Source organism: Haemorhous mexicanus, chromosome 17 (genome assembly GCF_027477595.1).
Source record: "Haemorhous mexicanus isolate bHaeMex1 chromosome 17, bHaeMex1.pri, whole genome shotgun sequence".
Classification (NCBI taxonomy): Eukaryota; Metazoa; Chordata; class Aves; order Passeriformes; family Fringillidae; genus Haemorhous; species Haemorhous mexicanus.
The window spans coordinates 922348-1199643 of NC_082357.1; the positions used below are offsets into that span (position 1 = coordinate 922348).

Sequence of the window (277296 nt, forward strand, 5' to 3'; positions counted from 1 at the left end):
GGGGGAGGACTGGATTCCTGCTCCTCAGCTGCCTGAACAGACAGTGCCGAGTGCCAGCTACGGGCTCTTCTGGAGAACTGCACTGCTCCGCGGCGAGAGCCGATCCTGACGGGATCCAGCAGCACTCGGAGCCCGCGGCACCAACCCGGCTGCTCCCATAGCAGCAGGGCAAGGCAGATTCCCCTCTCCATCAAAAAACCCCCACTGATTCTCTTTTATGCTGAGGCAAACCAGGGGCGGCGGCAGCAGTGTGCCGTGCGCTGGGCCGAGGGTGGTTCTGCCGCGTTCCCGGGGGAGCGGCGGACAGCCGGCACCGCGCCGGGCCCGCTCCCAGCGCAGAGCTCCGGCGGCGGGGCTCTGTGTTCTCGGGGCGCTCCACTGCCAAGGCTGAGGGGAACAAACCCCGATTGTCTCTTGAGCCCAGCAGAGGTCGAATACCTCGGGCTGTGGAACAGGCCCGCGGCGCCCGAGCCCCCTTAGAGGGGTAGGAAAGAGAGGGAAGCGCCGAAGGCAGCGGAGGGAAAAGCAGCTTCCCCGGGTCCAGCGGGGCATCCCCGGCAGGCACAGCGGCCACAGGGACCCCTCTGCCCGACACCCTCGGCGCCGCGGGGCGCGGGACCGGAGCCGCCCGGAACGCCTCAGGCCCGGGGCCGCTCCCGCCTCCGCCGCGCGCGGGCCCCGCCCCGTCCGCAGGTCCCGGCAGGGCCGCGGCGAGCGCGGGGCCGGCGGGAGCAGCGGCGGGGCCGGGCCGGGCCGGGCCGATGCTGATGCTGCCCGCGGGCCGCGGCCGAAGGTGAGGGGCAGGGAGCCAGGGCCCCGCCGGGCCGGGCTGGGTCCCGCGGGGCGCTGACCGCGCTGGGCCTTGCAGGGCGGCGGCGGCGCTGAGGGCGGCGTTGGGCGAGAGCGCGGAGCGGCGGCGGGAGCTGGAGCGGCGGGCGGCGCGGAGCCGGGCGCTCCTGGGGCGCTGGTGAGTGCGGCGCCGCGTGTGTGGCGCCCCCGTCCCGGGCCCTCCGTCCCCGGGCGGCCCGCAGGGACGAGGGAGGCCCGGGCGCTGGTCCCGCAGCCGCGTCCGAGGCCCCGCGGGCCGGGGTTCCGGTCCCGCCCCGGTGCAGCAAGGCCGGCTCCGTCGCTGTTTGTTCCCCCCAGGGATGATGAGGAAGAGGAGCGGCCCCAGCCACAGGCAGGCTCCAGCACTGAGCATGGTAAGCACTTCCCCCGGGCCGGTGTCCCCTCCTGTCACACCGGCCCTGGGCCAGTTGGGGTGTTAGGAGTTATTCCAATGCTCTGCATCCACTTAAATACCCCGTCTGCCTTTTTCCTCCCTCTCTCCTCTTTGGGATTAGCTTGGAGTCGTGTCTCGTTAGCCAAGGCCGGCAATAAAGTGACTGCGGGCCTGACCCAGGTGTGGGAATGTCACTTGTTGAGGTTGGCTCGGGAGATGTGTTCTGTGGATCACATCCATCCTGGGTCTTCAAAGCTTCTGGCAATCCTACCTGCATCCTCTGTGCAGTGGCTGTTCCCACAGCTAAAAAAATACCTCTTGCACTGGTCATTAGGTTTTGCTTCTTTCTGTGCCACATGGAAGAACAAGTTATTGAAGAGTCAAATAGGGAACATCGATGTTTGAGCCTTCTGACATGTTTTCTCTTCTTGCAGAAGACAGGCCTTCACCCAAAGAGCTAGAGGAGCTGAAACTGCTGAACAGGGCCTTAGAGAAGGCACTGAAAATCAGGAAAAGCATCTTGAAAACTCCATTAGAGGCTCAGGGAGCTAGAGGACAGAAATGGGCAGGTGAGGCACATGCTCCCAAGAAAGCTGAAGAGCAGCAGGTGCCTGTACCTGCTGAGGATGTTCCTGAGTGCAGGAAGGTGAGAGCTGGAGGCAAAAAGCCTTTGTTGTTGAAGAAGCCCTCCCCATACCAGTTAAGAGCCCCTTACAGGACTGACCCAGATGTGAAGAAACTGCAAAGGAAAGTCCCAGCCAGATGTGTTTCTCAAGCCCCCAGGACAGCTGGGAAGATTTCCTCAAAAGGAGTGACTTCCAAACAGGGAAGGAGTCACAGGACAGCAACTGGTGCCAGTGCCAGAGAAGTCTGTGCTGCAGCTGAGCCCCAGGAGACACCAAGCTTGTCTGAATCTGCCCCAAATGAGCAGCAAAGCTTTTCTGGAGGGGATTCAGCTGCAGGAAAGAATTCCACAGTTGCTTGCAAGCAGTTACTTGATGCAGGGAAGAAAAGTTGTGGTTTCCTGGGAGAGTCCAGCAAAAAGGAGGACACTGCAGGTGCGTGGGGAAGGAGCACCTCACCAGGGACAGGCACCCTGCAGGAAAAGGGGTAAGTGTGGGAGATGGGCAGCTCTCCTGTTCTGCTCCATACTCCCAGCCACATGTACAGATCCTGCTGGCTGTAGCTGCTCTGGGGGTCCCAGCCTGGCTTCATCCTCCTCACATCCCTCTCAAGAGGAAGGATCCTATACAGTTTAAAAGCCTTTATTGTGGTTGAGTAAGTGTTTTCATTTTAAGGGCTTATTGTTGGATGGCTGGGGCTTTGAAAGCCTTTCAATTAAGACTTTTGATGTTTCATAGTCCCCTGTGAGTGTTTTGGAAAGCTGTCTCTGTAGAGCTTTCTTGAGCCTTAGCTTTCCTCTGAGTGTACTCTCTATTATAGCATATTGATTTTTTTATTTATTCTGTTTTTTACATAGTGACAATACATAATGCATGATTTTTCCCTCTCTCTCTTTTTCTAAAGCATGTGCCCAGTGCTGTTTGTAGTGATGGCATCTGGGTTTGATGCTGTCCCTGTTAACCTGTAACATACTGCCCATGTAACTACACAAATCAGGACTAACTAAAGTGCAGTTGTTTTAAGGGTTTGGTGCAGGAAGGATTATGAAGGGAATGTTACTGAGATTCTCTGTGGAAAAGTGGCAAAATAATACTTGGAAGATTGCTTTGCCTTCATGCCAGTCTGTCTTGTTTAAGTAATTTCTTTCCTCTTTTGCTTTAACAACATTGAAGCTCCATCTGCATCTGGAAAGTTTTGAGGAGTATTTCTCTCAGCCACCACAACCTAACTCTTGTGTTTGTGCAGGGAGGAAATGATCCCTTTTCACTGGCCTTGGAAGGGCCCCAGGACATTTCAGTGACAGTTGCTGTAGGAACAGGCATCTGGATTCAAACGTTTACTTAAATTCCCAGCTGTGGCCTTGCATTCCTGGTCTGCATGTGGCTAACAACTGCCAACCCTCCTGGTTTTGTAATAACAATCTAGGGGTTATTCTGCTGCAGGGTTAAGAATCATATTCCCAGTGGAAGCTGGAATGTCCCTTTCCTATTTCTCTGAGTGTGACACAGTGCTAAGCAAAGCTGCCTCATCCAGCTAAGGCAGGGCAAGAGGCTATGGCAGACCAGTTTCCCTGCAGGTGTTGTTTGCACGTCTGCACTCTGCTGTGCCACGGCTTTGTCCCAGCTGCCCACCCTGGATGAACCTCTGACTGGTCCAGGCTGCAGGAGCTCTCCCAGCTCACTCCATGATGCCCGTGGAGTCGAATGAGCAACTTAATCTTCCTTCCTTGAGGACAGTCTGGAGACAGTGGTGGATCCAATCTCTAGAGTTGCTGACACCTCCCATTGCAGCTAAATTAATTTCAGATTTTGACACAGCACCATTTTCCCTGTGGGAAGACCAGGCTGAGTTAATTGCTTTCCAGCAGCCAGGATTGATCTTTCTCCTGTTTCACAGATGCCAGCTGAAGCTCCCCCTTCCCTACAGGAAAGCCTACTCCAGGAACTCCAGGTAAGACCAGTCTGACCAGTTCAGTCCAGAACCCCCCTCAGCTTCAGGGCTGTGAGGAGGGGTCAGGTGTGGCTGCTCTGTGTGCCCCGGGAGGCAGTGCCCCACAGGAGCTGGGGCCTGAACTGGGAGCAGGAAGAGCTCCCATACTGCAAGGCTGCTGCTGAGGATGTGTTCTCGTGTTATTGTAGCCACTAGTGCTACTTTTGTTCTCTGAGTGCTAATTACTGGTAATCACTGAGTCAGGACGTTCCTGGAGTGCTTTAATGGTGGGTTTAAGGGTGCAGCAGAAGTCTCTGCTGGTGGCACACACCTTTTGAAGGCAGGACACCCGTGGGATGGGTGTCTGTATACACTGTCCAGTGAGAGTTTCCCAGACCATCCCTGCCCTGCCTTTGCAGCCTGGAAGCAGCACACCTGTGTCTGTCTGAGGCTGGTTCCTGCTGCTGACCCCTTACACTAAGCCAGCTACAGTGTTACTGCAGGGATTCTGCAGGAGGTTGAGGCTTGTGTGCTCTAGTCCATTCACCAGTCTTCTGGACGGGTTTCACACATCTCCTCTGGTGCTCATTGTGTGCTTTGTTCAGATACTAAGCATAAACCCTTTCTTAAATCTAGCTATAGCCCCTTGTGCTGCCCTCAAGAATTCCTCCTCCTCTTGGAAACTGTCATTTATCAGGCACCAGTTTGTTAGTTGCCCTTCTGCAAGTTGTAAAGACTTTATACCCTTAATTTTCACTTCTAAATTGAGCCTTTTAGCATTCCAATCACTTTGGTGTAATTTTATACTTCTCACTATTGCTTTCAACTCAGTAACAGATTGAGAATAACCTTTGCACTAAAGATCTCTTGTAGAGGGTTTGCATCTTGCCTGGGAACTTCTATTCTTTCCTGTTCCATTAACCTTGCCACTTCTTTGCATAATGTATTTCTGAAATCTGCAGATTCTAACATGATTTAAAAGACCCATTAGGCTAGAGAGAAGACACATGCACACTCGAGTTAGTCAGGCACTGCAGAACTATTTTAAGCTTCCTCCTGATGGTTCTCACTGTGGCAGGTTTTGGGAGACAGCCCTTAAGGAAAGGGTATCATGGGGACTGTGCATCCATGAGGATGTTGAACTCTGTGAGAGAAATGCATCTCTCCAGTAGTGCTGTTATTTGTGCTGTGCTTTGTCAGAAAACTGGTGGACTCTGGTGTGAAGTCTTGGCCAGCTTCCTCGTGAAACTGTCCTTAAACCTCTGTCTTGCATCTCTGACATGCTGCTGTCATTCTGCTTGCCATACATCCACTTTGTCCCCCAAAAAATTGTTAAAGAAGAATCTTGAGGAAGTTTGGAATATGAAGCAGTTGGGTGAGAGTTTGTCCTGTCTGCTCTTTTATTTTGTACACCTATACTAACAGAACCAACGTACAGAAATGCAAATGACTTACTCCCAAGAAAGGAAGGGAAGATGTGTTGTTTCCTATGAGGTACAGACACAGGCAGGACAGTAGAACAGAATGAGGGGTGTGCTGCTACTTCTGCTTATGGAAAAGTGCTGTCTTCTGATCCTTCCCCTCAAAACAAGAGGAGAGAGTAACGGGTGCTTTGCAGTGTCTGATGCTTTCTGCAGGGTGTCCTTGCTGATCTGAGAGCAGCCGTGGGAATGAGTTGGGAATGGCTGGTAAATAACCTGTGAGAGACAGGGGGAGGGAGACACTTGTAATTAAAGCACTGCTGTGTCACCCTGGTGTGTCACAGCTCAGCTGTCTGGTACAAAGGAGTATAACTTCCACCTCCTGCCCCTTTGGAATTTCAGGGCGTGGGAGAGATGTCGCCTGTGCCAAACAAGTGCAGATGCAGCAGCTGCAAGGACCCATTTTATGGAGAGAATCCAGACAACTGTATCCTTTCCTAGCAGGTACAGGTTGCAATTGCTCTGCAGTGAGCTCCAAGCTGGAGAGAGTTATGCCTCCAATAACAGCAGTTCCAGCTGGGTCTCTCAGCAGTGGGTTTTCTCACAGTACAGCTGTTGAGCACTTGCAAAACTTCTGATTCAGCCAAACGTGGCCACCAGGCAAGCATGCCCTACACAGCTGTGCTTGCTGTCCTCACCTTCCCCCTGCAGTGCCACTTCCCTCTGCCCTGATTCCAGCTGGCCTGGCCTGGGGCTCAGCATTCTGTGGAACCTTCCTTAAGCTGCTGCTGTTTGAGTTTTGGTACCCGAAGCTGACCCCCAGTCCTGCAGAGATTGAGGAGGAACTAAGGGGCCTCCAGGATGTCCCCTCCCATCTGAGGCAGTATATGGAAGCTGAGCCTGCAGGTAAGGAGGGAAAAAGGGCAGTGGGAGGGCAGAAGGTAGAATAAGGATGATTTGGGCTCAGTTCCACGTGTTTTGTGTTCTTGGCATGTGCTGGACACGAGGGACAGGAACATTCTCTGCCTGAAATGAGGGCTGGTGAACCTGAGGCCATTCTGGAAGCTGTTTGGGGAGGAAGGTTCCAGTGCTCAACCTTTTCTCTGCTTCTCTTGTAGAGCCCCCCACTCTGCAAAGAGAGTATGAAAGCCTTCTGACCTTGGAGGGTTTGCAAAGCACAGTGTCCCAGTGCCTGCAGAAGCTGCAGCTGCTGCGAGAAGGTGAGACAGTCCCTGTGTCTGTGGTCAGGTGTGAACGTGGCCCTTTGCCATCTCTGTGCAGGACACTGCACCCAGGTCATTTTGCTCCTGGTTATCTTTATGGCATTGGACCACTTAATTCTCTGGTGGCAAACAAATCTGTGGTACCTGTGTGTCCTCCCTCTGTGTTCAGGAGAGACTTGGAGCTTTGAACTGCAGTTGCAGTTCAAGTGGGCTGGGGAGGGGACAATTCAGGCCACAGCTTAGGGTGTCCTGATTGTGCCATGTGTGAGGAGCTTACCCTGATTAATACAGTGTCTTTAGTCATCAGTTTCTGGGAACAGTAAGTAATCATAAAGTCTGCAAGTACAGATTTAACTTGTATGTTTTTGTCTCTGCCCTTTCTTGTACCCTGGCAGCTCTGGAGTCCCAGCTGAGGCTGTGCCCAGACTGCCCTGGGGATGTGGGGAGCTGCTCTCCAGCCTGTGTCCCTGCCAGGGGACAGACATGTGACAGTGCAGACATGCTGGCCATGCCTCTCCTCTGTTACTCCAGTCTCCAGGAGCTGAGGGACCTGTTTGCCTTGAAGCTGCAAGTATCAATGCTGCACCAAGAGATTGCCTTACAAAAGGTGAGTCTGGAGAAGTGTCAGTGCTCCCAGAGTAGGGAAGGAAAAGGGCAATTGTGGGGCAGCAGCTGTTGTAAAACGTATTGATGGGCAGCAGCAGCAGCATGGCAAGTTCCTCCAGTGATGTTTCTATGTTTATGCCTTGTTCTCTTTGGTGGTGAATGGGACTTTTGTTGTTGTTGTTGTTAGGGCCAGAGCAGAGGCTCTTACATGCCTGATCCTCTCCTGATAAGATTTTATTTATGTATTCTGAAAGAATTTGGCAGTGGAGGATGTTGTTGGTAATGCCCCTTTTGTCAGGCCTCTACAGCCCTATTAAGGCACCCATTGCCTCATTCCCTCCTGTGTGACTTCCAGCTGGTGAGCTCCTCTGTTGCTTTCCTTTTAAATCTCATACCACTGTGCTGCTAATCTTGCTTTTGCCATTCTGAGACTGTAAGAACAGGGTAGGAGGTGTCAGCTTCTTCAGCAGCCTGAGCAGAGAGTTTGCCACACAGGGATTACTTGTTCTTCTCAGTCAGCAGCAAAGGGGCAGAGAAGATCTGTGAAATCAAGTCTCCTTTGTCCTATTCTTTGCTATTGAATTGAGTTATAGAGGCTCTGGTAAAGTCATTTTTTTGTAAGCCAGAGAGGCATTATTAATAATGGCCCTGTGGCTGAAGACAGATTGCTACCTGACTTCAAATGGGCTTTCAGCATTACAATCCTGAATTATGGATTATGAAGGGTTTGGGTTTGTTGGTTTTTTTTTTTGTCTGCCCAAAATGAAGTGGTGACCAAAGCCTGATTCCTGCTGCTCTGTTGGTTGACTCAGTTTCCTCTGCACATGTGCCCAAATAGATGCTTTGTGCCACGTGAGCCCTGACGGTCTGAAGCAGCCCTGTACAGAATGTGCAGGATAAGTGAAATTCTTGGGACAGGTGAAGTAAGTGGGTATGGAAGAAGACAAAGACCCCAGAAAAGGATGTATCTGTTTCTGGGCCAAACCTGTCCTCTGCCTTTCCAGGGAGGAATGCCAAGTATTATAGAAATTCCTGATAGCTCTTAGCCTGTCTTTGATGGTGAAGATCTGTTTCTTCTTAGGTGTCAGGAGCAGAGCAGGTGGATGGAAGTGGAGCAGTGCAGCACTCCTTCATGTGCCAGCTTTCCCCTTAGGTAGCTTTCATGTCTATAGAAAGAGACTTCCCAGAGAGGAGCAGCTGTGTCCTGCTCCCCATCCCTGCACAGAGCCTTGTGTAGAACAGGAGAGGGAACGCCCTGCAGATATCCTGTACTCCATTCTGTTTGGGTCTTCCTTGTATCCACCAGGGAACACTCATGGAATCACAGAGTAACTCTGATTTGGAAGAGACCCAACTCCTGGCCCTGCATAGACAGCCCAAGAATCCCATCCTCTGCCTGGCAGCATTGCCCAAACACTCCTGGATCTCTGGCAGCCTTTAGAGAGGTGGCTGACACATGCAGTTGTCCTCTCTCCTGGGCAGGCAGTGTGCAGCAGGCTGGGTGGGTTGTGGTGTGCAGGCTGCTCAGACTTCGTAACCTCATGCCAGATGAGAAAAGAAAAAAACAAAAATCCCAGGCAAAATGTCTGTCTGAGCATTAATTCAAGAGTGGGGCACCAAAGACCAGCTTTTGTCCAGTGATTGAAGTGACCTGTGCTTGAATTGTCAGTGAGTCCTAATCCCAGAGCTGATGCTGATGCTGCCCTGGGTTGTTTGACAGCATGGGTTGAGATCCCAGCATGGGCTTAACAGAGCAACAGCCAGGCCAGGGAATGTTGGACAGCCTGAGCAGCCCCCGTGGCCTGTTTGGGCTGGAGTTGCCACTCAGACGTCTGGCATAACTGGGAGGTGATGGGAACAGTCCTGAGAGAGGGGTTGAGCTTTACCCTTGGGTGAGTGAGCACGTCACTGTGTGGCTGCAGAGCTCCTGAACCAGCAGCAGCTGCAGTTTCTTGCAGGGTGCTGATCTCACCAGTGCTGGGCCTTCCCTGCAGCAGGGCAGCAGCACTGCCACTTGACTCTGCCCTGGAAATGCTGGGTGGCTGCCGAGGCAGCTCATGAGCAGAAAATGAACCCTTCTGCCTTTATTAAATATGACAAAAGAAAGTCTCCATCAATCAATTAGCCTGTTATTAGTCATACTGCTCTGATTAGATTTCACTTGTTATACAGCCACTACAAGGAGTACTGGAGTGCTGCTGGCTCTGGTGACAGTGTCTCCTTTGCTTCTGCCCAGGTGATGATGGCAGAGCTGCTGCCTGTCCTGGAGGCCGGGCCATGGCTGGAGGGCTCTGCAGGGCTGTTCCGGGCCATCCACAGCCAGCTCTGTGAGGGGGGCCGGCGATTCCCTGTGCTGGTGAGGGACGAGCTGCTGGACTGAGCTGGGAGCCTCCTGCTAGTCCTGCACAGAGCCAAAAAGCTCCAAGGAATAAATCCTTTCTATGAACTTCTTTACTCTGCCTGTTTATTCAGCTAAATTCCAGGGGCTTGTTTTTGTTATAGGCTTTTTTTAAATTTTATTTTAACTTCCTTTTGTACCGGGAGGACTGGAGCCCCTCTGCTCTGGAGCCAGGCTGGCAGAGCTGGGGGTGCTCACCTGGAGAGGAGAAGGCTCCAGGGACACCTCAGAGCCCCTGCCAGGGCCTAAAGGGGCTCCAGGAGAGCTGGAGAGGGACTGGGGACAAGGGATGGAGGGACAGGACACAGGGAATGGCTTCCCACTGCCAGAGGGCAGGGCTGGATGGGAGATTGGGAAGGAATTGTTCCCTGGGAAGGTGGGGAGGCCCTGGCATGGGCTGCCCCTGGATCCCTGGAAGTCCAGCCAAGGCCAGGTTGGATGGGGCTTGGAGCAGCCTGGGCTAGTGAGAGGTGTCCCTGCCCATGGCAGGGGCTGGAATGAGGTGAGTTTTAAGGTCCCTTCCAACCCAAACCAGTCCGTGTTTCTGTTGTTCTGTATCACTTTCCTAACCTGTTAACTGAGGTTTTGTGAAGCCCCTTCAGGGCTTCAGAGACTGATTTTGGCTTTTCTTCCAAGGCTGTCTCTACCTATAAGCTCAGGATACCAGGCTCCTGGATGCAAACAAGGCAGCAGGGAACAAAACATGTTTGTACTTCCAGCATCCAGAAATCCGAGGAGCCAAGCTGCTGCCCCGGTCCCGTGCTCTCGGCTGGCCCGGAGGGGTCGTGCAGCGTTGACCGGCGGGTTTCAGCGCCGGGAGGAGCGAGCGGGGGGCGCTGCCGCCTGGCTCTGCCCGGCAGGTGGCGGGCGGGTCCCGCGCTCCCGGCCGCAGCCGGGGGACCCGGCAATGTCCCGCCCGGCCCCAGGAAACGCGGGGCCTGCAGCTCTTCCCGCCTTGTCACCGCAGGAAAAGGCCAGCTGCCATTTCTCCTTCATGCTGAGCTTTAGCGTGTAATCCCCAAATTCCCTGGTGTTTCAGGGACAGGTAAAGCTTTGGAGAGAAGTGGAAAACCTCTGCTTGGAAGTACTTGAAATTCCATTCAGGAAGTGTATCACAGCCTACTACAGTTTGACCCAGACCATATCTCAAAGCTGGACTCTTTGTGTGTGTAATTTAGCTCTTAGCAGTGCAAAGACATTCATTAGTTTTTCCTTATCTTTTTTCAAGGCCAGGTTGCTGCCTGGCTCTTCTGAATGTCTGACTCTTTCTGGCACTCTTAATTCAACAAAAATCATTCATATCATAGATGAAAATCAGCATCTCTGACTTTCCCCTTGTTTTTTTTGTCATAGAATCCCAGGAAGGGTTGGGTTGGAAGGGGCCTCATCCCACCCCCTGCCATGGGGGGGACACCTTCCACAGGACCAGGGTGCTCCAGGTCCCATCCAGCCTGGCCTTGGGCACTCCAAGGGAGCAGACACTGCCTCCTGAAACAGGGTGCTCATACACATGAGCATGTCCATGTTTGAATGGGAGAGCTGACATTTGCTATTGTTAATTAGGGTGCTGTTATGGATAACTTGCATCTGCAAGCACTGCATGAGTCACGGAGCATCTGCTGCTCAGCACAGAGCAGGCCAGTGTAAATTGGCAGCAACTTCAGCAGCACAGCAAGGACTGCAGAGGTGGGAAAGGGCTGGGAAAAGGAGACAGCCCACGAGAGAGGGTTCACAGGGGTTGTTGCAAACGCAGAAGGCAAGCTGACCCTCCAGGAGTTGTCCAGAAGGGGTGCACAGTGTCAGGTAGCTGGGTCGTTCTCTTCCTCGGTGTGCAGTGAGGCTTTCTTTCTCTTCCTACACCACATTTTAAAATTTCAGAAATGTGTGAGACTTTAAATAATTTGAATGACTCACTCTTTCAAACCAGTCTTGTGCTGTAGCAGAGATAGATTCCATAGCAGTTCAGCTCAGGGGCTGGGGGCCTTTGTTATAGAATGTGCCATTGTTACTGGAAGAAAGTACATCCAGCTGAGATGAGGAAACAAAGACATAAAGTAGTGTTTGATGCCAGGGGATAGACTTACAGAAATACAGGAAATGAGCAGTATTTTTGGAAAGTGATACATGATCCTAGTGTGGTGTAGACGTGAGCTGAGAAAGCATAGTGAGGGCCAGGGAGAATTAGCAGCTCTTATTCCTTCTTTGTCCCTTGCAGTAGCATTTAAAAGGTTTTGGGGCTTTCCCTACTTGATGGATGGGATCCTGAGGAGGAGGCAAGTTTTTTCTTTTCTTTCCAGAATCTGTGACTTCAAGTATTTTCAACTGCTACAGTTTTTATTTTTCCCTGGCTCTCTTCTCTCCTTCCCCTTTACAACTTCTCCATAGACTGTGCTTGTTTTGCAAATGTGTTTGGCCAGGGGAGGGAGAGCAGCAGTGCTGCTGTTAGTGCACACTGCAAAGAGCAGAGCCTCTTGGAGGGCTTCACATGCAGCACTTGTCTTTGGTTAACATTAGAGAATAATAGGATCACAGGCTGGTTTGGCTTGGAAGTGTAGTATATGATGTAGATAATTCGTGCTTTGGAGATTGTATAAAAATTATAAAGATCCAACCATGCCTCTGACCCCCATGACCAGAAGCAGGGCTTTTAATTTCCAAAAGATTTCCCAGACTCACCCAGATAAAATCATGGCCATTAACGAGTGAATGAGCCTTTCCTGGGTGATCAGCGACCATTTCCCAAGAATGTCCAGAACATTCACCGAACAACACCTGGGAGAGATCACAGGTGATGTCCTGGCTCCAGCTGAAAGGAAGACCATTTCCAGGAGCCCACACAGCCATCCAAGCCTATGGACTGACTTTTGTACGGGACTGCATCTGTATAGTTCCTGTTATACATATGTAGGAATGTACAGAAATCTAAGGTCATGTCTGCTCCAGGCAGAATAAACTGTATATAAGCTGCATACCTGGAGCAGTTGGGGTGACACTCTGGGGAGACGCTGACACTAGGTTGGCTCAACCTAAGTTCACCCAGCGTCAAAGTCCGGGGTTGATGCTGTCTTGGCTGTGGTGGTTTTATAATATTTTATTTTTTGGTTGTCGATCGAATAAATTTATAAAATATTTTTTATATATTTGGCTGCAGAATTGATCACTTATAACAGAAGGGATCTTAAAAATCATTTAGTTCCACCCCTGCCATGGGCAGGGACACCTCCCACTATCCCAGGGTGCTCCAAACCCCATCCAACCTGGCCTTGGACACTTCCAGGGGTGCAGGAGCAGCCCCAGCCTCAGCTGTGCCTAGTTCTGGAGCTCTTTTGAGCCCCCCAAGGGGTTTATCCTGCACGTGCTACCAGATCTGCCACCAAGTGCTGCTGAAGCCCCTCCTTGGAAGGGGCCACAAGGAGAGACTCAACAGTGGGGCTTTAGGGGTGCTCCCTGTCTAAAACAGAAATAATTTGAGTCTTGGTGAGAGGAATGACACCAGCAGTGGTGTGGAGGAATGTCCTGCCTCTTCCAGCCCTTCTGAGGGGTCTGGCAGCATGTGAGTGGTGGCAGGGCCTGCCAGGCTGTGCCCTGCTGCTGTGGCTGTCCTTGGCACACTCCCATCCCTGGGAACAGGGCAGGAGGGGCTCCCTGGGCCAGGGGCACACCTCAGGGTTGGTAGAGGCAAACCCTGCTGAGCTGTGTGAGGCATCAGGGAATTTCATCAAAGTGCAGTTTAAGATGGGAAATGTTGAAGTGGGAGGAAAACTCCCAGCCCCCTCTGAAGATGACAAATTTGCTGTTGATGTTCTTCTCTAAATGAGCTTTCTGGGAGCTCCAGAGAGCAGGTTACTTGATTAAAACTGTGTGTGAGTCAAACCTGAAGCATTAACAGCTGACTCAGCAAGTTGTTGTGCCAGTCTAGAGTTCTAGAAAGAACACTGGTGCTGCAAAATGCTGGGACAGAGCTCTTGGATTTTAGGGGAGCTTCTGGGGGGGACTGTATGTCCACACACATTTTTTAGTTTTTATATTATTTTACCCAAATCAGTCTCTCCCTGAGTTACAAAATTCAGGATGAGCTTGTGTTTTCCAGCTGAAGCTTTGCTGAGATATTTTGTCTGCTTCTGCCAAAGCTGGAAGGGGTGGGTTTGGGTTCCTCAAGCATGCAGAGCACACTGAGGATACTGGATGTGGGAGCTGCAGGATGCAGAGAGCTCCTCCAGACTGTCCCAGCGTGCCTAATTATCAGTAGACTGTAAGCAGTGAGTGGGAAATGCTTTAATAGCCTTATGAATGCCAGGGGAAGGAGCCAACAGGGATTTTTTGTGGGCAGGCAGCCAGTTCATGGCTGTGCATTTCCAGTCCTGAGTCCTGTCACCATCGTGGAGTCACTAAGAGGCTGCAGCAGATGATGGATCTGACACCAGGGCTTGTCACTTGTTATCTCTAAAACAGAGATTGATGTGATTTCCCTTGCTCATCAGCTTGGTTTTGTATGTCTGTGCTCTCTGCAGCAAGGCCTCTTGTTCTGGGGGATTGTGGTTGATTTTTACAAGCATGTACACTGGGACTGGTGCAGATGACATCTGGTTTCACTGGCAGCTTCCTAGTCCTCCTTCACACACATTAATAACAACCTCACAAAAGCAAACCCCTAACCATTGCTCAGTCTGACAGGAAAACAATTCATTAAATAGGTATTAAAGTTCCTACCATTCACCACACAGATTGAGCACTATTTTTGTAACCACCACCCAGAAGAAAAGATCTATAATCTTGGTTTTAATTTGTGGAGAAAAAAGGGGGTTAGCATTTTAATAAAAAAGAATTTCTTTGGCTGGTGAATGAATCTGAGCTCAGTTAGACAGAAGAGGGCAGGAAGCAGCGTGCCCCCTGTGCCAGGGAACAAAGAGCTGGGAATGGGAGGGGGGAAAATTAAAAGGGAGTTTTCAACTTTCTCCTTTCACAATGAGAAAGTTTACAGTAATGTGTTATTTAGGCACACAAATGAAGATGTCTGACTTATTTTTAGCCAGAAAAAGAAAGATAACCAGTGGATCAGGAGTTTGGATAAGAAAAAGTAACTAGAAACAAGATGTGAGTCAGTGGAGGAGTCTGGCCTTGGAAAAAAGCTTGTCTGGAGTCTTCCCCCCTGGTTTCTGGGAGCACAAGCTCCCAGATGTGCTCATGCTGCTGTTAGGTTTGTCCTCAGCCCTTACATGTCCAAGAGGGAAACAGCTGATTTGTCTCACCTGAGGTCCAGCTTAAGGAAAGACTCCAGGGAGGCCCCAGGTGCGACTCGGCAGGACCCCAGCGGGCTCCTTCCCTGGGCAACGCTGGCTTGTGCATTTCCTTTCACTGCAGCTCTGTGCCACCTCAGCAGCTTTCCCCTCTCTCCAAAGCAGTGTGCCACAGCTGGTGGTTCAGCTGGCACAGCCTGGAGCTTTGCAATCTGCACTCCTGTTCTCTGGGCATCGCCCTTGGGGTTTTCTTTTCCTGCTCGGGGCTCTGAAGCTCAGAACACACAGCAGTTTTCTCTGGAGGTGAAGGTTCTTCGAGGACATGTTAGCAGTACACCTTGCTTTTGGAACTGTTGGGCAGCTGAGTGCTGTCCTGCAAGGTGAGGGCATCTGGCTCTCACTGCCTCCAGGGTGGGAGTTCTGGCAACCAACCAGGCACAGGGACACAAAGGAGAGAGCACAGGAATCAGAGAATCATGTAAGTTGAAAAGATCTAGAAGAACTTCAAGTCCAAATGTTCCCCCACTGCCAAGACCACCACTAAACCATGTCTGCACATCTTTTAAATCTCTCCAGGGATAGTGACTCAACAAAAAAAAAAAATTAAAAAAAAAAAACAAACCACACAACCCACCAAAAACCAAAACCTTAAAAAAAAACACGTTTACTGAAACCATAAATAGAGCTTTAATTATAATATTTTGCTGACTGTGCAATGGGATAGAATTCAAATAGTTGGATACTGGATGCAGGGATGAATCAGACAGTATTTTTTGTGTTTAAGTAAGTTTGGGCATATAAATTTGAACATAACCCCATGTTTCTGTGACCGTTCCAGGCTCACTTTTAGGGTCATTAGGAAAGTCAGTGTGTTTGCCAATATCTTTTCAACTATTTTCAATCTTAACTACCTGGTATTGTCTCAGTTTTAAATGGTGTTTGTTGTGTTGTGCTGTTCTGGAGTCTTCTCGAGGGTGACAGAGCTCTTAGCAGAGATCCTGCTGTCCTTGCAAGAGCAAACTCCCCAGATTTAAAGGAGTTGTTTGACTGAACAAAGCCTTAGTGATTTGAATCGTGTGTCATTCCATCTCCCTTCCTCCTACCAGCGGGAGCACCGTGCTCTCCATTCCTAGGGAGGAGTTGGGGGTCTTGCTCATGACAATGCAAACAGCATTATTTGGGCTTTGGGCTTTTAATTAGGTTGGGGGTTATTTGTTTTTTGGGGTTTCTTTTCTTTTTAAAAAGTAATTACAGTAAAATAGCTTGTTGGCATGTCTGAGGTGCGTTTCTTGTCTGAGAGCCTTAAAACCAGTGTGCCTGGTGTATGAGTCACTCAGCTGCACTGGGCAGCACTGGGAGTACCCAGAGCTCCTTCTCCAAGGCAGAGGAGGAGATCAGCAGAGCTGCTGGGCACCTCTTCTCCCAGCCTGCAGCCCTTCCAGTGCCAGGCTGCCAGCAGGTTGCCAGCAGTGTGTGCTGAGTGCCCGCTGTGGCCCGAGCTGGGAAGGTCTGTGTGAGCTCAGCCCTGGTGCTGGGAAGGAGCATGGCTGTGCCTGGGGGTGATGCAATGATCCTTTTCCATCTGCTCCCACCCATCTCTGAACCCACAGGGCATCCTTCTCTGAGACACGTGAATGCCTCCTCTCAAGCCCCCTCCCTGGTTTGGAAGTTCCTCTGGAATGCTGTGGCTGGCACTGGCCTTCTCCCCCCTCCCCAGAGGGGCTCCCCAGGCAGTGTAAGAGCCAGGGGCCCAGAATAGCTCAGAGATGTCACCCAGCCAAAGTCTTTGTTGGAGTGGATCAAGGTGACACTTGGCTGCTATTTTCAGCCCCACACTTCCTGATGGCTGTTGGTGCTTTATTCCCCTGCTTTGATTATTTATTTATTTCCCTTTTGCTGAATCATAGACCTGGAAAATACTTCTTAGGTCACTGAGGATCCAAGAATGTGCCTCCTGATTTATTTTGCTGCCTGTTTTCCAGCTTTACTTGGCACGAGGCAGCTTAAAATGGACTCTGAGATGCCACCTGTGCTTCTTTAATGACTCTTTCCTGCTGTGTGAGTTTCTTCCCTGTTCTTTATCTTAAAATTAATGGAGCTGCTCAAAGCTTAACACTGACTTTGCCAGGGTTTTTTCCACAGTCAGCTGTGGTTGTTGGTGCCATATTCACCTGCTCTCATTTCTCTGCAGCTCTTCATTGCAGTCAAAGTTTATTTCTGGTGAGGGACAGTTGTGCAATAAATTGTTACTCAGTATTTCCTACTCAAGTCTTAATCTGTCCTGTGGCTCTTGCATGACCTGTACCAGATTTTCACCATGAAAAGTGATCAGGCCCGGGCCCAGGCTGTCCAGGGCAGTGGTGGGGTCACCATCCCCAGAGGGATTTAACAAATGTGTGAGTGTGGCACTTGGGGTGTGGTTTAGGGGTGACCACGGTGGTGCTGGGTTAGTGGCTGGAACTGATGATCTTCCAACCTTCACAATTCTGGGATTCTGTATTAGCCAAATAAAGGCAGAATTATTAATTTTCTCACAGAGCCAAAGGAAAAAACCCTTGTGAGGATTTATTTAAGTTATTACAAACTGCTGGGGTTCGTTGCTTTTTTCCAGTTCCTCTGTGCAATAAGTCAACGCCTGTGGTCTGTTAGCATTTAATTTTTAACCAAGTGAGGGTCATTTGTTGAGAGCACAGTGTGAGAAGGCTTCAGGGCTGCCAGTTTTCTGGATTTCTACAGCCTAGACCCCAGTTCTGAGCTGTGTGTCCCAAAGCTGAGCAGTGAGCTGGGCACAAGTGAGTATTACTTCTTTGACTCATGCAGGGCCACATGTGAGTTGTGTAACAGTGATTATCTTCAGTTACCTTTGCCCACAGATGTTCCTGCCAGATTTGTGGTTTTCTGTTCTTGTTTCCAGCCCCATTACCTTCTAGTTCTGGACAAAATAAGGCATAATTCCTTCATATACAAAACTCTCCTATGCAGTGGTTTAGCTCCAGGAGGGAGTGTTCACCCTGAGCCCAGCAGGACCTGGAGCTGTGAGCAGAGCAGGAGGCTGTCTGTGCCTCCTGGCCCTGACTTCTCTGCTGCAGCACTTCCACGTGGTCTCAGAATTATTTTGGCTCTAACATCTGCTTTGAGAAGGTGGTGTCAGTGTCTCTGGTCCATAATTATGGACTGAAGGTGGTGTCAGTGTCTCTGGTCAGTCACATAAATAGGGACCATGGGACTCCTTCCTCCTGCCACAGCACTGGGCAGTGCTAGAGGACTTGGATCTCCTCCTGCACCTTGCCTCTTCTGGGATTCCCTAGTGGTGCTCAGCATCATATTTGATTCTGGGCTTCCTTACTTCAAAATTGGAGAAACTGAACTGTTTTAGATGGATCCTGGCTTCCTCATCCCTCCTTTCCTCCTCATTCCCTTCTAGGATCCAGCTTTCTTGCTCAACCACCACCATTCTGTCACCCACCCAAGGCATTTACCTTCTCTGCTCTTTCCTGTTCCTCCTCAACAGGAATTTCCCATTTGTTTCCTTCCCTCCTGCAGCTCTTTGTCAGGCTTTGGAGCCTCTGCCCCAGCCAAGGGCACCAAGCCAGGCTGTGGGCAGGGTTCTGACAGCAGGGAGAGCTCCTGTGCCCCATCCATCACCCCAAAGGTCCCTGGGGGTGTCTGTGTGTAGAGGGAGTGTCATCCCTCTCTGCTCCTGCAAAGTGACTCATCCAGCCCCAGCTGCACTTTCATCTCCTGTGGGAAGAGGGAGGAGGATTCACAAGTCTCTATTTCTGCTGTGAAAATTACACCCTTAGGTTGGTTACAGGAGGAGTGTGGAGGGAAGGAGGGGAGCACCCAGGCAGAGGAGCCTGTCAGCCCACCAAGGGTGGAAGATTCAGGGCCCAGAAAGATGGACTCACACCATGCAGCCCACTGCACTTCTGTGACTTTACAGAAAACAACCATGGGATCAGAGAAAGTTGCCTGAATTTGGCCTCTGAATGAAGGAGGGAAAGTTCATCCAGCTGTCTTCCACACATGAGTGTGAAAAACTTCCTGGTGGTGACCCTGCCCCAGCCCAAACCCAGTGCAGGGTTGTCCTGGTCCTGCTTTTTCTTTCCAAGCAGGAGCAAAGCCAGCACAGCTCTGTGACATGCACTGGGCTCTCTGCAGATGATTTCTTTGAAAGCACCTGTGGGCTTGTAGAGGTCCTTGGTTGGACATTGCTGCTGCTTTGGAACACTCTCAGGTGAGCTGTGTCTGGGTGGCAGTAGGAGCACTTTGATACATGCACACCTCCTGCAGATACGTCTGCACCTGTGCTTTACCCCTGTGGGACTGCAAGCAGTGGCAGGGTTGGTCCCAGGAGACACAGGGCTGCTGCAGCAGGGTCACAGCAGTACTGCTGAGTCAAATACTCAAAGCCCTCCTGCATCAGAACTGAGACATGAAAATGGGTGTTCTTCTAACCAGCCAGGACTTGTTTTTCTCACCTATTGCTTTTTCAAGGCCAGTCACTGCTCTTCAGCACCACTTAGAAACAGGTCCAGCTGTCAATCCACGAATGCTGCTGGGTTTTGATGGAAGCCAAGAGTCCTTTTCAGTCCTCTGAGTGCAGGCTGGAGGTGTGGGGATGCTGCAGGGGTATGACCAGCACGGGGGGGCTGGAGCTGTGTTTAGGGGTGGCACAACATCACCAGTTTCCTGAGAAGAATTTTGGGAAGTGTTGCATTGCCACTTGGAGTATTTTGGATATACTCCAAACTCTTGGAGTATTTTCTTCCAAAATACTCCAAATTCTTGGAGTGTTTTCTTCCAGACCCCACTGTCAGCAGCAGCTGAATTATTTTAGCTGATGTTTTCTTCAAGGGTTCAGCTTGGGGTAAATTTAAGCCTGAACATTTTCAAGTTGGACAAAGCTTCACAAAGCTGAAACTGGAGCTTGTGCTGGGCCGTATCAGCCTTCTGCCCTCGCTCAAAGGGCATTGACTCATGGAGTTCTGCTGCTCTTCCTCCCCTCTAATGAGCAATCAGGAGAGTAAATAGCAAAACTCGGTTTGCAGAGCACTGTGTGCTGCATGTCTGCCTCAGCTGGAGTTATTTTCCCACTGCTATCTCTGTGCAGAGCCAGAGCCCTGTGCCCAGCTCTCTGGTGTCTGCAGCTGCCTGCATCTGGGCATACCGTGGGAATTGTGGGCATTCAGCTGATACCTGATCAATTTCCACTTTTGTTATTTCCAAATGTTATTGAAGAAACTGGGAGCAAGAAGAAAAGCCAGGAGTCTTGCAGACCCAGCCCCTCTGTTTTGGTGCTCACAGGTTGCATGCAGCTTCCCAGGCCAAACCTGAAGAGGGGCAAAGTGTGATCCAAACCAGCTTTATTCTTTCCCAGAATGGCATGACTTCCCTGGGGATGCTGTAGGCAAGAGCAGTGCCCATAAAAAAGGGAGGATAAAACATCCCCTGTGCAGACTAATGGCCAAACTTCCCCTTTCCTGAGCCAGTCCCTCTGAACCAGCTCCTCTGATTCTCCATCTCAGCTTCCACAGAAGCTCCCTCTAGCTGCCCAGCTCTGCTGCTCCTGCAGTGTGGATTTTCTTCCTTGTTTTTGGCTTCCTCTCAGTTGATGCAGACACACAGCTGGGCCCCATCAGCTCAGGGGAAGCTCTGACCTGGGAAAGGCTCCAGGTCTTCAGGTTTGCTGCAATAGCTCATTCCTTTCCTCTCCCCTTCAGGAAAACCAATTAAAAGATAAAACAGGGCAGGAGAAGCCAGAGATGGGGAACTGTTTGTGCCCTCTCCAGTCTTGGTGCCTCTCTGATCCACTCGTGGTAAAGGTGGCACGAAAAGCTTTTGCCCTCAAAAAAAAGTCTCTGCTGATGTTCAGAGCTGGGCAGGAGGATTTTGTACTGAACCTCCTCCAGGCTGTTTGTGTCTCCCTCCTGCCTGCCCAGGAGCCCTGGGTGGCATCACTGGGCTCTGCCACATTCTGCACGTGTGTGGCTCTGTGCTGGAGCAGTGCTGAGCCAACATCACCTACCTGTGCTCAACCCTGCTGTTCAAAAATGGTTCATCTCGACAGTCACGATGTGGGCACTGCAGGGAAAGGCAGCAGTGCCTGGGGGCCCTGGTGGGTACCGTGCCAGCTCCCACAGCCCAGCCCAGCCCAGCCCTCCTTCCCGGGAGAGCTTCCTGTGGCTCTGCTGATCCCCTCCTGTTCTCAGCTGCCTTTCAGCATCCTGCCCCCGTGGACCTCACCCTGCTGCTGCCCTGCCTGCTCAGCAATCGTCTCAAATCCCAAATCTTCCCGCACCTCAGCTCCAGCCCCTTTCCTTCCTGGTCCCGTGATCGGTCACCCTCTATTCCCCGCAGTGTCACCCGCAGTGTCCCACCAGCACCACCAGTCCACGGATTCCCACTGAGGCCACCCAAGCCCTGTGCCAGGGAACAAAGATGGAGAGGGTGACACCGGGAGAAAGAGAACTTGGAGGGAGGTGATGGTGTTGGCATCGCCCACGGAGGAGGCAAAGGGGCTCAGGGGAGCGCTGGAAGTCCCGCTGCCCGTTCCCTTGGGATCTGCCTGCCCGGGGGCTGCAGCACTGCGGGCTTGGAGCGCTGGGCAGTCAGAACAGCGTCCCTGCCCCAGCGCTGCCTGGCAGGGTCCGGGCTGGCGAAAACAGACGCAAGTTGGAAAAAGACATGCCAAGAGCGATCCCAGCCGGGCTGCTCCCAGCCCGAAACAGTTAAGGGGCGGCGGGGCCGAGCCGGTCCTCCCACCAACATGAGATCACCGCAGCCACCGCCAATCCTCGCTGCAATCCTCCTCCAGCCCTCGCTCGGGCTGGCAGCGGAGGAGCCGGGAGCCGAGGCTGCGAGTGAGAGCGGCGGCAGACGAGATCCCGGCCCGTCCGCGCCGTGAGCCGCCGGACAAAGGGAGCATGTAGGATCCGGAACCTTCCCTCCTTCGCCGGCACAGCGACTCTCGTCCCTTCCAGACGCGCCTTGTGCTGCTCCTTCCTGGGTTTTCTTGCCAACATGATGGGCTGCAAGTCCAACTCACTCACTTGCCTGCAGGGAGGAAAACCAGGGCTGCCGCTGGCCACAGCCACCGATTCCACGGCCACACTCAACAAACTGGCCCTGGCCACGGGCGGGACCGAGAAATCCTGGTACCGCTGCATCTTCCCCTTCGGCATCGTCTCCGTGGTCATCGGCGTCGCAGCGACGTGCATCACCTTCACCATCAATGGCCCCCAAATGGACATCGCTAAGGTGGTCTCGGTGGCCACCTTGATCTTCGGGGTGGGGCTGCTGGTGGCTGCCTATGTGTGCTGGCGGGCCAAGCGGGAGCGGCAACGCAAGCGGCAGCGCCAGGAGCCCGTCGCCCTGGAGCAGGGAGCCCTATGACCCGGGCTGGGGGCACAGGCTCAGCTCCACCCGGAGTCCCCTGCTCACACACCCCCCTCCGCGAGCAGAGGGGTGACAGCACCGGCTTTGTCGCATCCGAGGAGGTCCGGACCCTGCCCGAGGCCAGCTTGCCGTCATTCTCCACCCCGCCCGCGCCAGCGTCCGGCCATCCCCGCTCCCGGCATGGGGTAGGGGCAGTCCGGCCACGAAAAAGGCTCCCTCCTGCCTGCCTGGGACCAGCATGGAAAGAGCCCGGAGAGTGGCCAAGGAGGCCGGAGAGTGGCCAAGGAGCAAATCGCCAGCCAGGGACCCGCTGCCTGTCCCTGCCGTGCGCCGCCGGGGATCCGCGGGGCGCTGCTCTGTGCCGAGGAAACCGAGGCAGCCCGGCAACCCCTGCTGGGCGTTGGAAGAGCCCAGCATCACTTCTGTCCTCTTGCGGTTTTTCCCTGCGGCCAGGACCCGCGTGGCGCAGGACAGAAGGAGTTTCGAAGGGAATTGTGTGCGTGCGGGGAGCCGCCGGAGAGCGGCGTGGGAGTGCGGGCCGCAGCAAACAGCGATGCGGGAGCAGGGCCGGCCCGGCAGGGAGCCCCGGGGACAGCGACGGCGACAAGGGCAGGTCGGGAGCCGAGCCTGCCGGGGGTAGCGGATCTTGGTAGCGAGAAAGGGGGAATGGAGGCGCTCAGCCTCGAGCGGGCGGCTGCTCGTAGGGGTTTGCTGTTCGCGGAGGAGGAGCTCGGGCTCTTTCCGTGCCCTCGCAGGTGACCCAGCCCGGTGGTGTCCTGGCATGTCCAGGGGTGCGGTGCTCGTGCTGTGAGCTCGCAGCAGCATCCCCCAGCTGTGGGACTCTGACAGCAACGCTGTTGTGGAGAAGGAGCTGGACGTTCATCCAAACGAGCAAATACACTTTTAACACATTTTTTTTTTTAAACGAAGTCCATGCTCCCATTCTTTGAATTTAGCATTGAACTCATTACTCTAAAAAGGTGTGAGACCTGGGCGCGGGGTTCCTCTGTGGCTGCTCCCGTGCCCGGTAGCGGGGGCTGCGGCAGAGCCGGGCTGCTGCCCTGCCCCAGCTGGCCCCGCAGCCACAGAGCCTCCCAAAAGCTGCCCCGTTGCTCCTGCACCGCGACCGTGCCAAGAGCTACCGAGAGCAGCCCCGCTCCCCCAGCTGGAGCCCTCCACGCCCAGCGGAGCCCGGGAGCGGGGCCGAGAGAACGAGCGGAGCGCGCCGCGGCAAAGCCGAGCTTGTGCCCGGGGATCCGGGGCACTCCCGTGTGTGCCGTGCCACACGCAGCCCTCCCTGCCCGCAGCTCTCATCCCGACCGTCTTGTCTTCATGATTATATCGTGTTCCACAGCCCCCGGAGCTGCTGCTTGTCACAGCATGCATGGTCCGAGCCACGGCTCGGGAGAGTGGGATCCCGGGGTACCAGGGCTTGGAGACCCAGTCCTACAAACCCAGGCTCAAATACCCAGAGTTTGGAAGGCTTGGAGACTCTTTCAGCCTCAGATCTGATCAAAGCTTTAGTTTTTTTTGGGACAGTATCCCAGAGCCCCGCTCTGTGGATGAGTTTAGCAGACGTTGAGCCCAGGCTGTTCTTCCTAAGCCTGGTCAATGTTTTGAGGTGTTTAAATAGTTTGTGGTTTCATCCTCTCAGGGTCAGCAAACCAGGGGTTACCAGCCACAGGGGCTCAGTGGTGGGTGTGTGGTGTCAGGGATGCTCAGTGATAAGTTCAGGTATTGAGAGTTTGAGTGCCAGCCCAATTTTATTATTTTTATTTCATTCTCCTTGCTGCAATACTTCAGCAAACACGTTTGTGGCTGCCTGCAAACCCCTCTGCTCTCACCTTGCCCATCACCACCACCAGGACCAGGAGTGCTGCTCCTAATCCTGCCCAGACCCATCTCACTTTTCAAGTGCTCAGCCCTTCTTCCCACCATTCTGAAGCAAACCCATCTACACAGGATGTTGGGATGATTGTCCAGGTGCACCTGGAACGCCTTGGAGCCAGCCCAAAATGTCTTGCATCAGGCCCTGTTACATCTCACCCTTCTTTGATCTTGAAATCCAGTTCTCCAGAGCCGAATCACCTCTCTCCTGCTCCCTAAGCTCCCTCAAGGTGGCTCTCAGCAAGACCTGGAGCAGTGGAGCCCACCCCAGAGACAGCCTGGATGAGCTGGAGTGCCAGTCCTGCACAGGCCAACATTTTGTTCTGTTTCTCTTTGAGGGATTTGAGTTCTGCCAAGAGAGGCACAGCCACAACCACCCCTCCTGCTGCCTCTGAGGGTTTGCTCACACGGAGGGACTCTGGCAGTTCCCCCACAGGACTGCACTGGTTGGGAGCAAGTCCTGGGGAATTTCAACCCCTTAAACAGCCCTGAGTGGGGGTTGTGGCTGCAAGAAGAGATGGCTGGGAAAGTTACACCTAGGTCACCAAGAACTTGGAAGGAAGCAGATGAAAGGAGCCAGTCTGCACTCCTAGAGCACCTGGGGATCCAGAATTTGCCACAAGCTGGAACCAGCAGTTCTGTGTTTGGTGACAAACCCTGCCACTATCACACCCTCCTCCTTCTCAAGTGGCATCTGGTGCCAGTGCTGGCATTGCAGATGTGTGGGAGCTGCCTGGCCATGGCTGTTCCCTTTCCTGTGCAAGCTGGAGAGGCTCCAGAGGACACCCCACTGCAGCATCCCACGTGGCACCTGGGCACCCCAGCCAGCCTGCCCACTGGCACTGCTCCTGGGCTCAGTGCCCAGCAGCCCCTCTGCTCCAGGTGCCTCAGCATCACAGCAGAGCCAGAGGCCAGCTGTCCTGGCCCAGCACTGGTTTGGGGAAAGGGGCTCACAGGGCTGCCCTGGCTGTTGTCCAAACCCAGCAGCTGAGGTGGTGGCACAGGAGCTGTTGGTGCACAGATGGATCCACCTGCCTCTGAGCAGGAAGGTGCTCTGGGTAGGCAGAGCTGGGGCTGCCTTACCACAGTCTGGGGCTGAGAGACACTTCACCCTTGCCAGGGGAACCAAAGCAAAAATTATTAAACCTGTCAAGCTCACTCAAACACCAGTTTTCATCTGCTTTGCCTGGAGCTGCAGCCAGGCCCAGCTGTGCTGCCTCACTGCCCAGTGACCTGCACCCTCCAGAGGCCTCTGTGCCCCTGGCAGGAGTTCTCGAGGGAGGACAGGTGGCTCAAAGGCTGTGCAAGGCACCTTCCCAAGTCATGCCTCGATATAACCTGGATTGCACCAACAGTGCAACCTCTCTTCCAGTGCAGGGAGAACGTTCCCCAGCCTAGGGACACTCCCCTCCAGGGACAGCCTCCCCAAGCTTTCTGCACACACCAACCCATCCCAGCAACGCTTTCAGCTGCTGTGACAGCCCTGGTGCTGTCTCTGACAGATCCACCCCAATCACCTTTCAACTCTAAACAGGATTCAAGGGAAAATTTCAAGTTTTGTGGCACCAGAGGGAAGGGTTAAGAATTGTTGCTGCCAGATTGGGAACAGTTGCAAAAGGGAAACATAAAAATAAAAATATGCATCCCTAAAATAAACCTGACATTCGTTTCTTATCTTGGCTGACACGTGGGGCTGCTCCCAGTGCCTGGGTTTGGCTGCAGAGGGTGGAGCTCCCTCAGAGCCCGGCTCTCCTCGGGATGGGGACCGTGGGCACCCCCATTCCCACTCCTTAGTGACACTGAAGCCATGAGCCCTTCAGAAGAGCAGGGACAGAGGGACAGCTGGAGAGGGGCTGTTTTTCCTGGCAGCTTCAGGATACCAGCAGGGCCGATGGAAGAGTGGAGCCACCACGTCACGTGGGGTGAGGTGGCTGGTGGCAGAGCAGGTCCTTGGGTCTCCCTGTGACAGGGAGGGACATTCCCTGCTCTGCCCTCTCTGCTCTCCCATTGCCACGGCTGCTGGGGCAGGGGAGGACCTGCCCAGGGGACAGGATTTTGGGCAGGGGCATGCACCTGAGCTCACACCCATTCCACCAGCTGCAGCTGTGCCCTGCTCCCCCCAGGCCAGGGGAGGTGCTGGGGCCCAGCTGGGGCCAGTGGAGGAAGGAACCCAAGCTCTGCACAACTCTGTGTCTGTGCTGCACCTGAGCCCCCTAAAAACACACACAGCTCACTTTCCTACACAAGCCTGTACAGCCTAAAAACCACATTTAGTTCTGCTGCTTTTCCAGTGTCACCTGGGTCTGGAGATTCCTGGTATAGAGGAGCAAAGAGGCCCAGGACAACTCACAGCACCAGTCTCCTTAGCCAGCCAGGAGCAGAAAAGCTGGCACATCCTGGGACACCCATCCCAACCAAAAAATCACCATTCCTTGCACTTCAAAAACACATTCATGTGCCCAGGGAGGTGTGGGAACAGCCAAGCCCAGCTACTTGGCTTCACTCCAAAGCTGCCAGCAAAATAATGAGTAACTCTGAGACAGCTGGGCTGAATTCCTGGCTAATCAACTAATTTATTTACTCCTCTGATAGTTATTTGTTGTGCAGGGACACAAATGGAAATTTTCACAGCTTTTTTCCCTATATGTGCATGGAAAACTGTCTTCCCAAGGCAGGGACAAGGGACAGGATGCCAGGCACAGGGTGGGCATTGGAAGCAGACCTTTGGGAATGTGGAAATGACCAACAGACTGCCTTACCCAGCACTCCCTCCCAGGGGGTTGCTCTAATCTTGGTTTAGGAAGCTCCAAACAAACAATTACAGAATATTTTTCCAAATAAATGCAGTTTCTGATGGTGTGTGTGCATGCAGGACTCACCATCACAGAAACATCCTTGCTGCAGGGCTGTCCCAGGCAGCTCCAGCTCCTCCTGGCAGCTCTGAACAGCTCTCAAAGCTGTCTCTCAAATGTGGCCATATTTCAAATTTGGAGTCCCCCCAGCAGACAGAGCTGCAGCACTGGTGGTGCTCAGCACCAAGTCAGGTCCCACCAGTGCTGCAGGGGTGGAGGGGACACCTGGAGCTGAGCAGGGACTGGCGGTGGAGCAAAGGCTGAGGCCACTGCTCATCTCCCAGATGAGACCAGCAGGTCACATCTTCAGCAGAGGTTCAGCTCCTCTCACCACTGCGGGCTTGAGCCCTGGTTTGGGTTTAGATCATCTTCTGCTGGGGGTTTACACGGATCCAGGGCAGCAGGGTTCAGAACGATTTTGCAAATTGTGTAGCACAAAATGTATCACAGAGAGATGGGGTCTCAGTGCAGCAGAGATACTCGTGGTGGTCAGAGGCCTGCAGGACACAGGGAATGGCTTCCCACTGTCAGGGCAGGGATGGATGGGATATTGGGAAGGAATTGGCAGGGTGGGCAGGCCCTGGCACAGGGTGCCCAGGGAAGCTGTGGCTGCCCCTGGATCCCTGGCAGTGTCCAAGGCCAGGCTGGATGGGGATTGGAGCAGCCTGGGATGGTGGAAGGTGTCCCTGCCCATGGCAGGGATGGGAATGAGATGAATTTAAGGTCCCTTCCAAGCCAAACCATTCCATGAATCTCTGTGCCTGCATCTCTGCTGCCCTGGCCCACATTCCAAGTGTTGTGATCCAAAACTATCCCCAGGCTCTCATATGCTCCCACTGAAGTTTCTCAAGCACTGCTGATTCCTCCCCAGAGCTCTCCTGGGGACTGGCAGCTCTCTCCCTGTGTCATCACATGCAGACTCAGTTCAGAGACCACTGCAGAGCCCTGGAAAAGGCCAGCTGTGCTCTCAGCTCAGGCTATCTCCTGCATCACCCCAAAATTGATTAACCTTGTTTGCCACCCTGACATCAAAGCACATCCTAACTGAACAGCTTATCCTTGCAAAACATCATGGCACTCTGTGCCATCTTCAGTGGCCAGGAGTAAAGCTCTGGTGACACTGCATGGCAGGTGCCCCAAATGGGGAGTAGAAACAACGTGGGTTTACCACAAGGCTGAAAAGAAAGCCTTTATACATGTTTTTGCTGGGTTTGGAGCAGTGTCTGGAGCCTCATCCGTGGGCAGTCACCCCTGGTGCAAGCAGCTGCCTGAAGATCATGGAATTCCAGAATGGTTTGGGTGGAAGGGACCTTAAAACTCATCTCATTCCAACCCCTGCCTTGGGACACCTTCCATTCGAGATGCTCCTGCTGTGGAGAAAACCAGGAGATATTTTCTTCCCTAGCCAGAATGGAACTGAGGCACAGAAACCCTGTGATTTGGTTCTGTTTCCCACAGAGCATTTTCCAAAGCTGAGGGCTGAGCTCAGCTCTCTGAGTGGAGCAGCTGCTGCCCAGGGAGGCTCAGGGCAGCCAGGCTCAGTCAGACCCCACGTGCCCTGTCCAGGCAGGGGGGGATGGCACTGTGCCCCGTGCCTGAGCCGGGGCTGGCATCAGGCAGGGAGGAGCACAGAGGGCTTGCTGTGCTCACAATGCCAGGGACACAGTGGCACTGTGCCACAGCAGAGCCCACGGGGACAAACGTCCCTGTCCTTCAGCCCTGGCTGCTCCTGCGCGCAGCCCCGAGTGCGAGGAGCAGATGGGCTGGAGCGGCTGGTGTCACAGGCACGGCGGGGACAGGTGGCTGCTCCCGCCAGGCTCTGCTCCTGCTGCCAGGGGAGGACAGGGAGATGGCTGTGAAACCCTCCTCCCTTCCTCCTGGGAAGGGGCAGTGGGATGCAGGGCCCGCAGCCGAGGCACGGGCTCCCTGTCCAGGGTTTGGCTGGGATAGGGTTAATTTTCATCCTAGAACCCGTGCAGGGCTGTGTTTTGGATTCAGGATGAGAACAGTGTTGATAACACACGGCTGGTTTGGTTGTTGCTGGGAAATGATGTCCCTAAGTCAAGGACTTTTCCATTTCCCATGCTCTGCCCACCAGGAGGTGACAAGGACTGGGAGGGATCATGGCCAGGACAGAGGGATATTCCAGAGCACGGAACATCATGCCCAGTATGGAAACTGGGAGGGTTGGCCAGGAGCCAGCTGCTGGGGATGGGCTGGGCATGGGTGGGGAGCAACTGCCTCACTTGTCAGTCTTGGGCTTTATTCCTCACTCCTTCTCATTGCATTCTCCTCACCATTAGTACTTTTGTTATGTTTCATTTTGTTTTAATTATTAAACTGCGCTTAATCTACCAAGTTTATATTTTCTTTCTGGTTCTCTTCTCCCACAGGGAGAGGGGGAAGTGTCTGAGCCAGCTCTGTGTTGTTTCCTTGCTGGCTGGGGTTAAGTCATGACTCTCCTCCATGGGCCTCTCTGCCCATTATTAAACACTCTATTTTCATTCAAGAATGAGACCCATGGGCTCCATCATCTTTAAAAATCTCTCCCATGACCTTTCTGTCCATGTCCCCATTTTTTTTTTCCATGTTGGGTCTGTGTGTCAGTCAGCCATCTTGTCCTGACAGCCTCTGAGACCAGGGAGAAGCTGCCTATGGCTGCTCATTCCAGCAAGCAGCAATTCCATTTAAAGCCCATCTAACAAACACAGGCTGTGCTGTGCCAAGGCAAAGAGGAAAGCACAGCACTTCAGACACTCAGGATGCAACTAAACCATCCATGGAATGCCAGCTGCCAATCTTATGACAAAATTCTGCTGGTTTTTTGTTCAAAATGAAAATATGTTGGTGCCCAGTGGGCAGTGCTGAGGAGAGAGCTTTCCCCAATTCACTCCTACTCAGCAGGAGGGAGGAGATGTTTTAATATGGGACTGAGATGTGACGGACAAGAAACCTGTATGTTCCCCACGACCCTCCTTGGGATCAGGGAACAAGGGGCAGGACCAGAGGAAACAGTCTCAGGTTGCACCAGGCAAGGTTTGGATTGGATATTGGTATATCTTATCTATATACCAATATATCTATTATCTACCAATATCTACCAATATATCTAGATATCTATATTGGATATTGGTATATCTTATTTATATTGGTATATCTTATCTATCTATATCTATCAATCTATCTATTTCTATCTCTCTATCTCTATATATATACATTGGATATTGCTATATCTTATCTATATACCACCTCAAATGGATGGTCAGGCACGGGCACTGCTGCTCAGGAGTCCCCATCCCTGGAGGGATTTAAAAGACACATGAATGTGGCAGCTGGGGACATGTTTTAGAGGTGGCCTTGGCAGTGCTGGAGTAAGGGTTGGACTTGATGATCTCAGAGGGCTTTTCCAACCTAAATGATTCCATGACTTTCTGTACAACCCTTGGTCTGTGTTTCCCATCTGGCAAGATGCAAACCCCATTTTTCCTAAATCTGTGCACAGGGAACTTGGGGAGATGGTAGAAAACTGCAGAAGGCATCATTCCCACTCACTGAACCCAGGTACAAAGCAGCAGGGTGTTACAAAGTCTATGAAAAAGGCTGTGAATCCCATGGCATCAACAAGGTAAAATGCCAGGGACAGTTCCAGTGCCAGGTCTTCCTGCCAGGCTGAAATCAGGTCCTGTGAGAGGCCTCCCCATCCCACCATTCCTACAGGGGCTGTTCCTGCACCCCCAGCCCTGAATAGGAACTGAAATCTCACTTTCATAATTTGGAGGGAAAGTGCATTGAGCCTGGAGCAGCCTGGAGAGGAGGAGACTGAGGGCAGAGCTCACTGGGGCTGCAGCTCCTCCTGAGGGGCAGCTCCAATCTCTGCTCTGTGACCAGGGACAGGGAATGGCTGGAGCTGTGCCAGGGCAGGTTTAGACTGGAGATCAGGAAAGGCTCTTCCCCAGAGGGAGCTGGCACTGCCCAGGCTCCCCAGGGAATGGGCACGGCCCTGAGGCTGCCAGAGCTCCAGGAGAGCTTGGACAGGGGTGCCCAGGGTGGGATTGTTGGGGTGTCTGTGCAGGGCCAGGAGCTGGGCTGGTGACTCTTGCAGCTGCCTTCCAACTCAGGTTGTTCTGTGATTCTGTGATACATGAAGTCAAAAATGTGATCATTCTCCACTAAGCTACTGCACAGGATCAAGCATGCTTTGAAATACATTGAAAATCCAAGCAAACCCCCAGCTATTTCATGGCAAGTAACTTGGAAATCATTAAAATGGAGGGTTAGATGGGCAATGAGGAGCTCTGGAGCACCTGTTAGCCAGCAATAGGTTTGCATCCCTTTGGAAAAGGTGTCACACAGTAGGACTGCAAAGGAAGCAGCGAGATCCTCCAGGAGAGCAGGAGGAAAAAGAACAGTGAAAGCTGTTCTAAGAGGAGGCAGCACAGCAGAGGGTGGAAAACAGGCTGTTTGCAGGCTCTGGAGAGGTGATAATAACCAGGGAGTCAGGAAAAATAATAATATCTGGAATAAAGAGAGACAATAATGAACTTCTGTTGAAACTGAAGTGGTTTTTTCTCCCAGTGTCAGGGCTGGAGAGCTCTTGCTGCACATCTCATGGGTGAACACTCTGAGTGAGATCAAGGCAGCACTATTTCTTTAAAAAACCCTTCTTTAAAAGCACTTCTTGGATTATAGTTATGAATTTTCTAAGTCTCCATTTTCCAACATTCCATTTAGATAATGGAAAACATTATGTCTGTGAGTTCATCCTTCTCTGCTGAGATGCCACGGAGGCTTTTGGAGGCATCTCCCAGGGGGTGCTGGTCCACCCCCTTCAGGCCATGTTCCACCCCCTGCACCAGCCCTGAGCATCCCTGCATCCTCACTGCTTCCAAAATCCAGCTCCCTGCGAGAAAAACCATTGCAGCTTTTTGTACCAGAGCAGGGAACGGAGCTGGGAAGGAGCCGGAGCACCAGGAGGAGCTGAGGGAGCTGGGAAGGGGCTCAGCCTGGAGAAAAGGAGGCTCAGGGGGGACCTTGTGGCTCTGCACAACTCCTGACAGGAGGGGACAGCCAGGAGGGTGGGGCTCTGATCCCAGGGAATGGGGACAGGACGAGGGGAAATGGCCTCAAGTCACACCAGGGGAGGTTTAGGTTGGATATTGGGAAAATCTTTTCACTAAAATGGTGCTCAGACACTGGCTCAGGCTGCCCAAGGCAGGGGTGAAGTCACCATCCCTAGAAGTGTTCAAAAGGCATCTATGGACTTGGGGACATGGTTTAGTGGTGGTTTTGGCAGTGCTGGAGGAATGGTTGGACTCAATGATCCTGGAGGTCCTTTCCAAACTTACTGATTCCATGATTCTGTGACATTTTTAGGACTTTATCATTTCCGTGCTCTGTTCACAGCAAAATCATGGGTTTATTCCGAGTCCTTTGTCCTGAGGATGTTTTCCAGAAGAGCTGCCTGGCAGAAATCCCTCAGGGCTGGCTCAGGAATTTGATTTCCCACAGGGCACTCACCAATTGAGTTTTTTCTCTGGGTTTTCATTACAGGGAGCTGTTACAATGACTCCTCTCAGGGGGCCCAGCAGGCACTTTGGAGGAAGAAAAGCACAACACACACCAGCAAAATTCATCTCAGCAGTCCCATGGCTCCAGCTCAGGCCCTGTGGGTCAGTTTTTGCTGCCTGGTTTTATCTGCAGTATCTGCCTCTGCTGGGCTTAAAAACTGCCCAATAAAAGCTGGATTTGCAGAACTCCCAGGTTGGAGCTGATGGCCCATGGCAGTGCTCCTGCCTGGTGGAGCATTCCCATGGGATTTATTTTAAGCCTGTGTTCAAGACCATATGCTGGAATGGTTTTCCAGAGCTCCAAAGGATCTGAACTGGTGAGTTCTACACATTCTGAAGTGAATGCCTGAGTTGAGTCTGAAGCAGGTTAGTGCACAGCCTGCTACACCAGACCCAGATCCTGCATGGATAAAGGGGACAAGAAATCATGCAAAATCTGTTCTTCCTCACAAGGCAAGGGTTGGCTTTCAGCTTTAAAAAAATGAAACATTTAAAATGAACATTACAAAACCTTTGCATCAAGATTTTCAGTTTGACCAAAAATTTTGGGCTATGTCAGGTGAACACAAATAATTAGAAATTCCACAGCAACAGCACATCCCGTCCCTGCTGTCCATGTGTTCAACCCCTCCTAGAGAGCTGGGCTGCCTGGTGACACTGGCCATGGCACAAGTCATGTCATGACACTGGCCATGGCACGTGTGGTCCCACAGGGATGCAGAGACCACAGAGGAGAGCAGAGGAATGGGGCACCAAGGGAGTAGAGCTAAGAGGACCTGGCTGGAATTTCTAAATCCCGAATCAGCATTACAGCACTTTATGTCTTTTGGGTTTTGACAGTTCATAGAATCATGGAATGGTTTGGGTTGGAAGGGACCTTAGAGCTCATCTCATTCCACCCCCTGCAGGGACACTTTCCACTGTCCCAGGTTGCTCCAAGCCCTGTCCAGTCTCGTGACAGGGGAGTTGTTACTGGATGGTCTTTTAGGTCCTTCCTATCCAAACCATTCTGTGATTCTGATCTGTGAAAGGGGGCATTTTTCTAGGAAGGATCTGTTGAATCTCCCCATGGCTTTCTTGTCATTTAAGACATATTAAAGCTGTTAAGTATAAGCATTTAATTTTTGGATGAAACCATATCAGGTAGGACAGGATCGCAAGGAGGAGTCAAGGGCCTCACCATTGTGATTAAATCCTGCATTTAAATCCACATCAGTGCAGGGCTGTCCTGAGCTGGGCTGGTTTATACTGTCCCCAAAGTCTGCTGGGCTGAGGGGAAACCTGGATGTGTTGAGCAGGAGTGCTAGGCACTCTGCCTGCCTGCTGCTGAGCATGGACCTGTGGGGTTCTGCTGCCCAGGACATGTGAGGTGCTCATGGAAAATATCAGGGATGGGATCCAAGGGTTCCACTTCAGCAGATCCCTAAAGCACCATGTGTGTCTCTGCTTTCTGCCACACCCCAGGTGTCCCCAGGTCTCCTCCAGTGTCCCCAGGTGTTCCCAGATGTTCCCAGGTGCCAGCTTCGCTCTCTCTTAGGGTGCAGAGCCTGCTCAAGGTGCAGTGTTCAGGCAGCTCAGTCTGTGTTTGCACACGTTTATCCTGTCCCTGGCTCTCCCAGCAAGCACTTCAGAGCTAGCATGTAGAAGTTCTCAAGTTAAACCAAGTACAAGATGCAGGAGCCAAGCACAGGAGCTAAACCCCAGCCTCTGAGAGTGTCTGTCAGGGGATTCTGATGCTTTTAGAAGCCTTTGAAAGTCTAATCCACTGAGGAAAGCTCAGCTCTGGAGGCACGCTCAGCTTCACTCCCCTGCCAATTGCTCTCCTGTGCCTCCTCCTCAGCTCAAGCATTTTGCACTGAGAAAGAAATCAGCAAGTTGTACAATTTGCTGTTGGAAGTAGAAGTCCCACAACACCCCTGCACTTCCCCATGTCAAGGTGGGGGGTTATTTTCAGGGGCTTCTGCTGAACATCCCCTCCTGCAATACCCCCTTGGCAAGGAATGGAGTGAGTGTGGCCAGGTGTTAGCAGGCTGCTTTCATCACTTCTTCATTTCATGCCTTCCAGCCTCGCTGATGTTCCCCCTGCTCTCTCATTAGCAAAACAATCTTCTCACAACACTCTACTGCCTGCAGCTTGGTTGCCTCCTTTTCTTGCAGACCTTCACAGGGGCAGGAACGGCCTTCAGTGGCAGAATATACAGAGGGTGAATGGTTTTTTGTAAAGGCTTTTTAGAACTGACCAGTGAAGAGCTCCAGGTGCTGGGGCATTGCACAGACTTAAATCCAATCTGTTGAGGCCAAATATCATAGTGCCATTACAGGAAATGGGAATTTCCACATTTACTGCAAGAAGAACAAGAGAAAGTTAGTAAGCTCAAGCACAGACTGGATTTAAGAGGGCTCCTGACTGAAAGCTAAGCCCTGTGCAGACCTAACCTGGTTCTGAAGTGGCATCCACAGCATGAGACACAACCTGAGCTGGAAGGGACTCACAAGGATCATCCAGCCCAGCTCCTGGCCCTGCACAGACATTCCAACAATCCCACCCTGGGCATCCCTGTCCAAGCACTCCTGGAGCTCTGGCAGCCTCGGGGCTGTGCCCATTCCCTGGGGAGCCTGGGCAGTGCCAGCACCCTCTGGGGGAAGAACCTTTCCTGATCTCCAACCTGAACCTCCCCCCTGACTCAGGGCCTACTGCTGATCACCAGAATCAGTTGTTTTGTTGAGCCTGGATATCTTGGGGCATTTGTCTGGGGTTTTTGGGCATCCAGAGGACGTTGCAAGAGTAACTCCAGTGGGGCTGGTTGATGTCTGGAAACCCCTGGGAGACACCTGGAAAACACCTTGCTTGGGCTGAGGGACAGAACCTTGCCAAGTGCTGATGTGACACAGACAGTTGTCAGCTCATCCTCTAAGGATGCATTAACCTTAAGCCTTAACTACAGAGGAACCAGTGCTGAAAAGGTTAAGCAGGCACTGAACTCTATGACCAGCCTTCCAGGAGGAAATATAGGCTAAATTAAATAAAAATGGAGTAATAAATCATGAACAGTGGAAATGAGGGACAGAAGAGCATGAAGCAATGAACAGCCTCTGGCCTGTAAACAGGGGATAAAAATAGGGCAAAGAGGTGGCATCAATCCGAAGGCTATTTCCAAAACATCACATCCCAAAAGGCCTCAGACTGACATTTTGGGGAGAGCTGGCAATTTCAACAGGTCCCCTCCAAGGGCACTCCCCACGGTGTGAGGGCTGCCTGCTGTGTGGGCAGCAGGCAGTGAGCCAGGTTCCTGGAGGACCTGAGGCACTGTGTCCCTTGGCTTGGGGACTTCAGAGCTTTTGTCATTGCACATGGTGATGGGGACTCTCATTTTTATGTCCAGACTGCTTCTGGACAGAGCCACTCATTCAAGGCCTTCTGGTGAGGCTCTGATGGAAATACTTTCTGGACTTTTTGTTCTCTTTTTTCTGGAGAACACCCCTCTACAGAGCCACAAACTGACCCCATTGTTCTTCAGACCTTTTCCCAGTGCTTGCCTTTCTTGCATCACCAACAAGTCAAGGACATGGGGAGAGTTGCATGTGCTGATCAGAACCAAATCCTGCCTCTTTCCTGCTGCCTCTGTCCACAGGCTGCACCTGCTGGTAGATTTGGATGGGAAGCTCTTGGGATGGGACCATCCCCCTGTTCTGTGGCTGCACCCTGAGCATTTCAGACCCACTCCTGGGAGATACATCAGCAGCATTTCTTCTTTTAAGTATAGTGATCTAGATCATCTCCTGTGGGCAATAATGCTCTGCATCCTCACTTGCAGGCACTGTGGGAAAGCAGCACTGCAGCGTTTGGAGGGTACACAGTAAAAACCTCTGGCTTGTTTTGGCACCCAAAGTGGTTCTCTCCAAGGCCACATTTTCTGCTCTGCAGGGAGCCTGCCTGAGATGCCAAGGAGATCCTATCCAGAGAACACAGCATCCGTGGCCAGAGAAACTGAGGCATGAGTAGGAAGGGTGCAAAATTACTTTGACATGAGGAAGAGGAGGGTTGTGAAGGAGAAAGTGGTGGGAAAAAGGTATTTCCTCCCTGAAGGGGTCAGAGCAGTGTCCAGGAGAGAGTGCAGGAAAGCCCAGCACATGCATCAGCAAGCATGTCCCTGCACGGCTGAAGAGCAGCTCAGGAGGTGCCTCTGGGGAGAGGGAAGGAGCAAGCCAAAGCCCAAGGCAAAAATATCAATCTTTACAGTCAGAAGCTGTAAGAAAACAGCTGGAAGAGATTGCGTGAACCTTTTTGTGAGGCTCAGTGAGGGTGGCAGCATGTTCTCAGCCATAAAACCTCAATGATATTCCAGCAGTGTGTCTCCAGTATGCTGCTGTCCCTCAGGCGGAGCAGCGCAGACCCAGCTGCAGATCTGAGCTGGGGAGGGAGGGACGGGGCTTTCCCTTGCCCCGTCCCACACCCACACCGGCACACACCCAGGCCGTGCAGTCTGGACCTGTTTTCCTTCAGTGCTTGTGACCGCGCCTCTCGATCTCTGGCCGTTCAGCCTTGCCCAGCGGACAGGAGCTCCCCAGCAGGCTGGGCTGTGTCCGCAGCCTTGCTGTGGGGCTGACAGCCCTGACCCTGCTCTGGGGGGACAAAAACGGCGAGCGGCCGGGATCTCATTACAGCCCTGCCAAGAGCGGCGAAGGGAGAGCTGAGTCACCGGCAGGTACAGACAGTGACTGTGAGTCACCGGCACAGCCCCCCTCTTCAGTCACCGCCTGGCCCGCGGCCCCGCGCCCCGGCGGTGTCACTGCTCCGGGGGTGTCACTGCTCCGGGGGTGGCATTGCTCCGGGGGTGGCACTGCTTCTGCAGTGTCAGTGCTCCGGGGGTGTCACTGCTCCGGGGGTGTCACTGCTCCGGGGGTGGCACTGCTTCTGCAGTGTCAGTGCTCCGGGGGTGTCACTGCTCCGGGGGTGTCACTGCTCCGGGGGTGGCACTGCTTCTGCAGTGTCACTGCTCCGGGGGTGGCACTGCCCGGGGGTGGCACTGCTTCTGCAGTGTCACTGCTCCGGGGGTGGCACTGCTCCGGGGGTGTCACTGCCCGGGGGTGTCACTGCTTCTGCAGTGTCACTGCTCCGGGGGTGTCACTGCTCCGGGAGTGTCACTGCTTCTGCAGTGTCACTGCTTCGGGGGTGTCACTGCTCCGGGGGTGTCACTGCCCGGGGTGTCAGTGCCCGGGGGTGTCACTGCTCCGGGGGTGTCACTGCTTCTGCAGTGTCACTGCTCCGGGGGTGTCAGTGCTCCGGGGGTGTCACTGCTCCGGGGGTGTCACTGCCCGGGGGTGTCACTGCTTCTGCAGTGTCACTGCTCCGGGGGTGTCACTGCCCGGGGGTGTCACTGCTTCTGCAGTGTCACTGCTCCGGGGGTGTCACTGCTCCGGGGGTGTCACTGCCCGGGGGTGTCACTGCTTCTGCAGTGTCACTGCTCCGGCGGTGTCACTGCTCCGGCGGTGTCACTGCTCCGGGGGTGTCAGTGCTCCGGGGGTGTCAGCGCTCCAGAAGTGTCACTGCCCAGGGGTGTCAGCGCTCCGGGGGTGTCAGTGCTCCGGGGGTGTCACTGCCCGGGGGTGTCAGCGCTCCAGAGGTGTCAGTGCTCCGGGGGTGTCACTGCCCGGGGGTGTCAGTGCTCCGGGGTGTCAGTGCTCCGGGGGTGCCACTGCCCGGGGGTGTCACTGCCCGGGGGTGTCACTGCTTCTGCAGTGTCACTGCTCCGGGGGTGTCAGCGCTCCAGAGGTGTCACTGCCCAGGGGTGTCACTGCCCGGGGGTGTCAGTGCTCCGGAGGTGTCACTGCTCCGGGGGTGGCACTGCTCCGGGGATGTCACTGCTTCTGCAGTGTCACTGCTCCGGGGGTGTCAGTGCTCCGGGAGTGTCAGCTCTCCAGAGGTGTCACTGCCCAGGGGTGTCACTGCCCGGGGGTGTCAGCGCTCCAGAGGTGTCACTGCTCCGGGGGTGTCACTGCCCGGGGGTGTCACTGCTCCGGGGATGTCACTGCTTCTGCAGTGTCACTGCTCCGGGGGTGTCAGTGCTCCGGGGGTGTCAGCTCTCCAGAGGTGTCACTGCCCAGGGGTGTCACTGCCCGGGGGTGTCACTGCTCCGGCGGTGTCACTGCCCGGGGGTGTCAGCGCTCCAGAGGTGTCACTGCCCGGGGGTGTCACTGCCCGGGGGTGTCACTGCTCCGGGGTGTCAGTGCTCCGGGGGTGTCACTGCCCGGGGGTGTCACTGCCCGGGGGTGTCACTGCCCGGGGATGTCAGTGCTCCGGGGGTGTCACTGCCCGGGGGTGTCAGTGCTCCAGGGGTGTCACTGCTCTGACAGCATCAGTGCTCCAGGGGTGTCATTGCTCCGGGGGTGTCACTGCTCCTGCAGAGCCAGTGTTCCGGGGGCGCCAGTGCTCCCAGCAGTGCCAGTGCTGTGGGCAGTGCCAGTGCTCCCAGCAGTGCCAGTGCTGTGGGCAGTGCCAGTGCTCCCAGCAGTGCCAGTGCTGTGGGCAGTGCCAGTGCTCCCAGCAGTGCCAGTGCTGTGGGCAGTGCCAGTGCTCCCAGCAGTGCCAGTGCTGTGGGCAGTGCCAGTGCTCCCAGCAGTGTCCACACCCACTCTCACAGGTGCCTTGGCTGCTCCAGTAGCCCTTGCCAGGCTCTGGCACTGTCCTTGCAGCTCCTCTGCCCTGTGCTGGGGGGACAGTGGGTACATCCCCCTGGCAGAGGTGGCTGCCCACACCTACCATGTGCATCGATGGCTTTAAGCTGAAATTCAGAGAGTAGGCTTAGGTTAGATACTGGGGGGAATTCTGCCCTGGCAGGGTGGGCAGGCCCTGGCACAGGGTGCCCAGAGAAGCTGTGGCTACCCCTGGGTCCCGGGCAGTGTCCAAAGCCTGGCTGGACAGGGCTGGGAGCAGCCTGGGACAGTGGAAGCTGTCCCTGCCCGTGGCAGGGGTAGGAAGGAGATGAGCTTTAAGGTCCCTTCCAACCCAAACCATTCTGTGATTCGATGGTTCTAAATCTATGCAAAAAATGTAAACTGGCATCTGTTCCCCTCTCAAACCCCAAAGGCCTGAGCTTTCACCTGCATGAGGGACCCTTTCTCTGCCCTGGTTCATCCCCCCAGCTGCAATTCATCCCTTCTCCCCAGCAGAACAGAAGAGGCTGTGAGGACATGTGGCCCTTTAGGGTCCCTCAGCCTCAAAGCCAGCATCTCATCACAGAAGAAATCACAATTTTTTTTACTTGAGAATCTGATAAAAGATCTGTTTCCCCTGTCAAGCACTGAGGGCAGCATGTCTGCAAGGAAAGATTCAGCTGGGGTGCCACTTCATGTTTCTGATTCTTGTTTTAATGCATTGATTTTAACTGATGAAATCAGGCTCAGGGAAGAAATGTGCTCTCACCTGCATCAGGTTCCTGGCTGAGGGAGCTCTGCCATGCTGCCCAGAGTGGAGAGGGTACCTTCTCCTCTGGCACTGCTCTGTGCCCATGCTGGGAGTAGATAGGTGCTCTTTCATGCCAGTCTCTCCTGAAAGCTTTACTTTTACAAAAAGTCATTTTGAAGATAAGCCAGACAAATTAAACAATAAACTTCTTGAAAAATTGAAGGAAAAGGGTAATTTAACACCGAGTTAATAAAGGTAATAAATAATCTGCTGAGTAGCTGGAGGACAGATATGGCTGGAGCTTTAGCTTGAAATTTTCACAGCCTTGTTTCCTCACCCACCTTCTGTGAGCATCTCCCCCCTCTTCTGCTCTCATCCTCTCACACCCCAGGTGCCCAAGCACTTCCCATTCTTCTGTGTGCAGCAATCACCTCACTCAGCCCCAAAACACATCTGTGAGGGTGGGAGGAGCGTGGCAGCACACCCTGCCTAACGTTGCACAACAGCTCAGGCCTGGAAGCGAAGGATAGACTTGGGGCTGCCTTGAAAACAAGCTGGGTTGTGTGGGATGAGCCAGCCAAGCTGGAACTCAGACAGAAGCTCCTTAGCTCTGGGTCTGTGAGCGAGCTGGCCCTTGTGGGCTTGCCTGCACTTTAGGAGGGCACAGTCCTGGCCTGGCAGCACCAGCCAGTGCTGGACTGAGCAATGGGCTTGATCTTGGCTCAGCACCTCTGTCAGCAGCACCTTCTTGTCATCTTCATTTTTCTAGGAAACCTTGGAAGGGGGCCCAGCCTACCAGATGGCTTTTTTGAATTTGGAAACCAATCATAGTTTTAAAAAATGGCATTATAGCCTCTGTGCAGCAGATTCTGTGCACACATGTGAGCCACTGCTGGCTGACCAGAGCCCAGACAGGTCAGGGCTGCAGGGCTGGAACAGCCTCATGGCTGGGGGGGAGGGGCTGCACTGAAAGGAGACCCCAGAGCCTGGCACCAGACTGTGCTGCTGATCTGTGATAGCACTGCACACAACAGGGACCTCAGCTCCACCTGGCTCATCCTGGGTGACACAGGTGCACAGATGACACTAGGAAGACAAGCACCAGGAGAAGCTTTTTGTACTGAGGCTGGTGAGGCCCTGGCACAGGTTGCCCAGAGAAGCTGTGGCTGCCTCATCCCTGGAAGTGTTCAAGGATGGGATTGGATGGGGCTGCTATACTGAAAGGTTTCAGGGGGTAGAAAGAGGTGATCTTTGAGGTACTTCCCAACCCAAACCTTTCTGTGGCTTTATGATTCTGTGACTCTGTTTGGTGATGGGAATGGGCTGGCCTTCCCCAGAAGAGCTGGTCTGGAGATAGCCAGCATGGGCATGGCCTGTGCACCCAGAGAAGTCACCATGAGCAGCACTTGCTCATGGTCTCCCTCTGTCACAGGGGTTTCATGTCCCAGCAGCCTGTACAGCCCCACAGATGTGCTGCCAACCATGTCAGCATTGTGGGGAAGGGGTTTGTGGTCTCAGGCCTGGGAATGTGTCCCCATGTCCATGTGGTGCTGAGGCCACAGGGTTGGCAACAGGGAGGTACCTGCAGCACTGAGCCTGCAGAACCCCTTCCATCAGCACTGCTCCTCGCTGCCATGGCAAGGCTTTCAGGCGCATCGAGAGCCCTGCCCAGGACTAACAGCTCAGGGCTCAGCAGCCTCAGCAGCACCAACGATGCTCTGCTGTTCCCCAAGGATTATTCCCCCTGTTCCTCCACCACCATCAAAGCTCTTCAGCTAAGGACAGGCCTGACTGAAGCTGCTCCCCGACTGGAGCTGCTCCCTGCAGGGAGGGAAGAAGGCGCTGGCCATGAAAGCTTTAAGCTCATTAGCTGCCAGTGGAACAGTAATTAGGTTGATTTGTGCAGGAAGCACAGTGGGAGCAATCTTTCTTCCTCAGGCACCACCAGCAGAGAAGGGAGACCTCCCATCGCCCCTCTGGTGCAGAATAAAGGAAGAGAACTGGGGAAAAAAGAGAGTGTTGGATACCAGCTCTGCCACAGAGATCTTCAGCAGGCTATAGAGCCACTGCCACATGGAAAGGGACGGGAAAGCAGGACACACTAAGGGGCTGGCTGGCTCTGGCTGGTCCCCAGGTCATGCTGGGAGTGCAGGTGAGAAAGGAGGACGGTGCAGTGGTTGAACCATCCTGGGTCAGGCTCACCTGCCCCAGATCTGTGTGGAGTTTTACTCACAGCTTCTGCTCCTCACTCACAGTGCCATAAGCATACAAAAATCCAACAGTGTGCCACAAGAGAGCCCCACTGCTGGAACAATGGGCAGACAAGGGGGCTGCAGCATCACTGCCCTGGCTGAGGGTCCTCAAGGACCTTGATCCCCATTTTGCCCCTCCAGCCCTGCCCCACACGGCACCAGGCAGGTATGAGCTGGCTCCTTCAGAGCAGGCAGCAACAGAGAATGGGGTACCCAGCACCTGCTTTCTAACAGGCATCAAATATTCTCTGAGCTTCCTCAAGTGGGACCACACCCCAAAACCCCTTCTCTGCAGTCCTCAAGCCTCCAAGGTGGGACCCGACCTCAAACTTCATTCTTCTCTCCAGGGAAGAACATTTTATCATATAATCATACAGTAACAGAATGGTTTGGGTTGGAAGGGACCTTTATGATCACCTAGTCCAATCCCCTGCTATGGGTAGTGATACCTTCCACTAGACCAGGTTGCTGCAAGCCCTGTCCAACGTGGCCTGGGACAGAGAAGTTTAACAGATTATCACAGGCAAAACCAGAGAGTGCCAATCTGGCCCTGGTCAGTGTCTTTACTCTTAATCCCAAAAGTTTGTGGGGTTTGAGACAGAGGGATGTTTCCTGCCCACATCTCCAGCAAAACTCCTCTCCTGCTCATGCAGAAACTCCTGCCTGAGCTGTGGCTGGCACGGCAGAGGCACCACGTGGGAGCCTGTGGTGCAAGTGCCACATGCCTTCTCCTGTGCTATCCTCCCTGTCCCCACAGGATATTCCTGGTACAGGCTGTTTTCCTCACGGCTCTGGGGGAGAACAACAGGGGCCCTGGGCTGTTCAGAGATGTTGTGGGGCCTTTTCTGGAAAGCTGTTAGCTGAGGGCTGCAAGAGAACATGGTGAGGTAATTGGGGAAGATGAGCCTAATCTCATTTTTTTTGTTGTGAAAAGGGTGTGAAGAAGAGAAAAGGAGATGTACTGGTAAATTACCATCAGGGCTGCTATAGTAACACGGATTTAAAGATTGCCTCGTTGGCCTCCTTGGGGCCATAGAAAGCTCTTCAGATTGTTCTGTAGTTTTCCACTCTCTCCTGGTGCAGGCTGGCCAGGGCTGCCTTGTGCCTGTCAACAGTGCCAGCCATGCATCCACCAGCACCGTCACCCCAGTCATGCCAGCCCTGGGTGCAGGGAAGGTTCAGGGGAAGGAAGGGACTCAGTCCAAGGTAAGTTCATTAAATTTCTCCCTTCAGGCTCACAGAGAGTTTCAGGGAAGTACCTTTACTCACTTATTACTTCTTTTTTTCTCCCCCATGCATTACCCTGACTCATTTCCCTGTAGGGAGTCAGAGAGAGGCCTCAGACAAGGCAGCTGGTGCATCACAGGTTCCCAGGGCAGCACCAGATCTGGAAGGATGGGGAGCAGAGTCTAAGGAGACGTGCAGCCAGAGCCTCCCCTGGCCTGCACGACACCCTGATCTGAGTCCTGTCCTGAGCCTGGAACTGAGCCCTGTCCTGAACCCTGAGCTGAGCCCTGTGCTGCACCCTGTCCTGAGCCTGTCTGTCCCCTTTGGCCTTGCCAGCAGGTGCTGGGGTGCACAGTCCCCACAAAGGGCTGAGCAAGCACAGAGCCATGTGAGATGTGAGTCAAGGAGAGCATCGTCATTTGCCACAACTGTGCAGCTCCCTAAGAGTCGCTTCCCACCCCTAAAGGCAACAGTTTCCCTCCTCTTTTTAAAGGAAAGCCCCAAATGTCTGTGCAGCAGTGCAATGGCCCCAGTCTGAAGTGCTAACAGCTGTGACCATGGGAAAAAGTTTTTTCCTCCAATCTCACATCAAGCTACTGGAGTTTGTCCCTTACATGTGGACCATTTATATTTCTGAGCAGTTCCCCAGCCCTCATCCCTGCAGAGCTGCTGCTTCCCTCTGCATCCTTGACAGCTGCCCTTGTTTCCAGCACAGCCAGGCTCTGGGTCAGATGTGTTGCTTCAGAGTATTTCTTGGACAAATGGGATTTCACAGGATTTTTGGCTCCCGGAACTACTCATGAACTCCTGTCCTCTCCTTCCACTCATAAATGCGTTTCATTTCTCTTCAACACCAGCTTAATGTAGGTGGAGACGTCTGTGTTTTATGCTTTTGTTTCTTTGGAATTCACTGAGATGGAGAAATGCTAATGTGCAATTTCTGCAGGAGGGAGAATGTGTTAACAGCCAACCCCCTCAAAGGACCCAAGATTAATTTAGTAAAAACAAAGGGCTGTGTGAATTCAGTGAATTCTGCCATGAGGAATGGGAAGTCAATAGGTGTGCTGATCTGTGGCTTCACATGTTGAAGAGTTTTCAGTAATTTCACTGCAGATTCATAGAAATAACTGGTCTTATTCTTTATTAAAATAGCACCTAAGGTGAAATTTAATTTCAGATGAGACGTGACCCCGTGCTGAACAACTCAGGGTCTTCTAGATATAATGCAATATATTGAAACCAAGCACAAGTGAATTAAGATTTGGCTCCCAGCACATGCGGCCATGCAGTCCCTCAGGAGCAAGGAGCACCAGCACTTGTTATCCCCTGGGCACACACAGGCAGCCCCAGCAAGGAGAGGAAAGCTCCTGCCTCCTGCAGGTGTGAATCTCAGCTGCGAGGAGCCCTGGACTGTCAGACACATGTGCTTCTCCGGGGATAGCAGCAGCCCTCCGCGGGGCAGCCCGTGTCCTCGGACCTGTGTGCTGCAACTGCAGAAATTCCTCTTTGCCACAGAGCCGACCTGGCTCGGGTGCAGGAGGAGGGAGCAGCTGTCCCAGGCTGCCACTCCTCGGAGTGCAGAGCACGAGCAGCCAGACTCGTGGAAGGAGGACATTCCTAGCCTTACTAAAAAAACACTAATTTTTTTCTTCATGTTTTAATGAAAGAGTGCCCAGAAGGTTCTTCTGTTTCTGTTATGAAATTTTTCGAAGCTTACCAGGATGTGGCTGTTATTCATCTGTTTTCAGGCCTGTGAGCTGAAGGGTAAAGTTTTATTAACATCTCAAAGGAAAGGACTCAGCCTTGGGGTTCCATGCATATTTACTTTTAATGCTAAACATGCAGGCATATTCCTCTTGACATTTCACTTGGTTTCTCACTGAGAACAGGAATCTTCCCATCCTCTTGTTTTAGCATTGTGCAATAACCAGATGGAAAACAGCCCTTGGCTATGAGAGAGAGATCTGAAGATGTGACATGGAAGTTTTGCTCTCTAAGAAACTCTGCTGCTGGTTGCTAGCAGCTGGTGTTTGGTTCAATTTCTCCATGATGATGAGGCAGTAAACGTAAGGGACTTTCCTGTTGGAGACAAAAGATGGCTTTAAAGCAGATGCTTTGCCTTTAGAACTGGACATCTGGAAATGGTTCCCATTTTTGCTGTGGATCCCACATGTGACTTATCCAAAGCCCTTGCTTTTCATCTTGACATCTCCTGCTGAAGCTCTGAGCACTAGGCCAGGGACTGCAGTGCCTTGTGTCAGAAGATGATGATTTAAAAGGCAGCCCTTGGATGCTGTGATAAGGTCTGGTGATGATTCATCCTAAATGGAAGCCATCTCTGTTTGGCAGCTGGCACAGCTCCTGCCCTTTGAAATGCACCTCTCCAACCTGTGCTCTCCTGGGAGACAGGACTGACACTAGGAGGCTTTTGTGGCACAACCCTCACCTGCAATTTGTAAAGCTTTTCAGTTGGCTGGGAAAGGCTGAAAACACTCTCTAAAAGCTTCCCACTGCTCCTGTCTCACTCTTCCCTGTTGTGTAAGGACAGCCTAAGTGTGTCTTCCTGGCTCCCCCAAACTTCAGAGAAGTTCAGTATCTGGAGACTTTTCATCTGTGGGTCCTAACTTTGCCCAGAGTCTGGCAGAGCTGGAGACAGCTCCATCTGGGAGAAGGGAGGGATGGGGCTGCACACATGCTCCTCTCCTGGGTAGGCCTGTCACAGTTCAGCCCATCCTGCTGCTCTGGAGGCTGCCTTCCTCCATGAAGCTCCAGCCTTAAATCCAAATTAAACCACTTAATCTCCAATTCTTCAGGCTGTAGAGACAAAAAACTCTAAATGTGGAATAAAGTGTAAATAGATCCATCAGTATCTGTCTCCAGACTGCACAGTTGATGTGCCTCAGAGTTCCTGACTAAGCAGAGCAAATTCAGAAGCTGGGACAAGTGACTGATCCCAGTGCCCATCTGTTTCTCCAAGCCTCTGCTGATCAAAGCATGGAAGGAAGGCAAGGTAGGTGAGCTGGGAATGGCTGTTTTACCCTCTCAAATGTGTAGTATATGATGTAGATAATTCATGCATGGTTAGGGTTAGGGTTAGGGTTAGGTCATGTCGGCTCCAGGCAGAATAAGCTGTATATAAGCTGTAGAGCTACCTGGAGCAATTGGGGTGACACTCTGGGGAGACGCTGACACTAGGTTGGCTCAACCAAAGTTCACCCAGTGTCAAAGTCCGGGGTTGATGCTGTCTTGGCTGTGGCAGTTTTATAATATTTTATTTTTTGGTTGTCGATCGAATAAATTTATAAAATATTTTTTATATATTTGGCTGCAGACTTGATAATTTATAACAAATGGGACCTGAGGAAACTTCAGTTGTGTCTAAAAAAATATTACAGTATAAGCCCACTGCACATCACAGGAGCTGTTGTATGTTATTCATCTTCATCTTGATTCCCACATTGTCAGTATTTGTTTTTTGTTTGTCACATTTGCTTGACAAGAAGATGTCAAGTTGGTATTTAATGCAGCCTTGAGAATGTTTACTGAGTATTGTGGCATCACTTTAATGTTCATGAAGTGCTGGGCTGCAGAGCAGTGCTACCGATCGGATGAGGGCAAACCCCAGCAGCAGAGGCACAAAGTGCAGCTTTGTGCCTGATGTTTCTCACCACAAACTGCTTTGTGGTGGTAGCAAACTCAGGCTGGCCAGGCAGCACAGCACCCATAAGCAATCCCTCCTGATCACAGAATATATTGAGTTCTCTAGGGAGTGCCCAAGGCTCTGCCCCTGCCCAAGTCACAGGTGTTGGTGCTGGCTCTGGAGTTTCCAGCTGGATGGCTCAGGTGAATGCTTTCACTGGGGTTCTAACTCTTGCCTGAATTGGGTGGTACCTCTGCCAGACCTTAAGCACAAATTCTGGCCCAAGATTAGATGAGAGATTCTCTGGGGTATCAGAGAACTGCACTGGCAGTGCTCCAGTCCCGACACAGGATGACCCTGCCTCTGCTGGCAGAGGCTGTGCCCAAGGCTGTCCCCCTGCTGATGGAAACAGAGAGGAGGCTCAGCCTGCCCACAGTCATGCAGAGTTCCCTTGGTACATTCCCAGGAGGAGCCTGTTAATCCCATTGACCTGGCTTGATTTCAATCAACACAGGAACACTCTGCCTACGCAGGTTGTTCTGATACTGTTACTTGGCTGCAGCAGGGGTTCCCAACTTTTTTCATATTTTATATGTGTTTTGTAAATGCAGCGTCACAGATGCCTTCTGCCTTGGCAGTCCTACATGCCTTGTTCCCAGTGTCCATGCCTGGCAGTGCCCTGGCTTTTTTCTTCAGTAACAGAATCTACTGTCTCTGTAGCCTTGGAGCTGTTGATGAAGACACAACACCTTCGAGCCAGACGTCAGCAAAATGTCCCCAGGTGACTTTGAGCGAAGGGAACTTGCTAACCAGCAGCCATGTGGTGGTGCATGCACAGGTGCACCCAAAGTATGGTGGTGGCCCCATACCTCAGTGACATGTGTGCAGTTTTGGATGCCAAAATAGAAGAAAGATAAAAAAGATTGGAGAGTGTCCAGGGCAGGGCTATGAAGATGGTGAAGGGCCTCAAGCAGAAGCCATCAGATGACTGGCTGAGAGCACTTAGTCTGTTCAGCTGGAGAAGACTGAGGGGAGACCTCCTTGCAGTCTGCAGCTTCCTCATGAGAGGAAGAAGGGCAGGCATTCCTCTCTTCTCTTTGCCAGTGACCAATGACAGGACCTGAAGGTATGGACTGAAGTTGTGTCAGGGGAAGTTTAGGTTGGATATTAGAAAAGAGTTCTTTCTCTAGAGGGTGGTTGGGCAGCCTAGGGAACTGGTCACAGCACTCAGCCTGACAGAGGTCAAGGAGTGTTTGCACAACATCCTCAGGCTCACAGTGGGATTCTTGGGGCTGTCCTGGGCAGGGCCAGGAGCTGGACTTCAATGATCCTTGTGGGTCCCTTCCTTCCCTTGTTCCCTGGGAGCAGAGCCCAACCCCCACCTGGCTGCACCCTCTGTCAGGGAGTTGTGCAGAGCCAGAAGGTCCCACCTGAGCCTTCTTTTCTCCAGGCTGAGCCCCCAGCTCCCTTAGCCCCCCACCACAGGACATGAGCTCCACACGCTTCCCCAACTCCCTTCCTTTCCCTGCACCCACTCCAGCCCCTCAATGTCCCCCCACAATTGAGGGGCCCACAGTTGGACACAGCACTGGAGCTGTGGCCTCCCCCTGCTCCTGCCAGCCATGCCATGGCTGACACAGGCCAGGAGCCATTGGCCTGCTTGCCCACCTGGGCACACCTGGCTCTGCTTCAGCCACTGTCTATCAGAAGCTCCGGGACCTTTCCTGCTGGGAGCCTTTTGACACACTCTGCCCCAGCTGGTTTCTTGTGGCCAAACGGCGGCACCCAGCAGGCACTTGGGCCTCAGGAACCTTCGGCCACTGCTCTCAGCCCAACCAGCCTGGCCGGGGCCCTCTGCAGAGCCTTTCCATCCTTCAGCACCCCCACTCCCACCCCACTAGGTGTCCTCACCCATTTGCTCCTGGAACACTCGAACCCCTCCTCCAGATCATCCAGACACAAATTGAACATGCCAGGGCCCCGCTGCACCAACCCCAGGGACACCAGCAGTGCCAGACACCCGCTGGCTGCAGCCCCAGTGCCCAGCCCTGCCTGGGCCCGGCCACCAGCCGCTTCTGAAGCCAGCCCAGAGAGAGCCTGTGTGAGCCATGGCTAGGGACAGGGGCCTTGTGCCAGGGCCTTGGTGAGCTGTGGTCCCACCTTGGGCCTCCATGGCCCTGGACCAACCCACAGGTTCTGCTCCGTTTTTGGGCTGCCCCAGGGCTCCCCTCAGGCCTTGCCAGACACCTGGGCAGCCCCTGCATGCATTTGGCTGATGAAGGCAGCAGGCCTTGCCTGGGCCCCAGGGATGGCCCCTCTGGCTGTTTCTTGGAGCACTCCAGGAATGCTCCTGCCCCTTCCCTGCTGCCCCACAGGCCTGCAGGAGCCTTCTGGGGCTCCCCATACACCTCCCTGGGCTTTTGATGACCCTCTGGCGACCAAATAAAGGCTTATTTGGAAGACAGAGGCTAGACAATATTGCCCACAGTCTGACATCCAGCTGCCCTCAATACACTTTCAAATCCTACTGTGACACTCAGGCTCAACTTTACTGCTGGTCTGGAGCCTTTCTGCAAAACCATCCATCGTTGTGGCCCCTCTAGGATTGTACAGTCAAATAACACAGCAATGTTTATAAAAGATGAACTTTATTGAACTAGACTACTCATCCCAGCTTCAGCTAGGGAGTGAGAACATGACTGGGAAGCCTATGCCTAAAAAACCTTAACTTGAACTCTTTGAAAAATTTTAACTTGGGGTTGAGAAAATTCTGAGGAAATCTTTGACTAATATAAATGGGGTTCCTAACACCTCTGGCAGGAATGTCCCAGTGCCCAGGCTCAGCACTGGTCATACATTCCCTGCCATGTCCAGCAAGCCCAGAGACGAGCTGGGGCTGGAGAGTCAGAGGAGAGGTGAGAAGTGGAGTCTCCTCCTCTCCTGAGTGCCAGGCTGCCTTCGCCTCCTCCTCCGGGCACTGGCCTGCAGGCAGCGCCTCACCAGGGCCCGGCTCTCCGGCAGCAGCTCCCGGCAGCACGGCCGGGCACAGGCCGAGGCGCTTGGGCTCTTCTCCTGCACCACGGTCCAGGAGCCACGGAAGGGGCACAGGGGCCTCAGGGGGCTGAGCCTTTGGCCTCTCCTGCACAGAGAGCCGCGGGCCCGGCCGGGCTGCCCCGGGCAGAGGCTGCAGCGAGCAGAGCTCCGGCCGCCGCTGCCGGGGCTCCCTGGGGCTCAGCCGGGCCCCGCTCCGGCCCGGCCCCGGGCTCGGCCCCGCTCTGCCTCCGCGCCGCGGCCGAAGGGCTGCCCCGAGCCCCAGCGCCCTCGGGCCCGCCCAGCTCTGCTCCCCCAGGGCTCTCAGCCCCGCAGCCTCCTGGCCCAAGGCCTCGGCGGCTCCCGGCCCCGCTGCCCCAGCCCCTCCCTCAGCTCTTCCCAGCGGCTCCCGAGCCCTTTGCCCAGGAGCAGCCCGGGTGAAGGCCCTTGAGAAGCAGGGCCAGGGCTGTGCACATCCACGGCAGCGCCTCCAGCACCAGCACGGCGTCCCTCACTGGCGCCACGTCCTGCTCTTCCAGGAGCTCGGGAAGCGCTTCCCAGGTCCCCGAGTCCCGGCAGCGGGGCTGGAAGGCTCCAGTGGCTGCACCAAGAGCAGCAGCACTGAGAGCTGCAGCAGCCGGGAGAGCCGCTGGCTGCCCATGGTGCTGCTGAAGGCTGAGCTGCCACCCTCAACAGGCTCTGCCCGTCCTTCCCAGCCCACTTCTGCCTGGGCTCTGGGCACAGCGACAGGCTGGGGACACTCGCTGTCCCCAAAGGCTGTAATGTCACAGGATCATTGAATCAATTCCTCTGAAGAGCCCTGTGAGATCACTGAGTCCAGCTTGGGATACAGCTCCACGTGGCAACCAGACCAGAGCCCTGAGTGCCACACCCAGGATTTTCTTCAACACCTCTTTCTACAGGCACTCCACCATCCACCTGGGCAGCCCGTTCCAATATCTAGTTACCCTTTCTGGGAAAGAAGTTTTCCTTATGTTGACCCCAAATGTGCCTTGGCAAAGCTTAGAATCGTTTTTTGCACCTGCGCTCTTGTCCTTGTGCATCTCTAAGCAGTCTGGCACTGACTCGTTGGTCACTTCCCTATAGGCAGGAGAAGAGGCTGTGCCAATGAGTGCTGCTGTTAGGCCATTGAAAGGTGCTTCTTTCCTTGTTATTTCTATATTTACATTACAGAAGAAAGGATCAGTTCAGGAAAGAACTATATCATGTAACAGGGAATGTGACAATAATAAATGTCAAGAAATTCCCTAGAAGAAAAATTGAGGCTGGAAACTAGAATATGACTTGTGACTGTCAGAAGTACAGGGCTCTTGAAGAGCTTTTTAGTAAGCAGAGCCTTAAGTTTTAAGATGGAGTTGGAGCAGCACATGCAAAGAAGTTCTGTGATGTGATTAAATCTGTTCCTTCACCCCAATGCCATCCATGTCTTTGTCAGTCTTCTTCCACACAGGTCCTGCAATCCTCCAAGATGCTGCTTAGCACTATCCCAGCCTCTGTGCTAATTCCATATATTCAAATGATCTTTCCTATCAGTTGAGAGCTCTGGAAATACAAGATTGCTCTGCAACCAAAACAGTTCTCCTTTTCTACTGAGTTTGCATGGCAAAATAGGAGAAAATTTGGAGTGAAGTTGAGCCCAGGAAGAAGGTGGGAGGATGGGGGACTGGGAAAAGTTTTAAGATTTAGTTTTATTTCTCATTATCCTACTCTGATTGAATTGGTAATAAATTAATCTAATTTGAAAAGTTGAGTCTGTTTTGCCTGTGACAGTAATTGCTGGGTGATCTCTCCCTGACCTTATCTCAACCCACCAGCCTGTCATTATATTTCCTCTCCCCTGTCCATCCAAGGAGGGGACTGATGGCTTTGTTGGCACCTGGCTGCCAGTCAGGGCCAGCTCACCTCACCTCTGGGACTGCAAGATTTGAGCAAAGCAAGTGCTGAAGTGCAAGACAGCAGCAACATCAATGAACCCATCTGAGGTCAGGTGAGGCACGAGGAAAGCAGGTGCCTGCTGGCTCCTGAAACAGCTGTGCTGTGCATCTGAAGGTGCAGAGTGGTGCAGAGAGCCTGGGAACACCAAAATCTGATGGTTCTCCTCGTGAAAACACACACACACATGAACACCTTGTGCTCTGATGCAGAGAGGAGCTGTAGAAATCCAAGCAGTGTTGCTCATGCTAAACATGTTCCTGGGAAGGAGGAGATAAAAACTGTTGTCTACATATGCAGGAGCAGGCAACCTTCTTGACAGTGAATAAAAAATTGGTAGTCAAAAGAATTATAATTAAAGCAATTATCATCTTCTCTGCATACACACACCCTGTGTGTTTCATAAAGGCTAATGGAGTGCAGTGCTGGGCTTTGATGGATAATCACGAGGGACTGGATAACTTCCTCACCCAATCTTCAGCTGATGACTAACACAATTTTTTGAACTTAATCTGTACTGGCTGTGGTTATGGAGAGACTGTTCAGTGAAGAAAAGCTGGTTCACAAAGTTACTGCTCCCTGTATTTAAACCAGACTCTGAAGCACTGGATGTGAGGTTTGATTGTTTGGGTCTTTGTCATGTTCAAGGGAAGGCTCCTGGGGGACTGATGACTTCTGGGTCCTCTCACAGCCTGGGGTGTCATCACTTGTGGTTCCCCAGCACAGCCCAGAGCATTGAAAGAGGCCTCAGGTTCTTCACCCAACTTGGTCACTGGCAAACCAAAGTTTCCAGAAATTTATTCTCTGGTTTCTCCACCTAACCTGGATCTAAGACTGCCCTGAAAAGCCATATTTAGTTTGTAATTACAATCCAGGAGTTCTACTGCCACAGCCTCATGGGGGTCCTGCCAGTCCAGTGCTCACTCCAGAGCATTTGAAACTCTCCTTCTTAACTTTTTATTCTTCCACTGTTTCTCTCTCTTTTTTTTTTTTTTTTCCCTGCACTTTTCTTCTTGGAAATGGTTTTAGGCTGACATCTTGAAACCCCATCAGGAAAGCTTTATCCCTTGGAGACCTTCTCTGAGATCACCTGGATTCCTGGCAACTTTCCTCTTATCTCAATTTGGAGAAGTCCAAGTCAAGCTGACTAACCATCATCAGAGATGAAGAGCAGAAAATCAAACCATCAATCATCCACAAAGAGCATACAGCAGCACAAAGAAGCCCATTAGAGGCAAAGTGGACCTGTCAGAGACTCAGCATGAGGTGCCTCTTTGGCAGGAGAAACTCCCACGCTTTAACTCTGCCTCTTCAGAGAGAACTTAGTGTCATTTTCTACGGGCGCCTCATAAAACAATTAAAATAAATGTCTTCAGAATACAGTTTATTTCTCTCTCTGGGAATGTTTCCAGCTCACTCAGTTACAGCATCACCACAAAGAAAATGAAATTTTGTAATTATTGAGGACAGATACCAGCAGAGGGTAATAGTTTTACTGTGGACTTGCTGGAGCACTGGGGCAATGCCAGAAAGGCAACATTCAGAGGTTTTGGCCTGACTCTTCACCCTCCCGGGGCTACCAGGAAAGGTTCAGGATCACGGAGAGGCGCTGCTGTGCCAGCTGGAAGCAGTACAGAGCTCTCCCAGTGTGCCACACCCAGCGTGGGCTGAGTCTTGTAGGCCTCAACACAGTGGGTACATGCCCCAATCCACAATGAATAGTACTAAAAATTGAGTTAGAGCTTATTTTCCTTCTCACTGTCTCTACCTGTCTCCTCTTGCTGTCCTGCAGGCTGACTCTTCTCCATCCTGTCCTCTCTTGTCCAGTCACTCCCTGTTTTCCAATGTCTTCCACCAACCGTTTTGCTTCTGCCACTGTTTATTGCTCTTCTCTTCCTTCCCGTTGCAGACACACTCCCCTTGCTCCTTGCTGGTGTCCTGGCTCCGAGTTTGCCGGTGTTGGGTTGCAGATTCCTGGGACAGAGCCTGGCCCTTGCACCATGCTTGGTGTATTCCTGGCCAGCTGTCAGTGACACATTACCCAGGCTGAGCCCACAGCAGCTCTTTGAACACATTCCCATGCTGGTCTCTTCCGATCTGCTTGTTCAAGCTTCTTCTGTTACACTCTCAGCCCACTTAGAGAAATCACTGCTAATTTTGTAGCTCATAAAGCCAGAAATGCAATTACAAGCCTATCAGTAACTTCCTTTTTTCACACCTAGGCTCCCTTGCAAATGTTTTATTTCAGAGGATATTTAAAAATATCTTGATTTACAGCAGAAACTGGAAAACGTTATCTTCAAACTTGGTGTCTATGACTACCTGGACACAATTTTTTTGGATTTATCACATTGCTGTGCAGTGCCGCTTCTGGCAGGAGCCAATTCACAGCTTGTTCAGAGCCTGAAACGTGAGGGGCCTCACACACAGCAACGACCACTCAGGGCTACTGTAATGCCAACAGCTGAAATACAGCAGGGGTGTGATTTTGCAGAGCAAAAATTTAACTTTAACTTACACCAGAGCAAGAGGAAAGGCAGTTCCACAGCTCAGTTATCAGCATGTGGTTGCCTGCTGCAGATCTTATTTCCAACATCAAGGATGTCCCTTTTGCCTGAAATCACCCCACTTCATGCATTTGGAGCCTAAAAAATGGGGTCTGTCTTGGTCATACACCCACACAGTGTGTGATCCACATGCCAGACCCTTCACTGCTTCTTCCACCAGGACCAATGGGCACCAAGACTCAGGTTAGGTGAGTTAATTAAGGTCTGACTGTAGTCTGGATGAGTGTTAGTTCTTCATTCTCATCACGGTCATCACAGAACAAAGTGAAAATTTCACTCACCTACTCAGTGGGAATTTGGGAGGTGGAAATTGGCCTCCTCCTGAGCCTTTGTGGCATCTGAACAGATGGGACTTGGTGTGGCTTGATCTGCTGGAAGGAGAGTGAAGATCAGTCAAGTAAGTTCCTCAGTGTGATGGTACATATGCACAGAAAATACACCCAAAGCCTACTTTCCTGAGTAGAAACAAGCAGGACGACAGATTTCTTGCTTAGAAAATCCACATTTCCTTGCAGTACCTGACCCACAGGCAGTCTCTGGCAGGGCTCAGGCTCATGCAATCCATGCAGTCAGTGCCCACCTTCCCCCTTGCTGTGCCCATTCCCCAGCTTTGTGAGGCTGTGCATGGGAAATGTAGTTTTACATGGTTGATTTTCAAACAACCAGGGAGATTTGGGACTTCTTCTCAGCCCTCCATACATTGTCTGTGCCTTCTGTGGTGGCCTCCACTGCTTTGTTTGTGGCAGAAAGGAGATGCAATGGCTCCTGCCATCTAACTTGAGCACCTTTACCACCTCATTGGATTTTGTCAGGTTTGTGAGTGACACCTCAGCTGCACAGCTGAGTGGCTCAGGTACTGACTGCACCACCAGAACCTTGACCAAGAATGGGGCTGGAAAACCCAAAGCTGACTTGGGTGACCGACAAGCATTAACCAGCTCTGCTGACTGTGTTTTCCTTCACAGATGAGTGTTCATCCACTCCTAAAGATCACAGCTGTTGAAGAAAGAATTGCTAAGAAGTTTTTCCTCCTTGGAGCTCTGCCTTCCCACCTGTTTGTGCTGGGGAGTGACAAAGGCTGGCTCTCTGAGAAGTGTTGCTGGAAGAGGAGCTCACACAAGCCCCCAGCACACCCCCACCAGCCCTGGGGCTACTTGTGTCTCAGTGAGGCCGTGCCAGGCAGGAGCTCCCACATGCTCTCTGCTCCTGGCTGAGGTTTGCTCTGCTGCATCAATCCAGGCAGGGCAAATCCAGAGTTTCCTCTGTGAGCACAGAAGCTCCAAGCTGATGGAATGTAGGATATGTCTTTACAGCACGCAGGTCAGCTGTTTAAAAGCTAAAAATCCTCAAAGGCAGAAGAATATCACCCTGCACTCATCCCCTCACCTTGTGGTGTCCCCATCCTCACCAAAGGCTGTGCAGGTACACACCTTGTGTTTTGAATCTACATGTGGGAAGCTCCACACTCATCCATTAGAGAAGACTAAGAAATATCCTTTGAACACAGAATCAGTTCTGCTCTGTCCTAGATTCCAGCTCCAGCTGCAGCTGGTACAGAGTCAGTGGTGCCTCTCCATGCAGGACACAGACATTTTGCTCGTACCTACTCAGAGACAATTTGGGAAGCAAACTGAAACAAAGGCAATTGGGATGGAGAAAGATTTTGTATTAATTCCAACTTTTTATGTTGTAATTAACTGACAGCAAATAAACTGACAGTGTCCCACAGTGGCACAGACTTTTCCCTGCCTTGTGGAATACAGGGGGAGTTGCAGTTCCCCCCCCCTGCTTACAGCTGTGTCTGAAAATTATTATATTCAAAAGAACAAATCAGATAATTTGTCCCAAATTGAAAAAAGGACCAACAAAACAAAACTCAAGCAATCAAAAATAATTTTTTCAGAGCTTGCCCAATTTGATTTTGCTTCGCAATCATTAACTTTCCATTGCAAAAGAATTCATATGGGAAACTTTTTCCAGCCTAATTCTTGAACCTTGCTCATCTAATTAATCAGATAATGGTCTTACAGCTTGATTCTGTTTTCTCTTCTAGTTAAACTGTTTAGAAATGTGCTAATGATTCATTCTCATGCAATTAGATTCAGCAGCCAGAGTCTTTACTACACTTCTGCAGAGTTTGCTGTGTAGAGGAGCACAGTACAAAGAAACCAGTCATGGTTTCATAAAGAAAATCGGTGGCATTTGGGAAAATACATTTGAGGATCTGGACCTGCATTTAATGCATGTCATTAGCTATTAGCAAGAGACAAATGGCATGAGAGAAAGCAGCTTCTTTCAGTCTGCAGGGAGCTTAGAAGATATTCTTCAACCTTTCATATTCCACTTCTCTTTCATATTAAGAATCCAAGTCTCTAAAGATCCACCTTGTAAAATTGCCACTGAACTGTAATAGGAGACACCGTGAAATTCTGGCACTGCAAAACTCAGGGAAATGAATTTCCATCATAGCTCTGCATAAATTTGTTCTTTGCAGAAGCTGAGCCTGGGAAGTGACTGACGTTTTCATGCCGTGTGTGCGTAGGGCTTTGAGGCTCAGATTTCACAAGAAGAGCAGATGCACCTCTGGGAGCTCCTTGGAAGCTGCCTTGTTTACAGGGCTCAGCCTGGCGGGGCTGTGTTTAATCCAAGTCAGGTCATGGGAGACTGTGCTCCAGCCTTCTCATCACTGTCCAGACTCCATGCTGATACATGCTACTGCAGAGAAAACCCTGCCTGTTGGAGAAGGGAGAGCACAGCATCTCTTCATGCAGTAGAACCTGGCCCAAGAAGTCCATCAGAGGCCAGGGACCAAACCAGAGAGACACACTGGAGTGAGGCCATGTGGGATGTGGCTCGTGCAGTGTCCCTGAGGACAGGAGCCTGAGCTTAAAGGCAGCTCTGGAGCCCCACAAGGCTTCTCACTGCCCTGCCCTCACAGCAGCCCAATCCCAGATTTGGGACATGCACACCCACACCAAAGCTGGCCTTGGATCCAGGCAGGTAAGCCCTGAGGAAGGGAGGCAGCTCTGTTTGGAGACCCACATCCTGGAAAATGATCCATGTGTTATGAAAGCCATGGGTGCAGGCCAGGAGGGAAGGAGCATGGGCAGCTCCAGAGATCTGTGCACTTCACACACAGGCCACTCAGGCTCGGGGAGCCATGGGGGTCTCTGAGGGATCATGGGGTCCCCAGGGCTGGGAGTCTGCTGGCTGGAAATGTCACATTTCCTAATGTGTGGCATTTGGTCTTTATTAAATGGTTCTCTATGACAATTAAGCTTTTCTGTGACCGCAGCTGGCCAGCAGTTGTAATGCACACCCAGGAGTTTCTGTCACCCATTTGTTGCCCATTTTGTCCTTTGACACGGGGCCTGTTGGTAGCCAGGAGGCAGGAAACACTCAAGAACATTTGCAGCATTGGGTCTAAGGCTGGCAGAGATGGGTTTGCTGTGATAAATGAATACCAGTCCTGCTACTGAGCAGTCTGTGCTGGGATACAGGCAAGAAGAGAAACCTGCGGTGTAAGGGTAGCCATGGGCAGGGCTTTAAAGGGATTTCGTCTGTTGCAGGAAAGAGATTTAATGTTGCTGGAGTTACAGAGAGCAAGCAGTAACCCACACAATTTCTCCTTCAGAGACCTTGTTTCAGGTTGAGTGGAGGGAGGCTCACACAGACTTTGGAACACTGAGTCATGGCTGGAGAGGCTGGAATTGTAATATCTCAACAGTTCATTCTTTTCCTCTGTTTTCAAACAGGAGCTTAGTTCTGTAGGAGGTCAGAGATGACAAGAGAGTGAACACTGACAAAGTTGCCCAGTTCCTCTACTACCCCAAAATTCACCTCACATCCTCCACATGCTGAGTGCATGTTTCCAAAGGCTCCTTGGAGTGCCTTGCGAGCTCTGCTTCTACCTAAGCAACAAGTCTTGCCAAGAGTCTTTATCACTGCAGCCTCCTTCCCTCTTTCCCAACTGAAACCTCTCAGCCCCCAGCTCTTGTGTCTGGCTTGTGCAGAGACACAACCTCATGATGTTCAGCCCCACATAAATGCCTTTTCCATTCCAGATTAAGGACTTCACCTGCATGGATTCTGCCTCTGTCTCCCCCATCTGCACCTCCTTTCACTTCCCAGGTCCTTGAGATGCCTCTGACTTCACAAAATCTGCAAAATGTCTGTTTTACAGCTTTCTTCACTCAGCTTTAGCCCTCCAGAATTGCCAGCATTTATCTCACTGCATCATCAACTCTCCACCCATTTCAAATTCAATTGAAAGCACATTTTCTCCCTTGCCAGTGGTTCCTAAATTGTATACACAGCTCATTTCAAAATATCAATTCAGAAACTTGGCAAGGTAATTATTAATAGCACCTCTGTTCCTCTCTGGAGGAGAAATAATACTAGAAAAATGTGAAATGTGTACACAGTTGTCATTCTCACTCTCCTCTTTTGCCAAACATTCTGTTCTTTACAGGAAACAATAACAACCCTATACCCGGTATTAAGTGGCTGAGGCAGTGTAATTAGCATGGTACCATGGAACTGGGACAGTATTCCTTGAAATGTCCCAAAACTTGGGGTGACACAGATGCCACAGTCTGCCATGAATTAGTGCTTGGCTGCAAGGAGTCAGCAGCACAAGGGGGCTGAGCTTGAGTGGTGCACACCGAGAGTCAGAGCCCAGCGGCTCCTTCAGTCACTCACAAGGAGCTCATCATGGCAAACAGCTTCAGCTGGGATGACATTATTCATTATTTGATTCCAAGATTTCACATGGGCTTCCCAAGGGCCCAGAGCTGCTGGGAAGCACTGAGCTGGGGTGTGGCCTGCAAACACCAGGCACAGAATCATGGAATGGTTTGGGTTGGAAAGGCCCTTAAAGTTCCTCCCATCCCACCCCCTGCCACGGGCTGGGACACCTCCCACTGTCCCAGGCTGCTCCAAGCCCTCTCCAGCCTGGCCTGAAACACATCTAGGAATCCAGGGGCAGCCACAGCTGTTCTGGACACCTTATGCCAGGGCCTCCCCACCCTCACAGCCAGGAATTCTTTCCCAATATCCCATCCTGCCCTCTGGCAGTGGGAAGCCATTCCCTGTGTCCTGTCCATCCATGCCCTGGTCCAAAGTTCCTCTCCAGCTCTCTTGTAAGCCTCCTGTGCATACAGGAGTTAAGTACCTGTTTTTTACTTCCTAAGTTTTCATTTTCTACCTGTACCTATAAAACATACAGTAACATCCTAAAGAGTTTTTCATTGCCCATAGTGCCACAGGATGTGCTGTGAAGAAGCTGCAGGGTCTCTCCTGAAGCAAACCTAGTACATAGGTGCTGTGTACATTGGGAGCTGAGCTCAGTGATCCAGGTGTCCCCCTTATCCCATGTTCCCACACCATCCCAACAGGAACCAGGGTTGTGCTTCCCTAACTGTGGGGAAAGAAGGCAAAAGAAAAGAAGTCCTTTGGAGGATGAGGGGGAAATAGAAGGATGGGGTGCCTCTAACTCCTGTGGTAGAGGGACAAAGCCAGGGGTTCCCAAGGAAGGGAGGAGGTGAGAAGTCCTCAAGGGATGGGTTTATGCAAGAAGGGGAGTTGTGCTTTCAGCCTGGAAAGATAAGAAGACCCAGCTCACAATCACTTTGTTTTGAGGGAGGATAATGTGTAAAAAGGCTATAGAGGTAGCCAGGGGCTTTTAATTCTGAAGACTTGTCCTGGAATTGTGAGGCCAGTCCTTCTTAGTGGCATTTAAAGACCTGTAGGAAAGAAGTGTTCACATAGACAAGAGCCAATTTATTGCTCACCTTACCCAGTAGTGTCAGTGGCTTTGACTATCATGGGCCAAACAGCTCCTTCCTGGCACCTCAGCCTCTAGGGTGCTGAGGATCTGCCTCAAGTAAACATGGCACAAAAAGATAAATACATAAAAATAAATAATAAGTAAAGAGTTATAAACCGAATGTCTCATATCAGCAAGAACTTGGGAGGAGAAAGTCTGGTGACAGTGAGAGTCATTGGCTCTGTGCTATGACAGCCAGTGCTTGTGTGGCAGATATATCGCTGCTTCCTCTCCCTGCCTCCTGGAATCCTGTCTCCCAGTTACAGATCCCTGGCTCTGCCCCAGGCACCTTGCTCCCACAGAAGTGTAGGGTATTTAGGAAGTTGTACTTCTCAAGAGTTTAAAGTGCAAGGGTTTAAAGAGAATCCAGTATTGTTTGTAAGTTGGCCAAATTCTGTGTTCTCCGGCTTGAGGGGGGGATAAGCTTCCACTTGAATGGAGTGAAAGTAAAAGCTGCCCTGCTGAGAGACCCCCGCATTGAAGACACTGGAACCAGCTAGGTGATGGGAAAGGCCTGGGCTGACAGTGAAGTCACTGAACCTCCAGAACCTACTTCAGAACCTTTGGGATTCACCTCAGAACCTCTGGAGACCAGTTATTGCTCCATAGCCCTTCCTGGGCTGCCCAAGCTGTGTCTGGCCATCACAGCTGGTGGGCTGGCACTGGACCTCAGCTGAGCCAAGGCATTGGTTTCACCCACACCACCACAGCCACAAAGCTGTTAGGTCCTGTGGGCCATTAGCATTACTCCTCACACTCCCTTTTCCATGGGTTTCCTGCAGCATGACTGCACTTTCCCCACCCCCAGTGCCCCACGGCTGAGTGTGCATTGTGCAGTGTGACACTGGGTCCTGCAGTACCCCCAGGAGTCCTCCCGGGTGAGCCACCACCTCCCACACGGGGCCGGGCTCTACCCTGCCACACACCCTGCCAGGACAAGGACTTCACACGGGTCAAGCACACATCTGTGAGCTGGCTCAGTGCTGATTTCACCTTCTGGGCTGAGTCTTCATTGGCAGGTGGCAGAGAGCACCAGCAGAACCTACAACCCTCTTTTTGGGAAAAAGAAACTTGCTTCATGACACTTCTGTTAAATCATTTGTTCCTAAAAGCCATGTTCACCATGCCTCTTCCTTGGTGGAGCCAGCCCTGCATTTTGGAAAGCACTACATTAACCCACTTCATGCAGATTGCCTGATCCCTGTTCATGTACTGCTCATGGAAGGCAGTCAGATTACACACAGCATGAAGAAGACTCGTGAAACGAGAGCTTCTCCTAAAATATCAGTGCAGCCCTGTTGCAATAGGAGTCCTGCCCTGAGATGTCCGAAACTGGAAAAATGCCCCGAAACTCAAAGTTCGATGTCTCATCACATGGGTTTGATGCCACCTCGTGGTAGTTCCATGCCCTGATTTGCAAGGCAAAGGTTTCACTCGTGGGATGTTTCCCAAGCTGCTTCCCTTGGAGAGAGAAACAGTTTGGAGAAAGGATGAAGATAGACACATCTCCAGCTCTTCACTGCTGATTTGCAGCTCCACAGCACTGTTGATAAATGTTAGTACGATTGTAAAACAGAGGGATTGCACATTATTCTGTAAGGATATGGATGTGGTCATCACAGAATATGTTGAGATGTCCTGACATGAAACTTTAGTCATAGTTGCCTCATCATCCTTGGACCCAAGACAAGCACTTCTACTGAATTCACAATTAGATTTTCAAATTTGGAGGAGCTCTTTCCTCCCTTGAAGAGCAACTTCCCTCTCCAGCCCAGTTGTCATTACATTGTGCTAAGGGTCTAATAAAGAGCTGAATTATCTCACCCTTTAAAAAGGAGAACAGAAATCACTAGGACTGGTACAAATATTTCAACCGAGAATTGGCTCTTTCAAAAGAAAATTATTCCTCCTCCCCTCTCATCGTTCTAGCAGAGAGTGATTTGCCAGGTGCATTCATGGAGCTTTTGAGCTTTCATGCAGCAAATGGCCCAGACTGCTTTTGTTTGCCCTCTGATCTGCAGGAAAGACACCACTTTACATATGCCAGAACACATTATTAGGCTGTTCTAATACAAAACTCTCATGTTCATTGATTGAGTAATCACAGACCATGTACAAAGTGTAGTGAAATGACTCCCTCACTTCTCCCCCAGGCCTCAGGCACCCTCATATCCATGACAGCATCATGTCAGGCCCTGCAGAAGTGCTGGATCCTGAAGGCAGCATAGCTGGGACATAGCTGCAGCTTAGCTAATTACTGTTAGGTTTCAGCTTGGCTGATTAACTTCTGTGTAGCCCTGTAATAGCACAGGCATTTTGTTTTCAATTCTGGAACTATCTTGGACAGTGTTAATCTGGGGAAAAAGCCTCTGCAAATCACTCAGCTCTGCGGTGCAGTGAGACAGATGTAATTTCACTGTCTATAGAAATGAAATTACTTTTGCAATGGTGTGTAACGCAATCTCCAGTATTCAGGTGCTTGTCTGCATCTTTTTCACCAGACTGAACACTCCAAATGCCTAAATACAGCTGTTTGTTAAGCTGTTCACTATCTGAAGAGTTTAGAGGGGCTGTTACATTGATCTTTGTTTATATCACTCTCAAAAACCCATTTGACTGAAATTCTTCATTTTTGCTCTTTCCTTAAAATCTGCACATTTCAATCTGATCACAGTATACAAATTGAGTGGAAAAATAGGAGAGATTTTCACACATGCCCATCTGAAGAGGCTTTAAAGGCTTGAAGTGGCTGAGGCAGCAAGTGAGCAATGATCTGTGTAGCAATGAAACTTTCTCACATGGACTTGTGAAAGTGGGAGCTGATATTTCCTGGCCAAGAGATATTTCAGCAAATTTTCAGTTTTCCTAGGAGAATGTTGCTGTTGAATGTCTTGCTTAGATGCCATGGTCTCAGGCCCTTGGATCTCTTCAGAAGAGGGATTAACACCTTGAGTGAAACTGGAGCTGGTAACAACAACTATTGTCCCCAGAGAATCCCAGGTTTGGCAGAACCACAAGTGTTACACCTGTGTTGAGTTTTGCTTGAATCGAAGAAATAAAGGCAAACAAAATGCCTTTGTTGTATTTCACCTTCATTTCCAGAGCCAGCAGAAGACAAGGAAATGAGGAGCCATTTGGACTGGGGAGAAACACAACCATCTGCAGGGTCTTCAGTGGAGGAAAAGGCATATATGGGAATCCCAAAATAGTTTGGGTTGAATGGACCTTAAAGCTCATCCCATTCTATGGGCAGAGACAACTTCCACTATCCCCGGTGGCTCCAAGATCTCTCCAACCTGGCCTTGGACACTTCCAGGGATGGAGCAGCCACAGCTGCTCTGGGAAACCTAGGCCAGGGCCTTAGCACCCTCCCAGGGAACGATGTGATAAGGACAGTGATAGCACAAGACTTAAGAATGGCTTAAGGTTATTCCCCGTTGTGAAAAGTCCCTCTCCAAACTGATCTCAAATCCAGCTCAAGACTTGGCAAAACAGAATAAAACATGCACAAATCCTCCTTCTCCTCTGTAGTGACCGACTCTGATGCGTAGTGGCTTCCCAACTGGTGCAGGTGTGTTTAGGACGGTGTATCCCACCCAGCATCCAGCTGCCTGCTGGTGAAGGTGCAGGTCCCACTCCTGTTCTGCCTGCCACCTCTGGGCAGGCGTTACAAACCACAGGTTCAGCAAAGTCAGATGGCCATGGTTCAGGTAACACAAGTCCCACTTCACACCAGTCAGCCTCTGCTCTGGTTTGTCTGTCCACCAGCGATTAAACCACCTGGATGTCCTGCCATCCTATTTGGGAAAGAACAAATCAGGCCAAGGTGTACTGCTGCTGAGAATCTCACCTCCCACCTCCCAGAGCCCACCCAGGTTTTGGTTATACCTGTCCCTCAGATATAACCCTCTCCATGCCTTCCTCTTCTGCTGCCATGTTTGGGAAGGATGGGCTCTACCTGAGGGGACTCTGCACTGCAGATCACCCAAGGAGCATCTCTTGCTGGGATCTGAGCTCTCCGTAGGCAGCTGATTATTCATGTTTTGTTTGCTGGCTCAATTTATTTTTAGTTGACAGAAACAGCTGTGAGGGGGAGAAAAAATGAGGAACAGAAGCTGATAGCATGATTAACTTTTTAATTCAAATTGCTTCTCAATTAAAAAAAAATCTAAATATTCCCTGTGCTCCTGGTGCTACTTTTCCATGTTGGCAGCTGCTTTGCTCACAGGAACATGACACAGTTTCACAGAGGCGGAGGTGGAGCTGTACAGGAGAAGGACTGTCCACAGCTGCTCCTCCCTCTGGGGTCACCTCACCACAGGGACTGGGGGACCGTGCACAAGGTGAAATGCCCAGCATGGCCAGCACTGAGGGGTGGGCTCAGAGAAGCTATCAGGCTACTCAAGCTCAGCCTCCCCAACCATAAAATGAGATCTCTAGTGAGATTTTAAAGCCATTCCAACCCCTTGCAGGTGGAAGGGTGCGGGTGCAGAGAAGCATCCAGTCATGTTCTAGCAATGAGAAGCACTTGTAAAACCCTCAAACAAATCTCATACACACTAGCAGGAAGAAACCTCAGCTCTGTTGGGATTGATGTTTAGTCACAGTACAACACTGGGAAACTTTCCAGCCACCAGTAATTGGGGCGCAATCATTTCCTGTCCTACAAAACAAGAGCTCCTCTTCTCACTGCTTTTAAGTCTTGTGAATCTTAAGATTCACAAAAGTCTTCAGCCGAGCGAATTCAGTATCTGCTTTTCCTTACATTGCTCTGTTTGCCTGCCAGCCTTTTCAATACACCTTCTTATCCTGCTCTGCCCTTTGCCTTGTGAGGTTTAGGGCTTTGCTCTGAATCCTCTACTCAGGTTTGAACTTTGACTCCCAGTTGTTTGCCTAATTCCCTCTCGCCCCCACACAAGGCCAGGAACAGGGGAGGGATGGGGCAAGGTTGCAGCTCAGGACATCAGAAACAGACTCTGTCCGGGCAGCCCCTGGCTCCTTCCCCCAGCAGGAATCACAGAATGGTTCAGGCTGGAAAAGACCACAGTAGATCAAATGGTCCCACTTCCCTGCTCAAGCAGGGTCACATGACACAGGACTGTGTCCAGGTGGGTTTTGATTATCTCCACTGAGGGAGAGTCCACCCCCTCTGGGAAGTCTCTTCAGTGCTCAGTCACATTCACAGAAAAGTTCTTTCTCGTGTTCAGGTGGAATATCCTGTATTTTATCTTTTGCCATTGCCTCTTGTTCCGAGCCCCACAGAGCAGATCCTGGTCTTATGCTCTGACCTCTTCCTGCAGACACTGACAGATATAGACAAGGGTGACTCTCAGCTGTGCGTCCTCTTGAGGCCAAACAGCCCCAGCTCCCTCAGCCTTTCCTTGTCAGAGAGGTGCTCCAGGCCCTTCATCACCTTCCCTCTGTTGACCTGCTCCAGCAGGTCCAGAGGAAGCAATGGAGATGCTGCAAGAGCTGGAACCCTCTTGCTCTGGAGCCAGGCTGGGAGAGCTGGGAGTGTTCAGCCTGGAGAAGAGAAGGCTCCAGAAAGACCACAGAGCCCCTTCCAGTATTTAAACGGCTTTCACGAGACCTGGAGAGGGACTTGGGACACAGGACTGGAAAGAGAGAACAAGAGGGAATGGCTTCATACTGATAAGGTTAGCTTATTAGGAAGAAATTCTTGGCTGTCAGGGAGGTGAGTCCTGGCACAGATTGCCCAGAGAAGCTATGGCCGCCCCACCTCTCCAAGTGTTCAAGTCCAGGTTGGGCAGGGGTTGAAACAACCGGGGATAGTGGAAGGCATCTCTACCCATGGCAGGGAGTGGAACCGGATGGTCCTTCAGGTTCCTTTCATTCTATTATTCTATACCCACTCCAAGAGCTTCATGTCCATCCTGTCCTGAGGAGCCCAGAACTGGACACGGCATTCCAGATGAGCTTCACCAGCGCTGAAGAGATGGACAGGACCCTGTCCCTGACCTGCTGGCAATGCCCTTCCCACCCCAGGATCCCCCACCTTGGCCCCAGGACACAGGGCTGGTCAAGGACACTTGTGACCCCCAGAGCCTTCTCTGCAGAGCTGCTGTCCAGCAGGTCACCCCCAGCCCAGGCTGGGACATGCAACAACCTCCCCAATGCTATAGCTCCAGCACAGACACCCTCAATGAATGTCCAAGGTGGAAATCATCAGGCAACAATAAGCCCCCACTGCTCCCTCAATAGCTCCCTTGTCCAGGCAGCCTCGACTAAGCATAGGTGACTGCGAGCGACAAAGCACCGGCAGGGACGGCTGCTGCCGGCTGGGGCCGAGAGAGGAGAAGAGATTCCTGGCCCCCCGGAGAGCTGGGACCGCCGCTGTGCCCCACACCCGCCGCCGACCCGAGATAACGAGACCGCGGGAATATGGCGGCTGTACCGTGAGGGGAAGCGCTGCGCCCCCGTCTCCCTGTACCGCCCCTCACGGCAGGGGGCGCCGTGCCGCCCGCGCATGCGCCGCTCCGCCACAGGTTTGAACCGCCAACTGACCCAATTCGAATTCGCATCCTCGCCGACCAATCACAGCGCGAGGGGCGTGTACGGCCCCGCCCCATCGGCATTCTGGCCAATGACAAAGCCTGCTGTGTTTAAAACAAGTGCGCGCGGGCGGTGGGCGGGCCTGGCGGGCGGGGCTCCCGCCGCTCCCGGCGCCCACTGGGCGCGCCCGCGCTGCGAGCGGGGCGTGTCAGCCCCGTGGTCCCCGCCCGCCCCCGGCGCTCCGGTCCCTCCTACGGTCGTGCCGCTCTCTCGGAGCCGGGCAGGGCGCTGTGTCCGTCCGAGCAGTCCCCGCGGGCGCGCCGCGATGAAGGCGGGTGGTGAGTGCGGATCTGCCTGCGGATGCTGCTGTTTGCCGGGTCTTCCTGCGCTGAGGGGCGGCTCCAGAGCGGGCTCTGCCTGCCGGGCGCCTCCTCAGGAGGTGTGAGGGCGGGGGATAACGGGATACCCTGAGGCCGGGCTGAGGGGCTGCCGGGACCGGCAGCGGCTGAGGGGGCCGGGCCGACGGCTGCGCGCCCAAATTCAAACGCGGCGGGGGCGGTGCGGCCCGGTCCGGCCCGGTGGGGGCTCGGGACCGGCTCTCCGTGCAGTGCTCCCCGCCGGGGCCGTCCCTCAGCCCTTCTGTGACCCTGGGGTCCGTGGCTGTGGCTGGCGGTTGTGCCTGAGCGCGCCTGGCCTCAAAGCCAAGGGGTCAAGATGCGTATTGCGCGTGGGAAAACATCTCGGGCGTCTGTGAGTTTGCAGGGCGCGGAGGACTGGGCAGGAAACCCCATTCAAAAGTAAGAGACAGTGGCTTTTTACTGTAAGGGTGGCTGAACCATGGTACTTGATTGCCCAGAGCGACCGTGGAATCCACATCCTTGGAGTTGTTCAAACCCACCTGGATGTGGTCCTGTCCCGCTTGGCCGGACGGTTGAAGTGGGTGACCCCCGGAGTTCTCTTGCAGCCTAAACCGCTCTGGTTTTGTGAAGCAACACATTGGAAATGAACCTGTGCCACTTCCTGTCTGTAGAAATGGAGTTTTCACTGAGTTGCTCATGTACCCCCGATCCCTATTTGGATGCTCATATAGGCTGAACTGGCATCCCAGTTTGGGTGTCCATTTCATTTTCATGGCCATAATACTGCTGAGGATAGTACGTTTTGTATACATAAATATGTATGTGTGTATGTATATAAATATATTGAAATAATACTCCAGAAGATATAGAAAATGGATCTTCCATTAGCATTCCTGGTAGCGACTGCTTGGAAAGATAGGCTTGAGTAGGTTTGGTTGTCTTCTTAATATCTCTGGTTGTGTTCCAGTGACTGCTGTCAGTTGAGAAGGAAAAGTTGGGGCATGGGGGAGGTAGATGAAGTGACAGTAGTGACAGTTAAACTATTTGTTACTACTGAACAGGGACAGCTGAACTGTTTGTCACTACTAAACATGGTCACAGGAGTCAGGGCTCATAGGGGCTCTTGTTGAAGAGCACTTGAGCCACCCCTTCTGAGTCTCTTGGCTTCATTAATCAATTTAAACAAGCCTTTTCTGTTCTGTAGTTTAGTCTTGTGCCATTATGAGGCATGAGCTATATATTGCTGGTTAATGTGTTTGCAGTGTCCTGTGCTGCAGTGAAGAGGTGCTCAAGTGAACACCTGTGTACGTGTCTACTACTCTGTAGTACCTTTTTCTCTTATGCTGTTCTATCACTAACTGAGGTGTCCTGTGTTTTTCTTTTCCAGTGGTTCACTGTAGGTGTTCCAGATGTTTTTCTTTCCCTTCAAAGCGAAGGATAATAAAACGGCCTCGAGTCCTGACGTTCTTGAACCTCCCCGAGGATGTTCTGTTTCACATCCTGAAGGGCCTGCCTGCTGCAGACATCCTCTCAGTCAGAGCTGTAAGTGCTGCAGCTTCCCCTCTGCCAGGCTCAGTGCTCAGCTCTGCCTCCAGGAGCCCGGACTGCACACAGAACAGGCTTCTCATGTCACAGAACCTCAAGAAACCCAAAGAGTGCCTGCAGGGTTGAGATTTTTGCTATCACAGGGACAGTTTCACTTCTCACTGCTCAAGTTAAGAGTAGCAACAGTATTTGACTGCTTTTTGTACCTTTTCTGTGGAAATTGTCCTGCCAGATTACTGAGGCTGAACAAATGGGTTTGGTTTGATATCTCTTGCCTTAGTAGTTATCAGGCAGGCAGCAAGTTAAACATAACTTGTGATCCATTACTTACTTCTCTTAAATAAGATTGCAAAGACCTGTTTTTCTGTTGATCCTTTTATTTTGGTAATCATTATTCCGTGTTCCCTCCGTGCAGGTGCACTCACGTCTTAAATACCTTGTGGATAACCATTCCAGTGTTTGGGCACATGCAAGTTTCCAAGATCTGTGGCCATCTCCAAACCATCTGAGGATGTTTGAAAGGTAAGTTTTAAACATCAAATTTGTCTGGCCTTTTAGAAGATGATGTTTGAAGGAAGATTAACTGTTCTAATCCGTCCTCAGTGTAACTGGCGTATCTGAGTTGTACAAAGAGGGGAAATATTTGCTTTGAATGAAAAAATGAAAAAATGGTGATTTCAGGTCTAAGCTACTGCTGGTCACTGCTGTCTCTTTAACCAGAGCAGGCCCGATTGCATGTGCCAAAGTTATTTCTCTTCACAGGCATTAATATTCCAGATTGGCATGTAACGCATTCCCTAAAACCTCTTTTTGGTGCTCCCATGTGAATGAACAAGTGAGGTCAGGGGCTCCAGGGAATAATCCTGTTTCTAAGTCTAAGTTGGCTTGGTCCCTTCTTGTGCAAACCAGTGTATTGAAAAACAGGTGAATTTCAGTAACAAAGTTTGAAAGGGTAACAATAAACCTGCTTCAAAAAGATGGGGAACATCTTTTTATCCATCTGATTTGAAGGGGATCCATTGGTGTCAAGATTTCTTTAACACGTTTAAATGCCATGATAATGGTTTTGCTTCTGAGTGTCACCTCTTTTTGAGGCAGACCAGTATGTGCACATCATTTTGGGAGGGAGGAGTACAAGGGCTTGATGTTTTGATGTATGTCCTTGATGCCCAAGGACCAAACTGTGGATTCAGGTGCTAGGAAGGATTTTAACCTCCAGTGCCTTCTCTGTTTGCCCTTCAGGGCTGCTGAAAGCGGTAACTTTGAAGCTGCTGTGAAGCTGAGCTTGGCGTACCTGTACAATGAAGGCCGTAAGTGTGGGAGCTTGTCCTGGGGCTGTGGGGAACATGGGATAGCCCGAGGAAGTTCTACATTGCTCTGCTTAGGCACTGGCCTCAAAGCTGCCACTGGTAATTCAGGGATAGGAGTTATCCTCTGCAAACTTGTGATGAAACTCGGCTACTTTGGCAGTGGGAAAAATGTATCAAAAGGGCCTGACAAGTGACAGGAGGAGCCTCCTGACAGGGGGTCCTGGCAAGGCAGCTGGTATTTGCAGAATGAACCCCCCAACTTAGGTTATGTTTTCCTAAAGCCCAACTGTTGTTAAGATTTTTCTTCAGCAACCTCCATGTTTTCTAAGGCTCTAAATGACAGAGACAGTTCAACCTTTTCCTGTTAGTTTCCTCCTATCTGTATTGGCCTGACTGAATGCCAAGCAGGCATTGTGAACAAACTCCCCTTGATTCCTGGCTTTCTCTCTGGTTCAGTGTCCATCACAGGCCATGGGCGTGCAGAAGTGAACGGAATAAAGGCATCTCACTACTTCAGCTTGGCAGAGCACCTGAATGTGTGTGCAGTCCCCTTTATCTGGCTGTTCATCCGTCCTCCCTGGTCCTTCTCTGGCAGCTGCTGTAAAGCTGTGGTCTACGAGAGTCTCAAGGCAGAGTGTCAGCTTGACAAGGTCAGGTTTCTTTCTGCCCTTGGCTTTACTCTACGTCAGTAACTATGTCTTGTTATTTTGGAAAGAATACTTTTGTTTCCCCGAGGAGCCTCCTGTGCTCTTGTTGCTTCAACAACTGTGGCTCAGTCATTTATTGACTTTATTGCAAAACTGCACATGATAGATCATGAGTACTGGAGGCCTGTACTGGCTCTGCAGACAGGTTCAGTGCTGTCTCAACAAAACATAGAGAAGACCAAGGGGGAAGAATGATTGAAAGATAAACCAAAACTGTAGTCTGAAATTACTAGCAAGAATTGCTGTGGTTTAACAATGGTTTATTTTGATGCTTTCTTCAGGCTCAGAAAGGATCTATTCTCCACAGCTTGGCTAAGGTTTTGAATTTCTTTGAGGTGAGCAGTATTTCTGATGGGATTTGATTTTTTTGTTTGTTTGTTTGTTTTTTCTGGTGATGCTAATGCTGTTTACCTTGATTAAGAACATAAATCAGCCAGATGCTCTTTTACTCCTCAAGCGTCCCAGGAGTTTCTGTTCTCATGAGTTTAATTTACTGGTTGTTTAAAGGAACATTATTAACTTACTTTATTGAATTGTACAAACAGTGAAATTAATTTTGGCTTAATCATGGGCTTGCAGTATGTTCGGGTCTCAAAGGAAGCCTTCCAGTTGTAATGCCTTGTAAAACAAAAAATAAAATAAAAAACCTTCAGTGGCAAGCAAGCCAAAAAGCATTTGTCTGGCTGAGGAAAAGCATTAACTGCTCTCAGAGCCTGCATCTGCAAATGGCAGCACTGAGTGGATGGGGGAGCATTCCTCAGAGGCTGAAGGGCATTCCCAAGGGATGGATTCTGCTCTGTAGCTTTTGGCACAGTGTTCTGTAGCTTCTGAAGTGTGGAGGCATCCACTTGTCTGGACAGAAGGAATACCAATATATGCCTTTTGTTTTTAGGATGAAGGAAAAAAGAAAGAGTCCCTTGAAATGCTTGAAGAATCTTCAAAACAGGGTTGTTTAATCAGCTCCTACCTCCTTTGGGAAAACAACAGAAAAGCTGCTGTAAGTAGTCATTTTTTGTCTCCAAGCAACTTTTACACTAACTCCTGGATCTCTGTTATGTGCAAAGAATGTCCTCAGAAAGCAGTTGCCATTCCTCAGAGCTTACCTTCTTCATAAACAAGGAGGGTGCTAAGAACTCTCTGAAATGAGCTCTGGTGTCTGAAATGAGGCTACAAGCAGTTGTAGCCAAGGTGCCACAGAAGTTTACCCCAACTCTGCTGAAGGTTGATCACTGCTGGCCAGTGATCCCAGGGCTCTGGGGAACAGGAGTGAGAGGTTCCTGCCTTGTCTTTAATAAATCTACCAAAGCTGTCCCCTTGGAATCCTGAGTTACTGCTCTCATTTCCTGTGAGACCTTGGGCAAGAACTGAAATAAGGTTCTTAAAAACAGTGGTGTCATGATAAGAAACAGACTTGCTGCTGAAAGAATAGATGTACCTCCAGGCAGTGTTTTTCTCTGGATACTGGTGCTACAGTTCTTCTGTTTGTTGTGTAAAGGCTGTGGGTTTTTACATCTGTTTGTGTTCCTCTCTGTAGCTGTCGGATCCTGGCAGATACCTCCAAAGTCTCAGGAAGCTACGAGACTACGCAGCCAAGGGCTGCTGGGAAGCACAGGTAAGACTGAGCTTTCCCAGAACTGCAGTCTTTATTTGGTCCTTTCTGTGCTGCCATTGTAGGGATACATTTCTCTTTTTAGAAGCAGGACCAGCATTGCAGAGTATTGTCGTTATGTGCCCGTCTGTATCCACTCTGCAGTCTCTCTTCTTTGGGAAATTGCAGCACACCGGTGGCAGAATTGAGTAGATGCATCTTTTGATGGACTTAAAAGACTGGCCCCAAATAATCTGTGTGATCAACATTTAAACCAAACTAAGAACTACTTTCAAGTAGTTTGCCATGTTCAGTGTTTTCAGCAGGAAAAATAGAGCACCATCCTCTGCTGCCTAGTTTGCATTTGGTAAAATAAACATACTTTCTTCTGTGTTCTCTCTACTACAGATAGCTTTAGCCAAAGCTTGTGGGAATGGAAACCAACTAGGATTAGAAGCAAAATCTTCCAGGGAAATGGTTTCTCAAATCTTTCAAGCTTCCATTCCTATCAGCAAGCAAAGCATCTTCACTGTGCAGAAAGGAATGAATGAAATAATGAGGTAGGAACTTGGATCCAGGAGTGAGGCCCCACAGCAAAAACCATTCCCTATTTCCCTGTATATCTCTACAATCCTTCTACAGTTTCTCTAGACAACCTGTGCCAGGGCCTCATGGCCCTCACAGGGAAGAATTTCTTCCCAATATTCCATCTAGCCCTGCCATCTGTCAGTGTGAAGCCATTCTCCCTTGTCCAAAGTTCCTGTTGACTCCCTTTTCCTGAATGAACACTTGCAGCAGTGTCACCCATGTCAGCCTGCCCCTTAATCCTTTTGGATGAGTTCTGTATCATTCCCTAGGCAGACCTTGATACATTCCAGTTGCTCTCTCACATGTAGGGCAGCTCCACCACTTCCCCTTGCTGGCATTGCTTTCCTAAAAAAGTACATCACCATCCATGGCAGCATTCCAGCCACATGGGTGTCCCAGTGTGGTTCTGTAATGGCAATGGGATCATGGCCCTGTGACCACACACACATCTCCAACTCCTCCTGTTTATTCCCCACACTGTGTGTGTTGGTGTGCAGGGAGGGGATGGAGCAGGCAAGTTTTTCAGGAGGGCTGCAGGAGGATCCAGCACAGCCACAACCCCACTTGAGGGAGTTGGCTCTTCTCTTGGGAGGCATCTCAGGAACACTTGCTACTGCTCTGCTTGGCCTGGCTCATTCTCCAGTCACAGTGGATATCATAGTGTGGGACACCACTTCCCAAGTTCTTCCTTAAGGCACTCTTCCTGTTCTAGGTATATCCTGGTGGATTGGCTGGTGGAAGTGGCTACCATGAAGGACTTTTCTAGCCTGTGCCTGCACATGACAGTGGGGTGTGTGGACCGTTACTTGACGCTGAGACCTGTACCTCGTGCTCGGCTCCAGCTCTTGGGAATAGCCTGCATGGTCATTTGCACACGGTGAGGGTTCTGGCTGGTGAGCAGAGGTGGTCATTCTGATCTTTCAAATTCTTTCCTGCAGCTCAAACTTCTTCCCCAACCCCATTCCTTGCTTGTAATACTGGAAAGGCTCTTTGACTTTCCTCTACTTTGACTGCTGTTTAACTGTGTTTACATACAAACACAGACTCTGTAAATGAGGCAAAAAAGGTAGTTTCTTGAAGGTTTTTTTCTTATTTAAACACATGGTCATAGTTGTGGATTGCTCTAAATGCATTCAATCAGCAGCTCGAGTCTTTGACACCATATTGGCATGAAAAAGCTGGAAAGGAATAAGACCAGCAGTGTTCTATAGTTGGGCCTGTGTACATTCAGATGAACTGCATGGTGTGGTGGAAGATTATCCTTCTGTGTTAATTTCCTTAATATCTTGCACCTTAACCTAGGAGAGGCTTCATAGATGAAGAATTAGGATCAGAGAATCACAGACTGGATTGGGTTAGAAGGGATCTTAAAGATCAAGTCATTCCACCCCCTGCCATGGGCAGGGACACCTTCCACTATCCCAGGGTGCTCCAAGCCCCGTCCAACCTGGCCTTGGACACTTCCAGGGATCCACAGGCAGCCACAGCTGCTCTGGGTCACCTGTGCCAGGGCCTCACCACTCTCACAGCCAAGAATTTCTTCTGCGTTAGGAAGAACATTCCAAATTAGGAATGTTAGAGTCGGTGGTTCCATCTTACAGGTGATATAAAGAGCTGCAATTCTTTGCTGGTCTACCTGGGAAAGTACCTTGTGAAGTTGTTTAACTGTGGTCATTGTGGGTGCAGTTATCCACTCTAAGTGCACAAATCCCCTTTCTGCTGGGACTAACTTAATATTTAACATTACAGTTTCATCAGCAAAGAGATGCTGACGATACGGGAAGCTGTGTGGCTGACAGACAACTCCTACAAATATGAAGAGTTGGTCAGAATGATGGGCGAGATCATTTCTGCCTTAGAAGGAAAGATAAGGGTGAGTTTGGAAAGTGGATGGAATATTTCCCTGCCCTTGAGCTGCTGTTCAAGGCAGGCTGTAGCAGTTCCTATCTCATGAGTTGGGGGCTTAAGTCAAGTGTTCTCAATCAGCTGTGGAGCCTGTGCATGTCTCAGGGCATACAGACACATGCCTCTGTAGAGATTAAAACTTCAGTTTTAAGAGGCCATTTATTCTATCACTGGAGAATGCATCAATGTCAATGTAGTAGTTAAACCAAAAACCCCCAAACAAAACCCAGCACCTGGAAACAGCTGTTCTAAACACTTTGTGCTGGTCTTGTATTTCCAACCTCTGTTCTCCTTTCTATACTAGATACCCACCATTTTGGACTACAAAGAAGTTCTGTCAAGCATTGTCTCGCTGGAGAGAAGAACTCTTCACCTTTACAGCTTCATCTGTGAGCTGTCCCTCCTGAACACGAGCCTCAGCGTGTATTCCCCAGCCCGGCTGGCTGCTGCTGCACTGCTGCTGGCCAAGATCCTGCATGGGCAAGGTAACCCACCTCAAGCACAGACTGCCAGTCTGCCTTCTCTTTCTAGGGAGATTTTTTTGGGGGTTTTGGGTGTTAGTTTGTCTTTAGGCAAGATGTCCCAGTCACTTGGCTGGGGGAGGTGGAGAGAAGGGTGGAGAAGGGAGCAGGTGTAAGAAGTCAGAATGAATGAGTTCAGCCTGTTTGGCTGTACTGGGCAACCCAGATGATTAGAGGGCTAGAACAGCTCTCCTATGAGGAAGGGCTGGGAGAATTGGGATTGTTCAGCCTGGAGAAGAAAAGCTTCAGTGTGACCTAATTGTGGCCTTCCAGTACCTGAATGGAGCTGAAAGGAGACATGGAGAAGAGTCTATTTACAAGGGCCTAGAGAGACAGGACAAGGGGAAATGGCTTCTCACTGCCAGAGGGCAGGGTTAGATGGGATATTGGGAAAGAATTGTTTCCTGTGAGAGTGGTAAGGCCCTGGATCCCTGGAAGTGTCACAGCCAGGTCAGACAAGGTTTGGAGCAAGCTGGGATAGTGGAAGGTGTCCCTGCCCATGGCAGGGAGTGGAATGAGATGGGCTTTGAAGTCCCTTCCAACCCAAACCATTCCATGATTCTCTGATTCTGTTTTACCTCTTAACAGCAGTGATGAACTCGAGTGTTAGCATCAGACTATGCAAGCTTTGTATGTAAATGAGCCTGAAGATTTCTGTTGTTAGGTCTAACACCAGTTTGGCAGATAAACCTATCCTTAAAGCCAGCTGTGAACTTGAACAAACTATGGACAGATATAAGCTTGCAAATATCACAATCCTTAACCTATTAAAAAAAAAAAATAAGCTGACTCACTACAGAGCTACTACACTTAATGGATATGTAATTCAATATATGAATATGTACTCTCTTCTCCAGCACACTCCTGGACCAGCCAGCTGTCTGAGTGCACTGGTTTCTCTCAAGAAGACCTCTTGCCCTGCATGCTGAGCCTCCACCAAAAGTGGTAATGGTTTTGGGACTCTTTGAGGGGACACATGAGTACTTGGATTCCAGTTCTGGCAAATGTGCTGCACCTGTACAGTCAGCCCTTCCCAGTGAAGGAAGGGCCTTTGGTTAGCTGCCTCGCTCCCCTGCCACAAGGCACTAAGGTCCAGTTCAGGGACAGCTGTTCTATTTCTGCCAGCTGGTCTGGCCCTGGGTCACAGAAAACAGGGACAGAAAAGGAATTAGATGTTCACATGCTTAGAAGCCACCAGGTGTCCTGATGAAGCTGCTGAAACACCAACTCCCTTAGCACAGCACTGAGCAACAGAGGAAAATGATCTAACTTGGCTGGGTTTCTTTCTTCTACTGTTTCATAGAATCCATTGTAAGATAGGGGTTTCAATCTTTCTTTCCAGCTTCCATGACGATGTCCCCAAGGATTACAGGCAGGTGTCCCTCATGGCAGTAAAGCAGCGATTTGAAGATGAGCGCTATGAAGAAATTGGCAAAGAACAGGTGGGTGAGCTGTGGCTACATCTGCTGCTGGCTGACACTCACGGCAGAGCTGCTGTCCCATGGCAGGCTGTGTGAATAAAGTGAGAGTTTTAAAAATTGAGTTGCAGGGACTCTTAACTGATGTTTGAGTGCCGGTGGGAAGAACTCACTGGGATAGATTTCTCCTAGAAAATAAATAGTGCCCTTCTGGCTATTTAGTTCTCATAAGAATCTCATGGCTGAATTCCTACAGGTGCTTTGACTTTTAAAAATCTGTTTATTTATTTATTTAATATTTTAGGTTATGAGTTACAGCCAGCTCTGCTCATTGTTGGGTGTAAAACAGAAGGACCCAGAGCCCAGTCCCTTGCACAGGAACGTAGTGGAAATTCAGACTTTCCTCAGCTCTCCCTCTGGAAAGAGAGCTAAAAGGTAAGTATAACTCATGGCTGTCAGCAGGTCTGAAGATCAGCCAGAGCCTTTCCTCCTCTCTGGTACCCTCAGGTTTCATTCCTGAATACAATCTGTTTTCCTGTCACCATCCTGACATACCTATTAAAAGAGCTGGAAAAGACTTAGATTTTGACGTACGATTTCTGGGGTGTTTTGCTACAGGAGGAGGGAAGACAGCATTCAGGATGACAGAGGCAGCTTTGTGACTACACCCACAGCAGAGCTGTCCTCTCAGGAAGAAAGTCTGCTGGATAACTTCCTTGACTGGAGTTTAGATTCCTGCTCTGGTTATGAAGGTGATCAGGAAAGTGAAGGCGAGCGAGAAGGAGATGGTGAGCAGTTTATTCTTATAAAAAGCAGCCAAGAGGATTAAACCTGTCTTTTCATTTTTGCTTAAAACTGTTTCTCAGGCACCAGATGCCTAAACTTTCAGCTGAAGACCAGGTGGAAAAACTCTTCCCCTTCCCCCGTGGTTATAATTGTTAAACTCTCTCAGAGGTATCTTATCTGTTCTTTCTCTGCACTGCTTCAGAACATGAGGAGGGGTTTTGTATTTGCTCAGCGTTTCAAAGCCAGGCTGTTTGCAGTGCACCAAATGTGATGAATGAGCCACTGTCTTAGAAACACTAATTAGCTGTTGGGTTTTGCTGACCCTGGGTCTGGCTGCTCATTTTCTAACAGCTCTTAGTACCTGTTCAAATAGTCTGGGGGAAGAAAAGATGCTGTGTGAATAGAGGGTGAACTTAGTGCCCTGCCCTCCAGGTGTAAACAGCCAGAAGGCTGACTCTTGCTTGGCTTTTTTCTGTTTGACTCTGTGCTGAGTGCCTGCTTGGTTCTGCTTGGGGACAAACTAAGGTTTCTCTTTTCCCATCCTGCAGTGACCAGCCCCAGTGGGATCCTGGATGTGACAGTGCTGTACCTGGACCCTGCAGAGCACTGTGGCCAGGACTCCAGTGATGAGGACAGCCTGCCCGGGGAGTGGGATGGCTCTGGGGCACCCCAAAGGGAGGGGGAGCTGCCAGGGGCATATCTCACCCCAAGGAATCCCAACCAAGAGGGGAGCTCAGGCTACTCTTCTGTCAACACTGCCAGTCCTACATCTTCTGTTGAAGGCAGCCCTGGAGTTCCTCCCAAACCTACCTCAGCACTGCCCCACGGCAATTCTATGAACAGGGAGCCATGCCAGCCCCACTACCTGCACAGGAGGCAAGTCAAGAGAAAAAACATGGCAGAACACACTGAAGAAAGGCTGAACTTGGCCTTCTTAAGCCTCTGATTTCTTCGTGCTTTTAACTTTACCAGGATTTCTAGAAACTATTTCTGTTGCAGTCATACAGGGATGATAGTGAATAATTGTAAATACCTCCAAAATACCTTCCCTTCAGCCTTGTCTATCTTGTACAGCTGGGCTATTTCCTCCATTCACAGCTGTCTTTTTATGTATCCCCTATTGCCTGATCCTCTGCTAAGGTTCTGCTCTCTTTAAGAAATTCATAGCCCAGTTTTATCATCCTTCTTAGTGATAGAAAATAACTGTCCTGTCCCTTGCTTTCTCTGAGGCCTGGCACTATGAAATGAATTGACATTGGTTCTCAAGTTTCTGAATGTAACACTATGCTTGAATCTTCCACTTGAAAGACCTATTTTGAGGTTGTGCTGCCTTTTTACTCTGTCCAGGTCTCCTTCAGCTCCTCTCTTCTTGTCTATGGCATTTGCTGCACTGACACAAGGTTTTTATTGAAAAACCCCAGAGGTAAATGAAGGCTCACTGCAGGTCTGAGCTGCTCTCTCACCTACCTCCCACATGGTTTAAACTCCATTTGCCTCTTCTCTTGTTGCCATGTTTTCTTCACCTGAAAAATCCTTCTGTGCCTTAACACATAGGAATTGGAATACCAAGGTACAAGACTTCAAAAAGATGTCACTGAAGCTAACACTGGAACTGGACTCCAGGACTGCCAATTAACTGTGGCATTGGCAACAGTTCAGCTACACACAGTGTAGTGAGTGTTTATTGACTGTTTTTTTATAAAATTGTTTTGTTAGTAGAGATGGATCCTGGTCTTCCTTCCCCTCATTCCCTGGCCTGAGGTATGGAGAACTGCTGGGATGAAGTCAGGGCTTAGCTCTGGGCTGGGCTGTGATGTTAGGCTGCAGTGGCACTGCCTGAAGGCTATTTACACAAATCTCACAAGGAGCACAGGGCTCAAATCACCCTCACAACCCAACAGCAGCCCCAGAGAGGCCTTGAATCTTCCAAATAACCAAAAGCAGCCTTGGGTAGTTGTCCACAAAGTTTATTACAAAACTATGTACTGCCACTCTCATTCAAAAGAGAAAAAATCCCTGATTTAGTTTCCTGGCTCACGGTGGCTTCACTACAGTTCTCCAGCTACTGCTTCCCATAATCTGCCATGCAGCAGTCTCTTCACATTCATTTGGTACAGCAGGAGCTCAAACTTCAGCACGGGGTCACATTAACATGGGAAGAAAACATTTAAAAAAACCTCTCCCATTCTAAAACTGGTAAAAGTGAAAATGTATCTGGGAAAGGCCTCACTGCAGAAAGCTCTGAACTCTTCCTTGGTCTGAAAAAAATAAAAGCAGAAAAGGGGAAGATGAATCAGTTTTAATTCCTTCCCAGGAGGAGGAAATTAGGTGAAGAGCTGACTCTGCTTCTGCTGCGGGAAGCAGAGCTTTGGCTGATGCAGCCTTGCACTAAAACCAGATCTGGCTCTTTATCAAGCCTCACTCTGAGGTGTCTCATGGCTAAAATAGCAGCTGGGCACTAAAACCAGAACTTCAGGCTGCTTTCTGAGAGAGAAAAGCAAAAACTACAGCCCAGAGCTTCAGATATTAAAAAAAAGAAAAAAATACCAGATCGTCTGAGTCTGCATTTTGTTATCACCTCTGCAGCCCTGCAGCTCCTTCAGCATTTGCTTACTTAACCCTTCTTGTATTCCTTCATGGGCAAGTGTTTCCAGAGAAACTTGAGGAAACACAGGCTAAGCCTGGCTTTGTGCAGCACTGGACAGGTATCAATAGGGAATGACATGTCAGGAGGAGCAGGTTGGTTTCAGCTGGAGAAATGTCACAGCCCAGCCTGCTCTGTCCTCACCTGCCTGTGGCAGCACAGGGCACACACAGGAGATGCCAGCACTCACCTCGGGGCACTCAGGGCACCACTCGGACATCCACGCAGTCGTAAGCTGAAGCTTTCATCTTTTGCAGTGGCTTCCTAAGGAGCTGCCGCAAGGCCGCGTAGTCAGGCTTCTGCTCGTACTCCAGGGCCAGCACCTGCTCCAGGTAGGTCTGCAGGGCATCTGCAAGGAAAGGGACTCACTGGAGCAGCACAGGAACTCCAGCTGCCAAATGGCCATTTCAGGCTGCTTGTCCTGCAGCCAGCTCACCCACGTCCCCAGGCAGCTGCAGAGAGGAAAACTAAACCAAAGCTAATACAAAGCTTGAAGAATCACCAAATTATGCAATCAAATAGAATCACCAACTGGTTTGGGTTGGAAGGGACCTTGAAGCCCATCTCCTTCCACCCCCTGAACACTTCTCAGGCATGGGACAGCCACAGCTTCTCTGGGCAACAAAATGGGATAGGAAGTGTCCTCTAGCCCCAGATATTTAATTTCTAAACCCAGCAGCACAGCTGTCCCTTCAGCAAGGTTCATTAAAGCAGATCATGGAAAGCAGCCCTCATTCTTATGTACAGAAAACAAAGGATTTGTTCCCAGCCTGCCAGACAGTTCACACAACGCTTGACCACCATCACCACTGGAAGCCATTCTGAACCAGCACCCCAGCACAGAGAAAGTTCTGGCTTCAGGTTCAGTCAATCCTTCATTCCTGAGTCCCACTGCCACTGAGAGCAAGCCTATACCTGGAATCGATCTCTGCCTGAAGCACAGTTGAAGAAGGCATCTCACATCCTTTCTGTACCTGGAATAGTCAGCACAGAGTCCTGTCAGAAGGAGAAGCAATGGAGCAAGCACCTGAACATCTGTTATTGACAACAGGGACAAAAAAAATCCCCAAAAGGCTGAATTCAGCTGGCCGTGTTCTAGATGAAGCAGAACCTGGAGTTCACCAAACACCCTGGGGCCAGGCTCAGCCTTGGCTGTGGGATATGCCACACCCCAACAGTGTATCGTGACTTGGGGATTTCAGTCACAACCCCCCCTCACTGCTTTCTGCTGAGCATTTCCCAGAATAATAGATGATTTCTCCTACCTTTCTTTCTGTTCCACCACAGCTTTTACTTTGTCCAGCTCATCAGACCAAGGCAAAGTGCCACAGAGCCATTTCAGAAGACAGTAGCCCAGAGATTCCAAGTCACTCCGTCGAGATGGTCCTGATGGGAAACACAAGACATTCACATGTCACTTGTGAAAGGGCAGAAGTAAAGAAATTCAGGAGCTTTATGAGGATGTGCTCTAGGGTATCAATACTCCTGGGAGCCTGCTAACACAGTTCAGAAATCACCTCCCAGCATCTAGAGGAAGATTTCCTGAACACTCTGAAAGAGAAGTCACATCCCAACCAGGAGAAGGACAGAATTTGCCACAGGCTGTCCAGGATAGCGTGAAGTCTCCATCCCTGGAGAGATTTAAAAGTCATGTAGATGTGGCACTTGGAAACTTGGGTTAGTGGTGACCTTGGCAGTGCTGGGTTTGCAGCTGGACTCAATGATCTTAAAGGTCTTTTCAACAAAAGTGATTCTATGATTTAAATGCTTTTCCAGCTCTCATTGCTTCAAGGTCAGAGCACAGCCTGCTGCAAATCTGTTTTGGACAGGGATCCTGTCTGGCTTGAAAAAGATCCCTGCTAAGCCAGCACGAAAGGCCCTGTTTTCTATTCCCCACACGCCTGCAGCAGCCAAGGCTCCAGATGGAGCAGGAACATCCCTGCTGCAATCACTGAATGACCTGGCAAGTCCCAACACAGCAGCCATCAGGAGGCAGGAGTGAACAGCCCAAAGAGGAACCCAGTTCCTGGTGCCTGTGAATGCCTGGAAAGCAGCAGTGCCAGCAACGCCAGCAGGGAGCCCAAGCTCCAGGGAGCACCACCACAAAAGCAGCCGCAGCACGTGTCACAAACCCAGACCCACCTGAGCCCTTGTGGCTGTCCAGGCTGATGAACTCCACCGTGCCCTCATGGGGGGTCCTGCTGCCCTCACGCTGAGCCACGTGCTTGCCCCCGGGGCAGTAGCGGAACGCGAAGCTGTAGCCAGCGAGGGTCACCTGCAGGGCAGCACAGAGCACCCACCTGAGTGCAGAGCAGCCCCCTGGGCTGCCCCACAGCTCCTGCCTGAGCACTGTCCAGCCTGCTCTGCTGCCCTGCCCAAGGCAGGGACCTGGAGGCTGCCTTATCCCAAGTCACAATCCCAGCTCCAGTGCCCTTTCCTGGCAGCACTGCTCCTGCTCCCTACCTGTGTGAGGTCTGCTGGGTTCAAATAGATGTTCTCAGCAGTGATGTCCCCATGCACATACTCATTCTCATGAATGTACTCCAGGCAGTCTAGCTGAGAATAAACAGGGGGAGCATATCAGATCCATGCAGGCTCCTGCAGCACCCTGGCTGTCACTGAGCTGGACCTTCCCCAGCTCCCTGTAGCCATGTGGATGAGCACTAAAAACACCACGTCTCACAGCCTTCAAGTTCAAAGGTCAGGTTTTTCTCATTCTTCTTATCCCAAATTCCTTCAAGGTGACACACTGCTCAAAAGATGCTACAGCAGGTTTAGAGACCCCACCCAAGCCCCTGGAGTAGCTTTAAAACACTTCTGGGAGATCCAGAAGGAAGTTAGAAGTCTTTTCTGAAGAAGTCCCTTGGGAAGGATTGGTTCTCCACATACCACACGAACAGCAATCTGAAAAGCTGCCTTCTCCCTCAGCAGGTGCAGGCCGTCGCTCAGGACTGACTGAAGAGATCGCCCCAAATCAGAGAACACCAAAAACCTGCAGGACAAAAGAGCTTTGCACATTCCAGTACCTACCTGGTTTGGAGACCCTGCAACAGATACTTGCCAAGTGATCCATTGGACCCCACTTCAACTCCCAGCTGACCTGGGCAAACACTCCTTGACTTTTGATAAGAGAAAACTTCTTATAAAGGAAACAGGTGTGCTTGTCATGTGTTGCAGACACACAGCCTGAATCTCCCCTTTGTGTTAAGTGTCAAGGACCAAAATAAGGTGTCCCCGGGCCTGAAGGGCAGCAGCACCAAAAGCAGTAACTTCACCAGCAACAGAAGGACTGAAGGAAACAAAGCAATGAGAGGCAAACCATTTAAGACACCACAGGAGCAGTGCATAAGGTCAGGAGCCCAGGGGGCAATGACAAAAGGACTAGTGGACAGCAAGCAGAGGACAGGGAAAGCCAGAGATGCTCAGACAGCTCAAGAGCTCAGTCACCTCACCTGTAGCTGTCTGCATGCAGTCCAAAGCCAACACAGTTGGGGATGCCCAGCAGCGGCACGGAATGCCACTTCTTCCACTTCTCCACTACAAGAGAAGAGGACAGTGCAGCAGATGCTGCTGAGGAGCTCCAGGAGGAAGGAGTCAGTGATGCTCCTCCTCTGAAGGTCTGCTCTGCCCTGGAGAGCTGACAGTGGCCACTCATCCTGACTCTGTCCCCAGAATTCCAGTCCGATGTGTGCACTGGCATGTCAATACACTGCAGAGCAAAAATGGACCAGGGAAGATTCTGGGAATATCAGAGCAGGCTATGGCATGGGATTGCTACAGGGCTGGGTAAAACAAGGAGAGGGGAGAGAGAGGGTGAGGGACAAGCAGATTTTTGCACTTCTCCCAGAAGTGTAGATTTCACATAAATTCTTCCATCCCCCCTGCCTAGATTCTCTGGGCAGCTTTTGTTCTTGCTCAAGTTTTGGGATCAATGGAGTTGATACCACAGAGCTGCTGACAGAACCACCCATGGAAGAGGGACAGGAGAGTGAGCCAAGGCGAGACAGGCTGCAGGGCTGGACAGCTCCCAGACACATCAAGACAGAGAGAGGAGTACAAGAAAGCTGTGCTCATACTGCACTGTCCTACAGCACACAGACTGCTGGGAGAACTGGCATTGACTGAACTCCTCAGCACTCTGGCACTAACCAAGCAAGGAATTAATTTATCCTACTCTGGCCTTCCAAAGATTCACATAACTAATGAGAGGGAAATGCCAGTTATCCTTAGTCCTTGCCCTCACAAGAAGCACCAACCTGTGCCTGCCTTCGCAGCTCGCTGGAAGAAATTCTGTTCATTGTAGATCCTCCCATCTTTGGCATCCTAAAGGGAACAGGGAGGAGTGTTATTTCAGCCACACACATCCTGCTGGAAAGGGAAACTTGGGTAAGATTGCTATAAGAATTTAACTACTCATTTTAAAGAAAGCAAAGATCAACTAACAGAGTTGACAGCAGAGCTCAGGTGTCTTTGTTCCCTATTTGATGCTACCCCTAACAACCACATCAACTCTGAGTATCAGCACAGAGAGAGGGGCCATCTCAGGTTGGGCCTTTCCAGCAGCCCATTTACAGCTGTCTGAGGGCTAACAACAGCCAGGCAGTGCAGCCCAGGCACAGCATGGAGAGAGCTGTGGTCCCACAGCTGTAACTTTAAGGGGAGCCAGAGGTGACCTTCTTAGCCACAGCAAGGATTAGGGCATTTCTACAAACACACAAGTCTCTACAGAGAGCTGTAACATTTATTCAGTCAGAAAATGAGACAGGAAAGTCTGTATTAGTAACATCTGAGGTAATGCTGTCATCGAGTTACCTCAACTTCACACAGTTCCCACTCAGAATGTCTGTGTTTGCCTACACACACATATCTACTCAACACTAACTCAGGACACTGCTATCCTGCAAGGGAGAAAGCAGCAGTGTTATATTCTACCTGGTTTGATACAAAACTGGTATCAAAGCTGGAGGAACAGCAGGCTGCAGACAGCACAGACCATGTCCCAGAGGGTATTTCACTCTGCATCTTGACTGTGAGCCCGTGTGGGTCATCAAACCTCAGAGCCAAAATGCTCTCATGTGCCATATCACACTCCACAGTGCTCAGCAGACTGCCAAGCAGCCAAAAGAAAAACAGAGAAGTTGGGAGTGTTGCCTACAGAAGTGATCAGTTTCCCACCAACTGGTTCTAGTTTTGTGGCACTTAGCAGATTTTCATCATCCACACTGTATTCCTTCTCCATGCTCTTACATGTCTCCTCTGACAAAAGGTAGAGGGATTATCCAAGTGCATGCAAGAGCCCCACAGAGCCATCAGTCAGTGCTGGCCATCCTACAGACCAGCAACCCCCAAGAGCCACAGTAGACAAGAAAACCATCTTTCAGCTTTGGTTTGTGAGCTACTGAAAATCAATCTACTGAATTTCCACGACAGAACACGTATTACTGGAAATAACACATTTCTGGAGAGCCCAAGATATTGACAAGTACCTGGGGAAAGCTGGCTTGGAACTCCAACTATAATTCCTATTTGATTTCAAAGTGTGCTCTGGCTTTACATAGTGTCTCCATGCTGGCTCTCACACAGCCTCAGCACAGCACCTAATTCCAACCTCTCCAGTTTCCCCAGACCTGAGCAGGGTGCATGCATGTGCATGCCTGCCATGGAGGAGAAAAGCTGGTCTGTGTCCTGGATTGTCAAGCAAATTGTATTCTATTTGCCATCTGTATGGCAGTTATCTTCTGTTAAGTGGGCAGTTTTCCTTATCTCTTCCACAACCACTCCTCTCTCAGGGGAGACATCTGCTGATAACAGGCCATTGAATGTCCCTGCATGGCTGATAAGAACTACAGCATCCCACTGGGAGATGTGAGCCCAGAGGGAAGAGCCAAACATCCTACACAGATATAATCTGGAGATTCTGGAACACCAGCACAGCTTCTCCACTGGATTCCCCAGAGCAACAGCAGCTGCCTCTTCCACTGGATCTTCAGAGGAAGACTGCACCTTTCTCCAGGATCCCTGCTCCAAGAGAACCACCCCTGGCACTGCAGGAGGGCTGCAGCCACAATTCCAATGGCACTGCTGCCAACACCCTGACCCACAGGGTGTCAGGTTGTGTTCTGACTCTGTCAGTGTTGTTTTAGTTAACTGCATCGTTTATTTTATCTTTTTATTTTCTTCTCTAGTAAAGAACTGTTATTCCTGCTCTCATATTTTTTACCTGAGAGCCCCCTTAATTTAAAATTTATAGCAGTTCAGAGGGAGGGGGTTTACATTTTCCATTTCAGGGTAGGCTCCTGCCTTCCTTAGCAGACACCTGTCTTTGCAAACCAAGACAGTCTGACATTCCCTGATCTAGATCTCCACCTCACACCACCAATTTCAGTTCTGCAGGTTCCTGAGCCTGGTCAATCAAAGCAGCAGCCTTCTGTTATTAAGCCTTCAGGGTTTTTTAAATCCTCATATCCGTTTTCTTCACACCTTTAGCAGAAAAGCCAACTGAAATCCCAGCACAAACCCTCAGGAGGTTAGATCCATCTCCTAATTTAGCAGGGGCCTCTCTGACCACTCTCTCTCAATTTCTCAGATACTCTCAGCCAAACAGGTCAGGACACAATACTCTATGCACTATTCCTTACCCAAACAGATCAAAACTCACAAGTTTGAGGGAGTAGCTTTGATTTTGAGGACAGGTTCCAGATGCTGACTGCGCTGTGGAAGGATGGAACAGATGTGGTTACAGGAGCATGGAAAAGAGGTTGTGCATCATTAAATGCAGCCTGTGCAGCTCGATTAACTCATCCTCTGCTTCTTTCCCTTGAGCTTTGCAAAGCAACCTCTGTGACAGCACCTTCCCAGATCACTACAAAATAATTCTTACCTTGCTCCAGGAGCTCAGCACCCTGACATGCAGTGCAGTTCTGCTTAAGTCACAGAAGCATCTGGGCAGGACTACAGTATGAGGGGGCTTTGAGGAGTATGTAAAGAATAGATCATTAGCAGAATCTCAAAGGCATCCCCAAATTCATTTGCTGAGCACTCCCTCCAGCTCACTCGATGGTTTGACAAGTCTGTAAGGGATGCCAAGTCCCTCTGCTTTGTATAGATGTTAGACTTGTATCTGGCTTCCCTTCCCCAAAAGGATTTGCACCCATCACTTGGCTCAGGGCAGTTCCTCCTCTTTGCTCTTAGACCAAGTGCTATCCACAGGTTACCTGCTGCTCATCACCTAAAACCTACTTCTATAAAAGCACCTTCCACTACTGATTTTCCTTTTTATCACATTTTTTAAAAAACATAGATGGATGCTCAGACTTTGTTATGCAACAGCCTGAATAATGAAAAAGAAAGTAAAGCCAAATATCAGGCAAAACTCGGTAATGGAAAAAATTCCTCCTCGACAGCTTCCAAATTAACAAGAGAAGAAGATCAAAAACTCCCCTTTGGAAATTTACAACTAGACTGAAAAGATCAGCATTTACTAAATGGCTGAGAAGCAGCCTATGTGGTATGGTTGCTTTCTTTGGCCCCAAAACACACCTAGAATTGACATTTAGTGGGTATTGACACCACTTACAGCACAGGAACTCCTGTACAGTGCCAGCAAATAGTTTTTGGACCTAAAAGAGAAAGAGGAAGTGTGGCCCCATCAACGGCCATTCCATAATAACAGAACAGTGGGGCCTCGGCTTGATACTGTGCTGGTGGCAGAGTGGCTGACAAGCAGATGCCCAGTGAGGAATGGCTGGAGCTGTGCCAGGGGAGGTTTAGGTTGGAGATCAGGAAAAAAGCTCTTCCCCCAGAGGGTGCTGGGCACTGCCCAGGCTCCCCAGGGAATGGGCACAGCCCCGAGGCTGCCAGAGCTCCAGGAGTTTGGACAGCGCTGCCAGGGATGCCCAGGGTGGGATTGCTGGGGTGTGTGTGCAGGGCCAGGACCTGGACTCTCGGGTACTTGTGGGTCTCTCCCAGCTCAGAATACTGAGTGATGGATCCTGCAGGCCTGCGGGTCACCGCCAGCCCGGCGGAGACCAGTGTCACCCACTCCACGACTTCTGGGGGTTTCGGGGTGTCCCGGCAGCTGTCACCGAATCCAGAGCGGTGACTCCGCGCCCCTCGCCTCCCGGCCCCCTCTGCCCGCCGCGGGCCCCACGGTACCTTCGTACATCAGCCCACAGCAGCCCTGCTCCAGGAGCCGCACCAGCTTCCACAGCCGCCCTCCCTGGTCCGTCAGCACCGTGTCCGCCGGCAGCGGCACGGCCGGGCCGGGCCGGGGCTTGCGAGGTGAGCGGGGCCCCAGGCGGGCCGCGGACGCCCGCGGGGAGGGGGAGGCGGCGGGGCTGAGGGCTGGCGGCGGGCTCGGGGCCGGCGCTGTGGGCTCGGTGTGCTCCTCGGGCGGCGCGGGCAGCCTCCCGCCGCAGGCCGGGCAGAAGCGGAACGCGGGCTCCACGGCGAGCCCGCACTGCGGGCAGAACAGGCCGAGCCTGCGGGACACGGACAGCGTCAGAGCCCGTGCGCCGCCCCGCTTCCACCGCCCCGCTCCCGCCGCCCCCAGCACCTAGGGGAGCCGCCGGACAGCTCCGCCCGCGGCCGCTCCGGGGTCTGTGTCCGTGTCCGTGTCCGTGTCCCTGCCCCCGCGCCGCGCCGCCCGCGCACCCTCCTGCCCGACATGGCCCCGCCGGAGCAGCCGGGCCCGCCCGCCGCGCCGCCACCGCCACGGCGCAGGCGCCCCCCGGGCCGCGCCTCGGTCTGGCGGGACAGCGGGGCTGAGGTGGGGGATCGGGGGCCTGAGGGGACAGCGGGATCCGAAGGGATACGGGGGCTGTGAGGCAACACCGAGGATCTGAGGGGACACGGGGGTTTCTGAGGGGACACCGCGCTTGTTAGGGAATACTGGGGACGTGAGGGAACACCGGGGATGTGAGGGGACACGGGAACTTCTGAGGGAACACCGGGGATGTGAGGGAACACCGGGGATGTGAGGGAACACCGGGGATGTGAGGGAACACCGGGGATGTGAGGGGGCACCGGGGATGTGAGGGAACACCGGGGATGTGAGGGGGCACCGGGGATGTGAGGGAACACCGGGGATGTGAGGGGGCACCGGGGCTCACGACGGTCCCGCGGCCCGTAGACTCACGCGGGTCGGCCGGGCAGCGACACGGGTGGTCAGGCCGCTCCGGTGTGGGCCGGCGGAGCCTCGGGATTCCTTCAGGCACTGCTCCAGCACTGCCTTCGGGGCCGAGTGTTTTCACATTACTTCATGTAAGACACCAGAGAACTACTCGAAAAGGACCCTGGGCCTGCGGAGCAGGCACTCACAGGTTAATGAGTGCCAGGAGTTAATGTGTGGCACAGCGTATGCCCCTGTGTATCCCATCCCTCGTGTACATCCTACCCCTCAAGCAAGCACCGTTTCCATATGAGAGGTGTAGGTGCACTTAAACCTCTCCCATCAGGAGAGCTGAGGCCGGGGTTTGCCTGGAGAAGGTGCCTGGCCCCTGAGCCCCCGCAGCAAAGGGTAGCAGAGGTGGGTGAGGTGGGGGCAGTAGGGACCTGGTTCTTGTCCCACAGAGCATCTCACATGTTAAGGTGTTTTTCAGAGTCCATGCCAGTGAGCCGTGGAACACCAGCCACTGGGCACAAGCAGGAGCAAATTGGACGTGGAAGGTGACTGCTTATTGCATGAAGAGCTGAGTGGAGCAGCTGCTCCCACAAAAGCTTAGTGTGAAGCAGGAGTGAGCTCCATGTGCCATTGGTGGAAGGTGGAGCAGTGGTGCAAGGCAGCGTGAAATAACAGAGGGATATGAACCCTCTGACTGAGCCCACCATGGGGCTGTATGCAGGGCTTGGAAGAAGCATCTCCAGATAGGGTGTCCTGCACAGACCTCATTCTGCCACGGGCTGGTCACCCCTTCTCAATCGCTCCAAACGCCAGGGTGTGTTCCTAATATTCACTAAGCACACAAAAAGTTCCAGCAAAGCCAGAACTCTGCCAAATGACTCTGGGAAGCTTGGCATGTGCTTGAATCAGTTTCTGCAGATGGTTGCTGGGATTTTTTTGAAGCACCTGAACACTGTTAGGAGCCACAGGGCAGGCTGGAGGGTTTCTTCCATTCCTGCCACCATGGCCATCAGGACACTGCACTCCACAATCGCTCTGTTATTTTCCCCTGGATTGCAGGCAGCAGCAGAACATTGAATTGCCTCATCTCCACTGCCAGCCCCCTGCAAAAACACTTCAGTTCCAGCTCTTCCCACATCCCATACAGGTACAGCCTCAATTCCTTTGTTAACTGAAGCATCCCCTCAGAATTTTGACAGAAAAGAAGCAGCCCTTTATCAGATTTATTTGAATTTACCTTTACAGGCTGGTGGGTGGTGTTTTATTTTCCCTAATTCCTGAACCAAGATCATTGTCCCCATAGTCCTCCAGTGGCTCAGATGGGAATGCCTTAGTTCAGCAGATTTATGAAGTCTTCCAATAACCATTTTAATTTTTTAAACTTAAGCTGTTAATTTTTGATCATTCTGTAATTTCATTGGTGGTTGCCTAGGGAACAGGGATCACAACCTGAATACGTTCAATTTGGGGAGAGAAGAATCCATGCAGTAAATAGAAATACAGGGTGCTTTAAAAAGTCAGACCCCAAAAACACAAGAAAAACTGAGAAAACAGAGTGATAGGGAAAGGCAGACAGAAAATAGTGGGAAAAGGCAATTCTTTAAGATTTCTTTCAAGAGCCACCAAGCCAGCATCAGAGAAGAGAAACCTCCATCCTACTTAGTGCTGTATTGAAAGTAATAATTAGCAATAAAAAAGAAACCCATAATAAATAGATGAAAAGAGAAAAAATTAACAAATTTCTCCATTTCATAACTGACAATTTACATCAACAGGACAATCTGGGTGCCTGCAGTCACTTCATAGGGGATTGTGTCTGCAGCATTGCACCTTTTGCCTGGTCTCAGCAGGAATTTGCTCCCTCCTTCCTACCTCAGGCATTGAAAGCCAGTCTGGATTTTGGGCTGCAGAGGGCTCTAGCTCCTGGAGAGCCTCTGGAGAGCAGGACAGAGCAGATCTCGAGGTCCAGCTTTGTTTCTTTGAACCTTTCAGCTCTCAAGTCCTCGGGTGAGGTGCCAGGGCCTCACCACCCCCACAGGGGAGGATTTACCTCTGGATGCTTCCCTGTTGCACTGCCCACCCATCTCACCCATTAGCTATCATTTAAATCCTCTCCCAGGGTTTCATTTCAAGGGTTTGCACCCCAGTTTTGTTCTCATTTAGCCAGAGCTCATCTCTCATGGAGATGCTCCTTCTATCCCCCAGGTTTCTCTGGCTTATTTGTAAGCTGAAATTCCACCCCCATATGCAGCAACCTGCAGCACTGCCTGCCCTGTTCCAGCTTCCTCGAAAGCAGTGGCTTAGGGGAATTTTTAACTCTCCCTTGCTCTCGGAAAAAGGAAAAGTACAAATTTTTAGGAGAAGACCTGTCTTCCTGTGGCCTTTGTGTGTTGAGGATGGTCTGACAGTCACAGAATATCCTGAGTTGAAAGGGATCCACAAGGATCATTGAGTCCAACTGCAGGTCTGTGCTGCTGTGCCCTCTGGGAACGTGCAGACACTGGGGTGGCAACCTTTCTGTTGCCTTTCTGTCTCCCCCCTGCAGGAGTTTCCTTGGCTCAGTTATGTCTCCCTTATCTCACCCTTGGCTTCCCAGCACACTGCCAGCAGCCCAAACATGTGACTTAGCGGATTTAGGTGCTGGCAGAGATCTTTGAGTTTGACAGGATGCCCAAAGCTGCCAGTTCTTCAACCTCTTAATGAAATGAGGCTGTTCCTTTTCATTTACTCACCTCTTGGATCCTAAAGTGATGCCTCTTGAGAAGCCATGCTAGAGTGCTGGGAGAAGCCTTGGAACCCTTTCAGCTCCAATTTGCCAGGTCCAATCCAACAGCTTTAAGAGGTCTTGGCTGTTAGCACACCCCCAGGGAAGTGGCCCTGGGGACACCAGCTGCCTCTTGAGCTGAAAGGACAACCAGGCTGCCTTTGGGCAGTGCAGGCAGAGCCTGCCCATGTGTCCCAGGCCATGCTGCCTCTCCAGCTCCCACCACAGCGGGAGGCTCACCCAGGCATAGAGGAGCAATGGTTGCTGAAATTCCCAGCCACTTCTCCTCCGTGCTGGTGGTGCTCCAGGGTCTGTCAAGGGCCTGGAGCTCTGTAACCCCCAGCAGGGACACAGGGACACCCTGGGGACACTTTGCTTCAGTGGTGTGGGTAGAGACTCTGCCATCTCCCTGCAGAGCACTGCCAGGGAAACCGCACTTGAGGAGAAGAGGGGTTGGGAAGAGCAGCAGGTATTCTGGAAAGCTTCCTTCTGTGTCATCCTTCCCAGCCCATGGAGATTTTCCTGTGTCTGAGCACTCCACGGGGAGTCTGTTTCACTGTGCATCTTCTCAGCACTTAAAGGGCAAAGCGATACACCAAGAGACTCCAACCTGGCAGCCAGGACTGGGGGGCTGCAAGCTGGCATGCCTTGGGGAGAAGGGGAATAGGGGCCCTACCTTGGGGAAAAGAAGCCCAAGACATCTGATCCCTGGCAAGTGTGGGGGGACCAAGGGAAGGTCTTGGATCCACTCACCCTCTCTAATCAGAGCCACCATCCTGGGATTTTACTCCTGGGCAATGGCACTCCAGGGTAGAAAGTGCCAGTCTCAGGGCTGCACCATGCAGCACTGCAGCAAAGTTAAGGATGGGAAGAAATGAGGACAAGATGGAAAATGCTCTCAACTAAAGTCAATGTGTCTGTCCCTGCACCACAACTCCCGGGATGTGTCCAGAGAAGCCCTTGCTGCCTGTCCCTGAGTCACCAGCTGCTCTGGAGGAAGGTGCCTCTGGGCATCATGGGGTGTGTGCCCTGCTCATGCTCCTCCCTCCCGCGCAGGGAGCAGCAGGAGGCTGGGATGGGAGCAAGGAGCAATGCAGATGGGGTCACACAAGGACAGCGGTAGTGAATCTTTTGCCTGGATACTGCCAGGGTGGCAGGGCCATGGGGATAGCAGAGAAACTGAAAGAGGAATTACTTAATCAAGTTCTTCTTCCCAACATCTGCATTTGACTGCTGGCTGAGAGATGAGGGGCCAGAGCACCCTGTGCCAGGCCCACCCTGGCATGGCTGCCCTGGGGACTCACTGGCACACACCCTCCCCCCAAACTGTCCTGTATTTTGGGTGTTGTTTGGACAGGGAAGGGAAGGTCCTTGATGGACAGAGATAAGATGGTTTCATGAGCCAGCCAGCACCTTTAACACAGATTAAACCCTGAAACCATGTGTGGGGTGAGCAGGACTGGGGTTTTCTGTACCCAGATGGTCTGAAACAGCAGGATGGATGTCCCCACTGCCCCATGTGGCTGCCCCTTGGGAATAACACCATGGGAGATTGGGGGTGACAACAGCCAACAAGGAAAGGTGGTGGAGAACAGCTTGAGCCATGATCTCAGGGACACAGGTGCCAGCAGTAGGAGCAGGGTTGACAAGTTTGGCACAAGGGCTGGTTCTTCCTTCCAGGGGCTCATGTGAGAGGTCAGACAGGGACATCCCCCAGGCAAGTGCTTCCCCACTGCCTAATCCCTGCTGTCCCTGTTGCCTCCTCTCTGCCTGATCCTGTCTTTTTCTGGGTTTCTCCCATATTCCTGCTGAGTCTCCTGCACACTCCCAGCCTTGGGTGTGAGCTTAGTTACTGCAATGTCACTACACCTCATTGCAACATCTCCTGTCTTGTGTTCTAGGTGCCATGAGGAGTCTGTAAATACTTTCTTTGGCAAGATTTTTGTTTTGATTTAATGGCTTAGCTTCCTTCAAAGGCAGGCAGTGAGAGGCACTGCATGAGGCAACAGGGAAGGTCACGGGCAGAACTGAGGCAGCTATAATTGGGGAGGATCAAACCCAGGCTTGAGCAGGGGTGTGGAGAGGTGGCTCAGCCCGGGCTGGCATGAGGCACCAGCATGTCACCGGAGGCAATGACTGTCCCAGATCCTCTCCAGGCCCACAGTTACCTGTGACTACTCAGCTGGCATCACCTGAGACAGGGCCAGTGGCCCCGTGATGATGAAGATGCTGGGCAAGACCACACCGTTCCTGAGGTGGCCATAGCAGGATGCCATGCAGAAGGGTGACACATGATGGGGGAAGGCAAACAGGGAGAGGACGAGCCCTCGGCCAGGCCGTGCTTGGAGGGAAGGCACTTGCTACCCCCACACCTGGCCAGCCTGTATCATCTCAAAACACTCGTGTGGCTCTGCTGAGGATAACAACTCTGAGCCAGGCAGCTCCTTCCTGCCTCTGAGCACTGTAATGAGCTTTGGTGTGTGCTGCTAAGGACGTGAGTGTGAGCAGGGAAGCTTTGCCGTGGTCTGGTGGCTGCTCAGTCACCCATCGAGGCAGCTTCAGTTCCTCTGGGTCTGTGGAACCAGCTGGGGGAGGGCAGAAACAGGGCTCCCAGCTGCAGCTCTGAAGATGGGCACTGGGTCCAGGTCTCTCCCAGTGCAGCCCAGCAGGAGATGGGATCTGGGAACAGGCCAGACAGTCAGAACTTCAAGCACCCCATCTGGGGCCAGACCCACAGCTGTGAAATGCTCCAGGTGCCCTGAGGAGCCAAAATTCAGCTTTGGCCATCACCAAGATTAAAGGCACCAAGGTGGAGAGTGGGGTCTCCCAGCTCAGGGGGCCCCCCGGCAGTGCAGTCACGAGTGCCACTCTCTGTTTGGCCTCATCTTAACACCAATGTTGCTGATTCTTGCTCCCATACCCAGACACCTTCACCCTTGCCCTGGTTCTCAGTTCATTTTCTCCACTCCCAAGGGCTAGCCAGGGTCCAGAAAGTGGCTACAAATCCCCAGGATCAGAGAGGAACACAGGTTTACGAAGCAGTCATACTCAAAGCCATCACTGTGGCATTCAGCTACATGGAGACCCCAAAAACTTATATAATCATAGAATTACAGAATCATTTAGGTTGAAAAAGCCCTCTAGGATCAAGTCCACCTGTTCCTCCAGCACTGCCAAGGCCACCACTAGAACATGTCCCCAGGTGCCACATCTACATGATTTTTGAACACTTCCAGGGACTCCACACTTCTCTCAGCAGCCTGTTCTGATGCCTGAATTTCTTCTCTTTATCAAGTGGAAAAACGCAGTGGCTGGGGGCTGCCCTGCTTCCTGCCTGTCACAGCCTGGGGTGGGTTGGGTTCACTGGGGCACCCCAAACCCCCCCAGCAGTCACAGCACCCAAGCTACCCCATGTCTCTTGTTCAGTAGAGCTGCCTCAAGCCATGGCTATCCTTGTCCCCACCGCAGTTCCCTTTTCCCACCCTTCTCTTCCTCCTCCCTCTGCCCACGCTGTGCAAACTTTCCCCTCTTTGGTGTCCTCAGCACCAGAAGCACCTTCTCCTGCCAGCTTGGCAGCCAGCAGGCAGGACGGGCAGGGCAGCCAGACACCAGCAACTATGACCACACTCCAGCGCCGGCACTTTCATCCTTATCTGGAGCACTCCACCTGCCCCCCGGAGTGGCCCAGGAGTGCCGCGTTCCCAGGCACGGGAGCTGGCACCTGCTGCCAAAATCCAGGGCACCAGGGCAGGGCCCGTGTGGAGTGCTGCTGCTCGGGAACGGCATGGACAGACAGACGGACATGGCAGACTGACCATGCAGGAATGGCCTGACTCCGCACCCGGAGCCACCACGGCGGCTCACAGCCACCGCCCCCGACAGTGCGTGAGCTCCTCTAACGTACGTGTGCGGCCTCGTGCACACACACAGAGCCCTGCACACACACACACACACACACAGAGCCCCTATACACACACACACACACACACAGAGCCCCTATACACACCCACACAGAGCCCGACACACACAGAGCCCCTATACACACACACACACACACACAGAGCCCTACACACACACACACACACACACACACACACACACACACACACGCACACACAGAGCCCTACACACACACACACACACACACACACACACAGAGCCCTACACACACACACACACACACACACACACAGAGCCCTACACACACACACACACACACACACACACACACACAGAGCCCTACACACACAGAGCCCCTACACACACACACACACACACACACACACAGAGCCCCTATACACACACACACACACACACACACACACACACACACACACACACACACAGAGCCCTACACACACAGAGCCCCTACACACACACACACACACACACACACACACACACACACACAGAGCCCCTATACACACCCACACAGAGCCCTACACACACACACACACACACACACACACACACACAGAGCCCCTATACACACACACACAGAGCCCTACACACACAGAGCCCCTACACACACACACACACACACACACAGAGCCCTACACACACAGAGCCCCTACACACACACACACACACACACACAGAGCCCTACACACACACACACACACACACACACACACACACACACACACAGAGCCCTACACACACACACAGAGCCCTACACACACACACAGAGCCCTACACACACACACACACACACAGAGCCCCTACACACACACACAGAGCCCTACACACACACACACACACACAGACACACACACACAGAGCCCTACACACACACACACACACACACACACACACACACAGAGCCCTACACACACACATAGAGCCCTACACACGCACACACACATAGAGCCCTACACACAGAGCCCCTACACACACACACACAGAGCCCCTACACACACACACACAGAGCCCTACACACACACACACAGAGCCCTACACACACACACAGAGCCCCTACACACACACACACAGAGCCCTACACACACACACAGAGCCCCTACACACACACACACAGAGCCCTACACACACACACAGAGCCCCTACACATACACACACACACACGCGCACACACACACACACACAAACTCACAGAGCCCTACACACAACACACACACACACACACACACACACACACACACACACACACACACAGAGCCCTACACACAGAGCCCCTACACACATACACAAGAGCCCTACACACACACACACACACAGAGCCCTACACACACACACACACACAGAGCCCCTATACACACACACACACACACACAGAGCCCTACACACACACACAGAGCCCTACACACACACACGCACACACACACACACACACACACAGAGCCCTACACACACACACAGAGCCCTACACACACACACACACACACAGAGCCCTACACACACACACACACACACACACACGCACACACACACACACACACAGAGCCCCTATACACACCCACACAGAGCCCTACACACACACAGAGACCTACACACACACACACACACAGAGCCCTACACACACACACACACACACACACACACACACACAGAGCCCCTATACACACTCACACAGAGCCCTACACACACAGAGCCCCTACACACACCCACACAGAGCCCCTACACACACACACAGAGCCCTACACAAACACACAGAGCCCTACACATACACACACACACACACACACACACACACACACGCGCACACAGAGCCCTGCACTCAAACACACACACACACACACACAGCCCTACACACACAGAGCCCCTACACACACACACACACACACACACACACACACGCACACACACCCCTGCACGCACGGCCGCTTGTACACACTCGGGTGCCTAAGTGGGCACATGTGAATTTCTGTTGTGTCCCACACCTGCCACAAGTGCAATGCCCAGTGCACCTGCACACAGCTGCAGAACACCCAGGTGTGCACTCACACTGGCATGGGTGCACACAGCCGCCTGGCACACGGGCAATGCTTGGGGCACACACAGGTGCACAGTGCCCTGCACACACGCACACCGGTGCATGTACTGCCCAGCGGGGTGCGGGCACACACTGAGAGTTCACTCTCAGAGGGATATGTGCACACTCACACCTCACAGACAGGCTCAGAGTACTACCCACACGCCATGCACACACACGCACACACAGTCTGCCTCCCTCACCCTCCCACGGTCCCGCCCCGCCCCGGTCCCGCCCCCGGCGCGTGCGCGGTGCCGCGGTCCCGCGGCGGGCGCGGGCGGGGCCGCAGGGAGCGGAGCCGGAGCCCGAGCCGCAGCCGGAGCCGCCGGGCCCGGTGAGTGAGCGGGGGGGCCGGTGGGTGCCGGGACCGGCACCAGCACAGGGGTGATGAGCATCGGGGGGATGATGGTAGCAGTAGCGGGGGGGGTCGGGCCGGACGGGAGATGCGTGGGGCCACGACCGCTTGTCCACTCGGCGGGGCGGCCCCGCCCGGAGCTGCGGCAGCTCCGGGGCCCTTGGCCGGCTCCTCCCGCTGCCGCCTCCATGCTCCGGCGCGGCTCGGGCTCGATGCCGGCGGTGGCTCCTGCGCGGGCCCGCAAGGGTCGCGTCCCCCGTAGGCTGCGGCGAATGGAGGCGGGATGGAGGCGGCGCCGCGCTCGGGGATGCTCGGCCGCGCTCGGGGGGCTGCGCCCGGCTTGGACCCGCCGGCGTCCCGGGGGAGCTCGGGCCGCCCCTCCCTGCCGGAGAACGGACCCGGGGCTGCGGGGACCGAGGGGGCATCTGGCGGCCCCTCTGCGCCCCGGGCCCTGGCTCGGTATGAGAAAATCTGTTATGCCAGGACAGACCTTGATGGGCTGGAGCGTGTCGGGGGAAGGGAACGGATCTGGGGAAGGGTCTGGAGCACAAGTCTAATGAGGAGCAGCTGGGGGGGCCTCAGCCTGAAGAAAGGGAGGTTCAGAAGAGACCTTCTCAGTCCACAACTCCCTGACGGGAGGGTGCAGCCAGGTGGGAGTCGGGCTCTGCTCCACGGGAACAAGTGATGGAACAAGAGAAAACAGCTTCAGGTTGTGCCACAGCAAGTTTAGGTTGGATATTGGGAAAATTTCTTCACGAAAAGGGTGGTCAGACACTGTAAAAGGCTGCCCAGGACAGTGATGGAGTCCCCATCCCTAGAAATGTTCAAAACCAAGTAGAAGCAGAAGAGCTCTCCCTGTCCTCTGCTCAGAGCTGCCCGGGTGGGCTGTCCTGCCCAGCCACTGAGAACTGCAGGGCAGAAGCAGGGTTGTACATGGGTCCATGAGAAACCCATGTGTTGGTCTCCAGACCTTGTTCTTGCTAAATTCATGAGGCCAGTGAGTTTGCAGAGTTTGTCTTTTTATGAGCAACTGCAAACACACTGGGCAAACCAGTGATGTTGTTTTTAAGGCAAAGGGGTTGACCAGCTCTTGTAGCATTTTTGTCCCCTCTCTCCTGCTGCTGCCCCAGTACAAAGGCAGTTACAGACGCAGCCGTGGAGCCCGTCAGGCTCCCTGTGCCCACCGACCCACTCCCATTGCAGGGCAGCAGCTGGGCACAAGCCAACCCCTCATTCTGCAAACAGGATCTAGCCCCAGTTTTCCTCTTTATGTCAAGGCCCGAAGTTCCTGTCTGGCTCAAACCCAAACTCACATATCTGTCGGACACTTGGTATTGGGTTTGTAGAGGGCTGTGAGGTCACTTTTCCCTGCTGCACCCAGCACCCCACCAGCCTTTACAGCCTCTTAGAAAGTTTTATTACTGTTTGCACAACCAAGGTGAGGTTTTTATGGTCTCGCTCTGTCGTGACTCCCAGATCTCTGTGAACAGTGAGAAGGTGAAAACACCCCAGCAACTAGAGCTGTGTGTTACTGAACACTCATGGCTGGTCTGGTGGCTGCTGGCCCTGGTTGCTCTTTGCAGGACCTGGGACTTTCTTGATGCACCCGCCTCGGAAATCACTCACTCTTCCTGTAAACAGTGGCCATAAAAAGTCCTTGCCCTGCTATGACTGGTTAATTTCCAACACAGACACTGTGGGGAGCAGAGAGGAATTTCCTGCTCCAGTGACAGTGTGGAAGGTACCCAGGGACTGACAGCCCTGGCCAGGTGTGTGACGCCGCCACCCCAGGCACAGCTGCGGAGGTGCAGGCACCTGGCAGCTCATCTTGTAGGGGTGACACGGTGTCTCTGTCAACCAGCAGGAAGAAACACCGGGTTTATATTAAAAAAGGCAACGTCTGCCATTTGCAGGGCTGGTTTCTATGGGAACGGGACATCAGAAGAGCAGAAATGCGGTGTGTGCTCTAAAATAACTGCAGGCTCCCGGGAGCACGTGGCCTTTGCTCGGCCCTTTCCGCTGAGGCGGTGGCCAGGCACAGCCACCTCCCGGTGACAAGGCGGTGTGGAAGTGGGTCAGGAGGTGGGATGCTGTGGCCCTGATCCCTGCCAATGCTCAGCCTGTCCTCATCTAAATCCTCTGGCAGAACAGCTCTGGTCCAGGCTGGCAGCTGGTGCCACCACGTTATCCAGCACAGCTTGGTGCTGTGGCAGGGGCTGGTGGGGACCAGGTGGTGAGGACCAGTCTCGTATCCACTCATGCAGGCTGTGGGCAGGCAGGAGCATCTCCTTCCTCACTGACCTCCCTGAGGATGGCCAGGGTGTGTCCATACTCGTATTCAGGAGACCCTTCCTCCTGCTGTGGTTCAGAGAGCAGGGAGAGGAACTGGGTTGCTCTCACAGAAGCTGGTGGTGGTCTCCTCTCTCTCCTCCCAGATCTTTGGCCCTGCCTCTTGGTGGGAAATTCAGTCTTATCTTGTAGTGCTTTGAGCTCGGGTGGGAGCATCTCTGGTGAGGACAGCCCAATGTGCTGCCCAGCAAGGCACCTTGTTGCCTCCGAGGTCATCATCCCCCTGTGGCACTCAGCCCTCCCTTACTGCCGAAGATGGACCTGGGCCCTGTCCTCTGATCACGGACATCTCAGGGCTGATCCAGGAAGCACCTCCCAAAACAGGTTTTCTCTCTTGGGTTGCAAAAAAATAATTTGTGCTTTGGATACCAGAGACTGGAAAACGATTTTTGCTCTTAAATCTAGTAAGAACTTTGGTAACTTAGCTTCTTCCTCCTCATCTCCAGCAAGCGAAAGGTCCAGAACGAGTTTTCTTGGAACACTTAAAAACTTGGAAAATATTTATTGGCAATAATGGAGTTTTCAGTCTTTGTATAGTGTTTCTGTTACCCAAGAGCTGCTTGACATTTTCCTGGCAGCAGCTTTAAGACCCGTGGGGCAGTCGGGGGGGCAGCTTGAGTTCGAGGGTGCGGCGGGATGAGCAGGATTTGGGATCTCGGCAAGGGCAGCAGCTGCTCCTGCCTGACCTGCAGTCCTTTAAAGTGAGCCACAACTTGGATTTCCTTGGTTTGCTCTGGATTCAAGGGGTGCATAACAGAGGTTTCTGCTTGGGGGTGGGAGGGCTTATTTGGGGGCGCTTCAGATGCTGCTGTGTGGGGTGTGTGTGTGGGCCTGGGTACCTGCTAAGGGATCCTGTGGCACAGCATGGACTGTTCTGCCTGGCCACATGTGGACCAGAGGTCAGCTGGAGACAGGGACCCTCGTGAGGCGCTTGAAGGTGCCTTTGCCAAGTCCCCATTGCTATTCCTTTCCTGCTTGCTCTGGGAGGGGTTCTGATGGACTTTTTGGGGCTGAGCATAAGATTTCTGCTTTTTCCTGCCTTGAGAAAGATCCCTGATCACAGATTCCCTGCTGTTGTGGGAATCTGTCTTCTGTGCATGGAGTGGCAAAGAGCTGGGGGGTTTTTTGTGCTCTGAGAACACATCTGAGTTCAGCCTTGGGGCTGGGAAGGTGCTTGCAAAGCCAGGAGAAGTCTCCTGGGTTTAGGGTTGAGCCTGGGAAGGTGTGTGCCAAGGCTGGAGAAGGCTCCTGGAGAGCTCAGGGAGCTGGTGGCAGAGAGCAGGTGAGGCAGGTGGGTGTTGTTGCTGTGCCCTGGGTGTCTCGGGTTGCTGTTGCTGCAGCTCTGTTGCCACCGGAGCTGTGCTCGCTGTGTGTGTTCACCAGCCCGGGAGCCGAGGTTGGCAGGGTGGGTCAGCAGCCTCCCTCCTCTCACTGGGACACCCTGAAACCCCTGCTGAGCTTGCTGGGTACCAGCTGCATCCAGGGAGCTGGTACCATCCCAGCCAGGGCTGGAGAACGTGCTGTGGAGCACCTGCCAGGGCGTTGCTCCTGGGTTCTGTGCCTGTCCGTGTCCCTGTGGCACCTTCAGTGCTGCCAGGCTTTGAGCACGGGCTGGGAGCTAACCCCGCAGCTGCCCACTGTGATCCTGTCAGGATTTGCTGTGCTCAGAGGCTGGCACTGCTCGGTGGGAGCTGCCCAGAGTCCGGCAGTGTGGGCAGGAGCCTCTGCTGGTGCCAGGGCTGCCCCTTCCTTCTCCGTGCCGCTCTGCAAGCCCAAAATCCCAGCCAGTGTCCTGGTGGGATAGCAGTGCTCCGTCAGGAAATGCCACTGCAAATGGAGACACAAACAACTTGAAGGGATGGCGGATGCTTCCCGAGAGGGGGAGGAGGCAGCGGGGGATCATTCTCAAGCACCGACCTTTCCTTGTGCTTCTCTTGCCCTTTTCTCATCCTTGCCTCTCCCGGCAGAGTTTCTGCTGGGAAAGCACCCAGTGTTGCAGAACCAACCCTTCACGCGGCAGGAGGTGGAGGCACAGCTTGGAATCTCCACCCATCCCAAAATAATAGGCTGCCAGGAGTTTGACGGCCTTCCTGGGGCCGGTGTTTGTGGTTCTGTAACCCTGTGCTCCTGCAGCTTGAGGAAAGCTGTTGCTGCCTGCTGCTGGGAAGGAGCCAGGTTGAGTATTGAAACAGCAGCTTCCATCTCTGGGAACAGCCATGCCAGAAACCAGGGGCACTTACTCTTAGGAGAGGGAGCACAGTGGTTATTTCTGGGGTGAAGCCAGCTGCTGTGGCTCCAGGCTGGGAGCAGAGAGCTGCCCTGGGCTGTGTGGGGTGTGGGATGCTGCCCGGCTCCACCAGCAGCTGGCACTCACGGCTCTCTCCTCTCTCTCCTCCAGGGTCCTGCGCTGGGCCCCTTCTGATGGGAGGATGGTTGTGCTCAGGCAGTTTAGGCTGCTGCTCTGGAAGAACTACATCCTGCAGGTAGGCTGGCACTGCACTGGGGGCTGCTTCTGGCACCACTATATGGGGGTACATCAGAGCTTGCCCAGCCTCTGGCTTCACCAGGAAACCTCCCCTTCGGACACAGGGCATCTCTAGGAGGAAAACTGGGTTATTTGTGCACATGGTGTCTTTTGTGCTGGGCTGTGTGACTTTGTGGGCTGTGCTCTGTGCTCAGTTTCCTTGTTCCTGGCCTGTCCAGCCTGCCCTCTGGCAGTGGGCTCAGCTCCCTTCTCCTGGGACCGGGGAACCCACACCCCATCCGTGTGAGGTGGGGTTTTTTGAGCTGTTTCATTGCACAACCTCCTCTGGAAGTCCCAGTGCCTCCAAAACCCACTGGAGCCCTGGGTTCTTTTCCTCCTTTGCTTTCTACCACTCTCAGGAGCAGCTGTTAGGGGTCTTAAAAATATTAAACCCCTGGCACCCACTGCCAGCCCGCCTCCCAGCATGGCAGCTGGGTGGTGCTGGGGGATCTGGGGACCGCAGGGCTGGCAGGTCCTGCCTGGTGCTGGCCCAGGCCACAGCCCCTTTAAGTGTTCCTGGGTGGGTTCTGTGGCTCCACTGGGACCCAGAGCCAGCCCTGGAAGAATGTGGGGGAAGAGGAAGGAGCAGGGATGGCTGCAGCCTGGCTTTAGGCTTTCAAACACCCGTCTGCAGCTCAGCACAGCGTTGCTGTAAAAATAACTCGAAGGAAGAGGGAAGTGCTGGCTGCACCCGGCCTTCCGGCAGGCACAGAACAGGGAACTGGGCTTTGAGGGGACAAAAGGGACCAGCAACAGGGCTGATTTGCAGCCAGGAGCATCCCCCTTCCCCTCTGCAGGGGAAAAGCATTGTTTTCTGGGTGTGCTCCAGGGTGGGGATACATCTCGGCGTGTTTTCCGAGGCCACAAGCTGACTCAGGTCTACTGTGCCAGGATACAGCTAAAAGTCCTGTTCCTGCTAGAGAAGCAGAGCTCCCAAGTCACCCCCAGCCCGCTGAGAGGATGGGTGCTGGCACCCGTGGCTCTCCAGAGCTGCTTGGGCCAGGCAGAGGTGGTGATTATGGACGAGTATCCCTGTCACCTCTGGAATAGAGTGCTTGAATGACTTCTGCTGCAGAGCTGGTGAATGTGTGTGAGCCTGCAAGTTCAGGGAGGCAGAGCTGTTCTGAAGGCAGCCCAGGAGACAGGGAGAGGTTTAGTACCATAGTAAATCAGCAGGAGGCAGCTGGGCTGCCAGGGCTGCATTATAAACCCATCAGACATCTGCAGCGTTTGCTTTTATGAGCGCGGCTTTGGGAAAGCTCCTTTTTCCCTGCCTGCCCAAAGCTTCTGCTTCCTGCCTGTGCTGCTGGGGCTGGCTGTGCCTGGAGCAGGCTGTTCCTCCTAAGGGAAGCCCCAAGAGGTGTTTTGGGATTTTTTAGTGGGTGCTGAGAGCCAGGGTAATGGTGGTCCCCTTATCATCTCCTGACAAGCTGCCCAAGATTCCATTCGCTCTGGCTCCTGCAGGGCTGTCTCCCTTCCCAGGCTGCACTCAGGGCTCCCTACCTGCCCCACTGGAGACTCTGCCCACCTGAGCCTGCCCACTGGCTGCTACATAAAATCCAGTTGCTGAGACAGCAAAGTTGTGAGACTTAAGGCCTTGGTGCTCCTCTTTCCAGCCTGGCAAAGGGAGAGGGTGCAAAATCCCCATGTTTTGTGAAGCCCAAATTAGCCAGAGGCCTCAGAAAAGGTTAATGCTGCTGCTGCTGCTGCTCCAGGCACATGCTCTGAGCAACCATGAACCCCTGTGGCCAGGGACATCTCTGAGCTGTCACTGCTGTGGCTGAGGCTGAGTGTGCCGTGCTGCTCTTGAGCCTGGCCTGGGGTGAAGGCAGCTCGGTTTGCAGGAGGAAATCACAGAATCCCAGAATGGTTTGGACTGGAAGGGACCATTCATCCCACTGCCCTGCCGTGGGCAGGGACACTTTCCACTAGACCAGGTTGCTGGATGACCACAGTTCCCCTGGGACGCCAGTTTGAAATGCTAATTGACCTGGGTTGGATGCTAATGAACCTGTGTTGGTGGGGGTGTTACTGGCTAGGAGGCATTGTGCAGGAGAGATAGCCCTGGGGGAATTGATGGATGGAGGTCCAGAGTGAGGTCGTTCTCCAGTTGCTTGAATCTCAATTAAAAAAATAAAAAGAGCCACTGTGTGTAGTGCAGTAGTGGCTTGGGTATGCCCATGGGTGTGCTTGCCATGCTGTAGTCCTCCTGTAGCCAGAGGCTCTGCTGGGCCCCATCCTGGGATGCAGATCCAACGTCCAGCTGCCTGGAGCAGCTCAGCTCCAGCAGGAAAAGTTGCACTGGTTCCAGCAGTGTTGCTGCACAGCAGAGCCCCAGGGCACAGGGAAGGAGCAAAGCACAAGCCTGGGTCATTCAGCCCAGCGGTGTGGTGAGGAAGGCTCTGGTGGAGGCTGGTTTGAGCTGGAGCAGTGCTTAGGGTAGGGGACCCCTTTCCTGGAGAGTCCTGAAGGATGTGGGAACCAGCACAGTGTCTGGCCTCTGGAAAAGCTCAGGTTGTGAAACCTTGTGGAATGCAAGAACGCTATTGCTCCTTGGTGTTCTCATGCCCTGAACCTCGTGACTGTCTCATCCACCTTCTGTGTTTGCATCTTCTTTTTTATCTCTTGAGAGAGAGAGAGAGTGTGTGTATTGTGGGTATCTGTGTATGGATACATACCTATGGTAGCTATCTAGATGTCTGTGTGTATTGAGATACATGACATGTTTTATATCTTTGCCCCATGTTTCTCTCTTTTCCCGGGCCTGCAGAAGAGGCAGATCCTGGTGACACTGATCGAGGTGTGCCTGCCGCTGCTCTTTGCCGCCATCCTGATCGCGCTGCGGCACCGCGTGCACTCCGTCAGCCACCCCAACGCCACCCTCTACCCCAGCCAGTCTGTGGATGAGCTGCCCAGCTTCTTCTCCTCCCAGCATGCCAGCAACCCCTGGGAGCTGGCCTATGTCCCCTCCAACAGCAGCGCCGTTCGGAGCATCGCCGAGGCAGTGGAGAGAGCTCTGCCCATCAACATCAGAGGTGAGCTGGGCTGGGGCTGCCCCTTCCCCCCCAGAAATTGGTGTGAGTCTTTACTCTGGGCAGCCTAGTCCAGTGGAAGGTGTCCCTGCCCATGGCGGGGTCTTGGAACTGGATGGTCTTTCATGTCCCTTCCAGCCGAAACTATTCTGTGACTGATTCTGAATCCTCATGCTCCTGGAACACCATTTTTTTCTGAACTTCAAGGCTACAGTTTGATTTTTTTGGGGTTTTTTTCAGTAAAATGACAGGATTTGGGGTTGCTTTCTGGTCTCGTTTTATTTCAGTTTCCATCTCGAAAAATATCACCCTAAAACAGTTAAAGAAGGTGGCAGCGCTTCCCTGGGAAAGAGTATTTTTGGAAATCTTTTGGCACTGAGAATTTTAGCGCTTGGTGTTCCAAGCTGTTAGAATTTTCTGTAGGAAAGCTGACTCCTGCTCTCAAGGGGGAGGAATGTCTGCATGCCCAGGATACAGGGCAGCATCCCGTGCAACTCCCCCGTGTCTGACGGCAGGCACGGCGCATCCCTCCTGTCCCGGACCCTCCTGGGGATGGCCGAGCAGCAGTGCATGCTGCTTTGCTGTGCCCTATCCCTGCACCTCCCTGTTTCTGCTCCGCAGCTCAGGGCTTCCCCTCGGAGCGGGACTTCGAGGAGTACGTCAGGCTGGACAACCGCTCGGGCAGCGTCCTGGCCGCCGTCGTGTTCCAGCACCGCTTCCCGCACAGCTCGGCCCCGCTGCCCCTCCAGGTGAGCCAGGGCAAGGTGGGACGGCCTCCCCCACCCCGGTGTCACCCGGCTCTGTCCCACCCACCTCCGACCCTCCCTGCAGGTGGAGTATGAGCTGCGCTTCAAGTACAGCCCGAGGAACGCCCCGCGGAGCGAGCAGACGGGGCTGAACCCCAACCTGGACCGGGACTGGCACACCAGTTACCTCTTCCCGCTCTTCCAGCTGCCCGGGCCCCGCGAGGCCAAGTTTGCTGATGGGGGCACGCCAGGTGAGCGTGGCCCAGGGTGTGGGGGCACCTTCCTACAGCACCTGGCAGGCTCTGAGCTTTTTAGGAAATAGGTTCATTTGAAAGAAATTATTAAATTCAGTTAATTTTAATGAAGTAGTGATTTATATTTATACCGGCATTAAATTTATATCTGTGTAAGGTGAACAATTAAATATTTGTTTGTTATAAGCATGTGTTTATTTGATATAAATACAAGCAATTAAATATATGTATTAAAATTTTAAATTTTACATATAAATATTTATGAATATATAAATAGTTAAACGGTTATGCTTTTCTATAGATGTTTATATTCAGTTTTGTGCATATAGAAACAATTCAGCAAATAATGACACAATTTAAAATTAATATTTAAATATTAATTATTTACTATAGAGCTTAATATTTTATATATTAATTATAAATAATTAATGATTATTTCTATATTAATATGTCTTTATTTTGTTGAATAATTATTCATTACTTAGATGTAATTGGACTATATTTACAGTTTTGTTATATTCATTAGAGCTATCCTTTATTTAAATTTTATCGTGTGACTTCATGGGCACTGCTTGGCCTCTGGGCACCTCTGCTGAGCAGGGTTGGATAAGAATAAATTTTAATGTGCATGAATAATTTTAAATTTTAATTTTTCTTCCATTTCAATCTTTAATGGAAATTTTATATCACTGTCCAAACTGCCCTGTGTTTATTGTACTCTTAAGTACTTGAAAAGTAAATAGGGCAGTTCTGTGGTTTGTGGTGTTTAAGGGCAGCCAAACCACTGGCAGAGCATGAGCCAGCAGGGACATTGTTGGAGCTGGTGCTGGCCTAGGACTGGAGTTTTGGGAACTCCTCCTGTGGTGGCAAAGGGAATATTTCCCTCGGTGGGATTTCTCCCTCTGTGTTTGATTGCAGTGTCCAGGGAGAGTGAGGGCGAGGAAGTGGGCAAACAGGTTTTGCTCACAGTGTGTAAATAAAGCAGAGCCCCAGAGTGTTTGCTCAGTACATGAGTTAATATCAAACAAAGTTCCCAATCTCATAATTCCACTGTTATCTTCTCTCTCTGTGGGTCATTTTAGCCCACTGACTTTCAAAATGTTCATTTGGGGTTTTGTAAGAGAATTTAAGTTCCTGTTCAGGTAATATTTGGCAGCAATTCCACTTAAAAATAAACTATTTTAAGTTGATTTTGTTATCTAAAGCTGTGTCAAGAGAGGTTTAGATTTGGGAAAAGCTCTTCCCCGAGAGGGTGCTTGGCACTGCCCAGGCTCCCCAGGGAATGGGCACGGCTCCAAGGCTGCCAGAGCTCCAGGAGTGCTTGGACAGTGCTGCCAAGGGCGCCCAGGGTGGGGTTGTTGGGGTGGCTGTGCAGGGCCAGGAGCTGGGCTCATGAGCCTTGTGGGTCCCTTCCCACTTGGGAATGCTGTTGGGAAATAAATATATGCAGAGTTTTCTAATGCACAAAAGTTTATGCCGCATGTGTGAGTCACAGGATATACTTCTTCTGACTGCAACCTGTGTAGCATTGCTTATTCTTCTGGTTTACAAAGAAAAAGGGGAGAAACACAAGCCCAGTGACTTGTGGTGGTTGATGGTGAAGGAGAATCTCCCCATTACAAAATCATACTGCAGGACAGCAACCATTAACACAGTTTTCCTGGCAGCTCCTCCTAAACGATGGTGATGCCAGATCCTGGTTTGGTCTAGTGGAAGGTTACCCTGCCCCATGGCAGGGTGTGGGACAAGATAAGCTTTAAGGTCTCTTGCAAGCCAAACCAGCGATTCCGTGAGTTTGCTGTTGAATCAATCCTTCCCCAGCCCCCCATGTCACAGTGAGGCTTATATTGCTTTTCCTCTGCACTCCAGTTTTAGTCCCTGTTCCTCTTCCCATGCAATCCTTCCCACAAAGGCTGTTTGTCCCTCCAGACCCCAGCCTGTCTCTATTCCTGGTGTGCTTCTTGCTGTGCAGGTTATCTCCGGGAGGGATTCCTGGCGGTGCAGCACGCGGTGGACAGGGCAATCATGCAGTACCACGCCGGTGCCAGCTCTTCCAGCCTGCTGGAGAACATCACCGTGGTGGTGCAGCGCTTCCCCTTCCCGGCCTACGTCAACGACCTCTTCCTCCTGGCCATCCAGAACCAGCTGCCCCTGCTGCTCATGCTCAGCTTCACCTACACCTCGCTCAACATCATCCGCGCCGTCGTCCACGAGAAGGAGAAGAAGCTGAAGGTGAGAGCTGGCAGGTGCTTCCCTCCCTCTGCAGCTTTTCCCAGTGGATGATGTCTTTAGATTAGGAATGAAATCCCTGTTGTGTGTAGAGCCAGTGAGCAGGAGGAGGGGATGGCAGCGGATTAGCGAGGCCCAGGGAAGAATGTTGCTAATCCTGCTGCCATGAGGAGGCTGGGCTCTCCTTGCCATGCAACCCGGGGTGCTGGACCACAGGGATGGTGTTTCTCCTGGGCTGGCAGAGAGGACGACATGCTTGGGTTGTGGATTCAAGAGTTCAGCCTGTTTGAAGGAAGGGTTTTGCCTTTGCATGTAGAGGCCCGTTGTGTGTGTGCTGTGGGGGCGGCTGGAGCTCGGCCACGTGGTTACAGCAGCAGGGCTTGGCTTCCCCCTGGCGTTGGCTGTCCTGCCCTGTGCTGGCTGGCCCTGGTGGCACCACTGGCACCCTGCTCTGGGTTTGGGCTTCGCTCAGCTCTCTGGGAGCTCCTGCAGTGGTGGCAGCCCTTGTTTGGGGATGTGGGGGACACCATGCCATGCTGGTGGCTGTACAGGACCACTCTGCTGGTGCTTGGGGCTGCCACCTCTTTGCTTGTGCCATGAGGGAAAGCCACCTGTGCCTTGCCCCGGCCGTGCCCAGGGAATGTGGGTGCAGCTGTGGGTGACGCTGTGACCTCCCACAGGAGTACATGCACATGATGGGCCTCAGCAACTGGTTGCACTGGAGCGCCTGGTTCCTCATGTTCTTCCTCTTCCTCCTGGTGTCCGTGTTCTTCGTCACCGTGCTCTTTTGTGTCAAGGTGAGTGTCTGTCCCCAGGCCACGAACTCTGTGCTGGCAAGGCACAGGGATGACAGGGCCACTCTGCCATGGGACTGTCCTGCTGTCCCAGGGCTCCTCCAAAGACTGGAGTTTGGGTTTCCCGGACTGAAATGAGCAGTGCTTCCCCACAGTTCCATTCATGGCAGAGGTGACTACCCCCAAAAGGAGGTGGGGATTGGAGCTCCAGGGACACTGCATGCAGAGCACGACCACCCTGCTCCCACAGCCTCTGGAGCTCCTTGAGCTCCCCCCTCTGCATGTGCCCTCACCAGGTGAAGCAGGATGGGGCTCTCTGGGTGTTGGCCAGGGTGTCCCCTGCCCCTTAGACCCTGCATCACACGAGGGCAATCTGTATTTCCTCCCTCTGGAGTGGTCTGGGAGTTTCTGGGTGTCCTCACCCATCTGAGTTTGTCTCCAGCACTTGGAGAACTTCAGGTCTGTGCTGCTAAAACCACAGCTGGCTCCAGCAGCTCTAGGCTTGACAAGATTTTCTTGGCAGGTGAGCGAACAGGGAGCGGTGCTCACCAACAGTGACCCCACCCTGGTGTTCACCTTCCTCGCCATCTTCTCCATCTCCTCCATCTCCTTCAACTTCATGGTGAGCAGCTTCTTCTCACGAGGTGAGTCCCCCTGCGCTGCCTCCTTTTGTTACTGACACTTTGACTTGTGGGGGGGGTATTTCTTCCCATTTTTGGCTGCATTTTCCACACAGTGTGTGGAAAGGGATGTGGGTACTGTTGCTTCCCAAAGCAGAGCAGGTCCAAGGACTGGAGCCCCTCTACTCTGGAGCCAGGCTGGGAGAGCTGGGGGTATTCACCTGGAGAAGAGAAGGCTCCAGGGAGAGCTCAGAAGGGGCCTGAAGGGGCTCCAGGAGAGCTGGAGAAGGATTTGGGACAAGGGCCTGGAAGGACAGGACAAGGGGGAAAGGCTTCCCACTGCCAGAGGGCAGGGCTGGATGGGATATTGGGAAGGAATTGTTCCCTGGGAAGGTGGGCAGGCCCTGGCACAGGGTGCCCAGAGAAGCTGTGGTTGCCCCATCCCTGGCACTGTTCAAGACCAGCTTGGATGGGGTTTGGAGCAACCTGGAATAATGGAAGGTGTCTTTCCCATGGCAGGGGGAGGGACAAGGTGGTCTTTAATGCCCCTTCCAACCCAGACCATTCCCTGGTAGTATGACCAGCTCCTGTCTTTGGGCCTCATCTGGCTGGCTTGGCCCCAGATTCTGCTCTGGGATGGGCAGGAGGCTTCTGCAGCTGCCCACCGTGGGGTTGGGGTTGGAGTTAGGCTCCTGCCTTGCTGGGATGTGTGTCCTTGTCCTGCCCCTACATAACCATGCTTTGTGCACAAATCTGGAACATCCCTGGACGGGAAGCTGGTGAGGAGTGCTGGGTGGCATCACCCTGACGTTTTCCCTCCTGCTTTTCCCTGTGCTGGCAGCGAATGTTGCGGCTGCCGCTGGCGGCTTCCTCTACTTCTTCTCCTACATCCCCTACTTCTTCATCTCGCCCCGCTACGACCTGATGTCCCACAGCCAGAAGCTGGCATCCTGCCTCATCTCCAACGTGGCCATGGCCATGGGGGCGCAGCTCATCGGCATGTTTGAGGGGAAAGGTGAGCAGGGCCATCTGTTCCCGGGGAGAGGAGCATCCCCTTCCTGTCAGCCTGGTTTTGTGGTGGGGTGGCACTGGCTTGGTGGAGAGACATTGGAGAGAAGAAGCAATTTCCTTCTTACTAGAGCTGATTGCTCCCATACCAGGGCTCTCTGAACTTGTGCCTGTGCCCCTGGGCTGTGCAAAGTACCATCCTCACTTTAATTACCAAAGGAATTCTGTTCTGATGGATGGGGAACCATTGCATCTCCTCCTTCACAATATGTATCCTTAATTTCTTTAGTTTAAAAGAGTCTGTTGTTGGTTCCATGCAGAGCTATGCATTTACTAGTGGTGGCAGTAGCTCGGTGGCTGTAGTGATTGGAGGGGTGATGGTGGAGGAGGGATCATTGCTTCCCAGGCAGTGGCAGAAAATGCCATGGAAGGAGCATGGTGGGGTGGGAAGCCTCGAGGGGTCAGTGCCTCTTTTCCCTCTGTCTGCAGAGGATCACAGAGCTCTGCAGGTGCTCCTGGTTAGGGAGCAGTGAGCTGGCAGAGGGGCTGCTCTCTGCCAGTCCTGGAGAAGATGGTCCTCCTGGGGATGCAGAGGGAGCAGTGTTCCATGTGCCTTGCAGGGACTGGCATCCAGTGGAGGGACCTCATGAAGCCTGTCAGCGTGGATGACAACTTCACCTTGGCCCAGGTGCTGGGGATGCTGCTCCTGGACTCGGTGCTCTATGGGGTGGTGGCCTGGTACGTGGAGGCTGTGTTCCCTGGGGAGTACGGCGTGCCACAGCCCTGGTACTTCTTCCTCACGGTGAGCACTGCTTACACCCCTCCCTGGGCTTGAGGGGCATCACTTGGGACAGTCACCACTTCTGTGCCATGCAGTAGGCCAGGCAGGTGGGCGAGGGTGGCACCATCTGGCCTCCAGAATCACAGGGCCTGCAGCATGTCCTTGCTGAAGGCTGATGCAGTTGTAGATTTTTACTGTGGATGAAAGTCGTCTTGGCTTTAAAGCTCTCTCCCAGCACTTCCTGGCATGCAGGGTGTTCTTAAATGTCTCCAGGCCCAAGCAAAGGCATTGGAGAGAAACCCCAGGTGGGAGCAACCAGATCCAGCTATTTGACACCCCTGAGCCCTGCCATGCAGGCAGGCATGGGTGACCTGTGTCCCACTGCCAGCTGCCACGTGCCAGGGGTGGTGTCACCCCATCAGCTGAGCGACCCTCACCCTGCCAAGCCAAACACTTGGCGTAACCCCCAGCAGCTGCAGCTGCAGTGGGCACTGCAGCTACATGGCTGCAGGGAGAATATGTCCTATTTGGATACTGGAGATGGATCCTCTGTTGTTTGATAGAGAGGCTTTTCCTCCTCCCTTCCAAATTCCTCATCCTAGAGTGGTTTCACTTCAGCATCTCGCTCCCTCTTGCAGTAAGACTGGGGTCTGACTGCAAGAGGGAGCGAGATGCTGAAGTGAAACAGAGGTGCAGCCATTGTCAAAAGCTGATTTTGCATCCAGGAGTTACTGAATTGTTATTCCCACCAGGATTTAAGTTCTCAAACACTTAGTTTCATTCCTAGAGAGCCACATCAAGAAAAAAAAAAGGGGCTGTAACTGCAGCAGCTGGACCCCAGGCTGTATTTAGGTGTTTTTCCGGGGTTTTGGAGGGAGTGATCATCCATGGGCTCTCCTGGGCAGGATGATTCTTCTACCTGAGTGATTTTACTTCTCAGTGGAATTTTTTCCATGGAGATGAAGATGGGGAAAAGCTGCTGTGTAAGCACAGGCAGTCCTGCTGTAAGGGAGAGATGGGGGAGGGCAGGAGGAGCTGTTCCATCGTGTCAGCCCTCCCTGCTGGAGATGTTCTGGTTGGTAATTCCCAGGCCAAGGAGAGCTGTCTGGGAGATCCTTGGGAGATGTCTGTGGGAAGAAGAGAGTGGCCAAGGCTGGGATGAAGAGATGGGCTCTGCCTGTGCCTGATTTCTGTCTCTCCCTTCCTCCATCAGCCCTCATACTGGTGTGGGCGGCCCAGGACTGTTGTGGGGAAAGAGAAAGAGGAGGAGGAGGACCCTGAGAAAGCCCTGAAGAGTCAGTACATTGAGGAGGAACCAGCTGACCTTGTGTCAGGCATCAAAATAAAGCACCTGTCCAAGGTACTGACTGCCCAGCAGGGCACAAACACACCATAATGTTGGTTTTGTAAAATCTCTTGCCTGCAGGCAGCTTCTGTATCCTTGAGCTGCCCTGGGGCTGGGTATGGCTCTTCTCCAGAGCTGGCTGCATTTTGTGGTGGGATGAAGTGCTGCATACTTAGAGGTGCAGTGACATCTGTATTTAACTTGTTGACATCTCAATTTACCCTGAATTAGACCTGTTGTCTCCTGGTACCACCCCGTGAGCATCCCAGGCTTTGGCTGCTGGGTGAAGCCAAGGCACTTGCCTGAAGGGCAGCACCAACTCATGGACTTGATCTCCACAGGTCTTCAAAGTGGGAAACAAGACAAAAGAGGCAGTGAAGGACTTGACAGTGAACATGTACGAGGGGCAGATCACTGTCCTGTTGGGACACAACGGTGCTGGGAAGACCACCACTCTGTCCATGCTCACAGGTAGGAGTCTCCTGCTGCTCTTTACCCTCAGAGAAGAGCCAAACCCTGTCTCTGAGGGCAGGGAGGGGTTTTTGATCTCCTTGGAGCACCTTCAGTTTCCTGAGCTATTGGCTAGGAGTGCCAGGGTAGTGAGAGGAAGATGGAAGGAACATGGGGGGATCCCTGCTCAGCCCTCCACAAGAGTGGGATCAGCCAGTGGGTGAGATGACAGCCAGGTTTTGTGCTGGAGAGCTGTGAGAAGAGACTGGACCTGCTGTAGGATTGCTCTCTGTAGGCTTTGCCATGGTAACACAGATAAGGTGGAACTGGTGTTTGTCATTCTTGATCTGCTGGGCTCCACGTACCTATTTTGGCACAATGGACACGATGACCTTTGATTGTCCTCTTCTGTTCTCTATTGCTCTGAGCTGCTCCTGGCAACTCAGGGGGCTCACAGGACCTTCCTGGAACTCTGCCCTGGCCCTGCCTGGCTCTCTGCACGGCTCAGAACCGTGTTTGACCTGCCTGTTCCTCTCCTTTCTGCACTGGTGGCCCAGTTCCCAGCTGTGGGTGCCCTGCAGCCCGTCCTGCAGCAGGAGGAAGCTGTTGTGCCCCAGCCTGAGCACGAGGCAGACCTGCTCTGGTTTTTGGCAGAAAGCTGGCAGGGCGGGGGGATGCTCACCAGGACCCTCCACATTTCCACTGTCTCTTTGCCACGGGGTCACCCTGAGCTCCCCACAGGTCTGCACTCCCCGACGGGCGGGCAGGCCTACATCAACGGCTACGAGATCTCCCAGGACATGGTCCTGATCCGCCGCAGCCTGGGGCTCTGCCCCCAGCACGACGTCCTCTTCGACAACATGACAGTGGAAGAGCACCTCCACTTCTATGCAGGGGTGAGCCTGGCACTGAGCAGGGGGACAGCCCTTGGGGAGGCACCTGGGCTCCTGGAGGTAGGGGAGTGTGGTGAGATATATCAAGGGGGTCCAAAAATGGTCAGAGGGTGGAACACCTCTGCTCTGGAGCCAGGCTGGGAGAGCTGGGGGTATTCACCTGGAGAAGGCTGCAGGGTGACCTTGGAGCCTCTTGCAGTGACTGCAGGGGTTCCAGGAGAGGGATTTTGGACAAGGGCCTGGAATGACAAGACGATGGGGAATGGTTTCACACTGAGAGAGGGCAGGGTTGTTAAATGGGATATACAGAAATTCTTCCCTGGGAGGGTGATGAGGCCCTGGCACAGGTTACCCAGAGAAGCTGTGGCTGCCCCTGGATCCCTGGAAGTGTCCAAGGCCAGGTTGGATGGGGCTTGGAGCAGCCTGGGCTAGTGGAAGGCGTCCCTGCCCAAGGCAGGGCACTTGGCCTAAATGATCTTAAAGGACCCTCCCAACCCAAACTATTCAGTGATTCCATGATAAGCAGAACAGCCCTTGCATCCTCTTCCCACCTCATCTGAAGGCTGGTGGAGGAGTGGAGGGTCTCAGACAGCACAACTCCATGGAGCCACCCCTGCCAGCTGTGCCAGCTCCTGCAGGGGTGGGCAGGAGTCCATCTCTGCTTCCCCACTTTCCTGTCTGAGTGTGGAGCAGGGCGTGTGGTGGGGCTTGGCAGCCCTGCAGGTGGCCTCATCCCTCCCTTCCCCTGTCTGGCAGCTGAAAGGATTCCCAGCTTCCAAGTGTCCTGAGGAGATCAACCACATCCTGAGGATCCTCGGCCTGGAGGACAAGCGCCGCTCCCTGAGCAAGGCTCTCTCCGGGGGCATGAAGCGCAAGCTGTCCATCGGCATCGCCCTCATCGGGGACTCCAAGGCAGGTGGCTTTGCTGGGCTCACCTCACACCTGGGGCCAGTGCAGGTCCTTGGGGTGGCTCTGGGGCTGTTCCTCATCTGCGGTGAGCCAGTGGGGGAAGCAAGGACAGCGGGGAGCGGGCAGGAGCACCCCCACTCTGAGGGTCATGCCCCAAGGCTCTGCTGTCTGGTAGCTGCTCCCCAAGTTCATTGCTGTGAGGCCAAGGCTTCTCCTGGGCCCTGAGGTTGTCCCCTCCTGTGCTGCTGGGCCTCCCCCAGCCCTTTCTGACCTGCTCCCACCTCCTGAGTGCAGGTGGTGATGCTGGATGAGCCGACGTCAGGGATGGACCCAGCCTCCCGCAGAGCAACGTGGGATCTTCTGCAGCAGCAGAGGAGCAACAGAACCATCCTGCTGACCACTCACTTCATGGACGAGGCAGACCTGCTGGGGGACCGCATCGCCATCATGGCCAAGGGCGAGCTGCAGTGCTGCGGCTCCTCGCTCTTCCTCAAGCGCAAATACGGTATGGGAGCAGAGCAGGCTGTGCTCTGTGTCTTCTCCTGGCCAGGGAGGAGCAGGAGGGGTATAGAGAGCAGGGAGGGGATCCATTGCTCCTTGCCTGATGGCTGGTTGCTCCCCATCCTGCTGTTCAGCCTCTCCTGTGGCCCATCCCCACATTTGCGCTTGCATTGTGTCCGTGTCAGATGCAAAGTGGTGCCTGTGCATCCCTCTCTGTTCCAGCCCCCTGCCCAGGCTGGGCTGGGCTGGGATTGACCCTCCTCTCCCTTCTCTCGTGGCTCCCCCCAGGGGCTGGATATCACATGGTGATGGTGAAGGAGCCCAACTGCAGCCTGGGAGAGATCTCCCGCCTCATCTGCCAGTACGTGCCCAACGCCACCATGGAGAGCAACGCCGGGGCAGAGCTGTCCTTCATCCTGCCCAAGGAGAGCACACACAGGTAATGGCATTGTCCTCTGCTGCCCCTCCCTGGGGGGTCCCTTTGTCTTCACATGCTGTCTCACAGGCTTGCTGGAAAGGGGAGCTGCTCCCTGCATCAGCACTGGTCATGGAAAATGGAATTCAGTTCCTCCTGTAGTGCCGAGGGCGGCACACACAAGGCAGGATGTTCTGGCTCTGAAATCAGATCTGTAGACCCAGGAGGTCAGGGGAGCTGATTGTCTCTTTCTGCTCTGTTCTCGTGAGAGCCCCTCCTGCAGTGCTTCCTCTCCATCTGGAGGTACCAGCAGGAGGATGTGGAGCTCCTGGAACAAGTCCAGGGAGGCCACGAGATGCTCCAAGGCCTGGAGCCTCTCGTTTTGGAGCCAAGCTGGGAGAGCTGGGGGTGCTCACCTGGAGAGGAGAAGGCTCCAGGGACACCTCAGAGCCCCTGCCAGGGCCTAAAGGGGCTCCAGGAGAGCTGGAGAGGGACTGGGGACAAGGGATGGAGGGACAGGACACAGGGAATGGCTCCCACTGCCAGAGGGCTGGATTGGATGGGATATTGGGCAGGAATTGTTTCCTGTGAGGGAGGGGAGGCCCTGGCACAGGGTGCCCAGAGCAGCTGTGGCTGCCCCTGGATCCCTGGCAGTGTCCAAAGCCAAACTGGATGGGGTTTGGAGCACCCTAGGATAGTGGAAGGTGTCTCTGCCCAAGGCAGGGGGTGGAGTGAGATGATCAGTAAGGTCCATTCCAAACTCAAACCCTTTTGTGTTCCCATGATTCTGTGACAGCTGAGGCAAGAACGAACAGCCAGTGGAGCCCAAAGTCTGCCCTTGGGGACAGGGGTGTGCTCAATGCCACAGGTCACCCTGGGGTTGGATGCAAGACTCCAGCCAGCTGCGGGACTGATGCCCAGGGGGTCTTTACCCCTGAGTGCCCCCTCCCATGGGCGTCGGTGTCTGACGTGTCCCTTCTCTGCTCAGGTTTGAGGCCCTGTTCACAGAGCTGGAGCAGAGGCGGGAGGAGCTGGGCATCGCCAGCTATGGTGCCTCGGTCACCACCATGGAGGAGGTGTTCCTCAGGTAGGTGAGGGAGTGACCAGTGCCTGTGTGCTTTGGTGATGGCCAGCACAGCCCTCTGAGGCACTTGTTGGCTTTGGTCTCTTGGCTTTGGCTTCCCCAGCTCAGAACAGCTGTATCCTGCCTGGATCTGTTTCATCACCAGCTTTCCCTCCTGCCACAGGGTTGGGAAGCTCGTGGACTCCAGCATGGATATCCAGGCCATCCAGCTGCCTGCTCTGCAGTACCAGCACGAGAGACGCTCCAACGACTGGGCCATGGATGACTCCAGCAGCCTGAGTGGCATGACGGACATGACGGATGACAGCGGGGCGCTCATTACTGAGGACTGCTCCAGCATCAAGCTCAACACCGGGGTGAGTGCTGGGGGCTTGGTGCAGCAGGAACGGGGAGGTGACATGTGAAGGGAGGGGCTTGAAATAGGGTTACCAGGTGGAGCCTCCCCTACGGTTGCTCTTGTTGCATGTGGTTTGGAGCCACAATCGAATTGAAAGCTCGAGTTGGAATCTGCATCATTAGGACAAATGATTTTTAGGGTTGGTAGGGTTGCTCTTCATATTAATCTTGGGATCTGAGTTGCTCTTCAAGGTGATCTAATGTGGTTTTCCACCTGCTGTTGTTCCATCGTTGGGGTTTTCCAGAAGGAAGATGAGAAAATCCATCTTCCTGGCCTCGCTAGGCTCGTGTTCCAGTTCCCTGGCAGCCCTTCATGCCCCGCTGCCTCAGCGCCTGTGATCTATATCCCTTGTCTTCTCAAGGGCATGTCTCAAAGGCAGAGGGGGAGGAGGATGTTGCTGGGTTTGAAAAGCACAGAAGGTGTTTGCAGGGACTGGCCGGGGCACTTGCAGGTGCTCACCCGGTTGCTCTGGCTGACACCTGCCCTGCAGTAATCCTGTTTGGGAGCCTCAGCTGCTTGGAGGTGGAGGAAGGTAAAGGTCATGGCTAAAGCTGCTTTTAACACCTGAGACTGTGACTTGTTCAGAAGCCATGGAGCTGGATGAGCTGGAGCTGGGCAGCTGCCCTGCTAATCCCTTTATAGGCTTAGCTGGAGAGCAGACTCTGCTGCAGGCTGGCAGGTGCATAAAGGATGGCGGTGGTTTGGGGTCATCCTCCACATCAGCTGCATGGGGTGACGTGTCTGCAGCTGGCAGGGCTCACCATGATCCGGCCTCTCCCCTCGCAGTTCTACCTGTGCTGCCAGCAGTTCTACGCCATGTTCATGAAGCGAGCTGTGTACAGCTGGCGCAACTGGAAGATGGTGGCGGCGCAGTTCCTCGTGCCTCTGATCTTCACTGCCTTTGCCCTCATCGTGGCCAAGACCTTCCCGGGCCCGCGGGACTCGTCCCAGCTGCGGCTGACGCTGGAGCCCTACGGCCAGACAGTCGTGCCTTTCCTGGTGTCGGGCGCCGCGGGGCTGCCGCAGAGGCTGGCGGAGCAGTACTCGGAGCTGCTGGATGCCCAGCGTCAGTCGCCACTGGAGGTGCTGGGTGAGGGCTCAGGGAGAACCCCTGGGACAGGTGGTGCCTGGCGGGGTGGCCAGGGGCCACTGGTGTGGGTGGTTTAGGTCCCAGCTGTGCCGTATCTGATGCTGTTCTTTCCTGCGTGGGAGTGTCGCATCATTGGCAGGACCCCTCCTCATCTGAGCAGAGCTATCTTCTCCACAACCCCATGTTTGTGGCCACTGGAACAGGCTCCCCAGGGAATGGTCATGCCCCAATGCTCCCAGAGCTCAAGGAGCTTTGGACAATGCTCTCAGGCACATGGTGGCATTGTTGGGGTGTCCTGTGTAGGGCCGGAAGTTGAACTCGATGATCCTTGTGGGTCCTTTCCAACTCAGGAGATTCTATGGATCTGTGTTTCTGTGATCAGGACTAGGGGGGGCCACCAGGGCTAAGTCTGCTTGGGGTCTTTTCCAGTGTGCCTCAGTTGGCAGTGGTGTGACGGAGCCCGCCCCTAACAGTGGTGGTGTTTGGCAGGTGGGCTGGAGGAGTACCTCATCTCCCGAGCCTCTGAGGAAGGAGGAGCCTTCAACGAGCACTACATTGCAGCCGCCTCCTTCGAGGCCGTGGGGAACCGCACGCTGGTCACGGCGCTCTTCAACAACCAGGCCTACCACTCCCCGGCCACCGCGCTCATGCTGGCCGACAGTGCCATCCTCAGGGTGCTGGCAGGCCCCAACGCCTCCATCACCGTCACCAACTACCCCCAGCCCCGCAACATCACCGAGAAGGCCAAGGACCAGCTCATGGAGTACGTGTGGTGATGGCACAGGGCTCGCTTTCCTGCTAGGGCTCCCATGGGTGCAGGTTGGTTTGGTTGGGCTGGAATCAGTGAAGAAGCCAGGCTGGAGCTTCTCAGACCCAAATGTAGCTGTGATTGCACTCAGGAGGTCAGGGGAGCAAAGCTGTGGAGGTGACTTCCCTGCTGAGCCTGGCAGCCACGTCACCCCATGCACATCTCAGAGGCTGGCTGTTCCCCTCGAGATACTGGCTGGGGTTATTTTTCCTGGGCGCTCATAGTAGTGGAGGCCATGTGGCCATGCTCTTCACAAAACCCCACATCCAGGGCCTCTGAACCTCACCTAGACCAGAGGGGCCATGTCTGGGACCTCACCAAGGCAGAGTGGTGGTTTGTGGTGTGCAGGGTGGGCTCTGCCTGGGGGATGATTGTCTCCCTTGAGTGTTTCTTCAGCATGTTGGTAAAGTGTAGCCTCTTCAAGAAGCCCAGTGTGGATGTGCTGGCCACAGCTTTCTCAAGAGTGGCAGCAGAGGGGCAGGTGCTGATCTCTGCTCTCTGTGACCAGAGACAGGACCCGAAGGAATGTCTGAAGCTGTGTCAGGGGAGGGTTAGACTGGAAATGAAGAAAGGTTTTTCTCCCAGAGGGTGCTGGGCACTGCCCAGGCTCCCCAGGGAATGGGCACAGCCCTGAGGCTGCCAGAGCTCCAGGAGTGCTTGGACAGCACTGCCAGGGATGCCCAGGGTGGGATTGTTGGGGTGTGTGTGTGCAGGGCCAGGAGCTGGGCTGGATGGTCCCTGTGGATCCCTTTCAGCTGAGGATATTCTGTGATTCTGTGCTGTCCCTGTGTAGCCTCAGCCTTGGTTTGCTGAGGTGTCCCTGCCCTAACGTGTCCCCCTGTCCCCACAGAGGCCAGACTGGCTTTGCCATTGCCATCAACCTGCTGTATGGGATGGCCTCTCTCGCCAGCACCTTCGCGCTGCTGCTGGTCAGCGAGCGCGCCATCAAGGCCAAGCACGTCCAGTTCGTCAGCGGCGTGTACGTGGTCAACTTCTGGCTTTCTGCCCTGCTCTGGGACATCATCAACTTCCTCATCCCTTGCGCTCTGATGTTGGTGAGTCACCCCTGGCACCCATTGCCCTCCCTGTTGGTGGGAGTGCTTCGCGCTGCTCCTCTGGGATGGGTGTGGGTGCAGGGAGAAGGACAAAGACCTGCAAGAAAGCTGTCCCTTGGTCCTGCTGGGAGCTGGACCATGGCCAACCAGCTGGGGCAGCGTCCTCTGGCAGCTAAATACTTTGCTGTTGGGACTAGAAAAGGTTAAATCCGTGGGATCTTGGAGGGGAATTCCCCAGATCTGCCCTTTTGCATCCCAGTCTGCAGAAAGGGCCTCCCCTGGGGACAGCCATGGGTTGCTGGTAGGAGCCATCCATGAGGCTGGGTCTGGATCAGTGCAGTGCTGATATTAGCCTGGGCCACTGGGACAAGGAGACATCGCCTGAGGTCACTCCAAATGTGCCTTCTCCCCACATTGCTGTGCCCCAGGTGATATTCCAAGCCTTCAACGTGCAAGCCTTCACCCAAGACAGCCACCTCGTTGATGTGATGCTGATCTTCCTCCTTTATGGCTGGGCCATCATCCCCCTCATGTACCTCCTCAGCTTCTTCTTCTCGGTGGCAGCCACAGCCTACACCCGTCTGACCATCTTCAACATCCTCTCCGGCACCGCCACCTTCCTCGCCGTCACCATCATGAGCATCCCAGGTGGGTCACTGCCCTCTGACCTGCCCAGCCATCACCAACAAGGTCCAGCCCCCAGGGGGGCTCTCTGATCCCAGGGCTGGAACAACAATAGCCATAAAACACTACAACAGTCCATTCTCACCCATTAAATGTGACAAAATAGGTTTGGTTTCCCTCTAGACTTCAGGATTTTTCAGGTATCGGGGTTTTTTCTCCCAAACCAGCAGTCTCTGATTCATTGATCCACCTATTCTCTTTCAGAGCTGGGCTTGGTGGACCTCTCCAAAACCCTGGATAAAGTTTTTCTTGTCTTACCCAATTACTGCTTGGGCCAGTGCATCAGTGACTTCTACCAGAACTACGAGTTCATTCAGTTCTGCACCTCCTCTGTTGAAGCCATCTTCATCTGCAAGGCCTTCAGTGAGTCTCTACATCCTCACCTGGCCAATCCCCACAGCATCCCTGGGGCTTGTGTGGGATGGATGGTGGAACTGGGCAGTGTCATGGGGCCTCTGCCTGGGCAGTAGCTGCAGGTACCGTTTTTGAGCAAAAACTGGACAGCATATTAGGACATACATAGGAAAAAATTCCTTAACTGAATCACCTTACTCATGATTTGGAGGAAAAATGTGGGCTAGGGGAAGTTTCACAGATGAGTAAAGAAATCCCAGTCCCAAGATTGGTGTCCTCTGCCTGCCTCCACTGGGCGTCTTCTGCCAGATCCCCTCCAGACCCAAATCCTCCTGTGGGAAGCATTGGAAAGAGCTGTGGGCAGGGAGCCAGTGTGGGATGAAGATAAGCCTGGCAAAGCTTTGGGCTCACAGCTTCCTCTGGGATTTATCTGCCCCTCCCCAAAGTGTGGATTGATCCTGGAGTTGATTTGGTTCCATCTTTCCTCAGATATCAGTTATCAGATGAACTATTTCTCCTGGGAGACCCCTGGGATTGGGCGGTACCTGACCTCCTTGGCCATCCAGGGTTTCTCCTTCCTCTTCCTCCTCTTCCTCATTGAGACAAACCTTCTCTGGAGACTGAGAACTCTGGTCTGTGGCATCTGCAGGCGGCGGAAGTGGGTGAGTGAAGCACGTGGGAGGGAGCTGTGCCCTCCAAGCCCGGCCCAGGAGTCCCTGTGAGCTGGAGACGGGTCCTCGTCACCTGAATCATCTTCCCAGGGAGCATCCCTGGAGCTTGGAGGAGCCAGTCCTGTTAAGTGTATGGACTGGCAGAGTGAGGCATCTCCAGAGGCAGCTGATGGAAGGGATGGATCCTGCCAGGGCTGGGGACACTGGAGGAGCCCATTCATCCCCCAGCAGCCAGGTGACACAGAGTGTGTCTTCCCCCTGTGTTCAGGTGGCCCTGCTGAACAGGGTGTCTGTGCTGCCAGAGGACAGGGACGTGGCAGATGAGAGGAAGAAGGTTTTGGAGTCGCCACCAGAGCTGCTGTCATCTCTCAGCAGCCCTCTGGTCATCAAGGAGCTGACCAAGGTGAGGCAAGGTGACCTGAGCATCCTTGCTGCCGTCTGAGCCGTGTCCTCTCGGGGCTGGCAGAGCCACCGCCCGCCCTGCCGTGCCATGGGGCAGTGACACGTGGCTGGTGTGTGTCTCCTCCAGGTCTACGACAGCCGGGAGTCCCTGCTGGCAGTGGACAGGATCTCCTTGGCCGTCAGCAAAGGGGAATGCTTTGGTCTCCTTGGCTTCAACGGAGCGGGCAAAACCACCACCTTCAAGATGCTGACGGGTGACGAGAGCATCACATCGGGGGACGCCTTTGTGGATGGCCACAGCATTCTGGCCAACATCAAGAAGGTACCCATGGCTGGGGCAGTGTGGATGGTGTTGCAGACCATCCTGTGTTTGGCTGGGCTGAACCACCTTGCAGGTGCCTCCAAGAGGACGTGGTTGCAGTTCCAGAGGCAGGGACAATAAATATCCCAGGGACATTGTGTCCTCGGCTGGCTCAGCTCTCCATTATCTGGCCATGTGGAAGCAGTTTCCTCTCCACTGGGATTACAGATGTGATACAAAAGGAGACCAAACCTGCTGAGGGTAGCAAACCCTTCATCAAAGGGTTTTACCTCCATAGCTAGAAATGTGGAAAATATTGGAGGATGGTCTCTAAAATGAGTGTATCAAACCTTTCCAGACCTCTGCTAGGGGTGTCCTTGCTGGGAATTGCCCACTTCCTTTGCAAAAGGAAGAGATGAGTAGGGGTTAGGCTTTCGGTCCTGTCCTTCCTCTACCACTGTCCCAGATTTCACAGAATATTCTGATTTGGAAGGGACCCACAAGGACCATCAAGTCCAAGTCTTAAGTGAATCCGGATCCCAGAAAAGGTCAGACATGAAGAACATTCCTTGAGAGCATGCCCCAAATTGCTTCCTTCCCTGAAACTGCCTTCTCTCATGCTCTTGTCCCTGGAAGTGAGCAGGACATGGGGGAGGTACCAGCCCTCCAGCACTTTCCTTCTTCTGAGAGCCTGAGCACCCCAAAATGGTTCCTCACAGTGAGGAAGCAGCTTGGCAGAGGCATTGTGAGCCCACCCAGCTGCTGTCCAGAGACACATCTGTCCATCCCTGTCAGCCCAGCTGCTCCAGGGGGCATTTCCCTCTCATTCCACCCCTGGTTTCAGCGCTGTGGCTCTGAGCAAAACCTCAGAGAGGAGCAGCAAGGCCCGTGGGTGCCCAGGCACCTCCGGCTCAGAGACCTGCCCGTGGGCTGATTGCCGTGCGCTCCTCTGGGCCGCAGGTGCAGCAGCGGATTGGGTACTGCCCGCAGTTCGACGCCCTGCTGGAGCACATGACGGGCCGCGAGACGCTGGGCATGTACGCGCGGCTGCGCGGCATCCCCGAGCGCTACATCGGCAGCTGCGTGGAGAACATGCTGCGGGGGCTGCTCCTGGAGCCGCACGCCGACAAGCTCGTCAGGACCTACAGGTGAGAGCAGGCCTGGCCAAAGCGCTGTCCCTGCTCTGGCATGGTGCTCCCTGTGCTCGTCCTGGGGCTCTGTCCCCATTCCTCGCTCCTGTTTTCAGCTGAAGGTTGAGCTTGGTGGTCTCCAGCCGAGTTCGTTTCCAACGTTAATGGTTCTGTGATTCCTCTGCAGCGGTGGGAACAAGCGGAAGCTGAGTGCTGGCATCGCCCTCATTGGTGGCCCCCCTGTGATCTTCCTGGATGAGCCTTCCACTGGCATGGACCCCGTGGCCCGGCGCTTGCTCTGGGACGCAGTGACACGGACACGGGAGTGTGGCAAATCCATCATCTTCACCTCCCACAGGTGACACTTGGCTGGGCAGGGCTTGGCATGAGAGATCAAGGAGACTGGTGGGATCCAGGGGATGGGACACACCTCCAGGGTGTGGTGGGTGGGCATACACTGCCTGCAGCCAGTGGCTGGCTCTACCCAAATCTCCTTCCTCAAAGAGTCCAGAGAGAAGGGACTCTCCAGCCACTTCCCAGAAGCCACACCTCCAGCCACTTCCCAGAAGCTTCTGCTTGTGTCCTGGTGCTTGCAGAAGAAGCTGTGGCTGCCCCATCTCTGGGGGCATGCTGGACTGGGTTTGGAGCAGCCTGTTCTAGTGGAAGGTGTCCCCTGCCATGGCAGGGGGTGGAACGAGATGAGCTTTAAGGTTCCTTCCAACCCAGACCCTCTTGAGATTCTCTGAACGAGTCCTCTCCTTCCTGCAGCATGGAGGAGTGTGAGGCACTGTGCACACGATTGGCCATCATGGTGAATGGGCAGTTCAAGTGCCTGGGCAGCCCCCAGCACCTCAAAAGCAAGTTTGGTAGTGGATACACCTTGCTGGCCAAAACCCGGAGTGAGGAGGAGGGTGAGCTGCAGGCCTTCAAAGCCTTCGTGGAGAAGACATTCCCAGGTACCATGAGCTGCCTGAGTGGTTGCCCCCAGAGCAGGGGCAGGGTGCTTGGGGTGAACTTCAGCACCTTCTCTAACACAGAGCCTCTCCCTGCTCGATTCCCCAGGCAGTGTCCTGAAGCATGAGCACCAGGGCATGGTACATTACCACTTGACTAACAAGAACCTCAGCTGGGCACAGGTAAGGGGGCACTGGGAGCCCTTCTCCTGGCCCTTCCCATGTTCTTGGGGCTTTGCTTTCGGGGGTGCATCCTCCCCATGCTGCGTTACGCTGTGGAAACGTGGCATGGGTGGGCATGACTTCCCCGTGCTGACAGCTCCCTGCTCCTGGCCCTCAGCCCCAGGAACCCCCTGGCAGTGCTTCCGTGTGGTTCCACTGGGGCTGTGGGCAGTGGCTTTCCCCAGCCACTGATCCTGAGGGGTCCTAGCCCAGGGACTCCAATAAAACCCCACAGCAGAGATACAGTATGTAACCCTCTGCATACAGCATACAGAGTCAGGTATAGAGCATACCTAGTATAGCTCTCTGTATATGCTGTCTACATGTACATTATCTATATGTAATTACATGTATCCTATAGAGATATTCATAGTATGCAGATCGTTTTCATATGCAGTATCTAAGGAAATATATATCTGTATATTACATGCACTGGATGTAGTCTAAATCATATCCTGTATATTGTATTTATACAGTATATAATATATACTCAATAGGGTATATGGTATAGGTAATACTCTATAAGATTATATACTCTGGAGTATATACTCTTTATATCAAGTATGTAGTTTAGTCTATAGAGTATATATAGAGAGAGCACATAGTATACAGATTATATTAAAACTGTGTGTAGGATTATATAAAAACTAGAGAGTGAGTTTATAAGTATGTATATCATATGTAGCTCAATATAAAAATTATGTGTATGCCAGATACAGATAGTTATGTATCTCTACAGATAGTTATGTATATGGTATCCTAAGTGTTATCTCTATATTATATAAATATTTTATATATATAATGTGTTAGCAGAAGCCTTGGGCAGGGATTCAAACCCAGATATGTGTGTGTGTATATATATAAACACATATATACATGTATATATATGTATGTATGTGTATGTATATATATATGTGTGCATTTATCACATATAAATGTGTAAAACGATCATATTCATGGGGTCAGATACTCCTGGCTTTCCCCCTCTCTCCTGCCAGGGAAGGTGTTATTTTCCTGGGTCTCCCTGGAGAAGAAAGCTTTCTCTGCTTTTCTTGCCACAGCCGGGAGGTTCCCTGTCACAGTGGGTGTTCCCTGTCACAGCCTGGGGCTCCCGCTGTGGTCCTAGGAGTGCCCCCCACACTGAGTCACACTGCCTCCTGTCCCTGCCCTCCCGTGCAGGTCTTTGGGGCCCTGGAGAAAGCCAAAGAGAAGTATCGCTTGGAGGACTACTCGGTGAGCCAGATCTCCCTGGAGCAGGTCTTCATGAGCTTCACTCGCTTCCAGCACTACACAGAGGACAGAGGGAAATGAGCCCCCTGGTGCCCTGTCACGGACTGGCCCTCAGCCTATACATAGTATATATAGAGACAGTAATTTATATATCAGCGTGTCTTAAATACTGTATCAATGTAAACCTTCCCACCGAGAGGTGAGGGGATGGCAGCGCTCCTGCGGCTGCCGGCGCTCCGGGCGTGCGTGGGTGTGCGTGTGTGTGCGCATGTGACACTGCCACTCTCCAGCCTTCTTCATGCATACAGCAAAAAAAATCCACCCAAAGAACCGGCAGAGCCTGGGTGGGCAGAGAGGGGGTTGGGCTTGGGATGGCAGAGGAGGAGCGGGATCCCCTCTGCTGCCCGCCTCCCTGCCCGTGGCTCACACCCGGCGGGACGCTGCCCCGCTCCTCACCCGCATGTCCCTGTGTTGTTTGGTGGTTGCTCGTGGTTTAGCAGGAGACTGTCACACAGCTCAGATCCAAACCGTCCTTGGGGCAGCGGGGTGTGCTGGGATTGCCCCTGGGAGCACTTTGTGTTCAGACGGGGGGGCCAGCTCAGCTCCTGTCTGGCACCTGCCTGGCATGGGAAAGAGGAGGCTGTCTCCTTTAAGTGCTAGGGAAAACTGTCTCCTGCTGCCTGCTTGCCAAGCCTGGCTCAAGGAGCTGGCTCTGGCCCCAGCTGTGCAAGGGGAGCTGTGGTGCCAGGAGCTGGCACTGGGTGAGAGGTAGCAATGGAGCAATGCCCAGAGCTCGGCCCCAGGAACAGCACGTGATGGGCACGGCTGGGAGCCAGAGCTGGAGGCAGTGAGGGGTGCCCAGGGACGCTGCAGGGACGGGTGAGAGGTGCCACAAGGTCCCTGAGGACACTGTGGGTTGAGTGAGAGGTGCTGCAGGGTCTTGGCTGTGCTCTGTAGGACGGGTATGAAGTGTCAGAGGGTGCCCATGCAGGGGTGCTGCTGGCCTCAGTGTTGTGCCCATGCAGGGGTGCTGCCAGCAGCACCGCCCCACACTGTGCAGTGCAGCCACAGGACCCGCATGAAGCCAGCGATGCCCTCGCTGTGCCCATGTCCTGCTGAGCTCACCTCTTTACACCCCAGACAGCTCCACCCTGACCATATCTGTCCTGCATCCTCCTCCTCATCCCCTCTGCCCCTGACCAGGCTGTGCCAGCAGCAGGCAGGGAGCAAAGGCCCTGTCCTGCCCCTGCCTGGCTCCAGGATGCTGCTGGGCACCAGCATTGCCCAGTCCTGCTTGGGCCCAGTTGGAGGAGGCAGCTCCTTTTTGGAGTTTCCCAGTGACTGGGTTGGGGTTTTTTTTGTTTGTTTGTTGGAAATCTGTGTTGATTCTTGTCTGTCCTTAACTAGTCCCTGTGTCATCTGGGGCAGCCCCTTGGGAGCTGCCCCATGATCAATGCAGAGCTATTTGCACTATAGTACTACACACAATTGCACATAATTAATATTTATGGCAAGGGGGGGCTGATTCCCTCCCAGTGATTGCATTGTCAGGGGTTGGGTTATATTTTTGGGTTGTGTTTTCATTTTTTTCCTTGTGACTGACTCATTTATTCCTGTTCCATTTCTTCCCTTTGCCTAATGTTGTTGTTCAGAGCAATGGTGCATCATGTTACTAAGAACTTCCCCGCATCTCAAAGATGTGTGTTTTTATTAGTCAGCAGCCAGCAGGTGAATGGCCTGCTTAGACACCTTGGAGTCCTTTGGAGTTGCTGGCAGGGAGGGATTGCAGCCTGGGAGCATCCTGGTGGGCAGCAGAGCCAGCCACTGCCAGGGCACCGTGCAGGGGGGAATCCCAGCAGCAGTGACTTACCCAGGAAGGGGGAAAAAAAAGGGGGGATGCTTTTTGCTGGGAGGGTGGCTGAAGTGCTGAAACTCCCAGTAACTGTTTTCTGGAAAGGGAAGTATAGCAGGATGTAGATTCTCACAGGCTTTTCCTGGGATGGGGAACAATGGGAATGTGGAGGTTTGAGGGGTTGAGATGCACAAGTGCCACAGGCTGGCAGTGCCCTGAGCACAGCAGTAACAGTCTGTGTCCTGTTGGCTCTGGTGCCCCCTGCAAGGCTTGGTGCTGGGTGGGGACACGGAGGCAGCTTAACCCCCACAGTGCCCATGATGCCAGGGCAGAGCTGGTGGAGAGTCCATAGCAAGGATGACATCCCCTGGCCCCAGCCCTCCATCACTCTGGGGCCACCCTGGCCCAAATGAAGGTGTTATGGAAGCAGCATTTCCCTATCCCAGGGGCTGTAAGACCCTGCCTGGCAGCAAGGCAGGCACTGTGAGCTGTGCGTGGTGCTGCTCCTGATTTCAGTCACAGCCACAGTGCCAGGTGTGCCAGCCTGGGGCTGGGAGCAGGACCAGGAGTGCTCCGTGGGCAGGTGCCAGGGGCAGAGCTGCTGCTGGCACTGCTCTGGCCTCCCAGGTGGGAGAAGCAACACAGCTCCTGGCCAGCTTCTACTCGCCCCTGGCTGCAGTGTGGTTGTTGTTCCCATCATAGGAATAATAAAGATTTTTTTTTTTCCAGAGGGTGTTTCCTGGCCTCCTTTGGATTCAGACTCCATTCAGGCTGTGCTGGCCCCCTGCTCTCTGCTTGGGGAGAAGGACATGGGGGTAGAGGGGTGTCCTACCAAACCAGAACTAGAAGAGCTCAGTCTGCCTTGAAAAGCCCAGCAGCTGAGGGGTTTTTTTGTAGAAACAGAAGTTGGGGTCCCCACTCTTGAAGTTGAGGTAGCCACAACTATCCTCTCTCAGCTCTCCCGAACAAGCACAGGTGAGGGGGAGACCTCGAGCCTTTTGGCCTCCATGGCAATGAGCAGCTGGCCCTGGCACTCCCATTCCTGCAGCTTTGCCCACCTACATGCTGCAGCCTAGCTCCGGAGCACAGCCAGGGTGCTCAGCCCCCCTTGCAGATGCCCATGTGCCCCCCCCAATCCCAAACATCACCTAAGACAGCACTACCCCCTGGCTGAGCCCTGGGAGATGAGGCAGCATCAGGGCAAGGATGCAGCTGCAAGGAAGAGGAGCTCCAAGCCCTTGAATCCACAGAAGCCAGCTTCCCACTTAGCCACGAGTCAGCTGGGAGCATTCCCTCTCCAGGGGAGATGATGCTGCAGCCCCTGCTTCCCTGTTCCCCATGCCACGAGCGCGGCTCCACGGGCAGTTTCAGCGCTTTATTGTCTGGCGGTGCTGCTGCAGCACCCTCTGGCCTCCCGTGGCTGCAGGGGGGAGCCGCCCCTCGTCCCCAGCGTGGCACCGCAGTGTCCCTGGAGCTGGAGGCTGCAGGAGCTGCAGCAGTCCGAGAACTGGCACTTAAGGAATCCTGGCTGGGGCTGCACGCTGCTCCTGTGCCGGGCACGGGGAGGGCGCGTGGCCGGGCATGGCTGTGGTCCGGTGCTCTGGGCTGCCTGGCTCCACCTCGGGCCTCTCAAAAACACCACCGATGATGGGCTTCACCAGGTGCTCGCAGCTTCGCTTCTCTTACAAAGAAACCAAACTCAACCTTTTCTTCCCTTTTATGAGCTGTTCTCGATTTTGGCCAGAAATTGCTGTGCCCACCAATCCTCCAGGTCGATGGGAACGAAGTCTGAGAAAGAAGAGAGGGAGAGAAGGGAACAGCTGGAGCAGAGCTCTGGGTGCTCCGCTGCAAACCCCAGAAAAAATAACCATGGAATCACAGATATCCTCAGCTGGAAGGGATCCACAGGGATCATCCAGCCCAGCTCCTGGCCCTGCACAGACACCCCAACAATCCCACCCTGGGCATCCCTGACAGCACTGTCCAAGCACTCCTGGAGCTCTGGCAGCCTCGGGGCCGTGCCCATTCCCTGGGGAGCCTGGGCAGTGCCCAGCACACTCTGGGGCAAGAACCTTTCCTGATCTCCAATCTAATGACACCCCCAGGTCTCCTCCACCCCTGTGCCATGTCCCCAAAGGCCAGACCGGGTCTACAGGGACATTCTCTTCCTTGAGGGGCTCTCAGCCACTGTGAGAGCCCGAAGGCTGCTGACTCCAGATGCCACCAGACAAGTGTTGTCCCCAAGCCCAACTGGTCCTGCTGGCCCCAGGAAACGCAGGTTCCCACGGACACGGAGAGCTCCTCTCTCTCCAGCATGATGCTGAACCCCTTGGTGGCAAGAGAGGGCCTGAATCCCAGAGGAGTCAGCAACACAGTGGAGCATCCAAGGGATGCAGTGGGACATCCCCACCACAGTGCCTGGGGACAGCTGTCTCCCCCCAGCACCCCCAGAGTGACCTCAGCACCAGCAGGACAGACCCAACCAGCCCCTCTGGCACATCTAGCACTGGAATCCTCCTCCTCCTTCCACTACAGCCCTGTTCAGGTGCAGGCTGAGCCCACAGCCACTCACTGCACCCCGAGCCTGATGCACCCCAAAGGGCCACAACCACTGCCCACTTACTTTTGAGTCTGGGGTTGGGGGTTTTCTCCACGTACTGCACAGGGCTGCAGGCGCTCTCCCCGCTCCGGCTGCTGTCCAGCTGCTGCTCTACCTGCTGCCAGGCTGGGGGGGGAACGAGCTCTGGGTGGGTTTGGGACAGGGCTCCCGCTGCAGGGGGGCTGAGGGACAGGAGCAGGAGGAGGAGCCGAGGAGGGCAAGTGACCAGGCTGGGGACTCCATGCCTGCCACTGATGTCCCCAGCATTGTGTAGGTGCTGGGGAGGGGCTCCATCTGCTCCAGCTCCCCTGGGTGCTGCCCCAGGGACTCCCTGCCCTCACCTTCATAGACAAAGCGGACGTTCTCCTCGTGGGCCAGGGTGTAACATTCTTCAGGGGCTGAGAGCTGCTGCAGCAGCAGTGGGGGCCTCTTGCCATTCACTCTGTTGAAGACGAGTTTCTGCGCTGGGCTGTGGAGGGAGGGAAGCAAGAGGGGGGGAGGGTGAGGGCACAGGCAGCTCTGCCCACCCTAGCAAGAACTGGGGTGGTTCAGGTGTCCTGGGCTGCCCCACAGTTCACACACTCACCCGCAGCTGCAGCCACCCAGCCCTGTCCCCGAGGACTGCGATGGAAAGGGACCCAGCCCCAGGGACAGGGGATTCTGACACAGGAGGGGTGCAAGGGGAGCTCCCTGGGGAAAAGCACCAGCTACCCATCCCCCACCCATCCACAAATCTAGCACCAAGTGCAGTCCCTGAGATAAATAATCTGCCACCAAAGTTACAGGAATATCAGGAAATGGAAGTGAAATCCAGTCAGGTACCGGACAGAGGATGTGCCATCCTCTGCAGATCAAGCACTCGGGTTCAGTGGAACAACTCTGGCCCCAGCATGGGGCACACAAGGTGCCTCAGGACTGGGATGTTACACTCTGAAAAGTGGGAGCAGGTCAGGCTTCCTCAGAGCTGGGATCCCCTCTGGGGAGGGGCACTTCAACCACTCCCTGCCTGGAGGCAGCAACACCCACCAGAGCTAAAGGCAAGACTTGGGATGAGACCCGGGAGCATTTGGCTTTTCTGCCCAGCTCTAGGTGAGGACACATTTGCAACAGCCACGTTCCTCATGGGGCAAAGTCTAAGGGGCCCTAGGAGTGGGTTTGGAGGGCAGGAGAGACTGGGAGCTCCTTCAGATCTGCAGGCAGGGATTCGAGAGGGCAGTGATCCTCAAGCCCCCACAGCCAGGGGCACTGGGCAGGCAGGAGGAGGGCAAGTGTGGCAGAAGCCACTCCAGCGAATTGCAGGGATCCTGGGAAGGAGAGGAACTGGGGGGGTAGGGGGGGAGCTCATTTCTTGGAGCTGGAGAGGACGTGCAGAACCAGTGGGGTCCCACTACCCTGTCTGGGTGCGCTGTGACTCCAGCCCTCCAGTCGGGAAAGGGTCTCCTAAGGGATCCCATCACCACCTCCCAGCCACCGGGATACCCCACAGCACCCTGTCAACAGCTCCGGGTGTCGCTGCGGGACACTGGAATTCACCAGAAAGTGTCACCCCGGCTTTTGGGGCAGAGGGGAACGCCAGCTCCGCGTGGGCTCCGCGGCCCCCGTGGGTGCGCGGCGCGGCCAAGGCGGGCGGGACCGGCGCTGGCCCCGCCGCCCGGTTCGTGCAATCGGGGCCGTCCGCGGAGGGGCTGGACCAGCCCGGCCCCGGCTCTGCCCCGCACCGGGACCCCGCCGCGCCGCCTCCTTGGCGTGACCCCACGGGTCCCACTCCCCGCGATTTCTGGGGATGGCCCGTGGGAAGGAGGAGGGGCGGCCACTCCGGTGTGGCCCGGAGGACACGCGGGACGGCCCACGGCACAGGGCACAGGCGTGCCCGGGGCTCCGCGGGACGCCCGCGGCCACAAGCACCGCCGAGACCCCGGGGGCGAGCGGCACCGAGCGGAGACCGCGGGTCCCCCTCCCCGTCCCGCCCGACGGCCCGGCCGTCCCGTTCCCCTTCCCAAGGTCACGCCCGGCCGCCCCGGCGCCGGTCCCCTTCCCAAGGTCACAGGGGCTCACCTGGCGGGGGGCCACAGGCCGGACTGCGGTCGCCCCCGATACTCGCCCAGTTTGCTGCTCTCCACCGCCTGCTGCGTGGGACCTGCGGGGAGCGCGGGGCGTCAGGGGGGGCGGCGAGGTTGGTACGGAGCCCCCGCGCCCCCGGCCCCGCGCCCCCCGCTACCTGTGCGGCGCTGCGTGGCGAGCTTGCTGGGGCCCCGTGTCAGCGTGTACATCCTGCGGGCCCCGGCCCACGGCCACGCCGCCCTCCCGAGTGCCGCAGGTGCCCCTCGCCGGGGCCTTAAGCGGGCAGGGCCGGGCCCCCCCTCGGCTCCGACACGCCCCCGCGCTTAAAGGGGAACGCGCGGGGAGCGAGGGGGACGCGCAGAGAGCGCCCAGCGCTCGGGGGCGCGGGGGACACGCGCGGGACAGGCCGGGGGCACACACAGGTCGGTGGGAGGCGTGCGGGGACACGCGCGACACGTGTGTGCTGTGCAAGAGACATGTCTGGGTTGTGGGGACGCACGGGGGACACGCACGGGGTACACCGACGGTGCGCGTGTGGATTTGTGGGGACACACAGGATGCAGGAACACACGCTGGAGACAAGCAGGGCACATGCTGGGAGCACATGTGGGGACTTTCATGGGACACAGAGGGGACATGTGGGGGACACAGGACTCGCACAGGACACACAGAATGCACAGAAGGGACACTGGACCGTGCGGGGCTGAAGTAGGGGAGAGGGCACAGCAGGCACGTGGGACACAAGAGGGCACAGGCGCGCAGGGGACACGGGAGTCACGGGAAACTCGGAGGGGACCTGCACGGGGACATTCAGGAGACAGGACACTGGAGCCACGGCACACACAGGGGACAGATAGGGGTCATTCCTGGGACACAAAGGACCTAGACAGGGAAAAGTGAAGGGGTGCAGAGGCAGGGGCTGAGGTGCTACCCCCACAGGGGACAGCGCTGTGAATAGCCGTGAGCTGCACACCCCATGACCAGCGCGGGGACCGGGGTGGGCAGCAGCGTCCCTGCCAGCACGGTGACCTTTGGAGTGGGAGGTCCTGCCAAGGTGTCCCCACGTGGCAGGAGGTGCAGACCCAGGACACGACCCCGAGCTGGTCCCCGGCTATCCCGCAGTGTCCACCGGCCGCCCCTGTGGCTGGCGACAGCACCCAGAGTTTTGGGGAGAGACCGTGTGACAAACACATTGGGATCTCTGGGAGGCTCCAGCGGCTGCAGAGCCACCCCACAAGAGTGACCTTTGCCTTTCCGCCACGTTGCCCCGGTAGTGGCTAGAGAGGGAGGGGTGTAGGAGGGTGCCTCCCGTAAAAGCCCAGCAGCGCCGGGCCCTGGTGGGTGCTGGGCACGCGTGGACCCTTCGCGGGTGTGCATCCACTGCTGCCACCCCCAGCCCTGGTACTGTGCCTAAATACAACCCTGACCCACGGGATGTCACCACTGGCTGTCACCCGCCTTGCAACGTGCTGGGGGCTGTGCCTCAGTTTCCCCCCGGAACCGCCCGGGGTTTCTCAGCGCCTCTTGGCGCATCCCTGAGTTTTTCCACGCTTGGAAGGGCTGAACGCCTAATCCTTGTGCTCCGGAAGGATCCCTCCGGACCTCCATCACCAGTGACAGCTGCCGCGGAAAAGGTGGGTGGGGGTCCCCCCCCGCCCCCGTTTTCCTGGGGTGTCCGCTCAAAGCCCCACTATGCCCTTTTTGGGGGTGCCGGTTCGCGGTGGGGGAGCGGCAGTGCTGGGGCCGGAGGTCCCCGCGGGGGCGGTGGCTCCGAGGGGCGGCGGGGCACGCTCGCTCCCGGCCGCGCCGCTGGTGTAGTGGTATCATGCAAGATTCCCATTCTTGCGACCCGGGTTCGATTCCCGGGCGGCGCAGTTTTTCTTTTTCCCCGCTACGCCTTTTCTCCTCCCCGCCGTGCGGAGCTCCACCCGCGGCGTGGGGCGGTGCCGGCAGCTGCCGCTCCCCGCCCGCCCCGGCCATGCAGGTCCCGGCGGCCGCGGAGCGCAACAAGGGCCCGATCCTGGCTGTGCTGCGGGAGTACGCGGGGCCGGGCGCGGCGCCGGGCGCGCTGCGGGTGCTGGAGGTGGGCGCGGGCGCGGGGCTCCACGCCGCGCATTTCGCGCGGGCGCTGCCGCAGACGCGCTGGCAGCCCTCGGACATCGACCCCCGGGCTCTGCGCAGGTGAGCGTGGCAGGGGGTCCGGGGGGGACGGGGGACCCCAGAGGGCTCCGGGGGCACCGCCTGCAGCCCCCTCCCACGGGCCCATGGACCCGCGGCCCCGGTTCCCTGCTCCCCGTTTTATTGTTTTCTTTATTTATTTTATTTCCTTTGGGGGTTTTGGGAAAACCCCAGTATCCAACTCTCCTGCAGCCCTGGCTCTCCTGCTTAGTGCTTTGCTCCCTCCAGGAAAACCCCCATATCCAGCTCTTGGGTTAACTGGATACGTATTTTTTCCTAGAAAAGACTCACTCAATGCTGGGCCCAGGCTCCACAATTTTTTTCTTTTTTCAGGAAAAAACCCAATAGCAAACTCTCCAGCAGCCCAAGCTCCCCTGCTCAGTACTGTATTCTTTCCAGGAAAACCCCAATATCCTGCTCTGAGATGAGATGAATGTCTACTTCTACACAGCAAAGACCCCCTTGGACAGCCCAGGCTCTCTGGCTTGATGCTTTATTTTTTCCAGACAAACCACAGTATTCAGCTCTTGCCCAGCCCAGGCTCCACGGCTCAATACTCACTATATTTTTTTCAATAAATCCCCAATATCCAACTCCCAAACAACCCATGCTCCCCAGCTCAGGACTTTATTTTTCCCAGAAAACTCCCAAAATCCAGCTTTCCACTGTAGAAAAAAAATAAGCCTGGTGGGGAGGTGCTGGAACCAGCCCCTGTCAAGGAGTTTTGTGCTGCCCACCCAGCAACACTCACCACACTGGGTAAAAATTATCTCCAGGCTGAGAGGATGTAGAAGCTGAGACCTAGGTGATGGATGTGCCAAAAAGGGTGTAAGTAACACCAAAATCAGGAGGTGCTGGTGCAGTGGTGCCAGTGGGGTTCCCCACAAGGGCAGAGTGCTCCAGACTTGGTGAGGTTGGGCCCTGGGGCCTCTGCATCCACATGCTGCTGGCTGTCCAGGTGCTTCCCGTTCTCCTTCTGGCAGCTGGAAGCAAAGGGCTGGGCAAGGAGCCCACAGGCTGTGCTGCACCCACATCCCTGTGTGGGTGTTTTCCCACTTCTGAGAGTCCGTGCGGGGCTTTGTCCCTGCCTGCAGCAGCTGCTGGGGGCTGCACGGGGCACCCGGCTGGGCTTGAGCTGGGGTTTGGTGCCCACAGCATCTCTGCCTACGTGGAGGCCACGGGGGTGCCCAACCTGCTGCCCCCCATCCTGCTGGACGTGTCCCAGGGCTGGGAAACCTGGGGAGGCACCCAGCCCTCCACCCTGGACCTCCTCGTCAGCATCAACATGATGCACATCGCAGAGCTGCGCTGCACCGAGGTGAGCGGCCCTCCCCAGCCCCTGCGGGGCCGAGGGGGGGCTTCCGGGGCTGCCCCCGGCCCCCTGACCTGGTCCCCACCTCTCTCACTCCCAGGGCCTGTTCAGGGGTGCCGGGGTGCTGCTGAAGCCCGGAGGTGTGCTCTTCACCTACGGGGTGGGTCACCTGTCCTGCTGCAGGAGCGTCCTGGGGGCGCAGGGTGTCAGAGCGGATCCTGGGGGGCAGCTGGGAGGGCAGCTCTGCTCATGGCTCAGGGAGGGAGCTGGGAAATGAGGGGCTTGGCTTTGGGGGGGGGGTCTCTGCCTTTTGGGGCACATGCTGAGCCCTGAAAGGCAGGAGACACATCCTGTCTTCCCTCACCTTATCCAAAGCAGGGTCACCCTCTGGGGGTGCCTGCAGAGGGTGACAGGACTCACGGTGGGTGACAGGACTCCCTGGGGGCTGTGTCTCTTCCCGCTTGGCTTCTGTGCTTGGTGGGGACAGCAGCCCGTGGAAGGGGGGCTGGGGTGCACAGGGTGGCTCCTGCCTGCAGCTCCAGCTGTGTCCCACCAGCCCTATGCCGTGGACGGCCAGATCAGCCCCCAGAGCAACGTGGACTTTGACCGCAGCCTGAGGCAGAGGTAGCAGGGGGCTGGGTGGCTCAGGCTCCTGGGCCCCCATCCTGTCCTCTCTGTCCCACCCCTGCAGCTGCAGGAAGCTCCCTCCCAGCGTGGTCCTTGCAGATAAGCCAGGCCTGAGGGCAGCCCCCCAGCTGGGGGTGCCCCGGGAGATGGGGCTGCTTTGGGTGTGACCCACGGCTCCCTCCCCACAGCAATCCGGCCTGGGGGCTTCGGGACACGGCGCTGCTGCGGGAGCTGGCCGAGGCCAACGGGCTGTGCCTGGAGAGGATGGTAGGTGCTGAGCCCCGGGGCTGCCCGTGCCGCTGGGCACCCCTGAGCCCGGCTCTGTGCTTCCAGGTGGACATGCCTGCCAACAACAAGAGCCTGATCTTCCGCAAGCTGTAACCGGCCCTGACGGCACTTCCAGCGCCTCCCGGCACTGCTGTCCCCACGACGCCTCCTGCAGGGTGTCACTGTCCCACCGTGGCTGCCACTGCGGCTGGGGACAGCAGTGATGGGACAGAGCTCCACTCACCCAGCTGGGGCTGACTTGGCTGGGCAGGGTCCATCTCCCCTGGTGCCTTTGGGGCTCCCTTTGCAGTGGGGTGCCCCAGGCTGGGCCACAAGACCCAGCACAGCTGCCACGGGGGGGCACAGATGTGGGGGGGGGGGGGGTGGAACAACACCCCTGGGCATGGGGGAGACTCCTTGCTCCATTTCCTCGGAGGATGCTATGCCAATGGTGTCTCCCTTCCCCCTTTCCTCAGGATTGTGCTGTTGCCCCCGCAATAAACTCTGTGGCTTTGCCCCCCACACCCCAGCAGCTCCCTGATGCTTTCAGCACAAACACTGGAGGTGGGGGTGTCCCGAGTTCCAACTCCAGCACCAATGAAAGGGTCAGGTCCAGCACCCAGGGGTGTTACACTGGGCCCAGAGGCTTTGGTGAAGTGGGAAGATTTTATGAGTGGGGTGTTCCTGGCAGATCTCCCACCCCTTTGCAACCCAACCCAGTTCTCTATTGCTTCTGGACAGGCTGGGGTAGGGGTCACACGGTGGGGGAAACATGCGGCAGATAAATTACAGCGGAGGTGGGAGCTGGTCTGGGGCTCCGCATGGGGTTGGGGAGAACTACCTGACAGTGGTAACCTCTAGACACAGGCACTGGTGCAGGGGCTCCCTCAGGCTGCCCGCTCCGTGCTGTGTCTGCAGCTCCCTCCTTCAGCACATCCTGACTCTCCCCTAGTCCTGGAAGCGGTTCAGGAGGTCGCAGGTTTTCTTCTCCATCAGCTCATAGATCTTCTTCACCCGTTTGTCGTTGGCCGCCCGGACGTAGCTGCTGGGGTCCAGCGTGGCCATCCCATCGTGCACCTCGCCCATGATGATCAGGGGCCCGTCCTCCGCCGTCATGTTGGGGCAGGGGCAGCTCCAGTCCATGTCGGTCAAGGTCACCTCCAGGTACTTGATGTTGAAGAACTTGAGGCCCATCTTCTCATCCTTGAGGATGTCCTCGAGAGCGAAGCGGGCTATGCCGGAGTCCTGGTCCTCCACGATCTCCATGAGCCGCCCCACAATGGCGAAGTCGCTGCGGCAGAGGCTCAGCACCATCTTGCTCTTCAGGCGGCAGGCCTTGCACTGCAGGCTCTTGGGGAAGGGGCACACATCCTCGCAGGTCTCCTTGCTCTCAAAGTTGTTGGTGTTGCCCTCGCAGCCGCCGTAGACGAAGGAGTGGCACTGCTTCAGCAGGTGGTTGTATGCCCAGCGCGGCTCCCAGTTCTGGCAGGGCCCCTGCACCATGGGCAGGAGGCAGGTGGGGCGGGCGCTGCCCAGGCAGGCGGCTCGGCACTCCTCGTACGTCTCGAAGTGGTTCCTGTTGGCGCCGCAGCCGCCGTAGCGGAAGGTCAGGCAGGAGCCTTGCTTGGCATCAAAATGCCAGCGCACCTCCGTGGCCTCGCACCGCCGCCGGTCCGGCTCCTTCAGGCACTCGGCGCTGGGGAAGGGCTGGGGGCTGCCGGTCCGCGGGGTCCCCCCCGGCTCTCGCCTGAGCACCGACAGCGGGAAGTCGGCGCGGAGCAGCCCGGCGGCGTTCCGGGCCGTGCAGGTGTAGATGCCGGCATCCTCGTGGCGGGCGTTGTAGATGACCAGCTGGCCGATGTTGGTGACCACCACGTTGCCGTACATCTGGTCCGGCCGCATGATGAAGTTCTCCTCCCGCTCGCTCTGCTTCTCCCAGGTGATGTCGGGCTGCGGGCGCCCGCTCACGTCGCAGCGGAAGCTGACGGTGCCGCCGACGCGCACGGACTGGTGGAAGGGGTTGGTGTAGAGGGCGGGGGGCACCGGCACCTCGGGGCCGGCGCCCGGCGTGGGGCGCGCCGTGGTCTCCTGCGGCACGGGGCTGGTGTCGGGCCAGGTGAAGATGTGCTTGCAGGGCACGGTGGTGAGGCGGGTGCCGCGCAGACACGCCTCGGCGTCCATGTAGCACTTGTTGTAGTAGGTGAGGCCGTCGGAGGCGCAAGTGAAGTTGGGCTCCTTCTCGCAGCGGTCCTTGCACTTGCAGACGGGCTGCCCGTCCCAGATGTCGCAGTCGGAGCCCTGCTGCGCGCACACGAAGCTCTCGCAGGAGGCTGCGGGCGCCAGCGCCAGCGCCGGAACGCTGCCGTCGGCAAAGCGCGCGGCCACGCAGCTCCGCAGCCCACACACGTTGGTGCAGCATTTCTCAAAGTCTTCACAGTCCTGGTCGGGGAGGGAGAAGAGATTGCGGGGGGACGTGGAGGTCACAGCTGTGCTGGGGCTGTGGGTGCTGTTCCCACCCCTGTGGAACTTTCGGGTGGGCAGGTGTCCCCCGCTCAGCCCTGTTGCACCTTCAGCATCGCTGGGCTCCGGCTAAGAGCCAGACCTCCCCGGCACAGCTGCCCCAGCCCATCCTCAGCACGCCCAGGATGTTTGGGGGATGCACCGCGGTGATGACGGTCCCTTCTCCCCACAGAAGAGAGCAACTTGCCCTTCTCAGCTTTTGCTGGCCGAGGGGAGGCAGAGCGCGTGCAGATGAATTGTTGAAGGAGTCTCCCCTCGGGGCTCAGACAGCCCTAAGCGGGGGGGGTGTAACCCCTGCTCAGCCTGGTGGAGCCAGGGCTCTCTGGAATGGACAACCCGGTCTATGGGTGGGCTCCGGCCCCCAGGGAAAATTTGGGAGAGGATTCTGTCCTCGGCCTGATGGGGTCCGTGTCCCAGCACACCCATTCCCTTCATCCCAGCCAGCCCTTTGACGGGGTGGAAGCATCCTGGGGGATGCACGAGGAGGGTGTTCTGACCATGGGACACGGTCTGAGGGGGTGACATCAGGGGGAAACAAGCAGTTTCTCTGCCTGTGGAGGACGGGGGAGCCCAGCAGACACGAGGGGCTTAGGGAGCAAAGCTGCAGCAGGGCTGAGCCCGTCGCTCTGAGACAACTGAACCGGCTGTGCCGCCCAGCACAGGACCCACACCCCAAAGCATCTCCTTCGGGGACATGGCGATGCCCCCACAAACCCCGTTACCGCCCGCCGCCCTCGCAGCCCCCCGCTCACCTGGTCGGCCTGGCACTCCCGCTCGCAGGTGCTCTGGGCGTCCACCCACAGGTTGGGGTTCAGCTGGTTGGGGCAGACGCCCAGGTGCCGCACCCTGCCCGGCTGCAGGCTCAGGCCGGCCGCCGCCGCCGCCAGCACGGGCAGGAGCAGCGCGATGCCCAGCGGGACCCGCTGCCGGCCCGCACGCTGCCCCCGGGCCCCGCGCCCGCCTCTCCCACGAGGAGCCATCGGGGCCACCCCGCGCCGCCGGCCTGGCTCGCTGGCGAGGGCTCGGGATAAATCACATTCAGGACGGACTGGATGAGGGAGAAGGCGGGCGGGGGGACAAAGAGTAGGAGGAGAGGACCAAACCTCTGTCCTTCAGCACACCCGGCGCCCGCCGGACCACCGGCGATGCCGCCCGCCGCCTCCATCCATCGCCGCCGCTCGGGTCTCGGGGCGCCGGGGACACGGCGGCAGTGGCGGGTGGCTCTCGGGGCTCAGTCCATCCCCGGCACGGCCAGCGGGGCGAGTGGGGTGGAAGGGGAGGACGGGAAGGTTGTAATCTGAATCCCCTCCCTTCCCACTGATGTTTCTGGGTGTTTGGAATGGGAAAGGCGCTGACCTCAGCCTCTAACCCCGGCGAGCCCGGCGATCCCTGGGCAAACACGGGGGGAGATCAAAGGCAGAATGCAGAAAGTCTCCAAAGAGGGAGAGTGAAACGGGGGGGGGCGGGGGGGGGGGGGAGCGCGCACACAAAAACCCGCCCGGCCCACGGAGCCGAATTCCTGCAGGATGAGAAAACCGCCGGAGTCTGCGGTCCCTTCGGACGGGGCGGCCGGCGGGAGGTCCGCGGAGCCCACGGAGGCCACGCTGCGGGCGGCCAGGACCCGGCTGGCCCGGGCGTCCCTCTCCCCGCACCGCATCTCGGGGCACCCACCGGCCCCACAGCCGAAGGTGCCCGGGAGCGGGACACCGGCCCGGATCCATCCCTGCTTTCCACCCACATCCCACGAGGGCCGCGCTGCTGGCCCAGGACCGTGTCTCGCCTTGGCGGCATGGGTGCCCACCCGGCCCCCCTGGAGGGGCTCCCCCAGCCCCCTGGGACTCCCAGCCCTCCCTCCCCGATGATTTACAGCCAGGATGTTTCCTGAGCCACACCAGACCTCGGCACATTGTTCTTGGGCTCAACAAGCACGTCCCGCACCAGCCCAGAGCTGGCAGGGGCCAGCCCCGGCTCCCAGGACAGATCCCCCTAATCCCCGATGGAGACTGACCTGCAGCAGGAACATTTCATGGCATTTTGGAAGCATTAACTCTTCCTGCTCTGGTGAGAGCCTCAGCCCTGAGGGGGGTTTGCAGCCCCTGGGAAACAGCAAAGCCGAGGGTGTTTTGCCCTGGGGAGCAGCTCAGCACCTCCATTCTTCCCTCTTGGAGAGCACATGTGGAGAGGACAAAAAAACCGGTGGGAGCCCTTTCCTTTTTCTGTTGGAGTTTTTTTTTTTTCTTGTGGTGGGGGTGATCCAACCTACCCCCACTCCAGAGCTGCTTTCACATGTAATGGTTTGGTGCTCCCCCAGTCTATGGCTCCTTGGGGAAGCCCTTTTGCCCCAGACCAGGTGATCTGGGGGACCCTCAACACCCCCACGCTGGTGTGAGCAGGGTGCAGTCACGATGCTCTGGCACAGTGACCTCCAGCCAGCAGCACTGACACGGTGCAGTGACCAGCCACCCCTGCCACCCCTGCCACCCCTGCCACTCCTGCCAGCACACGGCTGCACTGCTGCCCATGGCGATCCTGGCGCTCCCCCGGGCCAAAGCCCCAAAGCACAGACAGATCTGTCACCAGCTGGCCATGGCCATGCCTAGTGGGCTGGAGCATGTCCCATGGATCCCATTCCACAGCCAAGCAGGCACCCAAGGGTCCATCCAGCTGCAGATGCTGAGGGAAGGTTATGTTGCCCTGGGACACCCATGGGGAGGCTGATGTTCTGCACACAGGGAATTGCATCAGGCCAGCCCAGCCAGGAGATGCCAGGAGCTGCCAGGGCCTGTACCCTGCACGCCCTGGCAGCCTGAAAGCCCCAGACTGACCCAGCTGGCCCCAGGCACCTTCTGCCTGGAGATCCCTGATCCACAAACCCACAGACTCCAGCTGGGAAGCAACATGGCAGATGCACAGCCCCTTGGTCCCCAGGGCTACAGCCCAGAGGCACAGGGCCACTTTGGGGTGTCCCAGGGTCCTTCCAGGAGAACTGGTGCAAGAGGGAAGGGGAAACAAGACCTTGAACAAGCCCAGCTTCTACCCACATCCATGTCTGAGCTCTGTGTGGTCACAGCATGATGCCAGTGCCAGGCTCTGGGTTGGTTCTTGCCCCACTGCCTCTTTCCAGAGCCAGAGGAGCAGTGCCAGAGTGTGGCATGTGTCTCACACTGGAGCCAAATGTGCCTCGTGCCTGTGCTCTCAAGATCAGAAGCTGCAAGGACAATCCTCCCAGGAACCTTCACCTCAGTGGTGCAAGGCTGGATGGAGGAATGGCAGCTGCTGCATGGCTAGAAAAGCAGCTCCCAACAACTGGAAATCCTCACCCACACCTTGGGACCCCGACCCAGCCTCTTGTAGCGCTTCTTCAGCTGAAGGTGAACGACAAAGCAACTCTTCCCACCCTGACCAAGCCCCCAGAACTTCCACCATCTCAACAGCTCCCAGCTGTTCACCTCCATGCGTCCAGGCACCAACTGCCCCCCAGAACAGGGGAGTTTTGGGTCACTTTCAAAGATCCCAGACACAGATGAGGCTTTTACAGTTCATCTTCTCCCTCCAAGACAAGGAACTGGCTCGGCACCGTGTCCTGGAGGGAAGGGTGCTGTGCCATGTATCCCTGCTCCCAGACCCTGCTGCACCTGGCAGACTCCTGCCCCTCCAATGCACCCGTGGGCAGCTGTACCCTCATTTTCAAGCATCTTGCAGTTGTATGAAGGTCACCACCTCTTCCTAGCCTATGTGGGACAGTGGGACCAACCCACGAAACCTTGCATCAGAAAGCTGGGTGCAGAGAAACACGCTCAGTGACCAAAGACCCGAATCATCCCAGAGCAACCTGCTCCCTCCTTTCTTCGAGGAGCAGAGAGCCTTGAAGCTCTCGCAGCCTTCCCAGCCCGCTCAGGCTGTGCAGTGTTTTTCTGCCCGGCTCTTCCCAGGCAGACAGCTGCGGCCCCGCAGCCCCCGCTGCTCCACCCTAATGGGCTCCGGCTGTCCCGACCCCACCTGAAACCACACACAGCCTTTGTTTCGGCCCTGGGAGAGGGAACTGACACTTCCAGAACCCCCTGAAGAAAAAGAGGAAAAAAAAAAGGGCTGTGTGACTCTTCCCTGACCAGGCTTTCACCTTAGCTCCAGGGTTTTCCAGGCTGCAGACACGATCTCATTTCCCCCTGCCCCCTCCCAGCCCCAGCAATTACTACTTAAGCTGTTAAAACAAGCGTGGCCAGTCTGGTACGAAGTGGAAAATCTGATCCTAGGGAAGTGAGAAGGCAGGGGAAAAGGGAGGTCAAGGGGAGGTGGGCTGGGAGAAGGGGATCAGAGAAGAAGTCTCCCTCCACCCCAGGATGAAATGCCCCTTTCTCTGGGGCTTCTGATACCTCCCCAAAGGCCACTCTGGTGCAACACTGGTGCTCCGAGCTCTCTGCAGCATCCTCTCCCTTTGTTCCAGGATGGCTTCCAGCTTGCTGCAATCTGGGCAGCCACAGCACTCGCTGCTCCCCCAGGATCACCCAGACCCAAGGAAGGGATTTAGGGTCTGACTGTACTTGTCCTGCCCTGTGGAGCAGGGACTGGGCACAACTCCTGGCAAACTGCTGGAGAGTGTGGCTTCCTCCAGCCATCAATGGGCCCAGCCCTGTTGGAGATGAGTTTGTGTTTCCCTAGGGCTCCACTACCCCAAATCAGTGGTTCTGTGAGAATCGAGAACAGATTTATCTTCTGCATCTACAGAACTGAAATCATGGCTCCCCAGAAAATGTAATTCAAGTTATTTTTGTGGATGACCTGGAAATGGGAATATACACCTGTAACACAAACAGTCCCAAATCCCTAGGCATGGGCAAAACCACCACCTTTTTCCCTTCAACCTCTTCCCAGCCCACACAAAAACAGATACAACTTCTCCTCATTTCAACTGGTAGTTCAAAACAAACAAAAAGACTTTAATTTATACAAAACAAAACCATGTAGAATCAGGTAAACAACACTGACTGTACAAAGGAATAAAAAAATAAAAGGATAGTCCAAAAAAACCCAACTCAGGAATGGTACAAGTGTTGGAGAGCAGCTACAGACTAGTGTTGACATCAGATGCAAGAATCTTTTCCTTTTAAATTAAAAAATAAAAAAAGTTTGTTGCTGGGCAATCACTCCAGGGAAATCTTCCATCCCCACTCCAGACAGGATCTGCGGGAGTTTACAGGGTGACAAAACCTAAACCAACCACAGGGAAACAGCACGGGGAGGTGGCGCACGTGGCACAGCCAAACCAAAGCAGAGGTGCAGCGAGTTTTGAGACATGCAGCAGCTTGGTGATTCCAGGAAGGATCCCTTTATCCCTCTTCGTCCCACACACCGGCGCCGGGCCGGGGGTGGTTCCTGGGAGGAGCCGCCCTTGGCGGGGCGGTCACCTGTCGGCCGTATATCCCTGTGCTGCTGAGCCAGCGATTGTCTTCTGCTGTGTGTTAAGTGATGGGAAACAGGTGCCAGCCATCCAGACAGGTTCTCCAAATCCCCCGGCCTTCGTGCCACCGGGACAGCCCGGCTGCGGCTTTGCTCTCGAGCCAAAGCTCCCCTTCAAAGGATTCCTCTCCCCCTCCACCTGCCTGGGGTTTAATTCTGTCCTCGCTCACTTGAGCTGGGTGATAAAGCAGGAGAGAGCCGAGCCAAGAGACCTGCCCGTGCTGTGCTCTGCAGGGAGGGGAGGGGGAAGCTTCTGGCACCCTCCAGGTTGGCTTGGGAGCAAGGGAAGCGGTGTCCCCACAGGGGGACGTGTCCCTCCTGTCCCTGCTGCCCGGACACGGCGGGTCTGTCGGCCGCGCCAGAGCTGCAGCGGCTTCATTCTGCCCACGCAGTGCCCCAGGCTGCCTGGAAAGGGAGAGCACAGCGAGCTGATCCCAGGAGGAGATGGCAGCACTGTATACTTCACTTGCTACCACGCTACTCACGGTCTACACACCCTGGCCACCTAGGAGAACCTGCCAAAATGGCCCAGCCCCACTGCCAGGCTCCCTTAGCTTTTGGGATAAGGGCTGGGTGCTATTTCTCAGTTTGCAGGTGAATTTGCAGCACAGGTCAGCTGTGCAACAAAGCCAGAGAGGCAGGTGCACTTGCTTGACAGAAGATCCATTCCAAGCTATTGCCCCTCCAAGATCCAGGAGCCATGCCAGGGAGCAAAGCAGTTTGCTCTCCCAGTCTCATGGGATTGCTCCAAAAGCCAGGTGATTTTGCCACTGAGGGACCTGGAGATCGCCATTTCCTCACCCCGACCTTCCACCTTCCCAGTCCCTGCTCCTTCATGCTCCAGTGGGAAAAGCCACTTCTGTCCTTTCCCACTTTCATTCAGGAGGAGCTACAGCAACGCGAGCTCAGGCAGCATCTTTGGGAAAGCAAAGCTGGAAGCAGCCAGGATCCAGGAGCTGTCACATGTGGTGCTGTCATGGATAGAGGGCACTAGAAGCGATGGATGAGACTTTGCAACAATAAGGGACAAAATTCAGCGTTTTTCCTCTGCTTTAGGCACAATGCTTCCACCCCCTGCTCCCAAATCCCCGATGAGAAAGCACAAAGTGAGCAAGGCCTCAGTCTGACCCCAGAGCTGCCTCTTCCTCCTGCCTGCCAAAACACTCCAACCCCCCAGGACCCCGGCCTCGCTGCTCTGCCTCTCCATGCACTGCCATCCCACCCTGCCTTCAGCACTCACAGGTTCTAGTGAATGACAGGAATAGAGCAGCTTGGGGCATGTTCCACACCAATTGTCCTTTCCTTCTGCACATGTAGTATTTAAAAGCACCAGCACGAGCCCAGAGGTGAGGGAAAGTCTCTTAAAGCATTTATGTGTTTTCATTGGAAAATCCTCCACTTGTCCCCTTTGCTGACACTGGGAAAGTCAATCCAGTGCTTGTATTTACATGGCTGCATAAAATTTTCCCTGACTGCTTCTTAAAAAAACCCTTAAAAAACAAGTGATATTTATATATATGTATAATATTTACATAAATAAGTGAAGGCGGCGAACGGAGCGCTGCCTTCCCCTTTCCAATTGGCCAACTCTTGCCCTGTTTTCTGGTTTTTTTGGCAACAGCAGGTTAACATCCTGGTGAAAACTGTCATTAGTCCCCTGTGCCCGCTTATTTGTCTACATCCAATGATCACTATTGCACCAGCAATCTCTTCAGGAGGCCAAGAGTTAAAGTTGCAGCAGCACAGACTCTGCTTGCCCACTCCCTTAAGCCTCTCAATCTTCCATTAAATCCATTGCTCCATTGAGACTGGATGAGCTTTTTTTCCCCTTCCCCCCTCCCTAACCCAGCAGCTGCTGAATTTTCCACCCCAGGCCAAGAGGCAAAGCCCAAAGCATTCTTGGAGGGTCACTTGGCAGATCCTCTCCCCGCCAGCGCTGCGGGATCCAGCCGGCACCATGCTTCTTCCTATGCCAAGCCAAAACGTGAGCACATTCCTAACGCTCGTGCGTGCCATTGGAAAAGCAACCGTGGCCCATCTGAAAGGATCCAGTGGAGGAGGGTTCAGTGTGCAAACAGCTGTACATGGGCGGGTGGGTGCGGATCCGACACAAGCTCAGGGTGCCCATCCTGCTAAGAGATCTTGCAGTTGTTGCGGGAGCAGTTCTGTGGGGGGCTCTGGGGCGGCCGGATGGATTTGGATCTCTTCAAGCTGTTCCCTTTGCTGCTGCTCCCACCCCCGCTGCTGGCCAGGGAATAGGAGCGGCCGTGCATCATCACGGCGTTCATGCCGTTGGCCATGGAGAAGGATTTCAGGTGGCTCTTGATGGTGACGGGCAAGGGCAGCTTGTCGATGAGGTGCACCGGGGTGCAGGACACGATGGCTCGGCAGCACAGGTCCTGTAAGCTGAACACTGCGGGGAGAAAGGACCACACCGTCAAGGGCCAGGAGATCTCCGGGGCTGCCCTTCCCCCACGGCTATTCCTTACACTGCACAGCTCCAGCTCCTCAGGGAGATGTGTCAATAATCACTGCACAGGAGCCAGGAGCAGGATATTTAGGACAAAAGCTTGGGAAATCAAGGGGAGCTTTGCTGTTGGAGGTTTGTGCTTTGCCAGACACCAGCTTTGGTGTGAACACAGGGTTAGGCACTGCCAGCCTTGCTCTGCTCAGTCACCCGGGGCTGGCAGAGCCTGGCTCACATTCCTGACAGACACTTGGTTTCTCAACCCATCCTCTGTCAACCAGGACATGCCCAGGAATGAGGCAACAGGGTCAGCAAGTCCTTAAACAGGACAGTGTCAGCTGGGATCTGCTCAGGGGGCAGCTCTCTGCAGAACCCCCGGGACACAGAGACCCCAACAAGCCAGAACACTCAGAACACCACTCTGCCCGTCCCAGTTTCCCAGCATCCTCCCAGCTCAGCCTGCACCATGCCTTGGGAAGTCCCTCTCCTTGCCGGGGAATTCCCAGCCAGGGGCCACACGAGGGCACTCGTTATCCTCCTGCCTGCCAAAGCTGCCATTCCCGAGCAGGCAGATCCCCACTCCCTGCTAGGGAGCCCCCCGTTCATGCAATCACAGAACCATTTCGGTTAGAAAGGCCTTCTAAGACCATCGAGTCCCACCATTCCCCCAGCACTGCCAAGGCCTCCACTAAACCGTGTCCCCAAGTGCCACATCTGCATCTTTTTTGAACGCTTCCAGGCATGGTGACTCCACCGCTGCCCTGGGCAGCCTGTTTAAATGCCTGACCACCCTTTTTGTGAGGAAATTTCCCTTAATGTCTAATCTAAAACTCCTCTGGCACATTTTGAGGCCGTTTCCTTTTGCCCTTTCCATTCCCAAGCAGGCAGTCTGCAGTCACAAATCCTCTGGAAAAGATGCAGGAAAGGTCTGTGCATTCAGCCCAGTCCCTGCCCACCATCCCTGTGACCTGCAGACCATGGCACAGCAGCCAGGTTGGGGACAGGAGCCCAGGCAGAAAATTTGGTGACTGGGGCTGGCAAACAGGATTTTCTCACCCTGCTGAGCAGGGGCTGAAGGTCCATATGAGAGCAGGTCACCCCAGGAACACAGATCTGCTGCTGCTCAGACTGCAGTGGGACACACTGCTACCTCCAGCCAGGAATAATGTGGGAAGTGAGATTATTCTGCTTCAAACTCAACAGGCTGAGACGTAACATGGAGTCTGCAGGTGTAACATGGAATCTGCTTGTGGTTTCCCTCCCTGTGCCTGGATATATGGAATAACCCAGCCCACTGCTGCATGCTAACAGCAGAGATGAGATTTAGTCCCTTTCAGCTCCTTGGGCACACTGCTTCCCTCCGAAACAAAGAAGACAGGCTTGGGCAAGGGCAAGGAGTGAGGTGCTTACACTTGGAATTATCCCACACAGCCGTTTGATTGAAGTAGTTTCAGTGTGGGAGCTTATTTGCCCTCAGCCTCATCCACAGTAAGTGGAAAGGCAGAGGATGCCCCGGAGCACTTCAGGTCCCAGACATGCTGAACTGCCCTCTGGAGCTGCCCATCCCTACACCAGCACAGGCAGCTCCTGCTCAGCTTCAACTTGTCTGGCCCAAGGCATTTCTCCACGTCTGGTGGGCGCAGCTCCCACAGTTCCACACCTCCCACCCGGGCAGCCCCAGCCCCAGGTCTCCACGCGAGCCCACACTTCCCCCGCAGCCCCGGAGCACCCTCGTGCCCACTGACCTCGGTTGGGTCTCCAGATCTTCTCCATGCCGTGCCGCATGAGGACGATGCGGGACAGCTCCGTGAAGGACTCGATGACGTTGAAGTTGCACAGGGGGCTCACCTCGAAGAAGGTCATGCAGTTCTTCTCGGCGTAGGCGCGCGCCTGCTCCGTTGGCACCTGCCGCTTGAAGGCCAGGTGCAGCCTGTTTCCCACCAGGATCCGAGGGACACCTGGGGCATGCTGGAGCAAGGAAAGAAGTGAAGAAGTCATGGCTCCACACAGCGTTCTGCTCAGCTGCAGCAGCAGCGAAGGGAAAACAAACAGAAGCTGCGCTCTGGCCCAGGGACTGCCCAGCAGCACCTCTCTGTGGGGGGACAACTAATTTGTCACCTCCCAGTCCATTCATTTCTGAGGGAGCTTTCCTGTCTTTTCTTGACCATTCCTGAGCCATTTCCTACTACTCCAGATTTACACAGAGGTGGAGGGCAGACAGTTATTGCTTTGCTCCAATTATGACTGCACTGCTATCATGTCCCCTCCACAGCAGAGCTGTTCCTGCCCCATGTCAGGGGACACCTTGGTTGATACTTCCCCATGTCTCTGCTATAGATCATTGCATGTGTTCCTCCATTCACTTACCTCATCTATTTCCTTTATCCATCGGTCTATCCCATCAAAGGACCAGCGATTAGTGATGTCGTACACCAAGAGAATTCCCTGGTGGAACACAATCAGAACCAATCAGGAAGTTCCAAAGCAGGCAACACAAAAGGGGCAGGACACCCCTGACAGAGCCCCACATGCAGAAACCAAGAAGCAAAGGGACAGAACATTGCTCCAGCGGCACCATTTGTGCACTGATAGGGTAAAAACTGAGACAACAGCGCTGTGCTAATGCAGTCCCAGGTCATTAGGGAATGTTTTACTCCTCTTTTGGCTCTGGTATCTGCCAAATAATTTCCAAAGCTGCAGTCTCTACACAGGAGGAGGAACTGTCTTGGTGGCTGCATCTGGAGGAGCAAAACATACTCTTCTCCTGTCACAACTCTGATACAAACTTGCTGAGGCAGAAACACACCTTTTTTTCCATCCCCTTACACAGAACAGCTGCAGTCAGTGGTGAGGTGGCAGTAGGACAGGAAGGAATTTTCAAGCATACCCGCCTTGTCCAGAACCTGTGTCACTGTGAGCCCTTTGCTGACAAGGAAGAAGATGAATAATGCTGATAAGAACCACAGTATCTCCACAGACTGAGCTCTGGGACTAGGATCCATCCAGACTTCACTGAAGGTGTTTCTCAGTGTCACTGCCACACTGGCAGAGCACAGGCCAGAGGTACCTACAGCATCCTCACGTTGACATCCACTGTCCCTGAACACCACCCACATCCAAGACTTGCTTCCCAGTCACCTCCTGAGGTGCAGCACGTGGTGCTGGCAGCAGCACAGGCACGACTCAAGGCAGGAAAGACAAGGGGCAGCTCTGAGGAGTCTCCATCTCACCCCAAGCTGGGCTGGCAGGACCCAGGAGCATGGCCAGACTGTTGGCCATCCCTCAGGTCCACGGCATCTCCCAGCAAATGAGCTTTTCTTGAATCTGAGTATTTCTGAGGACAGACACAAGGAAAGTAGGCTGTGCCTGGCCCTGCAGGCACACGAGTCAGGAGCTGCCACTTGGTACCAGTTGGGCACAGACAGCATTTATGGAGATGTCCTCAGCAGAGCCTTTCTGCAACCCTCCCATTATTTTTCTGACTTCTTGTCACTCTTCTTTGCAATAAAGGACATTCCAAGTGACAACAGGCAATCCAAGCTGACTTGGCAGAATCACAGTACAAGATGCCTGGAATGGGAACTAGGGAAGAGGAGATGATGCTGTGCTGAGAGAGGGGGAACCCAGCTGGGAAAGCAACGCTGGATAAAAGGGAGCCCAGAAGCAGCAAGACTAAGGGCAAACCAAACCAGACCACTGAGCACCAGGTTCTGCAGAATCAGCCTTCCCTGACTCAGGGGTATCCTCCAGGAACAGCCACCCCCTATAGCAAAGCCCCAGCATGGGCAGAGATCTTAAATTGGCAAAGGAAGGTCTCAGCTTTCAGCCCAGTCCTCTCTATGAGAGGCCTGGATGGAGCACAGGGAAGGAGAGAGCTGAGACACTCCCAGCACCAGCCCTGGTATGAGTCAGGGACCATGGAGCACCCCCGTGCACCTGTGGAGCTGCTCCTTTGCCCACTGAAATGAAAGGTGTGCTACACAGATGGGAAACACAAACCTCAGCTTTACAGTCCTTGCTGCTGCCAGCCCCTGTGGTGAACTGAGAGGAGCCTGTGCAGAAGCTCTGTGTATGATTTATCTCAAATTTACAAAAAAAATCCCCCATTAACATGAAATGTGAAGCACACAGGAATGATAAACTGGCACCTGGGCCACAAAGGCACCTACATCCTCATAATAAAGTCACATCTGGAGCTGGCACTAGCACTGTTCCCCCCCTCGTGGAACAGCAGCCATTCCCGGAATGCACCGGGTGTGCCTCGACCTTGTCTGCCTTTCTTTCAGCTCGTCTGAAATAAGCAGCTCTCAAAGCCTGACTAATTTTAAACAATTCAGATCCTTCCTTGTAGAACAATTCTGATTCTTGAGCTGTACCTCCAGCCTCCCTGCCCACTGCTTCCACCCCAGGCAGTCCCTCTCCAGGTGAAGTTTGTTTTTTCTGTTCTCGCTGGCCCTCCAGCATCTCCACATCTGTGCTTCTACAGAAAGGCTCAAATGCACAAAAACAGAAGGGCAGAGGGCACAAAAGGCAAGCCAAAAGGGTTGGCTTCATGTTTGACAGTCCAACACAAAGAGCAAGCCCTTCAAAGTCTGGGTCTGAGGCTGTTCTGTAGGATCTGAAGGTGAGTTTACATAATGGCAGAAGCATCTGTGGGGTGAACTGAAGCATCTTCAGTTTCCTTCAAGGAAAGTCTGGAGCTTCTACCTAGAGTCTGTAATTTTTTGTGGTCTCATTTCTAGGACAGTCCAAAAACTTAATAATCAAAAGAAACGGAGGTTGTTTTTATTTTGGAGGAGAAAAGGATCAGTTTCTCCTAGATTTAGAGAAGAAAAATAGGAAGGAAGTAATGATTTTCTGTAACTAAAAAAATGCCACAAAACCAAAGATACTGCTTCTCAAGGACCCAATCTGGAAATACCTACTAGTAGGATGCATCACATTTTAATTGCATATTAAAAAAAAAAAAAAGGCTCTGAGCTTTCTTTTAATTTTTCCTCTATTTGTTTTGATTTCCAGCTTCCAAGACTGTGTGTGAGAATTACTGAGAGTCAGGAAATAAAGAAGCAAAGGGTTTAATGAGCCCCTTCCAACACAAATGGCCAGCAAGATAAATAAAGTCTACTTGCTTCATTTCTGGATTGACAAGTTCCTTCAGCCAAGAAAAACAGACCCAAGACCTAGTTTGTGACGATTATTTCTGCCAGGAATATGCCTGAGGAGAAGAGAGTTTTTAAGCTTGCTGGCAGCTTCTGCCTGGATCTTCTTTGAATAGGAATAAGGATAAAACTTCAGCAAAAACACACCCCTACTTTCTCAGCAGGGTAGAAGGTCAAGATCACGATTACTAAATGTAAAACATGACCCTCTGTCTGCCAGCTGAGCCTCCAAGCCACACCATGGCTCCAGCACCCACATTTAGAGTGCAGACTGTCCAGGAAAGCTTCTCAAAGGTCAGAAGACACCGAGGCCAAGTTGCCCTTGCCTTGCTCCATCCCTGTCCTGCCCAGCTGGGAAGAAGGCTGCTCAACCCCTGGCCAGCTCCTGGTGTTGCAGATAACCTCACACTGTTTCCAAGTAGCACTGGCATGCTGCAGACACCAGGTTTCCAGAGTATGCATCCCAAATCCACTGTCATTGCCATTTCTGCCCCAGAGAGAACAGCACTCAGCCATGCACAGGGAGGGGGCTGGCTCCATCTCTGCAGACAGTTCCAAGTAAGATCTGTCAGGCTTTTTTAAAGTCTCCTTTGGAATAACATGCACAGAATTTTAATTTCCTCAACTCAACAAATGAACAGTTTCCCATTTGCAGCCTAATTTGTTCTCTAAGTGCTTAGATGGCTGTCAACACCCTATTATCTCCACAGCTTTCAATTTTTAGTTTCACAAAGCCCTTTTGTACCATTATGTACCCCAGGTTCCCACAGTATGGAGTGAAAAGCTCCATGCTCAGCTTCTCAGACCAAAGAGACCTGGACCCCTCACAACCCTCCAAAAGCATTCCTTCTATTCCTCCTCAATCTGCCTACAGCTTCTGCATAGGCAGAAGCTGACTGGACTCATCCCCAGATCCATGTGGGCTCTTTAGAAGCTGACTGGACTCATCCCCAGATCCATCTGGGCTCTTTAGAAGCTGACTGGACTCATCCCCAGATCCATCTGGGCTCTTTAGAAGCTGACTGGACTCATCCCCAGATCCATCTGGGCTCTTTTCACAGTTGGATTTTCAGAGTTCATTCCCACTCTGGTTTTGTTCCACACTACTGGGATTGGCACAACCCTCAGCAGCCAGTGACAGAAATTTCCACATGAGTGCCTCCCATAGTGAACAAGGAACACAAACAGACCACCAGTTATTGTATCCTGCAGCACATGTGGACACCTACTCTGCCAAAACCCAAATTTGCTTCCAGCAGGAGCTTACACAAAGATCTGTCCATGTAACTGAGGTGGTGGCTGGGAAATATCATCTCTGCCTGCTTACAGCAGGTTTGGGCCAGTTTTATAAGCAAAAAGCTTTTAAAGGTAAGAGAAAATCAGCTTGCACACTCTCAGTGCAAAGCAGACTTGTCCAAAAAGGCTTCCCAGATGGCTTTAGGGGCTTCCAGCATACAAGAAGCTGCTAGGAACACTTGCACAACTGCCAAGGACCTCAGCCCAATGCAGGCAGGTGACAGGGTGGCCAGGAAAGTGTCATTTGCTGATATTCTCCACTGATGGAAAAAAGCTGCTGCTGAAAAAGGCTGAAGAGCCCATCAGAGGGAATTTTCTGTCCCACAGGATGAAATAAAGCTTTTAAACAGAAGGTCCAGTGCTGACAGGAACCAGAACACTCTGTCTCCTGCCTGCTCTTTCACATCTCCATTTGATCGTGGCTTCCCAGCTGGCACCTCAGACATTGGCTCATGGGCAGTGACATCCTGCTGCCAAACCTCTTCCCAACATTGGGGGGTATTTATCACTGAGCTTTTGATAACTATTTTGCAGGCAGGGCAGGCTCCTCCAGCAGCTGGGCAATCCTGTCTGAATAACCCAAGGCAGGTGAGCTATTTGTAGTAACCAAAAAAGCCATAAGGGAGGGCTCAATCTACACCTGAGTCTGCTGAGCTGCCAGAAATCCACCACCTTCCTGCATACTAAGAAGCCCTGAACAGGATAAAGAGCAGCTCCTCAAACCACCTGCCTAAGCAGAACTCAACAATATTCATCCTTTCTTTAGGGCTGCAGCTTTACTGCAAGATGGGAGCCTTTTATCACACAGTCTGGGAAGAGTTTGGCAAGCCACATTTTCAGAAACAGTTTAAATCACTGGCATATGAGGACATCAGGAACTATCCTAACACTGCTTCTTCCTGGCTAGATCAGGAAGCACCACCACAGCTCTTTCTCCCCTCTGTGATGACTCTTGGAATAGTTTGCATTTGCTCACAGCAGCCAGAACAGCCACAGCTTCTCAAACAGCCGAGATCAGTGAGCCAGCTCTGCTGGAATGACTGAGACCTAGAAGCCAAGCAGAAAAGGAACAGGAGTCCAAGAGCAAAAAAGATTTCTGCAGGACCTTTAAGCACACTAAAGGTGGGCTTAAATATACTTTTCACTGTACCCCATGCTGTGACAATTAACATAAAATCCTTCTGCAGCACAGCAAGCTCCAGACTGCCCAAGTTGGCTCTGCAGGGCACACTCCCTGGTTTCCATCTCTCCCTCCTCCCTGGCCCTGCAGTCACCATGACTGCCTGCACACTCCCCCTGCCCCATCTGTGCCTGGAGGCCAGTGCTCTGCTATTCCAGAAACAAATGCTCCTCTTTTGCCCCAAAAGGAGACCCTGAAGTGATGTGCTCAGGACCTGCTGGCCCATCAGAACCCAACAGAGAAGGGGATGAAGTGGAAACTCAACACCTAGGGAAGTCAGAGAAAAGAGAGGGGTCCCAGGCACACCAGCACCACAAGCCTCCACCTGGAGCCCAAGAGCTCCCTGTGTCCCTGACGAGATCAGATCTGCTAATGCAGGGCAGGGAGGAAGGCAAGAGACCTGTGATGCTCACAGCAAACCCTGAGGCAACCATGCTGGAAGAAGAGGCTGGTTCTTGCTCAGAGCCAGCTCGTCAGGGGCAGCAAGGATGGTTTACTGCAGATAATTTCAAGAGGAAGAAGCTCCTGCTGAATGTGAAAGTCACATGGCTCGGGACCCAGGCCAGGGGTGTGGAGGTGACACTGGGGAAGGCATCAAGGTACTCGAGTCCTTTCCCTGGGGAGAGTCCAGCCAGAAGTTCAGCCTGAGCACTGCAGCAGGCTGTGCCATGAGGGAAAAGAGGACTCCCAAGAAGATCTGCTCGCTGTCTGGAGACCGTTTTTCCATGTTGCAGCCTCTCCAGGGTCTACTTCAGAAAACTCAGTTTTATCACTACACTTGAGAAACAGTAAAGAGTGTGTGGGAAAGTCAGGCATGCTTCCCTGGCTTGGAGGTACTTTTCATACCTAAGTATTCTCCTAAGCACTGGCTATTCAGACCTGGGTAAGGGCTGCCAGGTTGCTGAGCCAGCCTCCTGCTCTCACAGCCAACCTGTACAAGTCCTCTCTGGAACCTCATTCTTCAAGCTCCCCTTGAGCTCTTTAGTCCTCTACTCAGTGAGAACCTTCCACTAATTCTCAGCATGAAGGTGCTCAAGGCCAGTTCACACCAATCTGTTCTTGTACACTGAACTGCAAACAGAGCTTTTCCCAGGCTAGCACCTCTTTTCTCTGCTGGATTTGTTCTTCCTGAGCTGTTGGCTTTTAGTTTCAATAACCTTTTCTCTTGCCTCCAAGGGGGTTTGTGTCAGCCTTTCTACAGCAGAAGTCTTCAAGTCTGATGATTCCAAGACAGTAGAAAGGAAAGCAAACAGCTGCAGCTAAGGAGCCACTAGAGCACACAGCCCTGAATGCATCCTGGAGACCACACCAGGAGCACTGCACCCAGCTCTGGGGCCTCCAACATGAGAGGGATGTGGGCATCTTGTAATAGTCCAGAGGAGGCCATGAAGATGCTCCAAGGGCTGGAGCCCCTCTGCTCTGGAGCCAGGCTGGCAGAGCTGGGGGTGCTCACCTGGAGAGGAGAAGGCTCCAGGGACACCTCAGAGCCCCTGCCAGGGCCTAAAGGGGCTCCAGGAGAGCTGCAGAGGGACTGGGGACAAGGGCATAAAATGACAACACAGGGAATGGCTTCCCATTGGCAGAGGGCAGGGCTGGATGGGATATTGGGCAGGAATTGTTCCCTGGCAGGGTGGGCAGGCCCTGGCACAGGGTGCCCAGAGCAGCTGTGGCTGCCCCTGGATCCCTGGCAGTGTCCAAGGCCAGGCTGGCCAGGGCTTGGAGCAGCCTGGGACAGTGGGAGGTGTCCCTGGACATGGCAGGGGGTGGAATGGGATGGGCTTTAAGTTCCCTTCCAACCCAAACCATTCCATAATTCTAAATCAGAGAACTCAGAAGCATTTCTGTGTTTCTCTGCCAAGACCACATAGGTTATGCTGTATTTATGCTAAGGCCATGCCAGAAGTCAGCTTCTGCATACTGAAAATAACTGGAGGTGTTGGAAGTCCATCCTTGCAGTCACACAGGCATTTGTTATTCAAAACAAACAGTCCTCTTGCTTTGGTTAACCATTCAGAGTATAAATTTAGATACTTTCTTCTTCCACTGAAAACTGTGGTGAGTTATTTAAGAGTATAAGGTACTTGAGCTATCTGTATTCCTTTCAAGAGAGGAATAACACTGGAACATCACATGGGAGCAAACCACTTGTTGCTGAAAACAATCTGAGTTTTACTCCAAGCCACCTGGAGAAGACTCCAGTACAAGGACTCCAGTAATTTTCAAGAGGCACTTTCCCTGTGCTCATCTCCTGGGCACTTTAAGAGGGCCTGGAGAGACTTCCCTTGGGAATTACCTCTCCTCATCCTCGCAGCCTTGCTCCTTAGGGCTGGTTTGCTGCTTTGAAGCATCGACTGTTTGGGCAGACCAGGATTAAGGCATCACAACAGCACTTTGGAAAAGACATTTGTTGCACAAGCAGAGGGCAGTCTTGAGGCAAAGGTGTGAGCTACACCTTGCTGTGCAAGTGAGCTCCACTCCCCAGCACTCAGCAGTGAATTGCTGTCTACAGCTTCCTGAAAGGTGGTGGGAGTAAGGTGGGGATTGGTCTCTTCTCCCAGGTAACAAGTGACAGGGTGAGAAGAAGCAACCTCAGGTTGTGCTAGGGGAGGTTTAGATTGCATTTTGGGGTAATTTCTTCAATGAAAGGGTGATCAGGCATTAGCACAGGCTGTCCAGTGCACTGGTGGAGTCACCACCCCTGGAAATGTTGAAAAATCCTTGTAGAATGTGGTTCTGAGAGACACGGTTTAGCTGGGGTCTTGGCAGTGCAGGGTTTCTGGTTTGACTCAGTGATCTCAGAGGGCTTTTTCAGCCTTAGTGATTCCATGATTCTGTAAAGCATTCCCATTAGAGGTCCCCCTGCCTGGCTGATGTGGTTCACTGTCTCTCAGACTCAGTCCTGAGGGGTAGGCAGTGAGAGGGATGAGGCAAACCCTGCTGATGTTCAGGTGAGAGTTCCTCCAGCAATACTGATAAATACAGCTGAAGAAGGACAAGAGCTTCACTTTGAGGAAGGAAGAGAAAATCAATCCCTTTCAAGCCTGTGGGCAGCCAGGTACATGACACCTTGTGGCACCCAAATGCAGTGTCCAGGGAGAACAGGCTGCAGAGTCACATGGAGGTGCTGCACCAGTGCCTCACAGCTCCCTGCAGGTTCCAGACACACGTGTGTCTCTCTCCCCATCCAACTGGAGTGTTCTCATCACTGCTCATTTCAGCTTTGCCCTGTGCTCCAGTTTGCCCTGTGGCAGCAGCAGGTGCAAGGTCTGGTGTATGGTCTCTGGCCCTGAGGGTGCAGTGGCTCTGCCAACACTTGCTCTGAGGAGCTCCCAGGTCACACCTAGGGGAGTAACCACTGTGCACAGTGGCTGCAACAGGTCTAAAAGCTCCCAGGTGGCATTCCTGGACACAGTAGCTGCTGCTTTCCATACTCAGTTTGATCTGAGCATCTGACACAGCAAGGTCTTAGAAAGAGCCTGACCAAAGCTGAGTTCTGTGGTCACCAGAAAACCACACTGACCAGTTCTGTTCACTTCTAACTGGAGAGGGAAGCAATATGGCCTCAAGCCCACAGGTTCCATGAGAAGGTTGTGGATTTCTGATCCCTGGAAGTGCTCAAGGTCAGGCTGGATGGGGCTTGGAGCACACTGGTCTAGTGGAGGGCGTCCCTGCAGATGGGAGGGGGTTGGAATGAGATGAGCCTTAAGGTCCCTTCCAAAGCAAACTGTGATTATGTGATTGAGGTTCCAGATTTTTCTGAAAAGAAGTAAAGGCTGAAAGAAAATGAAAAGTAGAAGCTGAGAGAAACTCAGACACGGGACTGAACAAGTGAACGGGAGATCCTGCACTCTCCCACTGCAGAACTCCAACTCTCCTTCCCTTGCACTTTTCTGCAAGCACCAGAAAATTGGCCTCTGCTTCGAAGGAGCTGCCTCAAAGCGTCCAGACCACCAGAGATGTGCACTAACATGAATAAACGGGACATGGGGAGATCTCAACAGCACACTCCAGCTGAGGTGCTGCTATGTCTACAGCAAAAGTGAATTTGCAGGAAGTCAGAGAAAGAGAACAACATGGATTTAGCCAGTTAGCAAAGCAAAAGTCTACAGATACAAGGAGCAAAAAGCCAAGAGTAGTAAGAGCTTGAGTTGAAGTGCAATGTTTCCCAAAGGCTGGGAATCTCCCAGGATACTGGCCCACTTAGGAGGCTGATACACAGCTTCTGACTCCTGGTGTCTAACAGAGGAGGAATTTTCTCCAAATCTTTCCAACTTGAAAACAATAAGGAAATTAAAGTAATTTGTTTAACTTAGGTAAACTTTATCCTGGAGGGACCCTGCCATGCTACTAAAAGGACAACAGTCAGAAAGCACTATTAAACAGCAATTTTCCAGAGGACCGCAAGATTTTTGTGCTGTTGAGGATCTTGATGCTATTCTGGAGCAGGGCCCAAAGGAGAAACTCAAAATGTAACACTCTGCCTCATGTTTTGAGGAACACACATACTTTATGATCCAATTGAGCTGCTCTAGTTTCAAGTCTGCCTCAAACATGCAAGTAGAAGCCACCCCTATTTTTGGAACAGACTCCAAAGCAACACAGACTGGAAGAACTCCACTGGGAAAGCCAGTGCCATATTTAAACAAATTTTAAAAACCTCAGAAAGTAGGAGCTCCCACATTAAAGCTGAGGCAGATCTAGAGCAAGAATTGCCTCATCCTCTCTAATGACCTCTCAGCCCTGTCCTTTAGAAATTAAGACTGAATATTGTCTCCACAGACCTTTTCTGTAGGAGTTTAGCAAAGTCTGCCATTCACTCCCTTCTCTCCCACCACTTCATAAGAACAGAATCTCAGGCAACATGACAACATTGAGTGTCTCTTGTCATCTACAGAGATCCTTTTGGTGATCAGTGCATTCCTCTTCAGAGCTCTTTACTATGGCAGCAAAGACATAAATAGCCTAAAGTTCAAGCATATGTGTCCCACCAAGGCCCTGAGAGCAGCACTTACCTGGGCTCCCCTGGAGTAGGATCTGAAAATAGTGCAAAATCTTCCTTGCCCTGAGGTGTCCCTAAAACACAGAAAAGTTACAGCTATGAGATGTGGAGAATTGACTCCCATACTGCACATCTACTGGCCACAAAGCAATCAAACAAAAATCAGGGTTGATCTTGTCGATCTTTAGGACGGGCATGGTACCCAAAGTCCTCTGCATGGTGGGTTCTTCTGGGGAAAAACTGGCGGATACATCTCCACCTTTGGGTACAGGTCGTCACTGTCATTGTGCTTCCCACGGAGAAGATACAAGCCTAAACTTTGGGCTGCAGCACTACTGGATGATGTGTGAGGGTATAAGTCATTTTACTCCCCTGGGCAAAGGATTTTCTGCCTAGTTCCCTTCAGTCCACAGGAGTTCAAAGTCAGAGTGAGTCTGCAGAGGTCTCCCAGGCATGGAGAACAGCCAACCTAAATATGACCACTCACAGGAGGAGAAATTGCCTTGCACTAGGCTTCATCTGTTTTTCCAATGCATTTTAACCAAAATAAAGGGAATTCTCTTTATACCCAGATCCCTGACAGACCTTGGCTATATACCCTATAGAACCAGGGGTGGGATACAGTGCTTCTAGACCACTGTGACAATAAGGGGCTTTTCAGTCACTATAACTTGTCTTTTCTGGACAAGGTGCACCTAAGTTTGACAACACTGCCAGCACCTCTCAGTGCCCTTCTGGAACAAGACACTAGAGTCCAGCACTCTGATTTAACCAGGATATACTGAAATGTGCAGGCTAACCAGAGACACGTTATGGTGTTTCTCAAATCTATTTCCTAGGCCAGGATAAAAGACACTTTAATGACCACTGAGAAGGCTGAGGAACCCCTCAGCCCCAGATTTGCAGCTCTAGGAAAAACATACTGACCTCACGTGCAGGACAGTCAGTCATTGTTTCAGATGTAAAACTTTGTAGGATCCTGGACATCAATCTAAGAGCATGTGCTTGCATGTCCTTCTCCCTCAACAATCAAACACTGGGTAAGTAATGGTTAAAGAGTACACTAAGGCATCGTCAATCAGTGTTATCAGCTTTTCAGTTTCTGTGCTGTTCTCCAGCTCAAGAATAACATTATAAAAAGATGGTTTCAAAAGGGAAGCACTAAGTTACTACACACCTAGGGCTGAAATGTTAAAATAGGTATCTTACAAGAGAGACAAGAATGCAAGAGGAGGCTAGAAGAGATAAATTAGCTGCTTCTGTTCTTTTTTGTAAGAAAAATGAGGACATTCAGCTTCAAAGAGCTGAAAACTACCAAACTACACACTGCTAGAGTCAGACACTGAGGCTTAGAACATGGAGTTCATTCCTATTTAACAATTCACACATGTTACTAATATTCCTGTTACTTGACCCGAGCATTTCTAAGGGGATATTTAACTCCATGTTTTAGGACCCATGTCATTCCCTAATTCCCGGATCTGTGTGAAAACCAGGGTAGGGACAGACAACCTATCCTGTCCTTCCCTTCCTCCTTCATCTCCAGAGACTGCTGTGTCAGCTCCTCAGCAAGTCAGACAACGCTCAGCCACAAGGCCTCCAGCTGTCCCTCCTGTGCTGACAGAGAAGGCAGGGGTTCCTCCTCCCTTGCACTGATCTCCATCTCTGTCCCAGGGTCTGGTCACTCCAGTCAGTCCTGCTCTCCAGGGGTTCACCCTACCCTGACGCAGTGATGCCTCCTCACTGCTCGTTTCAATTTTCTACTCAAGGCATTGAGAAATATCCAGCTGCTGAGGGACCAAGGGTTTCACCTGTTTTATTCTGCTACTTTCCTTCTCTTGCTTCTATTTCTCATCCTTGGATATCAGGAAAATCCAGTATTGCTTCCAAAACAATCCTAGTCCCTCAGTGATCAAGAGCAGTACGGGAACAAAGAATGATGTTATAGTTTGGTTGGAAGGGATGTTATACACCAACCAGTTCCACCCCTGCCACGGCAGGGACACCTTCCACCACCCCAGGGTGTTCCAAGCCCTGTCCAATCTGGCCTTGGACACTTCCAGCAATCCAGGGGCAGCCACAGCTGCCCAGGGCACCCTGGGTCAGGGCCTCCCTATCCTCACAGGGAAAAATTCCTTCCCAATCTATCCCTGCCTCTGCCAACGGGAAGCCATTCCCCCTTGTCCTGTCAATCCAGGTCCCTGTCCCCAGTCCCTCTCCAGCTCCCCTGAAGCCCCTTTAGGCCCTGGAAGGGGCTCTGAGCTCCCCCTGGTGCCTTCTCTTCTCCAGGTGAACACCCTCAGCTCTCCCAGCCTGGCTCAGAGCAGAGGGTCTCCAGCTCTTGGAACATCTTCATGGCCTGCTCTGAACCTGTTCTAACATATCCATATGCCTCTTGTGCCAGGAGCTCTGGACAAGAGAACTACAGGTGGGGTGGTAAGTGCAGAGTAACGGTGAAAATGGTCAGTCATGACAGACAATGACTGAATTCAGACTATTCCAGCAAAGAGCAGCATGGTGTTTGTGTTACTTGAATGACAGAAAGGAATCTTCTTTGCCAGAGTAACTTTCTGCTAAGAACAGCCAGGAAGTCCCACCACACCCCCAGGGATGGTCCATGCTCTCCACAACCCAGTACAGCGTCCCCCAGCCCCGTGTCCCTGCTCACCTGGCCTGAGCTCCCAGGGTTTGGGTTAGAGAGGCTCAGAAACACTCACCAGAGTTCCAGCTTGACCCTTCTTCCATCCAACAAGATAGTAGTGGTCTTGTAGTCAATTCCTGAAAGAAAACCAATGAAAAGCTGAGCAAACCCTGAGAACATCTTCAGAGATGCACAAGAACCTTGCTCTGCCCACGTGGAGCTCTCGTTTCATGTTTCCTGAAGGGAAGTTTTCTCCTCCTTGTTCTGCTGCCTCTTTGAGGAGAGCTACAGAGACCTGACAGGAACAGACTTCTGCTCCATGGCAAAGACTGCTCTGTGGAGCTCCATCCCTCCTCCCTGAAAACACAGTTAACCCCTACATTGCTTCTGACTTCTTCATCGTGGTTTTAAATCTCTCAGAACTCGAGCTGTAGGAGAAGTTGGAAGGGGCTCAGAGCAACCTAGGAAGGTGTCCTTGACCATGGCACAGGGGATGGAACAAGGTGAGCTTTATGGTTCCTTCTAACCCAAGTCACTCCATGATTCTCTGAGATTCAGTGATTTGTAGCATTATCCCACACGACAGTGATAAATTAGACTTCTAGGGGGTGAACAGACAGAAACAATTTAGATACATCTCTGCTACATCAGCCTGCAGTCCCAGCATTTCTCAAACACCACTGCCAGCAGCCACAGGGCACTTTGGGAGAGGTTACAGGAAGGCTGTCCAAAGATTGCTGTCCCTCCTTCTGAGCAGCTCTGGGGTGTGGATCACAGGGGGCTAGGTAAGGCAGGACACACTCCCCCCTTGTGAAGGGCTGAGAAGCACCACAGACATCTGCTTTTGCTTTTCACAGAGCCACAGCACTGGAGCAGCAGAAACCCGGCAAACCACAACAGCCAGCTGTGCTGGCATGCAACTCACTCACACAAGGGGTGCCCACTACCTTCAGATACAAAAGAAATTTGTTCAAACTGGGAGCCTGTCTCACAGTCATACTGAAAAGTTTGAAAAGAAACAACTCCCCTTGCAAGCAAAAGGCCCAAACCTCATGGAACACAGCATTCCCTGCAGCCCCAGGCACAGGGCAAGGGGCATAACTGCACCTCCCAGCTCCTTCCCAAAGCCAGGGGCACCAGGTGCCCAGGAAAAGCAGCTTCTCAGCAAGCTCTTGTTAATGAGCTTCAAGTGTAGTGAAGTTGCATAAACAAAGCACAGAGCACCATTACTGCACACCCACTGAAGCATCAACTAATTTACAACCTTTTAATAAAGCAGAGTCACTTCACTCTAATTACATCAACTTTAGTTTTTCTTCTTGCCAACAGATATCAAACTTTGAATATCTATTAAAACCCCACACTGTTGTGTTATGACCTGCATTTCCCTTTTCCTGCAAGGAGAGCACTGCCCTGACAACCAAACAGACAAGTTTGTCAATAAAGCAAATGGATTGTTCTGAGTCATCTGCAGGAGTTCCCTGTTAGTGAAAAACAAATTAGATTTCAGCCTTCATAGGGTGCTATAAAAAGCAATAAAGATAATTATCTTAAATTCCAACTATTTCCAGTGCTGTATCACAGAAAATAGGCAGTTTACATTTTATCTTCCTCCAGAGACAAGTGAATGATCTGTATTTATTTCCAGGCAGACATAAATCTCCCTCATCCCCAGGGATGGTGAGGAATAGTGGGAGTAAGGCTGCTCTGCTACCAGAAGGGAGCATCCAGACATCTTCCCCTGCCAGTTCCTGAACCAGGATCCGCTGGGCTGTTAGGCAATGGGCTAATTAAGCCCATTGCTCTGTTTCAGATGCAAAATCCAGACAGACTCTGGCCCCTCCTTAGGCACAAGAGCTCCCTGTCAGCAGAGAGTCCTGATCACCCCCAGTGCCAGCAGCGCACAGGTGGAGCAGCTGCATGAAAGCACCACGGGGTGGGAACAGGGACAGTTTTCAGGGCACCAAGGCCTCATGCTTCCAAAAATGCCACTGCTGAGCTGAAACAAATTGCTTGACTACAGCTTTTAAAAGTGAGAGAGGTTCAGCTAAACTGGGAAGAGAAGGAAACTTGTTAATGGAAATGTCAAATACGCAGATGTCGTCGTTATGCTCCTCACCCACTAACTGCCCAGCCTACAACCCCACAGGAACATGGGTTCCCTGTCCTCAAAACTCATGACTTGGTCACCAGAGAAATGCTTAAAATAATCCATGTTCATCTGAAACTACTCCACATTCTTTAATCCAGAGGGACACCAGTCTTTGGGCATTACATATGCTGGCCCAAGGAGGTCACACATACTCCAGTTAAAAGCAAGCTGCTTTCTGCTTATGGGCTGAGGAAAGTGCTGCACTTTTTAATGTGCAAACACCCACACTGAGACTAGGACTGAATTTAAAAAAGGTTTTGGAGCAAACTCTGCCTACAAGCTCATAAATGAAAGACAAAAACCTGCACAACTGCAATGTTTTGGAGAAAATTTCAACTTTCCTTTTCCATGAACACTCAGTGCATCAGTACAGCTCAAAGGCACTCCCTGGTTTTGGTCTGTTATTTTAGCTGGTTAGCACTGAGTAGGCTGCAGTTCACAAGCACAGCTCTTCCATGGCTCACTGGTGAGACAAAATCTGCATCAACTTGGAGGTGCCCTCAAAATCATGGGATTCACCACTGTGCTGAGCACCAGTACTGGCCCCCTGTATTTCAGTCCCAGTAACACAAAATCGTGTCCTGAGCTGCAGCCCAAGGTACTCCCCCATTTAAAGCTCACAGGGAAGCTGAGCAGCCGAGCTCCCTTTCCCAGGACCAGCCTACAGCTCAAGCTCAGCCTCGGCTCCCCCCTTGTCCCAGGGATCTGGGGACAGAGGGTCATTGCAGCCATTAGATGCCACCTCTGCTCTGAGGCTGCTGGCAGTGTGGCAGTGCATGGCCATGGCCATACCAGGGCTGCCCCTCCACCTTTACATTTCAGTAGCTCAGACACAAGGGAAGTTTTTAGAACTTCCTTTCTACAGGTGACAAGGTTTTCTCTACCTGAGCATCCCCTCTGCTCACAGCCAAGCACAGCTTATTCTGGGATGGACACTGCTCTGCCTGAGTGGCTCCGATCCCACTCCCCTGACAGGGAGGGACCAGCCCCACCGCGGGCCGCTCCTGCAGCCAGCCCCAGCACAGACCGCTCCTGCAGCCAGCCCCACCACGGACCGCTCCTGCAGCCAGCCCCGCCGCGGGCCGCTCCTGCAGCCAGCCCCACCGCAGACCGCTCCTGCAGCCAGCCCCACCGCGGGCCGCTCCTGCAGCCAGCCCCACCGCGGGCCGCTCCTGCAGCCAGCCCCACCACAGACCGCTCCTGCAGCCAGCCCCACCGCGGGCCGCCCCTGCAGCCAGCCCCAGCGCGGGCCGCTCCTGCAGCCAGCCCCACCGCGGGCCGCCCCTGCAGCCAGCCCCACCGCGGGCCGCCCCTGCAGCCAGCCCCACCACAGACCGCTCCTGCAGCCAGCCCCACCACAGACCGCTCCTGCAGCCAGCCCCACCGCGGGCCGCTCCTGCAGCCAGCCCCACCGCGGGCCGCTCCTGCAGCCAGCCCCACCACAGACCGCTCCTGCAGCCAGCCCCACCGCAGACCGCTCCTGCAGCCAGCCCCACCGCAGACCGCTCCTGCAGCCAGCCCCACCGCAGACCGCTCCTGCAGCCAGCCCCACCACAGACCGCTCCTGCAGCCAGCCCCACCGCGGGCCGCTCCTGCAGCCAGCCCCAGCACAGACCGCCCCTGCAGCCAGCCCCACCGCGGGCCGCTCCTGCAGCCAGCCCCACCACAGACCGCTCCTGCAGCCAGCCCCACCGCGGGCCGCTCCTGCAGCCAGCCCCACCGCGGGCCGCTCCTGCAGCCAGCCCCACCACAGACCGCTCCTGCAGCCAGCCCCACCGCGGGCCGCTCCTGCAGCCAGCCCCACCGCGGGCCGCTCCTGCAGCCAGCCCCACCGCGGGCCGCTCCTGCAGCCAGCCCCACCGCGGGCCGCTCCTGCAGCCAGCCCCACCGCAGACCGCTCCTGCAGCCAGCCCCACCGCGGGCCGCTCCTGCAGCCAGCCCCACCACAGACCGCTCCTGCAGCCAGCCCCACCGCGGGCCGCTCCTGCAGCCAGCCCCACCACAGACCGCCCCTGCAGCCAGCCCCACCGCGGGCCGCTCCTGCAGCCAGCCCCACCGCAGACCGCTCCTGCAGCCAGCCCCACCGCGGGCCGCTCCTGCAGCCAGCCCCACCACAGACCGCTCCTGCAGCCAGCCCCACCGCGGGCCGCTCCTGCAGCCAGCCCCACCGCGGGCCGCTCCTGCAGCCAGCCCCACCGCGGGCCGCTCCTGCAGCCAGCCCCACCGCAGACCGCCCCTGCAGCCAGCCCCACCGCGGGCCGCTCCTGCAGCCAGCCCCACCGCGGGCCGCCCCTGCAGCACACACAGCCCAGAGAACCGGCCCTGGCCGGCCCCGCAGCAGCAGTGCTGGGGGAAATGAAAACACTCTTGTTTAAAGCCTATTTTATATCAACTGATCTCTTTCTGGACTGATATTACCATGATGCAACAAAGCAAATGAGGCTCAGAGAACGAGTCTGGGCTGTTCTCTGGGATTTAGCATTCAGGCCGACTCCTGTGTTATTTTTCCAGCCCTGCTTTAGATTCCTGCTTATGCTGATGCCATCCCAAGCCCATTCCCACAGCAGAGAGCCAACCTGGCACAGAGGGATCTGCTGTACCAAGCCTGTATCTGCCAACCTGGCACAGAGGGATCGGCTGTACCAAGCCTGTATCTGCCAACCCGGCACAGAGGGATCTGCTGTACCAAGCCTGATGTCGGACACTTGACTCTCCTCCATGGAGCTGGGTTTCATGCTCCCAGGCATGAATTTGGGGAATCCCAAACCTTTCTTTCTTTCTTTTGTCAGTACTATAAGGAAAACCTAAGAAAGCAAGTCATTTTCCCATGGGAATCCACAGGATGTGTTATAGGAAACTCTGATCTCTTCCAAATTACTCATGCCAAGCACAACACACTTCGCATCAGTATCACCTGAAAACTCCACACCCAGCCTGAGCTTACTTAAAGCTTTCACCCAAAAGATGACACTTGATGTGAATAGGAAAAGTAAAACCCATCCAAGAGAAATGGTAACTTTTTCCCAGCACTTGATACTACTTTGTATCAGGCTGTTCCCTTTCCCCCTGGGAATTCATGGCCGGGACTCACGTGTATGTCCACTCTGCCAAGCTTCTGCTTTGCACCTGCATGAGCAACAAAAACACAAAGGAGGAGGCAGCAGCCAAGCAGGTACATGGATCTGGAAGTCACACTGGAAAAGGGAGAAACACAAGGGAGATGTGCATTTCATGCTCTCCCTTTAAAGAGGATTATCTCAGGAAAATTGCTTTGAACACCTCAAGTGAACAAAGCTCTATAAATATTTACTACTGAACACGGTGGCCTCTGAGTTTTGTGTGGGTCTTTGTTTCAGAGAAAAGGAGACAAGTTTGCAGTTGCACACTCATCAGGTGACTCTGCCCTAACACGTGGGTGGAGGCCAGAAGGGCAACTCCCCTTCAAAAGGCAGGTTTGAGCAAAACCTAAGAGCAGCTTGTGCCTCTCTCCTCCTTCAGCTTTCCAGTGATCCCCACTGCACTGAGGGAGGGTGATCCAGCTCCCAGGGTAATGCCAGAGCCAACACTGCTTCTTTGGTTACTGGTCCAAATCAGGTGTCCTCCTCCAGGGATGCTCTAATGATCCAAGGCCCAGCTAACACAGACATCACAAAGGTATAACCAGGGATGAAGGGCTCATCCCACATTAACCAAGCTGTCAGCAGGTTTTCCTGAGACCTTCCCCAAAAGCTGCCAGCACCATCTCCAGTGTGTATCTGCAGTGCCTCAAAGAAAAACATAATTTATTCACAAATCTGGGCCAGAAGACATTCCAGGTGATGCTAAAAATTTTTTTTCAAAGGAAAAAAATTAAAAAGTAGTAAAAATAAATCAATGTACTCAAGTGAAACATGGATATAGTTTTAAGACTTAAAGCTTGCTTTCCTTCCGGGAGAGACTCCTTGTCACTTGCAGTCATTTCCAGTTGGTGTGAGTCAGATTGGCCAAAGATGCTTTTTCCACCTCGTTTCTTACATGAATGTTTCTGCTTGTGGGAGCTTGGAATGTACCTTGCTGTTAGTCCACCCACAAAACAAGCCCAGTACACATTATTTTAACTTCATTAAAACTCAGTTCCCCCAGCTTGCAGACATGTGCTATATGATGCAACCTCAGCTTTTCTCCTCCTTTAAAAAATTAAATTTGGTTTCATTTATTTATAATTCAAAAGAAGATAACCAACCTGCTTGCAAAGAGATACATAAGGTCAACAGGCAAAATTGGAGGTGTGCAATGATGATGAACCAAGGCCAAACCTTTACTCAATGCATCGTATAAATAAGAAATAAGATAAACTGAGTGGACTTTTGTTACCTGACTAATGCTGCAATTCAGTGGATTGTTCTTTTATCTGCAGACATAATTAAGTCAGAGTGGCTGCATTCTGCAACTCTTGATGGCATCTGAGCACTCAGAAGAGGGCTAAAGGTGAGCTGTGCCTGGTCTCTTGCAGCCCTACAGAAATGCTCTGCTTGACTGGGAAATCTTAAGACTGGCCCAGAAGCCACCAGAAAGACTCACTGTGTCACCACAGTGCTGCCTCACCCAGCCAGCCTGGTGATGGACTTTGGTTTGTGACTGCCATTAGTGCAGCTGAAGCCACCATACCACAAATGTCTAACTAAAAAAGTTGCATTATTCCCTAAACACCCCCAGGCTCCTCTGTTTGCTCACAGGTCATTGTCTCTGCCGAGTGCACAAGGTCTGGGGCACTTAAAAGGCCTCACTAAAGGTTTGTAGGTTTAGTGCCATGCTGACCATGGCTGCTGGGAAGAGGGGAGAGCACAGGGCTGGAATGAAAACATAGAGAATACACATCAAATATTGAACTTGCTGAGATTTCACAGTGACCTCGAGTAACCAGCTGTGAAGGGCTGGTCATGCTGCGTGGCACCAGAGAGGAGCCTCGGGAGAAAGGGACGCAGAGTCAAAGACATGCCAAGATTATAAAACAGACCAACACCAAGAGTATCCAGCCAGGAATTTGTAACCTGTGTGGTGACAATCCTTCCTTACTACACAGGGAAGGATCAAAGCCACAACCACTCAGTGTGCAGCTGGGCTTAAAGGCATGTTCTCACTGCCACAAAGGTAGATAAGCACGTAGGAACACTTTTCAGTGGGTCAGTGGACTGCAAATCCTTTATTGTGTGTTTGCAAAAGGAAAATATCAAGGATGAATCTGTGGTGAAGTTTCTCAGCACCAAGGACTCCAGGAGCTGTGACAAAGCAGGGATGGGTAAATTTGGTTTTAAAACCTTATCAACAGTTTTGTCAACACTGTGGATGCCAAGAATACCACAGCAATTGTGAATATTTGTGAGAACATGAACTATGCATGAGAGCCCTGTCCCTTCCAGCCAGGGGTGCAGTCAGGGTGTCCCCTCCTCTGAGCCCTCTGCAGGGCTGGCCCAGCCTGGCTGGGTGTCACTCAGGCTCCCCCTGCCACAGCCCCCTGGCACACCTTTGGGGACATACCAGCATGTTTTCTGTCATGTAAACCAGCTGTCATCTTACTGCTGGGTATGCAAGACACGAGCTGCTGAAAGGTCCCTCTCTCTCCCTCCAAAGGGCCTGTGCCAACCTTCCTGCTGGATTAAAAAAGGAAAAAACAATCTGTGCTGCACACAGTGCAGAGGCTGCCCCTTCTCCAGTGCTGGAACTGGAGCCCTTCTGTGCTCTGCTAAGTCCAGCCATTAATGCAGAAATTCACTTAGCCCAAATGCCAGTGATACCCAGGCAGTGTCCAAAGGCTACTTGTTTATTCTACCAAGTCCCTGGGTGTCAGAGACGTTACCAGACCTTTTCAAGGTGTTACTAGTCCTTTCCCAAGATGACCCATGCCTTTCTGATCACGACTGATGTGCCTGGGCCATAGAAAGCCTTGTCCCTGTGTGTGCAGGCACCACCTAGGGCTGCCCAGATCCTCCTGAAAGCTGGAACCACTGTGGGGGCACAGCAGCCAGTGGCCAGGCACCCCCATCCCTGCTGAGTATGAAGAAAAGGCAGAAGCAGTAACATGTAGCTAAGTCCCATCCTCAACAAGTCCAAGAGAATAAAGAAGAGAGGACAAGTGCTGGGAGGTCACAAAACTGAGACCAAAAGGTGAGCATAATAGCTCCAGATCAGCTACGGAGTAAGAACATCACTGCCACTTCCAGTCCTCAGCATGCAAAAACCTCACCCCAAAACCAAGGCAAAGCCTCCAGACCACCTCCCCAAGCAAACCACACTCACAGATGGGGCTCACAGCAGGAATCTGGACAGCACAGACATTGGCAGAGGAGCTCAGAGCAGCCCTGAAGCGACACCCTCCCGGTGAGGTTATTTCAGGGTGGAACAGCCCCCAGCCACAGGCTGATACCCACAGGCAGAGTTTCCAGCAGAGCCTCTCCAGTGCCCAGCTCTGGGGGTGTGCTGGGAGCATTACACAAGGTGAGGCCTGGAGTGACACCACAGCACATTCCTGCCACACAGCCAGGGCCATACAACCTCACCAGCTTCTCCACAGGCTCTCCCTCACACCAAAGTGGGCACTCTGACCTCCTGGAACTCATTTTCTGGCAGAACCATATTCTACAAGACAACACCCCCCCACACCATGTTCAGGTTCACTCCTCCCTCTCACCACACCCCACACCCTGCACCTTTTTGTTTAAGAACTGCTTATGGTGGGGATGGTCATGAAATGTCACCTATAGCAACTGAGGCCAGTGACCAAGCATCACATAACCAACCCAGGACATTGCTCTAAGACCAGAATACAAAGTCAGGACACATTGTAAATGTGGATTAAAATATCTTCTTTTATGGTTTTGTTTTGTGTTTTTTTACAAGCCCTCACCAGCCTGTGAGTGAAAAGGCAGAATTCACCTATCAGAATTGGTTGGTTGTGGGCAAAAGCTGACAGAGGACTTGTTGCTTCACTTCTAGTCAAACGAGGCAGACGGGCATGGAAATCACAGGAGGCCAGGAGCTGCTGAAAGCGTGTTCAGAGCAAACAGGTTTAACCAAGTGTACTAATCCAACACCAAACCCACTCCCAGGCAGAAAGCAGCTGCTGGGCCAGCACCCAGGTTATGCATGCATCCACAGATGCAGGTTTGAGATCCTCTAATTTCACAAGCGCTTTAAAAACAGGCAGAAACATCTGTAAGAAGATACCACAGGTGCATTATCTTCCCCCCCAGCTTAGAGGAGTAGTTACTGTCTCTGTCATCTGTAAGTGATACTAAATTGTTCAGAAAAAATGTGGTATGAGGCACAACATAACAGATGTTGCAAATGTGGCATCAACACAACAGATGAAAAAAGAGAATTCAAGCTATTCAAATAGCAACTGATGAAGTCACCCAACCTTAAAAAGTGTGTACAGCAGCACATTAACAGCAGCAATTTAACTAGTCAGCTCAGAGCTGTGAGCCACTGTAAAAATCCCTTCAAAACAACACATGAGCTCATCCCTTTGAGTCATGCGTTCAATTACCTACTCTTTAAATAAAGAGAGAAACAAATTATCATCACCAACAACAGGGGTCAAACAAACACAGGTGGATTCATCCCAGGTCTGTGCCTTTCAGCATCCCAACTTACTTCACAGTATCACTACTCTGTTTTGAGCAGGATGATAAAAGTTCCCCAACACCATCACAGCAAAACAGCCCAGTTCCTGCCCGCAGAGCTGGGACTGAAGGTCAGCAAGCATGTGACTTTACCTCTGTGACCCTGTCCTGCACCGTAGCTGAGCTTTGGGAACGAGATCAAGAGGTCTCGGTTGCCACTGGGCACGAAGGAGAGCAGCAGGGCCCTGCTCCTCCCTTCGCCTCCTCCTGCTGCTGCAGCTCGCACACCGTCCACCCTCGCAGCACACTGTCCACCCTCGCCGCACACCGTCCACCCTCGCTGCACACCGTCCACCCTCGCCGCACACCGCCCACCCTTGCAGCACACCGTCCACCCTCGCTGCACACCATCCACCCTCGCTGCACACCGTCCACCCTCGCTGCACCCTCGCTGCACACCATCCACCCTCGCTGCACACCGTCCACCCTCGCCGCACACCGTCCACCCTCGCCGCACACCGTCCACCCTTGCAGCACCCTCGCTGCACACCGTCCACCCTCGCTGCACCCTCGCTGCAGGCAACAGGAGCTCCCCGTTTTCTGGGGTGCGCAGATGAGCGGGAGCTGCTGGGGGCAGGAGGGGAGCCCCAGGAGAGCCCACGGCTCCGGCTCTGCCAGCCCCGGGGAGCTGCTCTGAGAGAAACCCAACGAGCTGCCAAGCACCTCGTACAGACACAGTGTTGAAACTAAGAGAACAAACGCCTTTCAATTATCTGTAGTTACCCAGATTTGCAGATTTTCTCCTGAAAAACATACTCCTTCTTCCATTCACAGATGCCTCATTTCAGCTGACAGAGATTTCCATTTAGCCCGGAAGCCTTTCACAGGAAGTCTGCTCACATCAGTTCCCAGGCATCTTCATCTCCAGCTGAGAGGGCTTGGAGGTGGGGATCTCTGGCAAATAATTGCTTGTTTGGTTTTGTAACCAGCCAAAAGGAAAACATTGATTTAGAGACCTCTAAGAAGGCCGGATTTGCAGATTTCACTTGTCCACTGCTTGCTGCAAGCCCAGCACCGTTTCAGCAGCTATAGGGTCCTCACACAGAGGAACTCTGTTCTGGGCACACTTAAGGCGAACAATTGCATCAGAAAATAGCATTTGAAGCCAGGAGCAAATCTGTTCCTAAAGCTCCAACAATTTCAGCAGACACCCGGGAAATCCCAGAAACAGTCCAAAGTCAGTCCAGAATCAGGGATGTGAAGTGGATTTGTGCTTTAGAAGAAAATCAAGAATGATTTTATGCACAGAAGCGACAACAAACAAAAGAGTTTCTTCATGCCTTGCAATTCAGATCTCCATAAAAACGACACAGCTGCACACAGAAACAAAGGCAGCCTGTGAGGGAAATCAGAGGGCACCATAACAGTCTGCATTGTTGCTGGATGACCGTACAAACATCAAGATATGCTTGAAGACAAAAAAATCCCCAACATTCAAAAAAATCCAAGCATTTGTCCAAAATACTTTGAATATCCTACCCCTCCATAGTTACACTTCAGTGGACACTGTGCAGGGAAATGCTGCTCTGCAGCATCAGACCCTTGTGGCATCCCCACACCATGCCTGGGCAGCCTGCATGGTGCATGCCAGCCTCAGGTGCACACCTGCTCAGGGATCCTGCAGAGGCTGGCTCTGATTCCTGGGATCTCCATCCACACCCCACTGGCATCTCCAGGTTTTGCTAGCAACAAAACAGCATTTCCAGACCCGTGCTCCACACCCAAACACCCAGAGAGAGCTGCAGCCCTTAAGCTGGGTGTAGACAGGTTAAGCAGACACTTGCAGAGTTCCCGGAATAGCTACAGAGATTCCACTCCCCAGGAATTTCTCTGGCTCCCAAGTTTGGTCTTGCTGCACCAACCACAGCCAGGAAAGGGCTGCTGCATGTTGGAAGCACCAGGATGGCTGTTAACACTGGTTTCACCTTTCCATGTGCTGTTTCCAACGACAACAAATCTCCAGGGACCCGACTTACAGTGCATGGCAGGTGTGCTCAGTTCTCCCTCCTTGTCCTTGAAGGATGTACTGGCCCTGTTGGCACAGCAGGCACCTCACTACACACCTGTACAAACTCTGCTGCCTCACAGCAGCTCTCACCAGCCTGAAACCAGGTTTTCCAAGCCCAAACTGGAGCCTCCCAGGTCCTCTCCTGACCTACAGGACAATGATCTCACTCCAACTACCCTGGCAGCCACTCTGGAGCACTTTTGCTGCCACCAGGGAAAAGCCAGCATTTGACATTTAAAAAAATAGAACAAAGTATTGAATTTCAGCCTTTTAATACAGATGAGTCCTACAGAAACACAACAGTGTCTCACCCACAGAGGTGTTCCACAGCAAACACATTTGCTGGCAGGGTGAGCAGCACAGGTAAGGCCCTCAGGTAAGATCTACCCTGCAGAGTTTCATCTCCTTGTGCCACAGCACAGGCCTGCAGTTTCCTGGAAGGATTTTACCACTAACTTACTCAGGCAGTTTGACAATGTAAGAAAGACAACAACTCTTGGGACTAGAGAGGATTTAAGATTAAATAAATGACGGGCAAAATGGGGTGAGGGGGTGGGTTGCTGCATTTTCTTTGTTCATTGTTTGGTTGGGTTTTTTTCCATCTAGTTCTGTCTCCAGTCCACTTGGCCTCCACTCCAGAACCGTGGGCAAAAGGCCTGTTACAGGTGCTGTTACAGCTGGTACCAAAGGAAACAAGGCAGGGTGATTTCTGTGCCCAGGACTGAGCAGGGCCAATCACCTGCACAGAGAGGCAAATGGTACAGTAAAACCCCCAATTGGGCCCAGGAACCTAGCAGCCTGGCTGGAAACAAGTCAAAATCCCTAAAAAAAAATATTTTTTTTAAACTCTGCATTTTATTTCAAAGGTTACCCCAAAGATGCTCAGAACTGTCTGTTAAAGTGCCACTTAATTACAGCCTTTCAGTGTGCCCTTTCTGCCCATCTCCTCCTTAACCACTGAGGGTTTAAGCAGCAAATACTACATTTGAATTGCACGAAGACTTTTGTCCCAATTCAGTGCCCAGTCCCACACAGAACGTACAGGACATTAAGAATTTCAGGTGTCATATTTACAGGAGAACAGCTATCAAAGTTTTAAAATGATCTAACAATATCTAGAATGGGCCGATGGAAATGAAACAAAGATGAAGCAGAAAAGAGGAAGAAAATCTAAAAAGCTGTGGCTACGTAAAAATACTTTCAGCAAATAGAAGCTCTATAGGAACAAACAATCTCCAAGCTATGTTGCAACCTTACTATTTACTACAACTTTTGCAGAAGCAAACAGACTCTTTGATGGAGGTTTCTTGCCTTAAGCCACCACCCTCTGTGCCCCAGGGTAATTTTCTTTCAGGTGAGTCTCACCTTACAGCAAAGCCTTTAGCAAAACAAAGCTGAAGGTTTTCACATTGGAGCTTCCTTCCTCCTCCAGCTTCTGCAATCACACAGGAATTGATATGACATAAATGCTCCTCTGGAACTCGAGCTGGAGTGCCAGGGGACAGCGAGGGGCAAAGGGAAAGAAATCCAGACTTTAACCAGCAAGTTTATAAAACCACAGCTCAAAGCTTTAGCTCAGAGCGTAGCTATTCTCAAGAGCAATGGAAAGATGCTCTGCTGTTCTGAGAGATCGAGGCTGCAGAGGAAAACATGCCAGGGAACAGCTGGAAACAAAAGCTGAGGGAGGAGGAGGAGACAAATTTCCATGTTTTTTCCTATGCCACTTAAATACTGTACCAACCAAAAGCCTCCAAACCAGGAGAGGTGTGGACAATTTTGGTGTGGAATCTGGAGAGAGCAAAACCTGCCTGCTTTTTACAAACAAAAACCACAGCGAAACTTTTAATCCCAGTTATTAGAAGAACATTCCACCCATTTCAGCTTTGTATTGCTCAGCTCACATCACCTTTGTGCACTCAGGGCTCTGGAACACGTTAACAGCCATAAAAGCACAGCTTTTATAGAGGGATTAGAGGTGGTGAGAACTCTGCAGTGCAACCCAGAACTTTGCAGTGTAGCTTCCCAGCTTTATGAAACCTCAGCAAAAACACAACCTTCCTCAGAGGTTCTGCACACATAACAACCTACACTGTTGTGCACCTCTAATCCTGACTAGAGGGAGACACCAAACCTGCCAGGTTTGGGGGTTGGGTTTTGGCTTGATGGGGATTTTTTTGTTTGTTGGCTTTGTTTTGGAATTTAAGTTTAAATCGCAGCTGGTTAGTCCCACAACAAGCAGAGCTGGAGGTTCAGCACTGTTATCTGTGGAATTATTTTTCACACAAAGGTTATGCAGTAAACAATGGAGAAATAAGAGATGCTGGAGCTGTTTCTGAGTTGCCTGCTCTGATGAGATCAGCTCTGCATCTCTGATGACAGGGAAGTGAACATCCCTGAAGGACACTGATGCAAGTGCTGGCAGACAGCAGGAATTGCTGCAACAACCACTCTGCAAGCCATCCAAAGAGGTTTCCAGCAGCACAACCAGCACAGTCCAGCTCAAACATTTCCTGCACATCAGTTGTGCAGCCACTACAGGAACGTGATGGCTAGGCTGCACTTGGAACACTTTGCCTCAATCCTCCTTGCACCAGAGTGCTAAAGCCTCAAACTGAAACAGTATTCCAAACATTATTCCAAAGAACACAGTCCTGCCAGAAAACAAAGAGCAGTTTCCACGGGTGTGCAGCAGCTGAAGCAGTGGGGCAGCCAGCCTGTGTCTACCATGGCCAGGGACAGGGCTGCTCCAGCAGAGCAGGACACGCAGGGTGGGAGTGGGCCAGGTGAGGAGGAGGAGGCAGGAAAGCAGCACCAGAACCAAGGCTTCCCTCCCTGCTGATGCCAAAGAGAGCCCTGACAGTGCAGCAGCACCAGGATGAGTACTCAGTTCATCAGAAACCTGGGCTCAACACGTGTAACTCTCATGCCTGTGCCCAGAAGGTGCCACTGCATCAGTGCTGGCCCTGTCTGAGGTTTTACTGCACACGGGATCACCCAGCAATTCCTGTCTGCTCAGGAGGGTGAGCCAGTATGAAGAGAGGTCCTGTGCTTACATGAGTTTGAGTTTACAGCAGAGCTGCTCAGCCACACACTTTTAAGGCTGTGAAAAGTAAACCAGTGTAGCAGGACCTGCAGCCAAACACGGCAGCACCACAGAGGCTGCAGACCAGAAGTGAGAGATCATCTCTATGGTCAGTCTTGGAAACTCAGCAGGCAAGGAGCAGAAGCACTGGGAAACATCCCTTCACATGCCCTCCATGGCAGTGAGGATAACACAAAGTGTCTCTTCACCCTCTGCCTCAGCAGGCTGCTGTAGGACAGGTTATCTCCTGGTTGGCATGGAACGAGCAGGGGAGTTTCTGGCTGCACACTGGTGCCTGAGGGGTTACAGGACATATCAGGAAAGGAACTGCTGTAAAGGAAGACTTGAAAGAAACAACTTAGGGATCTCCAGATTCATACAGTTGTACAGAAACAACCAGAGGGAAATGACATCCAAAGCTGTGGATCACTCAAACAACCTGGTAATTAACAGCAGCCCCCAGGCAAAAAGTGGGGCTGGAAGGGACCGACCACCTCCAAGGGCTGGGCAGTGTCTTCAGCTGCCTCTCCTGTTCCTCCTGGCCAGAGAAAGGGTAGGAAGCTGCATTGCCCCAGCCCTTGCTCCTGGCAGAGAACCCCAGCCCTAGTGAGCTTGCTGCTGCTGCTCCCAGGAGCTGAATTCCTGCACTTCTGCTACTGGGGAAGAGTTCTTGAGAAAGATCCAGTTTTCACCTGAACCATAAAACCTGTCAGCAGCTATTGCATTGAGCAGTTCAGGGGTCTTTTCCCTGACATTGCCTTGGATCTGGACAGCAGTAGGATACAGTGGGATACCTAAGGATGGTGCCTGAATAAAGGTACTAAAACCCAGCCAAGGGACAGGGTTGAAAGGAGGTGCTGGGGCTCCGTGCATTAGGGCTGGTGTCAGCACCAACTTTGTGCAGGGCAGGGCTCTCATTTCAGCTTTTGTGTGCTCATCACAAGATCAGAGTGAGGACATTGGCTGCATCCTCACCACTTTCTTAATACAAGCTGAGGACAGGGAAAATAAAAATAAAAATCCACCCCCTTTCCAGTCAAAGCCATCTGCTCCAAAACACGCTCTACTCTCTCCCTAATACACATTTCTGCTTTCCTGTGGGAACAACAGCAGGTGAGGGGGAAGGCAGCCGCAGAAAAAGCCCTCCATCATGTGAGGAGGGAGCACATCACACTCAGGTCTGTGTGGTGAGCCCAGCCCTGGCCCTGCTCCTGGGACACCAGCACTGTCTCACAGGGCAGTGCCAGCCCTCCTGCCTGCCGAGCACAGAGAGCTGCCCTGACTCAGCTCAGGGCTGGCTGCTCCTGCAAGCCAACAAACCTGCTGGATGAGATCATTTCAGCACATGAATAACCAGCTATTAGAGATGTGTGACACGGTGGTGACAAAGCCACAGGTCCCTCAGGTGAGGAGCAGCCTCGTGCCTCTAACGCACGGCACGCACACTGCCCCTGCTTCACATGCAGCTCCACCACATCCAAGTCCCAAACCACCCCGGGACCAACACATTTCTGTCCTGCAGCAGTGCTTGGGGATGGATGAGGACAGCTGTTTAAAAACCAAAGTGATCTGTGCAGGGAACTCACCCACAAGTAAGGCACAGTTTCACTTGAGTCTGGTGTAACCCTGTGGCTCATGGCATAGAGCAGCCCCTCGCTGCACCTGGAGAGAAGGAGCCAGCACTGACATCACAGAGGGCATCCAGGGAAAATGCAGGATTTTAGGTTCCCAGGTGAGATCCTCCAGCTGTCCAGAGCAGCAGTGAGGCTCTAAGAACAGCATCCTGCCTCCACAACTGCAGATTTGGGAAAGGGAAGGTGAAAGCTGGGTAGAAGGACAACGTTGGAAGCCTAGAAAAGCATTAATGTTCTCCCTGTCCAAACAACAGTAGGAAGGCTTAATTCAGGGTCTTCTGTGGATGGCCAAGAAAAGGCAAAAGCTAAGTCCAAATCAGTTACAACAGGACAAAACCAACACTCTCTGCTCTTCACAGGGAGCATGCTTGGCTGACGCTCCTGAAGACTGATATACTCCATAGCTCAACACGAACCTAGTAAGGAACACACAAGTGACAACTGGATGTCAATTTCCTTCTCAAAATGCCACCTTTTTGTCACTAGAAGTTCCATACTCACTGCCCTCACAGCTTGGTGCAGCAATGGTCAGGGCATTGCTCACATCTCCTGCACCAGGAGTAACAACCACCTCTGCTCCCACAGAGGAGGTTTATTTTGCCAGCAATTTAAAGAAAGGACATTGCTGAGGCCTTGCTATGCACCACAGGAACTGCAGGGGCTAATATAAGATGTGCCCGATTTAGAACGAGGTGCCAAGCTCCAAGGCTGTGCTGAGAAGTGACACTGCTGCTCAGGGATCCTGAAAAAGGAGGGACAGAAGCACCTATGGTGCTGTATGACAGACACAGCTCCCACTGCATCCCAGGCTCTCAGATATACTGGACACAGGCAGGCAGAGGCTGCTTACAGCACCTAAAATCCAACAGAAAAAGGGCTTTTCATCTCTCAGCTGTGAGCTGATCCAACACCCAGATGCCCACAGAGCAGAGAGGAATCCGTCGATCTCTTTTCTAATAGCCTGGGTAAGAGCAGCTAAAATACAGAGCTACATTTACAGAGCTTCACTTCTGAGCATGTGCCTTCCCCAAGTTGGAAGGACAATCCATTCTATGCTGCATCACAAAACTTGGCTGCTTACAACTGTTTCCACAAAACCAAGTAAAAGCAGCAGACCCCAACCAGACAGAGAAGGCAAATGCTCTCTCTCCCCTTCCTGCCAAGGTCAGGGACCTGAGCTCCCCACGAGATGTCCCCACCACAAGAGCAGCTCAAAGCACACACAAGTTGTGCTTTCTGCACTGACCAAAACAGTGGTCGATGACACAACACTCATTTTAAAATTGGGATGTGGGATCTGGGAGGGAATGAGGATGAGGACAACGTGCTTACAAGCAGATTTACAAAGAGAACCTCCACGTAATATTCTGGCATTGCCGTTTTGGGATGGCATTAGGTACGTGCCAAAGAGGATGCCAGGCTCAAGCTGTTCCCAAAATCCAAGAGCCTTTGCTCAGGAGATGGTCTCTGTCAGGGAAGGGAAGCAGCATGCTCTGTCAGCACATCCCAGCTGTGCCAGAGGCACAGGGAGTTCCACTGCCAAGGCTGTCAGCAGCATCAGCAGGATCAAATTCACTTGGATATCAAAGCCACTCCAGCTGATTATCCTAAAGGTGCATTGCCTCCCAGAATCAACAGAAGCAGAGACTATCACAGCATATATTACTGTGAAACAACAGTATGTGACCTAATTCTCTAATTAGGAATGGGCTCAATTGCCCACAGAGGACAAGGGAAGGTTCTGAAATTATCCTGAGATTTCTTATTACTGAGATTTCTTTTTCTTTTTCACTGTTGTTTTGTAGCAACTAAATACCAGCAAGAAGATGCTGGTATTTAGTTGCTACAAAACAACAGTGGGTTCTGAGACAAAAGGTCTACAGCCATAGCCAAAATCCCTGTTCTTTGGGTCTCATGCCTATACCAAAGACCCCACTTAACTCACTTCTTATTCCTGCCCTGTGTGCTTCAAATCCACTTCAATCAGGAGACAACTCCAACTGCCACATTTCACAAAACAGCCACCCCGTTACACTCTACATAGTAAACACCAACCCCAGGGAGCAGTTAGACAGATCCAAGGTGAGGCAGGCTCTCCAGAAACACAAACTCTCTTCAGGGAAGCTCTGAAGCACCCAGCACCTTCTCAAAGGCAAACCACACCAGCTCAGATAGACACCCGAGGAGATGAACGATAGCAAAGCCTTCTCCTTCCTGAAGCGCTGCTCCCATTTCACAGGCAGCTCCACTTCTGAGTCACCACCTCCCCGTAAATCTCTGTGGAGCAGGTGTGCATTTGCATCAGCTCCTGGGGAGCTGGTGGTGGCTCCAAGGACCGAGTGTGGTGGGAGCCACACCACTCTGCACGCTCCAAATTTGACCCGTGCAGAGCACCAAGGAGCTCCCGATTCCCTCGGGTTCCTGATACAGGCAAAACTCGGCACGACCCGCTCCTGCCCTGGGCTGCAGCGATGATGCAGGGTCTGAGCCCTTGGGGATGTTATTGTGCATGGAGGAGGGGGAACGATGACAGATTGACACCCACAGCAGGACCCGCACCCCGCCAGGCAGTGCTACACCGTAACTGCAGGAAATGCACAGCGCTACTCCTTGGCTCTTAATTACGGTCTTGTGATACCGTAGTTAATGGGCCGTCATGGGCTCCATTAGGAACCTCGACGGTGGCAGGAGGTGGATCAGCCAACCCGGCCGCTCCCGGTACAGCCACCGAGCCAGAGCGGCTCCGAGCTGGTAATCAGGCTCCAGTTCTTTTGTTACAGCCCCTGCTTCCTCTGGGAACGGCTCGGTCCTTGTGGCAGCCGGGGAGAGGGAGGGAGCCCTGCCCTGCGAGCGGGACCGCTTGGGAAGGGTCCGGCTGCGCATCCAGGGATTACATCAGACACCAGCCCCTCTGCCCACATTCTCCTCCAGATTTGGGGCATTTCAAGGAGCTGAGAAGGCCTCAGAGCTGCCTGCCACGCGCTGCGCTCCCAGTTAATAAAAAAAAAAAAAAAAAAACACCCAACAAAAAAAACAAAGGCAAAAGCAAAACAACCCCTCCCTGCCCGCCAGCTCGGCGCTGGGGTGACGGCCCTGGGGGTCCCCGCGGGATGCGGGTGACAGCAATGGGAGGGGGAGGTGACAGCGACAGGGGTGTGACAGCCAAGGGGGTCCTGCGGCCCGGTTCGCCCCAGCCCCCCTTACCGTTGCTGTAGGCGTAGGGGGACTCGGAGGCGCCGTCCTGCAGGCTCTCCAGGATCTCCCCCTTCCCCACGTCGCTATCGCCCACCAGCAGGAACTTGAGCAGGTAATCGTAGCTCTTCACCGGGCTGCCCTGGGTGCCCATCCTGCCTCTCATCGGCGGGGCGGCCCGGCCCGCATCCTCCGCCCGCCAGCCTCGGGCTGCGGCCTCTGCCCCGCCGCCGCTCACCGCCGGCCGCGCATCTTCCGCCGGGGCCGCGCTGGGACCTGCGGCGGAGGAGGAGGAGGAGGAGGAGGAGGAGGAGGAGAAGGCGGAGGAAGGGCCCGGCCCGGCCCGGCCCCGCAGCGCCCCCGCCGCTGACACGGCTCTACTCCGCCCTCCCACTCGCACAAAGCGCCGCCGCCCCACCGGGCCCCGAGCCCGCTCCGCCCCGCCGGGCCGCAGCACCGCGCCAGGTCAGCCCCAGCTCCGGTCCCGCCACCCACCTCAGCCGGGCAGGGCCGCCCCCGCCTCGCGGACCCGCCGCGTCCGCCCGAGACCAGGCGGCGCCTCCGCCCCGCTCTCGCCGCTCCCATAGGTTAAACCGTGCGTCAATCAGAAATGGCCCCTCCTCCTCCACATATTCGCCGCTTCCATAGGCTTAGATACAGGTCAATCAGAAGTGCCCCGCCCCGACGCGCCCCTGAGAGCTCAAGGGGCAGGACCAGCGGACGGCTGAGAGACGAAGGACTACAGCTCCCGGCGTACCTTGCGGGAAGTGGAGCATGATGGGATAGCGAGTCGGGCGGGGTAGCGCCCGACGTGGGAGGAGGTACCTCGGGACTGGGGGAGCGGGATTGCAGAACTGGGACTGGGGGAGCGGGATTGCAGAACTGGGACTGGGGAGCGGGACTGGGGGAGCGGGATTGCAGAGCTGGGACTGGGGAGCGGGACTGGGGGAGCGGGATTGCAGAACTGGGATTGGGGACCGGGACTGGGGGAGCGGGATTGCAGAGCTGGGACTGGGGAGCGGGACTGGGGGAGCGGGATTGGGGAGCGGGATTGGGGAGCATCCGTGTGTGCGGGACACCCAGGTGTCATCCAGGAAGGGGGGCATCCACATGTGAGCTGAGCATCCAGATGGGAGGGGCATCCAAGAAGAGGCAGCACTCAGGATTTGGGGACATCCAGCTGTGAGAGATGTCCAGTGGGTGGGTACGTGGGAGGGAGGGCATCCTCCAGATGTCCTCCTCCAGATATGGGGTGGGTATCCAGAAAGAAGGGCACCCACAATTTGGGGGCATCCAGGTGGGTGATCATCCATTTCATGGCAGGCAGCAGGTTCGTGGGGTGGGAGGTGTGTGCACCCCATTGTTGGTGGGGCAGGGGGCAGCCATGGTGATACCCAGCATGTCCCCAGGGAATGGGGCTGTGGGTGCCAGGCTGAGCCTGTACCAGGACTCCTGGATGTTCTCCACTGGAATTCCTTGGCACTGGCCTGCCATCCCTGAGGAACCGCTCCCAAACCCAATCCCAGGGGATTCCCAGTGGGGAGGTGTGGAGGATCCTCTCCCTGCCATCATTGCTGACAAATCCCTCTGCTGAACAAAGCATCCTGCTCGTCTTTCCAGAGCTGGGCATTCACCATCCATGCTCCCAGCCTGCTGCTTCCAGTGAATGCCATGTCCATTACCCACGTGCCTCAGCCCTGCCAGCACCGCAGGTGCCCTCAGCCTGCAAGGATCCTGCAGCTCCTTGGGGAGTTCTGCTGGCTGCTCATGCCAGAGAGCCCTGGGAAGGATGAAGGGCAGGGCAGGGTCACTCATGGATGGAGAGGGAGAGGGGATGGATTGAAGGGAGATGTTTTTATAGAACCATGGAATGGTTTGAGACCTCAGAGACCACCCAGTCCCACCCCCTGCCATGGCAGGGACACCTCCCACTGTCCCAGGCTGCTCCAAGCCCTGCCCAGCCTGGCCTTGGGCACTGCCAGGGATCCAGGGACAGCCACAGCTGCTCTGGGCACCCTGTGCCAGGGCCTGCCCACCCTCACAGGGAGCAATTCCTAATTCCCAATATCCCATCCAGCCCTGCCCTCTGGCAGTGGGAGCCATTCCCTGTGTCCTGTCCCTCCATCCCTTGTCCCCAGTCCCTCTCCAGCTCTCCTGGAGCCCCTTTAGGCCCTGGCAGGGGCTCTGAGGTGTCCCTGGAGCCTTCTCCTCTCCAGGTGAGCACCCCCAGCTCTGCCAGCCTGGCTCCAGAGCAGAGGGGCTCCAGCCCTTGGGGCATCTCTGTGGCCTCCCTGGGCTCTCTCCAGAGTTGTTCCCTCCACACTCACAGGGAGGGGGGGGCTGCCCCCTCTTTGGGGGTCTCTGTCTGGCTCCCTCTCCTCTCCCACAGCCTGAAGGCTCGAGCTCCTGTGCTGCCCTGGAGCCATGAGCTCTGGATCCCTTTGGGGGCCTCTTCTGGTGAGGGGTTTGTGTCCTGTGGGCCAAGGGGATCCTCATCCTCAGCTGTCAGGTTGGCTTCTCCACTGGCAGGGGCCAAAGCCAGCCCCCCTCTGCGCCCTCCCCCAGCTCCCACCGCTGCTGCCAAGCACAGTGAGAGCAGTGACAGAGGAAAACAAATAGCAGCTAAAGCAAACCCCAAGAGCAGATGTCCTCCTGCAGCCACTGCCATCCCGGGCCACTGCCCCATTCCCAGGGTAAAGGGGCTTGGGAGATAAAGCCTATGGAGAAACATCCACCCAGGGCACAGCCTGGTGGGCAGAGCAGGGGAAGGGGAGAGGGGGGACATGTGGATGTTTCTTTTCTCCAGGAGGAGAGAAAAGCCTCATTTCTGTCCAACAGTCCAATGGATCCAAAGCAGTGCAGGTAGATAGGAGGAGGATGGGCAGGAATCTCCTCTATTTTATCTCTCTTTTCTCAGCCTCTGGGTCTCAGTCCTGCCACTCCACAGGACCAGCCAAAGGCCTAGCTCATTCCAGGGATTTCTCTTGTCTTTGGTGGGATGGTGGAAACCAAACAGAGCCCAGACAGGTGGGAATTGTGGCAAGAGTTGGGAGGCAGAGGGAGAGGAGCAATCCTGGCAGAGCCTCCTGGCAGAGGGGTGACCTTGGCAGGCGCTTGCTGCAATGTGGGGAGTTTGTCACAGCTGTGCCTTCAGCTGGGAGAGGGAAAAGGAGAAAGGGATGGAATTCAAGGGAGTGAGTGCTCTGGTGTGAGGAGGGAAAGAGTGGCCAGAAGGAACTGTCACTTCCAGGCCCAGCTTGGGCTGCTGCTCAGATTGTGCTGTGCTGCAGAGGATTGTCCCCTGTCCTGCCCCCTCACACTGAACACATCCCATGGGCAGGCCCATGGGACACCAAGGATCCCCCCTCTGAATCACAGAACACCCAGAGCTGGAGGAGCATCACTTCAACCATCTCCCAGGCCTGAGGTGGCACTCACTGGATCCTCCAGCTTTGTGGTTTGGCCTTGGCAGAACAATTATAGCTGGACAAATGCTGAAATACCCCTGTGTGTGAGAGCAGAGGTTTGGGAGCTGCCCAGCCAGGCCCTGGGATGGGGATGAACAGCCTGGATCAGCTGAGCCTGCAGCAGCTGCCCTGCCCATCCGTGTGCTGCTGACAGCCCCACTGTGCTCAGCAGCAAGGCAAACTAGAGGTAAGGGCTGGGTTTTCCTCCCAACATCTTTATTCTGGAGTTATCAAAATCCATTTAAGTTCTGACTAAAAGATTGAATTAACCAATAAAACCTATCAGTAGAACAAAGCTCTCCATCCCTAAACTTGCACACAAGCACTGGCATGTGCAGCATTCCTCAGCCCTGCTGCAACTGGCACTGCTGGCACTGTCACTGTCCTGCTGTGCCCCTGCTCTGCCCAGCACTCCTCCCTGCAGAACTGCAGCTGTGATGAGCCTGAAGCCAGTGTGGTTCCTGAGTCAGGGCTCGTTCCTGGACTGGTGCACAGGACTGGCCTGTGTTTCACATCACCAGGCTGTGTTTCACATCAGGGCTGCAGGGGGAAGGAAGTCACCTTCAGCTGGGGTTCGTGGTGACATTTAAAGCAAACACTGTGTCACTGCTGTGGGAGCACTTTGCTCCTGCTGAACGCCTGGTGGCTCACGTGAGGGAAGGAGAAATGCACAGTGGCTTTTAACTGCCTTGCCAAACCTCACTCACAAACACTCACACACTTTTAATGAAACTCTCAATGAGTCAGTGCTCTTTTATAATCCTTTACACAAAACCAGAAAACGCTGTGAGGAGGACTGATTACAAGAACTGTGAAGTTCTCACGAACTTCCCCAGTGCCAGATGTTAAATAACAGTGGACAGCAGAGGAGCTGCAGCCTGTCCCTGCCCCCAGGTGGGCCTGGTTCTGCAGCTTCCCCCAAACACCTCCACTGCTCCCAGCCCCAGTACCTGCCTGGTAATGCAGGGGAGTGTTCTGTCACCTGCAGCACTCATCCCTGTGGGAACACTCCTCATGTTTAGCTGCCGAGATGGTAAATGGGGAGTCTGAGCTTTCCTGGTTTGAGGCTCAGGCGTGGATAAGGGCTGGAGCCAAAGGTGACAGACTCCTGCAGCAACCCCTAATGCAAAATGGTGAGCCAGAGGCAAAGGTGGTGGGCATTCTGTTCTCATCCAGGAAGGCAGATCAGCTGCCCACATGGGGCTTGGATTGCTTTGAACATGTTTATCCTGCACCCAAAACTCCCAATCCAGCTGGAAAGCCCTGTGGCCTCCTTTCACGTGGGAGATCAGCTGAGATCCAGACCCATCCCCCAGGTGTGCACAGCACACTCACCCTGCAGAGCCCCAGGGCTCCACACTCTAGGCTGTTCCCTGACCCTGCAGGCCTGGACACTGCCAGGTTTGGGGCGCTGCTGCCCAAGCCCCCAGAGCTCCCACTGTGAGCTCAGCACAGGCAGGAGTGTGGCAGGAGAAAGGGCTCTCTGCCACCAAGTCCAGAAAAGGACCAAGGAGCAGGTAAGGGGTCTGAGTCAATGCACAGGCACCCCCCTTACCAAGGCTTTGTCCCCCAAAAGGCAAAGGGGCTGCTGAGCAGTGCCTGAAGAGGGGGAACAGGAGCAGATGTGGCACAGGACTGCCCTGCTCACATTCACTGAGGAGATCTGAGTCACGGCGTCGCCGAGCTCTGCACAACACAAGGGCAAGAGTCATGAACTGAAACACATCAAACCCTGCCTGAGAGCAGGGAACACCTTTCCACTGTGGGGGTCATCGACCACTGGCACAGGCTGGTGGAGTTTCCATCCTTGGAGATATCCCAAAGCAATCTGGACACAGTCCTGGGCAAGCAGCCTTGGGTGGCCCTGCATGAGCAGGGGCTGGGCCAGAGCATTACAACGCCCTGTGGCAGTGTGACCAGCAGGTCTAAGCATGAAGGCTGAATCACTGAGGGATAGAGTTGAGCAAGAAGAGTGCTGGAGCAGCAGAAAGAGGCAGCACAGGGCAGAAGGAAAGCAGCTCGTTCTCTGCAGGGTGAAATGCAGATTTTCCTTACACTACTGGAAGTCAATATATGGGTTGTGTATTTGTGCAAGAGTCTTTGTGTGGGCTTGAATAGGGCACAGTCCAGCTGCAGCATCAGGGAAAACTCCCAAACCCATAACCAGAGCTTTCAGTGCAGTAATTACTGAGGTTTCCTTTCAGCATTGTCACATGCTGTCCTGCTTAGGGGAAGAAAGTATTTCTCCAAGGCAGAATTTCTCTCTAGGATCAAGTTTTTCACACACTGAATCACATTTTCCTTTGCAAACCCCCTGCCTAAGTAAAGAGGGGGTTTCTGGCAGCACTGGGAAGCAAAAGGTGGGAGAAATAATAATAAGGAAATGCAGTATTAAAAAAAGTCTGTAAGATTAGAGTCTTTGACTGATGGCTGGCAAAGACTGCTTGTTGCCTGCTGTAAGGGGTGTGTGGTAGGAATGGGAGATCTGGATTTTTTTAACTACTTCTCATCCAAGAGCTGCACTGGATAATATGGATCTGAGGACAAATCAGAGCCAGAGCCTTACCAGCAGCCTCTTCCCTGAGGAAATGTCAGCACTGGGCCAGTCTGTGCTGCCGTGGAAGATGAGGCTGATCCTAACTTCTAATTAGAGAGATGACATAAGGTCAAGTGCTCTCGAGCAGGATGTCTGCTACACTGTTTTAATATCCCTGCACAGAGTCGGAAAGGGTGGGGGAAGACTCTTTCAGCAGGGACTGGAAAGGAAGAGGAGAGACGTGGCAAACATCCAGCAGAAGCAACTCAGATGCTCAGATACCATTGCAGGCAAGGAGAACACCCAGTGCAAGGAGCAGAGAGGCAGCTCAGGCACCAGCTCTGGGTGACACAGGAGAACTGCAAGCACAAGGAGCTGCCACTGTCCAGCTGGGCTGCTCAAGGTTCTCTGTTGCAGAAGACTCAGGATCTTAGGTTTGAGGAGCTTTTTCTTGGTTTGGTATTTCCCCACCCCAGAGTCAGTATCAGCCTTTAGTAAACAAATCCAACACTGGAACATCTGATCCATCTGGCAGGTTCCCAGTAGTTGCTGGTTTCATGGCTCTGTGCTGCCACGGGGGCTATCATGGCATTTGAACCCCAAGGACCATCATGAACTGTGCGGTCCCACAGAAAGATTTTAAAAGCCAGGATATTAGAAACATTACTTTCACAAGACCAAAAATAACAAAGTTTCTCACAGCAGTCAGCAAACTGAACTGTGCAGGCGTGGGAGGAACCAGGGGATATCATTTAAGGGCTCCACAGGAAAGATGAGAGGGAGGTGAGGTGTAAACCTGCTCTGTTCAGTGCCAGGTGAGGATGGGGCTCATGACTGACTTCAGCTGAAGTGAAAATGTTATTTACACCATTCATCCACTGAATGCATCACAGCCTGCAGTTATTCACACCTGGAGTGCAGGGGATTCCTTAGGTAGTGATCATTGCAAGACAAGAAGGAGTTTTAAGCACAGATCATCAAAGAAGCTCTCTGCAGTTTCTGCAGGCAGGGATGTCCCAGCCAGAGCCTGTAATGGCAGATGGTGAGAGGGGGGCTTTACCACACTGGCTTTCCCAGTGATTTGCCCTGGCTCAGGGTGACAGGGCATCATGTAGTGCCCATGCAGTCCTACCTCCCTCACATGTCCCTAAGAAACCTCAAAGGCCTTGGAGCTTTGCCTGCTAAAGAATGTCTGGACCATGCACCTGCCTGCAGAGCTTCCTTTTCTCCTGCTCAGACTCTGCCTGTAGAGGCACTGACTGCACCATGAGGGGCTTTTAGCAGCTCCAGACAACCCAAATACATCTGGCCAGGGATGTCCTAAAGAGGGGGGAAGGGGGGGGCATAACACTTCTCTTCTGTGACAGCTGCCAGCACAGGGATGAGACACAGGGCTGGGGTAGGAAACTCTGACCCTCCTGCTGCGAGTGCTGACTGAAGGCTCCTAAAGCCCCAGGGCACCTTGCCCTGCCAACGCCCACTGGAGTACAGAGGCAGCCATCCAGAGAAGGGCTGGGCACTGCAGCCTCTGCACCTTCTCTTCTTCCTCCTCCATCCTTGGTTCCTTGGCCAGCCAGGGGAAAAGGGGCAGGATTCAGCAGAGCCCTCACCTGTGCAAAAAGCAGGGAACAGTGACACTGACTCCTTGTTTGAGCTGGGGCAGAGGAATGAGCAGAGCTGGAGGAAGTGTATTTTGGGTAAGGACTGTAATTAAATTTGACACAATCACTGCATGCCCAGTGGAACACCCTCCAGTGCACAGGCACCCTTTCCAAGAGAGAGAATAGGAGACACATCAAAATGAGACCAGAACATGGAAAGCCAAGCACTCATGCACTTTGGAAATGTATCCAAAGCAACTAGTCTCCCAAGAGAAATCACAGAATCATGATAAAACAGTCTGTGCTTTTGGGCCTCCAGCCTCGCTCTTCCCACACCTCTGGTGCTGCAGTGAGGGTGAGTGCAAACCCTCCTCAAAAGAAATTAATAAATATCCCATGAACTCAGACACGCAGCTGTTCAGTTTTCAGAGTAGGACTCCACGAGCTGATTCTCCACATGGTTTTGATCAGCTGGCTTGAGGGCTGAAGTATAAAAGGTCCAAAACATGCTCTGGCTGAAGGCACCACAGCATTGTGGCTCTGAACCACCTGAGGGGCTGATTTGCTGTGGCCCTGTGAGCTGACATGGAAGAAGAAATTCATCCCCAGACCATTTGGGAGCTGCTCCCTCCACAACACTGAGTGCTGGTTTCATGAGGCACTGATGGGTTTAACCTTTTGCTTCCAAAATAATCATTAGCATAATATACAAACACAGTGTAGGGGAAGAGGAAGCTGAAAAATAATGTTTAAAAATACTTGCCTTTAAAAATCAGCCCTTCCTATGTTACCAAAATCTCTTTAAAGGGATGGAGCAGTAGCTGGCTCTGAGCAGCCTTTGGTCCCAAAGCATTAGGAGTCAGTAAGTTTTTCAGGTCAAGTTCCCAAGTTCTTCCACTGTCTTTAGTTCTGCTTGTCTCCTTTGTGTTTCCAAGGGTAGATGAGCTCTCCAAGGAACAGTTTCTTGCAGAGGGATGCCCAGGAGTCCCTGGGATAGCAGCTGTAGGTGGGTAGTTTGTAGGTCTGGACCACACCTCCATAGGAGAGGGGGTTGATCTGTGTGGAGAAAAAGGGACAGCAGCAAGGGAAGCATCAGTCCTGCTCCTCACACAGCACAGAATTCCTCCCTGGCTTGCCAAGGCTGTTTATCTTTCATCAACATCCCCCAACATTAACAAATTGAGCTTGGCAAGGGGTGTTACTAGAGTCATTCCCAAGCAGAGGGGCAGACAAGAACCAGCACGAGAGCTGGGGGAATGAGAGGGGAGTGTGTTACACACCAGAGTGGAGGGGACAGTGGCTGGAGAGACAGCAGACAGCAACAGAATCACAGAGTCATGGAATTTTTTCATTTGGAAAAGATCTTTAAGATCATTGAGTCCAACCCTTAACCCAGCACTGCCAAAGCCACCACTAACCCATGTCCCCAAATGCCACATCCACCCTGCTTGTGAACATCTCAGGGATGGTGATTCCACCACTGCCCTGGGCAGCTGTGCCACCGTCTCACCACCCTTCCCATGAAGAAATGTTTCCTAATATCTCATTTAAATCTACATCTAGGACTGCACTGGGGATGCACTGGGACTCCAGGAACTCCTCTGCAATTTGGCTGTACCTGTTATGAGCCCTCAGCCCACAGCTGTGTGTGAAGTTAAACCTGGTATCACCCTAAACCACCCAGCAGAACCAAGTCATAGCACAACAGGATCACACCACAGGGCTCCTCATTACCATTTTCAATGAAGTCTCCTTGGCTGAGTTAATCTTTTTTAATTTGACTTCAATCACCACCCCAAGTCTGTGCCTACAAAAGTTCTGCCCATGGTCCCCAGTTGCTGCATTGACCTTTTGAAGACAGGGATGTGAACAGACACATTTACTGTGCCAGGGGTGACAGAAGCATGTCAGACCTTGGAAATGCTCATCCCAGTGAAGCATTCAGGGTATGGAGGCAGGTGAAGTCCACAGAATGGATCCAGTGTGGCATGAAAAGGATGCACAGCACAGCCTCCAAAGGACCAAAAAATAAATGGTGGGGCTTAGAGCATAGTCCATGAGAGATGCCCAGGGGTGGGGACTTACAGAGGCAGGGAAAGCTTGGTCAGTGGAGAGAAATGGAAGGACATCCCACTCTAGCAAAAGGGTTCAGCTCTGCTGGAACCAACCAAGCAGCTCTGGGAAAGGAGACTGTAATTCACAGCAGAGAATCCAGCCACAGAAGGAAAGAGAGACAGCAAACCCATGCACAGAGTCACTACTTGGCCAAACCTGAGTATTTTTTTGGTCCACTAAAAATCATCTGGGTTTCTGGGAGTGTGCCTGTGCCACCAGCTTGCTTCAGCTGCTTGGAGCTCATGGAGCAGTGAGGGATGAACCCCCAGGGCCTACAGAGATGAAGCTCTTGGAAAGTGGGGTTGAGCTAAGAGTTCATTAGAACTAATCCTGGAGATCTTTGTCAAATTAGTTTCAAAGTACAAGATTGCTCAAGCAGAAGGGGGAAATGCCTGCACACAGAAGCATCTCTAGGAAGTTTAGGCAAAAGGCCAGGGCAGCTGCTTGCAAGGAAAATTATAAAATAGAATAAACAGCATAGGGAAAAAAAGGCCAAAGAAACCTGTCCCCAGCACTAACAGCTGTAAAACCCAAGTATCTATTTCTGCCCATTTCCTCAGCTGTAGGCAAAGCAGAGTGTCTGAAGTGCAAACATGATGGGGGAGGAGGACAGGAACTGCTGCTCTACAAGGGAGTGATACAGCTTTGGCTATTAGCTGTGTGGGCTGGAAGGTCTGCACACAACATTTCTTGTTGAGAAGCATCTCTGGGTGGAGTGGTGAGACCCAGGGGCAGCACTGGCCACTGCAATAACCAGGGTTTCTTACACCCAGAGCCATTCACATCCCTGCCTCTCCTGGTACAAATGGAAGCAAACAGGCAAAACTCATTATCAGTGAAGAGGCAATATTTGCTCCCCTTATGAAAGTTCTGTAGGTCAAAGCTATAATAAACCCTGCTAGAATATCCATCCTAATGGAGCTGTTCCCTTTTCCCTTCCTCTGCTGTTTAACCCTTTCCAAAGCAGGAGAAGATGAACTTGCAGCAGAAGGCACACGAATGGATCAAACTCATTGTGATCTAGAATCCCAGAATCTCAGACTGTTTTGGGTTGGAAGGAACCTTAAAGCTCATCTTGTTGCACCCCTACCATGGGCAGGGACACCTCCCACTAGCCCAGGTTGCTCCAAGTCCTGCCCAGTCTGGCCTTGGGCACTGCCAGGGATCCAGGGGCAGCCACAGCTGCTCTGGACACCCTGTGCCAGGGCTTCCCCACCCTCAAAGGGAAGAATTTTTTCCTAATATCTACTCCAGACCTGCCCTCCTTCAGCTTAAAGTCAGTTTTCTCCCTGGGCTATCAGTTTTGTTGAGCCACACTGCCAGAAATATTTCTTCTTGTGCACCAAAAGAAATGACTTTAAACACTAAGGAAAATACCGACCTATGTAAGACTTCCTGAAGAATATTAAAGTAGCATTTGACATGGAAATATCATCACCCATCCTCTGCCCCCTGCAGGGTCTGGACTTTGCATTCCAGAGGCACTATCTTAAAAATCAAAGATAATCCCTTGGCCGAACCAGGAGCTGGTTGGGAATGCTCAAAGCTGGCATTATTGATTTCTAATCCATTCCCAGTGCCCCACAGGACAGCTCAGACTATCACCTACAGCTGCAATTATTTTGGGTGTAGGTCCATGCATCCAGCCTGACTTCCACCAGGCACTGCTCTAAGAGGGCTTCCACACAGAGGGGGGGCAAAGCCACAGCAGATTCTCAAGAAAGGCACATCACTGTGTACAATAAATAAGAATTTCACTAAAAAATAGGTTTTTTAGACTGCCCTCTCCAAAGGCCTATCACAAAGTGGGTTATTCAGCAGGATTTCTGACACAAGCCCATTTTTCATTTCCACCAGCACAAAGAGAGCAAAAAAAGTGCCTTTTCTGACTGCCTGCTCATTACTATTGGAACAGAAGTCTGGGACAGACATCTACAGCAGCACTTCCACCTCTTGAGGTGATAACTTGTGCTATATTCCAGACAGAAAATGGATCTTCTTGCAGCGGTCCAAGGAAAATTCATCACAGTCATATGACTCATTGCCTTTGCTCTTTAAGTCATGGTCTTTTCTCTCCAGAGACTCCATCCACCTCATCTCTCACACACACTGATGCCAAAGCCTTTGCTTAGCAGCTCCTATGCCTCATCTCTGGTGTCTGGTTTCCTCTCTCTGGAGTCTCCTGGCCATGGAGCATGGCAGATTTTGGTTCTTACACCACTATCCTACTGAAAGGCAGGAGCTGGGAAGACAGCTTGCTTAGAGCATGCTAGTTTTGCCCTAGAAGACAACTGTAGAAGGGATTCCCTCTGGAATTGCTACTAGCTGGTTTGCTGGTTCCCTGCTAGCCTGACCTTTGCGGAAATAGGGTGGAACTGGTGATGGAAAAAGCAAAAGGACTGGCAAGCTGCAGTTAAATCCTTCCCACACACTCCCCCAGTGTCCAAGTGCTTTTATAAGTGTTATACACTACTGGCAGCCTCTCCTCTTTAGGATGCAGAGAGCAAGAAAAGCCTCCCTGGGACATGGCTGTGTTCCTGCTGGGTCAGGAGATGGAAATTTCACTCCTGAAAGTGTAAGGAGAACTTCCCTGCTGCCAACACCTCATTTCTTTTCAGAAGATAATTTCCTTTAGTATCTTTGATGCCAGAGCGTGGGAATGGGGGGTTACAAAAGCACAGGTAAGCTCTGCCCATACCCCTCACCAGGGCAACCCTGGAGAAAAGCAGGAGGCCCTTTCTTCTCTCATCTTGCCCAGGTTCTCGCCCTGCTGGCCTCATGGAGCAGCAAGGCTTTGCAGCACCACTGCAGGGGAAGAGCTTTTCCTGCTGCTTCATTCTGGAGGGTTAGCTGCCTTCTTTTGCTCCTACCACTGGAGGAGTGGTGTTCAGCACTTATGACATGAAGCTGCACAGAGCCAGGAGGTGATGATGGCATCAGGTCTTAGTCCCAGAAGTAACACAGCTCTGTGTTTCTCCTACTCCCCTTCTTCTACGTTTCACTTCACACCACCCAGGGCACTGCATTTCCTCCAAACACAGGACACAAGCAGGGCACCAAAAAGCACAGAAAGCAGCAGCCAGCCACAGCAACACGAGATTATTTCCCTTGTTTCAGCATTTTACAGCTGATAATGTTGAAGTGGAGCCTTTCAGTGGGAGCAGCACAGAGGGACTGGGGTCACTCTGGGGGAAGGCACGAGGGCCTTACCTGCATGAGGAGACGCAGAGGTTTTCCATCCTGCTGCTCAAGGACTCTGAACTTCACTCCAGCTGCAAAGACACAAAACAGGGAAAGCAAACCCATGGTGGGATTGTTGGGGTGTCCTGTGCAGGGCCAGGAGTTGGACTCCATGATCCCTGCGAGCCTTTCCCACTCAGGATATGCCATGGTTCAATGCCTGGAGCACAGACCATGAATTTGCTGCCCAGTGCTGTTGGCTGAGCACTGATTCCCTAGAAACTGCCTTCAACCTCTCTGGATTTGGGAACATTCCCCATTTTCAACAGGAAGCATGGATTGTCTCTACAACACTTTAAGCCTAATGACACAGCTCCACTGAAAGAAACCCTCCCACCTTGAAAGCTCAGTCCTAGGGCAAGCACAAAGCCTAGAAATCAGCCAGCCAGACATGAGGATGATAGAGGGACTGGAAAAACCTTCCACTTTTCCCAAACTTCCATCAGAATGGGAACTCCATGTTAGCAGCAGGCAGAGAGCCTGCCTTTAATTAGTGCTCATGTGGACAGAGCACATGTGCAAATCTGTCCCTCGTCCAGGCTAAGGGAGGGAAGTGGCTGCCCTGGAGGCATTAAAACATTTCAAAGCAACCCCTGCCCATTAATCCCAGCATCCACAGGTTTTTAAGAGGCTAACCCCATCAAACCTGCCACTTTCCTATTTTCTCTTGGATTTGCCTCATTGCCAATACTGTAAAGACAAACAGGAAAGATTTTGGATTCCAAGGGTGATACAGTGCACACACAGATTTAATACAATGTTTCAAAGGTAACAGCTTGGACCAGAGAGGCATTTTTCTTACAAAGATGTCAAATTACTTCACAGAAATAAAATCACCAATGCATCTCTGCAAACCTGTTCCAGCCAAGCATGCCCTGTTATTCTTTCCTGCAGGTAAGAAGATGAGACAAGACTAAGGCACAGATCAAGCACTGACAGGAGCACAAACAGAAAAACACTCCTCCCCAATGTAAGTGTAAGTGCCATTGGTGCAGTATCTCAATGACTCTTGAACACCGAAAAACCAAAATGTTTTCTCTTTTTCCTAAAGCTTTGAATTAATTAAAATCATACAGTTCACTCCTGGGATAGAATGCTTTTCTCTAGCACACAGCTCTGGTTTAAACTCTCTCCCCATATCATAAAACTTTTTCTGTCCAGGACAGGAGGGATTTATCTGCATTTTGCTGGATTATATTGATACAGGGCCTTCCCCCGTGGCTTGAAACAGATGTTTGAGTACCCTAGGCCTCAACAAGCAAATGTGCTGGATGCCCAAAGTGCTCAATGTGATTCACAGAGCTTTGGCTATGAGGAAGTTTCTAAAGCATTCCAGGAACTACTTTTCTGGCAAACTTTGTCAGAGAGAGACAGAAACAAGCAGGCACTGAAGGTTCAGATAGGAGGTCAGGCCCTCTGGAGTCTCACCCCAGGAACAGTAGTCCATTATCCCAGCAAACGTTGGTTCTCTAGGTCCTGGCCACACATCTCCCTTCTAAAGCTACAAGACAACACTTTCTTAATTAGATTATTTAATTGCTCAAGAGTCTTAAACTTCTAAGAAAACACGAGCACAAAAAGGCTAGAAATTCATTTCAGAATGACCTGCAGGTGACTGCAGAGCTCAGGACTCTGAGCAGTCTCCTCCTCACAGGAAGAGCAGGAAGGCTCAGGCTCCTGCAGATCACACCCTGAACTATTCCCTGACTTCCAGCCAGCTCTGGAGCTCAGGGGTCTGCTTTTCCTGTACAAAGGCATCAGCAATGGCACAGGAGAAGTCAGGACATGAATTTATTTGCTTTGTTTCACATGACAGCACACTCAAGTGAGGGGTTGTACTCCAGCAATTGTGGCAGGTCCTACAGGACTATGACAAAACCTGTCCCAACAATTCCGGTGTGAATGCTGGGAAAGGGAAGTACAGAAAAAACGAGTTGGCCTGCTCACAAGCAAACAATGCTGGTAACCTGTGTGTGGGCACTCTGAGAGCCCTGAAACCTCTGCTGTTGCTCTCTTCATGCTGTGAATCCACATCCCAACCAAGGTGGCACCCCTTGAGCTGGCACTGGGTGCACAGAACTCTTGCACAGAGGACATCAGCTGTGATCTAGATAAGAAAGTTTTTGGAAGTCATAAATATTTCACTTTGGATGTGTGGAAAGAAAAAAATGCATTTAGTTTCTGGTGTGTGGATGGATCATTCACCTACCCCTGGTCTGGCCTTTGTCAGTGGAATATTTTGTCAATTGAGACACTGAATCAAAGAACTTGGAGGCCACATGCCACAATGAACTCAACCCCCTTTCCACCAGCAAAAATTATACATTCATGTTGGTAGAACCATCTTGATGGTGTCTGTAAAATCAGCTGCCCTAACACCTGCCAGAGGATGTCTTCTCCAAGTTCTGAGTCTGACAAGGGAGGCAGCACCTCAGCAGTGAGCACACCATGTGATGTGTACTCTCTCAAGTCCTTTGAGTTGGATTCAAATGCTCCATCTGTTCCTGCTGCCATGCCACAGTTTTGTGCTGGGGCAGGGACACAGACTGCAGAAATGCTCAGAAATGCCTCTTCCTCTCTCAGGCACCAGGGCCCTGCAGTGCCAGTTAAGGAACACAGCTGAGAAGTCAATCCCCTGCTTGGGTGGGGGCTTGTTCCTGCAGCAGAGACCTGGCTGAGCAGGAATGAGAAGTAACCTGTGACCTTACATGACCTAAAGGAGTTTATGGTCTTAAAGCTCTCAGTAGCACCAAGATTTCCTCCTGCCCTACATCCTGCCCATTACTGGGTCAGTTTTCTTCAGCAGCATCTCCTCTTCCCCAAAGACAGCCCTGAAGGGTTTAAGAGGTTTCTGCCAGGAAATTCACAGGAACCTTCTGAAGGTTCCCATGGAAAAGCAACAGAGTTGGTAACAGAGCTCAGCTCTACCTTCCCAAAGCTGAGCCTGGCAGTGCTCCAGCAGACAAAGCTGCTGAGGTTGCCTCGAGCTTCCTCTGCCTTTGATGACTGGCCTTGGTTTACTGATGATCAAGCTCTTTCTTCTATGCTAAATTCCTGCTGCATGCTCTTTAAAAGGATGGGAGATAATAATTTAGATGTGCTTGACTGTAACTAGATCAACCATAGCTGTGGACAGTCAAAGGCATTCCGAAATGAGTGGTGCCAGCCCTGGTTTATGGTTATCCAAAGTGAAAAAACAATGACTGGGTTCATAATGGTGAAAGATTAGTCTCAAAAAGGGAATGATTATCTGAACTCTGCCCAGAGCTTTGAAATTCATCCAAACACCAGGGCTTCAGTCAGTCAAAGTCAGCATAGAACTGAAAGAGCTCCATTGATCTGCAACCACAGCAGATCCAACCCTTTGGAACAGCTGATATTCCAAGTATTTTTGTAATTTGGCTTGTTTCAGAGGCCAAACACTCAAAGTTATGAGCTTGTTTCACAGAATCATGGAATATCCCGATTTGGAAGGGACAAGGATCATCCAGCCCAACTCCTGGCACTGCACAGACACCCCAACAATCCCACCCTGGGCATCCCTGACGAGCTCTGGCAGCCTCGGGGCAGTGCCCAGCACCCTATGGGGGAAGAACCTTTCCCTGAAATCCAGCCTGACCCTCCCCTGACACAACTCCATGCCATGTTTGACTGCCTCGGGTTCTTTCCTACCCCCACTGCATCCTCAATTCAGGAGTGACCCAGTGGACCAAAATCAAGCACATAATGCAAAATGCTTGAAGGGCTGCAGGGGCAGAGCTGAGGGACTCACCTGCGAGCCTGTAGGATCTGCAGAGGCGAAGGATGAGGGAATAAAGAGGCAGGGAATCAACCAGGTCCACCAGCAAGTGTATGAGGCCCTGCACAATCACCACCAGCAACCGGAGCTACAAACACCAGTTTAACAGAAAATCTCAGGAAACAGAAGATTGAACACTTGGAAATTCCTGAGCTGAGTTTGGATCTAACACTGCTGTGTGCTAAGCTAAGGCCTCCCAAAGTGTGTGTGATGTCTGGAAGTGCTGAGCATCCAGACCCTGTGTGAGGGTCCTCACCAGTCTGGGTTTAAGGGGTAACTGGAATGAAGCTCCTACAGCTGGAGAAGCTGTGACCAGCAAGGACATGAGAACTATTCCACTTTCAACAGCCACAGTTGAAAAGGAAGCCCAAATTCTCCCACTTTGAGTCAATTCCATCACTGTGTACCAGTGAATGTAAATTTTCCTCTCTCCAACTGTGAGCTGCAACAGCTCATTTCAGCCTGAAGAAACCCCACGTAGAGTTTAAGCAAGAGCAGAGCAGGCAGAAATGAGCTTCCTGCTCTGTGTTTTCTGTCCCTGAATAAAGCACCTCCTTTTGTCACAATGCAGTTATTTTCTGCTGCCAAGCTCATCTGAAAAGAGAGGCCTCAAAAAAGATGCTGAACACATGTGATGGCCACTGTCTGTGGAAAATCTGGCTCTGGGCAGACCATGGAGAGGACTGGTCATGTTGGGGGAAGAAAAAAAAAATAAAGAAGTTCAAACCTCTGAGGAAAGCTTGGCTGAAAACATTTAATACAGCCTTAATTCCCTGAAAAAAAAAAGTTCTGGATCAGACTAGAGAGGCCATCACCACAGATGTGGACAGAAACATATCAACTTCTGAGAGAAAGAGAGGGGAACAGTTTGTCCTGTGGCCAGGATTTGCAGGGAATTTCCTTTGGAAAAATACAAACGTGAGCTGATGTGAGAGAATCCTTCCTAAGACATCCACATTTTTATTTTCTTTATGGATGACCATAAATGTCTAGGAAACCATTTTTTTACTGCCTCAGAAGAGAGTGTTTGACTTGTTTCAAGGGTTAAATCTTACCAGGGTAAACACCAAATAATACAGCGCAGTTGTTGGCAGAAGGAACAGCAGGATTGTGAACAGCAAAGTGCCAATAAACAACTAGGGAAAAAGGAAACACAATCATGAGCATAGCAATGGTAAAATAAAATACATTACAAATCAAAAATAGGAGACTCTGAGGCAATGGAAGTTTGCAGGACTCCTTAATGTGTTTTTATCTTGCCTATGTGAATAATGCTGTTACCTTGGATATTTTCAGTATTTCTCCTCTCACTGGGCCTTCTTCAAAACTCCTTATTATGGGAGTACATTTGGAAAGATAAAAGCTGGATCCTGACAGCACTTTTCCTTTACAGACAACATTCAAGATTTCCCATTTCAGGCCAGCTTCCTTAGGAAACTAGACTTAAGTGATCTTGCAATTTTTCCACTCTCTGTCCCCAAAAGTTTTAGATCCACTGATCAGATTTTACCAGAAAAAAATGTGGAAAATAACAAAGAAGTGGTAATTTGAATGGAATTTCTGGAAAGAACTGAGTACTTTTGTTCCTCCTTGTTTTAGCAATGCAGGCACCTGGCACAAACCTGACAGAATTATTTGTGATAAACATTCCCAGCAGCAACTGGGAGCTTCCAGCCACAGGAATTCTGCCTCTTGCTCAGTGGGAAGGTGGGAGAGAAGCTGGAGTCAGGGAGCAATATTTAGAGGATGCAGGAGAAAAATCCCTAAGGAAGGAGGTGTCATTAGCTCCACTGCCCACAGAAAAAGTTATTTTTATTCTGGGCCAGCGTAGGTTGGCGTAGGTCTAAATAATTCCAAGTGGGAGAATTCAGATTTATACCATACAGGGACCTGACTCTTCTATTTCCAGTCACCACTTCCAGATCAGAGAGGCCACAGGAGCACAGGGCACTGCAACCTCTGCAAAAAGGGACCATGGCTGCAGGATATCACGAAAGAAAACAGCCCAGCAGCCACAGCATGGAGGTGGATCAGCATCACAGCTTTAGGGATGTAACCAGGAATAGATCACAACTCAATCCATTCTCCTCAGAGCAGTCGTTTCTCCCTTCTCCTGTCACTCCACTGCAGTTGGTTAAACCTCCAAGAGTCTTTTAAGGTCTGCTTTGAATGTCTCTTCCTACCCAGCCAGCAACACAATTCCCACTGGTCTCCAGAGCAGCAGGATGAAGCCTCAAGTGCCAAACCAATTCTCCTCAAAGTACACAGGGAGTGAGCCCTGATGCAAACCTGGCACAAAGGCTTTTAATCACCAAAGGAACAGAAAACCAGCTCTCAGCTGTGGTGCAAGAAGCTCAAGGTTATCTGCTGTAACAGAAAGAGGCACTGACCCTGCAAGTTTCCAAATATTATTGTATTATTTCAGTGATGTTTGCAGCTGCTGACCTGCAGCAGTTCAGGCTCTGTTGGACTTTTGCATGGCATTTCAGAAATTAAAAAGAGCTTACAGCACTTCACAAAGAACTGCCTCTGCCTGAGTGAGAGCGTGTGGGCCAGGCTCCAGCACAACGTGAATGAAACAGGGCCTTTTAATAGAAACGCTGCCACGGCTGTTACTGTGGCAACACTGCTGGGCACCACATTTCCAACTACCTCCATCCCTCCCCCACTCCCACTCCAGGCTCCCAGCTCCTGGCATCTGCAGAACCCACCACAGCTCAGCCCGCAGGGCGCCTGGCACGTGCTCAGGGGAGGGGAGGGGAGGGGAGGGGAGGGGAGGGGAGGGGAGGGGAGGGAAGGGAAGGGAAGGGAAGGGAAGGGAAGGGAAGGGAAGGGAAGGGAAGGGAAGGGAAGGGAAGGGAAGGGAAGGGAAGGGAAGGGAAGGGAAGGGAAGGGAAGGGAAGGGAAGGGAAGGGAAGGGAAGGGAAGGGAAGGGAAGGGAAGGGAAGGGAAGGGAAGGGAAGGGAAGGGAAGGGAAGGGAAGGGAAGGGAAGGGAAGGGAAGGGAAGGGAAGGGAAGGGAAGGGAAGGGAAGGGAAGGGAAGGGAAGGGAAGGGAAGGGAAGGGAAGGGAAGGGAAGGGAAGGGAAGGGAAGGGAAGGGAAGGGAAGGGAAGGGAAGGGAAGGGAAGGGAAGGGAAGGGAAGGGAAGGGAAGGGAAGGGAAGGGAAGGCATCAGCAAGGGCAGTGCCCTGGGTGTCCCCAGGGCTGTGGCACTACCTGGTCCAGGTCATAGGAGCAGGAATCCACCCGCTGCCGCAGCACATTCCACTTCTTGCCCCGGAACAGGCGCCACAGAGAGGACAGGCCGTAGATCTTCAGGCAATAGAGCCTGAGCAAAGAGAAGACTCTGCAGCACAGCTGGCAGCTCCCAGCTCCAGCACCACCCAGCTGTCACCAGCACAGCCCCATGCCCACCCACCCACCTGCAGAGCCATGGGTGGCAAAAGAAATACACTGGCAATGATGGAGATAAATACTCATGGCTCAGTCAACCCTGTCTGGGCTGGTCCCTGGCACGGGGGCTGCTGCAGCCAGCTCTGGGCCACTGCAGGGCAATGGCCAGGCCATGCTCTGGAGCTGCAGGAATCACCAGCCTCATGGCAACACCTTCCCTGCAGCAAAAGGGTGCTGAGGCCCTGGCATAGGGTGCCCAGAGAAGCTGTGGCTACCCCTGATTCCCCAGAAGTGGCCAAGACCAGGATGGATGGGACTTGGAGCAACCTGGGGAAGTGGAAGGTGTCCCTGCCATGGCAGGAGATGAGCTTTAAGGCCCCTTCCAATCCAAACCATTCCATGATTCCATGAGAAGAACCAGCAATCCTATTTCCCCAAGGTCACCTGTACCTCCCCAGTTCAGATCTGTCCCCTCCCCTGCCTTCTGACCCTTCCAGACAGGGCTGGCCAAGGTGTTACCCCAACACCTGAGTCAATGCAATGCAATTGTGCCTCTGCAGCAGAGATACAAGGGAGAGGAGTGGGGCCCCTGAAGCTTCCCTAGTAGGCCACAGCTCTAAAAATCCTTAAAAGTGGGAAAAGAGCAGTGAGGGTCTCTTCTGGTGGCCCCTACTACACCCCTTCCTTAGGCTTTCAGTACTTGGTGCTATGAGACTTGGAGCTACTCCCATCACAGAAGAATGACAACAGTGAGGGAAACTTGAGGTGACAAGGGGTGGCAAACAGACACCTCTTTATGGAATAACAGTAACGAAGAAAGAGCCCCTGGGAGGGAGAGGAGGCACAAAGTGCCCTGGGCAGCAGTGCCAACATACAGGGACGTAAAGAAAGGGTAACATGGCCAATGTGTGGGGCAGAACAGAGTCTGAGAAAGCCTGAGCTACAAAAGCCAGACCGGCAAACCAGGGTAGCTAAGGTGTGGAGGCTGCTCAGATTTCACAGCAGCAATGTGAAAGCAGAGGCAAGGAGTCTCATCCAAGAGGAGAATCTGGTTTGAGGAACACCAGCTGCTTCAAGGAATTGGCAGGGTGCCTCCAGACTGGCAGGCACAGCTTGGTGCACTAATCCCTAGGCAGGAGGGAGCCCAGGACAACTCCCCCAGGTTCTGGCACACATCTTCCCATGGCTCTGACTAAAGCCACGCTCTCCCTGCACCCCCTGACATGACACCCAGTGGGTGTTGCTGCAGTGGCACCTGCCCCACCTGCCCTACTGCCTGCACACACATGCCTGCCCTCGTTTCACTCTGTGGTTTGCTCCACAAGAGGATCTCAGGCTTCCCCAGCACCTGAACCAGCAAATTCTTCCTCCTGCCAGCTGCAGGAATTCAAGGGGCGGTGCTGGCTGTGGGTGACTGCTGACTCTTCCTGGCTCTCCATGGGGACAGCACACAGCTGTACACTCTGTACTTCTGACAAACACAAGACAGCTAGGCTGGCTCCCTGCAGCTCCAGGGAAGAGCAATCAGCTGACAAAATGCTTTTCCTACCTCCTACTACCATTCTGCACAACCAGGATGAGCAAGGCCATTCCTCCCAGACCCACACAGAAATTCCAGTAATTAGAGGTGTTGGAAAGAGATCTCCCACTCCTGACATTACTGATTCTGGGTGGAAGACCTATGCTCACAACAGACCTGGCTCATAAATCAGGTCTCAATACTTCCCACCATTGCCTAAACTACCCATATCTAAAGATTTACTATTTCTTGTGCTGTTTCCTATGCCAAGTCTGAGGAGGGACAATGGCCGTTCTGTACTTTATAAGGGAAAAGGTCCTTTATCTCTTCTATCCCATCTCCCTGGCAAGCCCATCCTGTGGCCTGTAGGACTCCTTGGTGCAGCACAAGCTAGAGGAGAGCAGGAACAGAGCACAGTGATGGGCACCTCTTGCACAGGAAGCCAAATATCCCCCAGATGTGTCCCAAAGCCCCCTGCACTCCCCCTACTCATTCAGAGCCTCTGCCCAGCTCTCTCTCAGGCCACGGGACCCTCCAGACAGTGACACCAGGATAGTGTCACAGACCCCCTGTAAACCCAAACCTGCCATCTGTGCTCCATAGTGCAGGCAAGGACCTCTGAAGCAGGGTAGAGACAGGGATTTTGGGGCTTCTCCTAAACTGCAGGGGTTCCCCTCTCCTCCTTCTCTTCTCCAGTTCCCCTCCACATCTCTAGCAGGGTGCAATGGAGGAGAGTACTATGAGGCTGGATCAAAGGGATGGGGTGAGCTCTTTCTTGTCCTCTGCCTGTCATGTAGTTTCATTTTTCCAGGTCACTACCACAACAGATAAATATCTAAATGGAGGAGAAATGAGACATGGCTTGCTTGCACTACTGTGGCCATCATTTCTACAGGCTTAAAAGACTGCAAGAAATTACTGTGGGTTAAACAGTGATTTCAGGAGAACTCCACCAGGACTGAATGCTTCACCTCAGCCTGAGGGGTTTCCAAACAAAGCCCAGAGAGGGAGGGAGACTCACCTGGCCCCGTAGACATAGAAGCAGTAGATGTGGAAGGTCAGGAGAGCGATGATGTCGGAGAGGATGCAGAGAGCCACGGTCAGGCCCAGGCAGGCCGACAGCCCCACGTACCACAGGATCATCTCAATGAAGGGGGACAGCAGGTGGATGTAGCCTGGTGGACATGGCAGAGGGTCAGTGTTTGACTGGGTCATCTCCCTCTTGACCCTCTCAAAAGGCTGATTCCCCTCGCCCTAGAACACTGCTCCAGAAATCAGAGCCATGACAACATGGTAGTGGAGCTGGAAAACTCCTTTAGATGCCATCTTCTCTTGAGGAGGGCCAACGAAAACTCTCCTTCTGCCCCAGTTTCTGTCCCAAGGTGGGGCAGCCCTGGGAGGATGGGAGGAGTGTGCACAGCTTGAACACAGCAGTCACCTTTCTCCACACGGGATTTCATGGAATTAGCACGGCATGGTTTGGGTTGCAAGGCACCTTAAAGATAATTTAGTGCCACCCCCTGCCATGGGCAGGGACACCTTCCACCAGACCAGTTATTTCAATCCCTACCCAATCTGGCCTTGAACACTTCCAGGGATGTAACATTTGATTGTCTACATTTGTGTCCAGGCTCTTAAGTACATTTTTAACTGCACACATCAACCTTTACTGCAACCATTCCTGTTTTTCTGCTTTTCCCACAAAAGCCACCTCATATGGCTTTTGTAAAATAAAGCAGTATGGACAAACAGTCTCTTTCATCACCAAAGTGGGGCAAAGTCACAGAAACAAGACCATACTTGGCTGGTGAGCAAAGCAAATCAGTAAAATAACTATGGAGTTCATGTCCATCATGCCTGTACTCCTCCATCAAGGATAACAAGAGTGTTTTATTTCAGGGAAGAAACTGCAATAATAAAATTGCACTAAGCTGAAGCTGGTGATAGCACAGGGCTGGCATTTGCATCCTTGCACATTTCTCATCTCTATCCCAAGAGCTGCCTCTCACATGGCAAAGACCACAAGACCCTACAAAAGAAAAGACCTCACAGCAGTGCCTTCCCTTGGACACTCACCACCAGTGACACCAAGGAACTAAGCCCCAGCAGCACTCACACTTCTTGCAGAGCATCAATACCAGCACTTTATTTAATATGCATGGATTCCTTGTGTGGGAATCCAACTTTGGCTTCAGTTCCCACAGCAGGAAGACTCCCAGACAAGTCTGTACTTGCAGAAGTGCATTTTGATTCATTACTCACCTCTAGGCAAACATTAAACACTCAGAGGGAAGAGATGAAAAGGGAGGCTGGAAAGTTAAACAATTTCACTTACTGATCCAAAGATGGATGTGATAAAGGAAGAAGCGGCCCAAGACTTGATCCAAGGCTCGGTTCATTTTCAGTCCAGCTGGTGCTCCCATCAGCCACTGGAGCAGGTCCTGCAGCTCTTCAGCCACGTGCTGCAAACACAAGGAAGCCAGGCCATGGAGAGAAAAGACTGCAGTCACACTGAACAGGGCCAGTGCACTGTAACTGCTGCCCCCTCGAGTATTCCACCACAGCCTTCAAACCAAGGTGAAAAAATCCAAACAACTGCTTTACAGACAGCTACCTAAATTAGAAATGCACTTTTATTAACTCCTTACTGAATCAAACACAACAGCTGAGAGGAACCTGAATTGCTTCAGTGGTCTCTGTGCTGGGACCATGGAACTATGTCACCTCTGGCCACCTCTGGAAGGCTTGCACAGTGGGATTTCTTGGGGTAAGTTCTTGGGGTTCTGGAAACAGATGGCAAATGCTGGTGCACAAATCCACTTCTGGGGACAGTCAGGTGAAAAGTCAGAGCTGAGTTTGGGGAAGGCTGTTAGGATTTCAAAAGGGGGGAAGATGGCAGTGCACTAATGGGCAAAAGAGAGTTAATTTTTATAAACAATCTGTGTTTGTTTAGAGCAGGGTAAAAAACACAATTACATAAATGTATTTCATGCACAGACTCTCTTGATACTTTGTGGTGTACTGGACAATATCCCTGATCTTGCCTATCACTCTCTGCAGGCCTCATGGGTACTCATGGCATCCCAACAACAAAGCAGCCTTGGAATCACTGAGGAAAAACACTAATGGAGGTCCTCCCCACATCACTGAATCAGAAAATCATTATGGTTGGAAAAGCCCCCTAACATCAAGTCCTATAAACCTAATACTGCCAGGTGCACCACTAACTTACATCCCCAAGTGCCACACCCATGTGGCTTTTTGAACACTTTCAGTGACTCCACCACTGTCCTGGGCAGCCTGTGACAGTGCCTGACCACCCTCTTCATAATGGAATCTTCCCAATATCCCATGTAAACCTCCCCTGATGCAACTTGAAGCTGTTTCCCCTTGTCCTGTCCCTTGTTCCCTGGCTGCCCTCTCTTGTCAGGAGTTGTGCAGAGCCACAAGGTCCTCCCTGAGCCTCTTTTTCTCCAGGCTGAGCCCCTTTCCCAGCTCCCTCAGCCTCTCCTTGTGCTCCAGCCCCTTCCCCAGCTCTGTTCCCTTCCCTGGACCTGCTCCAGGCCCATGTGCTGTCTCTTCAGTGCTGCAGAAAAAACCAAACCCCAGCTCTGGGCTTGTTCTTCCCTACCTCAAATGTGTGCTCCAGACACTTCACTGGGGGCTGTTATTCACTTTTTCTGGTGATTTCAGCCCAGGCTGGTGTTACTTACTGATTTTCTCTCTCCACTCCACTACTCCACACTCCCCTTGCAGTTGGGTGATTTTTCTCCTCAGAACTTCACACCTGCCCTGCTCCCCTGAGCTGAAACCATTGCTGAGCACCAGTTCCAAGCTCTGAGCTGAGGGAGCTGATAACCTTCAGCAAGCAGGTGGGGAAAATATCTGGAAGAAGTGACCTCTTACACTGTGTCACATGGACAGAGATTGTGAGGAAAAGCCCTCTTTCTCCAAAACTCCCAGTTACAGCCCACACAAGTGAAAACTGCCCATGTGCAGAACCACCAAGCCACACTCCCTAAAGCTGATGCACTGTAGCCTACTTTCCTTATAATTCACATGTATAACTTCCCTATGGAAAAAATATTTGCAAGGAATGGTTCCATTTTCTTTATTAACCAACAGATCCTGGCAAAATGAGTTTGTAAACATTTACTTTTAGTGCAGTGGCAAAATTAACGGTTCCATTTTCAACTTCTCCAAAAGGCTTGTCTTTCTATTCCCTTCCTTTTCCATCTGTCTCACTGCAAGTCAGGACTGATTGGATCCCAAGGAGCTCACCTCTGTGGCTGAGAAGCGTTTGCTGCTTTATAAATAGACTGGTTTTAATATTTAAAGTGTTGGATTGGTAACTTAGAAAAAGCATTTGGGGATTTTAATGAAATATTTAAATGCTTGAAAGCAGTCCTTCAGCAAGGCTGAGTTTTAGCAGGGAGGATTTCTGGAGGCTGCCAGTCCCAGAGGTGCTGCTAAACCCTGACAGGGGCACGTAGCCCTGGGAAGGTGCCCTACATTGCTGTTATTTAGCTGGGCAAGGCATCTCAAAACAGAGTCCTGGAGCATAACCTTGCAGGTTGTTTTTCAGACAGATATTTTAGGACTGATCAATAGCAAGTAGAATCAGGAAAGGTGGCGGTGAGTCCGATTCTCCTCCTGCAGTCATGAATACTGAATGTGGGCATATTAATAAATCAGATACAGTGGTTTGGAAGTGTTTCATAACAGGGTACTGGGACATGACCAAACTGGAGAGAGACTGGTGCTAATGAGGGTTAGATGAGCTCACTGTGGAAATATTCTCTTTCCTGTCATGCTCTTCTTCCTAGTTTCCATGTGCAGAGGACTAATGCTGATGTGACACGGCTGGAGAAGGACACACAGGGCACTGTGATGCTCCAGGGAGTGGAGCTGGGGAAGGGTCAGGAGCACCAGGAGCAGCTGAGAGAGCTGGGCAAGGGGCTCAGCCTGGAGAAAAGGAGGCTCAGGGGGGCCCTTCTGGCTCTGCACAACTCCTGACAGGAGGGGACAGCTGGAGGGGTTGGGCTCTGCTCCCAGGGAACAGGGACAGGACAAGGGGAAACGGCCTCAAGTTGCACTAGCAGAGGTTTACATGGGATATTGAGAAAATTTCTTCTCTGAAAGGGTGGTCAGACACTGACACAGCTGCCTGGGGCAGTGGTGGAGTCCCCATCCCTGGGGGCCCTTGTGGACAGGGGCTAGTGGTGAATACAGTGGTGCTGGGCTGATGGTTGGACTTGGTGACCCTAAAGGTCTTTCCCAGCTTTAAGGGTTCTATGTGCAAGTCAGAGCATGCAGATCCAAAGCTGTCCCTGTCAGACACACCTGCCCTGTGTCTGTTGCAGGTGGTTGGGGCTCTAAGATACACTATTTTATAAACTAACATCTACAAATATTTTTCAGGAAGCACTCTCTCTGCTTGCTTTGTTTATGGATCAGTGGAACAAGACTGACTAGGAGCACACATCCAATTATCTCCAAGCCCCAGTAAAGCTTGTGCAGGCACAATCTATGATAAATATGTAACTGTTTCAAACAGATTGCAACTTAGGAAAAAGTGACATCAGCAAGGATAAAAGAGATAAAGGGAAAAAAAAAAAAAAGAGATGATTTATAAGCAATTCTGTTTAAAACCAGTGCAGATACCTTTGAGTCAGGTATTTCTGAAAGAAGGATGTCTTGTGGAAGGCAAAAGCAAGGACAACCATTGGGAAGCCTGGTGGGATCAAGAGAAGGAGGAAGGTAGGAGTTGTGAGGGCACCTACAGAGAGAAGATTATTCAAGTTTTCCATTTTTGGATTTGAAAGCCTGCTTCAAAAATCAGTCTTTCCTAACAGCTCCTTGCCAGTTACTCCCTGGGTGTCTCTGAATCACATCTGCCTCACTGAGTGACAAAGGCAGCTTGTTATTACAGCAAGCACAGTACAGCTCACCACGCTGGAAAAGTGGGAGCTGCACTCAGTGATGTCTTGTGCAGCATCAACAACTGCCACCCAAGTGCTGATCTGAGATCCATTTTATCAGAGGATAACAAGGGATGGCCAGGGAATACAGCTTGAACTTCTGGCAGCAGGCTGAGCTTGTGACCCTGGCAGTGCTGAGAGTCAAAATCACCCACCTGCACTGCTTCCTTCCAGAGAAATGTTGGTTGGAAAAAGCCCAAGCACTGTATCCAGGGCCCACACAGCTGGGATTTTGTCAATGTTAAAATCAATCAATCAAACCAGTAAGGTTATGTGTTATATAAGGGTGTCTGTCAATATTAAAATCAATAAGGTTAAAGTGAGGTTATGTATATAGCTTTATTATACATAACAGTCTTATTATATTAGCAACAGAGAATATCCTGAGTGGGAAGGGACCCACAGGGGTCATCCAGCCCAGCTCCTGGCCCTGCACAGACACCCCAACAATCCCACCCTGGGCATCCCTGGCAGTGTTGTCCAAGCACTCCTGGAGCTCTGGCAGCCTCGGGGCCGTGCCCATTCCCTGGGGAGCCTGGGCAGTGCCCAGCACACTCTGGGCAAATGAGATACCAAATGTTCTATTTAGCAACAAACACAGAGGTGTAGGGTCAATGCTATCAGCATATCTGGGCACAGCTCAAAGCAGAAGAGTTTTAGGGAAGGAACAGGAGCTCTCTGCACACAGGGAATGCTGAGTTACTGAACTTGGCAGCACACAAGCACTTGAGAAAGCCCAGTGATGGGAATAATGCAGACCAGATGGACACTCAGCAGCAGAGAGGAAACCTACTGCTGAATGGCTGAGGGGAGATTTTGCTGTCATACTGGAAAAGAAGTGGTGCTGGCTTGCACACCACATGCTGGAGTCATTGGTATATTTTGGGATCACTCAGATCTGCATTTTTTAAGGCCTGCACATAATGCATATAAATCAATGCCCAGCAAAGGGAGTAAAAGACTTCAAACGATTTTATGTCCACAATCTCATATGCCTGGAAGAAGAAAGTAAGGCTGGAAAAAAGAAGAGTTGTGAATGGCCTGGACTGATAAGCCTAGAAAAACAGGGAAGAAAGGCACTGACTGGCTATCAGCCCCCCCCCAAACATGGAGGAGTCAGCACTTCCAGGAATGAAAGCAAACAGCTCCTGGTGACAGCCAGGTGACAGAGTCCACACACGGAGGAGGAGACTTGCTGAAGATACCTGTCACTATGATGCAAAAGTTGAGTGACAGATGAGCTAAATTACTGAAAGAGGAACAAACAAGCAACCCTCACAAGAAAGCCTGTCCAGGACAGGTGCTGGGGTTGGACACACCTTGAGCACGGAGAGTGTCCATCTGCCAAAGACACTGGGCAGATGGAATCCCTCCCAGAGCCACCTGTGCAACCAGGAATGCAGCCAAAGCCACTTCCCTGCAGACTTGTTAAGAAATCAGATTTCTGAGAGCTGGGCACTTCCAGTAATCCCAAAGGGAAAGCTCTAGACAACTTAAACTTCTCCAGCTGAAATATCTGTAAGGGAAAAGCTGTAGGAATAAGGCTTAGAAGAATATTTGCAGTGTATAGCTCAAACACAAGACCAAGTGTCCTGCAACAAATGTGGTTCTCCCTACCCACCACCACTGCTGAGTAGTGCCTACAGCACACATGCTGTCCTTAAAAGTTTGACTATGAAAGATAAGAAAACCAGCTATAGTCCTGATCCACAGCTATGCTGGACAATCCATACAGGCTTTATGCAAGAATGTACAAGAATGATCAGAGACCTTGCAATAATTAAGGAGTTTGACACGGACCACTGTCAGGGAAAATGTGAGGTCTTCCCAGGAAATGCAGCATAAGTAGAAAAAATAAACTGCTGCTGGAATTCTCTGATCAAAATCAAATTCTTCTCAACCAAGAAACCAGAGAAAGAGCAGAGAGAAGACATTCTCCAGCTGCTAGAAAGAAACCAATGGAAAGACCCATGCAGAAATGAAAGAAAAGTGGGCAGAGAAAGGATTAGGCTGTGCAGCTGCATGGCAGGGCTCAAAATTGGCTGCACATGTAATCCCAAGACACAGAAGCTCTTAAAAGAGAGCTGACCTTAGATTAGTGGTCTGGTCTCCAGCCTCTGAAGTACATTATATGTTCCTTACTGCCACTAAACAGATATACTGGAGCTCTGCACCTAAAATGAACCACCAGAAGAGCAGGACAGCGTGAGTCTGCTGATGTTGAGGGATTTCAGTGGGCAAGAGGAGTTATGTATAAGAAAATCACAACACATAGCAGGTTTTCCTAGTTTGGCCATATCCCAGAGCTCTTAGGCAGGATTTCAGGTGTTTGTACCCTGACCAGCAAAGCCTTTGGACTTCCCCATGAAACTCCTTCCACAAGCACAGCTGCACTGCTTATCATATTTGACTTTCCAGCAGTTTATCAGACTCAACCCAGGTTACAGCTTTTTTTCACCATGAACAACCCATACAGCAACAACTTAAGGACACTTACTTTTGACTCCAGAAAAAAATGAAATAAAAGCACTATGGCTCCATAACCACTCAACCTGCAGCTGCAGAGCTCTGTCCAAACCATAATTGTTCCTTTAGAAGCTTGAGGAGCCCTCCCATAAACATCTAATTACTATTCACAGCACATGCAAAGCAGAACTGAGTTTCTTTTGAGCAGCCCCAACAGGCTTGATTTGAAGATTTCTCTGTTCTTGAGGGAACCTGATTTGCATGACTTCAGACAGGTCTCTCTGAAAGCTTGTGTGTGAGGCACTGCCTCCTTAACAACCAACCCAGAGCAGGTGAAAGGGGATCAGATTTGGCGAGGCTTACGTCAGCCACAGGGATGAGGGTGTCAGCAAGGTGACCAATGCGGTTCTTCCTGTACAGCCATGACATCAGCAGTATCCCCAGGGCCACATCAATCAGCAGAGACACAAAGATGTTGGCTTTCCTGCAGGCAGAGCAAAGAGAAACAGAGTTAAAGGAAGGACAGTGTTTAATGTTTCAATGACAGTTGTTGGCTTTGCTTATATAGCACCTTTCATGTCCCAGGGACACCAGGACAACTCACTGAAGAGGAACAATTTTCACTTCCATTGGTGTGCTGCTCCTTCTGTAGCCAAGCACGGGAGAGGTTTGCTCAGCCTGGAGAAGGGAAGACTGAGGGGAGACCTCCCAGCTGTTTACAGCTCTCTCCTGAGGAGCAGCTCCGATCTGTGACCAGGGACAGGACCCAAAGGAACGGCTGGAGCTGTGCCAGGGGAGGGTCAGGTCGGATTTTAGGAAAAGGTTCTTCCCCCAGAGGGTGCTGGGCACTGCCCAGGCTCCCCAGGGAATGGGCACAGCCCCGAGGCTGCCAGAGCTCCAGGAGTGTTTGGACAACACTCTCAGGGATGCCCAGAGTGGGATTGTTGGGGTGGCTGTGCAGGGCCAGGAGCTGGGCTGGATGACCCCTGTGGGTCCCTTCCCACTCAGGATATTCTGTGATTCCATGATTCTAAACTTAGAGCCACTCAGGGCCTGCCACACCACAAAACCTTTCTTAGTAGGGAGCAAAGAGGGGATTGAAACTACAAAGAGGAATGTTAGACAGAAAGGTATATACACACTCAGGGGGGATTTACCAATTACCAGTAGCAAGGGCAGCAGCACTTGGCACATCCACACTGAGATCAGATGTCTTTCCCAGACAAGGCAATAAACAGTGGTTTTGGGTTCATACACAAACTCAGAAGGGCTGCTGGGCTGCCCCTTTCTTGCTAGAGCTTCTGAATGGAATTCCATGACATGAGTTATTCAGGAATCAGACAGAACAATCACAGTTACTTTTGGCCTTCAAATCTGTTAATCTATTTTAAGTGTTCCCTGGGAGTCTATTACTGCAGGATCAGAGAACCACACAGAACAAGACTGGCTGTGGAAGAGCTGTAGGGCATCCAATATCTGTCTCAGATCTCTGCTCTGTTCCTCTCACTGTGCTGCACGTTTGCTTTTCTCTTACACTTTGTTACTGTTCTAACAGTGTAAGTGGAGTCTCAGGTCTGCAGTTTCTGCACAAAAACCTTCCCCAAAAGAGTGGGTGAAAAAGGGGAGCATTTAAACTTTCTGTCCTTATGGAAAGTGCCACTGAACACTGATGGATGGCTGTGGTTGACAGCAGCACATGTGAAAGCAATGAGCCTGTGGGAGTAGTGACAGCAAAGCACTCACACATGGGTGCAGTACAAGCTTTTGGGGTGCAATATCCCAGTTACCTTTCCTGAACTGGGGAAAAAGGCAGATATCTGGCAAAAGGCATGATTAACACATAAAAATACAAATATATATGCATATGAATACAGTGCACAGTAAAGATATGCAAACTAGCAGGGAATAGAGCAACATGATAGGGTGCAGTGAGGACCTAGTACTGTCCAGGCATGGGATACATGGATAGGGTTCCCCACAGGAGACAGGAATAGAGCCAAGACACACCTAACTTTACATGTACTCCATACCTCATCAGCTGATTTTGGTTTTGAGCCTTCTTGTTGCTGCTGATGACCTGGAGGTGCTGCAGGCGATGTCCCAGCTGCTCACAGGTTGAGAGTTTGCTCCACAAGAAAGACAAAGGCCAAAACTTCAGCACCCTGCAGAAACACATGGGAATGTCTCCTCCTGCCTTTGCCATGTAGCAGGCAGGCCAGCATCCCACACCCATGCAAAACAGTCAGTGAAGTTAAGGCTGGGCAGCCAGAGCTGGTGGTTAGATGTTAATGACTCTCTGAAAGGTTAACAGGCAGCCTTGCCAGACCAAGACATGCAGACAAGCCAAACTCTCATTTGCACTCTGTCAAACCACGTCTCACTCTTCCAAGGAAGCCACAAGGCAATCCTGATCCCAACCTCTGCTTTTGGATACATCACTGGGCTTGCACAATGCTCCAGTTTCCAGGAGAGCAGAGTCAAGTTGTGTTCAGGGCAATTCAACCTGGTGGAACTGCTGCACAAACCCCAGTGTTACAAATCACTGGACATGGAATGGGTTGGGTTGGAAGGGACCTAAAAGCTCATCTCATTCCAGCCCCCTGCCACAGGAGGGACACCTCCCACCATGTCCCAGGCTGCTCCAAGCCCTGTCCAGCCTGGCCTTGGACACTGCCAGGGATCCAGGGGCAGCCACAGCTGCTCTGGGCACCCTGTGCCAGGGCCTCCCCACCCTCACACAAAGAACAATTCCTTCCCAATATCCCATCCAGCCTTGCCCTCTGTCAGTGGGAAGCCATTCCCCTTTGTCCTTTCCTTCCATCTCTTGTTCAAAGTTCCTCTCCAGCTCTCCTGGAGCCCCTTTAGGCACTGGAAGGGACTCTAAGGTCCCCCCAGGGCCTCCAGCTCTCCAGGTGAACCCCTCCAGCTCTCCCAGCCTGGCTCCAGAGCAGAGGTGATCACAAGTTTCTGTGTGGTGTGAGCCTGGTATAACAAACAGCTGTGCTCTCCATGCAGTTTATGTCCCTTCCCCCCTCCTTTTCTCTTCTCTTCCACTTTATTCTTCTCTTTTTTTTTTTCCCTTTATTAATTCCAAATTCTTTTTTCAGGGTCTTCACTTCTACCTTCTCTCCACTGCCTTGCAGTGACCAGCATTATGTAGATAACCAACATTTAGTATTTAATTAGGTTTCAAACTTAACATCCACATTAGGCCTGTAGGGGAGGAAACAGTCACAAGGTTCTTTTCTTATGACTCAGAAGAAAAGTACAAAATGATGCTCAATTATTTTGGGGAGTTACTTTTATTACCACACAACCTATGAAGCAAGGACAGTTGGTGATCTGCGCAGGTTGGAGTGACACAGTACTGGGAGCAGGCTGGTCACAGAAACCACAGCAACACATGGCACCAGGTTTGGTTTGGGGGATAAATAAATTCTGATGTGGACATAATTTGGATCACTTCTCTCCTGTACACAGGAGCACATTCTACCAGCCAGTGCAGTTGTTGCACTATTTTCACAGTGTTTTACTGTTTTTTATTACAGGTCCAGGAATCCATGGTCACTTTTAGTCACTTCATCTACTCTCCTGTGCTGCTTTGGCATGGTTTTTCAGGTTACATTCACTTCACACAATACCATTACTCCTTGTATCCTGCTTCACTCTGGAAATTGCACAGCTGCTCGGATCACTCCTGAGCATGGCCTGGAGATGGATGTCCCTGCAAACTGTGCGTGCCTGTCTGGGATTTCACCCGGAGCATGCCAGCCCACACCCAGCAGCAGATGCCCCCATGACTGGTCAGGATGGGCACACTGGGGTGCCCACTGCAATTTATACAATTCACACCAATCACAAAGGTACCGTTCTTCCAAACCCTGCTCAGTTCCCTGGGGCTGCTGTCCCTTTCCTCCCCGCACCCTCCTGAGCCCTTTGAACCCCACTTTGTGCATCATTTGTCAGCTGAAGGACCAGAGTGTTGACATCCCCCTCTTCCCCCTCCCTCCCCATTCAAATTTCAGACACATTGGGTTTGAAACACACGCAGTGTACTGTGAATCATTCTTAATTTGAGGTCTCCAAGTTACTCAGCTCTGCACTACAGCCTCCTACCTTGGAGACAAATGAATGCACTGTTCCTCAGCTGACTTGTCAGGAGGAGGGAGCTGAGGCGGTGGAGAAAAGAGCACTGTGCAGGGGAGGGAGAGGGGGTGACTGCTCTGGCCACTGATCATGCACACCTGGGCTCCCAGATTCACCAAGACACCAGAGCAGATGAGTTTTCCCTTCCAATTATGCCCCAGCTCAGTGGTTACAAACTCCGGTGTGGCAAAACTTGACTAGAGCAGAGAATTGCACTTGAAATGTAAAGAAGGGGAAGGAGGAACGCTCTACCTGTGGGATTATGTACAGATGGCTGAAGGTGAAGAATTATGGGTCAAACACCAGCTGCCAGACCCTGTCAGCTCAGGCAGAAAGCAGCAGCTCTGGGGGCTGTGCTACACTACACACTCACTGGGTGATAGTCCCATCCTCTCTCAGCACTGGGTGTCTCTCACCATCCATGGCTGCTCCTCAAGTTGGAGGCAGCCAGCCCCTGGCTCACCCCTAGTCTGACACCCCCAGCCAAGAGAAAGGACAGGGTGCTGTGGTCTGCCAGAGGAATGTCTTGCACAAGTGGGAATGATTCCCAAAGCAGCCTCATCCCCAGAGCACCAAAACACTGTGCAGCCTGCAATGGTTCAGCTCTTCAACTGGACTCCATGGGGCCAAAAACACATCACAGGGATGTCCTGGTCTGTGCTACAACTGACTCTCTTTTCACTCACCACCACAAGCACAACCTCTATTCCACATACTTTCTTTTCTTTCTTTACATACACATACTTACTGAAATAAAAAAAACAAACATACTGCAAAAAGCTCAATAGAGCAGCTGCAATTTGTGCTATGGGAACTCTCCTCTCTGTGAGGACTGAGGAAGACAGCAAAAAAATATTCCTTGCGTGGTCTCCTACCCCTTTGCACATCGACTGTGCATAGCCAGAAATACTCCCACATGTTTACAACACAGTATACAGAACCATTTTCAGAACTTCAATGGAAAACCAACCTGATTAAAAAAACCAACAAAAATCCAGTGACGTTGTGTCATTGCATTATCTAAGCAGCAGGAGATCTTTGGGGTATTTCCAAATATAAGGAATTTTTGCAATAAATTAACAGAGCCTCCATGAGTAAGTCTTGATTTTCCAATTCAGTTTTTTCCCAAGAGTGAGAGGGGAATTTTCACATATCAGATGAAAAGCAATCTTTCCAAATCTGGATCACATGCAAATATTAAGCTCCATTAACCAGAACACCTGCGTGTCTTCTCCCTCCTTGCTAGAAACTGCAGGAGCTGTGCCTCCCTTTGGATGAGGAATTGGAGGTGTTTAAAAACAGACTTTTTTAAAAACGAGCACATGGAATTTACTGCCTCAAGACTAAAACATCCTAACGTCCCCAAGAGCAGAGACCTTCAGGGATAATGGGAATGCTGCCCCCAAGTTCCTCTGAAGCAGAATCGCAATGGCCACCCCTTAGCACACGGTGGTGCTGAAGAAATGCCTTAATTCAGGATGTGCAGAACGTGGGAACACGGGGTGAGCTTGGAGGGATGGCAGCGACTCAGTCCCTGAGATTTCCAACACTGCTGCTCTGCTTCTCCCGTGCAAATACACAACAGGGGCATATCCAAAAATCCCCAAACCTCCTCAGCCTGAGAGGACATTGCTGATCTCTTTCTTTAGCCTTTCAAAGCTGACTATCCCTTAACATCGCAAAAAACAGATAGAAAGAAGTCCTGTGACCTGAAGGAGAAAAAAACCAGTAAATCTTATTTTATGGGATGTCCTGTCCCAGCACGGGGAGGAGGGGACTGGAAGGATACCTGCACGTGACATCTTGAGCCCTCCCAGCCTCGAGTATGTTGGCATGAAGGAGGTTGTACCACACACCATGTGGTACAAAATGGAACCAAATTCCTTTAAATGACTTAGAAGGTCAAGCAGGAGACTTGTTATAAAGCCAGGTACTAATCTCTGTTCTCCAAGACTGATGTTTTAAAACACGTAGGAGATAAGCAAATATAAAGTTGATACTGTGGGTGAATAAAACAAAGGAGAGAGAAAGCTCTGCCTCCCAAGGCTAAGGACAGGCTCAGTGCTGGTTTGTGCACAGCAAGCCTCGCATTCTGCCTGCTGCCAGGTACAGCTGGCTGCTGCTCTACCTCCAAACATCCATCCTGGCCCTAGGAAAAGCTGCAGTCAGAATTCCTGACAAGCTGGGTAGCAGCTATCTGGGCCCAACCTGCCAGCTGAGCTTGAGCTCCCAGCTTATGTTTAGACTGCAGACTGTGACTGGATGCCAGCAAGGCTTGAGCTTAACCTGACTCCAAGCCTGGCCTGAACCCTGGCACCAGCTGAGGTGGGACCAAGTGAGACCAAGTGCCTGTGCAGAAAAGAATCATCCTGTCTGCTGGTGGTGGCACATGGACAGGAAAAGGACCTTTGGAGCTGACTCCAAATCTTCTGCCCAACCACAAAGTTGTGACTTAATCACCATTAAGAACCAGTAACACACAGTATCTACAGAGCAGTCCCAGGACACAGGGGTCCTTGATGAGATCAGGTTTGAATCTCAATCTCTTCCAATAATCCAAAACTGGACAGGTTTTCCTTTGTGTACCAGACTGCGTAACCCAACTGCTAAAAAAATCTTTGGATGGGAAGAGTTTCACTGTAATTCTTTTACAACTGTATCACATAATTGGAAACCTGTTAAATACTTCCATTCCTTTAGGCTGTACTTAAAAAGATTTATCCATGAATACAGTAGTAGCTGTTATCAAAATTTTATCAATTACAGTGTCTTCTTGCAGCTCAGAACCAGAACTGCACTCTCCTCTCTGTCACAACCTCTCCAGGCAGCTGCAGTGGTGGAATCACCATCCCTGCAAGTACTCAAAAACCATGTGGCATTGGAAACATGGGTTAGTGGTGGCCTTGGCAGTGCTGGGTTAATGGTTGGACTCGATGATCTTAGAGGGCCTTTCCAAGGTAAATCATTCCATGATTTTAAATTTCTTCCCTGCAAATCTGCTCAGAATTAGCTTTCAGTCCAAGCACTTGCCACACGTTACATTTGGAGAATCCTATTCAGGCTTACAGTTGTGAGAACAGGATTTCACCAAGGATTCAGGCTGAGCAGCAATCCCTCTAAACTTCTCTTAAGTGCCAAGGTTGCAGCACCACAGTCTCTTGGAGAGAGGACGGATTTAGAAACAGTATTTGCTGATGTTTCACAGCTGCAGAGGGAGTCACAGCAAACAGGGAGGAGGGAGCCCCCAGCTATGGAGACTAAGGACAGCCTCATGTCATTCTGTCAGCCATAGAATAGCTGGAAATCCACTGTTTCAGCTGTGATGAAACCGAAGCAGGGCTGAACTATCCCTGCTGCAAATGGGGAGGACATTAATGCCTCCCCAGAAAACCTCCCAGATCTATTAAGAGCTCTGAGGGAGCCTTTGGCCTCGTGTTTTCCTGTTGTGGAGCTCCAACAGGACCTCTTGCAGCAGCCTGTTTCCAACAGAACAATTTTGTATCACATTTCTCACTGGGGTTGAGCAGTTGTCCTGCAATGCTTAAACACAAATTACATTTCCAGGCAAAACAAGCTGGGTGATGTCACATCACCTACCTGCTCCTGCAGATCCCAGAGAGCAGTGAGAGCAGGAATGTCAGCAGCATGCAGGCAGGCACAGAGGCCTGCTTCAGCAGCTCCACAATGATACTGGCCTCCACCCCATCCGACTGCCAGTGGGTCAGCTTGATGGGCCCCTCGTCGTACCTGTCTGTCATGAACAGGACCTGGCTCCTGGCCACTGTGTCAAAGATGGCCGAGAGCTTTGAGGCATCCTCTGCCCTCTGGCCAGCTGTGTCCAAAGGGGGGTGCAGATGGGAAAGCATGACCTTGCGCTGGTCATAGTACACCAAGAGGATTTCTTCCTCCTGAGGGTTCTTAGAGTGTTTCTGAAGGATAGAACAGCTCCAGAATTTGCTGTCCCCCTCTTTGCTTATCTGGATCCATGGCTCATGGCAGAATATGGTCCCAAGGTCTTCCAAGAACTCACTGAGACTCTCTTCTTTCTCCTGTTTGCTATTGCTCCACGAGCCAAGCACAGAGACACTGACTTTAGTCGCACGCTGAACTTCCCCAAGGTACTGCTTCACCTGGACAGGGATGAAGGGGAAGTGCACCACAGCAAGGATGACAGCAGAGTTCTGCTCAGAGATCCAGCGGCCGATCAAAATGCCGCTGTCCGCAGAGGAGCAGCATGATGGAAAGAACACCTTCAGTACCATGGCAGTGACCCTGCAGGGACGTACACCTGCCAATAAACACAAAAATTCAACTTGAGGATGGTGAGTAAACACAAGGAAAATCTGAGCTGGCCAAAGCCACCAGAGAGGAGAACTAAGCATGGTCGAAAACACTAAGCCCAACCACTTGAGTAATGACATTAGTGACAGCCAACAGCCAGACACACATTCAGGAGGTTCCTGATGATCTGCAGAGTTTGAAGGGAACTCCAGGGAAGCCTGGAGTTTCCCAGTAAAGCCCTTCTCCCAGTCCTGGAAAGGTCTTTCATGATGGTACACAGATAAACATAGTCCGTCGGACCAGCCAAGATCTGGCATTCACCCAGCCTTAGATCATGGATCCCACACTGGATGTGCTGGAACACCTCCTAGAGAAGGGACTACATCATAGCTCACCATGGTGCCTCTGGGATTATTTCCTGCTGCTACCAACAATCAAACACGGGTTCATGCTACCCAGTCTCCTTTACCACCTTACAACCCAGACCTCTGCAGCAAACTCAGAGCAACCTTGATCCCATCACTCAGCTCCTCCTGCCTCACTCCTCTCATCTGGAAACTGAGACGATAATTTTGTCAGAAGGGACTACAGTGACTAACTGAAGTAGTTTTAATTAATTAGATTCAACAGCCTCAAAAATGAGAAGCACCTCTACTTTTATCAGTGCTCTTTACCTTTAGTGCTTTTCTTGTCATCATTAAAAACACATCTCAGTGGCCTTGGGAGACTTTTCCAGAAAGGAGCTTTGAGGCAGTTGACAGTGTCTCTTTAAATAAGGTGGAGGTTTCTAACAGGACTATAATTGCAGTAAGGAGGGCGCTGGCGCAGAACAGGCAGCACCCGGCGCCCGCTGTCCTTTCCTGTCCTTTCCTGTCCTTCAGTGCTGTGTTAGGGATGTGGAACTCCACAGGGCCCCGAGGCTGCTCCTCTGCAAGGACCAGTCAGTTGGAAAGGGAACACAGAGGGTGTTTACAGTGTGGAGAGAGGACGCGCAGCGGGAAGGGCCTGGTGGCTTCTTCCTCTCCCTTAGGAGAGGAGAGCTGAGCCAGTAAAGCTCAGCACCTGGGAATTTCCTACAGCACTGAGGGATGGAGGAGCAGTTATAGGGAGTGATTACCCTCACAGTGGGGTAATCTGGGGAGTTGTGGATTCCTCATCTCTGGAAGTGTCCAAGGCCAGGTTGGATGGGGCTTGGAGCAACCTTGGACAGTGGAAGGTGTCCCTGCCCATGGCAGGGGGTGGAACGAGATGGTCTGTAAGGTCCTTCCCATGTCAAACCATCCTATGATCTATGATTCTTCTGAGATCCTGCTTCCTTACAGACTCCAGGTCTCTGAGGTTATCTCTCGGGTCAAAGAGGGAGAAATGAAGCCCCTCTGTGGCCTCCAGATCTTGCTGGGGGTTGGAGGATCTCTGGAGCAGTGAGAGCTAGTGCTGGGTGTGTTCAGGACCTGCAAACACTGTGCTTCCAGCACCACACTGCCAACAAAATCTCTCAGGAGAGGGAAGTCTTGGGATATACTTTGCAGTTTTGAAGTAAAAGGGAATATTCAGTCCAATGAAAAATATCAAAGACAGCCCCATGATGTTTTTCCCATCGAAAGAGGGAGAGTTGTTGTTATTGCTACAAAAGACTCTCAGTGTTTATGCACGGCTGTCCTTAAAGGTCTGTCCATCCACTGGACATTTCAGAAAGGAATTGTTGACTGACTCTTCATACACACACTTATTTTTCACTGAGATTGTTTTTAAAGATAGCCACAATCCTCTGGGAAAACTTCTCATGGAGCAGAAACACGTGTCATCCTTATCTTCTCTAGTTTGTGAATTCCTCCTCTTACATCTTCCCCAACTTTTAAAATTAACATAGTTTTATGCATGCAACTCCTCTGGCCATAGCTCAGGTCAAACAATCTGCCCTTTGGCTGCTTGAGACATGGCAGAGAAGATTCTGATACGATTTTCAAGCCGTACAAAATATCTTGACAGTTGAAAACCTTACTGATCAACTATTGTTATGTTAATGTTCTCATATTCCCAAATTCACGACTTGTCATGCATCCACCTCATTCATTTCAACAGACTGAAATATCAAATGTCATCACAGTCAACTGTATACAGAACCCCAGGGCTGATTAATTCCAGAACTTTTGTTAGGACAGCAAAGGTGAATGGTGGGATGTGGCCACAGTTTCACCCCAGAGGCTTTCCTGTGGCCACAGGGTGCCAAGGGGGACTGATCCCATAGTAGACCCACACCTGAGCATCCCCACAATCCTTTCAGGGGGGTTAGGGCCAGGATCTAAAGAATCATAGAACCATGGAATTGTCAAGGTTGGAAAAGCCCCTCTAAGACCACCAAGTCCAGTCATTCCCCAGCACCACCACCACTAAACCATGCCCTCAAGTGCCACATGCACACGGCTTTTTAAACACTTCCAGGGCTGGCATTCCACCACTGCCCCAGGCAGCCTGTGACAGTGCCTGAGCATGCATTGCGTGAAGAAATTTCCCCTTTTATCCCATCTATAAACAAATTAAACCTCTCCTGGCACAACTTAAAGCCATTTCCCCTTGTGCTGTCCCTGTTCCCTGGGAGCAGAGCCTGACCCCCCCGGCTGTCCCCTCCTGTCAGGAGTTGTGCAGAGCCACAAGGTCCCCCCTGAGCCTCCTTTTCTCCAGGCTGAGCCCCTTCCCAGCTCCCTCAGCCGCTCCTGGTGCTCCAGCCCCTTCCCAGCTCCGCTCCTTTCCCTGGACACGCTCCAGCCCCTCAGTGTTGCGAGAGGCCCGGCGGTGCCCCCGGCCCGGCGGGGGCTCCCCGGTGCCCGCGCAGGCCCCGGCCCGGCCCGGCCCGCCCCGCTCCTACCGCCCGCTCCGCTCCGCCGCTTCCGCCCGCCGTTGCTCGGAGACGCCGCTGCCGCCGGGCCGTGCAGCGGGACGGGCCCGGCCGGCGCCGCCACCCGCCGCCCGCGTTCCGCGGTGCTCCGGCTCCCCGCTCCCCGCTCCCGGCCTGCCGGGCCCCGCCGGCCCCGCTCCCGGCAGCGCGGCTCCCCAGGCTCGTTCCGGCGCCTTCCCGCGGGCCCCGAGAGCGGTGGGGCCGCCTGAGCCGCGCGATAAGGAGCGGCAGTGCCCCCCGCCTGCCCTGCCACCGCCCGCCTGGAGCGGGGCCAGGGTCTCGGCTGTGCTCACGGGACGCTGATGGCTCCATCCCCACAGGCGCTCACCTGTCCTCACAGGACCTCGCTGTCCTCTGTTCCCAAAATCGAGGGGCCCCGCTGTTCCCACAGGACCCTGCTGTCGCTCATCCCACAGGCCAGGCACCTTTCCATGTGGGACCTCATTGTCCTTCATTCCCGAAGTCCAAGGACTCACCTTTCCTCAGGGAACCCCGTTGTCCCTCATCCCAGTGGTGAGGGACTTGGCTGTGCTGATGGGACCCTCTTGATCCCCATCCTGACCACCTCAGTGAAGCCTGTCCCAGCAGAGACCCACGGGTGCCCACAGGTGCCCAAGAGCTTTGTCCTGGATCCAGCAGTGGGCTTGGGCCAGTGAGCTTGGGAAGATGCTGGGCAGCATGAGAAGGTCCCACATGGAAAGGGAGAGCAGGTGCAGAAGTGGGGGTGGGCTAGATAAAAGGTTTGGGGTTTTGTTTTAGTTGTTGGATGCCACAGAATTGGAAATAAGATGGGGGAGATTAGTTCTTCTGGGAGGGAGCTCAGCTTCCTGGGACTGGACAGGCAAGCGGGGCTCCTGCAGACCATGGAGCCCTGCTTGCCTCACTCTGCAGGGAAAGAGCTCCTGGAGGGCCCCATGCGGTGTCTGCTGTGCTCAGTGCCTGTTCCAGGGCCAGGAGGGAGCAAGGCCTTCTCCAGGGATCATTTGGGATGAAAGGCGGTGACTTGGGCCTGGGACATCAGCAGGGACCGAGGAGTCGTTAAGCTCCGTGGCCACACCGAGGGCTGGAGCGGGGAGAGGAAAACGCCCGTCCCTGTGCCGGCACACCCTGCCCGCCTTCCCCTGGCCCCTGCCGATAAAGGCAGCGCCCGTGGCTCTGAGCCCTCCTCTCCAGAGGACAACAGGGCAGCTCCCCCCCGAGGATGTGGGGCAGTGTGAGGAGTTCCATGATTCCGTATGAAATTTACTCCGTGTAGTGGTTGTTGCTTCCCTGTAGAGGTCAGGAATGCAGCACAGAAGGAGTTACCTTCATCCTACCCTTTTCCTGAAGTCTGCTGCAGACCCAGTGTGCTGTTCTCTGATTGCAAAACCCTCCCTAAGCCTGGGAATGAATTAGGACAGACCAGTTGGCTCAATCATGCCAGGCTGGACAGGGCTTGAAGCAACCTGATCTAATGGAAGGTGTCCCTAGTTATGGCAGGGTGTAGATCTAGGTGATCTTTAAGGACCCAATCCAAAACATTGTGTGATTCCATGATTCTGTGATAAAGCATAGACTTCTAGCATGGCCTTACCCCTCTGGTCATGCTCTGGCATCAGGAAGATGGGACCATGGCACACCAGAATCACATGGAGAGAAGAGAAACATTTATATCAGCTTTGGAAAACACACAAGGAATCAAGGATGTGGTGATAATAAGTTTGCCAAGGCACCAATGCAAGGCCAATTCTGAGTAGCTGGGTCATCCTTTGCATACTCTGATGGGTCCAGAGCTGGTGTAGTCTTTGAGAAGCTGGGGGCCATCAGGTAGTCAGGTCTGGGGCAATGTTGCATCCCTGGAAATGTCCAAGGCCAGGTTGACAGGGCTTGAAGCAACCTGGGATAGTTGAAGGTGTCCCTGTCATGAAATGGTCTTTACAGTCTCTCCCAACCCAAACCGTTCCATGATTCCATGGATCTGTGAGAGCAATGGAGCTTTCAGCACACCAACAGATTCACAGCTCAGCGGGGCTGCAGGGGAACCACCCCCCCTCTCCACCTGTGTGTTTGGTTGGGGTCAGGACATGATGCCCCAGCGTTGGTGGGTCTGTACGGCGGCCTCACACAGTACTTAAAGACTTTGACACAGTTTTCCACTGTGTCTGCTACAAAGAGGTGCCCAGAGGAGGAGCAAGCCATGCCAGCAGGCCTCCGCAGCCCTGTGGACACCAGGCAGACGGGAGCTCCATGCTCTGGGAACAAGTGGACTGTACGGCGCTGCTCGTCTGCCACCAGGATGCTGCCATCCGTGTCCACGCAGACCCCAGCAGGGTTGCCAAACTGGTGTCCATATTTGCTGCTGAGGGAGCAGAGGAACTTACAGCTGCTCATGAAGACCTTGACGTCTCCACACTCCTCACTCACCACAAAGCCTCCACTGGGCACCGGGCTGACATAGCGAGGTCCCTGCAGATTCGGGACAGCGTGGGCATTGAGTGTCCTGAAGGCATGGTCCAGAGCAAAGCTGTGCACTTGGCCTTCTGCATAGTCTGCTACCAGGATCTTGCCCATGGAGTCTACTCCAATGCCCCTGGGGGAACCAACCTTCCTGATCTTTATCCATTCCCCCTTGGAGAGGCTGGTGTGAGGGTTGAAGACCCAGATGGCTTCATTCACCATGTCAGCTACCGCCACCATTCCCATCCTAGTCACAGTCACATCTTCAGGCAAGAAAATGCTGCCTCCCTTGCGTGTTTGCTGGCAGGGCAGGGACTGCAGTGTGTGGCCTGTGCTGCTGAGCACGTGGACCCAGGGAGCACTCTCAGCTGTGACGTAGATGGAGCCATCCAGGGAGCAATGGATCCCACTGACACCCCCATAGCGGCTGCCGCTGGGGTTGGGAATCTGCCGGACCAAGTCATCCTGGCAATAGTGGAGGAGGTTCTTGATGTTGTCCAGATCTCCACACAGGCTTTTGGCCTTATCTGCCAGCTGGTGGACCTGGTGCTGCGTCACCATGCCCATGCCACGCTGGCTGTGCAGCAGTGGGCTTGCTGACTGAAGTGTGGTAAATGACTTCAGCTGGAGGCTGTAGATGGTTTTCAGAAGCTTCTGCTTTAGCTGGCTGGTCTCCAGTGTGTAGTCCATGATAAATCTTTTGTCCCTGTTTGGGGGAAGCAGTTAGGACCATGACTGGCCCTGCCTGGTGCCATTTCTGGGGCTGTGCTATGGTGCTTGCTATCTACCCCGGGTCAAAGTGTTGGTGCTGGTCTGGGTTCCCTTCATGCCAGAGATCACATCACTTTATTATGAAATAAAGCTAATTATGAAATAAAGACAAACAAGGACCATGGCATAAAAATTAAAAGGTCAGCAAACTGGACCTGCAGCTGGAGGAACAAGCCAAAAAGGTCCAACAGCTCCAACAGCTCATCTGGTGTCAGACATGGCCTGAAGATTTATGTGCAAAGGTGAGCCCTGTGTGTGAACTTATTGAATGGGACCTCAGACTCCCCAGTTCCTGAGAAAGTGACTTCTTTCAGGTCTTTAACACTTGTTACCCCTATTTTCTGTGAGCTTCATCTCTCCAGACCAAGCTCAATCCAGGGTAACACTTGAGTCACTCAGGATGACCATTCCTTGACTCCCACATGTCAGATATCAAGCCTGGCCATTGCATGTCTTTGCTCAGGGCAGCCCCTTTCCCATCCAAATAGTTTCATAGAATCACAGAATATCCTGAGCTGGAAGGGGCCCACAAGAATCATGGAGTCCAACTCCTGGCCCTGCACACACACACCCCAACAATCCCACCCTGGGCATCCCTGGCAGTGCTGTCCAAACACTCCTGGAGCTCTGGCAGCTTCGGGGCTGTGCCCATTCCCTGGGGAGCCTGGGCTTTGCCCAGCACCTCCTGGGGGAAGAACCTTTCCTGATGTCCAACCTGACCCTCCCCTGGCACAGCTCCAGCCGTTCCCTGGGTCCTGTCCCTGTCACAGGGAGCAGAGATCAGCTGATCAAGTTACTTCTGAAGTAGCCAACAACTTGACAGGAAGAAAAGGGGAGATTCTGCTCTGAAACATCCATTCAATCCTCACCATTTTTTTTTCAGACAAGAGAGCCACCATAAGAACCCAAATTTTTCTTTTGCACACTCTCCCTCAGTTTTAAAACTAGGCAGTGATGGGAGCCCAGTTTTGCTATGTTCTCCCCAGGCCCGGCTGGAGGATGGCTTACAACACACAGCCAGGAACTGGCAGGTAAAATCTTAAGAGAAATATGACCTCATTAAAGCTCCTGGAGAGGTATAGCTTTATTTTGCTTTAAATGTGATTATAATTAAAATTATAATGGGCACACTTGACTGTTTTGAGTTGTTTGCAAGCCATCACTCCACTTTTATTGCCCCATGTCCCATGATTGCCTGGATCATGTGCCTTACGCTGCTCACAAAAGTGACATTTCCCCAGACCACAGCTGAAGAAAGCTAAGGCATATGGTGCCAAATGGTCCTTCTCATGTGCAAATACTGCAACTATCTAAAAGCCATCCCTGCATAATTACAGAGTACCAAATGCAAATATGCAGTGGTGGGGGTGAGAGAATACAGATGGAAATCCAATTTCTGATGTTTTCAGGCCTGGGAATAGCTTTTTCTTCCCCATGGTGGTTATGCCTTGTGTCTCCAGCAGCAAAGATCTGCTTGGTGGAAACAAGCCCTCCATGTCCTAGGACTGCTTGTCAGGGTCCTCCTTCAGAGCTGGACAGAGTTCTCAATCCAAGAAGCTGAATTTTACAGATAGATAAACTGAGTCACTGCCAGGGAGTCGATGTGCCGGCTGCCACACACCCCTCATCAGCAGCATCCACCCCACTTCCTGGGCACTGGACACCCAAAGCTGCTATCAGACCCTTGATGGCGTGTCCTGAGCCTAGCTTGAACTACTTGGGGTCCAAACCCAAGAAGAGGGCTCTGACACTGTCCCCCACACAGCTCAGGCCAACCACCTGTGGATACAAGCTCAGCAGCACGGATCCTGTACCTGCTGTCCTGGGGCTGCCTGTCCTTCCCTGGCAGCGCTGGCCTCCCGCCGGCTCTGTCCTGCTCCTCGCTGGGCTCAGGGCAGTGGGACCAAGGGATGTTGTGTTGTTAGTAACAGGCAATTGCCCTGAAGTCTGGGTAAACACAAGAACTCCTTGCGCTGACAACCAGAAGCAGCAAGACAAGGGCTGTTCGATGTGGTTTTTACTCCATGCTGGTCTCCTGCCCAGAGACAAGGTGCCTTTCTCCCAGGATCAGTCTGTGTCCCACCTGCCTGCTCCTGCTCAGATGCCTGCTGGATTTGGGGCTTTTATGTAGAGGCAAAAGGGCTGATTTGCTGCTCCTCACCCTTGGCAGCTGCTGGGGTGGGACAGGGACACTCACAGGGTGATTCAGGGCTCCTCACGGCTTCACCACTGCCTCCCTGTGTGCCCCAGCCTGGGCACAGTGCAGCTGTGTGTCTCAGTCTCCCCACTTACAGAAAGGAGACTGGTGAATTTTGCCATGTCAGGCTTTGAGGTGCAGTGAATGAGAAGCATTTCTAGAAGATACAGATCAGCCAGGACTGCTGGAACAGCCCCCCTTTTAATCTCCACACTGCTCAACCCAGGCTCCCCACAACAGCACAAAACCATGCTTGGAGTTGACGGTGGCATTTGTTAGTTCTGCCCCAACAAAGAGGGTCAGGAGTAAAAGCAGAGTTAGCAAGGAACCTGCTCTCCCTCCCTGGCAGTGATTTCTGACAGTGCTTTCTGAGACTGCCCTCCCCACCTTTGCCCACAGTAAGCTCAAACCTGGAGCTCACAAACCACCTTAAACCTGGCAAAGTCGTGAAGAAGTTTGTGTCTGTTCATTATTCAGATGGGCCAAATGTGAGTGAAGTTTTGGTTAGACTCAGCCACGTTTTGGGATACTTGGAGGGGCTGCATGTGCCTTGCTTAGGACTAAGGAAGCAGATTGGGTCCATCTGGCTGCAGGGGCTGTGGGATGGGGATCTGCCTCCCAAGTCCCAGGGCTGGGTGCTCTTCTCAGCAGGTGTTTAGGGCCCTTCTGGCCCTGGATCACTGTATCCCTGAACCTCACACTGCCTGCCTCAGACCTTTTACCAGCCAAAATTACAAAAATAACTTGACATGACAAGCGCTGGGGCCGCTCGATCCAAGCCCCAGCAGGACAGGAGGCAGCTTCAAAAACCATCTCCCAGGGCAACAGGGTCTGACCTTTTGTTTTGCTGTTGTGTGCTCCATCACCAGAATAAACAAACACAGCCTAGCCCTGGGGCTCCCCTTCACCTTTCCAGGACCGTGGCTCTGTCACAACCTGTTCAGAAGCCACCCCAGACCCCAGGAGAGGCCTGTGTCATGGCAGAGCCCTGGCACAGCCCATGCCCATGCCAGCACCAGGACTGCAGGGGTCAAGGACAGGGGCATGGTCAGCCTGCTGCTGCCAGAGATGGACCAAAAGACAGAGAGGTCGTGTTCAGTTCAGGCTTTGCTGGAGCACATTCCTTGCAGGTGTAAGTGGCAAAATTCACCCCTTGTGGCTTTCCCTCCCCTGATGCAGAGGCAGCAGCTCTTGGCTGTGTGTCCACAAGGAACACACAAGCCCTGGATCTCTGCCAGTCCCTGTGCCCAGGGAGACAGGCATGGTGCCTGCTGGCACACTACAAGTGTGCAGGGAGCCAACTGGAGATCCCATAGGAGGAGTCAAGGTCATTGCTGCCAAGTCACAGACTTGTGGGAAAACAACCCAAACCCATCCACTGAGAATATTTCCCCACGTAGAGCACAGCTCTGTGACTGGGGAGAGTGTGGGAGGACCCAAAAATCCTCAGTGTCAGTCCAGTGTCACTGGATTGTGGGGCTGCAAAACCTTCCAGTGGCTCTGTCCCTGCTGGACACCAGAGCACTCCAGCCTCGAGGATCCCAGCAGTCCCCAGCCTGCTCCACACCTCTGCCAGCGGCCAGGGTCTGTGGTGGTTTGCTGGGACTGAAGGGACGATGAGGGGACGGAGCGGGGTGGCAAGGGGCGGGTGTCATTGCTGGTCATTGCTCTGTGCGGACAGCAGGCGGCCCCGTCTGTCCCAACAACCGGGAGTGATTGGCACTGATCATCCAAAGCTGGAGCGCGCCCTGTCTGTGTCCGTGTGCGTGACAGGGAAAAACGTATCCCAGGACTGTGCAAGAGGTTTCCGTGGGAAGCGGGAGCATCCGCTGCGCATCTGCACACAGCAAACACGATCCCCAGCCTGAGCAGAGCCTCTGTCCTGGCTGCACCCCCCCACTGTTCATGGAATGCTTACAGTGTCCAGCTGGGGACATGCAGGACTTGGGGACACTGGGGGACACAGGTCTTGGAATCTGATCCCCCACGCAGACTGAGACTGGGCGGGGTCTTCCTAAACTTGGTTCCGTGGAGGTGAGAGCAAGAATTCAGCTCCTCTTCAAGCATCACAGAAATCACTCCAGAAGGAAAAGCTGTAACTACTCTGGTCCCTAAAACTGATCTGGCCCTGTCGTCCGCCCAGCAAGGACACCCCGGAATCCCTGCTGCTGGTTAGCTGACCAATGAAAAAGATTCTCCAGAGTCTGAGAAGGGCTCAGCTGACACCTCAGCTTTTCCTTTTCTCCCTCCTCCTCTGCAGCCTCCCTTGCTCACAAGGCTCACAAGAGGATTAGGGAGTTAATCCTCTCTGGGACATCAAGCTCTCTGTTAAGACTGCTGGGAAGGGCCAGAAGCTGTGAAGCACAGTGGGGCACTGCCACAAAGCCCTTTTCATGCCAGGAGCAGCCCTGTGGATGGGTCCCTGTCCTGGTGGCAGCCTCTCCATTGCCACCATCCCCTTGTGCACCCAGCCAGAGCACATAACTGTCCCCAGGGCCATGGGAGCTGGGTAATGATCTCATCAGGCTGTCTCCCTCCACTCCATCCTGGCCTCTCCACCTGGGCTGGAGGGTGGTGGGAGGAAAGAGAAACATCCTCCTGTCCTGGCAGGGAACAGCAGCCCAAGGCTGTGCAGGAGGTGGGAAATGAACAAAATCTTTCTGCAAATACAGCTCCATGCTCAGCCCACTGAGGAGGGCTCTGGATGTCCAGGAGCTCTGTAGAATCCCAGGGGCATGCCTATTACTGGAGCAAAGTGATGTGCTGGAAACATTCCTTTATGGATGATACTGAGCCAATTGGTCTTCCACGAGGGATTGCTCCAGCTCCTCCTCTGGAGAGGAAGGGTGCAGGCTGGCACTGCTGGTGTGCCACAGGTTTGTCATTGGCTACAGGTGGGCAAGGAAGCACCTGCACCTCCACTTTCTGTTCCCACTTCCCACCCAAACCACAAACTGTAAACATCCTTGGGTACTCTGCACCTAAAATCAGGGAGGAAATAACTGTGGCTGAGTGCTTTTACTGCCTGAGCCCTGGATCTGGGAAAATAATGTGGGTGTTTTGGTTTTGCAGGAGCTGCTGCCTGGGCTGGGGGAGCCAGGGCTGCCCAGACACAGTACCCAGCTGTGCAGGTGCTCCTGTCCATTCAGAAAGCTAATGCCTTGCAGGAGTGTTTGCTCCTTCTCTCTCAGCCATTCGACCCTCATCATCTTCTCCTGCACCCCGAGGCAGCAGTGAGGAGCACTCAGCCGTGGTGCCCTGGCACCACTTGTCATCTCCTGTGCTGCCCTGGTCCCAGTGGGTATGGGCTCCTTCCAGGCAAGGAAGAGGGCAGGAAGGCAGGAGCTGATCAAACAGCAGCAGCAGCAGGATCTCACCCTGCCTTAGCCTGCAAAGCCTGAGGGAAACCTTCTCTCTGCTCAGCTTGGCTGCCTTTGGAAGCATCGGCCCTGGTGAGAGCCAGAGCACTGCTCTCACCCACCCCAGCTCTTTTAAGTACTTAAACCCTCACTGCTTCCCTCCACGGGCCTTTGATCCAGCTCCAAAGCTAGAGCGGTTCTGCCCTAGGCAAATACCCAGGGAAACAATCCATTTGGAGGCATCTAGAGCAGGGAAAGGAAACCTCCAATTGCAATAACAGATGGGAAAACCAAGCAGGGAAATTTTGTAGCCTTTTGTACTGTTTTTCCTCATGTAAAGCTGGGGAGGTGGGATAGCTACTCCTCCACACTGGTTCCACACTATGGGGGGATGGAGAACAGGGCTGCTGCCGGAGCAGATCTGGAGCTGCAGTCTCAGGCACTGCTCTGCACTTCAGTGCTTGTGGCTGATGGGGGTTGAAGAGTTCATGTGGGTCCCAAAATACACCAGCAGTGCAGCAGTGTTCCCATCAGAACCAGGGGACAGTCACTGGGGCACAGCGAGGTGGCTCGAGGCGCAGATGCCACTGCAGTGGTTATGGTGGGGAGAGGGGAGGAACAGTAGTGCTGCTTCCACAATCAGCTGGGAGCAGAGGATGCAAGATAAGCCACAGGCAATGTGTGGAGTGATGCTTCTGGCTGCCTCTGCTCCTCTTCCTCCCACAGAGAAGCTCCCAGGAGGATCAGGAGGACTTGCAGTTCTTCCCCAGGAGCTGCAGTCTGGGTGAGAGCAGGCAGAGGCCTGGCCTGGGCTGGGCGGGCTGTCCCTCTGATCTGCATTGCCCTGGCAGATCAGCCCCTGCCAGGTCTCAGCACATCTCTGCTTCTTCCCTGGTGTGCTCCCAGCCCTGGGGGCAACATCTGTGCCTCGAGGGGAGTCACAGTCTCCCCTGCTTGCTCCTACTGAGTTAAAGCTTCCAAGGAGGAACAATGCTGAGAAGAAGTGTGACAAAGAGACAAAGGGAATGGTGTGCTCCTGGCACTGTTAGTACCTTCCAGAACACTTTACTTGGAGCTTCTGAGAACACCAGTCCTTACTTAAGGTGATGGGGAAACTACCCCCCAACGTGCAGTCATTTGGCAGAAAGAAAACCTTCCCAGCCTTTCTCCCGGTGGGAAGTGCAAGGTGGGTTGGGATAGGCCCTCTGGAGTGATGAGACGCCTTTGGGGTCAAGTCCTGATCGGTCTTCCCAGCCCCAGAGTCCTCTCAGCCTGGTATCTTTCCCTGTCCTTGTCTCACAGTTAAAGTTGCCCTGTCACCGCTGCAGGGCCGGGTCGTTGCCTCCCTCCTGCCTGAGATGGAGCAATTCTGCTCCAGGTTGTCTTTGCAGCTTCACAAGTCTGCTCAGAAATCTCCCGGCCGACCTTGGCCCTTCTTGAGCCCATGTTTGGTAACTTTCCACTGCTCCGAGCTCCGGCCTGCCCACGTTGAAGTAAGAGAAAACTGGTTGTGCTGGGCAGGAACCACTTCTTGTCCCCAGCTGGTTCCACCTGGTAGCCCACAGTTCCAAGTGAGTGCCCAGCTCCTCAGGCTGCCGCAGGTGGGGCCCTGGCACAGCGGGGTGGGGCACCTCAGCACTCTCCCTCCTGGTCATCTCAGCCATGGCCGCTGGATTTGTGTGGTCCCAGATCACTTGGATCTCCCCCACCCAGCTGCACATTGCTGTGTGTGAGGGGTGAACTCCTCCTGGCAACAAACGTGTCCCCATTTCTTGGTGTCACACCCAGCACCTTGCTGATGCCTGGCAGCATCCAGCTCTGGAGATGGCATTGGGTCTGCCAGACCTTTTACTTGTGGGCAATCCCAAGGGAGTTGGCAGCTCCATCCCTTGGACCATGGTTTCCCTGCCAGGCTGGAGTGCAGTGGGAAGAAGTGATGCCCACCACAGCCCCAGCCATCCTCCATGCAGGTGGGTGACTCCTGGGACTCCTGCTGACTCCTGCTGACTCCTGCTGAGTCCTGCTGACTGTAGCTCTGCAGCAAATGTCCTCTTCCCGCATAGGATATGCCCCCAGATTTTGTCATTGGCCCTTTGCCACCAAGCTGGGGCAATCTGGGAACACAGCATTTTCAGGGGTCTCTGGGATGTTCCCACCTCATGCTCGGGGCTGTCCTGCTCACAATGAGCAGCCTGACATGATGTCCTGCCACCCTTCCCAGGAGCTCTGGTCCCATCCCTGTGTCCCAGGGTATCTGGTTTGCCCCTGCACTCTCTCCCCTTGCTGTTGACCCTGGCAGGGCATCCAGCCAGAGCTCACAGTCACACCAGTGTGGCTGGAAAACTGGTTGGGGATGCAGCAAAGCCACCCTCCGTGTCCTCCACTCCCAGCTTCCCTGGGGCTATGTCCTCGTGCAAATCGGATGGGGAGCATAACAACCTCCTCTTTTACAAGGACCTTGGAATCTGGTTCCTTCCACTGCCTCGCCTGAGATAAGCCTTCCCTCAGGGTTTGTTTATTAGGAAACTTCCCTCCCTCCCAATCCCTGAGTTCCATTGCTCTTGAAGCTGGAGGAAAAGGAATTCTTGAGCAGGAGCAGCTGTACCCACCTGGGGTTAGAAACCCATAAAAGTTGTGCAGCTCCACTGACCAGGAGCTGCTGGGCTCTGAGCTTGCCAGGGACTTGCTGTGACCCCATATCCCCCCAGCCCAAGGAGCAGGGGGGCTGCTGCCTCATCAGGGCGAGGGAGGGATTTGGCTGGGTCCTCCATCTGTTGATTGGGAGTGGGCTTGGATGGCAGGAAAATGGGGGGGACAGGCAAGTAGGGGGAGTGTGGCCAACCGTGGCCAGGACCGATGGCTATCAGGGCCTGCATGTAAAGGGTGGGTAATGTCTGCTATCAGATGCCTCTAGGGTGACCAAATAGCCGTGTAATGGCTGCTGTGCTGGAGTGGGCCGAGGGCCCTGGGGGTGCAGATTGCAGCCTGGATAAGCCACCCCTGTAGTTCAACTCCCATCCATTATTTAAATGTCAGGGTAAATGCTTTCATCTTTTCAACTGGAATGGTGCCACCACCAGCTCAGCCACCTCCTTGGTGGCCTGCAGGCAAGAGTCCCCTGGGGAGGGGACTGCCTTGGATAGCCATGGCAGGGCAGAGAGGGGAGCCATCCCCTCTGTGGGGGTGCTACCAGCACCCCTGGGGACAAGGTGCAGAGGCTGATGGACAGGGTGGAACTGGGGACACAGGATATGACCGTGCACGCTCTCTCTGCTCTTCCCTGCACCAGGAGTCAGAGTCTGGTATTGTGGTCCCAAAGTCCAGCCATGGTGGGTTGTGAAGGAGGTGGAAAGAAAAGGCCATGTGTGTGTGCAGAGACTTCTGCAGGAGCAAGCAGTGTCATGGTAGGATATGGGGAATGACTTCAAACTGAAAGAGAGCAGGTTTAGATTACTGAATACAAAGAAATCCTTCCCTGCGAGGGTGGTGAAGCCCTGGCACAGGTTGTGCCATCCCTGGAAGTGTCCAAGGCCAGGTTGAACAGGGCTTGGAGCAACCTGGGGTAGTGGAAGGTGTCCCTGTTCATGGCAGGAGGTGGAAAGAGATGAGGTTTGAGGTTCCTTCCCACTCAAATTATTCTGGAATTCTGGGATTCCATGAATTAGGACACTCGTGGCTTCTGTGAGGACATATCTCAGCCTGACTTCTGCTGTCAGACCCAGTGGGCAGCCCCTCTACCCAGCACAGGACAAGCCAGTGGATCCTGGTGTTGATCCAGCAGAATGAAAGAGTCAAAGCCCACCCACATAAACACAGACCACACTCAGCCAGTGTCAACATCTGGCCACATCCTGCTGGTGGCTCACCTGGCACCTCAAAAACAGAGGCTCTGTGATAGGAACTGTGGCGTGAGACTGCTGCAGCATCCAGCCAGAGCAGACAGAACTCCCAGGAAAGAACAAAGCAGCCAGAACTCCCACTCAGAGATTTTCCCTTTAATGGTTTGGTTTTGTTTTGTACATTCGTAAAAGTGTGAACAATAAATACTGTGTGATTGGCCCCCAGCTTCCACTTGCCCCCCCAGCTTTCTGCAGAGGTGAGGGACACAGGGAGTGGCACAGGGAGGGCTGCTCTATTCATGGGAGGTGCCCAGCTCACATCATGGGCACCACAGAGCAAGGCAGCATCCCAGCTCTGGCAGCAGGGCGGAGTCAGGGTCTGGGGACAGAGAGGTGACAGTGTGCAGTCAACATCTCAGCTAAAAAGGGGTGAAGGGCAGCATGGTTTGGTGATCTGGATGTGGATCTCCTGCTGAAGCTCAGGGCTGATGGTCCCAGAGCTCAGCTACCCCTCTGATGTCCTGGATCTCCAAGGTGCCCACATTCAGATGGGGATCTGCTAAAAAATATGGGATGATGCTTGGAACTGGGAGGAGATGTGGTTTCCAGGTAAGCAGAGAGACCTACATGACTTGCTCCTCAGAGGAGGTAAAGGCAGGGAAGGATGTCATGGGAAAATGGGATTCCAACTTCCTGGCTGTGCCTGTGGGTTTCCTGCTGTGACTGGGGTGAAGGTCCAGGCATGGAAGAAGAGATGGTGAGGGAGGAGAGTAGGGAGCCCTGAGATATGGGAACAGGGAGGTGCTGGCAGGGGGGGTATGGGCTGCCAGGGTAGTGAGGGGGTTGGGGAGAGGAGGTGACAGCAGGGCTTGGGGTGACAGAGGGGCACAGGATGGCAGAAGAGGCTGGATAGAGACTGGGAGGCTGTTGGGGGAGGGTAATGTGAGCAAGGTGCTTGATGTGGAGGGTCTGCTGTGCTGATGGTGTTCTGGCATCCAGAGATGACAGTACAATCCACACCCAAAAAGGCTGGCAATGCCACCTCCCTGGGCTCTGGGATTGAGGAACTTCCACCCAGGTTCCGGGCTCTGTTCTGGTGGGATCTTCTCACCTTCTCTTGTGGGACCAAGGCCATGCTGGGAAGCAGCTGGACATGACCCATCAGGAAGATCTGGAGCAGGCTCAAAAGGGCTACACTGCAGAGCAGAGCATCTCTCTGAATGTCCCCCTTTCCCCCATCCCACACATTCCTCCAGAGAGAAGAGACCAATACCCCACAAGGGGCCTGTGCCCTAAGCAAATTCTTGCAGTGAGAAATAAACCCCTTTGATGATGTGGAAGCTTTGTCCAGAGAGCATTCAGGTGAGAAGGGCCAGCTCTTCATATTGTCTGGGTCCTTCAAAGCACCCGGGAGTCCCAGCACCCAGTGGCCCACACTCTTTGGGCTCAGCGTGTGTAAAGCTCCTGGGATGTGCTGTGTACGTCCCTTATTTGTCCTCTTTGTCCTGCCTTTCTGGCCCCCATCCCAGCACTTCCCATTTCAAGGAACAAGCCACCAAGCTGGTGAAGGGCCTGGGTGCTAACAGAGCACCCCACTATGTCCTGAATACAATGTGTGGATGGGAGAGGAAATGCTTTTCCAGGAGAGCACTACAAGGAAGGACTCCAAGAGTTCCTGGCCCAGGCATGAGGGCATCCTGAGCCAGACCAGATGTTTCTTACAAGGGTGGTGGGGACAGGGATGTGTGACTGCCCTGCAGTGGGTCCTAGTTTGCCCAACAGAGTCAGTAGCCCCCAGGGAACACAGGGAGAACGTTTTGGGAAGGCCAGTGCTGATCCCACAAGCAGCAAGCACCTGCCTGGATGGTTTGATCTCCAGTGCTCTGGCTCAGGGGTGGTTGCTCAGCATTGTTCCAGCTTGGAACAAGCCAAGTTTGTCCCATCACAGTTGTTTTGGAGGGTTGTGTCCCTTGAGCTCTGTGGTTCACAGCAGCATCCTTCTCACCCATTTCGCTGTCCCACGTGCCAGTGTTTGAGGGATTAGGACTAGTGGGCAGGAGCTCCTGGGAGCTGAACTCTGCAGGATCAGGGCCTTGGGGAGGAACATGCATCACATCTGCATGGGGAGACAGGGAGGGAAGGTCCTTTCTGTGTGAAGGCAAAAGGAGGACCAGGACACTGGATGGTCAGTGGGCAGCAGCAAGTCCCCACAGCCCAGCATTGGCAAATGACCTGGGCAAGAGAGCTCAGGAGCCAGTGTGGAGCTGGTGGCTCCTGTGTTGCACTTGTCATTGTGACTGGCAGGATGTTCTTGTCTCCACAGAGCAGAAAACTCTTGGCCTCTGGGGCAATCCAGCTGGCCATCTGGTTCCTGGCCGTGATCCTCCAGCCTCTGTGAGACAAAGCCGCTGTGTCTTTGCTCTGTACAAGGTGACAGCCATGGTCTGTTTGAGCACAACCTGGACCAAGGCTTGGCCCTCTGTAGTCCCTCCCCTGTCTACAGATTGTGGGAACTGGATTGCAAATGTCCCTGAGCGTCCCTGATGAGAGGGCTGGGTGAGCCTTTTGATGAAATCTTGGTGCTTTTGTCAGTTTTCTCTTGGTGTTTTTAGCAGTTTTGTCTTGGTGCCTGCCCCTTTCTAAGGGACTTTCAGGTCTGGGGTGCTGAGGCTGGGAGCATGCAGAGCCCAGCAGCACTGTCTGTGACACATTGGGGAGCACAGGGACTGGATTTTTAAACCTGGTGGATTCAGCTGGGGGAGCTGCTGGAACCCCAACGTGGTCCCAGCCAGGCAATGGTGGAGCTTTCATCCATGGCTAAGAGGAGGAGTGGAGAGGTGGGACACTGGGAAGGTGAAGCATGAGGTGGTCAGTGAGATCCAGGAGCTTTTGATCGAGGTGAACTTAGGGGTCAGCATGCAGAGGGCTGTGGACACACAGGCCGTCAGTGTCGCCGGGGAGGCCGCAGGACAGGGAGCGCTGCATGGCCCGGCAGCCCAGGGGCCCGTCCTCGGCGCCGGCCGGGAGCTGCGGGCCCTGCGTGCTGCCGGACCTGCCGTCAGAGCAGAGCAGGACGCTGGAGTCTGCCTCGCACTTGGTGGGCCGGCTGTAGTAGGGCTCCATGACGTGGCGCAGCTCCAGGGGCACGGGGAGGGGCAGCACCTCGGCCTTGATCACGGCACCCAGGGGCGCCTCGGAGGAGGCCGCCCGCAGGCTCTCGGAGCGGCTCATCTTGATCAGCAGGTCAATGGTTTTGTTCTCGGCCTCGAGGAGGCAATTGGGCAGCCCCTCCCCATCTCCAGCCTCCCTGGGGACCGGACATTCGCTGAGGGGCCCTTGGTCTTTGCCGTGCAGCTTCTCGCTTCCCAGGCTCACGCTGCAGGGCTCCTTCTTGGCCTGCTGGACCTTCTCCAGACCTTCAGAGGATCTCTTCACCGACAGGTCCAGCGGTCCCTCGTGCTGTTTAGTGGCTTTCTCCAGTGCCTGGTGGATGTGGTAGAGCTCTCTTCGGATTTTGACCAGCTGGTCCCTCAGCTCTTTTTGCCCGGGGGTGTCCTCCTTTGCCAGATCAGATAGTTTCTTCTCCACCTCTTGGTACTCCTCCAAGGTTTTAGACAGGTCCCCAATAAGCACGGTTGTGGCCTCAGGGCCTGTCATGGCAGAAGTCTCTTGAGGTTGGCTCTGCTTGCAGAGGCCGTGGTCCAGGGCAGCACCCACAGAGGGAAGGACTTCAGTGTCATTGCCCCTCTCTGGTTCCTCAGGCTGGCCTGTGAGGACATCCGAGTGCCAGTGGTCCAGGGCCTTGGGGATGTGGCCAGGGTTGGCCCTTGGACCACTGCAGAGAAAAAGTGGATACAATCAGTAGGGGAAAAGACAGGAAAATCCTCGCGCTTATGTCCAGGGCCAGCATTACCAGATTAGCCAGGTTTCCTCCTCTGGCTGCTGCCAGCGTGAGACCCTTCCAGGAAGGGCTTTGGTCAGAGCAGGCAGAGCCCTGGCTGGACCTGCTCCTGGTGCTGTTCTCCCAGAGGAAGGTGGATCCTGACACACACTATTTCATGGCACTGACAAAGGGAGAGGCCAGCCTGGGGAGATGGTGCTGATCCCACCCCAGCTAGCCCAGCCTGGATTCCCCTCTTCTTGGAGCACTGGAGAATGTTGATGGAAATGACTGTCCCCCAGTCCTGAAGGCCCAAGTGCAGGGAATCTGTCCAGCCAGCCTGAGGGCATGGAAAGGGCATGTGGAGATAGAAAACTGCAGAGGTCTTCTCCACAGAAAGCTCCTCTGGGTGTCAAAGCTGTGGCTTTACTGTGAGATTTTTCTTGGAGCCACAGCTGCACTTGCACAACCAGGGGAGGAACTGAAATTCTGATTAAAGGAGCAGTGCACATTTCTAGCCCCGGGTAAAAGGAAATGTTTGGGAACGTGACCCTCCTTCTGGGCTTTGAAACCAAGAGGTAAATCAAAGGAATGCAAATGTGTATATTTAAAAATAGACAGCGATTGCTCTAGCAAACCTGGGATATCTGGGAAGGCAAGAGGGGCTTTCCTGGTGCCTGGGGAGCACAGGTCCACCCCACATAGACACCACATCACCTCTGGCTCCATATAGATCAGGGGAAGGCAAGGGATGGCAAGTGTGACATAGCTCATGTGCTTGGCTGTGCTTGGGGGCTTTGGAGGCCCTGGAGGGCAGGAAGCTCTGCTTGGGTGGGCACTGGTGTGGGCCACCAGCCTGAAGAGTGCTCAGCTTCCTGGGACTCATCCCATGGATTAGTGGGGGGAACAGAGAAACAACGGACATGGAGATAAACAATAACAACCTGAGGTGAGGAGGAGGCAGAGAGATCTCAGGCACCTTACCTGCTCTGGTAGCTAAACTTCCCAGGCATCATCCTTTCGGGTCCTATCAAATCCAGCCCATTGGCAGGGAACTTCCTCTTCAGCGGGTTTCTTGGAGGGCTGCTGCTCTCCAGACAGGTCACCATGGGCAACTCTGTCTTCCTGACACTGCTGTGAGTGAAAGCACCATCCTTCATCCCCACCATGGTTTGGTAGATGTCAGTGGCTGACTTCTTGCGTAGGTTGCTGAGGCCCAAAGCTGGGTTGCTCTCCTCCTGGGATGGCCATTTCTCTTCTTCTTCCTGCCCCACCATGGCAGAGTGGCTGATCTCAGAGCCTGGCTCCTCCCGGACACCTTTGGCCCAAGGAAAACTTGTCTTCATCACGGGAACTTTCAGCAGCCCAGGTTTGTTTGGCTCACTGGAAGGTTTGTTTTGGGGTGGCGTGGGCATGACCGAGCCCACCAGCTGCTGGGGGTCTGGCTTGCTGGAAGACATCTTGCTGTCCGTGGAGCTGAAGGTGTGCTCGAAGAGCAGGGGGTAGTAGAAGCGGGGGAGGAAGGCTGAGCGCTCGGGGCTCTGCAGAGGCTGGAAGTGAGAGGCATGGGGGTGCATCAGCTGGGCTGTGGAGGCCAGGAAGGGCAGCTGAGCCAAGTGAGGGTGTGTTGTCGTGCTGTTGGCCATGGCGGGGCTCAGGTAGGAGAAGAGACTGGGGTTCAAAGGGTAGTTAATACCCAGCAGTGAGAGGTTCAGGCCCTGAGGTTCGTGGTAGTCACTGTAGGCTGGAGGGGGGTAGCACGGGATAATGTTGCTGTCGGTACAAGGTGGGGAGACCTCAGGTGTGTTCCTCCTTTGCCCATTTGCCACCAGTTTCCACTGCTCCATCAAGATCCCACCGCTGGCCAGGCATTTCTTTGGCACTTTGCAATGCTTTGGCTTTGCATCAAGGTCAGGGGAGGCCATTTCCCTGCTCTTCATGACATGGTTCTTGAGGGAGAAGACATCTGTGATGATGAAGTCAGGCTCCACCTCCTTGCAAGGCTTGTTGTCCCTCTTGTTCTTGAAGCCAAATACCAAAGTGTTCACTTCTGGTTCAGCTGGGTCACCTTGGCAACCTGGCTCTTCGTTTCTCTCTTTCTTCTCCCCCGCATCCATCTCCCTCAGCAGGCCAGCAACATCCTCCTCCTCCTCCTGGAACTGGCCGCCTTCCTCACCACCCCCTTCAGCAGGCAGGATCTCCACCCCTGCCATCGGCTTCTCCTCGTGGCCATCCCTGCTGGGGACCTGCTTGGCCCGGGCGGAGGCTCCTGGGGTGGCCGCGGGGTTGCAGGTGTCCTGCTCGTCCCGCCGCCCACGCAGGCGGGAGCTCTCCGTGTGCAGCAGCCGCAGCTCCGGGTGGAGCAGGTTGCCCTTTTTGTAGGGCCAGTCAGACTCGATGAGGAGGGACAGGGAGTTCTTGCACAGGCTGTACTTCATGTGGTTGTAGAGGTGGGACTTCTCCATGCAGGTGAAGGGACACTGGAAGCATTTGTAATTGTAGGGTTTGCCCCATGGCCTAGGGATGTAGTGAGGCTTCTTCGGCTTCCTCTCCTTGTGCTTGTAGACTGAGGTCAGCTTGCAGCCCCCATCGTCCTTGGACATGGTGGAAGCTGCCTGGAGATGGCTCCTGGTGGGAATGGAGGGGCACGGCGGGTGAATCTTCCCACGCCTCTCTGGGAAGCACAGTGTGTCCTGGAAGAGGGACAGCATGGAGGTGGTGAGCTGCGCCTGCAGCTCCCAGGGAGATGGCTCTGCTCTGTGGGCACCTGCTGGCCCCAGACAGTGGAGCCCCAGATAGGGGAGCTTCTGGGAGCTCAGCCTGGAGATCCCGGGTTTGAGATTTAAACCCAGGCTGGATGGAATTTTTGATGGAATTTTTGCCTAAACCCTGCAGGTATGCCTGTTTACACTGATCCCATTATCAACCCTCTTCTCTGAAACCACCCCAGAGGAAAAGGAAAACAAACACTATTAAAGGCGTTGGAGCTAAACCACCTCAAACTGACATTGAGGTGCCCAGGTGACCTGCCTGGCCAGCCAGAGCCTCTCTGGGGCAGCCCCAGCCCAGCTCAGGGACCATTTCCCTGCTGAGGGCAGGGGATAAAAGAGAAAACAGTCAGCAGCCCCAATACCGTGCTGGTCATGGATTCATTTGGCTTTGCCATATCCTGGGGTGTGGCAGTGCCAGAGCCTCCAAAGCTCTGGCACCAAAACTGCTGCAGAGCTGGGCTAAATTTGATACCTGCAACCCTGCATGTGAATGTGTGATCCAGGAGCAAAGAAGGCAGTGGGATTGATGGACTGGATGGGAGAGGCTGCAGACTGACTGCCTGAAACCTGGTGTTACTGCTGGAAAAGCAGTGCAGCCTCCCTGGCCCCGCGGGACTGACACTGTCCTGGGACAGAACAGGGATAACCTGGCCTGGAAAACCAGTCCAGGCTAAACTACACCTCTCCCACTTCCAGGTGGTGCCAAGATCAATATGTTCGGCCAGTATCCCCAACAGGACACTGACACTGGGCTGCCCCCTCTGTGCTTCCCACCACAATCTCCCTGGGGACAGCAGTGTCATGCCTGTCCCACAGCCTGACCCCCACCAGCTCTGAGAGGGGCAGGAGGCACAGCTCCCCCAGTCCTCATCTCACAGAGGAGTCAGACTGCAGAGGCACCAGTCATGAAACTGGGCTCCTTCACAGATGGCCAAGCAGTCACGGGGCACCCAACGCTGATGCAAATGCCTGTGTCACCCCTCCAAATGCTGCTTTGCTCTGGAGGGACTCGCCAGCTTCTCCTGGGTGAGCAGAGAATTTGAGGGTTCATTCTGTGTGTCTGGGGCTCATTTCTCAGGGGCCACACCCTTCCCCCATGTACCAGGTCCCAGGGTAGAGCTCTGCCCCAGAGACCCTGCAGCCAGACTGGTGTGGGAATGCAGCACCCAGAAAGGAAAAGGCCAGAAGCAGCTCCAGATTGGCACCAATGTGGCAGCTGGAGCCATTTGGGGAAAAAATCTGCTCCCTGGCTTCTGGGAAGAAGGAGACAAGATTTGGAGGGTGGGAAGGGAAACAGCGTGTGTCTCTGCAACTTTTGGCAGCTGGGACAGGGAGTTGCCTGGGGCCAGGCCCAGGCAGTGGCTCAAGAACCTGGCAGCCCCTGCAACAGACCCTGCTCCCCAGCAGCCTGGAGTGTGCCTAGCCATAGCCCACATCCTTCTGCACATGGTTTGGGGCTTCCCTGTGGGGCTGGGGGGACCATTGCAGCTCCCAGGGCAAGGGGATGAAAGAAAGAACAGCAATGCCAAGGGGCTGAGATCAGAGTGGGATGGGCAGGGAAGGAGTCCTGCAGCAGCACCACACCAGAGGATGGATTGGCCCCATCAGAGTGCCTATGGCTGGATGGCATTCCTGGTGCTCCCCTTGGTGAGCCCACACCTTGGGGCTGGCCCTGCAACCCCACAACCCTGTGCTTTTTTCCCTAATCATCTTGCTCCAGGTACACAGGGATGCTCTGGCTGCAGCCTGCAATACCAGTGGTCCTGGGGGGGACAGTCCTGTGGGGACAGTCCCATCAGCCCCATGCCCGGGCAGTGGCTGTGCTGGGCTGAAGGATGCTCCCAGGCTCTGGTACCCACTCTCCTCACCAGGGGCACCTAGGGGCCTCCCCTTCCCCTGGGAGCATGTTTGTGTGATAGAATTACCTCCACAGAACCCTTTGCAATTTCTTTCTGAGGTTTGACATCCAACAGTGGGCTATCTCCCACCTGCCATGGAATGAGCCACACTGTGGCTTTCCCAGGGGCAGGCTGAGCTGCAGGCAGGGCTGGGGGACAACCCCTGCATGCCCACATTGTGGGCTGAGTTGGTACTCGACCCTGCCACTAAGATCTGCTCATGCAGAAAATAAGCAAAAACGTCCCCTTGTAATGAACCCACATCCCTTGGGCTGCAGGGGGGAGCCCTGGGGGTGCAGCCCTGACCTGCAGCAGCCCAGGCTGGTTTCTCCCACCACAGGGCAGAGCTTGGGGCCTCCTGCCTGCAGGTTCACCTCAGCACTCCCCACTGCCCATGGGGACACGCCTGTCCTTCAGCCCTCAGCCACGACGTGTGTGCGTCACCCTGTGAGCTGTGAGAGCTGCACACACGCTGCGCTGCCCGGGGGAGCAGAAGGGATGCAGCAGCATGGGGCCCCTCTGAGCATCACTCCCTGGATCCAGCCACTGAGCCTGGGGTGCCCTGAGCATCCTGGACCTGCTTGTCCCTGGTCCCCTGCCGCTTGTCACCCTGCTAGAGGGTGAGAAGCCAAGAGTGGCGGAGCGAGGAGCTGGGCGCCTCGGCCCCGGTGCAATGCACGTCACCTGTTTGCAGGTCAGTTGAACAAACATTTGCTGTTTATATGCCAGAGGCAGATTAAATCTTTGCTGGAAGACTGGAACTGGTTGTTCCATTCCTGCACACCTGATCCTCCTCCTCCAAGGCTACTGCGAGAGCCATTTGTTCCCCTCCTGTGCCCGGTGGTGCAGAGGATGGCAGAGAGATGTCCCGTGTAGGGACAGGCAGCTTGGCTGCTTCCGCATCCTTTACGCTGCGGAGAGGACCAGCGAGGGAGGAAAAGGGGAAAGAGCAAAAAAGAAGAATGGGAGAGAGTGGGGAAATGCCCTGCGTGTGAGGCAGGCAGGCTCCGGCAGAGCGGAGGCATCCCCAGAGCCGGCTCAGGCCCAGCGGAGCCGGGAGACAGGCGTTGTGGCTCCTGGTTGCTGAGCAGTTCCCGCACCAGCAGATCTTCGTGGTCTGCTGAGTCTCTCTCTGCCACAACGCATTATTTCCAGTGGGCTGTCAGCTGCGGCGGCGGGGGCCGTGCCTGGGGGCAGCGCGCGGCGGGCACAACGCACCTGTGCCTGGGAATTGCAGCATCCCCGCTCTCCTCCCCGGGACCGCCGAGGGGAGAGGGGCACGCTCCGATGGAGGGAGCCGAGCGGCAAGGGGAGGAGAAAGGGAAGGGGAGACAAAGGGAAGGAAGAAGAGAGAGATGCCCACGAAAGAGATCTGCAGTCCCTGGTGCTCCAGCACTTAAAAAATGCCAGCCTGGTCTCCAGGGACAGGGATGTAGGAAAGGGCACACAGCCACTGGGGCAGCTGAGCCACAGCACCTCAGTTGTCCACCCAGCTCACATCTCAAATAACAGCCAAAACTCAATTTCCAGGATGTAGGACAAGCATCTCTGGTACTGCTCCAATTTTCCTAACCCATCAGCCATCCCAGCAGACCTGGTGCCACTGGATGAAGCACAGAGAATGCACATCTCCGTTCTGAACCTGCAGGAGCTTCTCTGGAAGCTGTGGAAATGTTTAGCCATTGAAGCATGCATAGCCTCATCCCCATGCTGCAGCAAGGAGTTCTTGGCACACCACCCAGAGCTTCATCCTCCAGCTTGTCCCCACAAGTCTCATTTGATGCCCCCCAATTCTTTCACTGGTAGAAGCAGCAACCATGGTCCCTGTCCACTCTCCAGACACACAGTTGACCACTGCTTCACCATCTCCTTTCCAGGCTGAAGCTGGACACAGGGCCAAAGCCTTCCAGACCCCATCCCCTTCCCTGAGCAGGCTTCTGGTGTGTGGCAGCCACTTGCAGGAAGGGGCTCAGTTTAGTGGGCTTCCTGCACCAATACAAACCCTCTCCACCCCTAGGAGGGCATGGGAACTTGCCCTGCTCTGCTTTTGCAGGCTCCCAAGAGCTTTTCCGACTGGAACAAAGACCCCATCTCTCAAACTGATGTCCTTTCTTTGCTGCTGACCTCCAAGTGCTCCAGTGCTGACTGGGAGGCTGCCAGGGAGCTGCAACGCTCCCATGGAAATTGGCTACCCTCAACCTTTCCCAGATGGCTGTAGGACATGGCATGGAGGAATGGGCTCAGGAAAGGCACTGAAGTTCTTCTCCAGGCAGTCTTGTTGTGTTGAACCCCCTGCCTTGCACCTCGTCCTACAGCTGAGAATTCCTGTGGTCTCCTACAAGCTAGTCCTACCCTCCACAGGTGGGATTTCACTGGTGGTGCCCTGCATACCCAGCACCAACCACAGGACAGCTCTTCCCTGCTCCTACATCCACCAGGTGCTTCCTTCCAGGCTGTCCAGGCCACTCATTTCCCAGGGCTCAGCATCGCTCCAGTCTGTGTGGCCCTGGCATTGCTGTTTGTCATCCAGGAATGCACTGCCCTGGTGTGTGCCAGGACAGGACAGCGTGGAGCAGAAGGACGGCCCTTTGGTGGGATCTCACACCAACTCCATCCTGCTCCTGCCGTTACCTGGACTCTGCCTTTCTGGAAATTCCCGTGGGGTTTTATGCCGTTTTCCCCAGCGCCGGGGCTGGAGAAGCCGGGCAGCGCCGCGGGAGGGGAGCGGCTGGGGCGGGAGCCGCTGATCGATGCAAACCACTTTCCCTACACTACACGCTTTTGCCGCAGGGGCTGCTCGGCTATTAGCGGCTATCGGGCCCCTTTTCGTTTTCATAGCCTGGAGTGGTGTGATTTGAGCTTTTAAGCGTTTATCGGAGCGGGGATGAAGGCAATTTGCCAGGGCAAAGCAGCAGGCACTCGGCAAGAGGAGGGAAGCGTGGCTGGTGGAGCTGGGAGCTCTGCCCCGCCCCAGCCTCGCCCTGGACAGCCGCTGTGTGAGTGATTGAGGCCATCCCACCACCTCTGCCTCTGGCTCCCTACAGCAGCAGCTTTGAAACTATTCCCACCTCCAGCTGTGCCTTCCTCCAGCTTGATCTCGATTATTGCACCAAAATCTCTCCTCTTCCCAAAACCACATCTTCTGAAGAGCTGGGGTTTCCTGTCTCCTCCAAACAGTCAATCTTTCCATGTCTGCCCACCCAGCACATCTTCACGTCCAAGGCCAGAGGCTGTGGCCCACAGCTCAGCATAGCTCTGCTGCTTGGAGGGTTCTTCATCACCACTGCTGTGTCTGCATATGTGGGCTTACCAAACCATGTGCTTCACACCCCAGGGGCAAGACAAAGTCACAGTCGTGGTCTACAAATCTGACAGCATTTGGATTCCCAGCCCTTGGGTTTCCAGCATTTGGAGGGATCTGGAGTTTCTGGTTGGGGAAGCTTAGCTCTCTTCACAGGTGGATTTTGGTGAGACCCAAACCCCAGCCCAGACACGGGGTGGGTCCATCTTTGTGAGCATTGCTGCCTTTGGATGTGCAGGTTGTCTGGCGTCTCCTGCCTGGCCTTGGGGTGTCCTTCAGCCAGATGATGAACATACTCCCCATGGTCACAGCACCTCCACATGTGAAGTTTTCCCTCATTTTGTGTCAAATCTTCTCCCATTTGTGCACTTCCTCAAGAAGTGCTGCTATGTCTCTAACCTCTCCTTCAGCCTCCACCCACAAAAAGTTGGCCTGAAGACTCCCTGTGGCAACCCCAACACCCCATGAAAAGCATTCAACCAAGTGACAATGGGCTGGAGTCATCATTGTCTGCCTGTGACACTCACAGCACAACTCACAGGCTCCCTGAGAGATGAGATCAGGCCGTCACAGCCTCCAGGCTACTCTCTAGAGACCTGAGGGTCCTCCACCACAAAGGGCTTTCCTCCCACAGCCTTTCCTGCTGCGAGCCCTTCGGGGGAAGAGGCAGGTCCTGGTGAGGAGATATCAGACTGTCTCTCCATATTATATCAACCACCTGCAAAGCTTCTGCCTCAGCCCCACTCTGGGAGCTTCCTACATCTTCCTCCACCTCCACTCTACCTGCTAATGGAGCCTCAGGAGACCACAGGCTCCCGGCCATGGAGTCAGCAGCTCATTGGCAAAATGATCTCCAAACTTGTGAAGGCATCATCAGTGTCCGAATGAAAACGTGCAGCTGGATAGAGGGGGAGGTGTCTGTGCAGCTCAGGAGGACCAGCAGTGGGGTTGGCATGCAGGGATGTGCAGAGAAGGTGGTGTCCAGGCTGGCATGGTGAGCATGGGAAGATGATGGACAGCTGGAGAGAACTTGGGGGGCTTAAGAAGTGTTTGCAGCTGGAAGGGGAATGTAGGTTCAGCCATCCTTTGTGCTAAAGTCTGTGTCATGCCTGTAATGTGCAGGGCCTTCCTGTTTCCAGAAAAAAATTCCATAGCTTTTTCCAGTTTCTATGACCTCTGAAATTCCTTTCCCCACTTACAAGTTTCTCCTTCTCCTGCTGGAGAAGGAGATGGAGCCCAGGATGGATCCCACTGCCTGTGACCACCTGCACGGGGAGGTTCCCTTTCAGCCTTCCATCTGGAAGACCTCTAGGGATCTGGTCACTGGCACCTGTCCCCTCTGTAAGCTGTGGCACACCAGCAGCAGTCCAAGATGGGCAGTGTGGGGCTCAACTCTGCCCTGCATACCAAAATTCACTTCTCCTGCCCACCACAGACCAAACCCCATGAGTGTCCTCAGTGTGGACACAGAGGTTAGATCAGCTCTCTGCCCACACGAGCACAGATCCCCAGTCTGGGTGTAGGAAAGATTCCACCTCCTCTGCCACCTCCCCTGCAAAGCAATGAGCTCTGTCATACCCTGAGGTGCATTTAGTCACCCCTTGACCAAACTGAAGGCTCCCTGAGGCTCCCCAAACTTCTACAGCCCAGTTCCTCCTACTGGAAATGTTTTCATCCATTTTACATTTATCCTTGGGCAGCTCACGTTCCATAAGTGCCCTCCACTTTGCTTCTCCTGGCCTGGCAGAGCCCAGCTCTTTTTGTGTCTCCTAAGACACTCCAAAGATGGCCAAAGGTTCCCATATTGGTACAACCTTGCTCTCTCCCACCTGCTGTTCTTGTATTTGCTGCTCAGGTGTCCTGCTCCACCAAATCACTCTCCATCTTCCAGGTGCACCTTCTTGCAGTTCAAATTTACCCCATATCCTCTGGGGACAGGAACAGGGAGTCTTCACCCCTCCTCTGCCTGCCCCCCTCCTGCATTGCAGCCCAGCCCTCTCCTGCTCCTGGATGTGCCCATTGCTGTGTCCTCACTCATCCTTTGCTGCAGGAGAGGAGCTTCACACAAGGACATCCCAGGCATTTCCCTAACCCTTCCCTGTCCCCATTCTTCCTGCTATCTTCAGAGCCTTTCCCATCCTCTCCTCTCTTGCTCCAGCACCTGGCAGTTAAGATTCTGGCCCTGCTCGTGTCTTGGATGTGGCTCCTTTCCTGCAAGGCTGCTTTTTAGCTCATCTACCAGGACATGCCCTGCTGCAGGGGGCTGCTGCATCCCAAATGCAGGACTTCACCATTCCCTTTCTCCAGCTGGGAGCTGCAGCTTGCACAGCCCATTGAGCCTGGCAGTCCAGCCAGTTTTTGACCCACTTTGTCTTTACATTTCCAGTTTAGCCATGAGGACATTGCAGGAGACCACATCTGGGGCCATGCTAAGGTCACTTAAACAGGATCCCTTTCTCTCCCTCCCCTGTTTCAGCAGCCAGTCCTCTCCTCACAGCGGGCAGCTGTGCTGCTCTGGAAAGATTTGCCCCCAGTAAATTCACCCTGGCACCTTCTTGCCATCTCTGAAGATGGAAAAGATTTCAGGGAGGGCTCACAGCTGTCCCAGAGACCAAGATTATGTCTGGTTCACTCTGAGTGCTCCCTGATGGGTCTGAGCTGTGTGCTGCAGGGCCGGGGGCCACTGTGTCCCTGCAGAGACTTCTGCAGGTCTCAGCAGTGACTGGGATGGAGCTAGCAGTGCCCACAGCTGGCCCTCTTGGGGCTTTCTTGCTTGGGTCAGTGTCCCCAGGGACTTGCAAAGCAGAACATTGCTGGTGGCAGCCACCCAGCTCTCATTTGGGATCACCTCATGCAGCCAAAGGAGTTTGCTCAGTACACCCTCAGAACAGACACTCAGTCACTGCCTCCCTCCTGATGGACTCTCCTGCCAGCTCAGGGGGGTGAGATGGCAGGAAAGGGGACCACAGGTCACAGGGAGCAGACCTGGCACAGGACATCCCTTTGTTTTCTTGGCTGGGGTGTTGTTCTCCCAGGGTAATCCCCAAAGATCCTCCCTCCCCTTAGTCACAGGACAGGTCTCTTTGTAGCCAAAGCACGGCCAAGATGGGGCTGTGATTTCAACCACTTCTAGAAAAGGGGGGTTGCAATGCTGGGGCCCCTCCAGGAGGACATGGGCTTATCCCTGCTCCTCCAGCCAGCTACTTTGGGATGGAGGCATTTAAACCATGGCAAGGTCCAACCAGCCACCAAAGAACTGCCACCTGTGAAAGACTTGTTATGCTTAAAGCCAATAAAATAAACTGGGGAGGGGGGACTTGATATGCCATGTGCAGTTTTGTGACCACATCCATGAAATCCAGCCCACTGTAAAATCCATTTCAAAATGGTCCTAAATAGGAGCATCCCCTGCTTCTCCCTTCCCATCCTTAGGGGAGAACAAACAATTCCCCCTGCTAAATAAAAATCTAAAGGGGAAATGGTTCAATGCTGGTTGGGAGAGCTTGGGAACAGCAGGGAAATTGCAGGGCAGAAAAGCTGGTTGGGATGGGCTCCAGGGAATGTGGAGGAGCTCTGCCAGGCAGAAGCCTTCTCATAGGGATGGGACATCCTGGCACAGGGCCAGCACACAAGGATACCCAAAAACCCTTCAGGAGAGGAACTCAGATTGTTCCTGGGGGGTACCCTGCTCCCAGCACAGAGGAGGGAGGAGGCTGTTCTGAAGGGACACAGAGCACACCAGGCACCACATCACACCCTGAGCACAACACACCTCTTTGCAGCCTCTCTGCAAGCAGATTTCTCTCCTAAACATGTTTTTCCTCTTATTTATTTTTATTATTATATATAGATTTATTCTTGGGCAGGACTCCCTGCAGTGCTGTGGGCTGACCCGTGGGCAGCTCTCTACCTTCTGCTGGGTACTTGGTGATGGTGTTTGGTTGGGCTTTTAATGCAATTAAGGATAGTGCTGCCTGCTGGGATCCTCCCTGTGTTTCCAGCTCCATTGCACCCCAAAAATGGGCTGAGCTGAGCTGCTCAGCCCCTGGCCCTGCACCGTGGGCAGTGCCTGGGCTGCAGCGTGGGGACAGGAGCCAGGGGTGCTGCTGTGACTGGAGGCAGAGGCGCCGAGCGGGCCGGGAGCACTCGGCCACCGAATTGCCCAGCGAGGTCTGCACTGACCAAGGGATGACCAGGAGGAGTAAGAAGGGCCCGAGGCAAGGCCACCGGGGGGAGGCAGGGATGTTATTAGCCGGTGCAGGAAGCGGGAATTCAGCTCGTTAACCTGCGCTGTGCCGCAGGACGAGGTGGAATGGCCAGACAGCCGCATTCCTGCGGGTCCCGGTGCCCGCACGCTGCCGGGAGCAGCCACTGTGACAGTCCCCGGGGTGCCTGTGTAGGAAGGGGATCTGTCTTCATCCCCCTTCCAAACCGGGGTCCCCCCACTGCCTCTGGATGGGCTCTGAAATTCCTTGGAATCTCCGGGAAAGAGTGAGAAGACCTAAGTGAGTGAGGGGTGACACATCCACAACCTCCTGTCCCAGATTTTCACAGAGGGGAGCCCAAATCCTCATCGTGGAGGAGGAGTGAGAGCAGGGCAGCAGCACCCAGTGGACACCAGAAACTTCTCCCCGTGCCAGTCCCAGAGTTTGCCACCACCCTGATGCACAGCTGAGCCTCACTGACCTGATTTCCTTACCTTTTTACAAGAAGCCCCTGACTGCTGTGGACTATTCCTTGTTATGTGACCTTTTGATTTAATTGCCAAAATTCCTACAAACACACATTCCCTGGCGTGAGGAAGTATATTCCTAGTTGACTCCATTAAGCATCTCAGTAACTCACCTCCTCTGGCAATTCAACAACAGCTCAGTTTAGTTTTCACTTCCTTTAAGAAGGATTTAGAGGGAAAAAAAACTATGGATAACAAGTATAATACTGTCTTACTGTTAAATTTCCCCCTTCCCCTGGTTTGTATTTTTTCACAATTGCAAACACGCATCACATCTCCAAACCTGCAGAAAACAATTGAGCTTTTTGATTATTACCCAAGTGTGGAGAGGTAAATATGTTAAAATTAAACTGCCCTCTGTGCCCTCCGAGGCTGGTTCCCTTTTCCCGATGTATCCATTCATTTTCCCCTGGGGAAACCAGTCAGACCTCTGCAATCACAGGGAAAGCATCCAAAATCCTCCACAAACTTTCAATTGTCAGGGACTCGCGTGAGCAGATCCCCGGTGAAGGCAGTCGGACGTGTCATTAGGAGAGCAACCCAAGCAGAAAGGCCCCATATGACCTCCCCGGTGCCGAGTGCCTTCAATAATCAGGAGTTACACGGCTTGCAAAGAGACCGAGGAGCGGGATCAAAGAGCATCACTTGGGAATTGTCGGCTCCCTGCTCCCAGCGGGTTTGCACATCCCCGCTCCGGGTACCGGCTCCTGCTCCCGCCAGAGCCCCTGCCTGCGGTGCGGCGCCGGGCTCCCCCGGGCACCGCCAGATGCCCCGAAATTTATTTGGGAGAGTGCAAAAGTGGAAGGAGCAGGCAGCTTTTAACAGGGGGTTGTTTTCCACTCCAGGTCTTTGGGGGGTTTTGTTCCCTGCCCAGACCCGCAGTGAGTCCCTCTGCTGCCTCCAGCACCATCCACCCTCCGCCCACCCCATCCCTCCCCAAAACAGATTGAAATGTCAGGACTTACAGCTCGGCCCCCGTCCCGGCTGGGTCCCTGCTCAGGGCCGGGAGGCTGCGGGGAGGCTGCGGGAGCGGGCCGAGGGCTGTCCCCCCCGTCCGGGACCCAGCGTCCCCAAACCCCGCCGAGGCGGGGGGCAGGTGATGTCCGGAGCCACTGCTGAGCATTTACAGGGTTGTTTGCAGGAAACATCAAACTCGGCAACAGAAGCTCCAGCCCAGGAGTCATCGCCCCCGCCGTCCCTCCCCACCCTCTCGCTCGGTCTCATTTGTACCGATTTGCCCCGCAGGCTTCGCGCTGATTTGCCGTGTCCCTGGCAGGGCTTCGACCGGGGAGGGGGAGCGGGAGCCAGACGGGGAGCGGATCGGGGGGAGCAGCCATGGGGAGGGTGGTGGGGACCAACAGGAGCCTGGCTTGCCAAAAGCAGTTCAGACCTAGAAAAAGCTTTAATGTGCACAGACGGAGCAGGCTGGAAGCAAAACCAGCTGGGCTGGAAGAGAACGTGCTCGGCAAGAGGCTGGTTTGGGGCTGGGTGCGTGCGTGGCTCCGGGCTGGCTCCTTGCTCCAGCCCTCTGCCCCCGGAGGGAAGGCAGAGAAGGGAGGGGAGGTTATATGTGAAAATTCCCCTTCCAACATCAACTTTTCTTATCGACGAGTGATGGGCACGATGCCAGCCTGGTTTTCTCCGGAATTAATGATTTACCTGCTCCTGCCACCACCCTTGCCCTGACATCTCCTGCACCACATCTCCGGCTCAAGATCCCCCTCTATGCCACGAGATGGGTCCTCTGGAGCTGAGACAATCCCACCATCATCCTCACCTTGTGCCCACCCTGGAGCTGATGCCATCACTGCCATGTCGTGCCCACCCTGGTGCCCTGTGTGCGCTGAGCACCGTCACCCATGGAGAGAGACAAAGCTCCACGTGGGGGTGGTTCGGAGCTTGGGTGCTTCCCTTCTCCCCTTGCAGGTCCTTTTCTCCTAGAAGAGAGTCCCAGACCATCCAGTTGGGGTGTCTGGCACCCAGCAGGGTGTTTGCCCTGGTTGGAAGGACTGTGGGAATCAGTATCCCAAGAATCTCCCCACAAGATGTTAGATCCAGTCCAGGCATCTGCATTGGGCTGTCCCTGTATGGCATGGTTTAATGCAATTCCTTAAAATCGGACCCTTCCGAAACCTCCTGATGCTCTGGGCCAGCTGATCTCTTTGGGGCCAAGAGAGGACACCCTGTGTCTCCCCTCACACTTGGCCCACCGGCTCCAAGTCCTCGGTAGATTATTTCACAGGACTCTGGTGTTGGTGCTGAAGCTCTGGATCCAGCACTGTGCACAGCACTGGGGACCCCCCCGGTCTGCACCCCCTGTTCATGAGGGGCCCCTGGCTCTGCCGTGGTCCCCGCAGCGTGGCAGGGACACAGCCCTTGCCGGGCTCTCCGCAGGCAGCCGGCCCCAATCTGCCGTGGCGCGGGGCCACCTGTGCTGGCTGCCCGCGCCATCTGCGAGGGGCGGGCCGGGGGCGGCCGCCACCCCCCGCCCGGGTCAGCGAGCAGGGGACAACTGGGCTGGGGGCAGCACGGCTGCCTCGCTCCGTCCGGGTGGATGCCACCGCATCCCGGAGGGGGGAAGAGGAGGGGATGGGAGCAGCCCCCCCGCAGATTCCTCCTGGGATCTGCTGCCGTGGGGCTTGCGGGGACATTCCTGAGCCCTTTAGTGGGACAGTGTGCACCCCGGCCGCGCCGGCTGGCTGCAGTGTCCACTCCCTGCTGCCTCCGGGGGTCCCCTGGTGCAGGGACGCAGAGGTGGATCCCGAGGGGGTCTTTGGGGGTGTCTGGAATCCGGACCCCCTTGCACTGAGGACGCGGCTGAGCATGGGGACATCCCGTCCTCTCCCGTCCAAGGGTGTCCCAAGGGGAGCAGCCAAAGGACCTCCGGGAGCCTGTTGGCAGAGAGATGTCTCTGCCCTCCTGCTCGCCCTGGTGGCAGCCACCATCCTCTCCTCCCTCTCTCCTCAGCTCCAGAGCATCCTGAGAGCTCCCGGCCGCGGCCGGAGCCCACCGTGTCTGGAGCCCCGGAGCCGCTGGAGCCCGGCCCCGGCGGGCTCAGCCCGAGATCCCCGGGGCGCCGTGGCTGTGCCTGTCCTGCTCCCGGGGGACGTCGTCCTTTGATGAGCCGATAACGGAGCCTGCCCTGCGCCTTCCTACAGGTAGCCGGAAAGTTTTACTCGTCACCGGCTGCTGGAAAGGTCACGGCGTCCTCCTCCCCCTTCTATTTCTGGCCCGTGCCCTTTCGCCGTCAGACGGGAAGCGCTCCCGTGCTCTGGACCCCGGCCTCGCCGTCTCGGTGCCTGGTCCCGGGGGCGGTGGGAGCGCTACGGGCAGGATGCTCTGTGCCTGCCCACGCCGCCCGGGCTCTTCAGGTACCAGAGAAACCGCTGCAGGGCCGGGGGAGCCGTGTGCCATCGGCTTCACGGGAAATAACGGGAATTTGGGGGTGCTGCAGAAATCACCGTGCCCCAAAGCCGGAGGAGGCGGGTCAGGCCCCGGGTGTCAGAGGCGCTGACACTCTCCCGAGGCATCGGGGCTGCAGCGGTCGGTGCTGTGCCTGGAACGGGGTGCCAGGGGTGTGGAGGGTCGGAGGGACCCCCGGAACCTCGCCCAGGGTCGGTCCTTCAGCACAGACACACAGGCAGCTCTCAGCTGCCCTGCACAGGCTGGGCAGATGGGAAGGAGAGTCACGGGAGCATTCCAGCACTGCGGAAGCATGGGCTGTGCAATGCTCCCTGGTTTTACTGCTGCCACCCAAAAGTGAGGAGCAAAAAGGGAACACCCCTCACCGACAGCAGGAGGTCGAAAAAGGGGATTCACCCTGAAAACTGCCCTTTGCTCAAACCCTGCAGCTTTTTCCTGACTCTGAGAAAGAGCCAAACCTTCGTCTGAGCTCTTCCTGTGGGCCAGGCTGGAAGAGCCCAGGGTTCCACCAGCCTTCCCAGCCTCTGTGGCCTGGGATCACCCTGGACCCAGCCCTGCGAGCCTGGGTTGACTTTCAGCTGCACAAGGAGACCTGGAGACCCTTTGTACCCCAGAGAAGGACCCCCATTACTGCTCACAGCATCCCAGCATGTCCAGGGAGAGCTGCAGAGGAGCCCAGCTCCCCTTCCCAGCCTCCCCAGTTTGCCCAGGCAGAGTTGTACCCCTTACAGTAGAGAGCCTTTTCCAGCTCTGGGCCAGCCTGAAGAAGGTTAAGGAAAGCCCCGGGGAGGTTTTTCATCCCTCTTTGTTCATGGAGCAAAGATATTCCCAGCCCTGAATCTATAGATTGGCCCTTAAACTACAACAATCTCCGGGGAGCAGAGAAACAAACGCAGATTTTGGTTGCGGTTTGTTGTGTTTTGTGGGTTTTTTCTGTTTCTTTTCCTACACAGACAGTCTTTGCCCAGGAGGGGTTAGCATGAAAAATGCATGTGGGGATTGGGGGAGCGGGGGGAGTGGGAGGAAGGAGCTATCGATCAAGCATCTCTGAAAGCCACGCAGCTGTGCCAGCCCCGCTGCCTCTGCCAGCCCTTCCCTCGCGGTGCCGGGCTCGGCGCCTGCCCTGCCTTTGGGATGGGGCTCCTGGTGGTGTGCCCAGGAGACCGCCCTGGATCCCGGAGAGGAGCTCATGCTGCAGTGATCAGTTGCCTCTGCCAGCCCTTTCCAGCAGTGCCAGTGCCAGGCTCGGTGCCTACCCCGGGTTCGGGATTCAGTGTCGGGAAATCGCCCTGGATCCCGCAGAGCCATCGGATCCCCGCCACTCCTGCCCTGCGTGCGGCTCCCTCCAGGCAGGCTCGCAGCTCGCTCCTCGCTGTGCAGCACGTCACAAACGGGGCCTTTCCCCCCACATCCAAGGGATTGTCCTCCCAAGCTCCACAGAACCATAAGGAGGCTCTGAGGAACAGCAACAGCTCTGCCCTCTGTGCCCATCAACCCTCCTGCCCACCCCACACCTCTGTACCACTCTAATCAGAAATAATTATAATAATTGCAAATAATAATGACCCTGAGCCTGATGCAAACAGGGACACAGCCCAAGTTTGAGGGTGGGCTCCAAAGCAGGCAACAAAGCATGAAGATGGACAACCCAGAAGAGCAAGCTGGGGCATCTCCAGATCCAGCAAGAGCTGATGCTGGCAGGAGATCAGGGACACAAGTCCTGCTCTCAGCTTAGGAGCTGTGCTGTGTCTGGTCCCGGCAGAGCTGGTGCTCCTGGCAGGGTTGGTGCTTCCCACAGGCAGTTCCCTCACAGCTGTGTCCCTGAGAAACCCAGGGTACAATCCCTGTATCAGCGTAAGGCACTGCAAGGATAAAACCTTCTCCAGATGGTTCTAAATGAGGTGGGAACATCAAGAAATGGCACTGGAGTGGACGCTTCGTGCTATTGATGTCTCCCCCACCAAACCCAGCACTGCTAGCCAAAACCAGTCTGGAGCCTGGGAGAATGAGAAGGGCTGATTTTAGGCATCACTTTGGCTGAAAGTGCCCTGAAATTTGTCCCAAATGTGAGATTTGGAACAAATTTGGGAGAGGAGAAAACAGTGAGAAGAAAAGCAGTGGGAGAAAGGGGCTATATTATCCCTTGGGGGGGGTGGGGGGGGAATCCCTGACATCTTTGCTTCTCCCTCTGGATGGGGACTAGAGTATGGCATTGGGGACCTCCTGCTTTTCCAGTGGCACCAGGATATGGCACCCAGCAGTTCCAGCTTGGCCTGAGATTTTGCTCAGTTCCTGCCATGCTCGGTTCCTGTGCACCTGGGGGGAGCAGCTTGGTGCCCTGCTCACAGCTGGGATTTTGGGGTGTGAACACAACCAAGGGAGCTCAAAAAAGCTGGAGAGGGGTTGAGCTGTCCTCATTTCAGTACAGCAATCTGAGAGTATTTGCCACCAGGAAAGATTTTCAAAGATCTCGAGCCACGGGGAAGCAGTGTTCTCTCCTCTTGTCCGCTGCGGTCCGAGCCAAGGGCAGGGGACTCCCCGAGCCCCGAGGCCCTGTGCTGCCTGGTCCCGGCCATTACTGCAAGCCCTCGGATTTCCACCCCTCACGCGGGAAAAGCTCATGGCAGCAGGAGAGCTTAGCCTGAGTCACCGACCCCAGCCTGGCACAGACCCTAGACTCCCTGCAAGCCCCCAGCGCATCTCTGGCCCCGCATGGCAGACCCGGGTCCATAACCCAACTTGATCACACCTGGTTGCCTTCAGGATGGGCATCTCCAGCCGTGCCCGCAGCCCCGGTGCCCCCAGCAGGTGCAGGGAGCTGCCGGGGTGAGCCCGGTCCCAGCCTGGGTGCTGGGGACACAGCCGTCCCCTCCCGCCCGTGGCAGCCGCAGCTCTGCTCACGGAGGGGCCTCTGGCCGCTGCAGGCTCCCTGGGTGCCCTTATCTAAACGCAATCTTAATTACACCCAGTGGCTGAGCTCTGATGCTCCCTTCCTACGTGTACTGGGGCACCGCATCGACGGGGCTGACCCAGGCACCCGGAGAGGAGGAAACTGAGGCACAGAGCAAGGGAGCATCTTCAGCCTTGCACCCGCAGAGCAGTTTTATCACCTCTGTACTTGCTGAGGGTGTATAAGCCCAAAAGCCCCAAAACATTAATTTGAATGATTTTGTCCATCTTTATCCCGATGACAGAGTCCCTTTAGCCCGGGACTGCCAGGGCTTGTCCAAGACAGGCAATTCCTGGAGGTTCCCCAGCCCCAAACACAGCCAGGGCTCCTGAACCCCCACAACCCCAGCAGGGGCAGCCGATACCCCAAAGCACACCAGCCCCTCCCTGCCATTAGCTCGGGAGGCCCTCGGAGCGCGGAGCTGTTGCTAGGATGATTTTCCATTCAGCAGGACACGAACGATCCCCGGCACGGAGCCTGCTCCCCCTCCGCCGGGCCGATGGGGCTGCACAGACCCCCCACACCCGCCCAAAGCCTCGCCCGCACACTTCGGTTCGTGTTTCTCCTCCTCGCTGCCCCCAGCCCACGTCCCCCCGCCAGTCCCGGCTGGGAACAGTTTCCCTTGCAAAGGAAATTCCAGTGCAGGAAGGTGAAGGCAGCCCGGCAGGCGCTGGAGGCGGCGGGCTGAGCAAAAGTGCTTTTTTAAAAAGTTGTTTGATGATTCCTTTTGCTGCCTTGTCAAAGGCAAAGGGACCCCAAGGGGGCCGGGCGGGATGGGTCGGTGATGGGCGGGAGATGCCGGAGAGCAGCCGGGCGGGAGCCAGGCGCTTCCCACAGCCAGGCGGACCTCGACAGCAATTAATGCGAGTAAAGGAACGTCGGCTGGCCCGGGATGCTCTCCCACTCATGGTGTCCGTGTTTGCAGCGACAGAGGCTGAGGCTGGGCTCTGCCAGATTCCACCTGCCACTCTCTCCACCACTGTCCTGAACTCCGCTGGCACCAAAAATGCTTTAAAAATCCCCTCTGAGCAGCAATAACTGCCCCATCCCACCTGCCTGCACGGCAGCCGGCCACGGAGCAGGTCCCTCGCACCTTCCCCCTCCCTGGGACCCCCTCGGGGACAAGGAGGTGAGGGGGACTTACCTGCACGCAGGACTCTGCCCTCGCTGCGGCTCCGCTCTGCCTGATGTTCGCTCTGTGGAAGTGGGAAGCGTTTTAGATCGTGCACTAGGTTATATATTGTCTGCAAGTCTGGCCCTAGGGCGTCCATCAGTTGGTCTTGCTTTGCTCCTGCCCCTATATGGAAGATGCATCACATGCTCCGCGGCTCCCAGCTATCCGCCTGGCGCAAGAGGAAAAGAAGAAGGAGAGGAGAAAGGGGGAAGAAAAAAAATTAAAAGGATCTTCATCACCATGAAAGAGACAGGGAGAATTTCTCAGTGGAAAACCCACCAGCCAGAAATCCCTGCCTGACCTGAACTTTCCCTGCTCTCCTTTTGTTATCCCTGGCTCCCAGTGCCCCTTTCATCTCTGTTCAAGGCCAGAGAGATGTGAAGGTGCCTTCACCTTGATCACTTTCCTGCCTCGCCTCCGAGCAGCTGAGGGGCTGCAGCTTCTGCTGAGTGCTGCTGTCCCCCTGCAGCTCTCCAGCACTGAATATTTATCCCTCCCCAGCCATGCCCCCAGGAAGGGCAGGGATGGGCAGTCCTGCCAGGAAGGGCAGGGATGGGGCGCTCCCAGGGCTTCCCAACCATCCTGCCCCAAACACACTCAACATCCTGGGGCATCAGGGCCATCACACGGGGGCAAAGTCACTGAGGTGGCACCTCCTGGAGTGGGGGCTGGCCAGGAAAGCTCTGTGTGGTGCTTGGAATGGGGGCTGCTCCCCTCACCCACCCAAGGGAAAGGGGCTGGTGGGGAGCTCCTGGCACAGTCAGGTGTGAATGTCCTGGCCACCACCATGGTGGGGACAGGAAGCACAGGCAGGAGGCTGCTGCATCTGCTGTCCTGCCAGATGTCCTAAGGATTTGAGGACATTTCTCCAGAAGAAGCAAGAGTTTCCTCCCTTTCTCCTATCTCACCTCCCCAACAGGGGTGCACAGCTGGTTGTGCAGAGCAGAGGCTGCAGAAATCCCAGTTTCATCATCTTCTGCACCAAATCTTACCTGGTGGCTTTTCAAACCTTGGTACCACTGCCACCACCCCACCAGCCGCCCAGAGCAATGGGCAGGTCCTGCTTTCCTGGTTGCCCCCTGTGTCTCTAGGCTGGGAGCCAAGCAGGGCACATCCCTCCCCTGTTGTGGGTAGGGCATTCCTGGCTGGAGCTTCTCTGGGAAAGCCTTGGCCTCTCTGTCATCAGAAAGGGAACACAAGGTGAAGACATCCCTCCCAAACTCAGAGTCATCCTTGGGGCCTGGTGTCTTCTGGTGCACTTGGTCACACAGAGCACAGATGGGTCACTTCTCTGTCTGTAATGATGGGTTCCTGTTTTCTTTAGGAATATGGTGGGGATTTTATGTAATGTTTTCAGTTGTATTTTGTTAAGGTTCGAAACCTAAGAATTCTTCATCGATAATTTCATTTGTTCCCTTCCCAAACATCCCAGCCTTGGCTGAGCTGACAGTGTGCTCCCAAGGTCCCAGACCCTGCCCACAAACCTGCATTTTCTTCTGAACTGCATTTCTTCCTTCTTCAGAAATAGTGGGGGGAAAATAATTTTGTTACACCACTTTATTGAAGCAATTCTGGAACCTTGGGTACACTCACATCTGAACCTGGGTGAGGGATTCTCATCTCCAGGTGGCACAGACATGGGGAATTTGAGGTGGCACCTGATAGGACCTCTAAATACAGCTGAGCCCCATGAGATCATGAGCAAAGATTTTCTTGTAGGGCCAAGGGTCAGACTGGTGATGTGTCTGCATTGAAGAGTCTTTCTGGGCAGAAGGCATCTGGAATCAAGGAACCATGGAATACCCTGAGCTGGAAGGAACCCAAAAGAAACATGAGTCCCTCTCCTGGCCCTGCACAGCCACCCCAACAATCCCACCCTGGGCATCCCTGGCAGTGCTGTCCAAGCTCTCCTGGAGCTCTGGCAGCCTCGGGGCCGTGCCCATTCCCTGGGGAGCCTGGGCAGTGCCCAGCACACTCTGAGGAAGAGCATTTCCTGATCTCCAGCCTGACCCTGCCCTGGCACAGCTCCACCATTCCCTGATCCTGTCCCTGGTCACAGAGCAGAGGTCAGAGCTGCCCCTCGGGAGGAGCTGCAGCCCCCAGGGAGTCTCTCCTCAGTCTCCTCCTTTCAAACCAAGTGACTTCAGCCACTCCTCACGTGGCTTTATTCCTCTCTATACCATCCTCATGGCCCTCGTTTGGTGGCTCTTTTATAGGTTTGGGTCTCTTTTATGTTGTGGTCCCCAAAACTGCCCCCAGAGCTCCAGCTGGGGTTGTGCCTTCTGCCTTTGGTTCATCAAAGCTGGGCTGAGCTGAGCTCTCCTCCCCTGGAGCTCACACCTCCATCCTGCTACAGCTCAGTTCTCACCATTCTGAGGATCCCAGAGGCAAAGCCATGGAGAGGCCAGAGCCTGCTCTGAGCATGGTCCACATGGACCAGGATCTCCTCAGAGTGCCACATTCTCACAGCAGGATTGCTTCGGGTGGCTCTGTGTGCTCTGGAGCTTTGTGGTGTTGCTGTAGATGGCCCATGTCAATGCCAGGAGGTCTGGTCTTCCCAACCTCCCTTAAAATAGCTGTGTCAGAGCAAAGGGTGTTTCCCTGGATCTCCATCTCCAGGCACACACTGCTGTCTGCTGTCAGACCAGAGCCTGCTGAGCCTTTGTGAGAGCTCACAGTTCTTTCCAGCTGAGGAGCACGGTCCCCTGTTGGGACTCTTCCTCTCAGTCACAGCTGTGATCCTCAGAGCAGGACAGTCCCACCTTCTTCAGGGATGGCCTGATGGAACAGGGAAATCTTTCTGGAGACACAGCAGGTGCTCTCTCTTTCTGGGTGCTCTCATCAGGAAGGAAATGGCTTCTTCCTCTTTAGTTAGAACTTCACTTGGGTTCCATTTCAGCCTCTTCCTGAGGTTCTCAGTGATTTTCAGCAGTATTGAACTCATGCTTCTGCTCATGGAATTTCTTACTGGATCCACACTTATCCATGTATTCTACCATTCACAAACACACTTTCCCAGCTTTGGGGCTGGGTAAGGACCCCATCCCCCCTGCCAGGATCTCCACTCCACTGAACACCTTCCTCTCATGCTGATGCCACTTTGACATGACCTCCCACCAGGCTGGAGGTGACCCTGCTCAGATAACAGAGCTGCATCAGGCTGGGAAGCTCAAAGGCAACACAGCTCAGACCCTGGTGGGAGATGCTCTTCCTGTTGCTGCAGGATCCAGGGAATCTGAGTCCTGGAGCAAATCACACCTTCTCCTTACTGAGCAGGCTCAGCCTGCCTCCAGGGCATGGGAGCAGGAGTGGAGGGATGAGAGCAACCAGGATAACTGATGTCCTTGTGGTTCTGTACTTGTGAATGTTCAGAAACTGAATGGCTCACAAGGACTTTGGAATGGGAGGGATGGGCAGACCTAGCCAGGCACTGCTGAGGTGGGAGCTCCAGCAGGAGTCACTGAATATGGAGAAATCACACCTGGTTCATGAAATTCCCCAGCTTTGACCAGTAGGAAGCTTGGAGAGTGCCCAAGAGAAGTCTCCTGTGAGTTTGCTCTGCCGGTGTCCTCTCCCCTTTCCACTGTTCAGAGCCACCAGACACTTTGCTAGAAGGAATTTTTCATGACCCTGTGTAGCCAAGGTGTCCCCTGTGGTGGGTTCAGACACTGGAGAAGATGGGGAAATCTCAGGTCAGTTCCAGGGGGACCCAGATGATATTCTCTAGAATCAGTTAAAGTTTGTCCTTTTAGGTAGACCTGTTCCCTTGATTATAATATTTCACAAATGAAATTGACAATTAACAGCTGTGCATATCTGTTTTCTGCAAGGAATTTGTTTCCCTGAGGACCAAAGAAAGGACCAGTTCCCATTCCCATGGAGTCTTGAATCTGGAGAGTTTTGTTCTTCTGCCCAGAACTAAAGACAGTTTCCTCTGTTCTGCTTTGTCTATTCAGCTGAAAGGACCACCCAAAGGGTTTTGCTGAAGGTCTCAGAATTGAAAACTCAGGTGCCTACACGTCAGTGCCTGGGACAGGTATCTGTGGTTGGGTCCTGAAATTATGAGCCTGAGCCTGGTTAAGGGGGGAGAGCCTTGTCCTGCAAGGAGCCAGCCTTGCCCAAGTCAGCCTTGCCTCGGCAGCTGGCCTGGAGCTGGTCAGAGGAACTCCCTGGGAGCTTTTGGGGTCCTGTTGGGGCAGCTGCCCCATTGCTCTGTGCAATGCTGAGGGGGGAGGGAGGGAGGAAACCCCTGCCAAGAGGGGACTTCCATTTTTCTGTGCGGTTCAGAGGTGATGGAGACCACCCTATGTGAGGGAGAAGACAGAGAGGCTGTAGGGGCTGTGGCTGCAAAGTCCATCAGCTTTTGCTGTGACAGAGGAGCTCAAGAGGCTGGAGGCAGCTGCTGTGACAGAATGAATCTGGAGCCCACATCCCTCCCTCCTGCAATTAAAAAGGCAGAAAAGGGGAAAAGAGCAGCTTTGCTGGTGACCTTTCCCTCCTGCAAATCTCAGCCCGCCCCACTTCCCACACCAGCATCAGGAGCAAACAGCCGGGCTGGGACCTGGCAGGCCTGCAGTGGCACAGAACTACCCAAGGAGCTTGGCCGTGCCTGTGTGTGTGTGCACACCAGAGTGGCTGCTTTCCTCCAGCCTGCAGGCTGCTCCGGGGAGGGGGAGCGGGAAGGGCTCGCTTGCCAGCTCCTCCTGAGGTCCACGGAGAGGTGTCTGTAGGGCTCATCTCAAGAATGTCAGAGTGCATGTGCTCTGTGAGACGGCCTTTCAGGAGGCATCAGCCCGGCTGTCACGCAGTGCACCGCAAACCGGGAGTGACAGCTGTCTCCGTGTGCACTATCCATCTGTGGCAAATGTGTCAGCTAGCTGAACACTCCCGAGGAAACTGCTACGGAGCTGGGAGAGGAGGGGAGAGACAGAGAGGGGGAGTGAGGGCGAGGGAGAGGGGGGAAAACGCCGCAGCAACAGGGGCCACGACCAGCAACACGTTAACCCACCAAGGCCAAGGGTCTGGCTGGTCTTGGAAGAGAGAACAGAGGGCTGTTGTGTGGTGGCACCTCCAGTGGGTGGAGAGGCCCATTAAACAACAGCCCTTGGCCCTCCCAACCCAAGAAGCTCCAGACCATACACGCTGATGATGCCATAAAGCTGTCACACGAAGTGGTGTCACTGCTGCCACGGTGGAGGGAGCAGGACAGCTGGGCTTGGAGGTGCAGCAGGTCTGGGAGAGGATGCACCAGTCCCAGCACCACCCCAGCTGCTGATGCTAATCAGGACCAAGGAAAGGGTTGGGCACTGGGGCCATGGTGGGACAACTTGTCTCTTCCTCTGATGGGTGTCACCTCCCCCTTTTCTCCTCTCCCCTCCTGTTCTTTCCACCACACTGAATTCTTCATCCTGGCTGAATTTGGTGCTGTGGGACATCACAGCCACGGGAACTGCCTTTGTTTCACCAAGCTTCTGAAGCAGGTCCATGTGGTTAACAGAAAAAAGGTGATGGACTCTCTTCCCTTGAATTTCTTCACTCATCCTGTTAAAATGTGCTTGAAGAGGAGATGTCTTGGGCAGGAAAAAACTTGGTACTTACTAACCACTCACTCCTTCTTCAGATGATACCCAAAAAGTTCAGTCCCCTCACCTGGCCTGTGTTTTTGATGCTTTTCCAATAATACCTTTTGAGATCCTCCACCAGAAAATTACCATCGGCACAAAAAAGCCTTGAGCTGTTGTACCAACCCTGGGGAGCTACCTGCTAAATTATGAACTGGAGTCTTTCCAATGGAAAGCTGCTTGGAGTATTATCCATGCATTCCCAGAGACCAAGGAGCTGGAAGCTCCAGGCCACCAGCCACTGGTGACACAAGCACCTTGTCACCAGCTCAACCCTGACAGTGAACATCAGCAACAACAGCTCGAGTCCTTCAGCAGCCAAGAGCCCAGGCTTCATTCTTGGGCAAAAGCACTGTGTAGGCACTTCAGAGCTGCTTGGAAGGGGGAGAGCCTTCCCCTGCTCCTGGGGAGGTGGGAGGACAGAATTAAAAGAAGGTGCATAGGAGGTCATGATCTGAGTCTTTCTCTGTGGGTATTTCTGCTTTATGGTCTCAGCTGAGCTCCAAATTCAGCTGAGAGTGGTAAACTGGGTTGTTTCTGGTCATGGTTGGGGCCACAGGAACAATTTAATTTCCAGCCTTAAGTTTTCCAGCAGGACACACCTACTGCAGAGAGGAAACTTGGCCAACACCCGTGTAGGGGTTCTGCACTGACAAAACACCAGCCTCCTGCCCCAGATCCCAGACTTGGGCCACAAACCTGGGGCACTTCCTGGCCCAGGGGGCTGCTGCAGTGACTGTGAGGAGCTCTGTCCATTCTCCAGTGTAGAAGGAAATGGGATGGGATGGGATGGGATGGGATGGGATGGGATGGGATGGGATGGGATGGGATGGGATGGGATGGGATGGGATGGGATGGGATGGGATGGGATGGGATGGGATGGTTCAGTTAGAAGAGATCAACAGTGACCATCAAGTCCAGCTGAGGTCCTTTCAAACATTTATAGTCTGAAGATGGGAATTACAGCAAGACAAAGCTCTCGTTTCCTCTGAATTCAGTGGAGTTGCAAGGAAAACTTTCCAACGAAGGAGGCATGAAATGCCTGGCACTGGCAGGACAAGCTGGACATCTCCCTCACAGCCCCAGCGCTGCTGAGGAATCCCCAAAGCACAGGCAGTGACATTTCCACGGTGGCTGCCCCGAGCAGGGGGCTGGGAATGTTCACGGGAGCAGAGGAGTGGAGCCAGTGGGGCAGGGAGGAGGGGCTGGGAGATGAGTCCACAGCTGGGAAAAGGGAGCTTTGTGTAGAAGATCAGTGATCTAAACCATTTTTCGTGCCAAAAACTCTATGCAGTAAGAGCTAATTGCAGTTTAAATCCAAGAATAAGCAACATATTCCTCCTCCCGTTGGGTTTGAATGATAATCCCTGTAGTAGTGCTCATTTATAACAGCACTTAGCACCAAACTGAGCAGTGAACACAGCTAAAACCTTCTCTGGGAGACAGGAACCTGTCAGCCAACAAAGCCAGTGAAAGGTGTTTCCACAGGGAAAACATGGAGAAGACATGAGGTAATTCCCAGCTGGTTTGCAACACCCAGGGTGGCTGGAGGGAGAGTTGCACAGAAAAGTGAGAAAGTTCAGTGACTGGGTTACCAAAAGCCACATTGGTCTGGCAGAGGTGAGTTCTCTGCTCATGAACAGAGTGGATGAAAGTGTTGAAAATGTGAAGCAATTTATTGAAGGATTAATTCAGCATTTCTCAACCAACTAAGGACCACTGGGAATCAGGGCAGATGAGTTAAAGTAATCTGTGGAATAAAAATTATCCCAGAAACGTGGGAAGGTGAGAGCAGAAGCAAATATAGTCCCAGCATCAGCTGTCATGGGTAATAGAGCCTCACGAATCAGGCTCTGAAAGAGAGATTGCCTCCCTATCATTAAAATTGCAGCTTCTCTGATGGCCTTGCTGGCACTGGGATGGGTCCTTCATGCCCAGCCCACGTTTGATGTGAACATGTAGGAATGATCACAGGAGGGACAAAGCACGGGGAGGCTGCGTCAGAGCAGAGGGAGGGAGGCTCCTACTCTTCAGGTGGCTTCCAAAAGTGCTCCAGAGAACAGATGTGCAAAACAGCAGCAAGTGGCATTTTAAATTTGGGTGTGGAACCCTGAAGAACACAGGGGAAGAAGGAGCCCAGCAGCCTTCAAGGGGGAAGTAATTCCAGCAATTCAATAAAGCAAGAACTGCTCTGATCAAGGTGTCCTCAATTCCAAATTGAGCAAAGGTGGCTGAAACAACGATCTGAGTAAGACAAAATGGAAAGCTAAAGTCTCCATTCTGTTAGTGTGAAGCTCCCCTCTCTTGTGTCTGTATCAAACACACACCCAGAGGAATTTCATTTTAAATCTGGGCCACTGAGACCACCAGAGAATGTGCACTTGCCCAGAAAATGCAGGAACTGGATGGGCAAAGAAATGCTCTGACTCAGAGAGAGGAACTGACTTTGCTTTTCTTTTCAGGGATTGAGCTCTAAACCCCTCCAGGAGTACAGGAGCTGTGAGAGCTTTGCACAGGACCCAGTCAGCACCCTCACCATCCAGCTCACCTGGTGATTGTCCCTTGTGTTGTTTCTTCCAAAAGATTAGGCTGGACAGAGAGACTGGGAGTTTTTTTACCCATCTGATCTTCTGTTTCATCACTGGAAAATGCTTTCACAGATGTCCTCATTGCCACAGGTCTTTGGTTGGCAGCATTTCATGGGGACACGTGACTTACATACCAATGAGGCTCCCCTTGGCAGGTCTTTCCACTGCTTGCTGATCCTTTCTCCTCAAAACTCTCCCAGGACTGAGCTGTGTTTGGTGGCCTGGCCACTTTCTCGGCAGCTGGGAGAGATTTAAACTGACAGAGGGCAGGATTAGATTAGTTAATAGGGAGAAATTCCTCTCTGTGGGGGTGGGCAGGCCCTGGCACAGGGTGCCCAGAGCAGCTGGGGCTGCCCCTGGATCCCTGGCAGTGCCCAAGGCCAGGCTGGGCAGGGCTTGGAGCAGCCTGGGACAGTGGGAGGTGTCCCTGCCATGGCAGGGGTGGGATGGGATGATCCATAACATCTCTTCCAGCCCAAACCATTCCACGATGCAGTGGAATTCAGTCTGTAGGACTGTGGCTGCAGACAGAGCTGATCCTGCTGTTTTCCTGTTGGGATGTTCTCCCTGCTTGTCCTGAAGAGCAGCTCTCATGGACCCACTCCTGCCTCATGGATCTCACCCCACTTGATCTTTTGGGAAAGTGCTTTTCCCCAGCCCAGTAAATACCCAGACTCCTTTGAAAACTGCTCTCCTTCACCCTGCCTGTCCTCTCTGTGTTTGGGTCTCACAGCCTGGTTTTCCAACACAGGCCCAGGCAGGGCTGCCATCTCCTTCCTTGCAGAAGGTGCCTTGCTGCCACCCAAAGTCCCTCACAGGGACCTGTTCCACGGGCTGCTTTCCAGCCCCTTCCAGGCCCTTGTCGGTCTCAAAGCCAGCAGAGAAGCCAGATGAGGGCTCTGTCACCCCTTCCACCCGGCTGGCTCGGGAAGACCTGTGCCAGCTGCCAGCTGCAGTCCCGAGCCTGTGCCCTTTGCCTCTGCCCCAGTCCCGGTTTCCTGGTGATGCCTGGCCCCTGCAGGGTGAGGATCTGCCCCCAAAGCTCCAGCACAGCCGGGTCAGCAGCGAGGCAGAGCCCAGCAGAGCCCAGCAGAGCCCAGCAGAGCCCAGCAGAGCCCAGCACGGGGCTCTGGCGGCGGCAGGAGCGGGGCTGAGCCCGCCCGAGGCCCGGGGCAGCTCCACGCCGGGGTCACGGCTGCCTGATGGGCTGCGGCTGCCTTCGGGAGCCATTGGCACCTCGGCACCGAGAGAACAGCAGCAAAAGGCTCCAAAGCTGCCCCTTTCCAGCCTCACCAGGCTGCGGGTGACAAAACCTGCGGAAGACAGGTGCTGGACAAGAGTGAGGCTCTCACAGCTGAAAAATAAGAATGAAATTAAAAATCAGCAGAAGAAAAATGGCAAAAGCCCCTGCAACCTGACTGGGATGCTTTTGCCACCCAGGGAAGAGGAAATCAGGTTCAGAGGTCAGCAAATGAGGTTCTAAAGGGTGGGAAAAGCCACAGTGGGAACAGCTGCTTTCCTGGATTTACATTCCAGTCTCTTCCCACCTCACTTTTGTGCTCTCTGTCCTGTGACACACTGCATTCACTCACTTCCCCAGCTCTAAGGAGGCCTTCCCGCTCCTGTGCCATGTCATATCCTATCCTGCAGGGCCTGAGGCAGGATTTCCTGGAGCCCTGGTGCTGGTTGGGTGGCCATGCACACACCAGGTGGCCTGGTGGTGCTTCTGGGAGGTCCTGGTGACTTCACATGGCAGCATTTCCTTGGAAATTTGGGTCTTTTACTGGACAAAGCCCAAGAAGCCTCACAAAAATCCTTACCACTTTTCAGCTTTCGACTATTTTGTCCAATTCAGTTGAAATGGGGCCAAACACTCTGGCAAGGGGAAGGCTGGGACAGGAATCACGACCTCGTCCAGCCAGCTGCACCCACAGCACTGCACTGAAGCTGTGAGAGGGAGCAGGACAGGCAGGAGCTGGAGCAGGAACAGGGATGAGCTGGTGCTGCAGGGCTGCTCACTGGACACCAGCACCTGGCAAGGCCAAGGCTTGCTGGAGCCATACAATGAGGAATTGGAGACAAGTCCATGTCAGTTGGCACAACCTGGCTTCCTTCAGCTGCTCTGACAGGTTTTTGGAGAGGATGAAGCTGGGCCAGTGACAGAGCAGCTCTGTGGCCAGTTGCCTTGGGAGCACTGGTTTGATCCATGCAGCACATTGATTCAGAAAAGAGGGAAAGATAAAAATAACCTGCTGCACGTTGAAAAAGCCAGGGCCTGGCTTGGGAACATCTCCCAGGCAGGGAGCCAGCTCTGTTGTGTTTGGGTTGTCATTTCTCCTGCTCACCACCCTCCTGCTTCTTAACCTAACATAGGAATTCAGGGAGAAATGGCAGAGCTGGAGGCAGCTGGGAAGATGTGAGAGCCATGGGGAAGGAAGAGGGCAGGTCCTGCTCTCTAGTCCTGCCCAGAGCCCAGGATGGACAGCAGGGAAAGAGGCCCTGTGGGATGGAAATGGTGAGAAAGGTCTGGGTGAGGGTCTGAGCCCACCTGGGCTGCTCCCAGTGCTCAGTAGGGTCGATGGAGGCACCAGGGTGCTGCAGGGTGCTGGGAAGGGTGGAGGGAGCAAAGGGGAGCACTGTGATCCTTCACTGTGACCCACCACAGGTGTTGGAGGCAGAGCTTGTAACTTCAGCATAGCAAATGTGTGCAAGACAACAGCAAGACAACAGACCAGAGAGAAACGGGAGGGTGAGCAGCTCTTTCAAGCAGCCAGGGAAGAAAAAATAATCAAAAAAAGCACTTTGGCTAGAAGGTGCTTTACAAAGTATTTATGAGGTGGGCTCGTTAAAAATGGATAAGCTGTGCAGTGAGGCTGCAAAACTCCTGCAAGCACCAGGAATGGGAACTTCTGCTGCCCAAGGAAGGCCAGAAGGAGTGAGCCTGAGCTCGGGGAAGCAGTGTGGACATGTCTGCTGTGCAGCCACACTGGCCTGCAGGACCTGCACAGGTCTTGTTGCTCTGCCTTATTTGTGTTCAGGATCTGGGTTGGGAGGGATCCCTACCCCTCAACTTCTACCTCCTTTCTGCAGGAACTGGAGTAGCTCCTGACACCAGGCTTGTGCTCCACACATTTTAGGGGCTACTGCATCCAGGCTGAACCCACTAGCAGCTTTGCAAGCCTGGCTGCTCTCCACAGGGAAAAGGAGTAGGCTTGGATGCAAAGTGGAGGAGCACGGGGCACCCTCCACGTTCTGCACAGAATGCTCCCGGCCAGAGCTGACCGGAGGTTGGACGAGCCAGGAATAGCAAAGAAAGGGAACAGCCTGCTGGGATGCAGCTCTGGAGGTGGCAGATGAGGAGGAGAGAGGAGACTTTGCAGGGCATGGATGAGGGATCGCAGACAGGTGGGAGCGGTGCGTTGGGTCAGCGCAGCGAGAGTGAACCCTGCTGTGCTGTGCGGAGCCTGCCCGCTCCCGCCCCTGCACGGCCGGGCTCCGGGCAGCCAGCTCCATCCCACCGTGTCCATCCTGCCCGGCCTGATCCCACCCCAGCGTGTCCATCCTGCCCGGACTGATCCCACCCCACCGTGTCCATCCTGCCCGGCCCGATCCCACCCCACCGTGTCCATCCTGCCCGGACTGATCCCACCCCACCGTGTCCATCCTGACCGGACCGATCCCACCCCACCGTGTCCATCCTGCCCGGACCGGTCCCACCCCACCGTGTCCATCCTGCCCGGACCGGTCCCACCCCACCGTGTCCATCCTGCCCGGACCGATCCCATCCCACCGTGTCCATCCTGCCCGGACCGATCCCACCCCACCGTGTCCATCCTGCCCGGACCGATCCCACCCCACCGTGTCCATCCTGCCCGGCCCGATCCCACCCCACCGTGTCCATCCTGCCCGGCCTGATCTCATCCCACCGTGTCCATCCTGCCCGGACCGATCCTACCCCACCGTGTCCATCCTGCCCGGACCGATCCTACCCCACCGTGTCCATCCTGCCCGGACCGATCCCACCCCAGCGTGTCCATCCTGCCCGGCCCGATCCCACCCCACCGTGTCCATCCTGCCCGGACCGATCCCACCCCACCGTGTCCATCCTGCCCGGCCTGATCCCACCCCACCGTGTCCATCCTCCCGGCCTGATCCCACCCCACCGTGTCCATCCTGCCCGGCCTGATCCCACCCCACCGTGTCCATCCTGCCCGGACTGATCCCATCCCACCGTGTCCATCCTGCCCGGACCGATCCCACCCCACCGTGTCCATCCTGCCCGGACCGATCCCACCCCACCGTGTCCATCCTGCCCGGACCGATCCCACCCCACCGTGTCCATCCTGCCCGGCCCGATCCCATCCCACCGTGTCCATCCTGCCCGGACTGATCCCACCCCACCGTGTCCATCCTGCCCGGACTGATCCCATCCCACCGTGTCCATACTGCCCGGACTGATCCCACCCCAGCGTGTCCATCCTGCCCGGACCGATCCCACCCCACCGTGTCCATCCTGCCCGGACCGATCCCACCCCACCGTGTCCATCCTGCCCGGACTGATCCCACCCCACCGTGTCCATCCTGCCCGGACCGATCCAATCCCACCGTGTCCATCCTGCCCGGCCCGATCCAATCCCAGCGTGTCCATCCTGCCCGGACCGATCCCACCCCACCGTATCCATCCTGCCCGGACTGATCCCACCCCAGCGTGTCCATCCTGCCCGGACTGATCCCACCCCACGGTGTCCATCCTGCCCGGACTGATCCCACCCCACCGTGTCCATCCTGCCCGGCCTGATCCCACCCCACCGTGTCCATCCTGCCCGGACTGATCCCACCCCACCGTGTCCATCCTGCCCGGACCGGTCCCACCCCACCGTGTCCATCCTGCCCGGACCGATCCCACCCCAGCATGTCCATCCTGCCCGGACTGATCCCACCCCACCGTGTCCATCCTGCCCGGTCCCACCCCACCGTGTCCATCCTGCCCGGACCGATCCCACCCCACCGTGTCCATCCTGCCCGGCCCGATCCCACCCCACCGTGTCCATCCTGCCCGGACCGATCCCATCCCACCGTGTCCATCCTGCCCGGTCCCACCCCACCCCACCGTGTCCATCCTGCCCGGACTGATCCCACCCCACCGTGTCCATCCTGCCCGGACTGATCCCACCCCAGCGTGTCCATCCTGCCCGGCCTGATCCCATCCCACCGTGTCCATCCTGACCGGCCTGATCCCACCCCACCGTGTCCATCCTGCCCGGACCGGTCCTACCCCAGCGTGTCCATCCTGCCTGGACTGATCCCACCCCACCGTGTCCATCCTGCCCGGACTGATCCCACCCCACCGTGTCCATCCTGCCCGGCCTGATCCCACCCCACTGTGTCCATCCTGCCCGGCCTGATCCCACCCCAGCGTGTCCATCCTGCCCGGACCGATCCCACCCCAGCGTGTCCATCCTGCCCGGACCGATCCCACCCCAGCGTGTCCATCCTGCCCGGACTGATCCCACCCCAGCGTGTCCATCCTGCCCGGCCTGATCCCACCCCACCGTGTCCATCCTGCCCGGACCGGTCCCACCCCACCGTGTCCATCCTGCCCGGACCGGTCCCACCCCACCGTGTCCATCCTGCCCGGCCCGATCCCATCCCACCGTGTCCATCCTGCCCGGACTGATCCCACCCCAGCGTGTCCATCCTGCCCGGACTGATCCCACCCCACCGTGTCCATCCTGCCCGGACCGGTCCCACCCCACCGTGTCCATCCTGCCCGGACCGATCCCATCCCACCGTGTCCATCCTGCCCGGCCTGATCCCACCCCACCGTGTCTATCCTGCCCGGACCGATCCCACCCCACCGTGTCCATCCTGCCCGGACCGATCCCACCCCACCGTGTCCATCCTGCCCGGACCGGTCCCACCCCACCGTGTCCATCCTGCCCGGACCGTTCCCACCCCAGCGTGTCCATCCTGCCCGGACCGGTCCCACCGGGCCGCGCTCCGCCGCTCCCGGCGAGGCGTCGGCGCTGCGACAGCCGCGTCCCATCGGCGCGGGCAGCGCGACGCGATGTGATGGGGAACAGCTGCTCGGTGCAACGCGACCTCCCCCGGGCCGGGTCCCCCCGCTCGCAGCACCCGGCGGGGCGTGAGAAAAAGAGCAGCGCTGTCAGGGCCCATCAGCGCTGACGGGCACGGGGGCAGCGGCGGCGGCGGCGGGGGAGCAGGGCTGGAGGGGAGGGTCGTGGGTCCTCGGCACGCGTGGGGCTGGGACAGGGTCCTGGGGGCAGGGGACGTGCCCCGGGTTTGTGTTTCCGGCAGCGGGGGTTGGATAAGAGGGAAAACGGGAGCGGCTTTGAGAAGGAGGAGGAGGTGAGGCAAAGGCAGCCGGGAGCGTGCGATGGGCAGCAGCTCGGCCTGCATGGATGCTTCTCTCCTGGTGCCAGGCGCTGTACCCCAAGGTCTGTGTCTGCTGTGCACAGCTGGGCTCTGCCGGTGTCCCACACCCAGACCGCTCCTCTCTGCTTCCCATTCACGCCGCCTGCTCGGCCCGGGCCGGGGGCTCCAGGGGAGGAGACGCTTCCAGCTGAGAGGAGCCAAGCACGCCGGCCGGCAGACCCGCTAAAGGCACGGCTCAGCCTCCTAGCAACCCCGGCCAGGAGAAAAGCTAAAATCCCGTCTCAGTGGGGGAGAGCCTCCCTCCTGCCCTCAGCTCCAGCGCTGTGACAGTGCGGGGGAAGGGCAGCCAGCGGCTGGGGACAGCAACAGATGGGAAGGGCTCTGTGCAGCTGCGAGCCAGAGCTGGGGCTGCTGTGCTGCAACTGGAGCTGAGCCGGCCCGGAGCAGCCCTGCAGCACCCCCAGCCCTCGGAAAGGCCGCAGGGAAAATACCTGCAGGAGGCAGCAGGGTGAAGTGCAGCCATGGAGCTGGGAGTGATGGGCCGTGGGACTGTCCTGTGACTGCCAC

The 277296-nt window shown here is 53.5% G+C and overlaps 10 protein-coding genes and 1 non-coding gene across 19 annotated transcripts; 5 read left to right on the forward strand and 6 right to left on the reverse strand.

Moving 5' to 3' along the window:
- Window positions 1-746: 746 nt before the first annotated feature.
- On the forward strand, window positions 747-32548 carry TEDC2 (tubulin epsilon and delta complex 2). 4 transcript variants are annotated; one of them, XM_059861237.1, is made up of 11 exons: window positions 747-793; window positions 869-967; window positions 1147-1202; window positions 1657-2332; window positions 3743-3796; window positions 5599-5683; window positions 5994-6102; window positions 6315-6416; window positions 6815-7026; window positions 8332-8470; window positions 9262-9471. In XM_059861237.1, the coding sequence occupies exons 1-10, from the start codon at window positions 762-764 to the stop codon at window positions 8464-8466; spliced, it is 1560 nt and encodes a 519-aa protein (XP_059717220.1). In that variant the 5' UTR covers window positions 747-761; the 3' UTR covers window positions 8467-8470; window positions 9262-9471. The 4 variants fall into 4 exon arrangements, with proteins under 4 accessions (XP_059717220.1, XP_059717218.1, XP_059717221.1 ...); XM_059861235.1 differs by lacking the exons at window positions 8332-8470; window positions 9262-9471 and adding an exon at window positions 32348-32548; XM_059861238.1 differs by lacking the exons at window positions 8332-8470; window positions 9262-9471 and adding an exon at window positions 16271-25601.
- A 34452-nt stretch (window positions 32549-67000) lies between these two features.
- Window positions 67001-79223, forward strand: CCNF (cyclin F). Its single transcript, XM_059861268.1, has 17 exons — window positions 67001-67116; window positions 68525-68679; window positions 69098-69204; window positions 69925-69992; window positions 70449-70642; window positions 70981-71034; window positions 71592-71696; window positions 72234-72311; window positions 72696-72847; window positions 73588-73752; window positions 74625-74748; window positions 75085-75265; window positions 76159-76246; window positions 76644-76743; window positions 77024-77154; window positions 77338-77507; window positions 78054-79223. Exons 1-17 carry the CDS (start codon window positions 67104-67106, stop codon window positions 78449-78451), a joined length of 2283 nt encoding a protein of 760 aa, XP_059717251.1. The 5' UTR covers window positions 67001-67103; the 3' UTR covers window positions 78452-79223.
- On the reverse strand, window positions 76672-88846 carry VRK3 (VRK serine/threonine kinase 3). Of its 4 annotated transcripts, none has more exons than XM_059861271.1 (12): window positions 88704-88846; window positions 88304-88629; window positions 86808-86860; window positions 84406-84472; window positions 83602-83686; window positions 83039-83141; window positions 82613-82705; window positions 82292-82424; window positions 81415-81535; window positions 81065-81123; window positions 80340-80498; window positions 76672-76810 (listed from the first exon to the last, which is right to left on the reverse strand). In XM_059861271.1, exons 1-11 carry the CDS (start codon window positions 88814-88816, stop codon window positions 80350-80352), a joined length of 1302 nt encoding a protein of 433 aa, XP_059717254.1. In that variant the 5' UTR covers window positions 88817-88846; the 3' UTR covers window positions 76672-76810; window positions 80340-80349. The 4 variants fall into 4 exon arrangements, 3 of the variants coding, with proteins under 3 accessions (XP_059717254.1, XP_059717253.1, XP_059717252.1); XM_059861270.1 differs by lacking the exon at window positions 76672-76810 and adding an exon at window positions 79457-79763 and having other exon boundaries at window positions 80349-80498; XM_059861269.1 differs by lacking the exon at window positions 76672-76810 and adding an exon at window positions 79457-79763.
- A 9433-nt stretch (window positions 88847-98279) lies between these two features.
- On the forward strand, window positions 98280-130189 carry ABCA3 (ATP binding cassette subfamily A member 3). Its single transcript, XM_059861997.1, has 31 exons — window positions 98280-98357; window positions 103126-103210; window positions 106022-106286; window positions 106905-107032; window positions 107115-107280; window positions 109256-109515; window positions 110193-110309; window positions 110830-110950; window positions 111768-111941; window positions 112555-112736; window positions 113929-114075; window positions 114402-114531; window positions 115252-115406; window positions 116160-116315; window positions 116607-116817; window positions 117102-117252; window positions 118217-118315; window positions 118476-118668; window positions 119496-119799; window positions 120289-120562; window positions 121458-121662; window positions 122091-122310; window positions 122551-122709; window positions 123190-123362; window positions 123640-123774; window positions 123901-124095; window positions 125035-125222; window positions 125392-125562; window positions 125973-126160; window positions 126267-126340; window positions 127559-130189. Exons 2-31 carry the CDS (start codon window positions 103157-103159, stop codon window positions 127688-127690), a joined length of 5127 nt encoding a protein of 1708 aa, XP_059717980.1. The 5' UTR covers window positions 98280-98357; window positions 103126-103156; the 3' UTR covers window positions 127691-130189.
- A 632-nt stretch (window positions 130190-130821) lies between these two features.
- MCRIP2 (MAPK regulated corepressor interacting protein 2) lies at window positions 130822-134435 on the reverse strand. The gene is made up of 5 exons (XM_059861998.1): window positions 134279-134435; window positions 134116-134197; window positions 132402-132529; window positions 132085-132186; window positions 130822-131249 (listed from the first exon to the last, which is right to left on the reverse strand). The coding sequence occupies exons 1-5, from the start codon at window positions 134328-134330 to the stop codon at window positions 131179-131181; spliced, it is 435 nt and encodes a 144-aa protein (XP_059717981.1). The 5' UTR covers window positions 134331-134435; the 3' UTR covers window positions 130822-131178.
- Window positions 134436-135924: 1489 nt separating this feature from the next.
- Window positions 135925-135995, forward strand: TRNAG-CCC (transfer RNA glycine (anticodon CCC)). Its single transcript has one exon. It is a non-coding gene; the product is annotated as a tRNA-Gly (tRNA).
- A 66-nt stretch (window positions 135996-136061) lies between these two features.
- METTL26 (methyltransferase like 26) lies at window positions 136062-139029 on the forward strand. Of its 3 annotated transcripts, none has more exons than XR_009488645.1 (6): window positions 136062-136302; window positions 137455-137617; window positions 137712-137771; window positions 138148-138235; window positions 138427-138505; window positions 138572-138631. XR_009488645.1 is itself a non-coding variant. In XM_059861829.1 (6 exons), the coding sequence occupies exons 1-6, from the start codon at window positions 136100-136102 to the stop codon at window positions 138617-138619; spliced, it is 621 nt and encodes a 206-aa protein (XP_059717812.1). In that variant the 5' UTR covers window positions 136062-136099; the 3' UTR covers window positions 138620-139029. The 3 variants fall into 3 exon arrangements, 2 of the variants coding, with proteins under 2 accessions (XP_059717812.1, XP_059717813.1); XM_059861829.1 differs by having other exon boundaries at window positions 138168-138235; window positions 138572-139029; XM_059861830.1 differs by lacking the exon at window positions 137712-137771 and having other exon boundaries at window positions 138168-138235; window positions 138572-139029.
- A 100-nt stretch (window positions 139030-139129) lies between these two features.
- WFIKKN1 (WAP, follistatin/kazal, immunoglobulin, kunitz and netrin domain containing 1) lies at window positions 139130-142682 on the reverse strand. The gene is made up of 3 exons (XM_059862045.1): window positions 142520-142682; window positions 141778-142073; window positions 139130-141094 (listed from the first exon to the last, which is right to left on the reverse strand). Exons 1-3 carry the CDS (start codon window positions 142680-142682, stop codon window positions 139454-139456), a joined length of 2100 nt encoding a protein of 699 aa, XP_059718028.1. The 3' UTR covers window positions 139130-139453.
- A 3246-nt stretch (window positions 142683-145928) lies between these two features.
- RAB40C (RAB40C, member RAS oncogene family) lies at window positions 145929-184248 on the reverse strand. Its single transcript, XM_059861339.1, has 6 exons — window positions 183966-184248; window positions 164301-164361; window positions 161597-161657; window positions 151317-151394; window positions 150695-150917; window positions 145929-148895 (listed from the first exon to the last, which is right to left on the reverse strand). Exons 1-6 carry the CDS (start codon window positions 184117-184119, stop codon window positions 148615-148617), a joined length of 858 nt encoding a protein of 285 aa, XP_059717322.1. The 5' UTR covers window positions 184120-184248; the 3' UTR covers window positions 145929-148614.
- Window positions 184249-191643: 7395 nt separating this feature from the next.
- Window positions 191644-225438, reverse strand: PIGQ (phosphatidylinositol glycan anchor biosynthesis class Q). Its single transcript, XM_059861459.1, has 11 exons — window positions 225364-225438; window positions 221814-222504; window positions 216101-216232; window positions 214434-214554; window positions 207959-208085; window positions 206645-206798; window positions 203928-204039; window positions 201767-201847; window positions 200685-200799; window positions 196883-196944; window positions 191644-192613 (listed from the first exon to the last, which is right to left on the reverse strand). Exons 2-11 carry the CDS (start codon window positions 222476-222478, stop codon window positions 192461-192463), a joined length of 1722 nt encoding a protein of 573 aa, XP_059717442.1. The 5' UTR covers window positions 222479-222504; window positions 225364-225438; the 3' UTR covers window positions 191644-192460.
- Window positions 225439-240899: 15461 nt separating this feature from the next.
- On the reverse strand, window positions 240900-244478 carry PRR35 (proline rich 35). Its single transcript, XM_059862049.1, has 2 exons — window positions 242860-244478; window positions 240900-241830 (listed from the first exon to the last, which is right to left on the reverse strand). The coding sequence occupies exons 1-2, from the start codon at window positions 244476-244478 to the stop codon at window positions 240900-240902; spliced, it is 2550 nt and encodes an 849-aa protein (XP_059718032.1).
- Between the last annotated feature and the right edge of the window lie 32818 nt (window positions 244479-277296).

What these genes read in the sequence shown, in the direction of transcription:
- WFIKKN1 (XM_059862045.1), bottom strand. Translation starts at nt 142,682, where the DNA reads ATGCGGTGCGGGGAGAGGGACGCCCGGGCCAGCCGGGTCCTGGCCGCC. An exon ending in CGGCTCCGTGGGCCGGGCGG is followed by an intron (nt 142,074 to 142,519) that starts GTTTTTGTGTGC and finishes TCCCTCATCCAG; the next exon opens with TCCGTCCTGAATGTGATTTA. An exon ending in GGGAGTGCCAGGCCGACCAG is followed by an intron (nt 141,095 to 141,777) that starts GTGAGCGGGGGG and finishes TCTGGCTCTTAG; the next exon opens with CCGGAGCCCAGCGATGCTGA.
- MCRIP2 (XM_059861998.1), bottom strand. Translation starts at nt 134,330, where the DNA reads ATGTACACGCTGACACGGGGCCCCAGCAAGCTCGCCACGCAGCGCCGC. An exon ending in CGCCACGCAGCGCCGCACAG is followed by an intron (nt 134,198 to 134,278) that starts GTAGCGGGGGGC and finishes CGCTCCCCGCAG; the next exon opens with GTCCCACGCAGCAGGCGGTG. An exon ending in CGTCCGCTTTGTCTATGAAG is followed by an intron (nt 132,187 to 132,401) that starts GTGAGGGCAGGG and finishes TTCCCCCCCCAG; the next exon opens with CCTGGCAGCAGGTAGAGCAG.
- PIGQ (XM_059861459.1), bottom strand. Translation starts at nt 222,478, where the DNA reads ATGGTACTGAAGGTGTTCTTTCCATCATGCTGCTCCTCTGCGGACAGC. An exon ending in TCTGGGATCTGCAGGAGCAG is followed by an intron (nt 216,233 to 221,813) that starts GTAGGTGATGTG and finishes GTGTTTCTGCAG; the next exon opens with GGTGCTGAAGTTTTGGCCTT. An exon ending in TCACATCCATCTTTGGATCA is followed by an intron (nt 206,799 to 207,958) that starts GTAAGTGAAATT and finishes CATGTCCACCAG; the next exon opens with GCTACATCCACCTGCTGTCC.
- RAB40C (XM_059861339.1), bottom strand. Translation starts at nt 184,119, where the DNA reads ATGAGAGGCAGGATGGGCACCCAGGGCAGCCCGGTGAAGAGCTACGAT. An exon ending in AGGGTCAAGCTGGAACTCTG is followed by an intron (nt 161,658 to 164,300) that starts GTGAGTGTTTCT and finishes TCTGTGTTTTAG; the next exon opens with GGACACCTCAGGGCAAGGAA. An exon ending in GGATAAAGGAAATAGATGAG is followed by an intron (nt 150,918 to 151,316) that starts GTAAGTGAATGG and finishes TCCTTGCTCCAG; the next exon opens with CATGCCCCAGGTGTCCCTCG.
- CCNF (XM_059861268.1), top strand. An exon ending in AGGTTTTGAATTTCTTTGAG is followed by an intron (nt 71,035 to 71,591) that starts GTGAGCAGTATT and finishes TTTTGTTTTTAG; the next exon opens with GATGAAGGAAAAAAGAAAGA. An exon ending in CAAGATCCTGCATGGGCAAG is followed by an intron (nt 75,266 to 76,158) that starts GTAACCCACCTC and finishes TCTCTTCTCCAG; the next exon opens with CACACTCCTGGACCAGCCAG.
- ABCA3 (XM_059861997.1), top strand. Translation starts at nt 103,157, where the DNA reads ATGGTTGTGCTCAGGCAGTTTAGGCTGCTGCTCTGGAAGAACTACATC. An exon ending in CTTCCTCAAGCGCAAATACG is followed by an intron (nt 116,818 to 117,101) that starts GTATGGGAGCAG and finishes GGCTCCCCCCAG; the next exon opens with GGGCTGGATATCACATGGTG. An exon ending in TTCTGGCCAACATCAAGAAG is followed by an intron (nt 124,096 to 125,034) that starts GTACCCATGGCT and finishes TCTGGGCCGCAG; the next exon opens with GTGCAGCAGCGGATTGGGTA.
- METTL26 (XM_059861829.1), top strand. Translation starts at nt 136,100, where the DNA reads ATGCAGGTCCCGGCGGCCGCGGAGCGCAACAAGGGCCCGATCCTGGCT. An exon ending in GTGTGCTCTTCACCTACGGG is followed by an intron (nt 137,772 to 138,167) that starts GTGGGTCACCTG and finishes GTGTCCCACCAG; the next exon opens with CCCTATGCCGTGGACGGCCA. An exon ending in GACCGCAGCCTGAGGCAGAG is followed by an intron (nt 138,236 to 138,426) that starts GTAGCAGGGGGC and finishes CCCTCCCCACAG; the next exon opens with CAATCCGGCCTGGGGGCTTC.
- VRK3 (XM_059861271.1), bottom strand. Translation starts at nt 88,816, where the DNA reads ATGTCGGGCAGGAGGGTGCGCGGGCGGCGCGGCGCGGGGGCAGGGACA. An exon ending in CTGTGGGCTGATGTACGAAG is followed by an intron (nt 86,861 to 88,303) that starts GTACCGTGGGGC and finishes ATCCTTCCACAG; the next exon opens with CGCAGTCAGCATCTGGAACC. An exon ending in CTGCATGCAGACAGCTACAG is followed by an intron (nt 83,142 to 83,601) that starts GTGAGGTGACTG and finishes TTTGTCCTGCAG; the next exon opens with GTTTTTGGTGTTCTCTGATT.
- PRR35 (XM_059862049.1), bottom strand. Translation starts at nt 244,478, where the DNA reads ATGTCCAAGGACGATGGGGGCTGCAAGCTGACCTCAGTCTACAAGCAC. An exon ending in AAGTTTAGCTACCAGAGCAG is followed by an intron (nt 241,831 to 242,859) that starts GTAAGGTGCCTG and finishes TTTTCTCTGCAG; the next exon opens with TGGTCCAAGGGCCAACCCTG.
- TEDC2 (XM_059861235.1), top strand. Translation starts at nt 762, where the DNA reads ATGCTGATGCTGCCCGCGGGCCGCGGCCGAAG. An exon ending in GGCACCCTGCAGGAAAAGGG is followed by an intron (nt 2,333 to 3,742) that starts GTAAGTGTGGGA and finishes CCTGTTTCACAG; the next exon opens with ATGCCAGCTGAAGCTCCCCC. An exon ending in GCTGCAGCTGCTGCGAGAAG is followed by an intron (nt 6,417 to 6,814) that starts GTGAGACAGTCC and finishes GTACCCTGGCAG; the next exon opens with CTCTGGAGTCCCAGCTGAGG.